The sequence below is a fragment of the Centruroides vittatus genome, unplaced genomic scaffold, assembly GCF_030686945.1.
Source record: "Centruroides vittatus isolate TY-2023 unplaced genomic scaffold, ASM3068694v2 scaffold_769, whole genome shotgun sequence".
Lineage (NCBI taxonomy): Eukaryota > Metazoa > Arthropoda > Arachnida > Scorpiones > Buthidae > Centruroides > Centruroides vittatus.
The window spans coordinates 4,967,396-5,203,873 of record NW_027122717.1 but is presented as its reverse complement, the minus strand read 5'-3'; the positions used below and the strand labels follow the sequence as shown (position 1 = coordinate 5,203,873).

At 31.9% G+C, this 236,478-nt stretch overlaps 9 protein-coding genes across 11 annotated transcripts; 4 read left to right on the top strand and 5 right to left on the bottom strand.

Moving 5' to 3' along the window:
- Nucleotides 1–2,136: 2,136 nt before the first annotated feature.
- LOC136989776 (glomulin) lies at nt 2,137–7,408 on the bottom strand. Its single transcript, XM_067288040.1, has 2 exons — nt 7,302–7,408; nt 2,137–4,150 (listed from the first exon to the last, which is right to left on the bottom strand). Exon 2 carries the CDS (start codon nt 4,128–4,130, stop codon nt 2,415–2,417), a length of 1,716 nt encoding a protein of 571 aa, XP_067144141.1. The 5' UTR covers nt 4,131–4,150; nt 7,302–7,408; the 3' UTR covers nt 2,137–2,414.
- A 2,362-nt stretch (nt 7,409–9,770) lies between these two features.
- Nucleotides 9,771–27,600, top strand: LOC136989750 (uncharacterized). 2 transcript variants are annotated; one of them, XM_067288001.1, is made up of 5 exons: nt 9,771–9,896; nt 11,856–11,959; nt 20,577–20,762; nt 27,220–27,330; nt 27,421–27,600. In XM_067288001.1, the coding sequence occupies exons 2-5, from the start codon at nt 11,864–11,866 to the stop codon at nt 27,526–27,528; spliced, it is 501 nt and encodes a 166-aa protein (XP_067144102.1). In that variant the 5' UTR covers nt 9,771–9,896; nt 11,856–11,863; the 3' UTR covers nt 27,529–27,600. The 2 variants fall into 2 exon arrangements, with proteins under 2 accessions (XP_067144102.1, XP_067144103.1); XM_067288002.1 differs by lacking the exons at nt 9,771–9,896; nt 11,856–11,959 and adding an exon at nt 20,430–20,485.
- Nucleotides 27,601–40,773: 13,173 nt separating this feature from the next.
- LOC136989854 (uncharacterized) lies at nt 40,774–70,485 on the top strand. Its single transcript, XM_067288136.1, has 9 exons — nt 40,774–41,190; nt 42,464–42,643; nt 43,103–43,213; nt 43,302–43,418; nt 61,266–61,453; nt 61,532–61,649; nt 68,834–69,016; nt 70,068–70,178; nt 70,249–70,485. The coding sequence occupies exons 1-9, from the start codon at nt 41,119–41,121 to the stop codon at nt 70,372–70,374; spliced, it is 1,206 nt and encodes a 401-aa protein (XP_067144237.1). The 5' UTR covers nt 40,774–41,118; the 3' UTR covers nt 70,375–70,485.
- Nucleotides 50,240–51,809, top strand: LOC136989915 (uncharacterized). Its single transcript, XM_067288217.1, has 4 exons — nt 50,240–51,160; nt 51,225–51,293; nt 51,364–51,453; nt 51,583–51,809. The coding sequence occupies exons 1-4, from the start codon at nt 50,240–50,242 to the stop codon at nt 51,700–51,702; spliced, it is 1,200 nt and encodes a 399-aa protein (XP_067144318.1). The 3' UTR covers nt 51,703–51,809.
- An 849-nt stretch (nt 70,486–71,334) lies between the features above and the next one.
- Nucleotides 71,335–101,940, bottom strand: LOC136989807 (probable D-lactate dehydrogenase, mitochondrial). The gene is made up of 12 exons (XM_067288081.1): nt 101,816–101,940; nt 101,582–101,697; nt 98,640–98,781; nt 94,785–94,926; nt 92,514–92,673; nt 84,313–84,418; nt 81,222–81,315; nt 81,012–81,140; nt 74,624–74,751; nt 74,468–74,558; nt 74,166–74,277; nt 71,335–71,928 (listed from the first exon to the last, which is right to left on the bottom strand). Exons 1-12 carry the CDS (start codon nt 101,894–101,896, stop codon nt 71,754–71,756), a joined length of 1,476 nt encoding a protein of 491 aa, XP_067144182.1. The 5' UTR covers nt 101,897–101,940; the 3' UTR covers nt 71,335–71,753.
- A 2,815-nt stretch (nt 101,941–104,755) lies between these two features.
- On the bottom strand, nt 104,756–142,948 carry Brd7-9 (Bromodomain containing 7/9). Of its 2 annotated transcripts, none has more exons than XM_067288079.1 (15): nt 142,603–142,948; nt 117,652–117,980; nt 114,965–115,191; nt 112,581–112,725; nt 112,396–112,506; nt 112,083–112,255; nt 109,565–109,694; nt 107,355–107,445; nt 107,175–107,282; nt 106,960–107,095; nt 106,764–106,872; nt 106,489–106,684; nt 106,209–106,418; nt 106,088–106,128; nt 104,756–106,001 (listed from the first exon to the last, which is right to left on the bottom strand). In XM_067288079.1, the coding sequence occupies exons 1-15, from the start codon at nt 142,661–142,663 to the stop codon at nt 105,657–105,659; spliced, it is 2,412 nt and encodes an 803-aa protein (XP_067144180.1). In that variant the 5' UTR covers nt 142,664–142,948; the 3' UTR covers nt 104,756–105,656. The 2 variants fall into 2 exon arrangements, with proteins under 2 accessions (XP_067144180.1, XP_067144181.1); XM_067288080.1 differs by having other exon boundaries at nt 117,652–117,976.
- Nucleotides 142,949–151,980: 9,032 nt separating this feature from the next.
- On the bottom strand, nt 151,981–156,846 carry LOC136989947 (trafficking protein particle complex subunit 2-like protein). The gene is made up of 5 exons (XM_067288255.1): nt 156,726–156,846; nt 152,681–152,853; nt 152,404–152,491; nt 152,229–152,308; nt 151,981–152,159 (listed from the first exon to the last, which is right to left on the bottom strand). Exons 1-5 carry the CDS (start codon nt 156,756–156,758, stop codon nt 152,117–152,119), a joined length of 417 nt encoding a protein of 138 aa, XP_067144356.1. The 5' UTR covers nt 156,759–156,846; the 3' UTR covers nt 151,981–152,116.
- A 99-nt stretch (nt 156,847–156,945) lies between these two features.
- Nucleotides 156,946–191,546, top strand: LOC136989895 (ankyrin repeat and SAM domain-containing protein 6-like). Its single transcript, XM_067288192.1, is given in 19 exon segments — nt 156,946–157,079; nt 158,454–158,533; nt 158,612–158,839; nt 165,702–165,920; nt 167,697–167,885; nt 178,431–178,472; nt 178,593–178,721; nt 178,724–178,796; nt 178,867–178,964; nt 179,087–179,213; nt 179,303–179,342; nt 179,419–179,619; nt 182,498–182,629; nt 182,691–182,793; nt 183,307–183,352; nt 184,996–185,116; nt 191,162–191,216; nt 191,282–191,349; nt 191,418–191,546. Coding segments are annotated over 19 exon segments (2,082 nt in total). The 5' UTR covers nt 156,946–157,065; the 3' UTR covers nt 191,535–191,546.
- Nucleotides 191,335–213,095, bottom strand: Rhp (rhophilin). Its single transcript, XM_067288193.1, has 15 exons — nt 212,908–213,095; nt 195,474–195,589; nt 194,824–194,952; nt 194,662–194,737; nt 194,511–194,588; nt 194,306–194,430; nt 193,947–194,055; nt 193,439–193,588; nt 193,270–193,368; nt 193,044–193,200; nt 192,860–192,976; nt 192,595–192,789; nt 192,450–192,526; nt 192,225–192,374; nt 191,335–192,145 (listed from the first exon to the last, which is right to left on the bottom strand). Exons 1-15 carry the CDS (start codon nt 212,998–213,000, stop codon nt 191,807–191,809), a joined length of 2,010 nt encoding a protein of 669 aa, XP_067144294.1. The 5' UTR covers nt 213,001–213,095; the 3' UTR covers nt 191,335–191,806.
- Between the last annotated feature and the right edge of the window lie 23,383 nt (nt 213,096–236,478).

Here is a 236,478-nt window from a genome sequence, read left to right as displayed (position 1 = left end):
TGTTTTAAATAATTACACAGTAATAATGTAATCATTGAATTTAAATCATTTTTCAGTATTAAAATATTAAAATTAGAAAGATAGCAGAAATACATGAAAATCAAGAAAAAATGTTTAAATGGAAATAATCATTTACAAAGGTAAATTTTCGGGAGGTTCTTTCAAGATAAATCATCTCGCTAGAATAAATAAAAGCGGTTATAAAGTGCGGAAAGTAAAGGAAACATTTAAATCAAAAAATTAGACAAGCAGTTTTTGATAGAACATCAAAAATTAGATTTAAATGGTCGTAATTTGTAAATGTTGAAACTGCCATTGAAAATCTAGATGGAGGAAGAAAGTATTTACTTTATACTCTTGCTGCTTGCATGTGCCACAAGCATCTGTTCTTTTACTTGGCTTTTTAATAGTTCTTGTTTGAGTTACCATTCAAAAGTTGATGTTTGTTGCATATAAATTTTGACATTAAACATAGTTTTTGAAGTTCAAATAAAATTGGTCTTATAATTTCTGTTTTAATGTTTTCAGATCTGTAGTGTTGTTGGAAGAAAATAGAACGGAAAAACTGTTTCAAATCCCAAATCAAATATGAAGAGATAAACAAGAGAAAAATCAAATGTATTATTTTTGTTTCATATAGTATACATGGTTTCTCATAAATGTGGAAAATGAATCCCTATTATTTTTAGAATGCAGAAAAATTGGATTTGACTATTAAAAGGTAACTAAATGAAATTACAAAAACAATGAACAGTGCTAAAAACAAGAAAAATTCAAACTTAATGGTATGCATCATCTTAACATGAATACACATTTAAAGGAAATAATGAGAATGCATGAAAGAAACAAGGAACAATATTGGCATATCAAATGGAATATAGTAGTTTTCAAATGCAATATTCCTGGTATACAAAGTGATTTGAAGAAATCATGCAAGAGATATTGAATTGAGATATATATGAAGAATACAGATGTATTAGAAGAATAATGAATCTAAGAATAAAAATAGATGATAATTGTTAGTTTAACAATTGGAGATAAAATACTATCATTTTCTGTAAGGAAGCATAATTCATTCATTTTGAACTAAGAATGATGATTGAAGATTTATATTTATTAAAGGAGCATTTTATGGGTCCAAGATTAAGAAATTAAAACAAAAGTAATTGAATCTATAGTAGACTCACTACAATATTTATCAAAGTGAAATACCCAATCTTAAGGCATGTTCGTTGTCTTAAAAACATACAATTTGACATCATTTTTATATTTAATCATTGCAAAAACATATTAATAATCTATCAATTTAATGATATGCCAGAAAAGTATAAAGACAATTTTCATCATTCAACAATGGAAAGATTCACCAATAAATTGAATAACAAGTGTCATTTACTCAGTATTTACTAAGTAAGTAATAATTGTAAAAGTATTACATTTAAAATCATGAATTATATTACACTTAAATGAAGTTAAAACTTTTCTTCATTACATTGTTTGGATATACAGGGTGTCCAAAAAGTTATTGTGCAGTGAGAAATTTGTAACATTAAAGCCATTTTCATGGTATTGCATACAACTTGTAGGTCTCATATGCAATACCATACATATAACATTAATGTCATTACAAATTTCTCACTGTGCAATAACTTTTCAGACACCATGTATAACTTCATACAGATATTACTTAGCTTGTATGATTTAAAATTATTCACAAATCACCAGTGTCAAATTGTATGAACAACTATTCAAAAAGTATAAGTGATTTGCTTTCATCTTATTAAACATATAATTAGTTGAAATAATTTTTATAATTAATAATTAGTTAGATAAATAAGTAGCAAATAGAGAAAAAAGGTATGTATACACGGGCAGATCTATATAACGACTAATAGAGCTTAAGCCCTGGGCCCCCAAAAATTGAATTCTTTTTGTTAATAATAATTCTTTATTAAAACAACAGTCTTCCTCTCAGAAATACTGGAGTGAGAAATGAACTGTCACAAACAAAACCTTTTTTACCAGTATTGAACTTAAACTAAACTTCCAAACATTAAGGCCGAAAATGTTCGGAAGTTTAGTTTAAGTTCAATATTCAATACTGGTAAAAAAAGGCTTTGTTTGTGATGGTTCAATTCTTTATTTCTTAATTTTTTTATATAAGATATAAAGTTTGTAATTCAACACCATTTCATAAATAAATATATTTCAACTCTGATTTTGATCTTATTACAAATGAATTTTAAACCCCAATTTAAAGATTCTTATCTAACAAAAAACGTGGCCCCAGTGGACTTCAATAAGCCCTAGGTCCCAAAAAACCTAGATCTGCCTGTGCATACAGAATTAATTCTCTTTATTATATTCTGGATATGAACAATGTGCAGAATTGAAACATTTTACACACACTTTCATTAATCAAAATCTTGGTCTTTATTTGCCTGAATATCTTGTTCTAAGGCAGCTAAATTGCTCTCAATTAAATCAAAAGTGAGTAATGAGAGATTTAAAAATTTAATTTGATCACTCGCTGGAATATTCTCAAATGTCTCTTTATTGACTGTAACTGTTATAGGTGGATCGTGCTTTGGTACATTTTTCTCTTCTTTTACTTTGCTTAACTGTAATTTATAATGAGCACGTGACAAATCTAAGGCGGTATGTAATGGCTTTAAGAAGTTTTCTTCTAAATTTTTCATGAAGGACCAGATCTGCGATACTTTTGTTATGTCTTTGCGAAGAGTTAAGTAACGTAAGACATTTATATTCTCTAAAATTATGTCGGAATATTCTAATAGATCCGTTTCTACTTTATTCGGTAGCTTAGTTGCTACATTTAAAAACTTTATCAAATTTTTACCTATAAATTCATTTTCATTTAACTCTAAAGACCTGCACATGTATATCTTGTAAGTGTTTATTATCAATCCTCGTACTTTTGCTTGTCGCTGGGAGCAGAATTGCGAATAGAGCAAATTATATACTGCTTTTGAATCTAATTTATTTAGATACTGAAGAAACAGATTGCGAGCCTGATAATGTAATTCCTTAATTGGACAATATAAAACAACTTGAAATAATGAATTCAGAAAAGTAGAAAATTCTGGAATATCTAAATAGTCATGGTTGAATGTTCTATCTTCCAAAATCGAAATTAATCTTTCTGCCAGATGAATTCCTTTATAAACAACACAGTTACTTTGCCTGGAAAGTAATGCCACGATATATATTAAATGTCTTTCGAAATTGTAGGAATGCGTAAATACCTGCGGTATGCAGTCAATTCCAAGATTCTCTACAAACACTAAATATGCTAAATTTCCAATAGATAAGTCTGGAGAATATTCATTTCTTTTAATAATATCTTCACTCTGGTCATCTAATAAATTGTATAACAAAAAGAAATTTCCCTGTAACTGAGTGAGACAATTTATAAGCCTTTCACTACACACTCGAGAAGTAGACTTTCCCTTCTTGTTATCATAACTGAGATCCAAATAAACCAAAGGATAAGCCAGTAATTCTAATAAATATTTACATAAAATGCTTCTCTGATGTAATATTCTATCGAAATAGTACATCTCACAATTTCTACAATTTTCTAACGATACTTCTTTCACAAAAGGATCGAAAAATGGCAAATATGCTCTCACTACATCATTTATTCGGCACACATTTTCATCTAGATCCATTAATTTCCTTTCTTCCCCTTCCAAGTTGTGTTCTTCGGGTGGTGGCAACGAATCGACATATTTGTGAAGTATCCGTAAAGTACCTTCTAAGGACTTTCCTCTTTTATTTGGTAAATTGCAAAGAACAGTTTGTAATGGCATGAGAAGGGTTTTAAAATATGTATTGTCAATTATATCATCAGAATTTTCTAAAAATCCAATAAGAATTTCTTTGGAATTTCCTACTTTAGCAAAATGCATTAATATTTCATGACAGTGATGTATATTATCTTCTGAATCTCTGCACCATCGTAATACCTCAGGTAATAAATCCCAAACATGTTCTTTGACTTTCTCTTCATTATTTTTTTCTTTAATAATTAATAAACAATCTTCCAATTTTTTATCTTGAAGAAGAATCTTCAATTTTTGCAGGAATTCAGAAGAATCGCTGGTCATTATTCTTATATATAAATTTTCTACAAAAGAAAAAAAAAACAATATTAATTTTTGAAAAGAAATTGAATCATATAATAAATCTCTAAATTAAGAATTGAGACGTATACCTTCAAAAAGAGTTTAAATCTCAATAAAGTTTTATAATATACTTTATCAATATAATTAAAAATCTATAACCTTTTCAACTCTCAGATGTGCACAAATACTCTCAAAACCAAGTATTGGTCTTGCACATTACTAGCTAGGATCCTAAATCTTGTACAATATCAAGTATTGTGAGATACAAACTTTACATTATATAAACTAACATAAAAAAATTGAAGTCCAAGCTTGTCTAGAACATCACAAGAACCTAAAACCATCACAATGTATCAAATGATCAATGCAAAGACAATTACCGGAGCTCTCGGCCTGTAATTTTAAAAATGCCAGTATCATAGCCAGTATTTGCCCAAAAAGCTGGCAGCCAAAATGTTTATGGAAATGCAGCAATTTCAACAATTTTGATGGGATTATCTAATATAAGGTGTACAGAAATGATAATCTTATCATGCCTATTTTGTATCTTTGTTCATTTTGCACTTGTTGTACTAATGGAGTGGTGTAAAACAGCAATTCCATTCACATTTGGATGCATATACATTTTTTCATAATTATTATTCTGCTTTAAAAAATTGTCAATCAATTAAGTATTGTCTATCAGAATCAATGAAAAGAAGAGGTTAGTGCTTATTAAAGATATCATTCTAACATATGAAAGAAAACAAATTATCTAAAATAACAACAATTATAAGGTAAAAAGCTAAAAATTAGCAATATTTGCCAGATATAATCAGTCACTTTTATAATAAAAGTGAACAATTATAAAAAAAAAAAGTTGCAGAATTTTTTATTGGAATTTCCATATAAGGAAGTTAATGGTGAGCATCCATAATTTTGTATAATTTACAGAAAAACCTTTGCTGGTTTCAAGGTCTTAAATACATTTGGAAACATGTATTTTCCAATATATTCAGCCAACGTATGTTGAAAAAAAATGTTATGTTTTTCAAAAAGGAATTGTCCAACTACCTTAAAAAGTTTGAAAAGTTAGTATTAAAACAGAATATAAAACAAAACAACCCTTTAAAAGGTTATCTCTGTTTTAATAATAAATAATTGATAACTGTAAGCATTGGCAAAAAAAGCAGACAAATGCCAAATACAGCAGACATCACCCTCAAAAGAGCTAACTGCTCACATAAAAAGCAGACAGTTGAGAGCTCTGTATTACTGATTAGAAAACTTCATAATGTATAAATGTACAATTACAAATCAAAATACAGAGCAATTCATATAAACCCAAACTGAAATTCTTTTATTATAAATTTTAAATGAATGAAGTGATGAGATTTTCAGAAAGCGTACCTTTATTTATGTCAAACGTATCACATCACAGTAAGTATTGGAAGTGGCCACCACTTTCGGGCAGGCACATGTCAACATGTCACTGCATATTGTTGATAGCATGTGTCAATGTTTTGTATCTCATTCCTAATATTATCCTCTACGACATCAATCATGCAGAGTTTATTATGGTACATTTCTTTAGATAGCCCCACAAAAAAGTCCAGGCTGGTAATATTGAGTGACCATGGTGGCCAGATTCTTAGAGATGACACTACGGATTCTCACCTTGACTCCTGTGATGTGTGGAAAGTCACTCCATCTTGCTGGAAGTAATTCTGTGTCAGTTCCACATTATCAAGTTATTTAATAAATTCTGTGAAAATCTGCACTTGTGCAGTGGCTTTCAGAGTTCCTCAAAAGAGAAAGGGATCGACAATCCCCACACTAGATATGCCATGTCAAATTCCCACTTTCTCCAGATGATAAAGCAATTTGTGAATTATTCATGAAGATTATCAGTAGCCCAAATCCTGGAATTTTGTGAGTGTGTGTATCCTGACAAACAAAACCATGCTTTATTTGTAAACCACATAAAATCAAGTATTGCAAACCTGTTGTACCAGCTCCTGAAAGTAAACAATATTGAACCCTAAATCTTCTTAATAGCTATATGTAATTTGCTATAAATTTTAAGGACTTATCACACCAAGTTTTCAATTGAAAAGCTCTGATAAAATCTCAGTGAGCTTTCCAACTGAAAACTGTAGTATGATAAGTCCTTAAAATTTATAGCAAATTACATATAGCTACTAAGATTTATTGCAATTCAGGATAAAAAGCAAATAATTATAATATTGACCCTCTTCTCTTTATCATGTTCTGCAGCTGAAGTGCTGATGTTACTCTGTGCTTTAAGCTTTCTTTGCTGTCATCCAACACATTAAGTAAGAGCATCCTATCTGCCTCAAAAGGAGTCATAAAGATTTTTAAGACAACAATTCCAGTCTAGCAGGAACACCCAAAATCTTAGCTACCGACATTGGTGGCCAATGTTCAGTTTGTTCATCAAGAAGGGGCCTTGTCATTTTCAGTTTTCATAGAAAATCACGTATTATTGACTTGCCTGGGACGTGCCGCACACCATAAATTCTCTCAAAATGCCGGGGTCTTTTGAGAAACGAGCCAGAAACCAAATATGTTTGCACAACAAATACACTCTTCCAAAAAGTATGCCACTTTGTTTTACACTATTTGTTTATGTGCCTTTGCTACTTACTATCTAGCAGCCAGTTACAGACCGTGTTAAAAAATAAGCAGAGGTAAACTTCCTGAAAATCTCAGCAATTTCCATTCATTAAGATTTAGGTATTGGTTTGGGTCTAAATATATAAAATATTATAATTCAAAACAAATACCATAAAATGTTCAATTAGTAAAATATAAACAAAAAAAAAAAACCTCTAAGCTAAAAGAAAATATATTAAAGCAATTGATTCTAACTGGAGATAAATCAAGCTTAATTCTGAGACTGAAGAATGAAATGTCTGTTTATAATCAAAAGAACATTTTAACTAAATTCAATTTGAAATTTCGAATACAAAAATGTAAATTTCATTTACAAATTCTGATATTATTTTGGGCCGAAAAAAAATCCAACTGACGTAAACGGTTTTATTTATGCTCGTTTATAAATGTATACGGATCTGATAAGCAGACATAAACTCTACGGAACAAGTTTAAAATTTCTTCTAAAATAATAACATTTGTAAAATGTAAACAAACCTCTTAACTTCTCAATCACGTGGCTCTTCCTCGCTTCAGTCGTTTGCTTTCAGATGGCGCCACTCGAAAACAACAAAGGTGTTGTTGCCAGCTGACAATTACAAAATATTTTTTTAAATTTTATATTTTAACGAATCTTGTCATATTTAAAATTTCTTTTGACCGAAGTGATTAAGGGGTCAGAGTACCACTCCGAGGAACCCGAAATCGAATCCGGGCGAATAATTCCAGAAATATTTCAAGGCGGTATGCCCCGAATATGTCGGGGTTGTAGCGTTAATAGGATAAGACAACGCAACACGTGGGCGATCTGCCAAGAGGTTGTGTCCTTCGAGAGAACTATTTCTCGGCCATCCCGTTGGTTTCATGCGAACCGCATCCAGCTACCAGTGTTCACTGTTTTTATCTACCCAGCACTAGTGGGCGAATAGTCGGGCCTCAGCCTCTTGCACCCGACCGTTCCCATTGTTGGCTTGGCCGAACCCATGATGGGTAAGATTAAAAGGTCTTCTAAGTGCACACAGAGCAGAATGTTCAAAAATAAAACAGAAAACTACATACTGTAATATAGAAAACGTATGTCTGTTAATCAACTATATACTGTTAATGATTAAATATACACTCTTTGACAAATACTTTTCGACTGAATATGCAAATGATAAATGCATTGAAATGCCCATCGTGATGTGTATGTAAAGAGTGATTCTTTCTTTGAGAGACCGAACTTTCGCGGAGTTTGATTGGGCAGGTCATCGTTGATCGTGAAAAATACCTCGCCATTGAATTCGTGCTCACTACAACTATACGACGGAGTTTGAGAAGACGTGTCAACGGACTAAAAGTGGGTGGATGAACAAATCGACATATCGCCCAACATTTCGATCGGAGTGATGCGGCAATTAGATGGAGCGGTTTTGAATGTTAACGTCTAGAGAACAGAAGGCAGCGGAAGGCCTAGAGTGATTACAGAACGGGAAGACAGATCGATGTTCAAGTAGTTGTAACAGCAGCAGAATCTTTACTATCGATCACCCAACATGTGACCAAAGTGACCACGAAGACTATTCCTAGACGACTACACGACCGGAATCTACGCTCACGGCGTCCATTACTCGGGTTTCCACTGACCCGTAAGCATTGTCAATGACGATTGCAATGGTACCGCACTCGATTAATGCAGAACTGTTCTAATTGGGAACGAATCATTTTCATTGACTAGTCCTGCTTTGAAATGAGAGCCCCGACGACCAGCGCAGATGTATGTGGAGAAATCTGACCATAGCCGAGATCCCGCTTTTACTGCCGAACGCTACAGGACCCGACAACAGAGGGTTATGGTTTGGGGTGCCGTTTTTTTGAATAGCCAGACTCCCTTAATGGTAGTCATGGCATCTTCACAGAACCGGCGATACGTTGACAACATTCTGAGACCTATTGTGATACCGTTTTTGCAACATCCAGGACATACTTTCCAAAGAGACTTTCACGTGAGAGGCGTGCCATGCCTCTCAAGTGAATATCTGTGTGGTTGTGACATCCTTTCTTGGCAGCCAGATCTCTTACCAATTGAGCACATTTGGAGCCTCTGACCATCTGGGAATGTCGACGACTTAGCCCATTAATTGGACACTTTGGCAAGAAATGCCTTATGATACCATCTGTCACTTTATGAATCAATGCCACGCCAGGCAACAGCTTGTATTCAGGCAAGAGATTACATACATCTTATTAATTTCCTCACTTTGTGTAGCTCTTTCTCTGGAATAAATCATCCAACTATTCCAAAATTATAATAATTTTTTCTTGTGCATGTACAATAAATGTACCAACTTTTGTTCCAATTGGATAATTCCTCCTTGGTGCGTCACTTTTTCTTCTTTTTCTGTCAAAGGGTGAATTTGAAACATGGTTGTTGAGTTCAAGAAATCATCCTGAAAAAATGATGTTTGAAAAAAGCAATAAAAATAAATAAATAGTATTCCTCAAACCTCATCGATTTAAGTTTCTACGCAAAAAAAATCCTTGTATCTCCATTATACATTATCTTTATTATCTAAATTGCTGGTAAATATCTCTCTTACACGTAATTCTATTGTACAAAAAATTCCAAGCCATCACTACGAAGGTCATTCAGTTCTGGAAATCTGCCATTTTCTCTACCTTTGTTTCAAAACAAACGCGATTTAAAACATTTAACCTTAATGCAATTTTATTATTTTGACTCGAATTAAACATATAAACATTTCAATTAAATTAATAGAAAAAAATAAATAAATAAAACAACAAAACTAAAATTAGCTCAAGCAAAACTCGAAGAACCACGGTGCATATTTACGAACGCACCTGTGAAACTCCGAGTTTCTTTTTATAGGGTGCAGTAAATATGAACGCAAACCAATTTTGTTGCATTGTTTTTTTGTTTGTTTTTTTCTCTTGCTACTGTATAATTGTTGATCTCAACAACCGGATACTTTCTTCTTTCTGGATTAGGAAGAGCATGCCAGAGATTTAAATAGAACGAGAGAATGATGTACATACGAATCCGTGGATAAGGAGGGGAGTGGCCACGTCTGTGAGTCGTCCGGATTGAGTTTTGTGAGTATATTCCTATATTTGTGATTATAAATCGATTTAAAATGCCATATGGCACCCACGTCACATAACTTCTAATTACGCATCTAACTGCGAGAACACTAACTAAAGATAGCATATTACTAACGCTAATGTTAAGTTTGAGCCACTGTGTTCTGTTTTAGAACGCTCCTAACATTTATGATATAAATTTATAAAATTTTAATATGTAATAATTATTATTTTTATAATTTTATTATATATATATATATATATATTGCCTGTGTAATTAGAAATATTAAATTAATGCGGTAATCACGCTTCGTGAAAATTACATTGCGCTTTCATTTATTTTCAAATAGTCCTCGAAATTGTTACAATAAAAATGCAATTATTACAATTTAACACTAAATTTACGAAAATTCAAATAAAACTTATATTTAATTGTAAATATTATATTCGAAATTCGAATATTCAAATGAACCAATCGAAGAGCTCCATTTTAAATTTTGTAAATTCACGCAAAATTCGAATATTTGAATTAACCAATCGAAGAGCTTCGTTTGAAATTTTGTAAATTAACATATTATATTTAAAGTATATTATTAATAATAATAAAACGTCAGGCCTGATTAGTTATTTTATTTATTATCACTTTATATCAGACAAAAATAATTAATAGAACAGAAATAGATTGTTAATTCTAATTAATGTAAATGTTTTATTACAATGATGATCACTCAGAAACAAGAATAATTATCCAAAAAATTGAAATTTGAATTGAATAAAAAATATTTTTGATGATAATTATTGCGTAGTTTTAAGAAAATTGCGATATAAATGAAAAATTAGTTATGCAAGAAGCCTTACATCATTATCAAAAAACTAATTTTCATTGTAACGAATACAATGAAAAATGAAAAGAAAATCACCTGAAAATAAGAGAAATTAAGCATTTTATATGTTAAAATAAATTATTTTAAGCCTTCTGGGTTCGTATTTATGGCAACATAATACAAAATTTAAATTTGTTGTATCTAAATGACGTTACCGCTCTGAACGGGAAGTAAAAAGTTTTTCAAGGACCAACTTGCGGAAGAATGGATGCTGTTCACTTTGCCAAAATGGATGCTTTCCAATTTAGTTTTCTTTATTTATAATTCGTTAACATAGATTTAGAATTTTCTAACTTATTTCGAAACTTGTTATAGAACGTTGACGCTCCTTTCTATAATGGCACCTAACCGAATCGCAAATATTAATAATTTTATAATCTATATAAACAATATTAAACGTGTAATTCTGTTGATGAATATTGCTCAACACTTCGAGTTCCACTTTAACGTTGTATAACGTGCATTTAAGTTTATAAAGCGCGTGGTTTATATTTGACGTCATTTATGATTTTGTTTTATGAGTACTGGCCCTGTGAAAAAGCCTAATGATTACTTAAAACGTCATCTCTAAATAGGGCCTGATGACGATCAGGCTGCAGCCCAAGAGGCAGCAGACCCAGGCCTTACATTAACAGATGTCTCAAAGACGTGTTACAAATCAATCATTCCATGACATTTCTTCTGTATTTAAAAGCTTCTTTCAGATTTTAGTAAGTAGATAAAGTACTAAAAAGCATTTAAAATCGTATTAGTGTAATGGTGTTTTAAAAGGGAACCATTTTCGACCTCTGAGATGCCCCAGTAATCACTAGGATCTTAACGGATCTAGTGAAATTGCAGTTCGCCTGCACTAGTTATATTTAAATTAATTAAATTTGTGTCGCTAATTTTAACCGTATTATTGAATGGAGTATCATTATTAAATAATTTTAAAACTTCCCTAACAATATTTGAATTAATGCTCCCTCTGACTTGTAAGTTCTGTACTTTTGGCATCTCTCTTAATGAAATTTAAAGCGTGCATTATTATATTTATCTATTTAATTGAATTTATATTGTTAATTGAGATATAAACTAATCGTTAAAGGAATCGAGATGCGAAATCGTCAAGATTCTAAACTGGCTCAAATGGGTATCATAGACAGATATTTCCCAGGATCACCTCCGGGAATCGTCAGGTGTTTCCAGATGGTATGTATCTTATTTTATAGTTATTAATTTTAAAAGACTAGTACAAAATATTTCAAAAATTTACACAACCGAATAAATAATAATACAAATTACACATGTAAATTTTTTCACTACAATAATCTTGTTTTCTCCATTATGTAATGAATTGATATGAGGGATCATAAGTACATGTATTTTGAAATTTTAATAACTTTTGTTCTATACAAGATAAATGTAATTTTTGTAAAATGCTTCGGGAAAGCAATTTATTGGAGTTTTAATACGTTTAATCTCGGGATTGTTACGTTTTAAAAAATCTTAAATAATTATGGATACAAAGGAATGATACAAAGCAATAATTATGGAGAAACAATAGGCAGACTGAAACGTTGAAGAACGTATATCGTCAGTTAAAACATTCTTGTAATATTATAACTTACAAGAATATGTTTTAATGTTCCCCAACAAAATATTTGGAACATTTGGACATTATTATGAAATCTGTACGAATATTGAAAACATGGGTATAAATTTTTATAACGTCTCAGTACTGGATTAAGTATGCGATTGAACAAACACAAATAATAACAATAAATAAGTAATGATAATTAACAGTGACGTATCCAGGATTTTGAGAATATGGGTGCTGCTCGAGGCAGATTTTGGGAGGACCAAGGCATTTGCCCCCTGTCGTTTTTCAGAAAACGTTATTCAATTATCTTAGAATTACTGAAAGTGATTGCTTTGTATCAAGATGGTGCTGATTCATCATAAGCAACCCATTAGATTAAAATAAATATAGAAAGAAAACTAAGATTAGTTTATAACATCTATTATAGTTAAACTTAACGAAAACTCAAATCAAGTTAAAAATATTACTAGGTAATCAGTAATTGAAATAATGATATCCAAAACTGCTCGTTGTCAGTTATCTATTGTGTATACGTATGAAATATGCACGCGAGACTTGAGGCTATCGAAGATTAGCCTTACATTTCACAGATATGCCATCTATTAGTCGAAAAAGTATTTAAACCACAATTTGCGATTTTTCTCAATGATCGATTGAATTTTTGAATTTCTTGAGAAAGTCCTGCATTTAGGTAGGGAAGGTTCCTCAAAAGCCTGTTCAGCGTTTTAGTGCTGTTACGAAGCACGATACGATTTTGAAGATCCTCGAACAGGTTGCAGTTTTAAGAATTTTGTACACTGCTGCTTCGAGAATTTCTAGTTTCAAAAAGCCCTGTTTTATTGACTTTCGTAGACTTGTAGAAAAAAGTCTTTGTCTATGCATGCCACTATATTCTTAGTTACGTTGGGATTTTTTAGTTATTAACGGAACCTACTTTCTTAAAAATCTTTATTTTGTAATTGAATTATTGTAAACTCTCTTTTTATTATAACAAATCATAAATAATTCAATTAACCAGCATATATAATTTACTTTTTCCTCTATTGAAGCAACGCTAATAGAGGAAAAAGATCCTATAAGGAAACTATAAATATCTAAAAAACTAGACAAATTATAAAAAAGAAACAAATCTCTGTATAAAACTGTATAAAAATCCTCTGTAGAAAAATCCAAAACTGAAATAAATTACCTATCTGAAACATTTTACAGATCGTTTTTATTTCTTGTACAACAGGAATTATTAACATTTGAAACTGCACAAGAACTTTATAATGATCCTGAGCAGTCGAGTCCACATAAGTCGTCATAGGTATAACTGGACACCGTCGGTTAAGTAGCAGATTTCTATGGTCCCGGCCGACTTACATCGGTATTAATGTGAAAAAAAACTCTAGTTTGCTCGACACCGTTTAACTCGTCACCAATGGATAAATCGACATACTTTTTCTGTCCCACACTCGTTTAGACGTCGACTCACCTCCTGAAAAAAATGAGTTCACACCACACAGCTTATCGACACAGCAGAGTCCGATTTTGCATTTTCTCACCTTTTATTCATGCAGTTATTTGTAGCACCTGTTTCACATTTCTGTTACAAATGAGTATCCGAAACCTAACAACTTTTACGCTGAAAGAAAAATACGAACTTGTATCTGAATTTGAATGTAATAAAACTTCGCAAGCCGAATTTGCGAAACAAGAAAACCTTCCGAGAACAACATTGGTGGGAATTCTGCAGAAAACAAACGAAATTAAAAAAACTTTTTCTTGGGTCTTCGTCGCGGCTGTTCCGAAAACGTCAGAGAAAGTCGCCGTACAAAGATGTCGAAGATGCTCTGGGGCAGGGGTCCCCAGCCTTTTTGTACCTAAGAGCACATTCTAGAATACTGGCCGGACAGCGGGCACCATTTATTTTTTCAAGGTGAATTTATACTTGGACATAGTTAATAATACATACACATAATGTACAGAAAACATTTAATTCCAAAAATGTAATAAAACATACACAAGACTATTAACAATAATTTTTACAAAATAAGTAATTACTAAACAATGCATACAAAATCTACAGAGTATAAAAACTTTTTATAAAAAATATAAATCTGAAAGTAAATGTGATTTTTGGCATTGCATTTCATTGGCCATTGCTTCGTAATTAGGAGAGTATGATGATATTCCTGCTCGTAAGCAATCGTCAAGATGTTCATCTGTAAGTCGTGATCTGTACTTTGATTTTATGATATTCAGAACGGACCGGTTTATTTCATTTCAGGTATGGGAAATTTGGTTGATGAAGATTTGGCGGAGGGGAAAAAGAGATCAGTCGCATTTCGCTTCGTGCTTTTATCTGTGTTGGACGCCATTTCTACTTTTGAGTGGTTAAAAACGAAAAAACTTTTACATAGCATTTTATTGAAAACCGAAATATTTTTATTTTTATCGTGGTCGCACAGCAGCGGGCACACGTGAAACGATCGGCGGGCGCTATGGTGCCCGTGGGCATAGGGTTGGGGACCACTGCTCTGGGGCGTTGGCTAAAGCAAATTTGTTCATCGAATCTTCCTGTTTCGGGGCCGATACTGAAACAAAAAGCGATGGAAATCGCTGAGGTACTTGGAGTAGAAACCAACTTTAGTGTCAGTGATGGATAGTCATAGATACATTGCAAGTACCGTATAAAGCACTACTGTATTTTCCTAATTGTAGTTTTGTGGTTTTTTTCAACTTCGTTTTAATCGTCATATCGGATAACTCGACATATTTTTACTTCCCCTTGGGGTGCGACTCTACTGTAATTTACAATTTTGTTTAAGATTAAAATTCAGAGCCACAACTACATTTTAAGAATCTAAAGTTTCATTTTAAGGATTTTTTCGAATTTTCAATTGAAAATAGCGAATTCTGTACGGAATTGCTCCTCTATAATTTAAATTTCTTTGAACACTTGTGTGTATTTGTTCATATTGCACATGGTGCAATTAAAATTTCTGCTATAGAAGAATTTCTTCGATTTGTTATGTACAAATGGCCAACCTTGCGTGTTGTAAATTTTTATGTTAATATCTTTGTGATACATTAATTAGCTTGTCAAAAGTTTGTCCCATTTGCTGTTGATATTATTATTCTTTAAGATTAAATTTTTTTATCTGTCAACTGATTTGTATACTTCATTTCGTCCACTTGCAAAAATTCCAATTTGCAAGTGGAGTGAAATGAAACAGTAAAACATGAATAAAATGAAAACCTACTAAACCGAATTTTTGGAAACTGGGCTATTTCTTATGTTGAATCTTAGTATAAGTCGGAACCCGATCCAACGCGGAAACAGAAGAGGATTTTGGGCACGAAGAACGTAACTTAGACATGGATAAAGCACTTAGAGAGCCTTTTAACAATCCTATCGTGGGTTCGGCCAAGTCCCCGATGGGGCAGACGAACAATGAAGGACGAGACAACCACGGTGAAATTCCTGGGAATTTTTCTTTTTCGACCCGTCTAAATTCGTTCCCAGGTTCCCGGAGCAGTAGTCGGACGTCTAAACCGCTCGGCCATCCGGTCATCAAAATTGAATATTTTAAACAATCGAAAACTTTCAAAAATCGAATGAGTTTTACAGAATTCAGATCTCCAGAACAAGGAACGGATGTAATTCCTGAAGACAATGAAAATAACATAACAAAGTGCTGCCTAGTTGACTTGTATGAATAAGTCAGTAACTAACCAGCATCGAGTATTCGAAAACAAGTTGATCAGCATTGTTGGTAATTATGGAAATAACTAAAGTATTAAAATTTCACGAGAAATCACATCTAGAGTAACTTACTTGTTAGTCTGTATTACTATAATGCAATTAGAATTTCCGACGTTAGATGAAGGTACCAGTTTTTGACACTCGATTTGCCTTGTTCGCTGTTGTGGAGCCACGAAGAATGCATCCGAGAATTCGAATACCTAGCACGAGTTATCGGGGACAACGAAATCATTTTGCAATCGAACATTCTCACTTCTTGCATTCGAATATGTCCATCTTCGGTTGGAATCACTTTGAATCAATTCGAATTAAGCCTAGCAATAAAATTTTTACGTATGTGAAATTAGTTTTATTATTAAAATATGAACTGTGTGGCATTTATCTGCTGTAGTTTAAAGATTAAAAAAAATACTAAAACCTGTTCAAAACGAAAAAAAATTTGGCACTGTCGATTCTGATTTATGCAGGTTTTACTGTAAAATAATCTTCCTGTAAGAAATTAATATAGGCCTAACTATTTTTTGAAATACATTTATAGAAGTTTAGTAGATTTCCCTCTTTAAACTTGCAGAACAGCTTAAAATTATACTTAACAAATCCCAGAAGTAAATTTGAATTGGCATTTTTATAGAAAGCATCGAAATGATTTGCAAAGATTTCCAACATGTTTATATCACGTCTTACCTTTATCTTCTTGTGAAAGGTTGTTGAATACCACTTGCATCACAAACTTACTTGGAACTATTCATACTGTATATGTTAAAAGTTTCTTGGCACCTCTGGAGGTAAGAATGTTATTGTCTGGTAGCCGGTCATTAAACAGTTCTAACTTTATCTGTAAGGCTGACATCCTGTTGACAAGCACATAAATCAATCGGTTTCTCTCTACCTCATAATTTCTCACTTAATTTATTAAGATATGCAATAACACGTTTCAAAAATGTTGTCACAAATATATTCAAGACTATTAAATCTAATTTTGTGTTGTCCATTTTTCTAAAGGAACAATCTTTATTTCCTTAAATGATGACACAAAATGCTATAAAACTGTCTCTACTAAGAGGCCGGACTTCCTAATAACACGTAACATAGTTGTATTCAAGGATTACATTAGCAGAAATGGACAGGGGCCCACAATGGGGCGGCCGGTCGGCGAGAACAGGACCATTCCCGAAAAATTCCTGGAGGTTTTTCTATCTGTTCGGATTCAATTCCAGGTTCTCAGAGCAGTAGGCTGAAGTAGAATTACCCTATAGTCCACTATTATCTATAAGATCTGATTGGGCCAATTTAAAATAAAGTTACTACAGGCTTTTTTCCGCCTGTAGTAACTTTATTTTAAGTTGGTCCAATCAGATCTTATAGATAGCGATCGTTTTCTTTTTAATTTTCGAAAGCATTTTTTTAAATTTAACGATTTCAATCGAGATTCCCTTCACAATTCGATAACTGTCACAATCTCGTTAGTGAAACTAGTGGTGCCAAAACGTCGTTTGAAGATTTTATCAATGCCGATAATAGCATAGCTTCTGTGGATACTTATCTGAAAATATCATCTCTGTTTAAGTGAAAAACCAAACTCGAGACACATATAAAGATAACGAAGAATAAATCTCCTTAACGATAAGCCTCCCCCTCCTCCTCCCCCTCCTTCTTACATGTAAGGAAACAAGAAAAATATTTTACTTCAGCTTTAAACGAGCTTTCTGGATACACGTAACACACAAATCTGGATATTTTTGTAGCGACCGAGCACATCGAAGGCATCATCAAGGATGAAGCAATGGACAAGTCGACATAAAAGATTTCTTGCATTAAAAGGGCCCTGCTGGTGCGGGGCTTGAAGCCCGCACTATTGAATTAAATAAACAGTAAATCCTGGGTAAATCGGACGTACAGTACGAATATTTTTTTCCGGTTTGGCAGGTTTCCATTTTGAACAGGGGTTTTTTTTAACATAGAAAATCGCACAGTTCTTAAGTATTTTTCTCATTTAAGCAAGTTTCTTTTTCATTCAGGTTCCGTTTTGGACAGATTTCGTTGTATTTTGGAATAATCATGAAACAGGAAGATAATCATTATAAAAAAGTATTTATATTCCAATAAAGAAATTAATCATAAAGTCAAAGTATAAAGGTTGTTACGTCTTTATATTACAAACACAGTAAAACCTGCTAATGTGACCACCTGCGTAAGGTGACTACTTTTAGTTGTTCCCTTTAGTGGTCATATTAACAGGTTTCACTGTATATACTGTATTATAATATACATACAACAACATAATATTATATTAAATGTATACAATATCAGAAAAGGAAAACCTGCCAAACAAGAAAAAATATTCGGTACCGTGCGGTCCGGTTTATACAGGTTTGACTATATATATATTCTGGAAATACTGTGTGTATATAGTAAATACATTTTGTGTATCTTTTGTATGCATTTGTTTATTTTAGTTGCTCTAAATGAATATTCTTTTCCTCGAAAAGTAAAAATTGAATAGGAAGAAGCAACCAAAAGTAAATATAATACAGTAAAACCTGCGATAGCCGGAACCCGAGTCAGTTGGGAACCTTCTAGAGGTGGAAAGTTCAAATATTCCTTACATTATATTTATATTTATTACATTGACTTGACAAATGTTCTCTGAAAGCCGGCACGGACGGAATGAAGGAAATGGTGTTATATTTTAATCCGAATAAGGGAAAGTATAGACGCAAAAGCCAAAAACTCGTGTGTTCTGTATTTTTTTCATTACAATAAAATTAAATTAACTGAATTTAGTTTTGTGGCATTGACGAAGGAAAGAGAAGCCAGACTTGGATACTAACCACACCCACGCTCTGTCTAAGGTGCACGCGTGGTGTTCGTTTATTATTGAAGTTTATTTCCTAAAATTGTTCTAGCGACCTGAGTGGGTGGAGGTTAATCTTCCAAAATTAAGATGTGTTTATGCCATTATACTTCTGTTTTTCTGTCCGAAGTCCATTGCATTAAGAATTGTTCTGGTTGACGTTAGATTATTTTATTAAAAATTGAACTTTGCCCATTTATTTAAATGTAAAATCTTTAAAATACATGCAGATAATTTCACCCAATCCCATAACAGAGTAAAAAATATTTTCAGATCATTTGTGTAGGCAACAAAAAGCAAGAGCCTTACGAGAGGGGAGTGGGGCCCATGGACTTTAGTGTGTTCTTCAGAAGAAAAAAAAACATTTAAAAATTGTTCATTTTCTGCTTATATTTTCCAAATAATAAAATAACTTTAGCCACGGCTAACATTTATACTAGATTATTTTTCTATTTCGAAATTGTTATGTTATTTTTATAAGCAAGGCCTCCGAAAGGGGGATCTAAAATGGTCTTTGCACTGACAGCTCTTCATTCATATATCCGATTTCTTTCTAAGAAATTAATCTGTGTATTAGATATAACATTAAGAAAACAATTTTAAAAATCTAGATTTACCATACATAAATTTTCACGCCCATTTCCCAGAAGGGGGCAGCAAGCAAGAGGGATCACACATACGTACACACATCTACTCCTGAGATACCTCCAGAATCTCCTGGTTCTTTACATCTCTTTTGTTTCTTTCGCCTTCATCTCCCTCCTAGCACATTTTCTCACATTTATCCTGCTCTTAATCTTTTGTTCCTTCAAATCACTTGATCCAACGAAGATCTCCCCCATTTCTTTATTCTTCCATTCTTCCCTCGATTTACCAATTATTTAAATTAAGAAATTTCTTAAATTAAAAACTTAACAAATATTTAAATATTTCTTAATTTAAGTGAATTTATTTTTTCTCGGAAGCATTTATGCTATTTAAATTTTAAAATGAAAATTTATTAAACTGCTTTACATTAATTATATTAATTTAATTAATTAAGTATTAAATATATGATTACGTTTTATTTCCCTTAATTATTTTATGACACACACAAATCACTTTCAGCTCTCCTCTTGTCAGCTTTAGTTCCTGGTTTTATTTTTTGAAAAAGCTATTTAAATACTTAATTTATGAATCGCTGATTTGTTCCTTTGTTCTATTTTTAGTACCATATCAATATACTCGATGAGTTTTGGGTATTTTACTGCTGTAAATACGACAGAAGAATAATTTTTTTAACATTTTAATTCGAGTTCACATTAAAAATGGGGCTTTTAACCCACGAACTTAACTCTACCTCCCGTGCGATTCCGACTTACATAGGTTTTATTGTATATGTATTTTTTCAAAATAAATTTTTGCTCCCTCTTCTACCTCCCCTTGCCTTCCAGAGCCCCCTTTAGTTTTTTATCGCCCGCAAGTGGGCTGTAGCGCCCTTTTTGAGGTTCTACAGCTCCCTTGCGGATGGAATCACTGTCCTGTACTTATGTGAGTTTTTTTATTTATATTTTAATGAATTCTGTGAAATATATTTTATTATAAAGAATAAAAATAATGCTTTCTTTTCCTCTCTTTATAGCTGATAGCCCTGTGTGCCCTGATAGCAGTCCAGTCGAATGGATCCTGTTGGTATTCCTTCCATACCAGATTTCGCGTTGTTACTTCAGTTACAATCGCCGCCTTTCTTTTAGCTTTAATTATCTACTCCTTATTTTTGTATCGAGTGAATAATTGGCTTAGCAAGTTTATGAATGTAACCCTAACGGTAAGTGCTGCCATCTGTAGTTAGTTTCGTTTAAAACTGCCTCCATTATTTAAGTTGTATTGGCGTGCCACTTAGAAGTAACTAGGCGAAAATTTTCTTGGTAGATCTTGTTTAATTTTGCTGTGTCCCTTTAGGCATATTAATTAACCATCCGATCTTACTGCTAGTCTGGATGAATTCGTAATGAGCAGGAAATAACGATCCTACTAGCGCTTGTTAGACATGAACAGGGCCTTTGTTTCTGTCTATAACGCTTAATATTCTAGAGACAATACCGGATCCGGAAATTTTTAGAGAGGTACAGAAAGGAAATAATATTTTTTTACAAAATTATTACTAACTGACATTGGCGCGTAATCATGTAGGGAAAAAGGGCAATTGCCTGGTGCCCCCTAATTCATATTTGAAAGGCTCGTGAAGCTATAATGCGGCAATGCTAACTAAGTTTTGCTCGGCTAAAACCTTCAGAAGGGGTGCAGCTGCGCCCTGAGTATCCCCTAATCAGACCTGCTAGTAGGGTTTTCATTCTTTTTTATTTTTTATTTTTTAATTCCTTCTTATAAAGCGTAAAGAAAGTATAGAAAGAGGTATAAAAGTTTTAATTGTCTTACAAAAAAATTATATAAATTAATACAGTAATTCCTATTTTGGTATGTTTAATCAATTCTCGTTATGAAACTTTAGGAAGGAAATAGGATAAGATCACTGGGAGAAAATAAGGTACAAACCGGTCTGGTAGTAGAACACATTACAGAAAAAAAAAATGAAGTTTACATATAAGAAACGGGCATTGCACTCACTCTCTTACATTTTCTCAGCTGTATGCGGGGAACATCCATTAATTTAAAGTGCAACTAAGAAAAAACTACGGTGTGATTCTCTTGAAAGTAAATATTATAGTGATGCGGATGGTTACGTGTTTTGATTTATTGCCAAGAGAATATTTTACTAAACTAAGGATCAAATTCTTCACACGTTGCAATTTTCGATAGCTTCTCATGACCTACTTACCAATGCGGATTCTAAACTGATGATGTCATAACGACTACTTCAAATTTTGACGTCACCAGTCAAGCGAGATCTTTATGATGAAGGAATTTGAAGTAGTTCTGCCTTCTTTACTTACTAAATTTTATAATTTAACCCATTATGAACTAGAAATAATCATAAAATCTAGTTATTACACATGAAAAATTTATGTGGAAAGAAAAATTCCATGCGTTAGAACATCACCCATAATATTCAACATAAATTTTTATTTTATATTTTAATTTTTGAATTCAAAAATGGGAATTTACTTTGCATCATTCCACCCCGAAATTTAATTAATTTTTAATGGTAATTTTCTTATGTAAGCATACCAGAATGTTAAATATAAGAATGCCTATTGTCTATTTTTAAACCCACTTTTTCTTAAGTTATTTGATAAAATTGATATTTATACCTTACAATAAATTTATCTGGGAATGTTGATGACTTCTCAAAACTTGCATCTGCTTGAATAAATCTTAAGGGGAGGATAAAAATTAATAAAATTTTTCTTCTATATATATATTGATATTAACTAATAATTATTTTTAAAAATTTAAGAAAAAAACTATATATAGAAGTCAAAATATGTATGTATCTGTATATACTCCCAATCCAACCTCTTCAAATCTCACCCCCTCAAAAGCACGGGTGGCTTTTGAGGGGGTGGAAGTCCGGTTTACACAGGTTATACTATACACTGTTCACTTTATTTCATTTCTCTGTTTTCAGCATAATAATTAATATTAAAGCAGTATTCGATTTCGATATATTTAACACAGAATATTAAAACTAATAACATACAGTAAAATGTAAAATATGAAAATTAAATTTGACGTTACAAAAATTCTAAACATATGTAATTTTATATTAATATTTAAAATTATTGAGGTTAAAAATCATTCTATTATCAATTTAAAGTGTAATAAAATATGTGACAGAGTGAATTTCATTACACCATTTGTAACTTAATCATGCATGAAGGAAAGAAGGATGTTTGTAAATATAAACGAAACAAACCTATCTGTAAATTAATATATATATAATATAAATAATACATGCATACAATAAAACCTGTCTAAGATGAAAACCTGTCAAACCGGAAAACTATTCAGTATCTTGTGAGTCCGGTTTACACAGGTTTTATTATTTTATTTTATTTTATAATATTTTATAAATAATTTTATATTATACAGTAAAACTTGTATAAACCGGAATCACATGGTACCGAATATTTTTTCGATTTGACATGTTTCCGTTTTAAACAGGTTTTATTGTATATAATTACTAACAATGTGCCGAAGTGTGCGTATAATACATAGAAAACATTTACATTTTATAGGTTTCGTTCACTAGAACTGGATCACAACGTTAAATTTAGTACAAAGTTTGGACACGGTGAATGTCTACATTTACCTTAGTTCTACTAAATATAGCTGTACAATAGTAAACAAACATTACAACAGCACTCTTACGTCACGTATAAAATTTTAAAGGATTTGTTATAAAATTCAATTGATTAGGCCTATATATTTTAGAGAATATACAGTCAAACCTGTTAATTACGACCACTGACGGAAACATAAAAAATGGCCGTTGTTTGGAGATTATTTTGTATGCATTTTTGTTCAAAACAAATTCCTGAAAGGAAATGTCCTCTATTTAGAGGTGCTTGGTAATTTAGTCTCGTGTAAATAATAATAATAATAGCGAGGTTGAGGCCGAAGTTTTAAACGCGAAAACGTGTACTTCGGACGTTCGGCGCCGCTTTTCTGTAAGCCTAGAAGTTTGGCAATGGCGTTTGGAAAGTCAGTGGAATCATGCTCGACATTCTAAATGCCATTGTCAAACTTTTAGGCTTACGGAAAAGCGGCGCCGAACGTCCGAAGTACACATTTTCGCGTTTAAAACTTCGGCCTCAACCTCGCTAATAAAGATGAGAAAACGCCAATTGTTTAAGTAGTAGCATAATTTTTTTTTGTTTGAGCGCCAAAAAAATAATGAAAAGTCAAGGTAATGTTTTTGATTGATTAAATTCTGATCTTAAGAAAAAGAGGGAAATCAAATTCGAGCTTTAGAAGCATCCGGATTCGAGTTCCGTGCTCCAGAATAATCCCTTTCTCTTTTCCTATGTTCATTGTATATATTTTTCCAAGTGGATTAGAAAAATGTATGTTAAAATGAACGTAGAGCAGCGGTTCTCGATTTTTTTTTCCACTCATTTACCACCTGAGCCTTCTATGTATAGACTTGTAGCACTAACGGATTCTTCTTGCGTACCCTGAGTGGTACTGTACGTGTACCACTGATTGAGAACCTGGTGACTTACCGCTGACGGAGAGGAAAGTAATTAAAATAATTAATAAAATATCATCTAATTATCTGCAATTTAATATTTTTTTCTGAATTATTTTTTAATTTAATATATTAAATAGGTAAACCTAAGCTATGATACCATTAGACTGAATTTACGGGATAAGGCAACGTAACAGAAGGGCAATTTACCAAGGAGAAGTGCCTCCCGCGAGGAATTTCTATAGGAAATTGGCCCCTATTTAGGTGTTAAACACCTGAAGAAACCCGGAAAACTCCATATGCCCGGTCTATTGTTGAGATGCGCGAACCCATGATTTAGTAGTTTCATCCACTCGGTCACTACTGGGCACTAATGATGTATTAGAATACTAAACTGATTAACACTAGCAATAACGTAGCTTCAAAGATATAGTGTCAATCTGTTTTCTGAAGAAAGTGAATACTTAAAATGGTATCACGCTCACCTATTTATTTGTCATCTTTCTTTTGAAGAACACTTTTCTTATGATAATGAAGCAATTCATTAATTCTGTAACCTCTAGTTTCGAAGAATGACAAAAACAGTTCTGAGATCAATCCATTTTAATCAGTATACAATTAACTGTAAGCTAAAACTAGCAGAATATTAAGTACTTTTATCATTTCCATTTGTCAACTACACTTCACATGACACAGAATCTACGTTCGATTATCGACTTTTATACACGAATCTACGCAAAAATATAGCGTAATTATAATGTTTTTACTAATAAATAACATAAATTTATGTATTTTGTTTCGTCCTCCAGAGAGTAACCTACATAGCGAACGTCACAAGATAATTTTATCACGTTTTTTTACTTGCGTAACTTTAGACTTACAAAATTTTTAAGACATTATTTATCATTTTGAAAGCTGCAGATTTAGATTTTGATAACGTAAATAGACTAATCGTAACGGTTACGATGTTGACACTTTCATCTTTTTTTAAATTTACTTAATTAAAATTACTTTATTTCTCCTTAAATTAGTGCAATTCCTAAAGCTTTGCTTAAGATTCGCATGGAAGTTATGTAAAAAAGTAACACGTAACACGTTATTCTTATTTCGTTTGATGCATGCCATTAAATACTTGTTGGTAAAGTCTGTAACTAGAGTAATGCTAGAGCATGTAATTCTATGGATGAATACTTTACATTAATATTATTAAAGAATTTCATGGAAAAGAGCAGACATTTATCTCAAAATGAAAGCTTTTATTATAATAGTTTTAGAGGAAATTTCATGCAGAATTTAGAATCGACATTTCAAAATAGACATTAAAACAGGTTGTTACTACAGACATAAAGTTACCTGTTGTAACAAAAGTTATAATACACTATTTTTGAATTAGTTACTCTGTTACGATGCGATTTTTGTATTAAACAGATAGTAACGAATGAATTTCTTCTAAAAAGTAGAACTAGATAACAGTTATATCTACCCTACTTTTTATTTTCCCGGCTGTTATATAATCTTTAACACAGAGAAAGTATGACAATTTGGTTTAAAAGATGACACCCCCAAGGTTTTTTACATTTCTGGATTCGAAGGACGTTGAAATGTCGAGATATGCAAAAAAGATTGTTTTTTCTGTAATGTTTACGGATATGTAGGGGCACGATTTTGTTCGCCCTCTTTAAAGCTTAATAACTCCTTTGCCTTTCGTCGAAATTTTGCAGGGAAATTTGTGTGTAAGGGGCATTGATTCTATTAAATTTTGGTGGTTACAGATCCAGGGAGTGGGAAGATAGAGGAGGATCGTGTGTCGTATCTGGATCGAAGTTGAACTTTTACAATTTTTATAAAACGCATCTCCATCTTCAAAATTTTTGAACCATCCTTTCTGCCATTTTATACTAATCAATAATGTGAAAAATTTTAATAAAATGTCGTAACAGTTGGCACCACACACAATTTTAAATTTTTTTTGCGAGAAAGTTACGAATTTCGTTGCTGGATTTTCTTATCATTCCTTACATATCCAATAAAATGAAATAACTTTAGTAATTATCATTTTCGGTTGCTCGATTCTATAAGTAGATACAACTCACTAAAGATGTCTACGCTCTTTTCTGATTAAATTAAGACTGAATGTAAGAAAGTTTATTAATCGGCATGACTATCGAAGATGCTCTCACATTTGAAAACAGATCTGGCAAATCGTCCAAGACACTGGAGTTCGATCGGAGGTTCGCGCCTCACTCGGACGGGCTGGCAGCAGGAGTTTTTCCGGATTTTCCTTCTTGCAGATGACGCTTGAATAGGGGCCAGCTTTCCATCAAAGTCCTCCAGGAAGGCATTCTATCTCCCCCTTCTTGCGTTGACCGTCTCCTATAAGGCAGACTTTGGTCGCTTCGTGACTTCTCTCCTGTCTTCCTCGCGTTGGTCGTCTTCTATAAGGCCGGCTCTTCGGTCGCTGAGCGATCACCCTCCTGTCCTTCTGGAGTACAAGCGAATAGCAATACACTCTTCTATCGAGAACGAGAAATCGTCCAAGAAAAAATGCAAGAGTTTATGAATAATTTAAAATAATTTTTAAGATTTTCTCCACCCGAGAACACAAAGAGGACTCTTTTTTCATGTCTAGTGCCCACCAGTTGCCGAGTGAATAATACCATTATAATGCCTCACCGACAGACTAACAACGTGGAGTTTCCTGGGTTTTCTTCGCGTGTCTAACACCAGAATAGGAGCCAGTTTCTCATAAAAAGTCCTCCCGAGAGTCATCTCTTGGCAGATTGCCCGCGTGTTTCTTTGCCACCAATCTATTTCTCATGTGCATCATTAGTTAGGCCAGATCCACAATGGAAGCAGTCGAATAGTGAAAGATGGGAGCCGATACATATATGGGTCAATCCACGTATAAGAATTTCTGAATCAATCGGATCTTTCCTAAAATTTCTAATCCGGATCCTTCCCAATTGATGGGTTGATGATGTCTTTGCTTCCAATCATTAGAAAGAACATGAAGAGTGATAAAAATCGAGTTTAATTTATTTTTTAATGGATAATATAAAATTCTTTAATTCTCATAAAAATATATATATTTATATTTATATGCAATACTTGTATTTTATTTATTTATTTGTAGTTATTAGTTGCCGATGCGATCATCGCTTTTCTGTTTTTTATGTCTTCTGTATTATGCTTCACTGCCGAATGCGAATTATCGAGGCCCAACGCTGCTGTGAAACTTACAGCCGTAAGTATATATATATATATATATGGATTATATTATCCCAATATATCCCAATTATATATGGATTATATTAAATTATAATTTTCTATACAGGTATTCGGATTAATGGGATTAATGGGATTTTCGGCCACGGTCTACATGGAGTATTGTTGGTATAAGAATTCCATAGCCACTTCCGAAGAGACCAATACCGAAACATAATTTTTTGTACGATAATGCCCCTTTCAAATATATAATAATAATAATAATAATATTAAAAAAGACATTCCTTTATGTGTTGATTCTCTTTCTACATTCCATACAACGTTTTAGCCTCTATTCTTTGTTAATATATTATTTAGATCTCTAGATGACAGTGGGATAACGAGTCAGCCTGCTGCTCCGGGGGACATGGGTTTGAATTCGACTGAAATTCAGGAATCTTCAGTACTATCGAGCCTCGAGCCTCTCGACTCATAAGGTTCATCTCTAGAATCATTATGGATGGTCCCATAGGAACAGCCACTCCATTTCAACTATTATTGAAACCTGATCGAACCCATGCTGGACAAGTAGCTACAAGAGGAACAGCCACCCCATTTCAACTATTATTGCTACCTGATCGAACCCATGCTGGACAAGTAACCACCAGAGAAACAGCCACCCTATTTCAACTATTATTGCTACCTGATCGAACCCATGCTGGACAAGTAGCTACAAGAAAAACAGCCACCCCATTTCAACTATTATTGAAACCTGATCAAACCCATGTTGGACATGTAAATAGGCTCTTTTTGTGCCTTCAAAGATGCATTATCTTAACGATAATAATAATAATAACACATGGTTGTATTAATGGATAAAATTGAAATAGACCATATAACCGTATTATTTTTATCTTGAGAAAAATCTAATTTGATTATTTCTAGCACCATATTAATAGGAACAAACAAAACCTAAGTTTTGTAACTGTAAGCACGCTAAATTCACAACTTACTTGTGTAGTTGTGAAACTTTATCTACATAGGGAATTAAAAATATAAGAACTAAATTTAAAACAAAAATATCCCCTCGAATGATGAGAGATACTTTCCATGAAGAAGAGTGGTTAAAGTACAAACAATTTTGATGAGTGAACAAATATGGCATACTTGAAATGCAACAATTAATGTGATAAAATTGTTAATAATTACAAATATTTAGTTAGATTGATAATTCTAATATAATCATCAGTAATTTCATTTCATTTTAATAAAATTTAAATCATACCCTAATGCTCAAAGAAACGGTCTAAAACTCCAGCAGATATTGCTGGAGTTTTAGACTGTTTCTTTAATTTAATTTAATAAAAGCATATTTAATATATTAAAAAATAATAAACTCTTTATTATAAGCAATTAATTAGATAAAGAGAATATTATTATTTTTAATATAATTAATTATGTTTTCATTAAACTTTTATTAAATATTGTTAAAGTTATGTTTAGAGTATTAGTATGCAAGAATAGCCGAACATCCAGGCGCTACTCTACATCATTTTTTAAAAATTAACACTAAAAAATATGCTTTTCTCAGTAGTAAATATGATATTTATTCCTTGAATCAACATTAAAGAATAATAAATTTCTTAAAATATTAAAACAAATAAAAATATCTATTATATTACATTTTATAAGAAAATTTTAATTTATATCACTTTCATATTGTTTTTTCTTCATCTAAAACACTACACTTTGAATGCCCATAGACTACATTTTGGGTCCCTCTTTATGTTCAGGTCACAAAATGTACTTTGTTTTTATAATCCAGATAGAAAGAATCTTTTATGTACAAGCCCAGATACGCGGAATGTCTGCAGAAACATTTGGTCTTGCTTCTTTAACCTTAGAAATTTACATACTTAAACATACGTAGGCCTATACAGGATACTTCAAAAAATGTTAACACTAATATAGAAGTAATTTGTTATGAAAGATTTCTAGTGAAAAGTTGTTTTCTGCGTCAGGAGCAAGAAGTCAGTTCTTGGTAGTAGGGCCGCAGTTCTTTTGAGAAGTTCTCAAAAGAAATGAGATCCTACTATCTCTAACACATTGGCTTCTCTATATAAATGTTAACATTTATGTCTTAAAACGAAAAACAATTATCATGCATGCCAAGCGAGCTATTGCTTTAATAGTAATACCACATGATTATATATTTGAGAAAGAGAATCGAGATACTTCAAGTCACATGATGCCCACCATTGGCCGAGTGGATAAAACCACTGAACATGGTACTTGGTCGTGAGTTTGCGCCTGATTAACAGGCTGGCCGCATGTTTTCCTGACTTTTTCACGTAAATAGGAGTTAGTTTCCATAAAGAGACAGATCGCACATATGTCGCGTTACCGTAACCAAATAAACTAAATCAAACCTCTATTCTATCTGTTACCTTACGATTTAAGGATATAAAAATTAAATTCACCATTAGTACCAATGACAAAACTTTGCAACTCATTTCAAGGACGTCTAGTTCGTGATTCCGCATAGATACTTCCTTCTCTTCAAATACGTTTATTATGTTAATGATATTCTCTAGAAAATAGAAATCGTGTTGTAGGCAAAAAAATATAATAATACAGTAGGCCTACCCTGACTTATGAGTACTCTATACACGTAATGCCGTATTTTATCCCTCTTCTCTATTCACTAGACGAATTATTTGACACTACGAGCGCAGAACCGATATTTACAAGAAATTATTCTAATCAGCACTCACGTATTTGACAAGATTGAAATTTCTGCCCACTCCTATTAGATGATCCTTACGAACATTTTCTGTTCATTCACACTAATGATGTGCAAACCCATTACTTCTAGAAGGTTGGATGGCCAAGCGGTTAAAGTGGCAACTTACTGCTTTCTGTTATTTATATGTTCAAAATTTGTTGTGAGAGGAGAAAATCTGAGAACCACAGAGATATATTTAGCAGGCCAAATTCAACAGATCTAGTGTGGGTGACCCACACTAAATCTGTTGAATTTAAGAACATGCGGAAGATATTTCAAAAAATAGTATCAAAACTCATCACTACGGCTTTAGGCACCGCTCGATCTTAATTCGCATTAATTTTGATTGTGAAGAGACATAAAACGTGTGATTTATTGTAGACATGTTGCTAATTTGGCATGACAATCTTGAAAACAATATCGCACAGCATGTCAGAAGCATGGCACAAGATCAAGGTAAGCTGTTGGAAAGACTGTTTATCGCCATTAGATTTTACATTTGCAGAATGAGGATCACATTAAGCAGTGTTCCTTGCATCGCTACAGTCTGTACAGCATAATATGAGTGTCATGTACAGTAAGTACAGTGCAAATAAAATGTTTGTAACTTGCAGCACCAAAAGTGCCAAGTTATTGGTAAGTTTAGATTTTTACAGCTGGTACTTAAATTACGATCGCGTGATCATAATTGAAGTCCGGTATCAGGGGCGGATTTAGGTTTTTCGGGGCCTAAGGCTTGTTGAAGACCAACGGGCCCCATTTTTTGTTAGATTAAGAATCTTTAAATTGGGGTTTAAAATTCATTTATATATCATTATTATTATATTATTATTAACTATTTTTTACTATACGCTGAGTGCTCATTGTTAATGAAAAAGTATTAAAAATTTATAATAATAAGTCAATTTTTGTGGGCCCTTGACACTTGGGGCCAAGGGTTTAAGCCCTATTAGCCCCTATGTGGATCCGCCTCTGACCGATATATTTTACTAAAAGTAAATTAAAAATAAGAATGCAACAATGAAATAATTAATTACTAATTACATTTTAGAGCTTAATCTTTATCCAAATCCAAGTGAATAAAGTTGGCATTACCCAAAACAGATGGATGAAACAAAAACGAAGCTTAAAATTAGGATTTTATCCAAAAAAAAGTAAAGCATATCTACTGCTGTTTAATTTAAACAGAGATAAATATCTTTTAGGTGTGAGCATTTTGTTTTTTAGCCCCTGAGTTGATAATGGAAACAACAATGCTGCCAGATCTAGCAATTTATCGCCTAATTTCAAGCCAATTGACGATATGACGACGATTTCTTCAATCTGGCAACGTTTTCATGCCTGAGATAAACTTAATAAAACACTAGTTAACTTCAGGACTACGTTATATTAATAGATACTGTACAGTTGAAGACAGACACAAAAATAGGTTCATTTCCATTATAACCATTATAATTACATAATGGTTATAATGATATATTATGTCCTCTATCGTAATTTAAAATTTATCAGGTGAACTAAATGTAAAATATCATTTCTGATCTGTAAGACCAAATATCTGCATCCATAATTTCAGTATAATAAGCCCTCTTAATTGATAAAAAAGTACTAGTATACAAGATAAATTTTAAATTTACATTATTAATTGGTTTTGTTTGGTTTATTTGTATATGGCAACGCAACATGCGGAGGTAGATTCCTCTTGGGACGACTTTCTGTGGAAAACTGGCTCCTATTTAGTGTTACTAACGCGAAGAAAACCCGGAAAACTCCATGTGGCTAGCCCATTGGCAAGGCACGAATCCACGACCGGTGTTCAGTGTATTAGCCACTCCGCCATATGTTCGCGACTGCACAACATCTTTTATTTGACCTTTTATTACATACGTGTTTCGAGCACAGCTCCTTCATTTGTCACTTGATGTCTATCCTTGACAGACTGTTTCGAGACTCATGTTATGTTTCTTACAGTTTATGTTTATGCTAGGTTGTTGCGCCTGTTCTTGGTGTTCTTATTGATATTGTTAGTCGTTCCTAAGTTTACTTCTTAACTTTGGTTGTTTTGGAACCAAAGTTATAAAGGAAACCAAACAAATATAGGTGTCTTAAAAGTCCTTTAGAACTGAAAATCATATTTAAAAAAATACTAAGCCATTATCTTTATTTGAGGCAGGCTACGTGCCACGAAATAAACAAAACAGAAAAAAGTAAAGTCGATTAATCAACGACAGGACTATCTATTCAGCAGTTAGTGGCGCCGAGATCGCCAGGCGTTGCTATTTAAATTAGATTTTAATGTTTATGCAGGAAAGAAAATAGCGAGGTTAAGGCCGAAGTTTTAAACACAAAAACGTGTACGTCGGACGTTCAGCGCCGCTCTCCTGTAAGCTAGAAGTTTGACAATGGCGTTTGGAATGTCGTGCATGATTTCACTGACTTTCCAAACACCATTGTCAAACTTCTAGGCTAACAGGAAAGGGGCCGTCCATAAATTACGTAAGGGCGATTTCGGCCATTCTAGACCCGATTTTGGCCAATCTGAACAAGCATGTCGAGTGGACATGCTTGTTCAGAAGCCACTGTTTGATGCTTTTTACAATTATGTTCAAAATATACGAAAAAAAAACTATAATTTATAATTTCTAGTTTTACATTTTAGTTTTCACTAAAACCGAATACTAACTTTATGCTTACTTTGTATCATGTATTTTGGTTTACGCATTCTTAGTGTTATACACCCATAGAAGTGGTTCACTTATTTTAATAAAAACAAAAAGAGAGAGAAACCACCATACGGCCTTTCTCCCATGATAAAAAATGTGTAGAGCGTGAGTCTTCTAGCGTTATTATTCTCTCACATCACACGTCACGAGCATTCTTAATAGAAACCGCCAAATTAAAGCAAAATTCAAAATTCCACCACTCATCGAAATTAAAACATAAAAATAAGAATATTACGTAAAACGAGATCTATTACCCCCTACCTCTGAGTAAGAAATCGTAAGAAATCCTTCACCCCACCCACCCCAAAATACCTTACGTAATTTATGGACGGCCCCAAAGCGGCGCTGAACGTCCGACGTGCACGTTTTCGCGTTTAAAACTTCGGCCTCAATCTCGTTACTATTTACCGTTTTTACGCGCGGCAGTTAAATTTAAATCTAATTAATTAATAAAAACTACATTAATTGACATTCGCGTAATATAAATGGCATCCAAGAATTCGCGTGTGAAGGTAAAACTTGCTTAAACTGGAATCGCACGGCATCGAATATTTCTTCCGGTATGGCAAGTTTCCATTATAAACAGGTTTTTTTCCTAACATAGAAAATCGTTCCGTAATGAAAAATTTTCCCGTTTAAGCAGGTTTTTCCGTTTTATTCAGGTCCCGTTTTGGACAAGTTTTACTGTTGTACATAACAATTGTATACTGGGTACGTATAAAAATATATAACATTATAGATTTATTATACAGTAACATAATTTTTTCTTCGGATTATCGAAAATCTCTTGAAACATAAACAATTTATAAATTATTATAAACTATAAAAGTCCACTTCATATGAATATTTTTCATGCAAGCAATCTTTAAACAGAATTTTTTATTTCAAATATAAAATATTATTAATTTATGTTTTTCATTACTAAATAATTTTCTTTCGGGAAATAATAGATTTTCTATATTACTGTTGATGGGTTTTACGACTCTCATCATTAGCTGAGTGAATAAAACCACTGAACACAGTTGGTCATGGATTCCTACCTTACCACGTTTTCTTCACTTTTATAACACCTAAATAAGGCAGTTTCCCTTAGAAAGTCTACCTGGGAGACGGCATGCCTTGCAGGAAGACTTTCTACGGGTCCCCTCTGTAGATGGCCATATAAAAACAACACAGGATTGTATACTTTTTATTAAATCATACTTTATTCACCAACAATACATTTATTTGTGAGCTGAATGTGGTAAACATTCTCCTATTGTTCCGAAACATCTGGATTTTATTCAAATTTCTCACTCCTCATCCATATTGGTTGATCCCGTTCTTAATCAGACCAATCCCATTTAGTTATTTCCAGAAATTTTCAAGTTATTTTTTATATTATGAGTATATTGCGTTTTTATAGAAGTAGACAGTAAACATAAAGTTTTAACTTAAGAACAATAAAACCATAAACTATAAAATAATTAATTATTCGCGTTTTAAAAAGAAATTTTAAATTTATTTTTAACAAACAGCAACACCGAAGACAATTTTTCACGGAAAATAAATAGCAAACTTTACTATTTATTTTCTTTGAATACCATACAAATACAATAAATCTCGAGTAATTAACATTATACGAGCAATTATTTCTCGTGACATCGTCACAATACAGCAACTTTTAATCATATTTTAATTTTTAAGTTAAAATAAAGCTTAGGCAGCACCTAAGCTTTCCGTATCTAATCTCGATTTTCATCTATCTAACTCCGTTCTAAAAATTAACAAAAGGCGGATAGGCGTGGAGTTTCCAGTTTTCTTCACTTTTTTAACACCTAAATAGAGTCAGTTTCCCATAGAAAGTCCATTTTAATAGGAAAGTCCACTTTCTATGGGAAACTGGACAATGGAATTCTCAGGTAATTGAAATAATTTTCAAAATGTTTGTATGAACACCATAATTACTATACATTATAGTTTTAAAAACGCTTTAATTTACTTATTTACAAACGTTATCGTAGATTTAAAAAACTATTTTATACATTTGTCCATTTATACAGGCGTAATGTTTTTTCTGTTAGTGTACCAAAGACCAAATCTGGTCCAGTAAGAAAAAACTGAACGTCCAAAACTGAAAGATCGTTAGCTTTCAATTGTTGAAGCCTCTCTCCATTGCAAGCAGCAAATTAAAGCCGCTTGCACCCTCTCATCTCCAGCGCATGCCAAAATACAGCTTTTATTCTTCGGATGTAGGAAGAGTGTCGATTTGCAGATCTGTACTTGGCTATCTCCACGTGAAAAACTCAGTATGATATTGCAAGAGTAAGTGTTTCTCGCATCTGAATCACTTCTATTTGCATCAATGGTAATCCACACAGCATATGATGCATGCTTTCCAGACGGACAATTACACACTAGTACGTGACCAGTTCCTGGTTCATAACTGATTGAAGTGAAACTGTCTTCTAAAGATAATGGATGAAGCTTATGTAATTCTCTTTTCATTTCGTATAAACAGCAAGTAGATAACTGTCCCCTCAACAACCCATTAAAACTGAAACAAGAATTTAACTGTTTCTGTATATACTGAAACAAGATTTTAACTGTTTCTGTATATACTGAAGGCCCGTAACTGGTGATTTCAATCCAAGTGCAGAAAGTTCACATATATTGATCATCCTTGCATTAAATTACAAAATTTCAGTGGGATCATCCTTGCTCCAAACACAACTCCAGGCTTCGAATGGTAATGTATATATGTATATGATTGAATAATGCTATTACTTAAAACATTTGCTAATTTTATTGATCGATCCATGGAAGCAGTTAGAACCAGAGTATCACTTCTGTGGAAGGCAATATCTTTAATTGGTTCTCGATGAGTACTAACAAATTCCGAAACTCTAAAATCCATAGTAGAAATTTTTTTATCTCCAAATCCTAAAGATATATTAAGAGCTAAATCTCTTTCTGGGGTATCTATCTGATTGAACAGAAAGTTCTTGCACTTTTTGGAACTTTCTAGAATAACTTTTTTCTGGAACATTCAAGAATGTTCCATGGTAGTATATAAATATGTTGGGGTACGTGCTATAAGAAAATACCAAATCCAGTCCTTTCACTCTACTTTACCATGACCAACCAACATCCACTAACTAAAGAGCAAGTTCGCCTGCTCCTCGTTTATGACTATCATTCCAACAAAAAAGCAGCCAATTCTATCACTGACATCAATGCTGGTTAGGCCCGGACACTGTCGCCAGAAGAACTGCATAAGATTGGTACGAATGCTTCAAAAGTGGAGATCCCTAACCCAAGAAGATCATGCTCTCTGTCTTCTGGGATTCTAAAGAAATCGTCATGTTCGAGTTGCTGCCGCAACTGGAACATGATGCTTCAACTGCGAACAACTCGACGTCTGCAGCAGAAACTGGCGGAGACCCGCCCGGAATACCAGAACACCATCCTGCTGCATGACAATACACGGCCACATACGGCTAAGCAGACCCACCAGAAGCTACTGGACCTTAACTGGAAGGTCTTGTCCCACCCGCCGTATAACCCTGACATTGCAACTTCCGATTACCACCTATTCGCCGCGCTCGACAGTCACCTGGCTGGCAAGGAGTTCAACAATAAAGCCGACTTGGAAGCCAGCCTGACCAACTTCTTCGAGTCGCAGCCGCCATAGTTTTATCGAGATGGCATCCATTCCTTGCATAAGCGTTGGCTGGAAGTGGTCAACAACAACAGTAATTACACTGATGATTGAAGTCAATTCTGTACATAAAATTTTCTTGGCTAAATAAAATGCGTCCAAAAGTACGAGAACTTCCTGTTCAATCAAATAAAACCTTCATGCTCTTTGCAAATATTGTTCTGAAATCTGCACGTTTAGCTGGAGCTGTGGACATTTTGATTCGATCTTACAACCATTTAGCTATGCTACCGTAACTGTATAATTGACCATATTTTAAAAAAACTAATCTAATCTGACCAGAATTTGTCCATAATTCATAACATGTTGAGCATAGTTGACCAACATCATCAACGCCAGGAGAAACGGCAGTTTTTAACTAATGATGGTGTAGTAAGAACTTCTCTGTTCTGAGTTGAAATGTTTCTAATGTGTTTGTTACTGGAATCATTACAAGTGAAGCATCACCTTGTTCCTCATTTATTTCACTAATATAATTAACATCTTCTGTGAGTACTTGAGAAATCTCTTCCGATTCCTCCTCTACATGTATTAGTTCATCTACATCTGACAATCTTCTTTCATTTTTAGTCTGGCGTTAAAATCTCATTCTCTGCAGAGAATAATATCTGATTCAAGAATATTGCTTGACTCAGAATTAGAAAATGAATCAATTTCTTCACTGTTATCTTCGCTAATACTGGAATATACCTTACTGTCACTCGAATCAAACAGATCATAAAAATCAGAACCAATCTATTAGATACGGTTCAACCGATTGAATAAGAATGCAATAAAGGAATCTCTTGCAACGGTAATGAATCCAGTAACGAATCTGATCTACGATAATGAATAATAAAGATTAATAACCATTATGGATTTGTAGAAAATGTTAAATACATTGATCTGAAGGACACATAAATGGAATTCGGTTATGACTAGAGATAGAATCCATTGGGATATCCCAACGGAGTCTACTCGGTCCCTATTGGGATTCCATTGAGTTTGGTTCATTCGTATATGTCATATGACAACATGACACGTGGCGATCTGCCGGAAGAGATTGTCTCCCGGAAAGTCTTTTAAGGAAAACTAGCCCTTATTTAGGTGTACTAACGAGAAGAAAATCCAGAAAGCTCCATGTGGCCGGCCTCTTAGCCAGGCGCGAACAAACGACCAATTACCAGTGTTCAATGGTTTTATCCACTCGGGCACTGGTGGCTGGATATTCTCAGTCTCATTGGGATTCTTCTATTGGGATATTTCATTTATTTTCTGGTTTATTGTCAATGGCAGTTTATTCCATTGTCTATTGAAAATAACATTAGTAGATTCGAATGCTTCCATTAGATTCCTATTTAATGCTCCAACAATTTCAAATTTGGTTCCTATATATCATTTTTGAAACTAGAATTACCTCTTTGTAATAAATAGCTTCTTAATAACTGTAAATGACAACAAAATACAAAGAAGTTTTCAGTAAAATTTGAAATGGTAAGTTACAATAAGGGAATTTACTTTAAATGTATTAAACTTGATGATACTGTCCATCATTTTATGAAAAAGTCTTATCTATTAATCGAGATAATCGATAACAACTTTAAAAACTGGCAGAATGCGGTTTAAAAATCTTAGTGACTAAATCATTAACGTAGATTCTATTGTTTCGGAAATTTATTAGAAAGCTTATAAAAGAGAAACAGCGGCGGAGTGGGATAAGATTTTCAGTCTAGCAACACTTTACTAACTAATGTCAAATATTAATTTTCCAAAAAAAAAACTTGGGTGTAGAGGGAACAGTTGAACAGAGTTGGGAACAGAAAAATAAAATAAACTGAAATTTGTATAATCAATTACATTTGAATGTAGCTAATAAATAATACTTGAAAATTTCAAAAAACAGCACTTTACGTATACAATTTCTAACAGTACGGGCCTTTCTGGCATTTTCCAGAACAGTCCACCCCTGAATAAAAAACAATTGATTGGGCAATTCAAAACTTGCAATAAAAAGTGCAACCTTGTAACTACATGTTATCACAATTTAAATCTATAACACTCGACGAATAATTTACCCAAAAATTACACAATAAAACATTTAAATTAGCCCATGGGATAATATAAATCACTGTGTATATATAGATTTGTAACTATTGTTACTAAATCCAGTTTATTCATCCAGTAAAAGAGGAAACAACTAAAATCCTAGCTTAAAATATCTAAAGCTAAAATAAATCGCTATATTTAATATTAATAATGCATTCAGTGTTCCATTATAAGGCATGACATAAGAATAACAAAAGCACAAAAATATGTATTATTTTAAGAAGCTTATTTACTCTTTACAAAAAAAAATAATTAAATAATATATTTAATGAACTGTTTGCTATTTTTACTTTTCCGGCTGTTATATATAACAGAGGGAAAGTATGGCGATCCGTCAAAAAATTATTACCTCCGAAGGTTTTTACATTTTTGGGCTCAGGACACCTTGATACGTCGAGAAATGTAAAAAGAAAAAAGAAAAAAAAATCAGGGGTATATTCTGTATGTCTGGATGTTGGTGTGGGGGGAGCACGATTTTATTCACTCTGTTCGAAGCTTAACAACTTCTGTGCTTTTTGTCGAAAATTTCTGAAATTTTGCAGGGAGGTTTCTGAGATTGATGCTATTAAATTTTGGTGGTTAAAGGTTGAGGGGTGGAGAGAAAGTGTGGTAGTAAGGTCGAACTTAATGACGATTTTACTCATTATTAGCATTTATAATTTTTTTATAAAACCCATCCCTGCCGTCAAAATTGAACTTTTTGCCACTTTATTATAGTTATAACTATAAAAAAATTTTAATAAAATATCATAACAGATGGCGCCACCAAATATTGCCTGGAACGTTACGCAACTCATTGCTGGATATTTTCTTTTTTAATTATATTGTTAAATATATTAAAATTCCTGCGCAAGCTTCAATTTCTTTATATTAATGCTAATGACAATTTAATTTTTTTGTTTATAATTAATTTATTGGAGATTAAATATTATATAATTTTAAAGAAATATTTAAAATAAAATTCCATTTATTTGTATTTGTAACTCAACTGTAAAGGAGGAAGATATAATAAGCGTTTAATTGTAATGACAATGCAAAGAACATCTGTTTGTCAGCCTGTAAGTAAATTTTAACTAGGAAAGAATGCTATAAAAATTTCGAAATCGGGCATGAAATTAATAATAATATTCCTCACTACCTTGTTATTATTATTTCCTTCGGGAAATAACCGGATGTTGATCTGGATATCCGTTTATTTTTTTAATAATAGAATGAAGCCTCCTCCTAACAAGTGCTTTCTAATTAACTCGAAAAAAAGGTAGAAAGATAATGGTGTGACATCACACCAGTCTTTTGTACAAGGCACAGAAACTGTCGCTTTGTTTCGTTAAATTGCATAAATTATTCGTGACGTAAAGGCGCATCAAAGCGGTTTATCGTAAATTATTATTAGTTTTTTAAAATTTTCTTACCTAATTTCGTGTGGACATCACACGAGTACTACTTTTTTAAAATAATAGCTAAACAGGAAGTAAGGTTACTTTCGACCAATGCAAGCGAGCTAATTCTATGTTTAGCCAGTCCCGGTAGAGTTACTCCGAAATTAGAAAACAAAAAGCGACCTTCTCACATTCTTAAACACTGTAAAAATCATTCAACTTTCTTCCTTTTGGTCGAATTTTTAAATTACGAAATAAATATTTTTCTATTTTTTCCTCCCCTTTCTTCAATTTCAACCAGTTACGCCTAAATAGTCTGACATCACTTCTCGTATACTAAACTGTGTAGGAGGCGATGACGTAAACGCAATATTTTGAGAGATGTTTGCCTTGAAAATAATCTTTATAGGTAAATTGGAGATCATATTAAAGGTCTTAAAACAGAAATTTAATAAATTAATTAAATATTTTTCTAGGAAAACTAATGTCTGAGGTCATCACCCTTGAAAAAGATGGAAGACAATAATAGAGTGGAAAATAAGCTTTAAAATGACTAAAAAATCACATTCTATTATACATAGCAGCTCGCTATTCAAAACATAAACTAATCTAATAAAGTTTATTAATAGATTGATTAATTTAAACAGGAAGAGATACGCGATTGGTTAAAATTCGAATCGTTCAATTAAAACGACCAATACGATCGATCGTAACAGATTTAAATCGCTGCGTAAGCTTAAAAATCGTTTTAATTTAAATTTAATCAGGACCGAAATCGTTGTTAAACGGATATAAAACAGTAAATTATAAAATGAATTGTTTATCAGCCGGATAAATTAACCGGAAAACACAAATGTAAATTATTAAAGCGAACGACCAATAGTAACGCGCGGTTCATAAGATGTTGGCGTAGTTGTTCCTCCGGTTAGCACGCCACACCCCTGTCGAACGGTGGAAATTGTGTGAAAGTTTTCAGCAGTTGACCGCTGTTTTCGTACAGTAAAGTAAAACAGGCAAATGCCCTTTACAATTTGAAAACAAAGGGGGAAGTACAAAAAAAGAAATTCCTCCTGGTGTTGCAAGTGCGTGCGAGCAAACACGTGTCATCGGAGTAACTGTTATGGGATTAAGGATAAGTGATTAAGTAGTAAACAAAATGTCACAAACAGATACCTTTAACACTTCCTTTATAAGGACTCGCTACGGTATTATAAGGATCATCCAGTTGGTAAGCATAAAAATTTGCATATTTTGTAGATTAATTAAGCGGATTAAAGCCGCCATCTTACGCTTCGTGTTATCACGGTTTTTTTTTTTTTTTAATGTTAATGTAGTAACAGATGTCCGGATAACTTCCGTAAATACGTGTAGTTTTATCTGTAATTTATTTATCCGTAACGTCAGCTCGAGCAAAGTTTATAACGTTATTAAATTTAAAAATTTAATGGGTAAAAACTTAATATCTGATGCTAATCCTTAGTAGAAAGATGAAGAATGCTTCATAAAATTTCTTTTACTAGGATAGGTATCTTTTCCTGTATAGGAGTGTAAAGATAACCTAACGCCTTAAGAAAACTTGTAGCAATTTGATCACGTGTGAGGGTCGCCCTTAAAATGCTCTCAAGTTCTGTAAGAAATTAGGTTAAAAGGATTATATAATTCGTTTTAAATCAGCATAACTAGGAGGGAGGGCAGCGAATCTTTCTGCTTATTTTTTGTTTTTAATCAATTTTTTTTTTCTTTAATGTGCGTAATGAGTAAAATCGTAGTTTAATTTTATAGCGAAGGACTGACGTGTATACTTTTACTAGCAACTTTTGAGCTTTACGGAATGTTTCCCGCCTCCACTATGAGGACGGCTCCTTGTATGGTGTCACCCGCTCTCTGACGTCATTTCCGCCCGTGGCTGTGTTCCAATATCGTGATGCTAAATGGGTTGTTGCTTCGTTTCTGCAAAAGATACGATTTTATCTGCTACGAAATGAGACTAAATGAGGAGACTAATTGCAATCGTTGAAAGTATTCCACAAGAAATCTTGAATTTTATGGAAAATATTCCTCGAATTCACCTTAAAATAATTGAAAAAATAAACAGAAAATTTCTACTGTAGCTCGTACTGGACCTATTAAGCTTCAAAAAATTTAAGATTTAAGGCGTGGCAGAGTTGAAATGCAGGATTCTTGGACCTTAAAAACTTGGAATCAAATTTCTAAGCAAAGTAAATAATTTAATGTATTCAAATCACATCTCCTTAACATAAATTCCACATGGGAAGTAACATAATCTCCTTTCAGAAAATTAAATACTGATTGCGTTGTCGTAGGTTGCGATTGTTTAATTGCATCAACTACACCATTATTCACTAGTTTATTGTGTAATATATGAAGTGATTATGCAAGTGCTTTAGGGGGAAAAAATACCGACTCATTTCTATATTAATCAACATTAAATGCTATACATTTTTAAAAAATTAATAATTTTTTGAAAATATTTTTTTTAGGTAGTAACAATATGTGCTCTGATCAGCATGGGTTCTGGTCATTACTGTGGCCACGGTGGAAAATACGGTTTTTACGACTTTGTAGCCGTTTCCTGCCTGATATTTCTAATCATATTCTTCGTCATGATGATCTTGAGATTAGACAAATATTTAACTGGATGTATTAATTTACCATTATCCGTAAGTATAAAGCAAATTCATCTTACAAAAAAAATAAATTAAAAATAAATGATTCATTATTAAAGCTAACGTAACAGAACACAGTGGCGTAACTATAACTCTTGCAATAAATTTTCTGCCCCCCCCAGATTTAGAAAATGAAAGTCTGAAGGGCCCCTTATCTGCATTATGATTTTTGCCTTTAAAAACAATTTACATTTTTAGTTTAAAGTTTAAATATGTAAATCTAGTTCAACAGAACGCCTACGTTCTGTTGAACTAGATTTACATATTTACATAAGAAGCCAAGGGTCTCTTAGGTCTTCAGATCCCTATGAGACGATATACCATGCGTACCCCTATTTACGCCACTGCAGAACAATTTATTGCGTAAACAGAAAATTTCAGAATAAGAAAAAATAATATATATATTTTTAATCACAAACTTAACAAAATTTTAAATTAATTTAATACTTCCAGTTCCTCATCAATGATGCGATATTCACAATACTGTACCTCATTGCCGCCATTTTACTATTTACAACCTTAAGTGGTGGTTGCTACGGTAGAGGAGCCAGAATTGCTGCATCTGTAAGCATATAATTATAATTATTTTTTTAAATCAAATTTTAAAATATTTTATATATATTATATCTTATATATTAAATCTTTATTACAGATATTCGGTATTTTGGGATTTCTAAGTTTCGTCGCCATAACCATTGACGATTATAACTGGTATAAATCCGGCAATGCACCTATTACACTTACTCCAACAAGTGGAACTGTTCAACCCGCTTAATTTCGGGATTGAATATAACTTTCCAAATACTGCCAATATTCTTTTTTTTTAATTTTTGTAAATTTTTTTTCTTTCTATATTAACATAATTATATTAAATTATGGAAATTTGTCACCCCTTAGTTTCTTGAATGCTTACTGTGTTTTTATTAAATATAATAATTTTTTTGTTAAGTGTCTGGATATAATTTATTGCTTTATAAGTAACATAACAAGGATGTATCTAATAATATCAGAATAAAAGTGATTTAATACTGTATTACTAAATAACTTTACCACATGTCAAAGGTAAAGTTATTCGTCGTATCCATCTTTAACCATCGTAATGTCATACACAACTTAAATTCGAAATGAATTTAGCGTAAAATATAACGTTCACAATACAATAAAATAGCGGGAGTAATTTAAATTTTTGCTTTATGCTTGCTCTTCGTAGATGTGTGTATGGTTTACTTTTCATGATCACTCCATGGATGTGTGATCAGTGAATTCGAGTAAGTCTCACATCCATGGAGTCCTGCTTTGAGGCCCACAGAATTAGTGGCACGCACGATGCTCGACACTAGATCTAGCTAGAATGCAGGCCTGCAGAGCACCGTGGCTCGGGCCTTTGGCCATCCCAATTAGTTAATAAAATTAACAATATACATTTTGTAGCTCTATACATGATTTTTGCACCAGGCCCGTGATAGTTTCGTAACTCTCATTGTTCTTGGCGTCTTGGAAAAACCACACATTTATTTTGCACCAAAGTTCACCAGTGGCCAAGTGAATAAAGCCACTGAACAGTAGTAGTTGATCGAGGGTCCGCGCCTCGCCATCAATCTTGCCACGTGGAGTTTTCCGGGTTTAGCTACGTATTTAGGTGTTTTGTACAAACACCTAAATACGGGCTATTTTGTTGTAAATATTAAAAAATTTTACGTTATTTTACAATATATTTAATCCAATCAACATTAAATATTGTTTACTTTGGGAAGGCAAATAAAAATAGTTTGATCGGGATACATAAAAGTATGGCTATGTACTAGTATGGCACTGATTAAGTTAATGTAAATTAATGTCTAAAAACTAGTTTATAAAATATTTCTATAAATTATAAGAATTTAATAATAATAATAATGAATTTATATTATGCATTCACTTGTATACATTATACATATGTACTGTACATATATGTATAATTTAAACTCGATATGTTTTTGTTTTAAAAATTATTAAAAATTTCTATTGTATTCCTTTTTTAGAATAGCAATCCTCATTCAGATTCCATATATACTGTATATGTATGATGTATTGATGAAAAGAAAAATTGCTCTGTTGAAAAAGTAGTTTTTAAATTAAAAATGCAACTTTGTAAAACCTCTATTATTTATAAATTACATAGTGATTATTCGTTTTGCAAATATGCACAGTCGACATTCAGGCAACTTGTTCTTTCGTACTGTACATGACACTTTATCTAAAACTTATTTTTCGTACGGAATTCCCTCTCAAGGCTGAACCTAGACTTGTTATGGCTTTAAGTTGCAAGTCCTGTAACATGTGGGCCTTTTCTTACCCCCAAATAATAATACATGCAAAACTGTGAGGCTCTAAGTTAGGGCCTGGCGTTATGACTTATGACATCTATCTTGCAGCTTGTTTAGCTTCTGCAAATCTGGTCCTGCTCTCTTTTATACCCATTTTTAGGGGTGCATTACGTCAGAAACTCGAATCACCTGTCTCTTACGAGTTTTCTGCAAATATTTACACTGTATAACTATAGCATTTATTTTAATTTACAATATTTTATTTGAAATGGCATCCTTATGCTGTATTTAATAACTAAAATTTATATTTATACTGATTATTTTTGCTTTGAGAATAATAAATATCTAATACAATATTTTTTAGACTAATCATGTGTATCGAACCGTTATACTTTGACGAAAATATGTTAAGTCATGTGTAATATTTTTCTAAAATTATGCCTGTGAAATAGCGGAAATTTTGCTACACAAGTGCTAAATATACAGATTTATATATTGAAGCCGAAGATCAATGGCACATGGATGCGATAAGATAATCATAATTCATATCTTCAGTGTCACGAGTGCAATTCAGAGAACTTCACAGAACAGTATACAAGAGTTAGAGTTACATAAAGACGCTTATATTTAATTACAAAAAGCATCAACATAAAAAAATCTTAAATTCGGATATTATATAAAGTAATAATCTTGTATTACTATATTGAAAAAAAAATGTTTATTTCTACTAAGGCTATCTGATACTTGATACATTTATCTGATACTTGATCCTGCATTTAAACTATGTTATTTTTTTCTGTTTAATAATAATGAAATTATAAGTACTTGTTATAAATACACATAACCAGAAATATGAACTGGGAAATGTAAATTTGCAATTTTAATTTTCGGTATATTGGATAAAGTAAGGCCTACTAAATATAAATACAACAAAACTCTATAAGTATTCATTACTTAGCTGAAATGTTTTTTTTTTCTTCTTCTTCTTCTTCTTTTAATTTTTAGCTCAATATTAATAAAATAATCAGTTTATGATTCAGTAGCAAAAAGTAATTTTTAGTTTTATATTTTCAAATCTATTAATTAGCTTCTTTGACAGATAAGGCTGCTTTAAGCACTGTTGAGGGACCCAATTTCTTCGGAAGCATTATGTAGATACATATATAAAACGAAACTAATAGTAACGAGCAATGAGATGACGTCCCTAAAAGGGAAAGGCCCAGACCGCGGCCGGATATGCCCATGAATTAATGTGACCCTCTTGTTTAATCTGTTTGTACTGATGGTTTCTACAACGAATAGATGGTATACTTACATTTTAAATTGTAATCTGCAGTTATTCGAATATATTTAATATATTAATAAAAATAACAATAAATTTATTCAGAAATTTAAAAAAAAACAATGATTTGTGAACTAATTTAATTTTTAAGAATTTCTGCTTCTTTAACAATAAGCATATTCAGCTGATAACAGATTTTAATTACATATAAACTAGTCGAATGTATTCTTTATTTTAATACTTTTTTGCATTAATATCAAGCAAATGGCTGTATATAAACGTTATGTTTCATATCACTTTAACAGCACATCCGAATTTAATTAAAATCTGTTATCAGCCAGATAATCTCAGTAACATGTTTCACTTTTACAGCGACAAACACTATAGAAATCATGACAACGACGAAGTTTTCGATTAAATTTAACGTAATATTTAAAAATAGCATATTTTAATTGACTTATAATTAATATTAGAAGGTTTAATCCTTTTACGTGAGCAGAAATCTCGAAAGATTTATAATTCATTATCAATTGAACGAAATGTTTGAATATGCGACAGAGTGCAAAATTGAAAAATGTGAATTGTTTGTACATAATTGCATAAAATTCCTATACTTGAGATTGTCTTGAGCCTCCAATCTACACGATAAATTTAATTGTTAGTGTATTATTATTATTATTAAGGGACGAAATTGATCCCAATCCCGCCTCATAATAACTAAACCTAAAAACAGTTACCATAAACTGCTTTAAAGAATATCGACCACCAACACGGAAAAGAATATCGAGAATAACATAAAGAAAAATCTGTGCAGAGAACGAAAAGATGCGACATAGAATGATAGAAACTTGAAGACGTAACACTACACTCTAGGGAATCCAGGATCGATGCAACTATTCAGAAGTTTTCATGGGCGGTAAGTCCCGTATATGTCGGGCTCCCTACTTCACCACCCTGCCTGGCCAAACCCACGATTGTATATAAAAAAAGGTCTTTTTTTGCATCTACAGGGCAAAAGAAAAGTCAAAAACAGAGAAGCATGCAGATAACTTTTAAGCAGCATGAGTAGCAAAAGAGAATCCAGGAGCAAGTCTTAGAAAGAACGATTTTAATGCACTAAATGAAATAAAATTAATAAATCTCGATCTGCCCAGGGAAACTGGCTTCTGTTTGCGTGTTACTAATATAAAGAAAACCCGAAAACCCCCAGGTGGGAGCCTGTTGGAGAGCCGAATCCACGACCAAATACTACAAGTATTCAGTGGTTTTAGCCATTCGACCACTGATGGGATTGAAGTCCTAGAAAATGTAGTGGCCAGTATTCATTTGATACAAGATATTTAAAATTCGTCAGAGAAATTTTCAAGAAACTTCTAAAATATTTGAAGTCAATATAAAATTATTAAATTACGAATTATTAGAAAAAAAAACAAAATTTATACATAGTTACTGTATTTTGTTTTAAAAATAATTTTAATTAACAATAGTTTTTATAATGTTATATTATTATAATTAATAAAATTTGTTACGATTTGAATTTATCTGTTCAGACATTAATTTTTCGTACACCAGATGACATTATGTTTATAATAATATAATGCATATTACTATTTTATATATAAATAATGTGAATCTTTTTCCATGACATTCACATTAATTTTTGAAAATTTAAAATTTTAAGAATTAATTTTCCTTTTTATTTAGTATAATTTAAGATATAAAAATGAAGAAAAGAAAATAATAATAAATTGCACTGCATGTAACTTTTTATTACAAAATCTAACAATAGATGGCGGTACGATCGGTAGATCAGTTCAAAGTATGACAATTTTACTGTACTGTATTTCATTATGGATCTCCGAAACAATACAGTATACAGCCTTAAGTGCCACCTTAATAATTATAACACAATTAAGCCAACAATTACATACATGTTTGCTTTATTATACCTGGCTCCAGTTAAAAATGCACGTTAAATAAAATTTGATATAGCCAAATATATTTGATAAGTAGAATTCAAATTACTACTCAAAGATCATTAGATTGCTACAGTGCCGTAACTAGAATTATGGACGCTTATGGCCAAGAATAAAAATGACGCCTTTTTAATTTTTGTTATTAAATAAAAATAAAAATGATGGTTTCTTTCTGAAATATATGTTCGTAGAAATAACAGATAATAAATACTATATAAATATAATTATAGAAGTGTTTTTGTGTTATTAATTTCGAATACATATAATACCGAAACCTTCTCGTTGGCGCCTTTATTAAATCGGCGCCTATGGCGGGAGCCACGTTGGCCATACCCTAGTTACGGCTCTGGATTGCTATGACACCATCAATTTCTAAGAACTCCATTATCTAAATGTAAGAATCAGAATTCTACTTACTGTCACTGCATTGCTTTTCTGCGTGTCAGAAAGTGATTTTATTATTATTTTCTTTTAATATTCGGCCCTATCCTGGCCAAATCTATAGTGGGCATTAAGAAAGAAAGATATTTTAGTGCTCACGCGGCTGAAAGATTGAAAATTGGAAAAAAAAGGCGAGAATTGAAGACTAATCGATCAGACAGAATACACTTTTAAAAGACAGAAGGAACTCACACTCATGCACTTTAGGTGTATGTGCCCTTCGTTTTGGTATTGTATTCTCAGCGATCTGCGTGAAAATGGCTTCACAGGTGCCCTTCCAAACTGTACTCGCGTGTTTGACGCAGATTCAGTGCCTGTCAATTATGGGCTATAATCTCGAATAACTGAAGTCCTTTATACTGCACTGCCTTTTGTTCTCGTTGTGATTATTCTGAGTAAGCATAAAATTCCTTCAGAGAACAAACCATGAAGGAACACAATCAAGATTGAAATACAGGCTTTTAATAGCCTCAGAAACCAATAAAAACCTATATTTCCATCTTAATTGTGTTCTTGCACGATTCGTTCTCTCCAATTTAATGCTTACTCAAAACAACTGAAGTCCCGTTTCGTTGACGTTTGATTACCTTTGCTTATCTCGCTTATGTTAATCCGGGCCTGATTAAGCGGTACACGCTTCTTTGATCCAAAAATAATTAGATAATTATCTCAATTATAGAAAAACTATTGCAATGAATATTTTTGATTACGCGCAATTGGAAAATTTAGATAAGAGAAATACTTTTACAGCATATTTGATTTATTCAGACTAACGTAAAGAAATTCCCTGAATATGTTCAAGAGGAGTAAACATTTTAAATCTGTACTATAATCGTGTAAATCTGTACTGTATTGTAAATCGGATTGTAAAGTAAATATTGACCTTTTCAGAATGAAATCGTTTATATATTAATAAACCATACAAACACTTAAACAAAAGAATTAAGCAGACGAACTGTTACATTGAAGCTGGATACTTAAAATGTTACCTCTAGACATTGATTTTTCTGTTTACGAGTTATTTTACAGTCTGTCTATGAAAAGAATCAACTAGGTATTAGCATCATCCATTGATGGCTTAGTTGTGACAAGTTACTAACGCTTTCTTCCTCATTTGTTAAACAAGTCACTGCCAATAGTGTTATAGAAGATTCACGTTCTTGATTTGAAATATGGGAAAGTTCGCTATATTGATTGTTAAATTTACGATTCTTTACAGTTAATACTCGCTATAAAAAATAAACAATTAATGGAAAAGTCATTCTGCCATCTAGTAACAAAAAATAAAATAAAATTCACATTGCCTAACATATTAAGCGAAAAGTGCTGATTGGTTTAACTGAAGCGACATCACGCGTGACGTTGCTCTCAAATCGATTCTTTCCATAGACAGCTGAAGTAAGGACTAATTGTAGTAGATAATACGAGAAGACACTTTTCACCTATCTGTAGCTTTTCATTTTTATTTCTAAACAAAATTTCCATTGTGAATTTGTAGAGCGAGGTGAGTTCTTAAAATGAAAATTTCATAGAATAATTTTTGAATGGTTGATATATTTTTCGAGTTATTTGTAGAAAAAAAATTATGGAAAATTTTTCGAAATCTTACGCCAATAACGTTTGCATCGCTGGTAAATTACATCATTTTCTCTCTGTATCTGAAATTTTTGGAATGAATATTTTTAAACCTTGTAAATGTCGAAAAACTAAAATATCCGTTTCTCTTTTCTCAACTTACCAAATACTAATTGAAATATATCTATGGTTTGCTGTAATAATTCTTGTTATATTTCTTGCAGTCGATATCCCATGCGGTAGAATATTTCTTGTGTTTGAAGAGCATGCCTTCTATGGTAAATTCTTGCCCTTAACTTGTTCTTTGTATGTCGCATTGCAATTCAGCATTACAAGAAGAAATAAGATCAAAGTACATTCAATGACCAAGAGTAATTGCGAAGGCGAAGAGAAATATATTGATAAAGTTCAATTCTATGTACGGAATTTTTTTTCGTATATAGTCATATTACACATGTCTCTAGCCATTTTAATACCGTTGATTGGTCATTCGTATGTTGATACTGGAAAGAAATATAGGATCAGACAAATTACATGTTTGGTCAGTATTCAAATTTGGTTTATGATTACCTCTATTCATCTCTTCAGTATGTCTTCCGTAGCCACAATATGTGTATTACTGGTATCGAAGAGATTATCGAAAATCTCTTTAGAACTGCACACCGTAAATAAAGCGACAAAATATTACCTCCAAAATCTAATCGAAAAATTTATGGAACTATGGGAATTTTTTCAACAAGTAAACGAAAAATGGGAGCTTTATTTGCCTCTCATTTACATTCATTTTGTGTATGAGAGTTGCTTTCTTTTGTACGGAACCCTTTTTGCTAAGATGAATCTTTTCGTTCGACTATTCATGGCTACACTTGCTTTACAACTTTTAAGCTTTACTTTCTTAGTCTCCTGGGGATTATCGACTTTAACATCAGTGGTAAGTAAAAATTAACAAGAATGGTTTAGCTTTTTTATATAAGAATCTAATAATATTATTTCAGATATACGACAATTTCATCTCTGTGGAAAAATATTTCTCTGATCCTCTGACGCTGACATATAAATTAAAAGTAACGTACTGTACCTACCTTAAATTTTATATTCATTTTCATTTTAACCGAAACAAATTATTCATGTTAGGTCGTTTGCTTCATGAAGATTTTCGGAGGAATGCCCATCGGAATATCCGTTGGAGGATTTTTCTTCGTGAAACAGAACTTCTTGATTCGAGTAAGATCCTCTTGTCTACGCAAAATCAAGTTTCTGTTTAGTATAAAATAAGATGAATATCCGTTACTATAACTTAAATAAATATTTTTAAAAACTTTACAATAAAATATTTCTTTACGCTGTTTGCAGGCAGCAAGTGCTTGTCACTCGGTATTCTCGACTTTAATTGAACTAACTGGAGTGCTCGACGAGAACAAATGCATTTCGAAACTACATCCAACTAACACTAACAACGACACACTTATTTAGAGATAATTCGTAGCAGAATAGATCAAATTCGTACACACAATGTAAACACGAAATTCTCTTAATTAATTAATTATTATGCCTTTTTGTCCTTTCTAACACTATTTAAAATTTGCTTTGTATACTAGTACATTCTATATATTAACAGGACTTATTATACTGGAAAAATTATGGATGCAGATATTTAGTCATACAGAACATTAATTTTTGATCTGTATGACTAAATATCTGCATCCATAATTTTTCCAGTATAATAAGGCCTGTTAATATATAGAATGTACTAGTATACAAAGCAAATTTTAAATAACGAAATTCTCTTATTCGTACACATTTTTATGAAGTCTTTTATGAAATGTCTTAATTCCGCAATACTGACCGTTATGAGAAGTTACTTCGATCAAACATTCATTTGAATACAGGGCCGGATTTAGGCATTTTGAGGCCATAAGCTGAACTCTGTGTGAGGGAGGCCACTTACCAACCCATTACAATTTTAGAATCATAAAAAAGAATTAGCATAAACATATCAATTAAATATTACACAAAATAAAAAGTGGACTATCTTTTATTGATTTGTAAAAGAAAAAAATTTTATTACAAAATCTGACTTTAATTTTCTTTACTGTAGAAAGTTTTGAAGCCCCTTGCAACTCGAGACCATAAACTACAGCTTTACATAGCTTTTACATATGTAAAAATTTGGCCTTGCATGTATATCATACGATCAACTGGTTACCGGATATTTTTGGTGTTGTAAAAAACTATTATAGAATTATTGATTCAAATGAATTGTAGAATGTAGATTGCAGAAAATAATCGTAAAAATGGTTATTTCTTTAAATTATGCAATTATGTAATTTTCCAATAAATTACAATTTAAAATAAATACATAAAATTTTAAAACTTATTGTGTATTATTTGTTTAACAATATTATATTTTTTAACTATATATATAAATAAGAATGTCTGTTTGTTTGTTCTCTATACATTCCTAGTCCGTTTGACCAATTGTTACGATACTCGGCAGTTGCATTCAAATACTTATTAGAAAATGTCTTACATTTTACCCTGAAATATCTATTGAATTTGTGTAAATCAATAAATTCAATATGATTCTTATATAAAAAGATATAATTGTAAAAAAATATATATTATATTCACTTAATGACTGAGACAATGATATAGCACAAAATTGACGCGCTATATCATTGCAATGACGTGCAATCAAAAGTGTTACTCTGTGAAAATATAAGTATTCAATTTTCCACATCTGACGACTTCGGTTTTTTTTTCATTTCTGAACGGTACTTTCTTAATTCTTTTTTTTTTTAACTCTTTCCGCCCTGTGGGCACTAAGAGGACCTCTTTTAGTAGGCCCATTATGGGTTCGGCCAGGCCCACAATGGGGCGACCGGGTGGTGAGGGACGGGGCCCGACATATCCGAACGGACCACCCCCCGAAAAATTCCTGGGGATTATTCGACCCGTTCGGATTTGATCCCGGGTCCCCCAGAGCGGGAGGCTGCCACCTTTACCGCTCGGCCATCCGGCCGTCTTCTTAATTCTAGTAAGTGTCCTCCGGTAGCCAAGTGCATAAAACCACCGAACTCTGGTAGTTAGTTAGTCGTGGGTTCGCGCATGGTACACAGGCTGGCCACGTGGAGTTTTCTGGGTTTTCTTCACCTAAATAGGGTCCAGCTTCTCATAAAAGTTTTCCTGGAATGCATCTCTCTTGTAGACCGCTTACGTGTCGCGTTGCCGTAACCAAATAAACCAAACTAATTCCAACGAGCAATTACTTTTTGGGACATCGTCACAATGCCGGACTACAACTTTTCGTCACAATGTTCTCAATTCTTTTAGTGATGGTCTTGCCCCTATACTGTACATCATACTTTTCCCGTTAGCAATAGAGTCGTGCCAGTCATCTATCTAACAGCGTTTAGGAGAAAATTTCGAATTGAAATAAAATGACTTCCAGTCCAAACCGGAAGTTCATATATTTTGATCTCTTGCCCTAAGCTTTCCACATCTGGTCTCGATTTTCATCTATCTAACTTGAGATTAACAAAGGACTGACAGTCAGAGAAAGAACCGTCGGAATTTATAGCTCTACAATGTTTTCAAATCGCAACCCAATAATTTTTCTATAAACGGAATATTTACGAGTACATACTTCCCAAATAGTTTATACAGACTGTTGCCAAAATTTAAATACTTTATTCTCGCATAAAAGCAATTATTCTAGCATTTTTACAAGACTTTTTTTATTAGCGAGGTTGAGGCCGAAGTTTTCAACGCGAAAACGTGTACGTCGGACGTTCAGCGCCGCTTTCCTGTAAGCCTAGAAGTTTGGCAATGGCCATTGGAATGTCGAACATGATTCCACTGACATTCCAAACGCCATTGTCAAACTTCTAGGTTTACAGGAAAGCGGCGCCGAACGTCCGACATACACGTTTTCGCGTTAAAAACTTCGGTATCAACCTCGCTATTTAAACAAGTCTTACGTGAAGTCTTTCGGACGTTATTTAGGGTTAGCAACTTCAATCACGTATCACAACCTATCCAACACACATTGATTTTCAAATATTACTAGCAGAGCAGTATTAATGACTATCTTATTAATGACTACTTTTGTTCAAATTAATTCAACTCCCATCCTCAGCAGTCCCTTCTTCCTATTCTAATACCACCACACCGCTGGTCCAATAGACCAGCGGTGTGGTGGTATTAGAATAGGAAAATTACATAATATAAGGTTACGGGCGAGCATAAAATATATTTTAAGTGGTTTTCGAGGGTGGCGATTTTAAATATTTGTTCCGTTTTTTTTTTTCCGAAATTTGATTCGTTGGTAGATTACCGTTTGATATTCGGCTGCGAATGGTACAGTTTCTTAGAGTTAACATTAAAAAAAATATACCTGATATGTTTTAAGATATCATATTTTCAATTGGTGTCTACTTGACTAATGAAAATGTGCCATTTCGTACCATCCGAGTAAGGCGATAAACGTGACGATGATAGGCTGAAATAACCCTAATTCTTTATATGGTTTTCGTTTTAATGTTTGCTATATTATATTACTTGATTTATATAACTACAAACGTTATCTTACGTAATGGTTTATCATACCGAGTGTCCAATTCAACGCATTTTTAAAATTCTTTTGTGTACACAATTTAAAGAATTTTTAAAATGTATTAGATTGGACACTCGGCCTACTTAAGATTACCTTTGTAAATATAAATCACATACTATAATATAATGTAGTAGAAGAGGTAGAAGTAATCTAATAATCTAATCAATAATCTAATAATCTAATAATCTTAATATTTGCTGTTGTTACTTTTTGCCCGAGCATCACCGGGCTCATCTGCCAGTAATAGGCCTATATATTTTTAAATAAATATTTTTACAAGATTTTCTCATTGTAAGTTTAAATCTTGCGTATTGTTTAAACACTGGAAAAATAAATATTTAATCGTATTTAAAATTGAGATTTGTTTTATAGAATATGCGATTTCATAAATTGCAAAGTGAGTGGGTGTGATCAAGAAATATAAATTTGTGAATTTTATAATCTATAGACTCTTTTCGTCATGGGCAGAGGCGCCCGCAGACTACAAAAAAAGAGGCACAAGATATTAAAAAAAGGGCATCAAACGTTACGCAACAGGGTACAAACCAGGATGTCCGTACATTGAAACATTTCGGGTACGTGCGTCCCTTTTGTCGTCGGGTTGCCCTTTTCTTAATCCCCAAGGGAGTGGTAAGATTAAAAAAGAGTAACATCGAAGAATTAATTAACTGCGTTAATGTTTGCTTCTTGTGCAATTTTTCTAAAATTTGTTCCTCTGTAAGCACTGAAGGTTCTTGTGTTGTTTTCATTTCTAGTGAAGCAAATTTTTTCTTCACCGTGCTACTTCCGAGATTTTCATTTTGAGCATGGATAGTCTGTGAAAATGTCATCAGCATTTCTCCGAATGAAAATTCCTTATGTTTTGATGACTGAATTATCGAGCCATCATTAACATCACTTGAAACGGTCGTAATCGGTTCGTGTAATTGTTTTTGACCTGTGTTTTTGCATAAATACCACTAGATTTATCATCATTTTCGTGATATCCATTGCTGGCATGAACCTCTTCTGCTTCAGGAAATTGAAAACGAAATTCCATAGTTATCTCAGTTGTAATTGGAAGAGTTTCGACCTCCTCGTCGTCCTTAGTTTCATCAAGTTTATTATTAGCCTTATTTTAGATTCTGGGGAAGTGTTCGAAGTAGCACTATAATGGAATATTTTAATGTTGCAATCTACAATGATTGCAAAATCTATCAAGTTATATGTATCAATATTATGCAATCATTTTGCATAAAATCAATACACTTTCCCGTCACAAGAAAATGTCGTATCGGTTTAAACAAAGATTTCCCTGCTTCCGCTGAAATATTTAGTTTACAAATCCTTACGATGTTAAATATACAGTATATACATTATTATAGGCTTTGATGGATAAATTTGATAAATAAGATATTTAAAATGAAATAAATGGAATAATCTAACAATGTGTAGAAGATTGATCTGTAATTAAAGCCTTCCCTGTTCTGATGATTGAGAAACAGCTACTCCATTAAATTATGTTAAGAAAGAATAAAAATTAGTGTGTATGTTTGTGAGAGCGCGTACATATGTATTAGTATTGTATTAGTAGTATCTATTCCGTTTAATATCTCAGGATGGGGATATAGATTAAGACACGGAATTTGGCATGGTAACTTTTATATAAGAGGCATTGATGCTATTAAATTTTGTTGGTTAAAGTTCGAGGGAATGGAAAGACTAGAGGGGATCATATGTCATATCTCGAGTGGGATCGAACTTAATAATTTTATTCATTTACAATTTTTATAAAAACTCATCTCTATCATCAAAATCAAGCTTTTTTTCCATTTTCTAAAAATTAAGAATATAAGCAGTTTTTTAAATACAATCTCATAACAGATGGCGCCAAACAAAACTTTAACTCTTGTCGGGAAAGTTACGTAACTCGACGCTGGTATATGTTTTATAAAGATAAAGACGTGGATGATTCAGCTTAAGCCAATAATTTTAAAACGTCTAGCTCGTGTTTTATGACAAAAATTTCTGATAAGTTTTGTTAGTGAGTACTGAAGCGTAAATAATTTATAGTTATACAACGAATTACACTTCCTATTGGGCAACCTTACAGGGTAGCATACAAACAAAGAACATCCGTTATATACAAATCATATACAGTCAAACCTGTTTTTATGCGGTGGATAGGGACCGCATTAAAAAAACGCATAAAAAAATCGCACGAAACTTCACGAATGGCTGTAAATAATAGTTTTCGCAACACAATTAAAAATATATTTTTTATGCGGTCAACAGGAACCGCATAAAAAAAGTCTTACATAGAAAATAACTCAAAACCACACGAAATAGAATTTATTGACAACAGATGTCAGCACTTGACTGCATCGTCTGGTCTATCGTCTGTTTTACATATTTTTGTCCAGGTGGTGTTTTGTTGACTTAAAAAGTAAATTATTTCATTTTTCGCATATTCATGCAATAATATTACTATAATAAGTGCATTTATGCTATAATAAGTTTATTTAGCTATAATAAGTCAACGTGAGACATGACGAATCGCACGCGATTAGTCGCCAACTATACCGCACAAATAAAAAATCGCAGGCCGGATGGCCGAGCGGTCAAGGTTAGCACCCTGCCGCCCTGGGGGACCCGGGATCGAATCCGGACGGGTCGAAACCCTCGATCTTTAAACACCAAAATTTAATAACATCAATTCCCTAATACACAAACCTTCCTGCAAAATTTCAGAAATTTTCAACAAAAAGCACAGGAGTTATTAATCTTCAAAGAAGGTGAACAAAATCCCACACACATACACACACAGTGCTGTCTTTAGGGGAGGGCCTATGAGCCCCGGGCTCAGGGCCCCGAGGTCGTAGGGGCCCCTGAATCCAAAAGTAATAAAATTACAAAGAAAACAAATAGGTTACTTGAAATGAAGAAACCATTAATAATACGATTGAAATTACTCCTACAATACGTAGTGTGAAGTGTTGAGTACGGGATGAAAAATCTCACTGGCCAAAAAAAAAACCAACAGATTTTCTGGGATATGTTAAAAGGGTGATAGCACGATATCCGTAACCAGTCTCGCCCGTGCTAGCTACACCAGCGATCCCTAGGTCTGTAATCTAGTATTGATTCTGTTTCTCCATGGGGGCCCCCAACATTCTTCTGGCCCAGGGCCCCTTACGTTCTAAAGACGGCACTGCACACACGTCTATACATACAGAAAAAACCCGCAAACTTTTTTGCATTTGTCGACGTTTCAAGGTCCCGAGTTCAAAAATGTAAAAATCTTGAAGGTAATATTTTGGCCGATCGCCATAATCTCTCTCTGTTATATAACAAATAAATGAAACGTCCATTACTTGTAGATATGCAATACTTTCAAGAAACAAGTATAATTTAGTATAATTTCCTTATACAGTTCCCTTCGTTTAGCAGTATCGTTTGTAATTTGCGGAAAAATAAGTTATAAACTACATTTTCCTGCAATTTACGCCGAAAAAACTTACCCCATTGCACTGGAAAATATTCAAGAATCTATAACTGCAACATGTCTGTCCACAATGTCGATACTTTTGGCATTTTATATTCAAATAAATTAAATTTTAAAAATATTTTCGTTACTCATTGAAGTTTCCTTGTAATTTTAAGTAACTCCAAACAATTACATCAGCTTAATTAATCTAATTAATTAATTAAATAGTCTAATTCAGTGTCTGCCAAACTGTGTGCCGCGAAAGATTTTAAAATATTGGTAAAAACGTACGAAGACACTTCGGACCGTCTGAGTGAAAATAAAATTTTCAAACTCTATTATATTTTGAGTCTTAATTAAAAAAAACCACTTTAGTTAATTAATTAACGACGATTTTCAGCATTTTTAATTATGCATTATTTATTAAATAATTAATTAGTATTAAATTTTAATACTATATATATTGTGAAATGCATTAACTTAATTTTAAAAAATCATATGAGCATTTAGAAATAATAAAAAGTCATGAATAATTCCGGCTAAAAATCGCATGAATCGTGGTACGCATATTTCACCAAAGGGGCGCGGGGGAAAGGAAGTGTATAAATAAAGGGAGAAAAATGGAGGTAATTGCTTGTTTGGTTAGTATTATCTACTATAAAAACTGGGTTCTGTCACGGTATGCCAAAAACAGCCACTATGGGTGCCCCTAGCTATTATTTAAATTAACAATATAAATTATTTTATATTTTTACAGTATAATATTCAGTATATTATTATTTTTATTTGTAATTTAGTATACCCCGATGCCTGCATCGGACCTTTCGACTGGTTATTAATATAAATAAAGAAAAATGGAAATTGAAGTGTTTTGGAAAGTAAAAATTATCATTAATTAAACAAAAACTTGTAACTAATTCAAAAATAATTTATTTTAAATTGAAATTACTTACAAATAATTAAACATTAAATTTATAAATGTAAACAACTATACATATAAGTCAAAATATATTTGTTTGTTTGTTAGATAAAGGGTTCTATACCGGTCAACGTATCCTCACCACATTTGGCTTGAATATTCTTTCACAAGATAAGAAAAATCCAGCAACGAGTTGCTTAACTTTCCCGGCAACATCTAAAATTGCGTTTAGCGCCATCTGTTTGATCACTTATTAAAAACTTTTTATATTTTTAATTACTATAAAATGACAAAAAGATTAATTTTCAGGATACAAGTGGGTTTTTAAAACAATTGTAAATGCTAATAACATAAAATCGTCATTAAGTCCGGTCCTATTCTAGATATGACATACGATCCCGTCGACTTTAACCACCAAAATTTAATAGCATCAATCCCCTAATACACAAACTTTCCTGTAAAATTTCAGAAATTTCCTACGAAAAGCACAGGAGTTATCGGTGCTAACGAGATAAGAGTTGTTATCTCGTAAGCAACGGAGTTGTTAAGCTTCAAAGTGGATAAACAAAATCTGCCACCACACACTGACTGTTATACCCCGTTCGCACCGAGCATTTCAATCTAGATTGTGACCAAGGTCAGCGACTATGCCTTGGTGCGAACACCCTCGACCGTTTCAATCTCGACTGAAACGAGGTTCAATCGCGATTGACTGGAGAGAGTTCTTGAAACTAGATCCAGTCATAAGAGAGATCCCACAATCCCACGCGCGTGAGAAAATACAACATGGCTACAGAACACGTGTCGGGCTATCGGCAAAGAAATAAAAAAGATGTTTGGAGAGACGATGACATCTGTCTATTATTAGATATATGGCAAGAAAAAGTATTTATTTCTAATCAAAACTTCCATTTTGTGTGTTGGTGTTTGTGACTTACCGAGTAGTTATGCCAGTTTTATCATCGCTTACAATAGCCGGGTTATTCTCAAGCGAGTTACCTGTCCGCGCATTCTTTTATTCAGCAGTGCGCTGAGCAGTTGCTACCGGAAGTGACGTTTTTGCTGCTGACGGTCGAAAACACTTTTGCTGGAGAGAAAGCTATCTCAAAATGGCCGATGTAAACGATGATTCTCTTACTGCTATATTTACGTGCGTTTGTTCAGTATTATTAGAAGAAAAGCCATTAAGTTCGATGTTTTTTATAAGAAAACGTAGAAATGATGATTTATTTGTGTCATTGGCGTTGACTGATTCTATTAACACTTTATGTATTTTTAAATGATTTAATGATGATAAGTCTACTTCAAAAGGCAAAATTTTATTCTCTCTCAAATATTGCAGTAAATTGCTAGAATCTGTAAATAAAAATTAGAAACAGTATTTCATAAACCAACTTTTAACGGTAGGTTTGACTTCATAAACAAAGACAATAATAATAGATTCTTATATTTCGTTTTGTTATTATACATTTCACATTTATTAAAAAGATACTTGAAGCAAAGGAGTTAAAAATCTGCTCATTTAATGTAGCAAAAAAACTGTTTATCGTTTGGTAATCGAAAAAGATACTTCTTCACGGAGGCGTCCATCTTGTAAGCAGTATTTTTAGCGTGGTCGAGAGGTGCTGCCAGTGCGCTGAAAGCGTAGCTTAAGCGCGCTGGCAGTAGGCTTAATAATTGAACACATGCGCTAAAAGCGCTGCAAGCGCGCTGAATAAAAGAATGCGCGGTGTGCGAACGGCACGACGTTTGAATAGCGACAGTCACAATCCAGATTGTAGGTAAATCGAGATCGAAGTTAGTCGAGGATTGTGTGCGAACGTAGTATTAGTGTGTGGCCACGGGTGTTAGAAATGCAAAATAATTTGCGGATTTTTTCTGTATGCATGGATGTTAATCACTAACATCAATAAATACAGAAAAAACCCGCAATTTTTTTTTCATTTCTCGTACTTTACATAACACAGCCGGAAAGGTAAAAATAAATACAATGCCTAAAATAGTAATTAATTTAATCATTATTTCTAATTATTTAGACACGATATAATTCCCAAAGCAGTTGTTTTAGCAGCTTGATAAATGAAGGGAAATGTAAACAAATTAAACCAATAGGAATTCATTTAATAGAGTTGCGTACATCCGGTACTCTTCTCAAACCGGTTAGACACTTGTACAAAAACGAGAGAGAGCCTTGTTCAAAGGGCCATGAAAGGAAAAGTAACCGGTTAGATACACTTTTCAACAGAGTACAGTACAATTCTCGTCCATTGAAGTTTCGTAAGTTTTAAGGTTAAATGTAAAGAAAATTACGTGGTCTGTACGAAAAAATGTCACAGACCGAAACGAAAACACCAACAGAAAGCAAGTTTAACACTGCATTTATAAAAACTCGATACGGAATACTGAGAATTGCTCAATTTGTAAGTGATGCTTTTATTCTATTTCTTAATTATGTTAGCACTTAAATTAGTATAAAAATTTATAAGAATTTTTTTAGATACCCTCAACCATTATCAAATGGTCCTTTGTTTAAATTTGTATATTTCATTTATACAAATTTCACTCCTCCTCCTCCTGTAAAAAAGATAATCATACGAAAAGATTTTTTGTTTATAATTTATCGGTCTAATTTTAGAGTTTAACTTTATATTTTAATTAAACTTCATCAAAAAATTTTGCTTAAATAAAAACGAAAAACTGACAAAACTTCCGAACAATATCGTAAAGCAGGGGCGATCGCCAAGCCAATTTTGGTCGATCGCTCGCGATGTCTTGACTTACTGTATTATATTTGTAACCGAAAGCAAAAGTATGCATGCAGTACTTCATGCATACTCAAGTTAACTCGACTCATAAGCAGTGCACCTCGTACTGAAACACAGTGTATAAACATAGTATGTATTTCACACCTCCCCTCCCCACTTAGACTATGCCTATGTCAACAAGTCGATCGCAACATTTTTAAGATAAAAAGTAGATCTTATGTACACAAAAGTTGGCCACCCCTGTTGTAAAGTATATTATTACTTGTACTTGTGCAATATCCTAAAATGAAAGTAATAACAAATAAAGGTGTAGTGTGGTGAATTAAACTAATTATTTGCTGAGCACGTATCTGCTTTATGAAAGTAATAACGATGGCTGATTTTTTATAACAGATTGTTATTGCTTTAAAATTTAAAAAATACGTAAAACTTCTTTGAAGCCACCAGTGGTCTTTATGAAGGGTGATCGCTTTAGAGGGGTTTCACTGTATAAAATGCACTCGCTCGCGCACTGTAATCAGGCTATTCTGTTATCAAACTAAATTTAGTTTAATTTTTACTCAAAATTTATTTTGTAAGTATATTAATAAGAAAGCAAAATGATGGCCATTTTAATTCTTTATAAGCGTGTGATAGAGCCATGTTTTTTTAATGTTAATTTTTTTGACATATTCGATAATCAATGAAAAATAAATTGACCATATAAAATTAGTCTGTTCGTTTTAAATGGGCTTCGTTACTTTATGCTCGAGAAAAGACTTGAAAAAGTTGGCAAGAGCGTAAATATAGTAAAACTTGTATAAACCGGAATCGCACGATGGGAAATATTTTTTTCCGGTTTGCAGGTTTCCGGTTTGCAGGTTTCCGTTTTGAACAGGTTTTTTTAATTAACATAGTAAATCGCTCCGTTTAGAAAATTTTTTTCCGTTCGGCAGGTTTCCTTTTTATTCGGATTCCGTTTTGGACAGGTTTTACTGTATTCGCATCTGTAAAAAGTTAGCACAAGAAACCTATGGAATTTACATTTCGTGTAGTTTCTCTATTATAGTAAATTTTCTATGTGTATATATATATATATATATATACATAGAAAAAATTATATATATATATGTATACACACAATTTTTATCAAGTGCGACTAGGAGTAACCTACCAGTGACCCGAGTGGATAAAACCATTGAATACTGATAGTTGGTCGTGGGATCGCGCCTCGCCAACGGGCTTTCCTGCAAAGTTTTCCGGATTTTCTTCACGTTTGTAACACCTAAATAGGAACCAGTTTCCCATAAAAGCCCTCCCCCCTACCAGTGTTTCGACTATTCATTTGAGAAACAACTCTAGAACTTCTGGTACACAACTGAACACAGTGTTCCGTGATGCATCATTTGAATGTTATATGAATTCATCTGTCTCAGAACATACAGCATGTGAATAAACATTTCTTGTAAATAGATACGAGATTACGTAAATTACGTAAACTCGTAGATTTTCATGTTAACATTATACTTCTGCCAGCACACTTTCTGAGAAGTTAATTACATAATTTAAAAACGAAACTCGTTTAACCAGGGGGATATTATGGGAATACTGGAATGTAGCTCTGGTTTTCGGGCCCACTAATTGGTCGTGGGTTCGCATCTTGCCAACGGGATGGTCACGTGAAGTTTTCCGGGCTTTCTTCGTGTTAGTAACAATGAAATAGGGAAGAGTTTCTTATAGAAAGTCCTTCCTGGAAGCACACTCCTCGGCAGATCGTCCACGTGTCGCGTTGACGCAAACAAACCATAAACAAATCATAATATCCGCCATATTTAGAGAGTTTTCAACTTTATCTTGGACAACGTAATCTTAAACACTTAAAAGTAGGGATACTGTTACACGTTCTTTATTGTGTTTTATACAAGTAAGTCACTTTTCATAGCCACATGTGACGGCCGAGACACTAAAACGTCAGTCTAGTGTTTTGAAGGAACCGGGATCAAACCCATGCTAGTAACCCCAACAAATTTTCATGGACGGTAAGTACTAGATATTTTTGGCACGTCTCTCGCTAACAGCTAGCTGGTCTAACCCACGACGGGGAATGGAAAAAAGTCCAGAGGAGTAGAGCTAAAAATGAAATTAAAAAAAAGGCCACACATGGCCGTGGATAAATATTTTTTGGGATGAGAGTATAAAAAGAATACAGTAAAGGAAAATTATTGACATTGTCTACAAAAACAAATGTAAGAATCCGGACGGGTCAAAAAACTCCAGAAATTTTTGGGGTAATCCATCCGAATATGTGGGTCCCATCCCTGACCACCCGGCGCATCATTGTGGGATTTTGGGCACTAAGAGGCTTGCTAAAAAGGCCCTCTTAGTGCCCATAGGGCGGAAAGTTTTTTTAAAAAATGACCCTAAACATGTGAAGTTTTCACAAATAAAATTTCTAAATAAGCAAATTTAGGAACAGTTTCTGCCATTAGTAGCTCATACATAATAAAATGGGATTAAGAAATTGTTTATAGACGGCGTTTACCATTGTATCAGTAGTGAAGACCCTTGTTATGGAATTGGCAGGATAAAATATTAATGTAGGGGTCTTCGGTTAAAATATTCTTATGAGATTATAACTTAAATACATTTAATTGCACCATGTGACGAAGTTTTAAATTGATTTTACTGAAAACATTTATACACGTTCTAGTGTTATATACAGTAGTTTTCCAGCCTCGTCAAATAATGGACCAACTTTATCTTTTCGAGGGCAAGAAATATATTGAAGTCGATGATTCATATGTTGCGGCGCGAACTAATTCTTGTAAATATATAATAGTCGGACTACTTGCTGTGAAGGGGTAAAAGGCCGGAGAGATAGCCTAGAAGGATTGTAAGAGACAAAAGGAACAACACTTCTGGACTAGCTGTCTCGGCGATCGAATGTATATAGCTACGCTCCACGTTTTTCTTGTGCTGCCGCTCATCACAAAAAGTTATATTTAAATTGGAGTCAGACATTTGTTTTTACCAATTAATAAAGGTTATGTTTTTATGTTACGACATGTCAATTAATCATTATACCGGCCAGTTGGGAACAACCCAACACACACAGGAATGGAATCCTTAAACAGTACAACAGATGCTACACTTGGTATTCTACATACTGTATTTCGAAACATATATTAAATTCGAAATTAAATCACAATAAGTAAGTTCCTGATTTCTCTTCATTTTGCAAAATTGCAGGACCCATATGCAATATTGTACGCATTGCATACGGGACCTGCAAATTGTATACATTACTGTACAGTACATATAACTTTAATGTCATTACACACAACTTTTCGTATACACTAATTGCATACTTTCTGGTTCATCAGAAGTAAAATCATAGTTCAGTAGAATTTTCGATTATCTGAATCAAATTCGGATAAATGGATTAACATGTAAAGAATGAAATTAGCATGGTTTAGTACATGTACTGTATTTATCCACCAATGTGCGAGTAGCATACTATTGATCATTTGTATCTGTCATAGCAAATAGATAATTGAGGTGTGACGTCAGTGGGAGAGAGGAAGGGCAAGTGCTGTTTCGGATAATTGGACATTCGGTTAATCGGCGATCGGATAACCGGAGTTCTACTGTAATAATGATTAAATATAAGGTCCACATATTTATTTAATGTATTTTAGTTAAATTTAACGAAAACGCAAATCGCAGGTGGCGCGATATCGCTCCATGGGATCCAAACCCCTATGTAGTGTTGACTTAAGACATTTTTCTTCGGAGAAATTTTTGGTGGGATCCTCGTTCGTTTTTTTAACGCAACCTTGGAATGGTTAAGTTTTGCACTGCGCATGCGCCACGCTGGCTATCTAGGATTTCCAGATATGACGCCAAATTTAAACTTCGATATCCTTATTACAGTAATCAATATATATAATAAAAGTAAGTGTAGAATGTGCGTGCCGCTAAAACTCAAAAACGAGTCCCGGTACGATCAAGGGAGTTATTGTGTGGTAGCCCTCTATCCCCAACCATGAAGAAGGTTCCGTTTTTACCTGAAGGACGCGCTGTTCAAGATATAAGGGCTGGAAGTTTCACCCTCTAGAAATTTCTAGAACAGTCCAGAACATTCGAGAGTATTCGAGAGCATTCCACAACATTCCAGAATGTTCTGGGATGTTCTAGAACGTTCGGGAACATGTATTCCTTAATATCTGAACAGGAAGTGGACGTGGGGATGAAATAACAATGTATTCCTTAACGATGGGAGTGTTAAGAGAAAGCGACGTGCAAGATTTACAGGCAAAGATGTTCGATTTCCCGCAAAAACCACATATGTTTAGATCCATCTAAAAATTCTCTAATTAGTCTGGAAACAGGTGGAACCTAATTCTTGCATTCTGTATAAACTAGTAAGATTGGCTATAATGTAATAATCTTCGCTATCGTTACTAGCAGATAAGCCCGGCGTTGATCGGGCAAAAAATAAGTTTATAAAAGATTGGTTTTGGGCCCAAGGAAAGAGCCCTTTTTGCCCTTAGTATAACGCGCCACTGAAAATAAATGTATTTTTCTTTAATTATCACCTCAAGTTATAATTTTTAGGTAAATCTAATCTTTATTGATTTATAAAGTTTTATGACTTAGTTTTAAAAGAAAATATGATTTGTGAGTCAAATCTTTGGATAAAAGTAACTGAAACTAATTCTATTTAGTTTTATTTGAAGAAATTTTAAATAATAGTAATAATAATACACAGCAATCGCACAAGTTACAGATAAGGCTTTGGCTTTCTTGAATTTGCAATTGATTTACAGAAATTTTATTATTATTGTTATATTACACACAACTTAGTTGGCCCTTACTTTAATAAGACAAAATGATATTCAAGGAGAAAAAACATTAATTGGAATTAATTGTTATTCAAACTAGTCAGGCTCTCAATGTTGTTCTTCCATATCATTTTGATGTTCTGTTGGCCAAGACGATATTTCTAAGTAATGCTCGTGAGAAATGTAGATCTGTGCATCTTTGCAGTGGCACGTTATCCTGTGAGCAAAAAGGTCAATTGTCTGAGACCCCCACCAATAGGAAACCCCAAACAATTTTTTATAAGAAAATATTTCCCTGAAAAAAAAGTCTGAAGTCAACACTGTACAAGGTTCCCCTAAATCAAATTTACCTGGGCCAAGAAGGTATAACATACTACTGCTCTTTTACTAAGGACTTTTCCAGCTGGGTAAGCAATGACAATCCTTGTAGTGAAACCTAGTCTCATAGCAATTAAGAATGTATTCTAGTTATTAGATTGTGGAAAATTGTTTTGATGTAAACCATTTTTTTCAAGGAAGTACTTTGTACTCAGAGGGAAAAGTACTGTCAGTACAAAGTTATAACGGGTACAATCAGCTCTCCTTTCTGTATACAGGTAGCCCCCGTATAACACGGGAGTTACACGGAATCCAAAAAATTGCCGTGTTATGCAAAACAAAACTAGTACGAAAAGGGGGTTAGGTTCCAAAAATTAAAAATACATGCTATTATATTTTCATGAATTAAGATAAATATCTTTATTAAAATTTTCTTAAGTGATACATATTAACATAAATTAAACAATGTTTGGTACTTATGGGTTAAGAGGACGCCAGTCGGAAACTGCGATTTTTCCGAATAATGCAAGTTTTTATTTTTCAAATTTAAAACAATCGTTAAATCGCAATTATACACGCAATAAAATAATAAAAATAGCCACACTCTACGATTTATAACGATACAATAAAATTTGGTTAATGTTATGATGCCAAAATGGCCGCCCTTCCAACTGTTCGTGCTCCCGACTGACCTCCGGAGGGAGGTCAGTCGGGAGCACGAACAGTTGGAAGGACGTTAAACACATGGCCGCCGGCAGGCCGCCATGTGTTTAACGTCACTAGTTATTGATTGACGGTAGTTCTTGAACAAAGTAAAAAAAATGAAACGTCTACTAAACATATACTTAATCTAACGGAAACGAAACGAACCTAACCGAAGCGCCGCCATTTTGGCACCATGGGTAACTTGCTGTCTTCATTTTTACAATTTAAACAGTAATTTTTCTTCTTTTTAGAGTTAAATTTACTAGTCTATTGTTATTTAGATAAGTTCATTCAAAAACGCGAATTTTATCGCAGATTTCCGACTGGCGTCCTCTTAACCCATAAGTACCCAATGTTGTCTTCGTCATCACTAAGCACTACTAACCGAGGGCGTTTTCTTTTTGGCAAGTTATCCTTATCCTCTGAGCATTTTTCTGCATTATCTTCAGATCCATGCTTTACCTTTTGCAAAAAGTATCTAATTTTAGATTGCTTGCTTTTAGTTAAAAGATCTTTATAAATTTCTTTATATGGTGCTAAGCACTTATGAAGAATAAAGCAAGTATGGAATAAGGGAAAAACATCTGGCAACATCAAAAGCAGAAGCGTCGAGATCTGGCAACATTGAAACAAGTTTCGAGAAGGACCATGTGTATCGACAGAAAGCGGGAAAAGAAAATTTACATACTTAAGTACTAATAGTTCACGAAAATTATTATTTTCGTGAACTATTAGTACTTAATGTAATAAATTTTTACATACTTTCATGTTGTACGAGGGTTTTACCTAATTCTCAAACCGTGTCAGAGTGAATCCGTGCTATAGAAGTGCCATGTTATACGGGGGTTACCTGTACTCCTTTTACTAGTTACTGGTTTTTGTTTATACAAACAAAATTCTAATTAAAAATGAGTAATTATAAATTTTATTATAAAGAAATTTCAAGTCAACAGCAAATAACATATTTTAACATATTTACAAAATACTTTTCAGATGATAGCAATATGTGGTATCATCAGTGTCAGAAGTGGATATTATTGTTACTATGATGTTGGAAAATACAATTATTATGAACTTGTATCCGTCGGCGCCATAGTCATACTAATTATATTTTTTATCCTTATATTCTTTAAACTAGATAAGTATCTAGTTGGGCGAATTAATTTACCATTAAGTGTAAGTATATTGTTCTGTTTATAGTTTGATTTTTAAAATATAACTTACTTTTTTCTAACATATGTGGATTTTTTTTCAAACCATTAGTTTAAAAAAAATTTTGGGTGAACTATAGATTACTATCTATGGAATTTCGGGACTTTGAGTATATATCTGAACTGAGGGGACCGAGACGAGTTCAACGGTACCTTACTTTTGGCCGGAGGCAAAAAATAAGTGTTATCATACTTTTTTCGGCGATCGCGCGATGATCGAGAGTCGCGTCGCTCTCTCCGCTAAGCCTATCGTGTGTTTAACAGGCAGTCCGGCAAGTCGGCCATATATACCTTCAACAAAGGTAGATGTTGATCCACGAGCACACCGATCGTCTACAGTTCGAGTTAAGTCCTTTTTGCACACCCTCGCGCTCGCTGACCTCGGGGGGGCTATGGCTCCTCAGTCTCGCTATCGCTCGCGGTCGGCTAAGTACTACGAGCCGACTGCGCTATCGCGATCGGGAGTCGCGATGCTTGAACAAAAGGAAAAAAAGGAACTGACGTTCGACTGTTCGTGCTCCCGACGGACTCCCCGGAGGGAGCCGCCGGCAGGCCGCCGATTGTTTAACGTCACTAGTTATTGATTCACGGTAGTTCTTGAACAAAAGAAAAAAAAGGAAGTGGCGTTCGACTGTTCGTGCAATTTCTTGCCTTTCAGCGTGTTTTTTTTTTAAATTTGTTTGCAGACTTTACCGCGAGATGGCAGCACTAGCAACTACAGTGCCGTCTATATGAAAGCATTAAAAAAGTATGATAACTTTATTTTTCGTCTCCGATCCAAAAGTAGGGTATCGTTGAAACTCGTCTCTGTCCCCTCAGTTCAGATATATACTCAAAGTCCCGAAATTCCATAGATAGTAATCTATAGTATCCCCAAAAATTTCTAAAACCATCAATTATAAAATTTTAATTAACTTAAACATTATAAAATTAAAGAATTAAATATGCCAATAATGCAATTTATGATTACTTGTTTTAAATTTAGTAAATTTATAGAAATTTGTTTTCTGTTTTAGTTTCTCATCACTGATGTGATACTAACTGTAAAGTATATCATCATATCTATTCTTTTGTTAGTGTCAATAAATACTTGCAATTATGGTGTAACAGCAAGAATATTTGCAAGTGTAAGTATACAGTATTTAATTAATTACCAAAATTTAACTATCAAAAAAACTAACATTTGCATCTTCTCAGATATTCGGAATAATGGGATTTGTAGCTTTTCTTATAACATCCATTGAAGATTATAATTGGTTTAAATCAAGGAGTGCTCCTATTCCACTTTGTGAAGTAAGTGGAGGAACAGTTCAACCTGCTTAAAATGTTTCGTTAAACACCAACTTTCTCAATATGATCATCATTTATTTATTTTTTTTTTTTTGTGTATAAATATATTTACTTAAGAATCAATAAATTCTAACTTTACAGAAATTGACTATTATTATTAATTTCTCATTAATTTCTATAGAATAAGATATAAATATAATTAATAAATATAAAACATCAATCTAACATATATATTGCATTATATATTCACTCCTTGGATCTCTATGATTATTATATTTTTTAATATTTTTTTGAAATGCAATCTCCACATAAATTGCTTAACAAAAAATATCCATATTAAAGATTGCAATGTTTCTTGTGAAAAAGATAGCAAGTACATTTAATCAGGTTAGATTCATCATTCAAGGTTAGATATCTTTAATTTAAGATTACATATAAAAACAAACTCTGTTTTCAAACTTACCATTTTAAATTATAATAAAAGTTAACATTTTTATAAGCTTGTTATTGCACCAGTAGTACAGGGTGGGCCAAAAATCACTTTAAAAGTAAAAAAGTTATTTCGTTTTTAAATGGTAATTATTTTATAAGTTTCTTTTTAACATTATAATGTATACATCTTGGAGATTTGTTTAGCCTAAACATGAAAGATAACATCTTTTAATTGACCCCCGTTTTCTCTTCACAAAGGCAAGCTCTTTCTATGGTAAAGTGACTTTTGGCCCATCCTGTACTTTTACATGCAGAGGCAAAGAAATTATTTCGAATTGTCTATTCAATGTATGTTAACATTGTGCATTTGTATACTACTAACATGTAACACAATGTCATAAATGGTGGTAAAAAATATTTAGATAATTATTTGCATAGCAATAATATAATTTATTATTTAACAAGACATCAAACTTACTATTTATAGAATATATCACAATATAACATTTATTTAAAACAGCGTTTCTCAAAGTGGGCGATAACACCCCCTTGTGGGCGGTGAGTAAATCTAGGGGGCGCTGGAGGCAGGGTACTGAACGGTGATTAAAGGTAAAGTTCCCTTTCCTCTGTCAAATGGATAAGAGGAAACATTGCATTTAATGGTTTCCAGATGTCGAGAACAATGTATAGTAAGGGCACAAAGTGTGAGATTCATGGAAAAGTTTTCCTAAGAGTATTTCCAATCCTTTCTCACACGGGGGCATTGGGTATAACTTTATGGAACAAAGGGGGCAGTGGATCGAAAAAGTTTGAGAATCACTGATTTAAAACATCTAAGATTAAAATGACTAGCTTGCATGACATATAGTATACTCAGATGATTGTTCCTAGTATTTATAAAATACATACTATTCACATTTATCAACAATAGCAATTTACTATGAAATTAATTTCTAAAGAAATTACCTTCAGTTTCTATATTAAAAATCATAAAATATTTTTTTGGGATTCATGATATTTTTTGGATCTAAGCTTTTTTTGAGTTGTTTCATGACAGATATACCATTTTCACCATATTCTTTTTGTAAGAGAGAGATTTTCCCCATTCCAATTCCATGTTCTCCTGTACATGTGCCATTTAATTTCAAGGCTCTCCTATAAAATAAAAATATTTGCAAAACTGTTTTTATAAATGATATATTTAAGCATATTTCAGTTAATTCATATTTAAAAATTCTTTAACTTATTAAGTTAGAAAAAGTTTTTTATGAAATTATTTTAACATGATTAAAATGTTTTATATGATGTGAAGTAACATCTCACACAGACAAACACAAACAAATAATATAATTTATAAAAGCACAACATAACTACACAATAAAATATTTTTATTAAATAAATTAGTAGAAGAAAATTTATTTATAACTTAGAATATCAGGCATTATATCAAGCAAACTTTCTGTATGAAAATTAAGTTTAAAAAATTAATTTTAATACAGAAAGTTCAAATATGAGGCATTGAACTTTGTCTTCATTTGCAATTAGAAACTAAAATTTTTATTATTATTTAAATCTAGAATGTATTACTCCATATTTACTGTAAAATTTTAAATTTCTTTAATGTTGAACTCATCAAACTGAATAAATAAATCTTAGTTTTGATGATAATTTATAAAAAGTAGAATAAATGTTACTCTAACATGAGACAGAGGCAATTTTTTTTATATTATAGTAAAAGAAATATTTTTTTTTTATTCCCTTTCTACTATTTTGCAAACTGCTGCTCAAAAATTTTGCAAACTTATTATTGTAGACAAGAAATAATTCATATTCTGAACAGGAAGTCTATTTGTATTAGTTTGAGATACATTGGATCAAAGTTAACCAAAAGTAAGCTGCTTTGATGGTTGTAATGTTCTGCTGGAAAACCACCTTTAGATTGCAAAGCTTACTTGTTAGTAACATTTGCACAATTATAAAAATAAAGAAATGTAGCAGAATCAATAAAATAAATTACAGACTCACAAAAAAGACCTGTTTTTATAAATTGAAATAAAAATAAACAAAAACATGCAGTATAAAAATTTCATTTTTATTAAATAAACCACAAAGGAAGCTTACTTGTTAAAGTGTGCTGACCACTATAAAGGTTAAGAACCACTGGTTTAGTGTATAGTGAGAGAACAAGTATAGTGTTTAATACTAAAAACAACAAGAAATGAATATAAAAGACTAATAGATAGCAATTCTGTTTCATAGACCATCATAACTGTTTTTTATTTATCCAAATTAATAATGACTGTTCGACATCTTCAATTGTTGCAATCTCTGTTTTGTTAGCATATTCACCCCTTTCGCTACATTAGCCTCCTTTATTGCTTCCTTTCTTGCCACAATGGAACTTATTGTGGATGACAACTTCCCATACATGCGGCCAATTGCTGAAATCTTAATGCTGCTTTAATATTTTTCAATGATTTCCTTTAACTCGATTGTGTTCCTGGTCTTTTTCTTTGAAGGGCTACTGGCTCTTGAAACTTTGGTCCCATGATGGAGTTAAAAGGTAAGGAAAGCAATGGAATTGTTTGGCTAGATGTTCAGGTAATGCTCACACAACAAGAAACAACGCCACACTGATCAGGAAAACGCATGGGTCGCCCTTTGTTTTTTCAAAATTAGCAGCAAAGTCATGTGAGCATGCCAAAGAAATCCAAGGCAACTGACAAAAACTGAGACAAAGTTTTTGTGGAAAAAATTGATGAAAACCAACCAAAGATAACTGAAGTAAACAAAAACAAAGGTATTACTGTATAGAGAATAGCTACTACAGTAATTCTATCTCAATACTAGTAGCCCAGGCTGTCCCCTTGTGAACATTCTAGCAGCAGCATTGATAAATTCATATCAATGGGGAATGTTTTCATATCAATGGGAAATTTTTTCCCCTCCCCATGGGGAAATATTAAAAAATTCATTCTTAATGTGCATTCTCATGGCAATGCAGCCAAAAACACAAAAAACTGCATCTAATAATAATATACTGAATATATTGTTAATTTAAACAATAGCTAGGGCGTTCTAGGCATACCAAGACAGATATACAAACAGTGCAATCAATGGCTTATATTATTAGATTGAGATAGAATAGCTACTAATTAAGATGTCATATTTCTGTGTTATCTAAAAACTTTGTAACTTTCAAAGATTCTTATTAGGTAGTATTAAAATGAAAGACATTTATAAATAGTGGAAAATATAAATGTATAAAGAATATAATGGATAAGTTTTTAATACATGAGCCATAATGCATTTTCATAACACTAAGACAATGTAATAACAAAATATAAATTTAATCACAGTATAACAACACTTATTTTCATTCAAAAACTTACTCAGCCATAGCCACTGATAATTTTTTAGCTTTTTTGAGTTCTTCTTCAGATTCAGGATTGAAAAGTAATATTGAATGAAAATTTCCATCACCAACATGGCCTAAAATTGGTCCTAAAAACATGCATTTAAAATAAATAATATTCAAAAAATGCAGTTATTATTATTATTATTATCTGAAGTAGGAAAAAATGATAGCAGATTAGTAATTATACAGATTAAGCAGATTATACATTAGTAATTTTGCATTGTTATTAATTAGAATTAAGGCTTCATATCAGTTATTGTGCAATAATTTTCTCACCTATAACACCTGAATTCTTTATATCTTGTTTAGTTTCTACAATTAATTCTGTTAGATGTGAGATTGGAACACAACAATCTGTTACAACACTCTAAGCATAAATAAACTGTTATAATTTTACAAAGTGAAAAAATAAATAAATGAAAAAGAGCTTACCTTACTACCAGGTTTCAGTGCTAACGTAGCATAAAATATTTGATGCCTAGCTTTCCACAGTTTGTTTCTTGTTTCCATGTCTTTAGCCCAAGTAAATTCTGATCCACCATGAGTTTTTGCTATTTCTCCTAAATTATAGATCTCTATTAAACCCAATTATAAATTAGATAATCTTAATTGTACTTTACTGATTAAGATATTATTTACAAATAAAATATGAGGAAAAGTTTAAATGTGTTTAATAATTTAAAAATAAAAGAAATATATTATTTTTATGATAGTTCAAATTTAAAAGAAAACTACTTTTCACTATAAAATTGATTAAAAGTGCACGAAAATCTTAAGTATTAAAGATACAGAGTTATTAAACATTCCAAATAAATTATAGAATTAAGATGGAAAAATTACCAAAAGATACTTTCTAACAGTAATAGTTGTTGTTGACTGCAGTAAATTGCAGATAAGTGAATTTAAAATAAATTTTTTCTATATTAATATTTTTGCAGAAAAAATATTAATGCTTAGAGAACTTTGCCGACATATTTGTTAAAGAAGTTCCTCAGCCAATGGTGTACCACACCCACAACTAGAATGTGTCCCATGTGCCAAAAGAAAGGGATGCTGAGAGGAAAGAGTGTGTAAGAGGGAGTCAGACTAATGATGACATGGACTGATTTATCATGTGTCATCAATGTCCAACATTTCCAGAACAAAAGATGGCATCGTGATCTTAGTTTGCCCCAATAACAGGTCTAGATGCACCCCTAGCATAATTATAATTTTGAGCCTCCTACAAAACTAAGAAAAATGAAAATCACAATTTTTTCAATAGTCTTTTATATTGTTTGAAGACGTGTAAGTACAGAATAAAATAAGCAATTGTAACCAGTATTGTGGAGCTGGAGTCGGACATTTTTGTGTGGTGTTTGAGGCTGGAGTTGAAAGACTTTTACTGACTCCAAGTTTACTATTGGTAAAATGTGAAGTGAGAAAAATACTTTTTAATTAATTAGTATTTTAAAGAAATTTCTTAGAAAATGGACACTTCAATAAATGTAAATATCAAAATTGTATTAACCCAGAAAGGCCATTTCATAGCAAAATGTTATGCATATCTCACACAACATGCTCTATACTTTCAGAAAATAGTTTTTATTAATTTAAGGCCCACCAGTGGCTGAGTGAATAAAACCACTGAATACTTATAGTTAGTTGTGGGGATTGCACCTGAAAGTAAATGATTATGATATCTGTTAGAACAATGATGAGGCAGTCTTTTAACTTAAAATTACACTTTATTCTAATTTACGACTATACATGCACTTGTTCACATATCCATAACTTAGTGCACAACTGAACAATAGGTCTCTTCTTGTTTCAAGCGACCTTGCATGGGTGTTGCCAGTTCATACACAGTTTGTGATATTGATGTTTGCATTAGTTTAGCTTTCCCTAAAAATTCCCCCTCGAAGAAGAGACCCTATATTTAGTGATCTATTCACTAGTTATGTGTCCACGGTAGATCAGGAAAGGTTTGGTCCTAGTGGTTTTGTGAGAATGTTAGCAGTGTAGTGCTTTTAGTATCCATATACTCTATTCATATTGTTCTGTCAGTGATGTTTTCCTTAACTTTGTAGACCCACTTGCATTTGATAGTTGTTGCCCCTTCTGGCAGTTCTGCTAAATTCCACACCTTATGTTTTCTCAGGGATTCCATTTCTTCTTCCATGGCAGCCCGCCATTTGGCTGAATCATTCGATTCCATGGCTTCTTTATATGTTAAAGGCTCTACATTAACTATCTTTTCACCAATTGTGGCAGATTCTTCTATGGTTTTCATTCTATATCCCTCTCTGGGTCTCCTCCTCTGTCCTGTTTGTGCGATTCGTGGCATCCCACTTGCTCTTACCAGTTCATTACTCTACTCATTTTCACTTTCATTTGGTTTGTTTTCGTCTTCATTTTCAGATGAGGTATTTTCTTCTGGTTGTAATTGTTCCTTAACAGGTTCAAGAATATCTAATTCCACTTCTTTATTATTGAGTCTTTCCCTTCAGTGGGATCTGTCATCTTCAGTCATTTCTGTATTGTCCCTTGAGTTGTTTGGGAATTCATTGGTGAATTTGACATCTCTGCTTGTTATAACTCTTTTTGACTTCATGTTCCAAAGATGATATACTTTTGTTTCTCTAAAATAGCCTATAAATATGCATTTGGTGGATTTCTCATGGACTTTTCCTTTTCCTGATTTCTTTTCTAATGCAAATGCCATCTGACCGAATGTCCTAAAATATTTTAATGTTGGCATTCTACTGATCCATAGTTATCTTGACAAATATATATGACATAAATCTTTACAAATTTGGCTGGTCTATCTTAATCACACTACATAAAATATTATATGAATTATTATTATTATATTATATAAAATTTATATAGCTGAAAAATTTCTACAAAAATCATAAATTCTTGTTACAGCTTTTATTTAATATTTGACATTGATGAAATAAATGAATTATGATATTACCATTTTTCATGACTTTTATAATGGCAGAAATATTTTTCACTTGATGATATTTTTAGAAGTAATTTTTTCTGCACAATTCTCTTCTCCGTAGCCATTTATAAAATTTAATTTTATAAATTTTATAAATGGCCAATTTTAAAAAAATTCTAATAAATAATTTTTTGAAGTATCTGAACAGTTAAACTTAAACCATGAATAATCTATTATATTAATATTAGGCATTGTTGCTGATAATAATAATGCCTAAAACTAAGAAAAGTCTTCCTAGTTAGTAAAAAAAATTATCAGTGAAAATATAAAAACATATACGTATAAATGTGAAATAAAAGCAATATACTTATAAATTTGATATGTATTCTTATATTCTATGTAAATCTAAATGTAATAAGATAAAAAATATTGCTCTTGCAAAAAGATGGAAGAACAATGAAAATATCTAAATGGCAATAGTGAAAGGAAAACTAATTTATCACAAAATAAAAAAAATGCACAAGAATATCAATACAAAGTTCATATGAAAATATAAAATATTGCTATAAAATGTATGTGACATATATAAGCAATACATTCAATATTCATTAAACTGTTTTTCCAGAGTTTATATTTATTTATATTTGTTATTATTCCTAGTGTTTTTCTAGTTCCTACAACACATATTAGGAACATCAATAGTAAATATCAAAAAATATCAGTTTAGAAGATTCATAGCTAGAAGGGAGACATTGCTTTAACAAATTTGGAAAGTAAAACAGAACAATTTGTGTTAAATGTATACCTTATTTTTTGACTGTTTTCAAATGTAAACTAATGTTTTTTGAAAGTGTTTTTTTGACATTTGTATTTTTTATATGTCCCTGACAATGTATTATAAGAACCAGAAAGCACTAAGAATAAGGAGAAGTATAAACTCCAGAAAAAAGTTTGTATTGAATTAGATATTCATTAATCAATTTAACAAAATTAGAAAAAGTTTTTCATAATATGTGAAAGGATAACAACAGGAAATAAACAGGCTAAATAACATGCTATAAAAATCATGAAATAGTGTAAGGAACATTTGTGAAGTTAATGTCTTGAATGGTGAAAGTGTCAAATGAATGTTTAATAAAACATTAATGTAAACTAAGTTTCTATTAAAATAAAAGATTGTTGTAAAGGTAAGTTATTTATGAAAAAATAATAATAATATATTAATAATAATAATAATAATAATTATTATTATAATAATATTATTAATTATATTATTATTAATCTGTCAAGAGCTTGCAACCAGAAGTGATGTGTTGTAATAGTTTCTGCAATTGTTGATTTTGTTATTGATTAATAATAATAATAATAATAATAATAATTATTATTATTAATTATTATTATTAACAACAACAACAACAACAAACATGCAGAAACTATACAACACATCACTTCCGGTTGCAAGCTCTTGACAGATTATTTACAGACATAATCAATTAGCAAATATAATACACCAAGAATTGCAAAGAAACACAAAGTAGTAGACATCCACAAACCCTACTACAAATACATTCCACAGACAGTATTGGAAAACAACACACACAAAATGTACTATGTACTGACAGAGCCATAATCACAGATAAGACAATTTACCACAACAGACCAAACATCACACTCATTGACAAACACAATAAAATCACATACATTATAGACATATCCATTCCAAACACTCACAATGTACAAAACACTTGCACTGAAAAAGTCAGCAAGTACACAGAACTTGCCCAGGAAATAAGGCATATGTGGAGGATGGATAGGGTGCTTATTACAAGTGTCATACCACACACACTATACAAAAGCCTGGGCATATGACAATTGAATAGAAACACATACATTGCACTACAGAAGGCCACTATATTGAATACATGTCATATTGTGAGGAAATTCCTGAATACAGACACACACACTGATACACTTCTTTAATTTCTGTTTTGGTTACTATGCCTTGACTTTGGTCCAGCATAGTACACAGCCACCGGTGTTAACTGAGTATATCTCACTTAACCCAACACAATAATAATATAATAAAATTATAAAATATTTAAAATATTCAATGGAGCCAGAAATTTAAATTAAAATAGTTCAAAAATGTTTTTAAAATCTTTAAAATTTTTTGAATTATTTTAATAATAATGTATGTCTAATACATGCAGAAAATAATTCACAAGACATTGGTAAATTGAAGATCAGAATGTAAAAAACAAAAACCAAATGATTGTGTAAGCTATACATCATGATATGTAAAGAAATTTTTTGAAATTAGATAATGCTGTATATAAATGTAGTAATAATTTGTATTTTAGCCAACAGAAGAGGGGTGGAAACCCAAAACGACTATTGGCAAAAAATGTATAAAATAAACAGTACTGAATAAAGTGGATGTGTCAAAAGTCTGAATTCTTAAATCATCACTTCATTGTGAAATAGAACAAACATTTAAAATTAGAAAAACCTAATAGCTTTTTTGAAAGATTGTCAGAATCTGTTAATTAAATTTTATATTTGATAAACTGACTCTGTTAAAATAGTATAGATAAAAAAATCCTAAAAGAAAAAGCTTTTATTTAACAAACCATTTTCTTACATAAAAGGATAAGTTTTATAGGATTATAGAAGAAAGTATAATCAAGCAAAAGTGAAAACTTGCAAAAAGTAATGCAAAGTGAACTACAGATAAAACAATGCTACAATACCTTAGCATAAGTTCTCTTCAAATAAACAAGATCTCTGAGTACTTTGGCATCATCTAAATTAGTTAATTTAGAATCAAAGAAAAATGTTAAAATTATTAACAGTGTAATTCAAAATCTTCTAGCATATAGATGTGACAATGCTAGAACAAAACAATTTTATTAGATATGCATTCTGTGAAATTTCAGTTATTATAACAAAAAATTCTATGTACAGTACTTTGATCTGTTTTGTTCTAACACTACAAAATGCAGGGTCTTCCAAAATAAATGTTACCATTTTAAATTAATGTAATTATGTTAATTATTACCTGAGAAGTATGCAATGTACACCAAACAATAGAGTAACTGTCTGAGTTTCTTCTCCCATCTGCATTTAAACTTTTCTTGTCTACCACCTCTAGAAAGACCATAAACAAAAATGGTGACTTCATAATAGAAGATATTTTGTGTTCTGCAGTTCACAAAGTCAGAATCATTCATCATTGTTCAACACAAGTAATTTGCAAAAACTATAGAATCATGGCTGTTGTGAGAGAAGTGACAACGGGTATGCTGTAATAAGAGTACAAAGAATTTGAGTATTAATTGGATGTGTGTGACACAAGGTGTATATGTTAAAAAATTGTAATGGGCAAATGTGAAACTTAGACAATTTTCTAATGTTTTAATGTACATTACAATGTTCTCAGATAACAAACATAATTTAAAATAGTAGCATTCTTTTTTGGAAGACTGTATTTTGTTTACAGTAAATTTAGTAAAATTGTTTTAAAAATTAAGGAAAAAGTAATTTAATTCTTTACAAGATAAATTACAGTTGATTCTCATCAAAACTGTTATTTATGATAAAAATCTATTTATCTATTTTACCCCTACACTTTTAAATTAAATCTCTAATGCAATTTATTAAACAAATTATTATTAAATTAAAAGGATATATAGTAAAATTTCCCATTTTCTAAAAAACTATCCTTTCAAATTTATTTGTCTGATATTACCATAGCATAGTATAAGAATAAATATTTATTTTCAGGAATTATCTGATTTGATAAAATTTTCTTTTCAGTTTATAAAACTGGAAAAAAAAATTACAATAAACTATTAATTTTCTAATGATTAAAGAATTAAAGATATTTCTTACCAACTTGTTCTGCACAAGTTTCAACAGCTGCTTCATTTCCATGAAATTCTAAAAATAGTGTTGGAGCTACTTTATGATCAAGATGATTATATTTATTTGATGCTTCAATTGCAAGTTCATCTAATAATTCTGAAATGATTTTTATCATATGATTATTATTTTAAATTATTAGCATTACTTTTTATTATATTATATAAAAATTTTAATTACCAATTTTTGCAACTGGAATACTCAACTGAAGAATTTCAATAGTAGTATCAACTGCTGCTTTTATTGTTGGAAATGAACAAATTGATGAAACCATCTGAAAAATTATATTGCATTCTTTAACTTTCAGTAATACAATTTTTATTTATGAAAGATTAATTGTTTAATAAATGTATTGATAATTTTTAAAATTTGCTGAAAGTTGATTTAAGTATGTTTAAAAAATTATGTTTTGTTATAAAAAATAATTCCTAAATATTGTCAACAATTTTATTTATGTAATAGATATTTTTAGTAATTATAATGAAGCAACAAACTTCAAATTTTCCACATAACAATCAGAGACTAAAATAGATTTAAAATATGAGTTTCATTCTAAAGCCAAAAATTAAATAAATAATATCAGTTTTGATTCTATTGCTTTGTTTAGCAGTAGATTAATAATTTACTTGTAAATTGTAGATTAATAATAAGTCATTTGTTGTCCACAGCATATTTGTTTAATATAAGTAATGGAGTATAAATAGTAATTTAATAAATGTTGGAAAGATTAGGAAATTTCTTAATCTTAGATTTGAGACCACCTGAGTACACAGTTTGATGGCATCATCACATTTGTCCAATCAGATTATATGACATAAAAAGATGAAAGAATTTGTAAAGCTTTTGTTTTATTCTTTCTTTTTGTTCTGTGTAAGATGTACTGACCCTGTGGTTGTATTAATGCTATTCTTTGTTTATTAAGGTTTGGTGGGTGTGTGAATTCTTGAAAAAACTTTCAAGCATGATACCAACTCAATAATAAACAAGTAAATAGATTGGTTGGGATAATAAGATAAAATATTCTTTAATGCAAAAAAGTTAAAATATATTACATTATTTCACATAAAGTAAAAATGCCATCTTCGTTCACATGCAATTTTATTTGGTGTTTGAACTTTATCATTCTCAGAATTATTGCTTTTTAAAAGTATTAAAACATGTGATATTTACTTACAGCACACATTTTTTTAAAAAGCAAAAAACTACAAGTTTACTAACTAGAAAATTTCTATTTTGAATACAACAAAATATGTATTAAAAAATGTTTCTAGGTTTGATGGACCATTAACTGAGAAAATAACAACATTTTAAATTCCAATATCTCTAAATTGAAGTATTCCTCATATTAGTATTCATTGCATAAAACAGCATTGAAACATAGATATTTCATGAACTACATAATATTGATTATTAGTACATAAAATAAATCTGCACAAAACTTTCATTTAAAATTTTATATAAATTCTAGGATTTATATTGTTATAAAAATTAAACAACAAAATAGAATCATTTTGCTGAAACTGGAATAAGATATGTTTAACAATTAAAAATACAATAAAAATTTTAAGTATATTATTGAATAAATTTTATAATTGTTAATAAAATCATTATGATATAATCAAAAATTAAAGTAACAAAGTTTTTAAAAGTATATTAAATGAATTATTTTATTATTCTTATACTCTAAATTACATTGTAAATCTTCATGTAGCAGTACTTTTTATATCTAGAAAATTTTCATAAATAAACAAACAAAAAGTATTTACAAACGTCATCTGCAAATATAGAAAGTAATTTAGATAAGATGAAATTTGTAAACTTCAAAAAGTTTCTAATATAAAATGAGCAAAAATTATTGTGGCATCATCACAATGCCAGGCTGCAAATTTAAATATTTTTAATTTATTTAATTTAAAATACATGCTCTCCATCTCAAATTAGTAATGTCTTGCCCATGTACAGTACATCATACTTTTCCTGATAACAACAGTCATGCCAGTGATCTACATAATTCCATTCTGGGAAAACTTTTGAATTAAAATCACATGACTTCCAGTCTAGACAAGAAGTTCATATATAGTGTGGCTGTACGCCATATTTTTGTACATATGTATTATAGATTTAATTAGTTTTAATAATTTTCTCTCTTTCTTAACCCTTCTTTCTAACTTCCTTTGTTCATTGTTCTGGCTTCTGGGAACAGGGGCTTCCCACTCCCCACCCACCAGGGGGCCGTGTGGAACAAAGACTTCGAGTGGAGGACGAGTCAAATCTGGGTCACGAAGGGTCACTTTTTCCCCGGCCGGACACGAAGAAGCACGGACGAAAACGGCGAGCTCGTGAGACGGAATTCTACGAGGGCCGAATGGAGAGCCGTGAGGTGAGGATCTGGATTTTCGAATCAGAGACACCGAAAAGAAATTATAGTAGAAGATATTTAAAACATTGACGAGACCCAGAGACACGCAGAATAGAGCACCAGCCAGCATCGAGTTCAGCGAGAACAAGGGTACCCCACTATCCTATCAATTCTTCTCATTTCCCTATCTCTATACTTTTCTATCCCTAGGTTTAAGTTAGTTAAGGATCGCGCGGGTTTCATTAGTATTGTCGGGCAAGTAGTTTCCAAGAAGGTAAGCTACTTGGGTTATTGTTACTATCGGACAGTAAGAGAAATTGGACCGAGGGAATCCAAAAGAACTCATCTGTATATATTGTTTATCGCGAAATTAAATTTGTTTTAATTGAATTCACGTGTCTGTGTATTCCTATCGCGCTTCACACTTCACAATAGTTAATTGAAAACTCCTGCCCTTAAGCATTCCATATTTGGTTTTGACTTTCACTATTCTAACACTATTCTCAATATTAAGAAAGGACAGACAAACAGATGACAGTGAAAATTTATATATCTACAATTTTTTCAAATTACAGTCCAAACAATAAACCAGCTCCTTGATGAAATCTCTAGATAAACACTTTTATAAAGTATTAGAAAGTATCATAAAGCTGCTATTTGAAAACATTGATTCATTTGATGTTTTAATAAAAAGCATGTATGAAAGTAGCAGCTTAATGAAGTGCTAGAAATTTTTAAACTGTAGTGAATTACTGCATTTAAAGTATTCAATACAAGTTAAATTAATTAAAAAGAAATAAACTTTTCATAATATACTGTATAAATTTTTATAGTCAAACTTATTAATATTACAAAAAAATAATAATTACTAATATTTTTTTTATTACCATTATTTTGAAATAATTATTTTACCATTTCTGGCACTGCATGTAATTTCACTGTAACTTCTGTTATAAAACCTAAAGTCCCTTCTGATCCAATAAATAAATCTGTTAAGTTATATCCAGCAGATGATTTCCTATAAAAAAAAACATTTAATTTATAATATATGATTTCCACTGATATTTTAATCAAATGATTGAATGTATAATCAATCTTCTTTACACACCGGGATTCGTTATTCGCCGTTCAGCTTAAATTTATTACTACAAAGCCTGAAGAAGAGCCCAGACAAGACTATGAAAACGTTAGCAACCCTAATATCAACCACTCCGGTTATCTGGTTCTTACGTAAGTGTGTTTTTGTTATGATTGAATGTAATATTAAATAAAGCAATAAATTCATTTCAGAATATTAAAATAATTAAAAGACATTCTATCCTACATTTTAGATTTTCAATATTCATCTGAAAAAGCTAACTACAATAGAAAAATGTTCTTGCTGCCTCAGTCATGCATACAATATTTACTATATTCTATGCATGACTGAGGCATCAAAGGCCATCCTGCTGCACTGGGAAACCTTAGATAACAGTCTAGATTGGCTAGATCCCTTAGAACCCAACATATCTGGATGGGTAGATCCAGATATGTTGGGTTCTAAGCTTCACCAACCAGGCACTCCATTATGGTCCTGGGCAATCTATGAAGCCTGTCTTAGTGCCCACAGGATGGAGAGAATCAAAAAATGAAGTAAGTTACAAACATAAGTTGCCAATTCACTATTGTAGTGCTACGCAACTATGTATTATTGTTATTATTATTATTATTAATTATTTTCTCGGTTTCCTTTTTGTATGTATCGGGTTTTCTTGGTTTGTACCGTGTCGCGTGGAATTTTCTTATGATGTCACCTTAGGATACGTGAGAAGCTTTCTGATTGGTCCAGAGTGGGACAATAAGTGAAGCGGACTTCCGGAGAGCGGGAAATATAAATTGAGGGACTCTCACGATTGAGGACACTTTTTGGCTGCTTTTGGATTCGTCGAGGAAGGTTGCCGAGGAAGGGTCAGCAAGGACGTCGGAGTTAGACCGGGAGAACAGGAGTCTAGAAAGGGCGACCACTTTCAGTCGGGAAGCACAATCCGTTTCCATCGTAGTGTAATTGAGAAGTATCAACGAGGGACGTACTTCTGGTGACGTAAATTACGTTCAGGTATCGGAAAGAACTATTAGTTTTGTGAATTAACGTAAAGAAAAGGAACGCTTGGAACTCGAGATCGTGTTGCATTTACTTAACATAATACCGTGATTCGTCGAAGGCTAATATATGCAATTATTGTATAGAAGGAAAATGTGTATGTATATATGTATATAGAGTATTGTAAATTTCGTTAGTTTTAAGTCGTGTATCGTGTAAACTTGAGGGTTAGGAAGCATCTCGCGGTTATTGTACTGTTAGAATAAATTACTGTTGTTTCGCCAAATTCGTGCACGTGTAATTGGTCATTACTTGAGTCCTTAACATACATCCTTATTACATCCGTGGACTTAGATCCATCGGATAATCAACATTGGCGTCCGCGACAGGATATTGATCGGGTTGTTTGTTGTAAAAGGACCGACCAAACGTGCATCTTGTATTAACCCCTCATCCTACTGCCGCTTATATCTGTAATTATAGCCATTGGAATTGTAAATTATATTATTGTAAAACCAAAAGGTTTCGGTAAACTATGGATGAACAAATTACCAGCGGATCTTCAGGGGCAGGGGAATTGGGCAATGTGCCTATTGTAACGGGATTTATGGGCATGATCCCATGTTTTTCGAACCTGCCCGGAGATATTTTAGATGTGAGTAGGTTTTTCCAAACCGTCGAGAACGTCGCGTCGTTGGCAAGCTGGGATGAGACTGTGAAGGTCACCGTAGTTCAAGCCCGCCTAAAAGGTGAGCCCTTGTCTTTATTTTTCGATTTAAGGGACCAGGGCGTCATGAGCTATGATGAAATAAGGAGGGCTCTTATAAAGTGCTTTGGTCGTAAAGAAAAAGAACAGGACCCGTTTGATCAGGTATTAAAGATCTCCCAGAGAAGAGGGGAGAGGGTTTGCGAATACGGGATTAGGATTAAGTCGTTGTTTTCACGAGCGGTGACGCGCAATTCTAATTTAGCGACGCTTCGCGACAATGCTGTTAAGGAATGCTTTATAAAAGGACTACTAGCGGAGATTAGGAGGCAGGTGATGCAGAGGCGGCCGGACACCTTGGATGAGGCGATAGTAAAGGCCGAAGAAGAAGAGGAAATCGAATCGGCCTGCAACAAACGAGGTGGGATAAGTGAGGTATGCGCAAATGTTGAGCATGAAAGGGGGTTGGAGAGAAGGGAAGTACAATTGGGTAAGCGTGTAGAGGAGTTGGAGACTCAAATAAGGAGTTTGACCGAGTCCATGGCATCTTTACTCGAGCACATGAAGGGGAACAATAACCGCGAGAGGTGGGGAAAAGAGCGCCGTTGTTACACGTGTGGTGAAATAGGCCATATTTCGAGAAAATGCAACAAGAGAAGAGGTTTAAACTAGTCAGAGGTCATTTGAAAGGTCAGGCGAATGACCGGTTAGTTAAATTAGAACTGACCAGAAAGATCCACTTGTCAGACCGGGGGTTACCGATTGTAAGAGGTGTAATCCTAGGACGTGAAATTGCTGGTCTAGTAGATACAGGTGCAGAAAGGACCGTAATTAAGAATGAATTGACTGAATATATCAGGCGTGAAAATAGGAATTGGGTGGTCCCAAACAATTCATGTATTAGTGGGATGTCGGGAGCACTCATAAACAGTGATGAGGCCGTAGCAATCGAGTGCTGTTTCCACGATGGGAAAAAGGTATGCACGACAACACCAAGTGTTGGGTTTCCTGAAAGGGCAGGTTACGAGATGATCATCGGGATGGACATTATTTGCCAGCACCCTGGGCTGTTGGTGGGGATCGAATCAGTGGTTAAGGCAGATAAGCAAGGTCGTGAAGGGAGATTTTGTATTAATATAAATAGTGAGGTAGGGGTGGCAGAGGTAGAAAGAGAGGTGTGGAGATTGGATCACCTAGATGAACCGGTTAAGAGGAAAATAATAAATATTTTGAGAAAGTATCCGGACGCTATTGCTAGCGAAATTGCCGAGTTATCTGGCACTAGCAGACATATGCACTCTGTTAGCCTGACGTCGGAACGTCCGGTCAACGTTAGACAGTACCGAATTCCGTACAGTTACTTACCTGGCCTTAAGAAGCAAGTTAGTGAGCTGATAAAAGCAGGTATATGTGAGGAGAGCTCATCGGAGTGGAACTCTCCTATACATGTTGTTCCTAAAAGCTCTGGTGAGATTCGTATCACTTTGGACCTGCGAAAAATTAATGATATAACAGAACCCCAAATATTCCCGATGGCTCGAATAGACGACATCTTATCCCAACTTAATGGGAACAGATATTTCTCGGTATTGGACTTAAAAGCAGGGTATTTCCAGATTCCTCTAGATCCCAAGGTAAGACACATATTTGCGTTCTCCACACCATGGGGAAAATACCAACTTTGTAGGATGCCTCAGGGTGGGAAGAATAGTGGGAGGTTTTTCCAATACATTATGACGAAGATCTTAGCAAAATTTGTCGGAAATAGCTGCTTTGTGTTTCAAGATGATATTGTATTATTTTCACAAAGTTTGGAGGATCATCTTGAGCTTGTCGATCGAGTAATTAGTACATTAAGGGATGAGGGCCTAAAATTAAATCCGAGTAAATGCCAAATATTAGCAAAGGAGGTGAGATATTTAGGACATATTATTAATAGCGAGGGTGTGCGACCTGATCCCAACAATGTTGAGTCGATCAAGAAAGTGGAAACACCTCGTAGTGTAAAAGAGGTCCGCAGTTTTCTCGGTGTGGTTGGATTTTTTCGGAATTTTATCCCGTCGTTTTCCGATATCGCTGCTCCATTAACAGAACTCACCAAGAAAGGGAAGAGATTTTTATGGAGCCCAGAATGTCAGAGAGGTTTTGAAAAGTTAAAAGAGGCAATAGCAAGCCCACCAATTCTAGCTCACCCGGATTTTGATAGACCATTCTATTTGCACACTGACGCATCTGACAACGCGGCAGCTGCGGTGCTCGAACAACGGCACGAAAAGGGACTGGCTCCGATAGGCTATTTTAGTAGGAGATTTCAAGGGGCAGAAATCAATTATTCCACAATTGAGAAAGAATGTCTAGCAATTGTTTTAGCCTTAAGACACTTCAAATTTTTAATTCTAGGCCAAAAAACGATAATACTCTCTGACCATAAACCCCTTGTGTTCCTTAGCAACATTCAAAATGGGAGCAAGCGTCTGACTCGTTGGATAATGGAGATTATGGACTACCATATAGAAGTCCAACATGTGAAAGGCGTTGACAATAAAGTAGCGGACTTCCTTTCGAGGAACGTTAACGGGGTTCATCACTTCGATGTTGAATCTACAAGGGCTGTAATCCCTAATAGATACGAGATTGGTTTATCACAGGATCGCGATGAAACTTTTGGCCCCATAAAAAGGGATTTACTGAGAAGCCCCGGGAATAGAAATATTGGGAGCTATATGCACCAGTATGTAGTAATAAGCGAATGCCTGTATAGAAGAAGCCTCTTGAAGTCCCGTGACAAGTATGTTAGCCAATTATGCGTAGGGGAGGATCTTGCTAGGGAAGTGATTAAGGCTGTTCACGAAAACAATCTGTCGGGGCATTGGGGCGTGCGAAAAACTATAATTAACATTGAGAAACACTATTATATTCGGAATTTGAGAGAGAAGGTCGAAGGTGTCATTAAGACGTGTGAAAGGTGCCAGAGGCATAATGTACACAAAGGAAAGGCTCCTTTCCAAGAAAGCGAGACGGCTGAGGCACCTTTCCAAAAGATTGCTGTGGATATAGTAGGACCTATCCGCACATCGAGCAGCGGTAACCGATTCATCCTTGTAATAGTAGATATTTTCACTCGTTTCGTCGAAGCACACCCTTTGAAGGACCAAACTGCATGGTCTGTGAGTAATACAATATTTAATGAAATCGTTTGTAGGTACGGTGCCCCAGAAGTAATTATTTCCGATAGAGGTACCAACTTTCTATCATCTTTATTCTCGGACTGTTGCAAGTGGTTAGGAATTAGGAGGAACATTACTACCGCTTATCGACCTTGTGCGAATGGCACGTGCGAACGGGTGAACAGATCGTTAGTCGAAATGATAACTAAATCCTCTGACGATGGGAGAGTCGAATGGGATGAAATGATACCTTCTGCATGTTTTGCCTATAACAATTCGCACCACACTGCCATAAATGAGTCACCTGCCTTCCTCTTGTATGGTGTTGATCCCCGTACCCCTAATATCGAATACCTGCCTGATGATATGTCTACCGATGAGCGTAGGGCATTCCTGGTCACGAAACTCCGTGCATTACGGGAAAATGCGAGTATCCATGCGCGAAATTACAACAAGAAAGGAAGGGATTATCGAAGCAAAGGGAGAACATTAGTAAGTTTTTCGGAAGGGCAGAGGGTTTGGGTGAGAAAGAAAGGTGTTAAAGGGAATAAGTTTTCTTATAATTATAAAGGACCCTTTCGGATCACCAAGGTGATAAACCCAACTACGTATCGTGTGGAGGGTTGCAATATGAAGGATCAGGAGACTGTCCATGTCGATCGCCTAAAACCTTGCTATGGCTATCCGATTTGTAATAAGAAAAAAAAGAGGGAGGATAGAGGAATTGTACTGGAGGATGATGATGAAGTCCTGGATGATCGGTTGGTGAGGAGACGTGGGGTGGTCACTAACACGCAAGGTGTTGACACAAGTGGTGTGCAGAAGTGCACTGACCTTGAGGTGCGTAAGAAACCTTATAACCTACGTGAACGCAAAATTGATTTCCGTAGTTTGCACTACGGGAAGTGAGTCGCTTGGGGGGGGAGATATGTAGTGCTACGCAACTATGTATTATTGTTATTATTATTATTATTAATTATTTTCTCGGTTTCCTTTTTGTATGTATCGGGTTTTCTTGGTTTGTACCGTGTCGCGTGGAATTTTCTTATGATGTCACCTTAGGATACGTGAGAAGCTTTCTGATTGGTCCAGAGTGGGACAATAAGTGAAGCGGACTTCCGGAGAGCGGGAAATATAAATTGAGGGACTCTCACGATTGAGGACACTTTTTGGCTGCTTTTGGATTCGTCGAGGAAGGTTGCCGAGGAAGGGTCAGCAAGGACGTCGGAGTTAGACCGGGAGAACAGGAGTCTAGAAAGGGCGACCACTTTCAGTCGGGAAGCACAATCCGTTTCCATCGTAGTGTAATTGAGAAGTATCAACGAGGGACGTACTTCTGGTGACGTAAATTACGTTCAGGTATCGGAAAGAACTATTAGTTTTGTGAATTAACGTAAAGAAAAGGAACGCTTGGAACTCGAGATCGTGTTGCATTTACTTAACATAATACCGTGATTCGTCGAAGGCTAATATATGCAATTATTGTATAGAAGGAAAATGTGTATGTATATATGTATATAGAGTATTGTAAATTTCGTTAGTTTTAAGTCGTGTATCGTGTAAACTTGAGGGTTAGGAAGCATCTCGCGGTTATTGTACTGTTAGAATAAATTACTGTTGTTTCGCCAAATTCGTGCACGTGTAATTGGTCATTACTTGAGTCCTTAACATACATCCTTATTACATCCGTGGACTTAGATCCATCGGATAATCAACAACTATCTTCTTTTTATATAATTTTACTTGTGTAAAATTTGCTCTAATTAGCAGAATAGAAAAACTGATTTAAAAGATTCCTTGCCCTCAAAACAAAGTTTTTCATTATTTAATAAAATTTTCAATTTCATTTTCATTTTAACCATATTTCATGATATTAATGTGCTTTAAAAATTCCACATAATTTTATTATATTGACATTTTACTATTTATGTACAATAATTTAATTAGCATTTTGTTTGTCCTGAAATTTTAATTTAATATCAGAATGGCTACCAAAAATGGATCAAAAAAATTCTGACTTTTCCAGGTTTTCAAGCCCAGAATTCAGATTTTTCCCTGACTATTCACTTTCATCTGCATTTTTCAGAAACCAAAATATCAGACTATATTTTACAGTGTAACATATATGTAACAATTATACAGAATGAAATTTCAATAAATAAAGCACCAATAATTTTTTCTTATTCTAAAACTCATTGTTTTGTATATAAGTAAAAATTAAAAACTTTCAGAATGTTAAGAAATCTATTTTAACTTGACTTTAAGAAATCTATTTTATATAACCTAGAATGTTATTTAAAAACATTCTAGGTTATATGAAATTATTAGTACATAAAATAAATCTGCAAAGTAAGTAATTAAAAAGTCCAAGTAATTAAAAAGGTACAAATTAATTTTATATTTATTGATAATTCATAGAATTTGTTATAAAAATTATATTATATGAAAATACTATTATATAAATGACTATTTAAAGTTTTAATAATTTGATATTAAATATTTAAATATCTGTTAGATGATAATATATTTATTAATAAATAAATATTAATATAAATATTAAAATAAATATAAGCTTTTTAAACCGGAGTAAAGTATAAATCTAGAGTTCTAGCCCATTCCAGTAACAATTTTTATTCATCAAATATTTATGGCTATCTGAGTAGCCACCATAGGATCAAATACCCATCAGGAACAATCATGTAATGAAATTCTTTTAAATTAAATTCTTTCAATTTTAGAATCCTTTTAAACTCTGAAATTTATAAGAATTCTATTACATGAATGTTCAATCCTAAAGGCTACTCAGACATCCAAAAATATTTGATAAATAAAAAGTTGTTGCTGAAACAGGCTAGAACTCTCTATATTAATAAGTATAAAAATTTCTATTAATATGTTGTATTTGTACTAGTCCAAAATATTTAAGATTATTACTAACAAAATACCAAACCAATAATAAATAAGTTAATAACTAGCTTCTTAATTATTTGCTGTTTGCTGTTTTTGTAGTGACTGAATATCATCGAGTTTCTATTTTATTTAACTGTTTAAATAATTAAGAATAATATTTTAATTTTTTAAAATATTGTTATATTTCATTTTATTTTTATTCAAGCCAAAAGTTTTGTTCTGTAAATTTATTGAATAATTTTTTAATCACCTTGATCTCCGATTTTTTCCAGCAGTATGGAATATGGTGCCATCAGACAAAACTATCTCTAAATTTATGACATTTTGTTTCATTGTACCATAACGAACTGTATTTGTTCCTGAAGCACCAGTGCTTGTCATACCACCCAATGAAGCATCTGCTCCTGGATCTAAACAAAAATTAATGAAAGAAATTCTTAAAATCAATTTAAAATCAACATCACTTCTTTTGAAATAATTTGAACACTCATAAATTACTTAATTTTAAAATTATAATAAAAATAATATAAATAACACAGATGATAAATGAAACAAAGATATTAAATATTGAAATATCTTAGACTTATTAATTAACCTCAAAACAGAGAAGATGCAAACAAAGGTATACAGAAAGTAGAACACTGTTCATTCAATATCAGAGATACTGAATGAACAGTGCAACAAAGTGACCATGCAACTGTGACCGTCAGCCATAATAAAATACTTGTATTTGGTAATTTTAGTTAGTCTTAGTCTTTCCTTTGTCTCTTTGTCTTCTCTTTTCCTAAACTTTCAAAGACCGTTATTGCCTTGGGGTGGGTTTAGCGGTTCTAGGAATCGGAACACAGAAGAGTAGAATGTGCAACCGGGTGAATAGCGCCCAAGAATAGGTCACTTTTGGACGAGACACGGAAGAGATCGGACGTGTTAGAAGGAGCTCGAAAAGAAGTTGATCGAAAGAAAAGTCCGAGGCTGTCCAGGCAGGGACCAAGTCAGAGAACATATCGTAAGGAAAGAATTTCGAATAACGATGTAGAGGAGAGAATTTGAAAAACGGAAGTCAGGATAACAGAACCGAGACCCCCCCAAGTGCATATCATCCTAAAATAGAAAGTCCCGGGTGAAGTAGCTTTTTTCGATTCTTATTTCTTCCCACTTTCCTATCTCCCTTATTATTTCCTTTAGTATTAAGTTAGATTTAAGTTAGGTTAGTTCTGCGTTATCCAAAATTTTATTGTCACACGATCGGGAAACGGTCACCTCGTGCTTTGTTTGGCACAAGGAGTTCTTTGTGAAAACCACACCGGGTCTAAAACCTTCATGTAACTAGTTGGGATACCTGATTGAACCTCTTTGTACAAAGTGTAATAAAGGGACATTTGATATTTGTATAATTGTTGTAGGGTCCTTCTGTACTTTCGTTCGCAGACTATACGGTACCACTTGTATGTACACCACACAACAAACTATGGCTGTGCTATAGCCCACCAAATTCAAAACTAGCCAGTTTTCTGGTAATTATGAATTTCTGAAAGCTTTTGATAATTGATCCATTATTGTATAATATATAATAACATATTACATAATAAACGTACAGTGGGTGATCGGTTAATGTGTGGTGGGTAAAGCCCCCCCATGTAATTATGTATGTATTATCGTATTTTATAAGTTAACATTTAACATTGTTCCACTAACCCCGTCGTCTATGACTTTTCACTAATTTTCTAAAATATTTTTCTCGTGGCGAGTTTTGGGCGAGTGCGAGGTCATTCACCCCTTGTCAAAGGAGAGGGGGACGATTTGCGGCATTGGCGAGAGAACGGCGGGAAGAAGAACACGCGTAGAGAGGGAGAAGATTGCCGATGAAGAAAAGAACAAGAGAGGGAAATCCAGAGTTGTGTGAAAGGACTGTGTTATCAAGAAGTGAAGTAGTTCTTTTTATTTAGATGTTTCATCCCACCGGAGGAGTCCCAAGTAGACAGGTTTCGTCTTTCATTAATCATAATAGGCCTCCTAAACTTGCCAAACAAAGAAAGGGGGGTCTTCTTAAAATATAACCATCTGATATTTCCTTTCATAATCTAACTAACATTAGTTATAACCTAGTTTAAGTAGATTTAATTAGTATAGTAGCGCGATTAAAACCGATTGTAAACCAACCGCCTTCGCGTTTGAATGTTCAATCCGGACTACCCGCATTGTACACAAAGGAAAAATTAATCGGCTTAGATTTTTGTAATCCGCGTCGATAAACGAATAAAATTGTCTTTACTGTTACTTATTTGTAATACGTGTGCATCCGTGAGATTATTCACATAACGTGGTTTTCTTTAACCCGTCACACCACAAATGAACAATTTTTAAGATGTGTAGAAGTTTCTCAAAACTGAATTTACATGAATAAGCAATGGATATATTTCATTGAATACAATGAAAATAAGGTAACTATCTTAACTTTATAGTTATTTCTTATTTTAGAATGTATTACTATATTTAAAAATAATAACACTAAAATATTTACCAACAGTAAACCAGAGTCCTGTTTGTTTTAAATAATCATTTAAAGTTCTCCATGTCACTCCTGATTGTACTTTAGCATCAAAATCTTCTAAATTTGTCTCCAGAATTTGATCCATTTTTGAAAAATCAATGCAAACTCCACCCTAAATATGTATTATAATAATGCATACTTTAAATATATTTTATTTAACATGAAATGAATACTTTATTAGAATTAATCATTTTAAAATTTAAACAAAGATAATGAAGTTAAATTAATGTTACTCTGTTTTAGAATTGATATTTGCATATAACAAAACATTTATTTATCCTAAATTTTAGTAAATGCTGAATAAATATTTTTATGTAGTACTGTATATGATATGATCATAAATAGTTTTTATTATTTTAGTACAATAAAACAATAAAATCTATAAGTACAGCAATTATGATTTGAGAGATCTTTTCAAATACAAAAACAAAATTATCCTAATGTAAATAACAAAAATAAAAACACAAAAAATAATAATAATGATTAATTAATCCTTAAATTAAACTTTAACTAAATCTTACTCAATGCAAAAATTTCAAATTATAAAATCTTGGCATTTTGAATAAAAATTTCAAATGCTTTGAAATTTTTATTCAGAATAACTTTCAAGCTTTCATATTTCTCATATTTGAAAAAATAGATAATCTATTTTAAACACTTCAGGAATTAAATGCAAAAATACTATAGCTACTGAAGAATAGTAACTATTATAACATTCTTATCATACTATCAAAAAGCAATATCCAATCAACAAACAGTTCTATTTTATAAATAATAATGAAATATTATCCTCATAGATAGAGAACTTTAAGGTCAGTTTTATAATAAATAAAATAAAATAAAAATTTCATAGAACTAGACAAACTTCTCACATTATAACTTTTTTTAAATAAAAGCATTTTTAAAATAAAACACTTACTGGAATATAAACAGAATGAAAACAAAACACCTTGGTATTTCCAGCAAACAAGTAAAATTTAATAAAATAAAAACGTTTTCGACTATTTTTAATAGTCCTCTTCAGTTACTCTTTAAATTGAAAATGGAACATAAAATAGAATGCCAAGCAATAACATCATTTAAATTAAAAAAAAATAAAATAAAATAAAATAACATGAAATAAAAGTAACGTAAAAATAGTACAAATTAAACAGTAAAATAAAACAAAGTATTAATATAATTAATTGTAGTAAAAAGATTTCCATGCACTAGAAAGACTATCAGCATCTCTATGGTTGATGCAACCTTTGGTATTATGCGCCTTGTAAATCTCGAGTTTTTCAATGTATTTAATAAAATGTTTGTTAGTGGCAGTCTTAATTATGGAAGCTTTATCCCAATAAATATTGATATCTTGTTCTTTTGCAAAGGCTGCCAGTACAGTACTGTCCAAGTGTTTAGTAATTGAATATTTATGCTCCTGCAACCTCTGTTTTAAAGACCTCATGGTAGCACCAACATAAACTAACTCTGAATTAAAACGGCAGTCAGTTAATGGGATTGAATATACTCCTGATGTGTTGTTTCGATTTAGTTTCAACTTATCGTTCCGTAGAATTCTGTAAATCGTAGGATTACGTCGATAGATCATTTTAACATTGTTCTTGCGAGCTATTTTCTTAAAGATGGAATGTAGGAAAGGAATATAGTTGAGAACTACCTTTCGGTCTTGGCTGGTGGTAGTAGGATGTTTATTTGTTGGGTTACAAAATTTATCAATAAGAGCGTTAATCTCCCGTAAATGATATCCTTGTTGTACAGCTATTGTGCGTATGTAATTTAGCTCTCTATATGTGTCATAAATACTTGTACAGTGGGTATAGGCCCGTTTTATCCAAGATCTAAAGGCTGCATGTTTAAAGTTGCTGGGATCAAAAGAATTCTTTGGAATAATAATAGGAAGATAGCTAGTGTGGCGATACGCCATATTGTTGTATATATATATGTAGCGTTAAGCCTAGTATTAAGTTTCGTTAATCCTTTGTTCTATGTCTTTTCTTCGAATTCTCTAACGGTCTTTCCTTCCGGCTGGTGGGGACGAAATTTCATAGAATAACACCGGAAACAAGGTGTGAAACAAAAACCCTGAGGCAAGTCAGGGAGCGGGGGTGAGGCATTCTGAGGCTAGCGTCGAGAAGAAGCGGACGGAATAAGAAGGTGGTCGTCGTCACGGATCGAGACAAAGTGCAGAAGTCGTCTACAGAAAAAGAACTGACATAGACGAAAACTAAAAAAAAAAACTGAGAGTGTAGCGATATAAAATTTTTTATTTGATCGGAGCTATTGAAAAGGACGACTACAAGTGACTGCGGTAGAAGTCTCCATTTCGTCAAGAGTGAAGACCAGACAAGAAAGAAACCCGGGTACCCCCACCAGCATATTTTTTTATTCTTACTCTTTATTCTTCCCTCTTCTATTTTCTTTTAAATTATAAGTTAGTTTAAGATAGTTTAAGTTAATTCTTATTATCTCTGTAAGGGCTACAAACAAAGACCAGTGTCGCGTAAACGCATCAATCCCCTTTGTGTGTACACGCTTTCACCGCACAGACCAGAGACAGTTATATATATCAGCGGTGTATAGTTGGGATCACAAAGAATATAGTGTATAAAGGACCACGTGAATTAATAATAAAATATTATTATTTTGTGTAAAATTTCGTATTTTTTTGTAACGTCCTCATGTACACCACACTAGGCTTTCGATAAATGTTCGTCCATATTTCACCAAATTTACAAGTGATGGATAGATCCAGGAAGTTTACATTCAAGTCACTTTTTTGTTCCAATGATAGCGTCAAACCATATGGGTTGTTATTCATTTTGTTAAGGAACTCGCTAGCGTTATTAATATTCCTCCAAATGATGAACACATCATCCACATATCTTGCATATAAAATTATGTCGTTGTTGAAGATAGGCAGTACTTTATTTTCTAAACGTCGTAATACTAGTTCACATAAAACTGGGGATATTGGGCTCCCCATTGGAACTCCTCATTGTTGTAAATATGTGTTGCCTTCAAATGCAAAAAACGAAGTATAACAAATTAGGTGTGCGAGTTCTAATATGTGTTCATGAAATTTTGTAGCATTATTAACATTCCTACGATTTACAGAATTCTACGGAACGATAAGTTGAAACTAAATCGAAACAACACATCAGGAGTATATTCAATCCCATTAACTGACTGCCGTTTTAATTCAGAGTTAGTTTATGTTGGTGCTACCATGAGGTCTTTAAAACAGAGGTTGCAGGAGCATAAATATTCAATTACTAAACACTTGGACAGTACTGTACTGGCAGCCTTTGCAAAAGAACAAGATATCAATATTTATTGGGATAAAGCTTCCATAATTAAGACTGCCACTAACAAACATTTTATTAAATACATTGAAAAACTCGAGATTTACAAGGCGCATAATACCAAAGGTTGCATCAACCATAGAGATGCTGATAGTCTTTCTAGTGCATGGAAATCTTTTTACTACAATTAATTATATTAATACTTTGTTTTATTTTACTGTTTAATTTGTACTATTTTTATGTTACTTTTATTTCATGTTATTTTATTTTATTTTTATTATTTTATTTTTTTAATTTAAATGATGTTATTGCTGGCATTCTATTTTTTGTTCTAATTCTGTTTAAAGGAGCATTCTATTTTATGTTCCATTTTCAATTTAAAGAGTAACTGAAGAGGACTATTAAAAATAGTCGAAAACGTTTTTATTTTATTAAATTTTACTTGTTTGCTGGAAATACCAAGGTGTTTTGTTTTCATTCTAAAAGCATTTTTGTTAATTTTAAGTAAAATATTACTCACAGATGGTGCTCCTATACCTAATTCTAAACCAGTTCCTGTTCCAAAAGGAATCATAGGTACAGAATGCTTATAACAATGTTTTGCAATTTGGCTAACATCATTAGTTGTGTGGGGCCAGACAACCACATCAGGTGGAAGAGGGCTAAAAAATTCACAAATATATTATTACATAGATAATTTAAAATTTATAACATATATATATATATATATGTGAATTAAAACAATATATATAAATATTTGTTAGAATTATATATATTTCCTTACACGTAATATAAATTGAAACAAACTATACAGGGTAATTCAGAATTCATGGGACAAACTTTAAGGGGTAATAGAGCACACAACAAAAAACATTTTTTGTACAGGAAAGTATGGGCACAAGTGATGCATTGAAGCACAAACACAAGAAATAACAGATGATAGGAAACATAAATTGTTTACTTACAGCATCATTAACAAGTGCATCTTTACAGCAATGTTTACAATGATTGCTGTAAAGATGCACTATGCTTATGGGGACATCTAAAGGGCCTCGTTTATGAGAATCCAGTTGACTCTGTTGAAGGTGCTGTCACTTGAATATCCATTGCAGCTGTACATGTGCAAGAAATACCTGGCATTTTTGAAACTGTATGCCAATCACTCCATCAATGCTGCCAAGCAAGCATTACCATTGGTGGACACAATTTTGAGCAATAAGCAATAAACACTGCTGTAAGTAAATAATGTCCATGCCTCAATGCATCATTTGTCCCCATACTTTCCTATATAAAAAATGTTTTTTGTTGTGTGCTCTACCACCCTTATACATATTTATAATATATATAAATATTAATTATATTTAATAATTTTTATACTTGAATTATTAATATTATATTAATATATATAAAGTTTCATTACTTTTGTACATTTTTTCTTTTCAAAGAATGAAACTTATGTAGTCAGCATGAATTTTATTATACAGCTTTTGTCATACACAATAATGTTTAAAAAAAATTGCAGAAATTTTATAATCATTGTAATTATATACAAAAGAATTCCTATTCTATGTGTAGAAAATTATTGATAATTGACAAATAACATAAAATAAATATCTTATATATAACTGCTTGCCAATTGCTTAAACTTTGCTTTCAGAATTTCAAAAAGTATGTCAGAGTCTGAAATATAAGGGAAACTGGAAAGAAATATCGTATTTGTGCATATCAACATTTATTTAATGCTAATCAGTTCATTCCAAAACCCGATTCATTATGTTAAAGCTAAACAACTGCCATATAATATCAGGCTACATTCCAACAATAATAATTTAAATTACTGATTAGCCCAATATTATATGGCAGTTGGTGTGACTTCTTTCATTTTACAGATCAATTTCATTTTTATAACATCCCTGTTTGAAATATCAAGCCGAAAACCAGAAGAGCTGCATATTTGCATGTTATTCAAGTTTCAGAAAGTAGTGATGCAACAAAAGTTACAAAAAAATATTTGTGATGTTTATCCAATCACATTAAATGTCCGTAAATGCCAGAGGTGATTTACTAGGTTCAGGTCGGGTAATTTTGATCTTTGTGACTCGCCTCGTCCAGGAAGACCAATGTCTCTTGATAATGATGTTTTACAGGCAGAAGTGGAAGCAAATCCTTGTCAAATGATTGAAAGAGTATTTTGCTCTTATGGTATGGTCTACAACTCTGGTAGGATCCCAACAGTCTCATTCAGAGGTGTAATAAATTATACCTTTTGGTCTTTATTGATCCTCTAGGACAGGAAAGATGAATCTTTTTGAGTCTGCATGCCATATACACTCAAACCTGTTTTTGTGCATTATACCAATTTGATTGAAATTCATATACCGCACAAAAAAAATCACACAAAACAAATCGCCCAAAAAAAGACAGCACAAAAACAGGTTTGCGTGTAGTGAGCATAATTACCTTTAAAAATATTTGTGTGCACCAAAGTTTTTGGCTTCGAATAATGATATTTAAAGAAATTAAATGAAAATGCTTTAATTAGAATAAATATAATTATAAATATTAAAAATAGAATAAATGTAAAGAAACTGATTGTAAAAAGGTCTGACCAGATGATAGCCAAAAGGACGATTGAAAAAGACAGGTGATAAACCAAGATTGGTTTGTAAAGTATTGGCCTTTTAGCAGAACGGGAACAAAAGAAGTGCAACCTTGTCAATGGGACCCACCTTGTCAGATGATAGTTTTTTTAATATGGCAAGTGGCCTACTAAATGTAAACTAGTGGCGGACATTAATGTAAGCTCTTGGTGAATAACAGCAGACCGAGGTACTTACTATCGCTCACAGCGAGGCACACATCTACATCTGAAGCATGTAGAAAAGGCAGTAGACCAATACATGTTAAAAACTGACATTTGGAGACGATTATCTCGCGAATTTAACAGTTCTGGGGTGGTGTGAAACCCCTCATTCAGAGCTTGAATCTTACCCATTGCCGCACATATCAGTTGGCGTCCCATTAACCATAAAGTACTCCAAAACTATTATTGTATGACATGTTACTTGCCAAATGATTCTCCCAATGTACCACAGTTTGCCAGCCCACTCTAAGGGTTTTACTATGCAGATACAAATGAGCAAATTTTCCAAGTGAGTGAGAATATGTGGTGAGACGAGGTGATGACATTTCACACTCTGTTTCTCACTCTCATCTGTGTGGTCATAATAAACGAGAGGGAGAAACAGAGAGCGTGAAATGTCATCAACTCTTCTCGCCACATATTCACACTTAGGGTACAACTATGCGAGTGCATCTGCATAGTCACACCCTAAGAGGTTCACATATCTCAACTTTATTGGTCCTTTATTGATATACAGTCTCCACCATCTCATTCAGACCTAGAATCTTACCAAAGTGACCTTATCTTACAACAGAAATTAAATTTAAAATTGCAAATACCTATGCGGACCCTCATCCGTGCCATGTTGCTCTCTCGTCGCTCGAGACTGACTGATATTGGAATCTCCAACTATACCTTTCAACCCATTTATAAAATCTTGGGATAATGTTCTTCTCTGCACAATAAACACACAATTTTAACTCGTTACAAAAAAAAAAAAAAAAAAATTATAAAAGTTTAAAAAGTTATCGCTTTATAAAATTATATAATACAAATTAAGTGACATTAATTACCTGTAAAAAGCATTTTAAATTAGAAAAACAAATAAGGTTAGTTGTAGCAGACGAACGAGGAAACCGTACAACTCTAAACATATTGAAAAAATCGACCTCTAGTGACGGAATTTAGAAATTACAAATATATATAATTATATGATATTCACTTTTATACGACTTCAACATTTTATTATTACAATGTTGTAATAAATTGCGTAATGTTCTTGAAATTGTTTATTTTTACAAATAGTTTAATAATATAATTCTTAAAAATTATTTTTAAAAAATTATTGTCTATGTTTAGAATCTGAATTATCTCTCTGTTTATATCAATATTTTAAAGAATAATATTTAAGAATAAAAGAATATAAACATTTTCGATATTTAAATTGAATTTTTAATAAGTTTCTAAATTATTTATGTAATATTGTGTGTAACATTTTGTTGTAATAATAAAGAAATTGAAATTTTTTAATTAAATGTTTTTAAAAATATGTACAGAGGTCATTGAGAAGATTATTTCACGTGATAAAATCAGCGATAAATAAACAAAATCAGTTTTAAAACATTATAGATAAAGAATTAACTTCAGAAATGTTGGCTTTCCTGTATAGATAGTGTTTTGCGGAGAAGCCGCTTTGCAGGAAACTAATCATAAGATCAATCTCTAACATTTTACTCTCTTATTTAATTAAAGTCCATTCCTTTCTAAATGTTTGATATTAAATGACTATGAGAACTGTCTCAATTTCGTTCGTTATAAAGAACTAATTGGCAAAAGAATTACATTTTAGAGAGAAAATAGAATCATTAAGCCGTAAAAATCACCAATGAGTTCGGATTCTTGAGACTTGCCATATTTCACTTACTTTTTATTTTTCTTAATTTTTAAAATATGGATACCGTTTTTCCCACATTTATCATTCTATACAGTTTACAAATTTTCTCCGATTTTTATCGCCTTTAATGCATACTTTTTAAACCTAAGTTGACCTCGATGTTAAATATTCCCTGGTTCAAATATAAATTTATGAACTTTACTAAAGTTTTCTGTATTTGTTATTTTGCAAGAGAAAGAAAAATAACCTGACACTTTTGTATTGTCATCCTAAATCTTCAAAATGATGTTTCATGCAATATTTCTATTTTGTTGTTTAATTAAATGACGTAGAGCCTAGTTCAATTAATACCTCCTATAACGGCCTTCAGTTATAGGTGTTGGTTCCTCCCATAACTGAAGGCCGTTATAGGTGGTGTTGGTTTGACTCATGGCGATTTGATGGACAAAAGCTTTCCATCTGCTCCTTGCAGGATCCTGCAGTTTTCTTTATTCGATTTATCCATCTCATTGGCTGTCTTCGTCTTCTTTGCCCAGCAAAATTATCTATCCATTCCATTTGTGGGCATCACGTAGCCAAAATAGCTTGATTGCTTCCGGATTGCAATCATGTTTAACTCAATGATTATTAAAGTAATGTGTTTATTTACATTATTATGAAGCAAATCAAATTTTAATTATTAAATTGCTTTTAAAGATTTAAATATTGTACTACATTATTGCAATTCTTAATGAATCTGAATGACCTTTTGCCATTCGATCCTACTGATCTTTAGAACTAAGCAGACAAACACGAACAGTAACAAAAAAACTTTATTAAAAAGGTGAGAACTGTCATCGACATCCTCGGCCAACATCCAGGCAAAAACCCGCGAACTTCCGCGCTTCTTTTCTACAAGTTGCCAGCCAACATCTCGTTGGCAAGTGTTGCCAGGCAGTGTTCGGGATCTCTGACGCTGGCGTGGCGGCCACAACCTTACATAATTATATTAATAAAGTTGAACTGACTGTATTGCGTAGGCGATAGAGATTATCGACCTCAGATTCTGATTACGCAAAGTCAAGTTTATGTGAACCAATTATAAAATCATTCACAATACAAAATTGTAAACATTTAACTTTCTAAAATACAAAAAAATTCAGAAAAAATGAAGTATCTAATAGATTTTTATTTCTATCTTATAAATATAATCGAGATGGGTTGATAATAATAATAATAAGCGCAGAGCCCAAATGGTTAAGAGTTGAAAGTTGAAATTTGGTACAGTTAGGGTACGTTATGAAAGTGCATAAGAAGCGATTTTTCGAAATTCCCTTCCGCGGGGGAGAGGGAAAGGATTAAGGCTTACCCTAAAAATCTCAGCTTCTATTGTACTATTTTAGATGCAATTTTTTATTTTTAACTGCGTTTTAGTAGGGTACCACGTGGGGTATTCCTTAACAATGGAAGCGTTAAGAGAAAGTGACGTGCAAGATTTACAGACGTAGATACGGTTTTTTGCGTTTTTGCGGGAAATCGAACATTTTTAGACCCATCTAAAAACTCTCTAGTCAGTCTGGAAACGAGGACCTAATTTTTTCATTCTGTGAAAACGGGTAAAATTGACTATAATATAATAATTTTAATCTTCGCTATCGTTACTTTTTGCCCAAGCAACGCCGGGCTTTTCTGCTAGTTTCTTATACTAGAGGTTTGTATATTGGGAGATTGATGCTATTACCGGTGAATTTTGGTGGTTAAAGGTCAAGGGGACGGGTAGATAGATAGGGTCATCATATCTCGAGTGGGGTAGGACTTAAAAAATTATAAATGCTAATAACATCTTAATGAAACTGATCACTACCCACAAAATTAAGCTTGATGCCATTCGATAATTAAATATATCGAGTTTTTTAACAAAATCTCGTAACAGATGGCGCCACACACAATTATAATTAAAACATGTTATTTTCTAAATATCATAACAGCCAGGAAAGTTACGCAACTCGTTGCTGGACTCTTTTATAATTTAGTAAATTATTAAATCTCATTAAAAAAAAACAAGTTAAAGTTTTCAAGCAAAGCGCCATGTTTTAATCGATGCCGTTTCAATCTCGCAATTACAAATAAAACATTAAACTGATGTATAAACATTTTATTTACAGATATGAATAAAAATGTTTACACCTTTTTTTTTAAAACGAAAAACGATAAGGCCTTTTAAAGACGAAGTGGCAGTGGAAATACATACATTTACATACATACCGACACACGTTCGTACATGTACAATTTTAATATAAACAATCGGTAAAAAGCGCAATTACTGTAGGCCTCTTACCAAAATATATCCGGTCACGTGTTTCTGCCACACACACTGCGTTTACGCTTCCGCTTCAGAAAATATAGAAAATAACGATTCGGAAATCTTCCGCAATTTTACTGATCAGGCCGAACTCTCGGAAACATAATATATATAATTATTATTATTTTTTTAATTCTATGCATCTACAACTAAAAATATTGCATATAAATTAATTATACAATATATTTACACGTTGCAGTTCTTAATTCCGTGACGTCTTTCTTTATACAGTAACAATTTCCGGTGTCATCCAAATCTGGAGTTGTTCTACATCCGCTTTGGCCTACTGATTGGAGAGATGATTACCCATCTGACAATGAGTAAACCGACGAATTCCGTGTAATTAAAAACGTGTTTTACACATCAGAAACTTGAGCCAAAATTTTGGCCACGGCACTTAATTTTCGAATAGTTTTTAAGCCTTTAAAATCTTAACATCATGATTTAAAGTGCTTCCTTCTTTCCTCTTTCCGTATAACATATATGGCGCGCTCTACAAAGTTATAAGAAGCAGACAAACAAAAAACTAAAGTAGCCAGCTCTAAATGAGGTCTTTCGTCAAATTTATTTAATTAATTTTTTTTATTTTTATTTTTTGATTTATAGAATTATAACTTTTAAGACAATTAAATATTTTGATTGGATATATTTAATATGGAAGGCGTATTTTAATAAATGCTCACGTTCCTGAGGGAGACTCGCATACCCGTAAATTGGGTGCTGTCTCTAAGAATTCTCTGAATTCCGACTCGATGTCGGTGGTGGTGCGTAACCGCCGATCATCAGTGGCCAAGTGATTTGGGGAACATGTTACCAATTCTTGAGATACCCGATTGTCAACAGTCAGTTCGACTCTCTCCTCTTCCTCCACTTGATTGACCACCTCTTCTATTGTGCTCTTCTGTTCTTGAGAATCCTCCGGAGGATCTATTGAAACGGTGACTGGTTCATCCGATACCGGTCGAAAAGTAATGCCCATGGCTTTTCTCAGACATTCTACACTGACAATTTCTGAAGGAGTTGCCTATTTTAAATATACAAATTATAGATTAAAACTGTTTCGAGTTTTTTACAACCACATGAAATTATTTTTTTGTACAAATTTCTTACTTGAGAAGCAATGTCGGCCAGTTTCTGTGAAACCCTCTCAGCTGTAATTTTAAATAGATTATTATTAATTATAACATATACTGTACCATTATTTAAAAAAATAAAAATAAAAAAGTCTCACCTAGCTCTTGTTCAGCTGCAGAAGGACCCTGTATGTTTGCCAAATGAGGTGGAGGTTCTGCACTTAACCGTTCATGTTGAACTTTGGCTAAATTCTGTAATAGTTTAGTAGTCGAATCTAGTTTCCGCTGAATCACCCGCCTCTGTTCACTCAAGGAAACTTCGTTTTGTAATTTTTTAACTGATTCGTCATTTTTTGGAGCTGATTCTCCTGCCATTTACATAGAAATTTTATAAGTATCTTTCCAGTTCTAAACAAGAATTTAAGCTTTAACACTTACCAACATTATCTAGAAGAGACATATCTAAATCTACAGAAGAAAGAGCATTCAAGGAGTCAAAATCTACTCTAATATCACTATCGTTAGTTGGCTCTGTCACTGTACCAATTCCTTTCTTTTCAGTAGATAATGTTTCTGTCACTAAGGCTGACAGATCATCTAATTTTTTCTTTTCTTCTTCAGCTCCTTTTCTTTTCTGTTTTTTCATAGACATAGAGTTATGCTTTGTTGATTAAACAAACTTAAAATAGATGATATATACTCAAAATTCTTACCTCTTCCAGTAACTTCATGGTTTTTGAATGCTCTCCCCCAGTTAATATATCCAACAGATTATCCACCATATTCATAACAAAGTCACAGTCTTTAGCAAAACTCATAATACTATGAGAGGAAATATTTTTAAAAAACTTATAATTTTCTAATGTTAATAATTAATTATTATAGTTATTTATGCAAAATATTGCTTACCTTTCAGCATATTGAACCCCAGTATCATCTCCATATGCAGATAAAACTAAATCAGATTCTTCTTTAGTAAGATTGGCAAACATGGAATCATACTGAGGACTATAGGAAGTGAATGAGCCATAATTCAAATAATTCACTATAATAAAAATAAAAAGTAATTATATATAATCTTCATTTTTAAGTTTTTTATTATGAAAAACTGATCTATCATCTACCTGGTTTCACAATGTTTTTGGCATCTTCTCGGAACCTAGTAATAGATCCTGTCCCTTGAGTCAATTTTCCAGTTAACATTTCTAAATTGACTTTCATTTCTGTTTGACCTATTGATATAAATTCAGTTTTAAAATTTTAGAAATCTTTTAGTGTTATATAAGGCATTAAATGAAACATACCATTGTTCTCTTTATCAATGCCTTTCCCACTTGAAGGATTAAGCAGTGCAAGTGTAGTGCTTCCATTTTCATGTTGCCTTAGGAATCCATACTAGAACAAAAATAATTTCAGATCAATTTCTTAATTTATTAACATCAAATTGTTTATGTGATATACAGTGTATGACAAAAATAAATGCATCCATGTGCATATAATTAACACCCAGGAATAGTATGGAAATAAAGAAAAACTGTTAGTTATACTAAATCATCAAGAAAGTATTTAAGGAGACAGTTGATACAATACAAAGTAAGATATTACTGTTATGTTCAATTTTATTATGTTTTAATTAACTTTGTACTTATACCTAGCTCTTAATAATTTTAGTTACTGATGAGTGGCCATAAAATGTAAAACAGCCTGAAATACAGTGGACCTTCGTTATAGCACTGCTTGCTATACCACGCATTTGGTTATAGTGCAGGCGATGTTCGCAATGCGATACGCTCAAACACATTTATACAGGTCCGTGCGGCATTAGTGAGTAGCACATTTTATTGCATATTGAGTAATTGTGTATGTATTGAGTTCCTGCATGTATTTTGAATAGTGTTTAATTATTGTATGCATGATGAGTAAAAGAAAAGACAAGCTACAATATGTAGTTATTAAAATGTATAACTATGTTATGTGAATTTTAATAAAACACTAAATAAATAAATTGGGTTTTTTATTAAAATACATCATATGTATGTAGTTGATGGGAGGTTTCAGTATATAGTTCAAATCGTTCTGAGTAAATTTATTGTGTTGCCACCATGACACTCAGTATAACGCAGTTCACCTTATAACACGGGTGTTGTTTTCCGCCCGACATGCACATTATATCGGGGGTTCACTGTACATCTATTTATGTAAGTAATCAACCAAATTAAATATTTTAATCGATTTTCTGGAGTCTACAAATTGACTTTCAAATTAAATATAACTAAACCCTAAGTTTTGTATCACTGAATTACTGATAGAGTTCCTATAGGCCTGCAGATGCAGGATTATGAAATTTTCAAGAATTATCTAATTGGATGATCCCAACAAGAAAGAAAAGTATTTTTAGCTTTTACAAAATTTGTAAATTTGGCAGCAATTAAAAGTAAATCATATACAATAACAGGAAGAGGTCATTGCAATGGCTCAACACTGATGAACCTCCCAAACATATGCTGAAATCAAGCCTACACCCAAAACATTTATGGTTACAATTTGGTGGTCATCAGCCAGTTTCCATTATAGCTTCCTCAAACAAAGTGAAATAATCATAGACTCTTACATAAATGAACCAAACATTGCTCGTGAGAAAATCTGTAATGGTGGAACTTTAATTATATCCTATGCAGGATCTTGTAAGCTCAGATACTTAAGAATAAATGATATTTGTACCAACGTAGTCATTTAAAACAGTAAAATAGTCCTAAATAATAACACTACATTAAACTCGACTACAATGAAAATATTAAGCCAGTATTCTCTCCATTTGCTTTCTGTTTAATAGATCTCATTTTATTCTATCCACTCACAGTGATTAAGATTTAAGTGACATCATTTTTTCAAATGTTTATATGTTGTTCTGAATCCTTTCTTCTTTCAAATTTTTTCCTTCTTAAATTTTATTCTATTCATACATTTTACATGAAGTCATCTAAACTAAATGGTTAAATTTTTTTCTTTTCAAATTTATTGCTCAAATTTCTTCTGTTGTCAGTGATGAATTTGATATATTTCTTTAAACAAACTTACACAAGTAAACTTAAAAAACTGTTATACATAAGCTCAATAAATGAACAAACAGAAATTTGGTCAATTTTACAGATATATAGAAGAAAATATTGAACTAGAATGTGTGTTTTTATATGGCCTATTGGAATCAATACACACACAGTTTTATTTATCTCTCACTTTATTTTTTTCCCTAATATAACAAACTAAATCTATTGATGACAACATCCAAATATTCAAGAATGCTTTCCATAAAAGATTTAAAATAATTTTTAAACACATTTCAAATATTTAAATAAATTTATGTAAAATTATCAATAATTATACAATTTATTCTTAATTATAATTTGAAAACAAAGTTTTGCTTTAATAACTTAAGCAAATTCATGTAAAATTAATCAAAATAGTAAAACTAGATTTAAAGTAAGTGATGGTAAAAAAATAAGTTGTGTCTTACTCTGCTCTTAGGTCGAGATAATGTTAATCGATCAGCTGCCGCTTTGGCTGCTTTACGTGCCTCTGCCAAAATTTCTTCTGGAGAAAGATCATCATCCTGAGAATCAGTATCATTTTGATTCTGAGTCCAACTAAAATTAATTTAATTTTGTTACCAACTAATGAATGAATTCACATTTTAACAAATTTTAAAAATCTCCTATACTTAATGTACTAGAAAACTTATATTAGATAGTTATCTATAAATAAAATACAGATTTTTATCAAAATTATGTTCTATAAATCATATAATTAAATTTTTTGAAAACAAAATTGAAATATCTTAAAAAGTTTTTAATCATGTAACTAATTTTATTTACATAATTATTAAATTTGAAATTTATATAAATTTCCATCACAAGCAATTAATTTTATATATCATATAAGTTAACAATTCTATTGTAATCTAAATTTTAATTTTTGTTGTTAGATATAATCACAATTTAATTTTATAAAAATAATTTAACAATTTAGCAAAGAAATGAATTTGTAAACTTTTACAATGTAATATTCTGGATATTTAATCAAATATTGTCAAAAATTTCCAGTTACAATCAGATTATTTGATTTCACAATTAGAAAAGTTGAACTGCAGACAGGCAAAATACTATTTGATATTATCACCATCATTTTAAGTTATTTATGTTGTAATATTAATTATGTAAACTATATGTTACAGTTCATGTAACATATAGTTTACATAATTTGTCAAAATGTCTATTTATATGATGATAACACACCATTATGATTTAAATAATAGTACATAATTAATAATGGTTATTTTAAATCATTTGTAGTTCAAAATGATTTAAAACAGGGATGGGCAACCTGCGGCCCGCATTCATATATTTTGCGGCCCGCAACGCATAAAATGTGAATAAATATATCAATTTCCCAGCTTAAGGAAGTATGCAGCAAAAATTCAAACGTTATTTTCTACAACTTATGTATGTGAATAGTTTTTCCCGCAATGAATTCAGTAAAAATTAAAACAAGAAACCGGCTAACAGACACGTCGAAACTAATTTAAAACTAGCAGTGATGAATATTTAACCAAATATTTCCAATATATTACGTTTACATCAGTTCCAGAAGCTAAATTAAGTATACCTATGCTAATTTATAATTTATATGAATAAATAATTCTGATTTACCAACATTTTTTTCTCTTTCTCTTGTATGCGGCCCGCATCAGTTCAAAAGTCTTAAAATGCGGCCCTTACATAGAAAAAGGTTGCCCATCCCTGATTTAAAATAAGGGTGTTTATCACATTAACACTGTGTTACGGATTTACTGGCAAGCCAACAAAACTGCATGGATGACAAACTTTTTTAGAGCTAATTTAGTAAATTGAATCAACAAGTATATGCACATACTTAAAAAACTTCATTGATAATCAACTTGCTCATTTATGCAAATCAAATATTAAATTTTTCCTTCAAAGTTCCTTTCTTCTCATATACAGCCATCACATCTTGGGATCATCAATAGTTTTAAAGCTTACTGCAGCAAAAGTTATTAAACAATAAGTGGTTGTAAAGAACAAAGATGATTTTTTTGAGTGTCAATTTGCTAGATGACATTGACTGGATTGTGTGATATGGAGTTAAGGAAGACATTGTCTAAACATATTTGTAATTTAATTAAAATTTACTTCTTATTGCAATCTATCTTAATATTTTAATGATATATCAGAACCATTGAAATGTTAAAATATCAATATTTCAACAGAAATTTAAAAAATGATTTGCCAAAATTTAATAGTTTTAAATATTCATTTTTTAAGATGACTTAATTTGATGAATGTAACAATAAATTAATATTTAAACATTTTAACAGAGGAATAGAAATTGTTTAATGTTCAATTTCATATTGCATTCTATTTGGTTGAAACTATTAAGCAACCTTTAAAGGAGTGAGTGAGTCAATGTGAGAAAGTCTAACTACTAGACTTCACATTACAAAACAAAATATATGATGCTTTATGTTTTATTTTACTAGTATATATTTCAAGTTATTGCATCCCATCCTTTATCAGTAAAAGCTCATGAAATAATGTAAAGAATAATTGGTTAGCTGAACAACTCAAAATTTGTAATTTAAACAATGTTTCAAAAATAAATTTTATCTTTTGGTTTGCTTATTTATCTATAATCCTTTGGTTTTCTTTATAATAAAAGAAAAAGTGGTAATTGAGCAAATATTTGGATTATCAATAAATCAAAATAAAATATAAGTAATAAAGTTTATAAAACAAATTGGTCAATCATTCTTAGTGCCAATACATTCTCATGTATCTTGAATTTTTGAAAATATATATAATTTTAACAACTGTATAAAAATTTAATACTAATGAAACACTGCCAATATACAACACATGATTTGTCATTTAGTTTTCAAATAAAGACCTTTTTTATAAAGAAAATTCCAGTTTCTTAAACAATAAAGATATTAATTTATCTTAAATTATTTTTCTTACCTTCCTTTAATTTTAGACTTTTTAATATCTTGTAAAACAACTGAACAAGAATCAGAAATAATTTCTTCCTTAACATAATCTTCATCTGCATCATCATCAGGATCAAATCCTAATTCTTCTGCTCCCAGATCAGATATATATGGAAGATTTCTTCTTAACAATAATAGTTGATCCTGTAATTGTCAACATATAATCTTTAATAATAGCATTCAGTTACGTTTATAAATTAATTACAGTTATTTTAATATAAGAACAGTTATTTTATATAAACAAGTTACAATTTGTAAATGAAAACTGAAAAACAGACATATACCTGACTTAATAATTTTTCTCCTACATGCCACATTTTCTTAGCACTCTTAAAATAAACTGTATCTGGACGATTGTATGTCATAGCATTATCACACATTAATTTCAGATCACTCTTGAGAGGGAAAAAGAGTAAAAAATTATTATTATTGAAATAATGTAGAACATTCTTAATTCTTTTAAACTTACTCTGAATTCATTCACATTACTATATTCTTTATTTTCAATTTTCTTTCTCATTGTGCTGAAATCCATAGGATCAGAGATGATACTAGAGTATCCTGGAGCAATTATATCACTGACAGGCCAAGCAAAAAATTGTTGAGGATCTTTCCTTAAAATTAAAATTTTAGTAAAATTTGTTGTCATAATTTGTTTAGAATGAAAATGAACAATAACAATTACAAAACAGATTAAATGAGAAATAACAATAACAATTTCACTTCATATTAGATTATTTTTACATAAATTGTAGATTGAGAATGATACAGAATGATTTATTGAAATATACAACTTTCCACAAAAAATTCATGTCTTTCAGCTTCACTATTTTAAAATAACAAATTTAAAAATACAATTTTTTGCTATAAGTACTGAAGTTAACTTTTTATTAGTCCATAATATGGACTTGTATACTAGCAATTTCACTCAAAAACATGAATATAATGATAAATCCTATTTACTCAATCCTATCCCTGTTTATATTTGTTTTATGATATCACCTAATCATTATTATATACTAAAATCCACACCTTCCTCTCACTTTCCAGCAATCACTGATTAAAAATTAACATTTTCGGCTACTTCAGTGGCCTGCGTCAGGTTAAGCAGATTTTATATCTAATGCCTAAAGCAGGTTTGAAGTTTGGAATAACACTGTTTTTCTTTAATGTAATTGTCTTTGAATTAAAATATACTATACTTACATAAAGATTAATATAGTTTTAATGAATTAAACAAATCATTATGAATAAAAATATTAAAATGCCAATAATAAATAATATAAGTGAAAAACTAAAAAATTAAATTATTGGCCAAATAATTTAATTGCCACTTGTTTTTAAGGGGTTAGTAATATTTATTAAAAACACATGTTATCGATGTTGTTAACTTAAATTATTAATTTATTTTAAAAAAAACAATATATAATTTAACAACATAAATAACAACTAACCGTTAGAAAGCTATACATCCACAAGAGCCGAATTATCGGGCTAGAGTTGGCTATAATAAATAAATAATAAATAAGACAATTTGGCACTAGAGCTAACTGGTAACGTGTCTGCACGGATAGCAGAAGTTGCGGGTTCGAGTCCCGCTTCGGGCCGATTTCTTTTCCTCCAGTTCCAAATTATTAAAATTATTTATTTAATTTAATTATAATTATTAAGTTTAGTAAGAGATGGCGCCTAACGCCAAGCTCTAGTGCCAAATTGTCTTATTTATTATTTATTTATTATAGCCAACTCTAGCCCGATAATTCGGCTCTTGTGGATGTATAGCAATATATAATTTAACAACAACAATAATAATTATTTACTTTATATAGTTATTTATTTACAAATATCAATTCTAAATAAATCAGAATTCTCTTCTTATTATTCACAAAGTACTACATTTCTTTGATTATAAAATATATAATAAGTCTGAAATCAAATTTTAAGAACTCTTAACAGAAGGAAAAATTTTAAATGACCAGTTTTAATTAATGCTGTTAAGTTAAAACAAGTTAGATAAATATTACAAATGCCATAAAATAGAGCTGCCAAACATTTCCTATTTCCATGCTATTCGGAATAAACAATAACTTTTCTTTAACTGTTGCATCACAATACAGCTGACCCTTGATAATCCGACAGGCATGGGACCAAAAAGGCGTCGGATTACCAAAAGTGTCCAGATTACCGAAAGTGATTACATATTTGACATTGTTTTGCTAGCAGTAGCCTACAATATTCCTACATTTTACGAGTAAAATGCTGCCTAGGTTAATATGGAAATGAAACACCCATTTCAGTTAACTAAAACATGTTTATTAAAAGAAATATGGAAGCCAATAAATGTACATACAGTATGTATAGGCATAAATAATACAGTACATACAGAACTGCTCATAGAAAACACAAGAAATGTGTGTCATCGTGTAAGAATTGGGTGGGGAGATTCATGTTGCGACATCCTTCTGTGCAAGCAGACATGTAATGGAACAGGGACTACGGTGACCTTCACAGGAGGTGCATCGGACTACTGAGCATGTCAAATTACAAAAGTGTCGGATTATCAAGGGTCAGCTGTATCATCTTGAAGGCATTTTAAAATATTAAACAAGTTTAAATTAAAAGCTAATTACTAGCAAAGCTTATTGAACTGATATGACCATTGAACTATACATACAAAAAACATTAATTACTGGTGTACAAGGCATCATATAATCTACTGATTTGTGTTTTGGACTATGAATATAAGACACATCTCTATTTCAAATAAATAAGATTGGGCAAAAATAAAAATATCTTATAATTCAAGAAATATGGTACTTATTACATTAATAAAATTAATAGAAAATGTATTACTTTTGTAAGTTTTTCAAAAGATAAAACAACAGCATTTGTAGGGGATTTTTCATTGCCTTCTTTTTCAATGTGCAAGTACGAGGATCTCTTAGTGGACGTTCACAAGGAGCTAACTCATCTAAATGTTGATATTTTGTTGGTGGTTCTTGATCATGATCTTGTGTATCAGCACTATCTTGACTGGTATCATGATCCCTTTTCTTCTTATCATGATGAAAAGTCATAAACTGAAAATGTACATACAAAAATTTTAAATATTCTTACATAAATATTATCATCATTCTCACAATTTTTGAGAGGGTCGAAAAAATAAGATGTAATATAGAAACACACATTATCAATGTCTATTTTTAAATAATTAATAGAATTATAACTTTAAAATGATATTTTCCTTGAAAAATGTAGAATATCAACACCAGAGAACAGTACAGTGTCACATATCTAAAAGCCTTTTACTGGTGTGCATCACTCTAAACTAATTAGTTACAAACGTTTTCGAACCTTAACGGTTCTTCTTCAGGTAACGATCCCCTAATGGAATGCGCTTCGATTCTAAGTTGTGAAGAAATACGATCCGGAACGTTGTCCCGTCCTGATGACGTCACTACGGACCTGCGCTCCACGCTTGTCGTGCTCTAATTTATCGTTTTATCTAGTAGAGCCTGCCATGCCGTCGATAGAACTATCTCGTCCTTGTAGTTAATGCAATTACCTTCATTAATAGCGTTAAGACATATGTAGATCGCCTCTAGCCATCTGAGGTGGTTAGTGCGGTGGGTGGTGTGAATGACCTTTGCCTGGGTGAAAATTCCCAAAGGTCATTCACACCACCCACCGCACTAACCACCTCAGATGGCTAGAGGCGATCTACATATGTCTTAACGCTATTAATGAAGGTAATTGCATTAACTACAAGGACGAGATAGTTCTATCGACGGCATGGCAGGCTCTACTAGATAAAACGATAAATTAGAGCACGACAAGCGTGGAGCGCAGGTCCGTAGTGACGTCATCAGGACGGGACAACGTTCCGGATCGTATTTCTTCACAACTTAGAATCGAAGCACATTCCATTAGGGGATCGTTACCTGAAGAAGAACCAGTTAAGGTTCGAAAACATTTGTAACTAATTGGTTTAGAGTGACGCGCACTGGTAAAAGGCTTTTAGATGCATGAAACTGTGCTATTTTCCTGAAAATATATTGTTAATTTTGAATAATGAACAGTAAAAACTTTTACCAACAACACTTTTATTATAATTTTAAGAAATTATAATAATTAATAATTGTTTGCATCCCTAATGAGGGATGCAAGAACTTTACATTCCATTATGGGATATATCAAACACAATTACCATTTCAAGATTTGTTTAAATTTGTAGAACAAAAGATTAATTTTTATTTTTCACAATAAAAAAGTGTTGCTGGTAAAGGTTTTTACTATTCATTATGAAAAATCAGTTAAGAATATTCTTTGTTAACTTTAAATTTTTGACTTATTGATTACAATATAAAAAATTTAAAGCTTTGTCAGTCAATATTGTTAAATTCATCTAAAATATTATTTCAATGGATTAGAAGCATTTATAAAATAATTTCACATATATTTTAAATATAAAATAAAAACATTCAAAACAAATTATAAATAAAACTACTCAAAAGAAAATTTCATTACTAAAAATCAAAATTAATAATTTTAAAATATATATTTTATACTATTAATAGTTCAATTTTAATGAATTTCTGTTTAAGAATGATGTTTTCTGACGTATTTGCATTTTTCATACACAATCTATTATCTATTGTTACAAAATGTAAAACATTTCAGCTTTGTTTTAAATAAAACAATTTTTTTGCTTTGATATTTGTTTATATACATAAAGCTCCTTGTTTGTTTAACCTGATTTACTTATTCAGACTTCAGTGAATTATATTATCTCTAACTTTATTAGCCATAAAGTAGAAAACAAGAGCAACATCAGAAAAGGTTCACTGTAGATTAGTAAAAGCAAAAAATTTTACATTTTATTTAAATCTAGTAGCAGATATATTCAAATAGCCTAAATTAAATAGTAATAATTTAGATATAATACAATTTTAACAACGAATAATATATTAATATAGTAGAAAGTTTAACATATATACAACAAATTCTAATAAAAAATATTTTAACTTCTACAAAAATGTATTTAAATATATTATATCCAAAAATAAACAAACTATTATAACTTATTGTGACACAGATCAAATATAACTAAAATCGGTCTGTCCCAAATAAACTGCATATGTCAGTGTTCGATTCCAAATGTCTGTCTTCAACATTCACTTCATTAAAACACTTGCGTAATGTTTCTTGTGTATTAAAAAAATTTTATGTTTACTTGTCAGATCATTTTTTTTACTTAAATTTATTTACATGTTTTATGAAATCTTTAAAATTAAAGAATGTGTAGAAACTAAATTGTTGGACTTTCATTTTCAATTATTTTATTAGACTATGTGAAGTCAAAACTATTTTATGATTAATATTAAAAGGAAAATACGTGAAAATACAAACACATAACTATGGATGAAAATCCAGATTTGACAAAAAATAATAATCAAATCGTAAAAACAAAAATTTAATTATTAATAGAAAAAGGCCGTAATAGTGCAGAGGCATTCTTTTTAATCATAATAACTGTTTACCTTTCTTTCGTGACTATGTTCTCTATGGTGGTGGTGGTGATGATGCTTCCGTTTTTTATCATGCTTTATTTTTTCCTTCTCACTCGACTTCTTCTTCTTCTTCTTTTTTGATTTTTTATGCTTCTCTGGTGAATAAGCACACATATCCCTTGGTTTCTCTTCAGTCAAATGAGGTATCTCAGACTGTGATGTAAAACTTTCCAAATGTTGAAACTGGGTCGAAGGAACAAGAGGCGGCGGTGCCGAAGGATGAGACTGGATCGGTGCCTGGACGCTGCTACTGTTTCCTCCGACTTTCAATACTAATTTTAATGGCTTTTCAGATCTGTCTGAAAATATTAAAATTTTTATTATATATTTATATTTTTGGAAAGTATATGGATCTATAAGCTGTAAAAACAAAAAATAATTATTAAATAATATTAAAGAGAATAGACAGATTTGGAAACCAACCAATTTTATTTATAGAAATATTCATAAAAACTACCACAAAAATTATTTGGAGTAATTCAAAGTAAAATGGAGTTATTGCAGTAAATTAGCATTTTTGTTTGCAAACTGGATCTTTGTCAGGTAAATTATTTGATAATTAATTGACCTGAAAATGATCCAATTTGAAATTGAAAACATTAGTCTGTTGATATTAAATTTTCAACTGGTGTCAAAAAAGTTCTGTGTGGTTTGAGTTTATGAATATTACTCAGTTACATTCTATACTAGAATGGTTGCATACTAGAATTAATTACATTTTCAAATTTAAAATTTAATCTGAAGTTTTAATATACACACAATTAAAAGTAAACTGAAAGAGTAATACTTTTTCAAATTATTAATACTACTAAAAAATAATATTAAAAAGTGTACTTTGGATTTGAGGATGCCAGAATCACTTATTTTAAATTTCTTTAATATTCTGTACATAATTTTATATTTTTTACATTGCAGAAATGTTTTAAAACAGAAAATATGATGTTGATTTATATAATAATAATCTTTGTAATAAATTTTTAGACAGCTTTATGGAAAAAGAAAAAAAATATATAAGTAATTTTCCATTTGTGTTTAACTATTAAGCAGGTGTGTAAACAAGGTAAATAGTGTATTTACTTTGCTAACAATCTGTAAAACTGCACTGTCATCTTTTTTAATAATTAATGCTGCAAGGACCAAAATATCAGTGAAAACTCTTGCACCAAAGTCTGTGAAAATATCAACAAAACTATTAAACTATAAATGTCAGTATCAGACTTTCTGAGTACAAAACATTTTACAAGAGTAATTAGTATAAAACTCAAATGCAAAAAATTCAATTCAGTATTTACAATAAAATCAATTACCAGTACAGTTTACAATATTACAATGATTTAAAATATCAAACAATTAACCTAATTAGAAAAAAAAAACTTAGTGGAAGAAAAACTCTTAATCAGCACCAATCAATCAATCAATTACTTATAATTCAAGACTATACATTGATCAGCAGAAGTTAAGGCTAGCTTGCATTGCCAATGGCCTAATTACTATTAACAAAGCCTGACAAATAATATGATAGATTGTTTGGTTCTACAAGTGTATCAGACTGTTGTATGTCAGAGGTGTCCAAACTACAGCCTGCGGGCCAGACCCAGCCCAGCAGATTTTATCTGGCACGCGAAGGCTTTTGAAAACTACTGTTTTTTTCACTTAAACCTGTTTGATTTTCAAAAATGTATATCGAAAATTCAAAAAATTGCAAAAATCATATTTGATTAAAAAAAAGGATTTTTAATTTTTAAAAATGAAAAAATATATACATAAAATTTTACTTAAATTTACAGTCGTAAAAATATTGTTTTCGGCTATTGTTCGGTAACTACAGAATTGCTACAAAGGCAAGCGAATAGCGAAGATACACGAATACACAGATTCTGTGGGTTGTCTTTGTAGTAGTGAGTAGAGGGAGAGAAAGAAAGAATCGAGAGCATTGTATGTGGCATCTCTGTAGTTGACCTCAGGATTGCCTTCTGTCGTCTTTTGTTCTATTGTGCACGACTCATTTGTAAATTGGTATGTGTAAATTCAAATTTAATGTATTACAAATTACTTATTTTGAAGTTTAATATTATTTTTTAAGGTTTAAACGTGGAAAGAACAAAAAGAAAAGTTGATGACGAGTGCCGCATTTTTAATGAAGAATGGGGAGTAAAATACTTCTTTGTGCAATCTCAGTCAAAGAATGGCAAAGCTGTATGTGTAATTTGCAATGACACTGTTGCTGTAATGAAGAAATATAATTTACGTCGACATTATGAAACAAAACATGCTTCAACCTACTCACAATTTAAGGACAAGCAGCTTACTGAAAAATTTGAAACATTGCATCGTAGTTTATGTAGACAGCAAAATTTATTTAGGAAGGCAAACTCAGAAAATGAAGCATTGATCTTAGTTAGTTTGAAAGTTGCTTATTTGTTGACGAAAGAAGGAAAACCCTTTATGGATGGAAACATCGTTAAAGAGTGTATGATGGAAGCTGTTGGTGAGTTGTGCCCAGAAATGTTGCAACTTTTCAAAATGATCAGTCTGTCCCATAATACTGTTGCTTGTCGAATTGACGATATTGGAAACAATATTCTCCACCAGATTACTGGTATAGCACAGAGTTTCACTTGGTATTCTCTTGTGATGGATAAATCAACTGGTGTTACCTCACAACTTTTAGTTTTTGTTTGTGGAGTTGACGACAAACTTAATGCCACACAAGAATTAGCCTCCGTTAACAGCATGCACAGCACTACAACTGGAGAAGATAACTTCAAAGAACTACAAAAAACATTGACAAATTATAACTTGGACTGGAATCAACTCCAAGATGTGACAACTGATGGAGGAAGAAACATGTCTGGTGCAAACATCAGTGTGGTTGGGCAAATTAGAAAAACTTGTGAAGGTGCAGGAGCATCAGCACCAATTTTTCTGCAATGTATTATCCATCGACAAGCACTATGTGTAAAACATGTCGATATGCACTGCGTTTTAAAACCAGTTGTTTCTGTCGTAAATTTTTATTTGATCACATGCACTTAATCATTGCAAATTTCGATCTTTTCTCCAACAAACTGAATCCGAAACGTTAACTTGTATTATAATGCAGTTCAATGCCTTAGCTGTGGAAAAGTGCTATTGCAGTCCTTTAAACTTAGAAATGAAATTAATTTATTTCTTGCATAGAAAAATCACCCTGAACCACTTTTATCAAATGCTGAGTGGCTCTGGAAGTTGGCTTTTTTTGCAGATGTTGTGACACATGTGAATAACTGGAACTTAAAGCTCCAAGGTAAAAACAACTTAATTTGTGATTTATTTGCACAAATCAAAGCATTCGGGGCAAAGCTGATATTGCTGAAAAGGCAGATGAATGAATGTAATTTAACCCATTTCCCGTGCTGTGAAGAATTGAATACAGAAACTGATAAACAATTTCCAACCAGATTTGCAGTAAAAGTCATCACGGATTTAAAACAAGAATTTCAAAAGCAATTTTCTGATCTTGACAGGAATTCAAAAGAAATTTGGCTGTTTCAAAATCCATTTGACTGCGATATTGCTGACGTTTCAAGTCGGTTTCAAATGGAAATTATTGGTCTTCAAGCCAACGATCAAATCAAGGATAAATCCAAAGAAGGAAACTTGGTCGATTTTTACAAATTTTTAAATGCAAAAGAGTTTCCAAATTTAAAGCAATTTGCTTGTAAATTTATTTCTATGTTTGGGACTACCTATATAACAAACAATATGCGAACAAACTTTTTCCAGGATGAAGTATCTGAAATCAAAGTACACAGCAAATTTATCGGATGATCATTTGCAATCATTGCTCATGTGAGAATCGGGAGTTACGCGATGAGGTCTAACCCGTTATCCGACAACGGGGAGGTGATTCCCGCTCACGTGGTCAGTGGATGGCAATTTAGGAGGGCAAAAATCAAGTGGGAGGTCGTGGATAAGTCGATAAGGTGTTGGCCGCGTTTGAGTAATCACACCTATTTAAGACTCTAAACATATTTAATAAGGATATTATATAAAAGATACATACATTACTAAAAATGACAATAATGGATATACTAATAATAGTTTAGACACGACAATAGTCCTTCACGGAATTATAAATGAGGTGGTTAGTGGGGGTTTGCCGCTCGTACTCGCACTCAGAGAGATTTTTAACCCTTTCCTCTGTCTATTAACTAAACCTCAACCAACCGAGGGGAGAGAGAGAGATTTCCGTATGACAAGTCAAAAAATTACCTTGCTATCCGTAAGTCATCGGCGTCAATTCGAGTGGAGGGCACGGAGGAAGATTGTGGATTAATTCTATTTGAGATCTTTGACGTCACACACTCTAATGGGGGTGTGAACACCTTTTTATACCTAATTCAAGGGGTGTGAACTGTCATATAGCCAGGATTTATTTGCACACCTGTTATTGTGTTCATGTCTAGATTTGGCTGGTACGGACGCCGGGAATTGAGATGTTTGTTTTAATTACAGACCTAAGTGCTTCGCAGAGGTGAACTTAAAATATAAATTTCTATTGACATGACAGCTCTCACCCATCAATTAGCGTGTAGCTGACAATAATTATTACAATCTTGTCTACAATTTTGATATTGTTTATGTCTAATGTCGGGTTTGACAACGATCTATGGGATTTATTGCTGCGGCCACGTGTCACGTGCAACAAAAAAAAGGGGGGATGAGAACATCGCTTATTCCCGTCTTGTTGATTCTATCATCTATCGAATTATTGTAATACAAACTATTATTTCCTTCTTGTTTATATATATTTTTAACAGCTATTTTGTAAAGATCGTTGCACTTGTTAACCTTGGAAGGCCTCTTTAACTTTCTTACTTCACATTCTTCCGTAGAATTAAAGGTTTATAAAAAGAACGATACTATTCAAAAAAAAGGAAAAGGGGGGTGTTTCGAATCCTCGCACTTATAATTGGTATTTCAGATTTTAATCCCAACTTTAAAGAAATTCTTCAGCAAAAAACACAGTTCCATCATTCCCATTAAAAGTTGCATGAAATAATTTTCTATTTATGTATAATTTAGCCATGTTTGTTTAGTATTGATGTATCCGAATTAACTGTAAAAAATAAAATTCAATGCTACCTTAGTCATAATGAGATTTTTTAATTCACATATTCATGTGGCCCGCCGCAAATGTATTTAAATTCTATCTGGCCCTTGAGGCAAAAAGTTTGGACACCCTTGTTGTATGTTATTAAATAAAACAATTTTTGGTACTAGAGGTGGCACCTAATGCCTATCTCTAATACCATATTATTTAGAATTTAATTTAATAATAATAGCAGTAAAGTAGTGTAATTTAATCAGGCAATTGTTTGGCATATTACTATAATATCAAGCTTCAAGTTTATACCTAAAAATATTTCTTTAAAACTTTTGAAAATCTAAATTAAAAGGTTTTGGAAATCAAATAAAACATATTGAGTAATGTTTTTGGCACTATTTGAAGTCATTCTCAACTTAACAAGTAATCGAAATATAGAAAAAAATTACAAGGAAGAAAAACAAAGGAAAATATAAGATCATAGCAACAAAATTTAAAATGCTAATTAAAATTTACAATAATAATAGTATAAACATTAAAAAAATTAAAAATATAAATATTAAAAAAAAAGAATAATTATATATTAAAAGGCAAGTTACAAGAATATCTTATCAGTTTTATGATGTAAAGAATAGCAATTAACCTTCTCTAACAACAAAATCCACACAGGATCAATACTGTACACAATGTCTTCAACAATGAGCATAAAACATTTATTTAAGACAAACAAATATAGTTTAAAAATTTAAGAGGAAAATTCCTCTGCATTTCTTATAATAGCATCAGTTTATGCCAAAAAATCAGCATAACTGATGCTATGACTTCTAAAAATGATACAAACTGACTATTTTATATAATCTTTAAGAAAAGAAAACTCATCAATATGAAATCATCATTTAAAATTTTTTTATTTTTCTCAATTTTAATAACAATATAGATTTTCAAACTTAATTAATATAATTAGGTAAATCATTAAAATTCAAGATAATTAATAACTCTTAGAAACTAATATATTCATTACTCTACTAATATCTGAAACAAAGATTTTATCAACATCTAATTAATTAATGTTCTAATAATTAATTAATTAATTAATCTATTATAACAAATAAGAAATCCCAGATGTTAATTTAATTCATACATACAGAATTTCACAATTTTCTTAATGAAATTACTATACATTTTGTTCATGAACAATCAAACATTTAAGAAATTAGTTTTACTGGATCCTAAATTAAAACCTGACACTTGCAGAAGGTGTGTTATATAAGTTATCATATTAAATATCACAGTATAATCTTACACTATACACAATGGATTTGTTAAAAATTTATTTATTTGTGGCTACAAATGCACTTTTTATATCTTTATTTTTCATAATATACAGCACAATTATGCTAATATAATCGTACTATTAACATAATTGAAAATTTTAAAGTAATTTTGTGTGAAACAAAGTATACTCCACACTACTTAATATTTTTATATCTTCACATCAATTAATTATTAAGATAAAAATATAATATTTATAAAATCTAGTCCAACTGACTTAGTATAAAAGAAATATTAAAGACAACAGATTAAAAGAATTTCATAGATTTATTTTATTAATTGATTGCCCTGAAATTTTCTATAATAAATTATTTACATACTTATTAAACAATAAATAAAAATCAAAGTATGAATACAGTATAGACTATTTACATTAAGAATAAACCAATTGTAAACAAACAAAATACTAAGAATTCGTTGATATTGTGTAATGATTGGTGGAAAATATCCTACTTCAAAATTAATATTCTCTAAACATGTATATTGTAAAATAAAGCCATTAATAAATAGTTTAAAACAGAAACATAGAGAGTCATTTGAGAATTATGGCTATTTTAAAATGTATTATGCTACTTTACAATACTGTAAGTTACAAAATAATTATTTCATTAAAATTAGTTTTATTTTATCTGTATTTTTCATTCATACCTTACATTTTGTCTTTTGTTGTACAGTACATTACATCTGTTTATATTAAAGAAAAATTTAAAAGTACAGTGGAATCTCATTGTAACAAACTTGAAGAAACCCCAAAAATGTTTATAAACAAAGTTTGTCATCATGAAAAATGTATATAAATTATCATCAAGCAAGTTAAATACTGTAGCTAAATATTAAGTCCACATATGAAACAAAAATGTCACGTATGTTATTTACATATATATTTGTTCATCTGCTTCATGTAAATAAAGTAGCTTAGTTCTTAAATCATCAATTTGATTTGAACCTGCAAATCATACTTTTTCTACACTTTAGTCCTTTCTGGTATAGGAAACAACAAAATGAAGTCCGGAAATGCATCCCTAAGTGCCATCTTAATCTCATGTTTTAAGTGAGGATAAATAACAATATTAAGAGACATAACAGCAATTCTTACACCTGTGTCTATGACAACCTGTGGCTCTTATTGAGGTTTGTATATCTAACCTGTTGGCAATTTCTGAGCTCACCCCTTTCCCTTGAGTACAGTTGTTTACCAGATAAAAAACAGCAGCAAAGTAAAGAACTTGTTAAGAAATTCTACTATATTGGAACTGACAGAAAAGATGTTAAACTGAAAGTTTATTATAAATATGTTCACACAACTAAAAATTTTGTCATTAGTTCCTATGAAAATTAGATCTGGAAAAAATCTAAAAGTTAATTATAACAGAATTCCACTGCATCATTCTCATTTTTTCACAGAAAATTTGCAATATTTTTATGCTAAAATCAGGACAATTCAAAAAACATAATTTAATTCTTTCATTTCATTAAATTTTTGTCAGAATTAGTAGTTTAATAATTCAATTTTCTACCACTATATCATAAACTACATAAATGTTCTAGAATTTACCTGCGACAATTAACACATATTTGACAAAATATTCATAATTTTCCGATATGACTAATTTCTTGCTTTGCCAATTTCTCATAATTTACCAGTATTACTACAAGCAATAAATTTTGCTGAATCCTTACCATTTCTTCTCAATTTAGCTGACAATGGAACAGAAGTAATTGCAAATACAATGTCCATACTTGTTTATAGATATAACCATACTAATAAACCAATGCCTAAATAATCAGGCTAATATAGGGCTATAATTAAATAATAAATACAAACGAATTTGGTATAGAGGTAAGCATTAGGTGCCATCTCTTATCTAAATTAATAACTATAATTTTAGCATTTGTTGGTTTATTAATATATCATCAGGCTTTGGGATTATATTTATATAACCATAACTCATGGCACCAACTGAGGATGACTTCATTTTCCACAATGTTACTCAGCCAGCTATTACTTCTACTCAGCATGGTGTATACAGTATATATATATATATGTTATGGACAAAGTGATTAATCAGGCATTATTCATAATGCCCAATCATTATGAATAATGACCAAAAAGGGCACGCAGTGTGATAAATATTGATTAATTTATCAAATTGATCGGTCATTATGAATACTGTTATCACCTAGTCAGGAAAAATGATAAAAATATGTTGAGGAGTGATCATCCGACATACGCTAGCCAATCGGCACTTTGAGTTGCCGATTGTATCGCGTTGAGTGCATATCGGGTTTAGTTCTGAATTTTAAATTGTGCGACATTTTAATCTGATTAAAAAACTCCACTTATTTCATTTAGAAATATTTATATTTTGTGAATTATTTCAAAGTATTTAAAAAAGAACATGTAATCTTTTAAAACTAAGTACTATTAACTATATTAATTAAATTTTACCTATATGCACCATCATGGTGGTGGTCGCAACTGTTTGTGCTCCAGACGGATTCCTCCCAGAGGGGAGCTGCCGATTGTTTAATGTCACTAGATATTGATATATCCTAGTTATTGATAAATGTATTCAAGAACTACCACGAATACATAACTAGTGATGTTAAACAATTGGTGGCCTGCCGGTGGCTCCCCTCCGGGAAGAATCCATCGAGAGCACAAACAGTCGCGATCGCCGCAAAATTCGGTACTAAACGCAATACATATGTGCAACTCAGATATGAGTGCTGATTGTCTAGTGTATTTTGGATGATCACTCCTCAATGTATTATTCACTTTGCCCAACTAGATGATAGCAGTATTCATAATGACTGGTCAATTTGATAAATTATTGAAATTTATTACAATGCCCGATTTTGTTGGTCATTATTCATAATGCCTGTATTAATCACTTTGTCCATGACATATATACAACAAGATCTCTAAACCCAATTTATAGTTATTCAAACCAAACAATCTGCCAAATTATCAAGCAATTATATGGCTAACCTAATGATTAGAAACTAAATTTGTCTAGAGGAATTGCCTACTCTAGACAAATTAATTAGTTTTTAATCACTGATTTTGCCATATAATAGCCTTTACTGGTCCATACTTATTGCTGTTACTTCATTATTTATTGTAAAAATGTTGAACAGTATAAAATCAAAATAAATGCTTTAACAGCATAATCAAAATAATCTTTCAGCAAACAACCTTACAGCAGAATTCAGTTCAAAATTTTCAAATGTTTTTGGATATGCAAACATCTTCAGGAATAATTTTAAAAATTTTGAATAACTTACAACTAGATGTTACCCCACAATAATTTAACCATTTATAGCATGTAAATAAATGATTAAGTTGTCATGGAAATGAATGATGAATAAAATTGATGCAAATCCAAAAGCACCTGAGCTGAATTCTGCTGCAAGATATACTTCATTAAAACATTTGTTTTGGTTTATGTAATTTACATTTGCAGAGCTTTTCAACTGAATTAGCTAACTAACAAAAATTCTCATTACAGTTTAGTTTAACGTCATATTTTTTTATTTTAACAATCAATTATTCTGGTATTTAATATTCTAACTATTAAAAATAGTAGCTTTCTTCCAGGATGTGATTTGTAACATTTCCACATATATATTTTGATAGAGTGTTATCAATAAAAATAATACTGTTTTTTCCAAGTTTTGGTAATATATTTTAAAATTTGGATCCATTCAATTCTTCGTGAAAACCTCCACAGCTCTTACAAATAAAAAACTTAAACTTGATTTAGAAAGAAAACCTTTCTTACTTCCTACACAAACCATTATTAAATGTCCTCCTTTATTAGACAGTGTTTTTAAACCTACTGAACTGTCTTCCAAAAACACTTGTTTTGCAGATGTAATTTTGGTATCTTGCCATACTGACATATATACATGACCTGCATTTACCCATGTTTCAATGAGAACATGTATAGTCATTTTATTAGAACAATACTTATTAGAAAGTATTGTTCTAATAAAATGACTATACATGTTCTCATTGAAACATGGGCCATTATTGAAACTATCATTGAAATCTTAAATATCAATGATAGTAAACTAATATTTCACAGCTCTCAATTAAGAATGCATTTCTCAATAATTTCTTACATTAAAATCTTTTATTTTTATTATTTTATATACAGTGCAATATTTAAAAATGGAAAAAACTGACATTTTTGTTAACAACTTTTAATATTTTTTCTATTGGACAGTTAAAAAAAACATGAATTTTATATCTTTGATTGCTTCTTTTGTTTCATCTGTTGTTATTCTTACAAACTATAATTTTCTTTTAACACTAAATACACTACAAAAACCTAAGTCCTTTCAGTAATATGATGTTTTAATGAAATATGAATGTTATGTTTCTGGAAGGACTTAGGTTTTTGTAGCGTATTTCATGTTAAAAAACAGTGCAGAGGACTTTTCTTTTTGTCATTTTCTTTTTTTAAATGGAATTTAAAACAGTTACAGGCATTTCAATAACCTTCAGCAAGAGTTTGTTGATTACTTTAAAAGATGATAGGCTACTTCAATATATTCATTGTATTTATAATGCAATTTTCATTTAACATACTACAATTTTCTTGCAATGGCTTTTCAAAAACATTTGGATTATTTGTCAGAATGTTTTGTATAAAATTTTACCACTAACATTTTCTTTAAAAATGGAAGGCAAACTTGAAGATTGTTTATCTGACATTTATTCAAATTCCTGCTAATGTATGCTGGTAATTTTGCTCTATTGAACATTAATTCTTTACACAACAGTCTCAGGAATAAATGCTTTATACAGCTAGTAATTACGTACTTTGTCATACACAATTTATTTGATGTATATTTATTATTATTATTAGTTTTACTCTTAGACCTAACAGAAGCTAGTTCTGAAATGAATATAGTCATCTTTATGTTCAGTTTATTCTTAACTCAAATGAACTATAGTGAAAAAATTGTATTTAACTCAAAGAAAAAAAAACTGAAATCCAGTCAGAACATTTGTTTGCTTCTATATTGGACCCAAATCCATATCATTCAGAACTGCAGAGATACTAGCTAATCCTTAATATTAAATTATTCACTCAATTATTACTTACATTATAATGAAAGCATATGACAACTAGAATTTTTTGAATTTTTTTATAATTGATAAAACATGATGAAAACCTGAACATAGAGCAGTCAAGATCAACTGCACAAAACAATGCTTTACAAAAAATAATTTGTACTACTACAAGCCATTTCAGCTTTATAAACAGTCATATTTCTTGGCAATATGGATGACTATCATATTGCCAAGAAAAACATTGTAATGATATCATCAAGTTTGACGACCAACGTTATGCTGTCATATGACAAGCAGAGTAACTTTAAGCGTTAAAAAAAAATGACAAATGTGTTATTATATAACCATTTTAATATATGATGTTACACAAGTTTCAGGAATATTACAGACAAAATGTTACTTGATATTGTTGCATAAGAGCTGTGTAATCAATAATTTTGAAAATAGATGTAAATAGCATGAGCTAAGCTGAAAAAATTTGGACTCAGTTTGCAAAAATTATAGCAAGTCACAAAAGCTTACTAACTTTAAATTATTTAGAAACACCTGAAAATTATGGCTTACAATATAAATAAGTTTTGTATGAATTAGGAGAATGCAATGATTCAGCAAACCTGTTATCAATAGCATTTTCTTAAAACATGACATCATACAGGAAACAGAAAATTTATTTTAAAAAATTTTTACAGATATAAAAGTGTCTTTTTAAGTTTATAATGCAAATTCAGAAACTGAATTAAAAATAAAAATATTAAACAGCAAACACAATATAAATATCGTATAAAATACATTTTTTCATAGTTTTTTAATTAAATAATTCTGAAAATAATTTATCTTCTATATTTAATACTGATACCACCAGTCTATTCTATATAGACTTTTTCACATTAGCAGAAAAATAAGATGTTGATATAGAACAGAAATATACATGCAAAAATGTAATGTAAATGCTTACAGAAATAGAAAATGCAAAATTTTTTTAATGAAATTTCTAACAAAATTGAACATAAAACCAACTGTGGAAACTGGCAATGTTCTAAAAACAATGTTTTCTCACATTGTTTTTAGAAGCAAAGGCATTACTATAGTTAGTTTAAAATTAGAAAATATACTAAACAATGTTCCTTAGATTTACAATATAAGATGACGAAAGGTTTATTAAAGCCATGGTTCTCAATCCATGTTCCGTGGAACATGAGTGCTCCATGAAGCCACTTCAAGTGTTCTGTGAAAAAAATCAACTATACAATTAAAAATTGTTGCAAAAGAAAAATCAAAACAATGCAAAATAATTTTTGTATGGGAATGTAATCAGCAAACGCCAACGTCATCATCTACTAGACGAATGTGCCTGATTTCAAAAAGATTTGCCACCCCTGCTTTAAAGCTGATGTATTGTAAGTGTTCCACAGAAAAAAATGTCAAAGTTTAGTGTTCCCTAACTTCAAAAAGGTTGAGAACCACTGTATTAAAGTAATTACAGGTACTCCTCACTTTACGACCTATCTGCTTAATGACCACTCACACTTACGACCAATAGAGTTTCGACCTGCAATTTGGGGAATCCCCTTTCTCAGCTTGAGTGTCAGTCAGTGACGAATGGCGACATGCGCACTAAGCATACTATAATAGGCTTGCGCATACTATAATGTCTTATAGTACTATAATAGGCTAATAGCGTACTATAATAGTCTTTTTATGAATAAATTTGAAGTTTGTTGCATAATTTGGATAATTTTACAACAATCCTATATTCCCAGCGCAAGCATCTCGCTTAACGATGTAGTCGTCGGAACAGAACTCGGTTGTAAAGTGAGGAGTACCTGTACTACAATTTAAAAACTATGTCCCTTATTAAAGCCAAACTATTGCCATATTAAATCAGGTTACTCTACTGCTAATATTAATAATTAAATAATTTGGCAGTAGAGAGAGGCATTTTGTGCCATTTTTATGTAATCCAGCAATCATTTGGCTTTGTGAATATCAGGTTTTGAGATCTTTACATATATTGTTTGATTAAAAATGAATAACGAACCTACTGGAACTGGTATAATAAAGAGAAAACAACACCTTTCTTAAATTCCAGCAAAAGTTTAACTATATAAAAACGTTTTCAACTGATTTCATCAGTCTTCTTCAGTTACTCGAACAAAAAAACAAAAAGAACGAACCAAATTCAAATTTACAAAATCACGAGAATGGAAAGAATTCTCGTGATTGCGCAGACTATGCAAAAACGATGTACCGATAAATGGTAAAAAATGCAAATTCTTGACAAAAAAATGCAGATTCTTGACAAACTATATATAATATCACAATCTTACGTTATCCAATGAACGATTTCCAAGCAGACGATAGCCCATCTGCGTCCCTGTGGTTGATGCAATGGGATGTTAATTGTGCCCTATATATTTCTAATTTCTCCAAATGTCTAACGGCCTGTTTAGATCTAGTGGCTTTTATGATGGAAGCACTATCCCAGTGTACCGTGATCTCCTGTTGCTTAGCAAATGCTGCTAGGACTGTGCTGTCAACTGTCCTCTTAACTGATTGCTTATGCTCTTTTATTCTTTGCTGTAAACCACGCAAGGTGGCCCCAATGTACACTAGATCGGATTTAAAACGTTGGTCCCTGATTGGAATTGAGTACACTCCTGTTAGCTCATTTGGTTTCTCTTTCCTCTTATCATTCCTTAACAGACGGTATACTGTCGGGTTGCGCCTATATATTATGCGTAAGTTCCTTTCTTTGGATACCTTCTTAACAATACTTTTAATAAACGGAATATAGTCCATGACCACTGTTTTTTTCTGTTCAGTTCTGTGTTGTTGATGTTTACGTCTCTGTATATCCGTAATTAGACGGTTCACTACCCTTCTCTGATACCCAAACTGTGTTGCTATGCTTCTTACGTACTCCAACTCCTTGTACGTGTCGCAAATACTTGAGCAATGTGTGTAAGCTCGTTGTACCATGGCTCGTAAAGCCGCTAATTTAAAGTCTTGTTCAGAAGGTATCCAAAGAAAGGAACTTACGCATAATATATAGGCGCAACCCGACAGTATACCGTCTGTTAAGGAATGATAAGAGGAAAGAGAAACCAAATGAGCTAACAGGAGTGTACTCAATTCCAATCAGGGACCAACGTTTTAAATCCGATCTAGTGTACATTGGGGCCACCTTGCGTGGTTTACAGCAAAGAATAAAAGAGCATAAGCAATCAGTTAAGAGGACAGTTGACAGCACAGTCCTAGCAGCATTTGCTAAGCAACAGGAGATCACGGTACACTGGGATAGTGCTTCCATCATAAAAGCCACTAGATCTAAACAGGCCATTAGACATTTGGAGAAATTAGAAATATATAGGGCACAATTAACATCCCATTGCATCAACCACAGGGACGCAGATGGGCTATCGTCTGCTTGGAAATCGTTCATTGGATAACGTAAGATTGTGATATTATATATAGTTTGTCAAGAATCTGCATTTTTTTGTCAAGAATTTGCATTTTTTACCATTTATCGGTACATCGTTTTTGCATAGTCTGCGCAATCACGAGAATTCTTTCCATTCTCGTGATTTTGTAAATTTGAATTTGGTTCGTTCTTTTTGTTTTTTTGTTCGAGTAAACTGATGAAATCAGTTGAAAACGTTTTTATATAGTTAAACTTTTGCTGGAATTTAAGAAAGGTGTTGTTTTCTCTTTATTGTTTGATTAAGTTTGATATATGTGTGTGTATATAATGTCCCTTATTTTACAACTTAATTATGATTAGCCATTTCCAGACTGCTAGAAGGTTGTTGGAACCTCTTATATTAATTATCTTGTGTGTTAAGCTCCTTTTAAAGACCACATACTCTTGGCTGTTTGGTAACTATCATCTACTTTCACATTTTATAGAAAAGAGTATCTCATTCCAGGAGAGTGATGTTTAACAGTCCAAGACACTATACTCTAGGAAAAAATGTTTTCTCCTCTTTAGTTTATTATGTTCTCTAACACAAACCTTAACAATTTAAGTGATCACTTCAATGTAATCCAACTTTGTTCTCGCTCGTTAAAGAGATTCCTTTAGATATCACTTCTATCCCACAAGTTTTCACTCTCTCATTTCTTAGATTAAAAATTATATAATTTATGATTTTTCTATAAATTTTTTCTAAAACGGATGCATAAGGGTAGTCAATAGGGGGTGTAAATAGTGGAATATAAAATTTCCTGTGCAAAGTGCTTCTATTCTAAATATAAATAAAATAAGATGATCTATCTCACTGAGTTCCAGAAAACAATTGATAAAATACTTCTACAAGCTAGTACAAAGTTTGAAGTTCCATTTCCAGAAAAAATCATTGGAGTGTAGGTTAAATGCCCTTTTAATTAGAGAGAAAAAAGCTCTCTTGTAGAAGAAAGCACTCAAAGCATTCCAAGGGTAGATTGATAGATTGAGAAACACAATAATCAACTTACTTGAACCTTTAACCACTGCGTAATATGATTCACAATCAGAAATCAAACGTTTTCTTAACCCTTGTGAGTTCTTCCTCAGGGAAAAAACAAGCTGGATCTAAAATGAATATGAATACAAATTTTTGAACTTAATCAAACAATATTTGAATGTCCAGTTTCCTCAGTGTATCCGTTCATGTGCTGTGTTTACAAATGTTCTAAATTAATGATTCATGTCCAAAAATGGATTTTAAATCACAATTCAGAAATTTTTAAATAAAAATGCAAAAATTAAACATTAAAAAAAATTTCTGAATTGTGATTTAAAATCCATTTTTGGACACGAATCATTAATTTAGAACATTTGTAAATACAGCACGTGAACGGATGTGCTGAGGAAACGGGACATTTGAAATTTATATCTTTCGATTAAGTTCAAAAATTTGTGTTCATATTTGTTTTAGAAGATCCAGCTTGTTTTTTACTGAGGAAGAACTCACAAGGGGTTAAGAAAATGTTTGATTTCTAATTGTGAATCGTATTATGCAGTGGTTAAAGGTTCAAGTAAGTTGATTATTGTGTTATACACCCCACTGTGTGGTCTTGATTTATAGTGAGTAAAAAGTATCTTCCACAAAGATATATATCCTACCTATCAGAGCCTTTAATTATATTTAAATCTAAGAAACGAAAAGTAAGGAACATTATTTAATTTTTTAAACTGTAATAATTATTTCAATAGTTTTTTGATCAGTCTATATTGTAAAAAATCTTTTTATTTTTTGTTTCTAAAAAACATTATTTTATTCATTGTTTTAAAGTAACTATACAAACACTTTTGTCTACCTCACACTTATTTTTGAAACATTGCCAATTTCTATAGCAACAAAACTCTTTTTCAGAAGCTTTCCTAAAGATGAACTGCTGAATTCAAAAGTTTTCTGTGTATTTATTTAAAATATTTTTACTTCATTAAATGATTTTGGTGTTTTTTCCGTTTAGTATTTCCATTGGAATAATGGCAACAAGTTCCGTAGCTAATGTATGAAAGAAACAAACTATAAGAATCAAAAAATTTATCAAATATATTTAACAAAATTTATATTCATATGATGAAAAAATACATGCATAAAGACAGTTTGTTTAAACACAATATATAGATGGCAATGTAATTTTACACTTTGTATTTGCTTGGCCAAAAGCATAAACTGAAACAAAACAAAAAGCTTATTTCTTCTTTTGCCACTTAATTTTATGCTTGTGTGTTTCTGCCAACAGACAGTTTCAGAAATGATAAGATAACATAGAAATAAATAATATAATCACTTATTTTAAGCAATCTTAAATGAACTCTGACAACATCCAACAGAATAAATTAAGGGAAGATAACTAATTAAGTAAAATAAATTTAATTTAATGTAGGAAAAACTTTAACCAAGTATGGAAAACATTACAATGAATTACATAGACAATCCTCCGTAATTCAAAAATTTTTTAAATTAGAAAAAACAAAAGTTTTATTGCTTTTGAAGATATCATTTGATTACACAATCACTATAAATCATACTGACTTGTAGCACTTTTATGAGTAATATGGAAATTGAAAATATACTTTAAACCATATAAGTTATTTACAAATTCAATAAAACAGATATAAGCCTTTAATAGAGTGTACAAAAAGGAAGAAATGTATACAACCATTTTATTTGTATTAATTTAAAAATTATGACTATTATTTTAAGACAAAAGCATTAAATATCTAATATTTAAGATATTTGTTCAAAGTTGCAGTCATGTTTTTTTCTTTCATAATATGAAAGCAAAAAACATGAGATATTTCCACTTTATGGAAATATCTCAAAGATCATAATTATAAATGTTTCTTTATAATTTATTGCTTAAATACAGAAATGTGAAAATGCATTTCAAGCAAAATAATTTTGTACGATTTACTCTTTAAATTTTTTTTCTGTACATTCTAAAGAGAATTAATTCATAAGAAAAAACACGTTTGGCAACATTGAGCTAGCTATATCTGACACTCATCACACATCATTGACTACCATGTACTGTACAGTTCATTATTATTCAACTTAAGTACTGCAATAACTGGAATGGTTACACTATAGAACAATTTTCATAATGATAAGTTATATTAAACAAGAAAAGTTACCAAAAATTAAGGTAATGGTTTATACAAAAATATCCTGAATGCTCTTCCTACAAAAAGTTATGTTTACAAATTTTAATGTGAAAGACTGTGGAATTACAAATCTGTGTATTACAAAAAAAAAGCATTCTCATAAACCACAAAGTATTTGAGGAATTCAATATATTTCAATGTGCTTAAAAATAAACCCTATGAAATCTAACATTTATCTCAAGCGATCATGTTATCCTAGTTTTGTTCATATAACTGAAAGAATCAATTATCAGCTTCATAATAACGCATAATTTTAATGTTTCAAATGCAGTCTCCTGAGTCCATAGTAAAATGTTACTATGTTAAAATTCAAGCATTTCGCACAACACAGCTGGGTAGGAATAAGCATAGTCAGTTTAAGACATTGCAAATTCTTTTTACTACTTCTCATGCATCTGCTACTTGTTTGATCATTTAGTCATATTCTTGATGTTTTGTCATATTCATAAAGTAATCTAAAAATTCCATTAATAGGTAGGAAAAAATATCTAGAAAATTATTCTCTTAATTAATTACATAAAATAAATACTATATTTTAGATAATTAAACATGATGTAATCAATTTATTTACTCATTGAAAGCTGAGAATAGCCATAACAATGAAAAACTTTCCTAAAAAAATTTTGGTTTCTTGAATAGCAGTTCGGTCATTTAAATAATTTATTTAATACTAGTTGATATGCCTAACAATGTTCAGGTATCTTACAAAAACAACAGATTCAAAGATGATATGTACTACCAAAATGTACCCTCTAGTACCAAATTGTTTCATAATTTATTAGTATTATAGCAGTTATCTAGCCTGATGACATATGGCATTGGTTGGCTTGTAGTTTTATAATGTATCGGGTTCTAATGATGTTGTTTGTTTATATGTGCTCTTGTTAGTTGACAATTGTATACATTGAATACTGTATTTACTTCTATCATAGTGCCAACAAACTTTGTTTTTCTTTTGATCCTATCTTAATATAATACATTTTGTTTTATTTAGATATCTTGCATAGATTTGTTCCATTGTATTTTACAGAAATATTTGCAAAGGTTAAAAACTTTACTCAAGTATTAAAGTTTTTATTGAATTGTCTATGTTGAATTTAGTATATTAATAGGACTTAATATACTCCTATATAAGTCCTATTCTGATATACTAAGTCCACCGTAGATACTGATATAATAATACAGTAAGGACATAGAGGCAAAAGAATTAATATTTTACTCAAGTAATTCTTATTAGAACAATCTGTAACAAAACAATTTACAATAATAGATTTCAAGAAACAATAATTATACTTCAAAGTAACATTAAAAGAAAATATATTTTCTAAATATCCTGCAAATTCTGATTTTATAGTAAATTTTGGGACAGAGCTAAAGTTTAAATCTTTTTATAAAGACAATCTATAAAATTTAATTTTAGAAAAACTAAAAGCTTTATTAAATGAGAATTATTTTATGCTTTATACATTCATATCAATAAATGAAAACATATTTCTCTAAATTGTGTGTATTTTCCCTTAGATGTGTTTCTATGTGGCTAACCAAATACTGGTTGTTCAGCTATACTTTATGTCATCACTTCCAGATATCACTGATATTGTTTCTAAAAGAATACTTTATCCATTAGTAAACAATACTATACTAATTAATAACCTATTAGTTTCTTTGACCATGATGCTAAATTACTCAATCAACTGTTTCTGTTAAGATAACAAAACCAGAAGACAAGTGTGCATGAAAATACTTTCTGTTGATATGCTAATGTTGATAAAAACTCTTAATGTAAATTTTCGTCCAATGAAGATTATTATTTAATAAAACTGAAGACATAATAATAGTAGATAAAAGCAGTAACACCCCAACGAAGGTATAGATGGATGCAAGCAAGACGTCTGTATGTCACCAGTTCCTTTTTTTAGAAATTACTTGTAATTTTAATTGGATATATTTTGTGTTTTTTAAAAGGACTTTTTAACTTCTGGCAACAAGTAGCCTACAAAGAAATCAGTCGCCAAGAATGTGTATTGTCTGGAACACAAAGAAAATAAATGGTAGTCCCTTTTGGGCAGACTTTGTCTTCAATTTTATTAAAAACTCAATGTTATAGAAAAAAACAAATATTGGAGAAAAATCAAGAGAGATGTACATGTAAATTTAATATATATTTCTGATTAAATATAATTATTTAAGATAAACTAATTATTAAACAACGTAATGTTTATGACCATAAGTCTTTATTGCCTATATTAACTTAAAATAATCAAAATTAAAAATTACTCTTTTTAATTCAATTAGAATTTTTATACTATAAAATTACAATATTTCTTATTGAAGAAATTTTTTCTTTAGGAGTAAGCATAAGATTGCTTGAGAGAATGAATCACACAGAAAGACACAATGAAGATAGATATACAGGGATCCTGTTTGATTCATTCTCTTAAGCAATCTTATGCTTATTCCTAATAATTAAAACAAGAATAAGAGGCAATCAAGTACAAATTGTTTTTACATAATTTATACTTAATTTTTATCACAATATCTTATGGAGTTTCAGGCTTTAAACCTACTGAGTAGCAACATAATCCATAACCACCAGTAGACTAGGTACTAAAATATTTACACTAATGATATGCAAACGAGTAATATATAGTTTATTCTAACCTTTTTACTAGTCTAGTATGAATGTTCTTTGTCACATATCGGTTTAAACAGAGTTACAGAAAACAAGAAAATAGAATTACGATGCCAAATTGCATATAGCCTATAGGTCGCAAGTTGCTCATCACTGTTCTAAATAGCTTAAAGAAAATATTTTTAATATCACTCATGATAACAATTTATTAAATTTATCATTAGAATTGGAATAGCTTTATTAATAATTCATCATTTATTGGGACATCACCAAAGTCATCAATATTAAAACCATTCATAACATTGATATCATTATAATATGTAAAAAACAGTAAAATTTTGTTTTTTTTTTATATATTATAATTCTCTCAAATTTAAAGTTTATTTTCATTATCAATATCAGAATTGTTTAAAAAAGCAAATAAACCACATATTTTATGATCTAATTCTTCACATCATTCTTCTAAAACTTAAATCCACATAAGATTAAAGATCTTGCTAATAAAATCAATTTTGAAAATTATTAATAGTAATTGAAAACAAAAATATTTAAATATAATGTTAAAATGTTATAGCATATAAGAAAAATAAATTGACTAAATTAAAAAAAAAATGTATATTCTAAAATGTTACCTGATTCTAGCATGATAACTAATGATTCAAATACATCCAAAATAAGCCTCCTAAATTACAAATTCTCATAAGTTGATATATAGTCAGAGAAGTAGTCTTTCCATCAGCAGTTACCTTTTGTATCTAACACCTGTTCCATCCCACAACAGAACAAAATGATGTTGAAATTCAGAACAGGTGTCAAATTTAGACAGTAGCTTATGATGGTGACATAATTAAAACAGTTTTGATTAAAAAAAGCTAACTTTCAGCAATTATTTTTTGATGTGTGATTAATATTTCATTCAAGATCTTGTGTTCAGAATTTTCAATATTAATACGTGTATATTGAAATATTTTGTTTAATTTTATACATTTATTTATTTAGCATATGGCTACACATCTAATTAGTAAAAAGAACAGAAAGCAGAAAAAAGACCACAAATCATAAATGTAAATCTAAGTTAGAAATGTATATAATAGGAAGGTATAAGTTAGAAATATAGTTTAGAACACTTTCAGTCACAATCAGGAAGTCACTCTGTTGTCCTGGAAAAGATCTTATTGGACAATCTTCCAAGATATGATGTATAGTCTGTCTTTCAGCACCACAATCACAGTGGGAATGCGACGTTTCCCCACCTAAAAAGACTGTCCCTACATAACCCATGTTTGGTCTGAATTCTATTTAACACATTCCAAAGATTTCTGAATAATTCAAATCCAGGTAGTCGCTTTGTGATACAAGGAAGTTGTTGACTATCCACCGGAGAGACATCAGCCCAAAGCCTTTTCCAAAATTCAGTAAGGTTGAAATTATTGGAATGCAAGGGTTTAGCTCAAGAGAGGGGTTATCAATATCCTGATGAATCGGAAGTTGTGGACTGGACAGTATTTTCCCATATTCCCTGAGCAGAGCACTATCCGTTCGGAGTACAGATGGAGGGATATGGCTCAAAACAGGTAACCAATGAATAGGAGTAGATTTAAGAGTGTCTGTTATGATATACTAGTAGCCTGGGACACCCCCTAGTGGGCATTCTTAATATATATAAATATATACAATTCTTTATCTTAAAAATTAATCTTAATAAATAAGATTAATATATATATATATATATATATATACGATATTGATAATATATGTACGTGATAATATTACGACATATATATACAGATTACTGTAACAGGTGATGTATTGTGCCTTATGTCTTTTTCTACCACTCCCCTTTGCCACATGGTGGGTCCAACTCAGTGGAGAGGATGTGTGTAAATCAGGGTGTGTATCCGGGGTTGAGTGGATACTGTTACAGATGTGATGTGACAATGGCTTATTGATACATAGGGTATTATTTAGTTGGGCATCCAGTTTTTTAACATGAGTACTGTTCATCCATATCGGTGCACAGTATTCCGCTGCAGAAAAAACCAAATAATAATAATTTTATACAGTTAACATTAAATGATAACATACAATAAACAATACCTCAAAATTATTATTGTACGTTTTTATATACACATATATACAGTATATATACTGGGTGAGTGTAATTAAAGTACTCCCATTCAATTGGACTGCTAAATAGTTCTTTAGAGCTATTTAGCAGTCCAAATGCAACTAAATTTGGTATGATAGCATTTCAAGACATGCAAAAGACATTTCCACAAAAAAAAGTTATCATCAAAACTCACCACTATGTTACTTTTGGCACTGCAAGCAATAAATAACAGTTTTATTTGTGGAGACATTAAAATGTGTGGTTTATCAAGGATATGTTGCAAATTTGGCAGTCTTGAAAGGCAGTATCACACTACATGTGAGAAACATCATAGAAGATCAATTAAAGTCAACCATCAAATACACTGTTCATTGCAGTCAGGTTTTACATCAGAAAGGAGACCACATTGAGCATTTCCAGCATTGCTCAGGTTTCTATGAAGCATAAATGTATTATACAAATGTTAGTTGCATACAGTGCCAAAAATGCCACAGTGGTGAGTTTTGGTACTATCCCCTTTTCTACAGAAATGTCACCATACCAAATTTAGTTGCATTTGAACTGCTAAATATCCCTCCAGACAGCAATGAATATGGGTACTTTAATTATGATCATCCAGTATATATATGTATAAGTCTGTCACACCAAAATAAGTTTAAAAATTAGCCAAGAGCTATGGAGATCCAGACATAGAAATCCCAGTTGGCATGGTGACAATAAACATGTACAGTTATAATAAAAGTAGTCTGAAAGCAAAAACTGAAGGAAGTTCCAGGTAGGATAGTAAGGCAAATTACACAGAATTATAGGTTTGAATTCCTCTGGCTTAATCTTTACTTCTAAACATTTTCAAATAATTTTAAGCTTCAAAATTATTAAACTTAGCAAAAATGGTATCATAACTTCCTACATTCCAAGCAAATATTATAATTTATTAAAAATTAGCTTAATTTTAGCATGAAAATAATCTAGCATTTAGATACATTTGACTATTAAATAAGAAAAAACAGTTTACATTATGATATACACCAAATATTTTCTAATTTACTTGACGACAAACAATGAATTCTCGAAGATAAAACCAAAATCACTCTCTGCTTTAAAATTTTAATTTTTAGAATCTTGAACTACTAACAAATACAGAATCTCAACACTTCAAGAAACCATTAGAAGACTATTTTTAATTAAAATATAAAATAAAGAGAGTAAGGTAAAATCAGCAGTGCATTATAGCCAGTGGCATGCAGTGACATTTGATGACAGGGAAGCCGCATTTCCATAAAAATTATAAACAAATACTCGAAATGACAAAAATAAACAATTTATTTACTTTAATTCTAAAATAGATACATTGATACGAAACAAAGATATAAGAACTTGTTTATGAAAATGATCGCGCAATATGTATTTATATTTTAGAAAATACAAGGGAAGCGGCGCTTCCACGGACTGCACGCCACCAATTATATCTACACAGGACCCAGGCAATTTTGAGTCAGGATTCCAAACACGGCGTCGACTTCACTTTTCTTCGGGGGGAATATCTTCTTATAAAAGATCAGTTCGAGACCCCCCCTTTTGCGGAGGCCTCGGGCAATCGCCCTTTTTTGCCCGCAGGACGACACGCCACTGCGTAAAATCCACAAATGTAAATAAGCTGTCAGTTTCTATGCATCCAAATGTTCTCATATCCACTACACATGTATGATGACCCCTGTTAATTACCAATAACATAATCATGTCTGTAGGATGATAACAGCGCACAAATAATCATTTTATAAATACATTTATACCAGATAATCATGATGTAACCTTTATTTAATGAACTTTGAACTAAGCAATTCCTCAGATGTAACAGATATTATTGAAATTCGTAGTTACTATAAACCTGTGAACGCTTATAATTTCGCCTTTAGTGGTTATTTTACTTTTGAAAAGTGCCGCTCGCTGCTTAATAACAGTTCAAAACCAATAACTGCCGCCAAATACATCGATATATAAATAAATATCAACATACCTTCGTATATGGCTTCTTTTTTCTCCGATCTGTGATGTTTCTTGTGTTTTTTACTTCCCATTTTTTAAATTTACAGTAAAAAAGACAGAAATGGAAATCCCGAATCCTTTCTTTGTCTTTTTTTTTCCCCCCTGTCAAATTCGGGGAATTAACGCTAGATGACGACACTAACGAATTTTATTAAAAATATTCATGTTCGATATTATATTTGTTCCTTTATAATGATAATTGGTAATATTATAAATAAAAGAGACTTAATTATTACCAATAAAAATTTTGTTTAACCTAAAACCTACGATTTTCTTTTAGACATGCCCGATAGTGCCAAAAGATAAAGTGTTTTGTTTACGGACGTTGCCAACCCAACTGGTTTTTTATTTTTGAAAATTTTCGTTGGAGAAATGTTAAGAATTTAGCGGAAAATTATTCGGTTTAAATATTATTTAAATAATATATATTTCCTAATGTGATAAGTTTATATTTTTGTGAAAAATATCTAAACAATTATTTAAATTTTATCAATTTGTAAAGTTTTCGGAAATGGATTAGAAGTAGACAATGCACATATGATTTAACTTTCTGATACTTTAAAAAATTGAATTAACATTGTTTAGTTATTCAAACATTAGAAAGACGCGCTCTAAATCTTAATTGTTTAATTAAAAAACTTCGAACGCATTAATATCCCAAAAATATTTTATGAGAATTCATTTTAATGTAAATTATCAGAAGCACACCAGTAACTGAGTGGATGAAACTATTAAATATTGGTCATTGTCGCGGGATAGCGCTTCATCAATGGGCTAACATGGATTTTCCGCATTTTCTTCATAATAGGGGCCATTTTCTCACGCAAGTCTTAGGGTGCGACTATGCAGACGCGAGTGAGCGAATTTTCCGAGCGAGCGAGAAGAGGCGAGACGCGATAAATAACAAAACCTGTCAGATATGTGCGAGAACCAGAAATTCGCTCTCGCCAGCGTTATTTCTCGCTTCTCGCTTGTGCATGGTTTTCCTTTGCGAGAACTAAATCGCTCGCTGTAAATTCGCGTCTGCATAGTCGCACCCTTATTGAGACGCACCTCCCTCTCGGCAGATCTCCCATTTGTCGCATTGTCTTATACCATCACTCCATTCTAAATTATCAGAGAAATCGTACATTCGCTTTGTACAGATTTATTCGGCAAATAGACATGCATAAAAGAATTATCTTACTAAAGTTTTTAAAACTCTTTCCACCCTGCGGGCAGCGGCCGGATGGCCGAGCGGTCAAGGTTCGCAGCCTGCCGCCCTGGGGGACCCGGGATCGAATCCGGACGGGTCGAAAAATCCCCAGGAATTTTTCGGGGGTGGTGCATCCGGATACGTCGGTCCCGGATTTAAAGGGCCAATTACATCGATTGACACTTTTTGAAACGGATAATTAGCTACTTCCGTTTCTTGAAAGGGGGCTCTTCCTTGATGTAAGTTATGTTGTTGGCAAACTTTGCAAAACTTCACGAATCTATCGACGAGTTTTTGCATCTTCTCAAAGTAGTAGTAACAGATGATCAGGTCACATGTTTTTCTTTGCCGTAGTGTCCAGCTAATGGTGATTCGTGGAATGCTTTAATTACATCATTAATTGTTGTTTCCCCTACACAAACACGCTTCCATTGACGTATTCCAAACTGCACCGGTCATACGTGGACTCAGTGCTGTAACTAGCCATTCCTGTACCCTGTGCAAGAATTTGCATTTAGGCCCCTTAACTAATTAGGTTTGGGAATTTAATAAAACAAATACATGCATTTTTGGCCCCGGTCCAAGTGGGCCCTGTGCGGATGCACCTGTTGCAGATGCCTAGTTACGGCACTGCGTGGACTAATACATCACCATCTATTTGATACTCAGGAAGTATGCCACTACTCGGATAATCATTGTAAGAGGGTGGGGACTTAATTAAATGATTTCTCATTGGACCGAATTTTCTGTCCCCAATCTGGGACTTCTTTACCTTTTTCCACAACTCTTCACTGATGCACTAATGACGTTGCCATTTGAGGAGGCTTCTTCTCTACTACCATGTGGTCGAGACAATAAATCAGCAACTGGGTTACCCTTCCCTTGAACATGCATAATGACTAAATCAAAATTAGATAATTCTACAGCCCATCTCATGAGGCGGTTATTGTGGTTTTTCATATTTTTTACAAAGGTTAAAGGTTTGTGGTCGGAAAGCACAGTAACTTTCTGACCTAGAATAAGATGTTTAAAGTGGCGGAGGGCTAAGGTTATTGAGTAGCATTCTTTTTCGATAGTAGAACATTTTAATTCGGGCCCACGGAACTTCCTACTAAAGTAGCCAATGGGAATGAGTTTCCCTCTCCTTTCCTGTTTTAAGACTGCACCAGCCCAGACATCTGAAGCGTCCGAGTGCATGAAAAAAGGTATTTTAAAGTCGGGATGAGATAGTATAGGGAGTTTAGATAATAGTTCTTTAAATTTTCCGAAACTTGATTGGCACTGGTCGTCCCATAGGAACCTCACTTTTTTTTTTAGTCAGATATGTAAGAGGAAGAGCAATCTCGGCAAAGTTGGGGATAAAGTTGCGGAAAAATCCCACCATCCCAAGGAAACTCCTGACGTCCTTCACATTACGCAGGGGTTGGACTTCTTTGATCGCATCCACGTTGCAGGGATCAGGTCTTAATTGTCTTCTTTACGTACTCGTCCTCACATATCCTCTGTCCTGCTTTCCTCTCTCCCTGAAAATGTATGCCCCTTTGTTCTGTTCAAATCTCCCTCCCTCCTCTGCCAGTAACCCCTCGACCGATCGGGTGTCATCCCTTTTTGTTTTATTACAGTTCAGACCACATGGGTCAACTAACTACAGTGTGGTTAGGTAAACAGAAGCCGAAAGTACAGTTTTACCACAGGAAGATGGTATAAGGAAAATAAAGAAAAGAAAAATAAATAACAAGGCTTAATAAAGCCACACATTCCTTCCAAGCCTATTATGGATTTAGCCAGATCCCAGGAAAGAAAAAGGACCTGACATATCCGGAACAGATCACCCCTGAAAAATTTCTGAGGTTTCTGGCCCAAACTTGAATCTGTCCCTCAGAAGGGCAGGCTGGTGCCTTGGGTGTCTTACAATATGTAAAATTGAATTTCACAAGAAGCACTGTTATGATTTGTTTAGCCTAATTTAAATATTAAATTCGGATCAAATTCGCTTTGCAACTTGGATCTGAAGCTGACGTAAAGGACATCTGCTTCTAATAAACTTCATTAACACAAAGTTATTGGCTCTATATATTGGTAACATAACATACCTGGTATTAGTTGACATTTTCATCTGATATCTCAGGATATCTTTTATTTTTCAATTGAATGGCATTATGTCATATAATCTGTCTATAATAACTATCGAATTTCATAAAATAATCAATGAAATCTGATATAAAATGCAATCAATAATACTTTTAGATTTAGATTTAATAATGCGTTGTTTTTAGGAATCAGAAAATGGCAATTAAATTACGAATTCTATTTTTAAAAAAGTTTAAAGCAGACTTTCCACATTCAAAATAGCTTCACTTTTATACAGTGTTTATGTTGTTTATAATTATATTTTCATAATTTAAATCAGTGGTGTTCAAATCTGGCCCGCAAGCATATTTGTCACATCATTTAAAATATGATAGAAATAGACCTACTTTTGTATATGGGATCATCCATAAATTATGTAACATTAATTTTATATTTTTCAATTATTATCTCACACCCCTGTAACACTCAGTAACCCTGTCTCACACACTAACCCCAAAAATTACATAACTTATATTCTCTATCAATGCCCCCGAACGTTACATTATTTTATTAATTACATGTTTAACATATAAAGCAACAAAATAAATATTGAAGTTCACAATGGAACACTTCTGCTGAGCACATTGTTACCAAAGGGTACAGTGCATATCATCACAAGTTTAGCCAGGCCTATGAAGGGAGGGCCACTAAAAAGATGAAAGATAAGGCTCATAAATCAAGCAACTCACTCATGAAAATTTATAATCCAACTGGAACTGGGTTTCTCAGGAGCAGTAGACTAACTTCCTTATCATTTTGGCTATATCTAACCATCTAAGCAATGAATATGTTTAGTTTGTTTAGTTAAGTTATTGCAAAAGTGGAATTTAAAGAGTCATGGATGGTTTCTGAAACAAAGGCAGTTTCATAGCTTAATTAAAGGTTACTTGCTGGACATTACTTTTGGTGTATTTTTAGTAACTACATTGTACTTACATTTATATGTTATGTATTTATCATATCATTCCTACTTTTGCTGTTAGTATTATTTCAGGTTTAGTATATTATTCAGTATGCTTTTGTAAGTTAATTTTGAGTCTGAAATGCTCAAAAATTTTCCCACAAATTGCTTTTTCACTTTACACCATTTCATTCTATGAAGGTTTCACAGGAATACTCTATTTTCAGATAGCAGGAGAAACCTGTAGTAAGAACTATTGAACAAGAGAAAAGTTTTGCAAGATAATCAAAACAGGATTTTTTGATAAAAATACATTATAGTAAATCCTGCTTTATGAATGCCCATTCAATTTTATAACTGATACTTTATTATAAAAACTGTATGAAATACATTTTTTTATTAGCTTTAACTACATTGTTTTTTATTCCATAGTTTTAAAGCTATTTCCAGAAATATAATATTTATATATAATGTTGAATTAGATTATGAGAAATACTGTGGACAATTTTCTAGGAACCAATTAGATTGTAAAGATAAAAATCTATTCTATTCTTCCTGCATCCATTCAGCTATCAATGTACTGATATCATGCATTGTATTAAATCAGGATGTGCAATTTCAAATCTTTCAAGATAATTCCAATACATAAAATTTGTATTTAATTGAAAGTCCTATCGTAAAATTCTAAATATTTATATCTATCTACCAAAATAAAAACATTTATTTAAGAATAAGTTTAATAATTTTAATTATGAATTCAAAAATATTTAATGCTTGTAAATTTCCTTTAAAAACTACATTTAATCACAATTTTGTACTAATAAAATACATTTCTGTTGAAAAATGTGCTTAGCTTCATACATTAATAACAAACAAAACATTTAATAATAAGTTTAATATGGTGTTGAACAACTGGTAGTATAAATATATCTGTTTCTAATACAAGTAAATTCATTTTGTTTATGAAATATATTCATTAGATTAACCCACAAAAAAATAAAATATTCAAGTAAAAAATTAAACTTTAATGTTACAATTTTTAAAATCCTTCCTAATCAAAATACTTTTATTTATTTTGAAGCATTTCCTGTTTATACAGTATATAACCATATACTCTCATGCAAATGCATCATGCGTACATTCTAAAATGGTTAATCAAAAGCCATTTTAAATTGGTTTCAAGCTTAGTTATATCAAATTTATAAGCCAAAAATACACTCCTAAAAAGGCATTGCCAATTAAAGCACTAACTAGAGAAACTGTTGTAACTGAATTTTGTAAAGCATTGTTTCCTCTGTGTAATTCATGATCTGGTACTTGTTTATGAAGAAAAATATCTGCAGAAAACTTAAAAATTAGAATTGAAAAAAATGCAATAGATGTAGATGTTTTTAAGATTATTGTTGTTATTTAAATAAAATAACTTATTACATAATACTGTATAACAATAGAAAGCTTGTTAGATTATCGGATAAGGAAAACAGGTTAGCGACTCTTACGAAGAGAGTAGAAATATTAGAACATGACAAATTATTTTAGATGTTTCTTAAGGGAAGAATATACACCAAATTCTTTAAAGTTAAGAAAGACAATATTAAAAAATAAATAAATAAAGCGGTGAGCCCCTTGTCAGGTATAAATAAGATTTTTTGTGTCATAAATATAATCTACACACACAAAAATTGTTAAATGAGTAACTATAGTTTAATGTTTTTTGTAGAATTGCACTGAAGAAGGGCTTAGAAATTAAGTAAGCCCGAAATGCATATGGAAATACAGTATAATAAAAGAAGTACCTAACCTAATGGCTGTGTGATAGTCTACCTAAATTATTTTTTATTCGGATTAAAAAGACAGACATTTACAGAAATTGTTAGATTATTATAAAGGAAAAGAGTTTGGAATACACAGATTTTTGATCATTAGAATAATTATTATAAGCTACTGTCCCTAACCAAAAAAGATGGGAAAGACTGTTGTAAAGAATTGCAAGATAGTGATACTTGTTTCTTTAAATATTTAATTTTGCTCTAGTTTAATTAAATTTAACCTTAAATAGCTAAAAAATAATTTTGCTATTTCATTTAACATGCCAAATTTACATTATAGTTTGTATTTGTTAAAATAAGTTAAACATAACAGAAAAAATACTATAATTTATAAGTTTTAAATAGGCTCAGTCATACTAATTTTTTTCATTTATTTTTCATCATCATATGCTGCAAAACCAATATAGTTTTATTAAAATTCATTCCATGATCAAGTCAGATCTAAAGATACTCTAATGTATTATTTTCTGCTTCAAATTATTGTGATAGGTAATAGGTAAAAAGTTTTTTGAGCTTACTCTTCATTTTCATAACAATAATGTTTTCTTGATTGATTACATCACTATAATATCTAAGTACCGCTAATAGTGCTAGTGCAGCAAACTGCAATTAATATAACTTATTAGCCCAAAAAACAATTTTTCCATAGTCATTTAACAGGTTACATAATAAACAGTAATATGTACCATATTTTTAGAGTATTTTGCTATAGCACAATTTTTAATAAAACTATTCCATAATTATTCCTCATTACCTTTTTAATGTAAACTAAAGAAGTAATGAAGAATAATTTTTCAATCAAGAAAAAACTATTTGAATATGCAAATTTTAAAGTTAAAACTGTGACACTAATTATTTACATTTAATTTATCATCATCTTATTCCAAATCTGCAGCTTTTGAATGATAAATTTAATTCAAAAGAAACCCAAATTTACCAAAAATTATGAGAGCAGACATCTTGTTTAGTCATTCCATAATAATATATACAAAATATTATCAATTTTTGCAATACTAATCATGATAATTTGTTAAGATAAATATACGTTATCATTTTAAAATGGAATTACATTTTATTTTGAATAGTCATTATTGCAAAATAAAAATGTAAATTCATCTTAAACTGACTTTTTATTCTAAGAATGAAGTTGTCATCTTTCATAATTGATTCCCTTTATGATGGATGATCTTAATGTCCAAAAATTCATGGGATTAATTTACTATAAAGCTATATTATTTAAGTTTATAAAAAAAAAACAGTAATTCCAATAAAGCAGTTTGGATAGTTTGTGTTATTGAAGTTTGAGGTTTTTGCTTGAGTATTAATAAAGATTTGAATATACTGTACATAATACATTTGTTATGCAGTGCAACCCCTGCATAGTACTTGGCAATATTTTTATTAAAAAGGCAATAAAAATATAATACCATTGACTGCAAGTGGTGATAAAAACCCCAGTTAGCTTGTTTCGACATTCAGCGTAAAATTGAATCACAAATCACCTTCAGTAAAAACAGCAAAATGTTGAGCTTCTGTACAATGGGAGCCCTGTGCAGCATACACTTAGTGATTTCATGATGTCACACGGCAAGTTCAAGCAGAAAAGTAGGAAGTGACATTGTGAACTGAAGGTAGTTTTGTGCAATGCCACCCAGCATTTTCAGATTGGACTTCTTTTTAGCAACTGTCAGAAAATCTGCAGGTTTTTTGTGATGACTTTTTTCACTTTGATCTTTTATCAGTAGACTTTTGACAAGAAAATTTTGACAAGACAGAAGCTTTGAAATACTATTCAAACATTGTGATCAAATGTGTTATTCAAAATCATTCATTAAAAAAATTATTCAAAAATGATTCCTGTTGCTAACAAGGGGAGGGCCAGATGTTTGGGTCTCCAATTTGAATAAAACTTGGTGGGCACATAAAAACAAGCAGCTCCTTGTCCAGATAATAGGACTCACTTATGTTTCCAAAAACTAGGCTTTTGAAAATTTAGTCTTTGGAAGTTTCATATCCCAGAGCAGCAATAGCTGAGTGAATAAGATGCTTGGAGCTAGTAGGTTTGAACCTTTGGAATTTTAGTTTTAGTTTAGTTTAGTTTAGTTTTGTTTACGTGTAGCATTATTATTTTACTGCATCATAAGCATTATTATTACTATTATTAATCATCATGTTCAAAGCTTTTAAAATGAGATTAAAAATTGTGATGTCATTTCTTGTTTAGCAAAAACAAGCCACTGTAAATTTAACTCTTTTACATTGTAAATAAAACTTTTATTTCTTCACATTTATTTTCACACATTTTACATACTATATCCTCACAAGCAAATAAGATTCATATCACTGCACATGGATGAAAAAGACAAGTGATATGAAAATAAGTTAGAATAGTTGCAGCGTTTTATTTTTTTAATTGTTAATATTATGGACAATTTCCTCATGTGCTCATGTTTGTTATACTTCAAATGTCATAATACCACCATATCTGAAAATAAATATGAAGAAAATTTATTTAACAATGTAAGAATAAATCTACAGAGGCTTGTTTTTGGTAGACAGGAAACGACATCACATAAAGATAAACAAGAGAAATAATAATGTCAATGATGCAGTAAAAGAATAACGTTAAACATAGAAAAATCTAAACTAAAATGCCAAAGGTTGAAATCTACAACATCTAGCTCAAATGCCAATCAGAATTCCAATTTTTGGAAAAGCTTGAAAAGATGGCCCTATTATTCGGACAAGGAGCTGTTTGTGTTTAATGAAATGGTAAAATTTGAAATGGTGAAATGTTTGTGAAATGGTAAAATTTTCCAGAGCAATCTTTGGTTATGTACATATTACAGTAGAGAGTCATTAATCCAAATCAATTGGGGACTGGGGTTGTTTGGATTAGTGATTTGTTCGGATAACTGATTATGTACGAAAAAATATATTAACCTGTCTGATGTTCAAATTTTTCTCCGTTGCGTGTCGCTTCGTGTTGAATTTTCGTCGATTTTAAGCCTAACGAAAATTTTTATAATAATAATCGAGGCTATTGTATCATTAAAAATTATTTCTTTATTTTGTACAAACAAAATAAATATATTGAAGAATATAAAAACATGAAAATTATACTTTAGAAGTAAATCTAGTATCAAAAACGTTCGATTCAGCACAACACAGTCCGACTGAAAATTGTTCGGATAACCGGGGTTCGGATTAACGACTCTCTACTGTATTTTGAAAAAAATGGTGTTTTTTTTTGTATATTGAAATATGAAAATGAAATTTTTCACAATTAAAAAGTATTTTTAATTTCATTTCAATTGTTTTATTAAATATACTGTATATTTTCAAAAAAAAAAAAATAAATAGTTTTTAAAATTATGAAATTAATTTATGCCAATTTGAACCATTTCATATATACATCCATTCAGTATAATTAATCTTGATTCATGATACTTTTGACAATGTTTTCAAATGATCTGTAATAACAACAAATGTATTTTTAGTAATAGTTTATGAATGCAATGATGAATTAAAAGCTTACTTACGTAGATGTTATAGAAGTTCCTGGAATGTAAAAAGGATTGCACACCATGTCTGTGTAGGCACTGTGAAGCCTACGAAACATCTAAAGATGTAAAAACGAATAATTTGTAAAGCTATCATTTTATTTACTGTTAAAGGAATTATAAAATTTAAACTTTTGAAACAATCCGCACATACCTGACGTATCTCATTGTCTCTTAAGGTAATATGAGATGATTCTATAATGATCACAAACTTTATCTTGGTATTTGTTACATATCCATAGCTGAAATATGTAAATTAGAAAATCAAAAAAAGCAAATAAAAATATTCCTATGAATTTATTATTTTCAATTATAATTTTAATTCATTTTTACCCAAAAATAAAATATAAATTAATAATAAAATTATATATTTTTTTTCTTTCATTACTCATTTTTACTTATAGAGAATTCAATGCAATAAATGTCCTTACACTCTATAATCTTCTGTTGGATATAGCAAACCCAAATATAATTCTCTTAAATCTCCAGTGTTCTTATTAGCTGTGGATATTTTTTCTTCAATGACATCTAAAGAAGTATGGATTGTATACAGAAACTTTAACTCATTGGTTGGTGTAATAGTCTTGACATACAGTGGATAATTCTGAAAACAATTCTTTATTACTTTTATTGTGTTCAGTTTGTTATATGACTACAAAAGCATACTTTTCTAACAAAAATTCATTTATAATAAATAATAATTAAAGCAATAAATCATTATTATTCAATACTGTAATTAAAATACGTAAACTAAACAAAATTTGAAATATATTTCAAAAATGTACAAAAAAAATTTCATAATAAATAATGAATAATATGCCAAACTAATGATCTCCACAATTTAGGTAAATGTATTCAGGGATGCCGAATGCCTTTATGGCAAATGGCAAAAGGGGCACACACTACTCCTGGACCCCTTTTGCCATTTTTTCTTTGAATAAATATGTAGAATGTTTCTGTATTAATAAAAAGTAACCTTAAAGATTTTGTTAGTAAAAATAACATTAATTTATAGGGGTAGAAACTGCTATGGATCTATAAGTTTTCTCTAGGCTCGGGGAAAATCTCCAGCCTCTCTTCCTTGATGGCCTTACCATAATCTTAAAAATCCATAAATAAATTGCATAAGTTTGCAGACTCTTTTGAGATTTTATTCAGAAAATAATTTTTATATTTTTAATTAAAATATATTAAAATTTTGTGTGGTGCCATCTATTACGAGATTTTGTCATAAAAACTTTCAATATTTTTAATCATCATCGAATGGAAAAAAGTTTAATTTTGAGGATACTGATCAGCTTCATAAAAAATTATAAATACTAATAACATATAACATCTTCATTAATTTAAGTATGACACCACTCAAAATATGACATGACCCCCATATCTTCCCATCCCTTGACCTTTCACCACCAAAACTTAATAGCATTAATGCACCTTATACACAAGCTACTGTACCAAATTTCATTTGTTAATCTTCATCCAATCCTGAGATATTAAACAAAATAGACGACAACTCTCACAATTTTTTTTGTTGTTTTTTTTACTTTTTTGGATTTAGGGGTCTCAATGTGGAGATTTACAAAAAACTCAGAGGACAATTCCAATACTTTTCCTTGTTACGTATACATAACAGCTGGAAAAGTAAAATGACAAAAACTTGGTACATAAAGTATGAATTCAACACAGTACTGCTTGTTTAAGTCAGCATGTAAAAGAAACAGTATTTTTTCTTTATATAAGGATTAATACTATAATTGATGATAAATTTATTTTTAGTTGTCTTAAACTAATAATAGTAAAAATAGTAAAATGTATCTTAATTAACAGAGTAAATTTCACTATTTATTCAAGTATTAATCTTAAGCAGTAGTGTGTTGCATTTGTACCACAATATTTGTGTAATGAAATGCTACTTTATTATATACATACAGTTCCAATAGACTGAAAACATTACTATTTTCTGCTACTAAATTCAAACATTTATTAAATTTAATGCTTATTAAATGCAGTATTTTTTTACAATTTTGTCCTAAATAATAATAGAACTTTTATTAGCATGATTATGATCAATATGCTGACAGTTTGATAGATATTCTTGAACTGAAAAGTAATGTTCAAAGGCAGAACATAGCACAACAGAATTAACTTTTTTCATATTCTATTACACTTTCTTTAAAACCACCTCATCAATATCAAAATCATAAAACTTCAAGGAATAATATCAAGTAAGCAAGGCAGTAATGCTCTTGGAAATTCAAAGATAATCATTCTGTTTGTGATTTCATAATAATTATCATCTATGCTATGAAACAGAAGAAATAATTAATCTTTGTACCAAAGTTTGTATCTTAAGTTTGTACCAAAACTTTTGTCCACATTAATTTTACTTCAGTAATGACAATGAAAATAAAAATACCATGTTAGTATAATCTACATAGGTTTATTTATTTTATTACAAAATCTCCATTCTGACTGATTTGTCATAATTTTAAAAGTTTGAAAATTCCATGCAAGAAATTTGTTTCAACCATTTGAATATACATGCAATAAAAAAATAATTAAAATGACTGTTTCATTGTTTTTGTAATGCTGTAATTACACCTATTTTGTTGTGAAACCAAACAAGTGATAATTTAATCAGAGTGGGATATGTACTGTATGAAAATGAGTTCAAGTTTCCAATCATCTGACAGAAATTGAGGTACTCAACAGGAATAAGCTTTGTAATATCTGAAACTCTACCATCTCTTGCACTTCACAATAATAAATTTTAAAAAATGCACTGTAATTTCTATAATAGAATTTCACTTAAAGAATAGAATTAAAGCATTAAATCTGTCCTTTGCTGATTTCATGTGAAATTAAGTAAAACTTGATTTTGTTGTTCAAAAAAAAAAAAAAAAAAAAAAAATACATGTAATCTAATTTTTATTTCTATAATATAACACTAGGATCAAATAAGTTATCATTATTTGCTGGCAACACTTGTTAATAAATTCTGCATGATGGCCAAGCAGTCAAGGTGGCAGCCTACTGTTCTGGGGACCCAAAATCGAATTTGGGACAGGTTGAAAAATTCCTGGGAATTTTTCAGGGGGTGGTCCATCTGGATATGTTGAGTCTTGCCCCTCACCACCCAGCCACTCCATGGTGGACCTGGCTGAATCCATTATGGGCTTGCCAAAAGAGGCCCTCTTAGTGCCCACAAGATGGAAAGAGTTAGAATAAAAATATATAAAATAAATACATTCCACATGTTAACAAATAACTTTTCCAAGATGCCACCATGCAAATGTCACTAACTTAAAAGTAACCACTGAATAGTCAATAGTTTTTTTAATTAAAATTTAACTAGAAATAGAAATAGTCACTATCAGTATGTAATTAATATGTACACAGATTTGCACATATACTACCTTTCTAAAAATTTCATTATTATTTAGAGTAGCATCATTGCTATCCAAAAAAACTCGTCATTTTTGGTAACTTGTTACCTTCTCAGTTGACACTTTCTGGGACTCTACTGTCTCAGTACTATAAGTAAATAGTACTGAGACAATAGTACTCAGTTGTTCATCTATCAAACTATCACTTGGTTTTTTTTAACAAATAAAAATTTTGAGACTTTTCATAATTTAAGCAATCTTCATATAGATCTGAGAGAAGTGTCAATGCAGTAAAATACACTAAGTTTGATTTATTTATGACAATTTGACACATGGGTGATCTGCCGAGGGAATGCCTCCCGGGAGGACTTTTATGGGAAACTGGCCCATTCGGGTAATATGCCAAACAACTGCCGGATTAAATCAGGCCCACTTTACCGCTATTAAAAATAATAGCAGTAAAGTAACCCAAATTAATCTGGCAGTTGTTTGGCATATTACTGAAATATCAGGCTTTGGGAAGTTTATACACCCTATTTAAATGTTACAAATGCGAAGAAAACCCAGAAAACTCCACATAGCCAACCAGCTTGTGAGGTTCAGTGGTTTTATCCACTCAGCAATTGGTGGGCTCAAAGTAAACTGGTTAAAGATTTATTTGAGGAACACATATACTGCATATATGTGAAACTAAAAAACAATTTTAAAGATAATAAAAATTATCACATGAAGTACATTGAAATGATGAAATGATTGAATGTCTGTATGATGTGTGTTTTAGGTTAAACACATAATTCTTCAACGAAATATAAGGGAAAAAGAATGACTTCTATTAGAAAAGGAGAATAATGGCCAGATATAATTAATTGAAAATACATTGAACAGAGAAACATAAAATAAATGTTTCATGCAAAAAAGCCTATAATCGTTTCATGCAATCCTGTGACAATGATTCCATAGGATTTCCCCAAAAATACATAATTTCTTATAATTTATGTATTATTCATCAAAATTAATGACCGAGTATAGCAAACGAATACTTCAGACTCAACATTAACCTACAATTAATGTTGTTTAAAACACAAACCTCCTTGCCTATAACAGCAACGGCAACAGCCATGTTATAACGATTAATTCAACACAAACATAATAAATATCTTTAAACCATCATATGAACTCTCACTCCGCCAACGATCACGTGCGCAACCTCTTCCATCAGCGATATTTCTTAACTGATAAGAGATTGGATATATTTTTTCCATCGCACCAATAGCGTCGCTCGTTATTAAATTGTCTTTGTTACGTCACTCGTACACATGGCTGCTATCACTTTGTTCTCAGTAATTGAAAGTTTTCCATTCATTCGTTCTAATAAAGACGTTAATTCATTTATTTTTAGTTGAATTATGGCCTAATTGGAGATAATAATGAATATCTATCTGTAATTATAAATATAAATTCTTAAATTAATTAAATTAGTGTTTTTATTACAGTTTTAATTACTTTTTTTTTAAATTAAAATTTTCTTTTAAAGATGAAATAAATATAATTAATTTTAAAAATATTAAATGTTTTTAAGTTTTTAAATAATTAATTTTTCAGAAATTTGAATTTGAAACTCAAATTTCTAAAAAATTAATTAAACATAAAATGTTTGTATGATGTAAACTCTGAATCCCCATTCAAAGATTCACATCATGGCCACCCCTCATGGTTATAGACCCCCCTGTAGAGGTAAGGTTCCTTTCACTTTTTTGCACTTAAAGCCTCATTCACATTAGTGAAGTTACTTGAAACCACTGGACCAATGTGAACCTGTTATTTACTTCACTTGACATATCCTTTCAAGTTTTAAGTGCAGTTGAGGTTCTTTCGACTTTTTACCTGCCTTGAATAATAGCTTAAATAGTGTGAACTATTCTAGCCTTGTTTTGATTATGAAAAGTGAGGTTGATATTGCCGTATCATCAAAAGTTATGAATGATAAGAGTAAAGATCAGTAAATTTATGAAAAGTATGATGTTTTATGAAACGTTCAAGGAGAGAAATATCACAACAGAAATGCGAGAGATGAAAGTATGAAGAAACTGTTGAAAGAAATGAATGATGGACTAAATGCAGATATTGAAGAGGTTTGTAAGAAAATAGAGACTTTCAGAACTGTATATAGTGAGGAACTGAGATGCACCAAGATGATTTCTTCTGTTAATCCACTTTCTCATCCATATTGACTCTTTCCAATTACCATAATTTTCCAAGATTATCAATAATTTGTTTACAATTTCAGTTGTTATTACTGAGATTCTGGCATGCACTAACTCATTTGATGCCATTTTAAATATCTGCTTGATTCAAGTTACTTGTTTATACTATGAACACAAACTTCAATTTCAAGTAACTTAACTAATGTGATCAAAGTATATGGGTATGATCTACAGCTCTGATAAGGTCCCACCAGTTGTGCATTATAGCTGCATGGGCCCAGGCAAATTTGAATTAGGAGGCCCATGTACAGTGTTGACTTTGGACATTTTTCTTCAAGGGTATTTTTTGAGAGAAATATTTTCTTATAAAAGATTGATTTGCTTGGGCCCTCCACTGACGGGCCCCAGCAATTGCTCTTTTTTACCCGTAGGATAACAAGCCACTGGTTCCAACCATCTCATTCAGAAGTGTAATTGTACCATAATGTTTACATTTAAATGACAATCCAGTGATTTATTGCTTAAAATTTTATATTTTTATTATGTGTTTTATATAATTTACAATTGTTTTGAACTATATATTAAATATTTGATGATATTTTTTGGGTTAGAGAGATGGATAATATACAGAGGCTGCTAATTGCAAGCCAACATGGAAATTTAAGTATTGTGAAGAAATTACTTGATGAAGGTTGGATATTATTTTAATTTATTAAATTGTACGCAACTAATGGAAATTTTTTAAAATTATTTATCTATTTAAATTTAGGAATTTTAGTTGATAGTCAAGGAAATGAAGGAGTTACAGCTTTACAGTATGCTGCAGCAAATGGTGACAATGATATGCTTCAATTATTGCTTTCTCATGGTGCATCTGTAGATCTTCCAAATGAATATGGCTGGACACCATTAATGCATGCTGCTTATTATGGATTTGATTCTACTATCAACATTCTTCTAAATCATAAAGCTAAAGTTAATACTAGAAATAAATTTGGTAAATTATATTTTATTTTTTAATTACTTACAATTATAAGCTTAAATTTTTATTGTTATATATTATAGACAGTACTCTTTTCTAAAAAATTACTGCAATATGCATATATGGTCACTGAACATATGTTTTTACTGAGAAATTTCCGATACTATGTATCAGTTGCCAATACTTTTCATGCTATCTACAAGTATGGTGTACCAGTACATTCTAGCTGAAAAATAGCCCTGATTATAGAGATTATATATTCGAAAATTACAAACAGACTTTTTCGTTTCAAAATAATAAAATTTGTTTAATAAATTCATTTTCAAAAAATTTAAAATGGAATAATTCAAAATTATAATACAAAATTATGTAATTTTAAGCACTTTTATTACATTTTTTTTAATGGTTGTCCTTAATTATATGTACAATTTTTGAGCCATTTTGACCTCCTCTCTCCCTGTTATGTACAATGATGTACTTTTGGCAAACTCCCTCTCCTTTAATTACATATAGATTAGTTCATGTACTCCTGTAACACTGAAAAAATTGTCTAGAGAATATTTGAAGAGTTTTTTAAATTGATAGTTTATTCACACGACTAGTAAGTGGGCTTATAAGAATTAATTCATATGCAATTAATACCACTAAAAAAGTTTGAAACTTTTAGACTTTAAAGTTTTATTATTAGTAATTAATAATGTATTTTATTAACACAATCTTTAGTACAATATATTGATTAAATTTGAGATTCAGAAAAGTTTAAATAATTTGAATTATTTTATGTTATATTCATAAAATAAAGAAATAATGTGCAGAATTTAAACTATAAAAAAAAAAACCAAATTTTCTATTTCGTACAGTGCATTTTCTCTAAACTAAACTATTATATTGAACATAAACGTACTCAGCAAAAATATATATACTCCAATAACCACCACCTTATAAGTTGCTGAGGGAATTTTAATTAAGAAAACTAACGTTTTCGATCTATTCCATAGATCATCCTCAGGTTCGAACTGACGATACAAAAATAATTCCAAAGAATGGAACACAAAATATTTAAATTCAAAAAAACCGACAACGGAGCAACTAATTAAAATTAGAATTAAAGCGCAAAAAATACATAAATGTAAACTAACAAACACATAACAATACCAATTTATTAGGTTATTAGTACACACTAACATCATTTTTTGAACGGTTTTTTTTGAATTTAAATATTTTGTGTTCCATTCTTTGGAATTATTTTTGTACGTCAGTTCGAACCTGAGGATGATCTATGGAATAGATCGAAAACGTTAGTTTTCTTAATTAAAATTCCCTCAGCAACTTATAAGGTGGTGGTTATTGGAGTATATAAACTATTGTAATTATTATACTCTGAGTTTCAGATTAGCAGGATTTTATGTAAAGAAGAGTCAAAAAACACTATACACAAATATATATCTTTTTAAAAATATGTGTACTAAATATAGAGTATGTAAAAATGTATAGTATATATTAATTTAATAAATTCATCATTTTTAAAAAAAAAAAAAATCAAATACTGAAACTAAAACTACCATATATTTCCACAGATAAGATGATAGTTGAATCATAAAAAAAGGCCCTCAAAATCCGGGGTCGTCTTATAGGACAGATACAAAAAAATTAGATTGACATTTATATAAATTAAAACCATTATAAAAAGACAAACCGTAATTATTTACTAGTAGAGAGTAGGGCATGCCCACAAAATAGATTAGCTCATACAATGCTTTTGTGAATAGTTAATAAGGTCATTACCTGAATGCCTGAATCAGTGTGAATGTTTGAAACAATAGCAAGGCAGAAAATACAATTTATTCATTTGAAAAATTACGAATAGGACATAATTCCATATACGCTATACAGTATTATTATCCAGATGATGATCGCTGATCTAAACTAAATTCATAGGCCATTGAGATAGTTTGGGGGTCATCTTATAGGACAGATATATGCTAAAACTATAAAACTTTGACGAAAATTTATACCTTGTCTTATCTGCGGAAATATACGGTAAGTTAAATATTTCTGTATCAGAATTTATTTTCATTTCTGTTTATTAACACAGAATTTCAATGTTAGGACTACTAGGAATGGCTTTCTTTGTTGTTATATAGTGTTTCATTAAAAAATAAACATTTGATAAAAAGTAACAAATTTAATATGAAATTTTTAAAGAAACTTTCACTATTCTATTTAGTACGTAGTAAAGTGAACTCCCACATAACATGCTTCCCTATAACACAAATTCGTATAACATGACAAAAAAATTGCAACTGGTACTCATGCAAAAGTTGAAATTTGTCATCCAGAGGAATATGCTTTCTTCTTCAACTTCTACACATATGTTTAAACTTGCATAATATTGTCTGATAATGCATGTCTGAACACAAGTTTCCATATCCACCACATTGTACAGGGCTTCACTGTGCTGTATATTTTGTATTAATTTGTTATAATTAAATATAATGTAATTAAAAACTGTATGAGTATAATGTATATTGTTAACTTTATATGAATGGTAAAGAAAAAATCGAACTAAGTTCGTTTGGATTAATGCAAGATCAGGTTAGCAAGAGTGTACTGTATAATAATATAACAGTCATTTATTAGTTTAGAAAATAAACAATCAATTCTTTAATATAGTCATATTTAGTAAGATTTGATAAAATTATTTTTGTGGCAGTTTTAATAAGTCAATAAGTAATAAACATCATTCTAATAAGTGAATAGTTAAAAATCTTAAAACTGCTTTTCTTTTGTAGGAGTTAAATACTTTGAAATATGTGTGTTTGTTATCAGAAGTCTACAGGTGAAATAAATATCAAGAGAAGATGCCAGCTGATGATAATCTGACATCTTTTCTTAATCTTTATTTTTCTAATTGATTCCTGATGATATACATACAGTCTAAAAATACTCGAGAATTTTAAAAAGTTTTTATTCCAAGAAAAACAACTTACTTGAATTGGATATATAGAAAACATTTAAAAAAATTATTTTTATTACAGTTATAGAATATTTCTACACTTCATGAAATCTGTATTGTTTGAAATATTTTGATTCAAAATTAATTAAGAGATTGATACACAATTCTGTTGACAAATCAAGAATTTATATCATCAATAAAACTCTGTATCCCTTCAGATTTTTTTTTTTTTGCAAGAAATATGCTTATATACAGGATGTAACAAAATTCCATGCTAGTATTTTAGGGATGGAGTTTAGTGTCAAAAATAATCTTGAAATACTCTATAAACGTTTTTCAAATTACACTTCATTTTGATCTGGTCTGCGAAAAAATTGTTCGGGAAATCAATTTTAAATCTTTCACCGAAAGGATACTGCTGTTTGTTTTTCACTTCTGTGTTACCAACATGTACAAACTGAAATTTTTTATTTTAAACATTAAAAATTGTTGTTTTGAATACATGTTAGCTGGTGTGTGCAAGTTGCTGGTTCTCCATGTGCAATTGTTCATCCACATCCACAGAGGAGATTTTGAACAGTTCTTGTAAATTATTCTGTTTAATTTTGTAAACTAACAAAATTCTATTCAAATTTAATTTACATTGAAAAACTTGCTTTCAAACCTTTTGTTTTTTATTTTTGTAACCATAATGTAGACGGATATTGCAGAATCTTAAAGTGGATAAAAAAGGTTTTGTTTACATCATTACAGCAGGATCTAATTGGGCATCATTTATTTACCTCAGTCTGTTGACAAATGTATGAAAAACACATTAATTTAACAACTCTAGTGTTAGTACTTTGGCAGGGAATTTGAAAACTACCTTTTTTTGGTAGACCAAATCTTGAAAACATTTATAAAGAATTTTAAACTTATTTTTGACCCTAAAATTTATCCCTTATTTACAGGCACAGAATTTTGTTACATCCCATATGCCTATTTAAATTTTGGTTCAGCTTATTGATATTTCGAATATACTTATTTTAATGTAATATTGCTTTAAAATATGTTTTTATAGTCACAATTGATAAATAATGCACCCAATTCTGTTTTTACATGGGTTTTTTTACACAATTTTGATTTAACATGGTTGGAAAAATAACTGTGACGACCTAAATAATCATAGCCTTAGCACTGCATCTGGAAATCCAGGTGGCGTTGGCATGTGGTTATAAAATACGTGCAAGCCATCCGCCATCGTTCTATTTCTTGGCTACTCTCCTTATGATTAGCAGACATACTCTCAAATGATGGTGTTTATGGCTTCCTGTATATTGTTGTGAATAAAATTGGTGAGTACATGGCCACCACTAAATGCCACAATAACAATTTCGTTTTTACGTGATTTCTTTTATCTAATACATTTTAATAAATTATTTTTTTTTTTAAATTTCCATTTGATTATAATTATAAGAAAAAATATTTATACTTTCTTTTTTTAGAAAATTGCTGTTTTTTTTAAATTTTTGGAATTTGCACTTAAGGCTGCTACACATGTTCAAATAAATTTAAAAATTTGGCTGTTTTTACAAATTATTCGAATCTTATAGCAACAATCAGTTTTTCATTTTGACTTTTTCCCATGATTGAAGCAATAAGAAACAGTCAAACTTTTCCATTTTTCTAATTACTTTTAATACAGAATATTTTTTATGTCATTTGACAATAAATGCTAAAGTAATTTGGTGTTTAATTGAAAAAATTGAATAAAAAATAAAATTAAAATGAAATTTTTGCAAATATAAATTTAGATTAACTGTCTACCTCTAGTCAAATTACTTTATATTTAATTATTAAAATTAGCTTTAATATTGCTCAATAATCTAGCTGATTGTTTGGCTTTAATTAAAAAATTGGGTCAACGGATTGAATATATATATATATACTTGTCATGCTGAGGTGAAGTGATTGCTGGCTGAGAGCCATGGATGGCCATAGATACTAATATTGTTCTCAGTTGACACATGAGTGACCAGTGTGGTTATATCTAAATTATTAATAATTTATATTATTATGCAGTATTAAATATTTATTATTATATATCTATGTATATGTAAATGAGGATGTTTGTTTATTTGCTATACACTCCTAGGTTGTTTGGCTAATTGCTCTGAAACTTGACAGTTATGTTAACATACATTTAACTTAGATAATGTCATACATATTTCCCCAAAATATTCATTTAATTTCTGTATATCAATTAATTTCTGCCTAAATCACACTTGCTGGTTTTACAGATAGTGCCGTCTGTTGCAAAAATTTTTTAAAAATAAGAAACTAAATATAATTCATACATAAAAAGGTATAATTAAAAAAAACCAAAACAGATATTATATTCAATTGACTACTTTGACAATAATAGAGTGTGAAGTAGATGTGCTATATCATTACTGCAACAAATAGTACGTAGCACTCGCATCAAGTTGAAAGTGTTATACTGTGAAAACTATATAAGTATTTGGATTTCCTTATCTAACAATTTGGGTATTTTCTTCTTATAAACCCAAGCAATGTCAGGTGTAACAAGCTAGTTATTTTTAAATAAGTAAGTTGCAGTTGTCCCTATTCTTATTTTTAACTAAAATTGGAATTAAAAACACTAAACCTATAAACCAGCAAATTTTTATAAGTGCAATCATTTTCACCCATGCTAAACAGACATCCTCAGGCAAACTAATCACCAAATGCTGAAATAAAATGGGATTGTCAAACACATGTGCAGAGGGGAGGTGATGTAAGACAAGAGAAATGGGGAGGGAGAGTATAGTAAGATTTATAGTTTTAAGAAAGACTTTCATATTGTGGGGAAAGACTCAACATTGCAAAAATTAATAGCGGTTTCTTTTTGCGGATTGCCTTGTATGGTACAGGGTTGAAAAGTGTTAGAAGGCCAAACCTATATGGCATAGCTTTTGAAAAGGAAGGACAAACGGTTTTAGAGAAAGCGAGAAGTAGGAAGAAAAGCAAAGAATGATAGGAAAGTGTGAAAATGGGACCCGTGATGTCTACCGGCTCCGTTTATTGAATTTTTTTTGTTTTTTTATAAATTACAAAACATGGGACACAGCTCATAAGTAAACAGAATATATAACATGAATACGGTTTGGCTAGGACACCTATATGGTGCTGCCTCTCACGAGGCAGAGAAAATGCATACAGGATGCAGCATCGCAATTTGACGAACATTACAAAACTGTGGGCTGCTAATGAGCAACAAAAAAGAACATTATAACACAGGGTTGCCTTATATATTTCCACTTGCTCAAGATATTTGAACTATAAAACTTTCTATCCTCCTCTTCCCCATTTCTCTCATCTTACATCACCTTCCCTCTGCACAGTGTTCAGCAATCCCCATTTATTTCAGCATTTGGTGATTAGTTTGCCTGATGATGCCTGTTCAACACAAGCAAAAAGATTTGCACTTGTTATAAAAATTTGCTGGTTTATAGGTTCAGGGTTTTTAATTCTAATTTAACCAGTTTTAAGTACCAGATTTTGTAAAATTGGAATATTTTGTTTAAACACATCTTATTACATTAATTAGTTTGTTATAGTATTCTTACTGGTTCTTAAAGTCTGTAACCAATCTTCCATTTGCTCATATGGACACTGTGTAAAACAGCTTTAGGTGTATATTGATTAATTTATCTGTAAAACCTTAACCAAAATTATAAATATAGTTATTTTTATTGTTAATTAGATATGGAATATTTAAAAATTTGTATTTAAAAGGCTTATATTTATATTTAATATCTATTCCATTTCTTGTCAAATAAATTTAACTAACTAAAATTTTGGTATGAAATAATAATTTATTATTATTTTGTAAGTGTTTTTTGAAGTTAATTTTAAAATTTGTCATATGAATTTGTTTAGGATTGCGACCTCTAGTCATTGCAGCATGGAATGGACATCTTTCAACTGTACTACTGCTATTAGAGATGGGAGCTATTGTTGATACACAGATTTCGGAAGATCATATCTCTGAATGTGAATTGACATCTCTGATGGCAGCTGTATTACAAGGACATGATATGATCGTTCAAATTTTGCTGAAACGGGGAGTATCTACAAATCAAACTGTTGCAGCAACAGGTAGTTTTTGTGAAACAATTATAAACTTCATTCAGTTACTTAGTTTAATAATATAAGATAAATATTTACAAATATTTGGAAGTATTGATGATTGCATATAAATTAATAAATTGCTTTCTAAATGTATATATATAATATTACTATTAGTATTATGTCTACAAATTTCTGATAAAGTTAAATTATTATTCCTTCAGTTTTAGTATTATATATTAGAGAATCTAATGAGTGGATAATTTATAAAATTTAGTCTTTCTCTAATAGCAGTACATTATAATATTGCAGTAATCAACTTTAAATTATACTGGAAATTAGAATTAATATGAAAATTAGCACCTTTAATTATCCAGCACAAATATTTAACAAAATAAAAACGTTTTCGATCGTTTTTAACGGTCATCCTCAGTTAAAACGCAAATTAACAAAAAGAACACTAAAATGAAATATAAGCAATTAAATACAAAAAATAATAAATGCACATGCGCAACTACAAATAGATCGCACATAATGACTAATATACATATATTATACATTAAATGAATAAAATTATATAACAAAATACGTGGCCGCATCCTTGTATGTTATTATTGTTTATCATTATAAAACAATTTCCATGCGGTTGATAAAGAATCCGCGTCCCTGTGATTAATACATCCCGTTTTTTCTTGCGCTTTATATATTTCTAGCTTTTCTAGATGTTTGATTGTATGCCTATTGTTCGTCGGCTTGATGATGGAAGCATGGTCCCATAATACGTTAATATCCTGTTGCTTGGCATATGATGCTAGAACCGTACTGTCTAGACTCTTATTAATTAAGTACTGGTGCTCTTTGATCCTTTGTTCTAAGTGCCGTAAAGTAGCTCCCACATAAACAATATCTGAATCAAATCGTTGGTCCTTTATTGGTATGGAGTAAACCCTTGTTAAAGAGTTCTGATCTTCTCTCTTCTTGTCATTCCTTAACAACTTGTAAACTGTCGGATTACGTTGGTAAATGATACGTATATTATTGGCTTAGCAATTTCGTTTAGCATTTTTGTTCAAGAAGGGATAATAATTGATTACCATCTTTTGTTTACTGTTATCCGTGGGAGAGTGATTACTTCGATTCTGGAACGTTGTGATAAGTTTTTCTACTATATTTCTCTGGTAACCTTGTTGTGTTGCTGTCTCAAGTAAGTAATCCAATTCTTTGTAGGTATCACATATGTTTGTGCAATGAGTGTAAGCTAATAATAGCTACACACAATTTTCAAAGAGTAGAAACGATAGTCACCCTCTGATACAAGTGCTCTCTAATAAATAATACAGAGTTGAGCTGAAAAGTTATATACAGTGAACAGTTGATTAGATTAAATACAGTATTTATAATTGAATTGAAACTCATTTAATTCAACTGTATACTGTTTATGAGTGTTTTTTACATAAACAGTAGACCTTTGATTTAACAGACTAATTAGGGGAAAGTGGTATCCTCTGTTGTCGAAAGTCTGTTAAATTGAAGGTATTTTTAAAGAATATATTAAAAAACAAACTTAGATGTATTAAAATGTTGTTATATAATCTACATTGAATAATTTACACTCCTTAACTTATTGTTCTAACTTGTAGCATGCTCTTTTTGCAAGTAAATAATAAGTTTTATTATATTATTATTTATTTTGCAAAATTTCACATATAAATAAAATAACAAATTGAATAATGTATAAGTTGTTGCCAAATTCTATATAATAATTGTCTTAAAATTTGTGTGTAACTTTCAAAATATCTATTTTAGGAATTACTCCTTTGATGATGGGTGCTTGCAATGGACATGTACAAATAGTAAATATTTTAATTGAACATGGTGCTCAAGTTAATGCAATTGATATATGTAATAGAAATGCTCTAGATATTGCAATGATGCTTGAAAGGTCAGAAGTTGAAGAATATCTCAGAAATAAAACTATTACTAAAGTTTTTACAGGTAAATTTTATAATTTAGAAATTGAATTTCTTTACAATAAGAATGAATTTGTATTTTAAGTGATTTTTAGAATCTCTTTTAATAAGAAATCTGATGCTGAACTCGTTATGACATTTTGGAATACAAGTGTCTAAATTTTAAGGACATTCACACTAAATAGAGAGTTTGGGAAGATCTTCATTTATTGACTCTTATTAGACTCTTATTACTCTTGTATGACTCTTATTAGATTCATCTACAAAAGTAATTTCATGTGCTAACTTACCAATTTTTAAAAATTAACAAAATCATTGTGACAATGTCACAGTGCTGGGCTGCAATTTTTAATCATATTTTAATTTATGTAATTTAAAATATATGCTCTGGATTTTAATCTTACTCCTGTATATCATACTTTTCCTGCTATTGATAGAGTCATGCCAGTCATCTACATAGCTCCTTTCAGGGGAAAATTTTGAATTGAAATATTATGACTTATATTCAAGAACAGAAGTTTGTGTATAGTTAATCAAAGCCTCCTGCTCTTAAGTTTTACATGTCTGGTCCACTTTTTGTCTATCTAACTCCATTCTCGAGATTAAGGAAGGATAGACAGCAGATGTATGACAATGAGGATTTCTAGGTATCATCACAAAGGACATTGGACTCCAATTTGAAAATTGCAACCCAACGCCCCTTATGATGATACATAGATATACTACCAACTTCTATTACAAGAACATAGAAGTGTATTTTGAGTTACTACAGATTATTTCAAATGCTTCAAAAATTGATTTGATTTTTAATTATCAGTTAAAACAAGATTAGTTAATTAAGTTATTTTCTATTAAATCTTATAAAATTAAAAATAAAATAATTAAGTAATTGATTAATTAAAATTACATTGAACTGTTAGCAGAATTTATTTGATATTGTTTTTATCTTTAAAATTGTTATTTGTTTACTCATTATTATAATATTTAAAAAACTTGACAGATAACATAATATTTAACATTGTACATTAACTATTTAAAATGGTTAAATTTAAAATTATTAATAATAGTTGCCATATTGCTTTGAATTTACAGCACAACCCACTTTGAAAAAAAGATTTTCAAAAGAAACTGGATGATAATTAGAAGTAAATGCCATTTAAAAGAATTTATTAAAGAGTAAAAATGTTAACAATAACTTTTCTATTAGTTACACTCTATTTTAAAGATAAAGTTTACACTTTATTTATACTTTATTAGTTACACTTTAAAAATATAGAAGGGATAGCAGTAGCCCACGGGTACACCAACCTTGTACGTGGATTATGTAAATGATTTAGAAGTAGCCAGGAAGCATACAACAATCCAACAGAAAGACAGATAAATAATCAAGAAGAAAATACAGAAAGGATCCCCATCACATTTAATCTAATTTAAAATCATTATATACCATGATAGCCAAGAGACATTGAGTCAATATAGCTTACAGAAGATACCAAACCATTTTCCAAATACTACATAACAGAAAAGATCCACTGAACTGTCAGACTACCAGGAATATACACCGTCCCGCTCAGAGACCATAGATTCGACAGAGAAATGGTATATATTGACTCCACCAAATGTACATTGGGGATAAGGATTAAAGAACATAAGGCTGACATACAACACAACAGAACTACAACAGTTCTCTCCACCAATCAGGACATCACAGCGAACTTTGATGCAGCGCACACTATCTTCACTACCAACCAACCTGAACATCTCAAATTCTTGGAGGCTATGGAAATATTTAGAGCAGGACCAAGGGTGTCGCCAGAGGGGGGCAGAGGGGCAGTTGCCCCTCCCTAGACATGCGAAAAAAATTATTTAAATGCTAAGTCATTTATTGCCCGATTTATAATTCCCGCGTGAAAAACCCAAGAAGATTATGTTTTAATTAAAATAATCTTCTTAAGCTTCTTAAAATTTATGAATCGTTTTTATTTTACCTACATACAATTCATATCCTCTATCAATTTATATCATCTTGCCCCCGCCTGGCCCATTGGCTGGCGACGCCCTTGAGCAGGACATTACACCACGTGCATCAATTTCAAAGAAGAGATGACCCTTTCAACAGCATGGTAGATCCTGCTAGATAATAATATTTAAAATTTCCATCAACATTAATAAGAAATGCATAGTTGTAGAAAATAAAAAAATAAACAGGAAATATTATAAGATTTTCATTGCTTACAGACATTTTATGAGTTAAAAAGAAATACCATATATTTAAGTTTAGAAACATGTGGAAAAAGTGCATCTTAAATTTGAACCATTACAATATGTGAACAATAGTTTTTTTATATTTATATTTATTACATTCATTAAGTAATCTGAAGCCCTCCCAGAACAGGACGAAAACATTTCTTCCTTTTAAATTAAACAGTTGGCTTCCTGAAATAAGCATTTTAATATTGATAATGATAATGTGAACAAACTGAAAATTCATAGTCTTTTTATTTTCTTTGACTTTATTTAATACTCTAAAAACATATGTACAGTACATTTGCATTATAATTATGACTAGCTCTAGACATCAACAAAGTAAGCATCTACTTGGTGTGGCACATTATCAAGGGAAAAGTTTGTAAAAATAAAACTTTATTTTTATTGTTTTAATATTAATAAACTCAAAGTAATTGTTTATAATCTAAGAGAAATATGTATCTTTAATAACTTGATTTCAAGAATTAATTTTGTGATATTTGCAGATTATTTTGCTTTTAATAATTCAGAATTCAGTGCAAACTTGCTAATCCAAATTAATTATTAAGTGGGATTGCTCAGAATCAGCAAGATTATATATAAAGAAAAGCAAGTCAAAATGGAAAGCAGACAAATTCAAAATGTTTTTAAAAATCAATCAAAATTAAAAATGAATTGATATTTTTAATTTTGATTGGAACATTTAGCAGAAAAATTAAAAAATTGGTTCAAATTATTAAGAACTAATTTGATCTTTTACATTACAGTAAAACCTTGATTTAACAGATTAATTTAAGTTAGAAGGTGTTCATTAAAGATAAAAGTTCATTATATAATAAAGTAGGTTTTCCAAATGTGTGTTAAAAAATTGACAAATTAGTTAGTTTATCTCTTTTTACTTATGTAGATACGTTTGCCTAATTAAAATTATGTATGTATGAGAAGTTTAATTTTACAGAAAAGTTTTCTATATGCAAACCCTTGAAACCTCTCTAACCTTGAAATTCTCCCAGCAGAGTAATGAAAGTCCAGAAGAAACAAACAATTTATAATAAGTTACATTGATCAAAACAGTGGCAAATATGGACCAACTCAAGATACTGGAGGTGCTTGAAAGTTTTAAAGCAGACATGAAAGGGCAGTGTATAGACTTCAAGGAAGGAAAGCAGATCTCACAAACATGGCAGGCCCTATTTGATAAGTCATTATAAAACACGTTGCGAAAAGTTCACTGAGTTCAGCGTTATATCCACGTTTGCTTGTCGCAAGTACTTTCGACGAACCTTACTGTCGTCGTCTTCAGGCGAGTTCGTAAATTTGCCGAAAAACTTTAAAAAGAAACAAAACCGATGCAGAATGGAACGCATAAAGCTTTACCAAAGCCGTTACGAACGTAAATCAAAAATTCAAAAAACATTCGAAAGCCGATCGAGCATCTAGCTCCACGACTAGCGAGGCAGCGCATGCGCAGACCCGCGCTTACACTAATCGTATATTAGATAACGCTAAAGCGCGTTTAATTGCTTGAATAACGTGACCCAAATATTGGGCAGCTCAAGAGTGGGAGTGTTGCATGCTTCTAACGTGGTGGTAAGGAGGGATTCCCAGATGAAGACTGTTTTTCTATCATTGCAGCACTTGAGCATATGCGCTTGCGACCATAGCGGATTGAAACCCTGTTCGAGAGCCTTTTTTGCTAGCTCTGTGGTGTGCCTACCCCTCACCACATCGTCCTGGTGCTCGGCGAGGCGGCTGACAAGCATTCTGGTGGTGGCCCCGATATATCGTGTGCTTATTCCCGTTGCTAGATTTTCCAGTGGAACAGCATAGACCCCCGATTTCTCGAGCGTGGAGAGCTTGTCTCTGTCGTTACACAGAAGCTTGCGCAAGTTTGGAAGTGGAGCTAATGGCAGTACCAGGTTGCGCTTCCTAAATATTCTGCAGATACGTATAGAGAGGGGTCCGAGGTATGGCAACGATGCTTGCATCACCGAAACCTCCCTCTTGCTGCTTAGCGTGGTGCTTGGAAACAACGATTTCTTTACCCTACTGAGCACATGTGTAAATTTTGCACGCGAGAAGCCAGCCGTGCGTACTGCCAAACTGATGTTATCTAACTTGATATTGGCCAGCTCCTGCGTAGAGGAAAGCAAAAATGCCCTTCTTATGAGGGAGGCGATGGCTGCGCTGACATATCGAGAAGGCTGAAAGGCCTCTGCTGGGATGATATACAGAGCTACGTTGGCCTTGTGGTGTACCGAAAACTGTAGACCTTCCGGGGACTTACGTATACGCAGGTCTAAGAACGTAATTGCATCGTCGTTCTCTTTCTCCCAGGTAAAATTAATAGAAGGGTATACGCTTGAGAGATGTTGCTTAAAGGTAAGAAAAGCCTCCTCTGTGTCATCCCACGCTACTAAGATGTCGTCTACATAGTGCAGATACAAGCACGGGTAGCGGATAGCAAGTGGGGAATCGAACATTCTACGCTCTATCTCTCTCACGACGAGTTCCGCTAATAGTAGGTCTCATCCAACCTACTATTTAGAGAAAGCGCTCGCTAAATTTCTCCGTGTCATAGTTCCAGATTCCCCACACCTCACTCCCTCCTCTGTTATCGCCAAGTCCACCATCGCGTCAAGCATCGGAGCTCTACCACACGACGCCTACACCTTCTACAAGTTAGATGTAGTTTCTTTATACCCTTCTGTACCCACCTTTGAGGCCGTAATGCTGGCTAACTCTCTCCTATTAAAAAATGGCTTCATCATCCAGCAGGTACTTGACTTACGAGATGCGCTCGTTTTTGTCACTGAGCATAACTACTTCCGTTTCAACCAGAGAATTTATTTACAAAAGCAAGGGGTCCCCATGGGTTCCCCTTTATCTGCCATCTTAGCGGAACTCATCATGAGAGAGATAGAGCGTAGAACGTTCGATTCCCCACTTGCTATCCGCTACCCGTGCTTGTATCTGCGCTATGTAGACGACATCTTAGTAGCGTGGGATGACACAGAGGAGGCTTTTCTTACCTTTAAGCAACATCTCTCAAGCGTATACCCTTCTATTAATTTTACCTGGGAGAAAGAGAACGACGATGCAATTACGTTCTTAGACCTGCGTATACGTAAGTCCCCGGAAGGTCTACAGTTTTCGGTACACCACAAGGCCAACGTAGCTCTGTATATCATCCCAGCAGAGGCCTTTCAGCCTTCTCGATATGTCAGCGCAGCCATCGCCTCCCTCATAAGAAGGGCATTTTTGCTTTCCTCTACGCAGGAGCTGGCCAATATCGAGTTAGATAACATCAGTTTGGCAGTACGCACGGCTGGCTTCTCGCGTGCAAAATTTACACATGTGCTCAGTAGGGTAAAGAAATCGTTGTTTCCAAGCACCACGCTAAGCAGCAAGAGGGAGGTTTCGGTGATGCAAGCATCGTTGCCATACCTCGGACCCCTCTCTATACGTATCTGCAGAATATTTAGGAAGCGCAACCTGGTACTGCCATTAGCTCCACTTCCAAACTTGCGCAAGCTTCTGTGTAACGACAGAGACAAGCTCTCCACGCTCGAGAAATCGGGGGTCTATGCTGTTCCACTGGAAAATCTAGCAACGGGAATAAGCACACGATATATCGGGGCCACCACCAGAATGCTTGTCAGCCGCCTCGCCGAGCACCAGGACGATGTGGTGAGGGGTAGGCACACCACAGAGCTAGCAAAAAAGGCTCTCGAACAGGGTTTCAATCCGCTATGGTCGCAAGCACATATGCTCAAGTGCTGCAATGATAGAAAAACAGTTTTCATCTGGGAATCCCTCCTTACCACCACGTTAGAAGCATGCAACACTCCCACTCTTGAGCTGCCCAATATTTGGGTCACGTTATTCAAGCGTTTAAACGTGCTTTAGTGTTATCTAATATACGATTAGCGCATGCGCAGCCTCGCTAGTCGTGGAGCTAGATGCTCGATCGGCTTTCGAATGTTTTTTGAATTTTTGATTTACGTTCGTAACGGCTTTGGTAAAGCTTTATGCGTTCCATTCTGCATCGGTTTTGTTTCTTTTTAAAGTTTTTCGGCAAATTTACGAACTCGCCTGAAGACGACGACAGTAAGGTTCGTCGAAAGTACTTGCGACAAGCAAACGTGGATATAACGCTGAACTCAGTGAACTTTTCGCAACGTTTATACGGTGTTTGGCGTGAATATTGTCATACCGACATTATAAAACACATTATAACATTTATGTTTAGGCACATCCTATTGATCAGTTGTTGGTTTTAAATATGAATTTCTTGAGAGTTCTTCCGCATATTCCATTTTGAAACACTGAAGCCTGTGGTGTTTCATTTCTGCAAAAATTATAACCTGAAGCAGGTCTTAGACAGACTGTAAGCATTTGTTTTTTTCTGGACTTTCATCACTCTGCTGGGAGAATTTCAAGGTTAGAGAGTTTTTATCTGTATATTTATCTGCCTAGTTTTGTGGAGTATCAAATTTTTTTTATGCTTTCTATATGTATTATTGCTTATGTACTCTCTGGAAACCATAATAATAACAATATTATTATTTATTATAATTATTTATTGTGTACAATCTGAATCGAAATAAATACACGAACATTTTTTGGAAAATGCACTTTAATTGTATTTAACTAAACAAATAAATAATGTTCTTAGTGTAGTGACTTTTGAATTTAAAAAAAAAATAATATAATTATATATAAAAAGTATTTTAAAATTAACAGGGTGTTAATTTTCATATACGATGTACCATTAAATCCAAAGTCTGTTAAATCAAGGTTTTACTGTACCTGACAATGGTAAAATGATTAAAACAGTAAATTTGTCTACTAGTAAACTTTGTGATTGAGTCCTTGTAATTTTTGCAATATAAGTTTGAGAGGCTGTTTTGCTTCATTCATAGACATATATGTTCATACAAAAATATGCATATTGTTTGTAGATTCTAAAGGAATGCTAATATAGGTTGTTATATCTAGAATAGTCAATTTGGCCATCTCATTTTTCTTAACTCTGTAAGCTGGGCATTATTCATTTCTGAAATGTCATGACATTTATTTATTGCACTAGTGAAGTAAATGTTATAAATATTCAGTATGTTCAGATATTTTTTTGTTTTCATTTTTGAGATTGAGCATTAGTGGAGCCTCTTCTAAGTGGCTTTTAGAGTTAAATTTGTTCTCAAAATTAGATAAGTCAATTTTTTTTATTTCTTGCGAAGACACAATGCAGTGACAGTAGATTTAAAACACTGGGCGAATTTTCATCCTTTATTCGGTTGGAACGCTTTTTACATCGCGCGTTTCGGGCCGATGCCCCTCTTCAGCCAACTTATAATTGTCTGTACGTGTTACAAATACATGTGTACAAACAGCACAGCAGTTATTGGGGGTTGTTACCTCCCTACAGTCCTTACCTACCCTTGCAGTCACTACGCAAGGGAACTCCCAGATAACATGCCGGTAGGCGAATTTTAGATTCATGCTGTTGGACTACTCGTACTCTGTCTATGCTTTCGAACGAGGTGCGATCCAGTCTTTAATGGTATACAAGCTCTTAACACCAACATTTAGGAGGTAACAACCCCCAATAACTGCTGTGCTGTTTGTACACATGTATTTGTAACACGTACAGACAATTATAAGTTGGCTGAAGAGGGGCATCGGCCCGAAACGCGCGATGTAAAAAGCGTTCCAACCGAATAAAGGATGAAAATTTGCCCAGTCTTTTAAATCTACTGTCACTGCATTGTGTCTTTGCAAGAAAGAAAGCATAAAACATGGTTTCCTCAAGATAAAAATAGATAAGTTGATATTATAAAACTTAGCCAACTTAGCAATGAGGAATTCAAAAACGTAATAAAAATTAGGGTTCATGAGTTTGTTTTCAAAATACAGGGTGTTTCACAATGTTTTGACGATTTCAAAGTTGAATAACTCACAAACTAATTGCTAAAAAAAGTTGAAAATTTTACACAAGGTACAAAATTTATTCTATTTTACTTATGAAATACTACATTGGACAAATGATGACCATTTGCAGCTACACAAGGGCTTTTCTGTGAACTGCTACGCACACGTTCAATGTTCTCGGGAGTACGTACAGTCTTCCTACACCCGGTTGACTTTCGATTCGATGCACTGGCAGTTTCACAGAAGTTTTTTACCCAATTCAATATTGTTCCACGAGCAGGAATTGGATATCGCAACTGAATCTTAAAATGTTTACAAAATTCATGTTGCATGCACATGACACATTCACCGATGTGAAAATAGCACTCTATCACGAACGCACAATGACCAGTACGCCATGATACTACATACGAGTCGTGTTCAAATGAAAGTGATTTGAAGCATCGCATGCAAACAGTTTTCAATGTATTTTTGTGAAACAAACGCAATAGTGAAGTTTATGTACCACATATGCACATGCGTAACCAGATTTGTGATAACTTCATTCGTAAGGACGTGGCATTCATTTAAAAATGGCTAGTATGGATGCAACTGCATCCAAAATGGATCAGCAAGCTGTAATTAAGTTTTCAACACTGGAAGGGTGTAAGCCAGTGGATATTCATCGCAGAATGCTGGCTGTGTACAGTGACAAAGTGGGCGAGAATGTTTAGCGACAGTCGACACGAGACAAGGGATCTGCTGCGGCCCAGTCAGGTGCACAAAGTTGTGACAGAGAAGCTGATTACGGACATTGCCACTGCAATCAAGGGAAATCAACATCAAAACATTTATGATGTCTCAAATGAGTTAAACGTTTCCATCGGTACTGTTCGCAATATTGTCACCAACATTCTGAAGTATCGAAAAGTTTGTTGCCAATGGGTACCCCGCATGCTGTCTGAACACCACAAGAAACAGCAAATGGGCTTGAGTTTACAGCATTTGTTGTGCTACAAAGATGACGGTGACGCCTTTCTGCAGCACATAGTGGCAGGGGATGAAACCTGGTGTCACCACTTCCAACCGAAAGGGAAGTCTGTCAGCATGCAATGAAAACATCCCGGCTCACCTAGGCCCAAAAAATTCAAAACTCAGCAGTCAGCCGGAAAGGTGATGTTGACGGCGTTTTTCGACATGCAGGGACCCTATTACTGGAGTTTAAGGAGCCGAACGTATCCATCAATGCTCAACAGTACACCCAAACACTTGATAAGCTGCATAAGGCTATCAAAAGCAAACGTCTTCATATGATGTCATCAGGTGTCATCATTCTGCACGACAATGCAAGGCCACATGTTGAGGCACTGGCCTGTAAAAAGTGGGAAGTCCTGGAACATCCAGCTTACAGTCCAGATATGTCGCCTTGCGACTATCACATCTTTGGACCGCTGAAGAAAAGTCTAATAGGTCAACGATTTCACTTCCGACGATGACGTAAAGGCTGCAGTTCTGAACTGGTTCCATGATCAACCAACATCGTTCTTCACGGACGGAATTCATAACCTTCCTAAGCAATGAGGCGCCTGCCTAAACACCATGGGTGATTTCTTTTAACAAACTTTGTATGCATTTCACTCATTAAATATTGTTTTTTCTATCTGTGTATCTGTGTCATTTCTGTCCCTGCGCATCTCATGGATACACACCTCGAATCACTTTCATTTGAACACCCCTTATAGTAACCTATATGAAATGAAAGTTGACAGTCTGTACTACTAATAGAGGGCACCACCATCGCTGTACCTCAGTTTTAACGCAAGTTATTCAACTTTGAAATCGTCAAAACATTGTGAAACACCTTGTACATTAAAGTCAGAGTGACAACATCCAAGGTTGTTAGCACAAGCGCATGCAATTTTTTAAATTCTTTTTTATATCTATGACATCACTGCTTTGGGAGTAGCAAGTGACTACTGAAAATGCCTCCCAAAACAATATTATTGACTTCCTGATGTTTTGACTCAATTCTTAGTTTATGTTCGGACAGAAAACAAACTTTGCCTAGTTAACTCTTTCTGCCATTCTGTAGGCACTAAAAGGGCCTTTTTTCAGGCCCGTCCTGGATCTAGCCAGGCCCACAATGGGATAGTTGGGTGGTGAGAAATGGGGCCTGACATGGCCAGGATTTCCTAAAAAATTCCTGTGGTTTTTTTATTGCCTGGATTCAATTCCAGGTCCTCTAGACTGACAGGCTGACACTTCGACTGCCTCAGCCATCCAACTGCCTTAACATTAGGATTATGATTAATTTGTTTATGATTAGTTTAGTAAATAACTTTAAATAATTCTTTTTAGATTTATAATTTTATATGTATATTACTAATATGTAATAATAATTTTTTTATAGATGTGAAAGAAGTTGTAAAAGTACTTAATGCCGTTAAAAATGGTTAATATGTTTTATTTAATTTCAAAATTAAAAAATTTAATGCTTTTTTCTTTGTTTTTTTGTTAAATTTTAATTTTAATTTTAATAATTTTAATTTTGTAAATGTTATTAATATTTCAGATGATGTTACGACTCTTCAAAAATTACTTAAGGATGATCCGTGTCTTTGCAACTGTCATTTAGATGATGGAGCTACTCCGTTAATGTATTCAGCTATGTTTGGATATCTGCATATTGTTCAGTTGTTAATAAATATGGTGCCGAGTTAGATAAACAGGATACAGTAAATGGTTGGACAGCGCTGATGCAAGCTGTTTTTCATAGGTACTTTAAGAAATATTTAATGATAAAAGGTAAAAATTGGCAGAATTTATTTTTCCATATTTCATTACAGAAAAACAGCTGTTGTAAATTGTCTTATAGAGGCAGGAGCAAATGTAGATATCACAGCATATAATGGTTGCCAAGCTTTGGATTTGGCTTATTTATTACGTAAGAATGTGTGATTTATGTTTATTTTATTTCACCTTATAATAAATTTATTTAAAATAAAATTCTAAATGTTTTATCCCAAGGAAATTTATATTAAAAGAAAAACAAATTTTTTTTTGTAGAAGAGCCAGATAATGAAGTGATTAAATTATTAACAAAAAAAATAGAGTCATCAACAAGTAATATTAAATTAACATCATCATTAAGTGGAAATATTCCACTGAAAGCCTCAAGATCTTCTAACAGTAGGTAAATTTGTTTACTTATTTCAATTTCTGAATTACAAGAAAATTTATATGATCTTAATAAAATACTTCGTTAATTCTTTTTATTTTCAGGTATATATCTAAAGACAGTCAAAAGAACATGAGTATTATGGTATGTAATATTAAAATAATTTGATACTTTTAGTAATAAAATGATACTTTATAATTAAAATTAAAATCTTTTCTAGAACTGGCTAGGTGAAGTGTCATCAAATATCTTAAATCGTCTCCAAACTACAAAATTTCGACAGTTACCTTCACCCACTTCTGAAAATCATTCTCCAGTTTCCTGTGATGTGTTTTTGTCTCCTGAAATGACTGAAAATACACAAAATGATAGAGTACAACTAAAGAATCTCAGTTTATCTTCACTGCCGTCACCTGGACAAGTAAAATATTTTTTTCACACACAAAAATTATATCTTATACATTTTATCAAATATTTATTTAGGATTCATAAGTTAGAATTATTAAGATTCAAAGTATCTATTAATTCAAATTTGTGAGTTGTTAAGTAATTTAAATAAATAGCATGTAAAACTGGATGTAGCTCAAAAATAAATGCACCAACACTAAACTATCTATGTTAATTAACACAAAAATTTGTAGTTTAGAAATGCAAAATTGTGAAAGAAACATGTATAGCAATATTACAAACTTGATAATTAACAATCAAACACCAACAAATACAACATCTGATGTAAACGTCACATCAGATGTCATCAAAGGGTTAAAAATGTTTATGCATGTTAAAGTTCTAGACTTTGAATAACTATGTTTAAATAAATAAAATGAATATGCTGTAATTAGACTAAATGTAAAGAAGCTGATAGAAATAAAGGATGACCAGATGAAAAATCAAACTACACTACACTGGAGAATACCGGGATGTGTAAATTACTGCACTGTATAAGAACCTATAACCGGTGTGATATAAAAAACAAAGGATGCTTATCACCACAAATGTTTTTGAACTGCTGGGAGTTCTTCTTCAGGTGTGAGACTGAATTACTGATGGGACAGAGCAAACCGTTAAAGGAAATTTGAGATTCAATAATAAGGTGTTACATGAGACGCATACATCTCATGTTACATCATCAGAGAAGTACCTCCACCCCTGCCGCCGACCCAGACATTGTGGTAGCCTTCCACCAGGCGAAACTTGTTTACACTACGTCACACAATGAACACCTTAAGTGGCTGGAGGCAATTTAAATCTACAAATCGTTCCTCAATAAGAACTGCATCAATTTTAAGGATGAATTGATTCTGTCGACAGCATGGCAGACGTTGATAGACTCCAACCATTTAAGGTCATGTTGATAGACTCCAACCATTAAGGTCATGGTCAACTAGACAAACACACTCACATCTCATGTAACACCTTATTATTGTTTCTCGAATTTCCTTTAACGGTTTGCTCTGTCCCATCAGTAATTCAGTCTCACACCTGAAAAAGAACTCCCAGCAGTTCAAAAACGTTTGTGGTGATTAGCAGCCTTTGTTTTTTATATCACACCGGTTATAGGTTCTTAGAGTGCAGTATGAAAAATCAAAATTGTATGATATGTTATGTTCCAGATGTTTCTCTGACATGCCACTTTAGGTACTGGTACCGTAGGTTTGCCACCCCTGATCTATGTTCTTATGTTCTATTTTTATTTAAAATCTGTTCTAATTACAATCTCTATTAAAATGTTACAGGTTAGAACCTGATAATGATCATTGATGACCATTTTTGTGTTAGTGTGTTAATTAAATTTTCTCTGATTAATTTATTTAATAGTTTAAATAAATTAATTTTTAATTTGACTTAAAAATATTTTTATTTACTTTTATTTAATTTTTTAAATTTACTTGCACATTTATTAGTATTTATGATGCAGATTGTTCTATTGTTAATATTGAATAAGTTTTTTGATTTTTTCAGAATTGAATTATTATAGTGAAAGAGCACATCAAGTATATAAGTTTAATTTTGTTGTTCTACTGAAAAGAATACATCAAATACACTCATTGACAAAAAAGATACATACCTGATAGAATTGTCCATTTACTGAAGAATGCTATGTCTCAGACATAGTTGTATACATCTACAATTGAGAGATCTGGAGTAGCAGTTACATCTGTCAGCAAATCTATTGTAAGATAGTATACAGTGCCTTATGGCTGATCTTATTAGCATGTGTATCCAGGCAAGAGCAGATCATACAAAATACTAAAAGTTTTTTAAAATATGGCCAAGACTTAAATTATACAAAAAATTCTTTAAAAAGATTCCTCAAGACAATACATACAAATGTGTCTTTATTCCAATTCAGTCCTTTCAAATGCACATTTGAGAAATTAACAATCTTACGGCAGAGTTGACCTTTCTTTATAGGCTGCTCATTTGCCTTTAAATGTAAAACAGTTAACATCCCTCTGGCGGTGGCACTTCATATAAAATTAAATAATTACATTTTAAAATATGGCCAGGGCTTAAATTATACAAAAAATTCTTTAAAAAGATTCCTCAAGACAATACTTTAAAGGCAGACAAGCAGCCTATAAAGAAAATTCGTACATTAAATACAGTATAAAGAAACTTTTAGTACAAAAAATTTTAAAGAATTTTTTGTACTAAAAGTTTCTTTAAACTGTACTATTGTTTCAGAGAAAATTGTGATTTTGCTTTGATATTATAATTACTCATTACCATTATCATTATGTTTGCACTAATGAAGTTTCATTCAATTCCATCATCTCTTTTTTGATACATAACTTTTTGTCAATGAGTGTAATTTGATTTATTTTGGTACTATATTTAGTAATATTAACAATTACCTATTCAGTTTAATTTCCATTAACCTGCTTACTAATTCATGCAGGTCTTGAATAGTATATTCATACTCTCTTGTACTATTAAAGCAAATGCATAACATTTTAGTGGAACACTTGAGAGAGTACAAATATCCTATTGAAGACCTGCAAAAATTAGTAAACAGGTTAATGAAAATTATGTTAACTGATGATGAATACATCACAGTATTCAATTTAATTTTCAGTTAAGGAAAAGCTGTTGCTAGGTCTTAACTATACTTGTTTTCTTTTCTGTATTTAGATCATATTCTTACCAATTATCGTCTTTTCTTCTCCAATTTGTTCATTAATTTTTTTTTCTGTATGAATAAATTGTCATCTACCAAATTATTTTTATGCTTTATATGTAAAAAAATTTGTAGGACAAATTATTATTATTATTCATTCTATAAATTACTTTTTCAGTTGTTATTATCACCAAAGAGTTTTCCAAATGTTGTTGTTCCTCCACTTCTTTTTAGTCCCATTTCTGAAATCACTCAAGGAAGATTGTGTATGAAATCAGGAAAAAGAATTCCACACAGTGATAGAACTAAGGTAATCAATTTATAAATATAAAATAAATAACATTCAGTTAAAAACAAAATATTTATAATAGAAAATGGATTCTTTGGCTTTTCATCCTGTTCATTTATTAAAGAGAAGAAATGTATTAAATTCCCTAAATTCCAAATTATCTCCATCCAACCAACCTGATGAAGGTGAGTAAATACTTTTAGTTAATTATGCCTCTATGTCCTTAATTCTATTTTGAATTATTATTGTCTACTAGGACTTCTGTATACTAATAACAATAATTATACTGGTGTGATCAATTGGATACAAAGATGAAGCAGTAATCAAAACTAAAACAGAGTTTCTTTGTTTTCACAGGAAAAATAGGTAAAAATACAGAAACTTTGTTTTAATTTTGACTATCGCTACATAAATCTAAACATCTCTAAGTCCAATGTTATTAATCAAAGCCAAATGATCACTGTAATTATTAATAGTAATGGATAAATAGCTTGATTAATTGTGGCAATCATTTGGCTTTGACTCTCCTACCTCTTTGTGTCCAAGTGATCATACCAGTGTAATAAGTCCAATAATATTACTATACAGAAGTCCTAGTAGACAGTAATAATTCAAAATAAATGCTTTTAATTAAAATAAATTATTTTTGAATTTGAATCATTTGAATGAATCAGATTTAAATTGAAATTTTATTACAGAAAAAACAGAAAAGAAATTGAATTTTAGAGATGATAAATCTCTAAGGTAAAAATTTTAGAATAATAGTGGTATAGTTTAAAGTAGCTTTAAAGCTTTCGATAGCTTTTTTTTTTAACTCTTTCCACCCTGTGGGCACTAAGAAGGCCTCTTTTAGCAAGCCCATTATGGGTTCAGCCAGGCCACAATGGGACAGCCAATTGATGAGGGACAGGCCCAACATATCCAGATGGACCATTCCCCGAAAAATTCTTGGAGATTTTTTCAACCTGTCCGGATTCGAACCTGGGTCCCCCAGAGCGGTAGGCTGCCATCTTGACCGCTCAGCCATCTGGCCAGCTTTTGATAGCTATAAAATATTGTTTGTCTACTACAGGGCTTCTTAAACTATGGGTCGCAACCCCATTTGGGGTCGCTTAGCGAAATCTTGGGGTCACGAGATTTTAATGCAAAATATTGAAAATAATTTGTGAGAGTTTGAAAATGGCATGCTTTATGTCATAGGTTTCGTGAGTTGCACTTTCTGTCACTTCTGGTGCAGCGAGACAACGATTCAGCAACACTGATTGTAGTGTGAACTAGTGTAGTGTTGTTGCTTTTCAGTGTATTCAGTTGTCTTTGTTCCATTGTAACACAAGAGTGAACTGTGGTAGTACACCATTACTGTTTTTGCAAATTTGTATATATCTTCAATATATATATATGTATATTTTCATTGTATTTCATATGTATATTGCAAAATATTTATAAATCTTTATTTTATATTTTTTTTTTTTTTTTGGCACGAAAAAAATCACAATCATAAATGGGGTCGTGAATAAAAAAGTTTAAGAAGTCCTGGTCTACTATATAATGAAAGCAATCAAATATCTTACCCTCAATACTATTCTCATCCATTATATAACCACATTACATTACATTAAAAGAGTAGAGAGGTTGTCTGTATGTGCATAGACTTTACCTCTAAGAAATTAGAAGTGATGAAATTGAAATTAGAAGAGGAAGTGATAGTAAGTAGGGGGGGAAAGAAAATAGAGAAAGATTGAAGGGAAGTATTGGATCACTGGGCATTTGTTAAACAAGTAAAAATACAATTACAAAATATGTACAGTGATACAGTATACAATACAAATATGTCAAGTTTGCACATGTAGGTGAGTGTGTACAGCAAAAAAGGTACCAGACATATTGATTTAATATTTACAAAGGCATATGTTTTGTGACTGTTTTATATAAAAAGTTAGAAAATTCAGACACTTGTTATAGGAGTGACAAGATTGCAATTGTAGACAAGTGTATGCAGCAAAGGGGGTACTGGACATAATGGTTTAACCTCTTTGAGCTTAATCCTGATTTTGTAAAAGTATAAAATAATCTTTCCTGTATTGTTACTGAACACAAGGAGTATGCCATTTAGAAATGATAATTAATGTATTCAAGTGAAAAAATTGTATATTAATTAATCTGTTATATTCACATAAAATCAGAGAAAGTGTCATTGAAATCAAACTATAAATATTCAACATAAAAGTTTTACATGCCTAGTTTTATCATTATAAAATAAAGTATGTAGTATTCCATTTCAATAAGTTTGTTTCTATTGAAAGTTGTAAAGCTACTTAAGGCTTATCCTGCCTATTATATTCTTAATAGTATGTTAAATAAAATTTTATAATTATTCTTTTATTTAGTTTGGAAAATTATCAGAGATTTTCTGGAAGTTTTAGTGATACTCTTTGTAGCAGTAGTACTAACAGTAGAGCTTCAGAAAATTCTCCATTAGACAAAACACTAGTTGCAAATAAAGCAGAGGTAAGATTATTTTTTTATAATACTGATATATAACACATTTGTATTTGAATACAATATACTATAAACGCTCGAAAGTTTGTTTATTGTCAAAATATACAACTGATTGAAGAATTATTTGAAATTTAAATTATTTCTTTCATTTTGTTTGTTTTAGAAATACAAATGAATTGTATTTTCATCTATCTAAAATTTTAATTTAATAATAATGAATTGAAAAAAAAATTATTACATTTTAACTTTTTGAGATGACACATGCCATTACGCTGATAAAAATAAATATGATTATTCACTGTCTTGAAATGCTAAAATAAATTCAATAGAACAATAAAATTAATGATACAAGAACGGAAACCAATATGATCTAAGCACAATAAAATATTGTGATGATATAATACACCTGGAAATGTTAAAATTTAAGTTACATAGAGTTCTATAACCAAATGATTGCCTAAATAATCAGGCTATAACTCTGTTAATTTAATGATTAATAACTAAGTAATTTGCAATTAGAGGTAGACATTAGGTGTCATCTCTTAACTAAATTAATATTTATAATTTGAATAATTTATTAACTAATTTAGAACCTTCTGGAAGAAGAGAACTGACCCAGAGTGGGGCGGGGCTTAAACCTGCAACCTTTGCTTGCCAGTTGTACCACCCAGATCTTGAGCAAGCCTTTGCTTCCAGATGTGTTTAAATTTTAGATATAACCTTACACAGTTAAACACAGTGCCAGCTAGGAACGACTCTTACGCCCATGGCCTAAGTATAACTCCACAATGGTGAAGTGAAGGCTTACTGTGGAAAGGAAGCCTTCTGGAAGCAGAGCTCTACATCTGGAAGCAAAGGCTTGCTTGGGGTCCAAGTGGCACAGCAGGTAGAGGTTGTGAGTTTAAGCCCTGCTCCCTTCCAGGTCAATTCTTTTCTTCCAGATGGTTCTAAATTATTTAATAAATCATTAAAATTATAATTATTAATTTAGTTAAGAAATGGCACCTGATGTCTATCTCTAGTAGCAAATTTCTAATTTAATGATTAATACTAAGTAGAGTTATAGCCCAATTATTTAGGCGATCATTTGATTATGTTTCTATATACATGTTGGGTTTTGCAATGTTTGATATAAATACAGTTACTAAAACAGGAAAGAGTGGAGAGAATTGAACACTGTTAACAACCACCAAAATGATCTTGTTACTTTGGATGCTCTCTTAAGTGGAATCAACTGTATACGTTACCGGCAAAACCCGATTTTACGCCAAACTAGTTTGGCGTAAGTGTGTCAGGCCAAACTAGTTTAGAATTATTATTCAAATATATATTAATGGTTAATTTAAGTTCATTATAAAACACAAATAAGTTCATTTTTAATTTTAGTTTGATTTTAAAAGTTATTTTTATTATTTTGTTTGAATTTTTTAAAATATTTTTGAAAGTTAATTACCTTTAAAAATTCATGGCTTAATAAAAAAAAAATACAAACTGATAAGTACTGATTAGCTTATTTTTATTTTACAGTTTTGTGTCACTTCTAATCCATACCATTTTTGGTTATTGTTACCCTAGGTATCGAAGATGGCGGCTTGTCTCCGATTCTAGCGATCAGAAGATAGGAACAGTGGGGACGCATGTTCTAACCTAACCTAACCTATTCTAATAATTATTGAATAATTATTACAATTAGAATAGGTTAGGTTAGGTTAGAACGTGCGTCCCCACCGTTCCCTATCTTCTGATTGCTGGAATCGGAGACGAGCTGCCACCTTCGATATCTAGGGTAACATTAACCCCATTTTTTATAATTAAGTAGACTATGTTTGAATAAATGTTGTTCATCTAATTGATTGCCTTTTAATTTTATTTGAACCATTAAAATACTTGAATAATAATTCTAAACTAGTTTGGCATAAAATTGGGTTTTGCTGGTAACATATACACAAAAACATTTTGCATTATTATTATAAGGTCTGTCCCAAAAATTTAGATAAAATGATTTTTCTTGAATAACTTTTAAAATACTGAACTTTAGATTGATTTAATAAGTGAAATAAGATCACAATAAATCACATTAAATGTCATTAAAAAGATAAATTTAACAATTTAATAGTTATTAATATTTATTAATATTCTTACAAAAATAGAAATTCTGCTAAGCATTGTTGTCCTAAAAGTTTAGGTAAACTTAGCTATTAAAAATTTTTTCGATGTAATTGTATTTCCATTATTTTTAATAACATCATACACACGATTTGGCATTGAATTCACAAGGGTTTGTAACAATTCTGGTTTCAAACATGTAATGATTTGAGAATTAGTGGATTGTTAATGATACATTTATCATTAACAATTTGAGAATTTGAGAAAAATGCCAATTGGATAGTTATATTGTCCTGTTGATCTTTCTGTCTCCTGAGATTGAACCTGCTAAAAAGAATTTATTTAAATTCTTATATTTTCAGACTACTTTTCACCAAAAATAAAGCTGAAATGCAAGCTTTTTATGAAAATTAAATATATATACATTCAGCAAAAATTTTTACTATGTATATTCAGCTAAATTAGGACACAACTATATTACCACAAAACTAGTAGTTTCAGTTGTTTTATTATTTGTCATCATTTTACTTATTCTAATCTATTTACATGTTTACATAATATCATACCATAAATTATTAAATTTCCTTTACAAGATTATAATAGTCTTACACTCTTCCTAACTATTTATTAATATTCTCTTATGAACAAGTTGTTGCTTTTGTTATTAACTTTCACTTATTTCAATTGAGAGAGAAGAACCAGAGGGTTCATCTGACTTGGAGACAATTTTGTAGTAGTAGTTTGAAGTTTTGCAAACTATAACCAAATTTTCATGTAAAAAACTTATATCTACACAGTTTTGACATTTTGAGCTGTAATCAACAGATTAAATATCTAGTTTTTTTTTCTATCTATCATGAGGTGTGATAACCAGAGAGATCTAAATTTAATTTATAGTAACAGTTTCAAATATATATTTAAAGAAATTACTGTAGAAATTACATTTCTGCATTCTAATACATTAATTTGAATTAATAGTTTTCAATTAAGAAAGGAGAGGACAAGTTGCAAAATTAAAAACTTATACGAATACATATAATTTTATTTTGACTCTGATCTTGTGGACTTTTACTTAAATGTAATTTGTATTACAATATATATAAAGCAGGCTATGCCTGTAATCATTTATTATTATTGTTCTAGAACTTTTTTATAAATACTGAAATAAATGTGGTGGTTGCAACATGTTAAAATAATAACCAAATTATATCTTGTATAACAAAAATTCTACCGTATGCTAATTGATATAAACATCTTTGAAGCAAAAACGAACTTTTGTTTCCAAGTTATTTAACTGTGAATAAGTGAAGATTTATTTCTAATTTTAGGTAAAATTATACAGCAAAGTATAATTGAAAAACAACAGTTTTGATTTACATTTTTTATATAAATCTATAAAACTTTAAATTTTATTGAAACTACAAACCAATTTTAAAAAACTTGGAAGTGTTTAAATTTATCAAATTTGTTGATGTTTGTTATGTAGACAAATCTCACTTTAATTAAGATCATGTGCAAAATGCAATTTTGAAAAGAATTCATTTAGATAATGAACTTAGTTACAAGATGATAACAATAATAAACCTTGAAAGTTTCATTGACTTTAGTCATTTATATGAGATGAAAGAAGTTTGATAGCGAGTTATTAAAATAGATATGATAAATTATATGATTACTGCTTAAATACATATAATGAAGATGTGTGGCAGAGACTATCAGAGTTTGGATGATAAAAAAAAAAAAAAAGCATTAACATTAAAGAATTCAGCACAAAAATGAAAGATGTGTGATTAATAATAATAATTGAAAATGCCTTTTCCTGAAAGAGAATTAGGTTAGAGAATTATAAAATCTTTCATTTTTTATATCTTACATCTTAAGTGCATTGCTTTTCCAAAGAGGATGGATGAAAATCATCAATAGAAAAATAAATACCATATTTACTCGCATATAGGACGAGGTGTGACTTTAAAGATCAAAATAAAGAAAATTAAATGTATTAATACAATTCTAATTTTATTTTGTTTAATCACAAATAAAATATCAAATGCACACATTGTCTCCCAAAAATTACTAGCATTTTAAACTTCAAGGAAAAACAAATTATGTTGTAAAATCCACAACATAATTTGTTTCCATCAAGCTGGACAATTGGGAACCTTTCTTGCCAATTCTTAACAGTCGAATTCACTCTGTCAATTACACTTGGTTATTTGGAAATCAGAATTTGGAGAAACTCCCATCTGTTTTCACGTGGGAATGAATTAAAACTTATATCGGGGCTCATGTGTAATTTTGGAAATCAATTCAAAAAGCTTTGCTTTTCCTATTGCTATTCATCTTTACTCTCGACAATACACAAGAGCAATTCAAACAACCCAGATATAATACTTGTTTTTAAACACCAGGTGAAAATCTGGTAAAAAATGCACATACCAGTTTACAAAAATTATTGCAAGAATGAAAAGAATCCTTTGCTCGCGCATATAGGACGACCTAAGTTTTTAAAGTGGTAAAAAATGAATAAAGACCTAGCCTTAAATGTGAGTAAATACAGTATATAGACAAGTAAAATTTTTATTTAGCACATTATATAAATGATTCTTATCATTTAAAACTATTCATACTTATCAGAAGTTAGACAAAATAGCTAAGTCCTTGTGAATAATACAATACAGGCTGTTCCATGAGGTAGTGGCAATATTTGTAGAAGTGAGTTCTAGAAGCTTATAGGGATCTAAAAATGTCAAACTCAGCCCTTCAAATGCATTGTTTCAGCACTAGAAAGGGTTAAAGTTTAAACTAGATAGCTAGTCTAAAGTTTAATTTTAATCTAGCACTGAAATAACGCATTTGAAGAGCTGTGTTTATAGGACATTTTTGGATCACCATAAAGTCCTAGAAACACATCTGTGAAAATATTGCTACCACCTTGCTTGAACATTTTTCAACAACAAATTCTTATGTAACATGTGTGTGATCTAAGTTTGCATTAAGGTACTTTAAAGAAAACTATTATCTGATAACAAATTCAAGATCTTGCATTCCTATCCATAGTAAAAAGTTATGTATATATATATAAAGAAAATTCAAATCAGTTATTTTATTCACAATAGCTACTAAATAAGTATGCTGTGATGAGGTTACAAAAACATTGTTAAAAATTCCAAAGAATAAGGAACAGCTTTAGTAGATAAAAAGCCCAAAAAATTGCTTTGATTGGAATCTAAATTATCACATCATGTTGCTGTTCTTAACATTTTTAATTTTCATGTACGTAAAAAGCATAAAGCAATGCTTTAAATTTCACATAAAAATAAGTAAGTTAGTTTATTTCTTTTAATAACTTGTACTGACATAAATTTGGAACAATAAACTTATGTATTTCTTGACAAACTTTGCTGATTTTTATTTGAAAAATTAGGACACATTTTTGTATCACACCAAGTAATACTGAATAGAATCCATTTAAATATCTAGAAATAAAAATTACATGTTACAGTTTTGATTATAGAATTCATTCTCTTTCATAACAATCATTTTTCATATTGTTTTGATCTAACTCTCCACTTCATAAGACAATATAGATCAGTTCTCAGAAAAATCTTTTTATTTGTGAAATCAAAAATTCTTTTAAACTATTTTTTCCTTTATAACTTTAATTCAATTAATTTCAACTAAGTCAAATAGCAAGCAGTCTGTCAAATATTTAATTTTGGGAAGCCATAGTATTAGTGAATCTTTTATATGTGCAGTTTCTTCAATGAAATATTTAAAACTCCTCCAATTTATCATGTATTTAGAACAAATTCTATTTAAGGAAAATATTAAACTAAGGCAAAAGTCGCATCTTTTGTTTGACGACTCCATTGTTGTGAACTGTAGTAATCTAAATATTTAGTAAATGCGAGTAGTTGAATGTACAATTTAAGCTTTTAAATTTTCCAGTATGTTGCTATTGAAGAAAAGTGTGTCAAAGAAATTAGCATCAGTCATCCGGAAGGTATGACAGTTTATCATTTTCCTGAAGTATTATTAAAGTATTCAAACTGATCTCTTTGTTTTCAGATGAAATAGAAGCTTTGTTGAAGCAGCTTGCAATGGAAGAGTATATTCACAAATTTAAATCACAAGAGGTATTTTTTAATTTACATACAAAATTATTGACTACATTAATATTGACATGATATTTTGATACTTCCAGATCGACGTGGAAGCTTTCTACAGTTTAACGGATGATGATCTTCAAGAACTAGGTGTAAATAATATTCAGAAGAGACATCAGCTTCTGAAAGTTATTCAACAATCAAATATTTCATAAAGTCCTAGAAAACTTAGATTTCACAACTGGGTACAAATTTCAAAACTTGTGTACAAAAATAGATCTCAGGAAGAAAGAATCGTTGATCATCTACACTTTTCTTTATACGGGAAAAGCGTATAGATCAAAATTCTCAAATTTTATATATACACAATACAATGAAATCTTTATAATTGCTATTATTATGTACAGAGTCTTTTGAAATACTTTATATAATGTTTAAATTGGCATTTTGTTGAAGTATATACAATGGGGTAGATTTCACTGTAATGCTAAATCATAACTGTTGAAGGGACTGCATCTTTACTGGTGCTCCGTCTAAAAAAATTCCATGTCAGACGTTTGTGTTTATCTTTGCATTTACTGTTGGACAGGCTCCCAGTTGGACTTTTGATAAAGGTAGAACCAGAACTACTGGATGTGGTGGAAGCAGGACTGTTTGAAAGAATGGATTTAGGATGCAAATAGTTGCGATCCATAGGAGTTATCACTTTCATCACTAGATTATTTCCTCCTCCTCTCATTAGATTCACTACGTCTTCATGTTTTGACCATTTTGTATCCACATCACCAATAGAAACTATAAAATCTCCCTCTTTCATTCCTGCCACCTTTAAATATATTAAAAATTATATTAAGATCATTGATGCATATATAATATGCTACAAATTATATATGTGATGAATTTACCTGTGCAATACTTCCTTTATCTACACCAGCTACAATAACAGGACAATCTCCCCTCACACTAAAACCGAAACTCTCCATTCCGGTTTTGTTGAGTGAGATTGTACGTGCAGCAGTCCAGTGATGCCTGGCAGAAAATATGTTAAGAGGACCCTAGAAGAAAAAAACTTTACACAATAAGTTATCAAGCAATTGCTATAATTGTTAGAAACAGTCATGAAAACTCACCAAGTCATGAAAAAGATCTCTAACTTTATATTGAAAAAAATCTGGAGATGTTAGCGTTAACTGATATTTTGTGGAGGCTGTAAAGAGAATATTGAAGTTTTATATAAAATTTAATAAAAGACTACAATAAAGTAAGATTCCATACGTTGTATCTGTGGTGGATCAAGAACTTCTTGAAAATTATCCTCTTCCTCCACATCTGTGTATCTATTTAAAGATATATCATGATCTTTCCTCAATCTTCCCTGAAGAGTGTCAACCTGTCTTAGTTGTCTGCACATGTGATGAAGACGCAGTGCTTCTTCGTGAAGAAACAAAGCTTCTCTTAAATGTGCTTTCCCTGGTTAGAAAAGTAATTTGAATACTTTGACAGTACTAAAAAGAGATTATGAAAAGCTATTCTATTTTACCTAATTGTCTCTTTTCTTCTGCATTTTCAGGCACTCTAATATCAATACAAGTTGTATTTTCTTGATCTTGCACATGCAAGAATTCCAACATTCGTTTGGTTTTATCACTCAGATCACCTAGATATTGTAATTTATCATTATCGTTTGTATTTAGAAATGAATTTTAAGTGAATACAATACTTACCCTGGTGGTCAAGTAAACCAACTGCCACATAATGATGAGCCACTGCACGATAGTGTTCTGCCTTAACTCTTAGAAGGCTTATCCACGAGTAAGGAACATAGTCTTTCACCGGTGGCCGAGATATAACTTTATGAACGTCACTATAGACATCAGATACCTATTTAGAGGAAATTTTTAGAACAAAGCAAAAAAAATCAACGTAGGACAGGACAGAATAAAAGATTACCTTTGCTGCTTCTTGCGCCACATCGAAACATGCATCAATTCCTTGTTTTTCCACCTTGGTTAATATTAATTTCTCAAACAAGCACTCTCGTGCTTGAGCCTAGATTAAGGATTTATACTGTAAATATCAAGTTCATTGATAAGTACATTTTAAATATCAAGTTACTCACCAACATTAACTGGGTGAGCATTTCTAAAGTTTCGGGTGCAAGATCCATACTAGGAGCATTACTAAAGTTATCTTTGATGTATCTGAACATTCCTGCAGCTCTTAAAAAGTTATCTACCGCTGCATCCAAACCGGCACCTTTCGTTCGATCCTGAAAGTATATTATTATTTATATTAATGGACACATCTAGGAATGAAGTGTGGCAATGTTGCATACAAATTAGTTTCTCCTTTTGTATTTTAATATATTAACAGGACTTATTATACTGGAAAATAGCTGCATCCATAAGTCCTGTTAATATATAGAAAGGACTAGTATACAAAATAAATTTTAAATTAAGTTAAAAAATGACACAAAGGCATAATAATTAAAATCTCCTTTTGTAGTTTAAAAAAATTGCCACTTAGATGTGGCACCACACTAAACATGAGACTACCAACTTACACCCAGTGTGTCCATGTGTTAAGACAGCACTGATGTTAATACAAAAAAAACTAGATTTATTAACCTGTTTGGCTCCAATTTGAGTGTAGAGTGCAGCAATATTGAAGAGAATGCTAGCTTTCTCAAAAGCCACTGTTTTTTGTGTGCTGGGAACTCCAGTTAAGGAGTCAAACCTATAAATAAAAATGCCACATTAGTGTGCAAAAGAAAAAAAAAATGCTAAGTAATTAATGGAAAATACATCCGACAAAATAATTACATATCATTCTCCTCAAACAACCTTTACAGGGAAAGTTGTGATTTATTACATAAATGCATGACAACATTCAACACAGCATAAACAAAACTGTTATTCATTGCTTTATTCATATGGATGATTTATGAAAACAAACAAAACAAAAATTCCCTTAAATTAAAACTTACCACACAAAATATATTCCCATACTACGATGAGGGGAGAAGAATCGCCGGTCTACAAAATACAGCAAGTTGTAATATTCAAACAACAGCTGGATACCCGACTGATCACGTGTGGGCGTCCTAATGGCCTAGGGAATATAGGGAAAATTATTGATATACAAACACGTACTGTACTTCCATGTTAAAATCTTTCAGCAACGATCATTACTTGTCTGGTATTCATGAATTCCTTTATGGAATTTTCGTAGCGAGCCGAATCTTCGCTGTAGTGTTCTAATATAAAATCCTGGAAATGAAAGTAAAACAATTGTTATTTTGCTGATTTATCCCTAGCTCTAGTGTACAAAACGGGATTTTACCTTAAAAGTTTCTTCAAAATCGATTTCTTTAGTCTCTTTCAAACCGAGTGGGATCATTGGAACCAATTGAGAGCTGCTGCAAAGTGGGAGGGGGAAAAATCAAATTTTACGCAAATATTTTAAATTTTATGGTAAACAATGGGTAAAAATAATGGTAAATACCTGCCACTTTGGTACATCTGCACCGAACTGTTCATTTCTGCCAACTGCTCCTTCAGAAGCTGAAGATTCGAGTTGATGAAGCTCAACTCCAACGCTACCATCTCTCTCAGCTTTTTATTGGGTGTTGCCCTGTTAAAAAAGGGGATGGAAAATATATTTTTCGTGAACCCAAACGCGGATTTTTCATCTAAAAACGAAAGTCTGCGGCGGATTTCCAGTTTTCCCGGTTTAACGAAACATTCGTTGAAAGCGGGGGAAGGGAAATGAAAAACGTCCGAACAAGTTCTGGAAGGTTGGACATCAAGGTCGTGTAGAGGCCGAAACTATAGTTTCGGTCCTCTTGGTCACGTTTATCGGGAAGCCGTTGTAGGAAATGACGTAACCGACAGAACGAGAGACCTTGGCTTAGCCGGCGGAAAAATGCTCGTTATCGATCAAGTTAACAGAATTACAAATGTGGAAAACGGCTGAAGGCCAAAAAGTCTCGTCTTAATCCATCACGCGAGAGATTAGAGAAAAATCCCCGAACGTGGCCACCCCCTAAGACGTTACGTGAGCGAGACTCGACACCTTGGGCAAGGTGAACGGAACAGTCACCTCGGAAGACCTCACGTGACAGAGAACACGCGCTAAGACAGTACGAAACTTACTTGAAGAGCTTCTCCGCGCCGTTCCTCATCATCATCTGCTTGTTGATATCCTGATTTAATTTCGAACGGCGATATTGAAGCTTCCCTCTGCACGTGGCCGCTCTCGGATCCGAACCCTGCAAAGACATGATCGATCAAGACTTTTTCCCTGACGACGCGGAGATTCGGGTTCCTAAAGGGTTGAAGCGGGTGGCAGCTTCTCTCGAGCCAGGACGAGAAAAGACATTTTAAGTGGAGGAGCGGAAGGATCCAGTTGAGACGTCCTCATTTTCGCGCGGCGAACTAGACGCGCTAAACTAGTTCGCGAATGACCGAGAGGCGAAGACGACCCGCTCTACACGTGTTAATAGCCGCGACCTATTTCGTAAACGCTTTTTGCTCGCCCGCGCGCGCTTAATGGCTACGAAAACACGGTGCGAGCCGTTAATTACCTTCGTTTACCGAAATGGAATTGAACATTAGAATATGTGTGAAGTTACTTAATATAGAGATGTTTAGCGCTGTTAATTCTTAAAATTAAGGTGTCTGATGATTTACAACACGCTACAAAATTACCTCGTGACCGATTAATCTAAAGACTTCATAAAACGTCTACCTCATGAAAGGTAGATTTTGTATGGAAGATCGTAATGATCCTCCATACAAAATCTTCAAAAGCCTCCATTATTATGATGGAGGTTTTGATGTTCCATCAAATTTGGAGGACCTCTTTAGAAAATCGTTATAAAACGCGACCCAGACTTTTAAAAAAACTCGTCTCAGCATCATTTTCCGCAATCGTCACCATCACCAACCATTACGTGGTCGATCGACCGCTAACAAGTGCTCGTTGTCGGTTTCCAATTTTTATTTTTCAAAAAACTTAGTTTCGTCGACTTCTAATTTAGTTCGAAATTTGCATACGAACCGGAGGCCATATTTGTAGACCGGTTCGTTTCTTCCCAGTCGACACTCTTCCAAAAAAACATGCAATTCCTAAATTCGCATCGCTTCTAATCAGCATCAGAAAGGAAAAGCATCGAACAGGAGTAATAAAAAAGTACGTATTGTAGAACAAGATTCTGAAGAACGAGGGGGAAAAAATCTTTAAAAGATATAAAAATAAAACCAGCCCAACTTAAGCAATAATTTTATCGCTTCTAAAAACTGAAATTCTTTCGAGCAACAGAAGTTGATGTCGCATAAAAAGTTGCATGGTCTCAAGTTCCATATATGCTGTTACCTTTAAAATGTAGTAAAGTTCGATTCACGCGATTGAAAATCTCGATTGTCTGGAATAATACAAAATTTTCGTGGCAATCGGAATAAATTCTTTGAGCGTTAGTGGTCATTTTATCGCGAATTGTTTATCCAGAGATCGCCTTCGGGCTAAAGTTCTAAATTAAATATTTAATTTCATATACACCTTTATCGATCTCGTTTTATTAATTACTCGAATTTGAGATTAGATCCGATCCCTACTTTTGATTTATAAGAAAAAAGTATTGTTTTTTTTATGGATGATGATTAACTACAGAACTTGCAACTCGTCTACCGCCGGTTAATTATAACCTTTTCTATTTTTAAAAGCTCTAGACAACGTTTCGAGCCCGTGTAGAGTGTATATTTACCAACCAAATTCTCTTTATTACACGAAACATACAATTATTTTAGATACCAATCTAATCTTTTAATACTATCTTCCATTCGACGCCATTTTGAGAAGTGGAACATTGCGTTATATTAATTAATACAGGATTTCTCAATAGCGAAGATATAAATGTCAATAGAACTAATAGAGAATATGGTGCATATTCGAGCTTGTTTGCGGGGGGTGAGCATCACATTTGTCAAAAAGATTCGAATGAAGAGCGCAATTCGGAGGAGCTTTCGTTACACTAACCTGACCCGATTCTTGTAACACCGACCTATATAGGGGTTAAACAAAGCAGATTAGCCGCCGGTAAAGGAAATTAATACTTAACACCGGGAGACCGACAGCCGTGTGCAGATATTCCTAGAAGACCCCTCCAGAGACAGGTCCCTGGCAGAAGGTAATCCGAAACTTGTTAGAAAGCAGATCCATCGCGTCGAGGTGGTCTTTCCTATAAAGAATTGGCCATTCTTTCGGGAGGGGGTACAGATGCGGGATTTTGTTCGAAAGTAAACATATCGGTCTCCTTTATCGCGTACATAAATTCCGAATACGTCGCGGAAACGTGAAACTAAGAACCAGATCCCGTGTCAATCACCCGACCCGATTCAAACTTTTCCCCACACTCGAAGCCGATTACGTGTTTTCCGATAATCTTGGTCGGGAATTAGGTCGGAATCTCGAGTTTATCTTCAGAGAAAAATATTTCTCTCTGACGAGAAGCGGTATTTTCGGAAGACGAATTATCACTTATCGCACTCATCCGCCATCTTTAATAGGAGCGCATCCATCATCGCTCGACGTCGACGCTCCCCGCGTCTTAAAAAGATTGATGTCGCACGATACATCAAAGTTGAATTCGATTTTAAAATAGAAAGTAAGAAAAAAACAACAAAACAATGCGAAGATTATTAATAGAAGACCGACGAATGACGAAGAATTTAAGCCAAATCGGCGCTAAAGACTTAAAATAATTGGATTATGAAGAAACGAGAAACTTTTTCCATCCAATTATACCAGCCACGTAGGCGTTCCGTACCAGTCGCGCGCGTCCCCGTCGCTATCGCGAGAGACGAGGAAGAGGATCTTCGCTCGTTAGGGAACGGATTAAATAGCAGACTTCCGGTTCTCGCCACGTTAACCGGAAGAAAACTCACCGATTGTCCGTCCGGACTGGGGAGGAAAACTGAAGGAGCCCACATAACGGTTCTCGTCGACCGACTGACCGACTAAAATCGAGTGGAAGTCGTCTCGGAGAGAAACGAGAACCAGTCGAGCGACGCGACAGTCGGAAAAATTTCTGCGCGGTTCGATAATCCGGTTAATGGCCGCCTCCGCTGGATTTGGGCGGAAACGAACGGAACCCGGGTCATATGAGAAAGTTAACGCACATTCATTGGGGTTACGCTCTCCCAATGATAAAAGGAAGCGGATGAATGTCATCCCGGTGCTCCTAAAACGTTCCGCATCTCTAAAGAATGTCGGAAACAAAGATGGCGCTCGACCTACGATTTTGACTGAAGTTTAACTTAGGTCATAAGGTCAGAAATATTACGAATGAGAATTCGACGTGTTCCAAATTATTAAAGAGGGAACATTATGGTAAAATTCTTCCATTACGGTCGCCACTTTGAAGCCAAATGCATCTTTAACAACGATTAAATCGAATTCAAGCTAAAAATCTACTTGGATACAATTTTAAGTAACAGCAGTCTAAAAAAATTACCTTGGAAATCGTATAAAAATCACGTTTCATACATCAAATTTACTTTTGTTTTAAGGCTTAAACAATCAAATCACTGTCTAGCACCGTTTAATTAATGGATTCCTGATATTTTTGCTGACACTTCTCCAAAACTAGATATAATACGCCGGTCACTATCTATAATGATAGAAAAAACCAGTTAATTATTAATCCTTTTTTATTAAATATAAGCCAAAATATTCGAATTTGTTCGTTTTACTTTATTAACATTTAATATAAAAATACATTAAACACATCAATTAATATTGTATACAAATTAATATACAGTAAATTTGTCCGCCGAACCCAAATTACCCCTAGTGATTTGTCGGCCCCCGAGGATATTCGATAAATCAACAATCTCCAAGGGGTCGAAAGCAATCAGGTTGGAAGCACCTGGTTAAATAATCATAAAAAATAGGATTTAATTTTACTTTAAGGCTCACTAATTTATCAGAATCCGTAACGCAATTCCAATTATTACGTAATAAGGAGAGTCCTCATAGAAAGTCCTCCCAGGAGACACATCGCCCACGTGTCGCTTTGCAACAACATTAATTAGTATCTATAAGATACGAGCTTTATAATAAATACGGTCTGTTTTTTTGCACAAACAACTTTCCTTAAACTTTTTTAATGTAAAGTATTCGGAACTATTTTAAAAGCATTTAAGCCACACAAAACCTATTGAATGGTTCATTACGGGTGTGTACATCATTAATTTCTCGGTAAGAAATTTAATCTCTTCGCGGATCTCATTATTTTCTGAAAAAATTCCTGTTTTTAAAATTGAATTACTAAGAATACACACGAGATGTTAACATTAGAAGTAAGGTATCCATTACAAACGATGAACACTTGGAAAATTTAAGTATTGTATGCATACCTTAACATTGAATCTTATAGAACTAGATTAATGAAGTTATGAGTATTGCATTAAAAAGGAAAACAGGAATTTAAACATACGAAACGGATATTAAGGTGAAAATATTTCAATAAACCTTTTACGCTTTTGGCGTGAAAAACGATTCCGGAATTAAAATTCGAATTCTTGATAGGAAATGAGGGAAACTCCTTCATTCAGATATTCCTAAGGAGAAGCAGAAGATATTTCTAAGGAGAAGCAGGAGTTTCCCTTCATTCCCAATCAAGAGTTCGGGTCCTAATGAGAGATTTTTATATTCCTAAGGAGATGGGAATGAATAAAAAATTTCGTAGGAATAAATAATTCCCTAATTAGGATAGAAATTCCTGATGGGAAATGAGGGAAAAACTCCTTCGGGAATTCGGGTCCGAATGACAAAGGGCTAAAATATTCCCAAGGAAGCTGATATTTACTTCCTTATACCCCATTCGCACCGAGCATTTCAATCTAGATTGTGACCAAAGTCGGCGACTGTGCCTTGGTGCGAACACCCTCGACCGTTTCAATCTCGACTGAAACGAGGGTCAATCGCGATTGACTCGAGAGAGTTCTTGAAACTAGATCCAGTCATAAGAGAGATTCCACAATCCCACGCGCGTGAGAAAATACAAGATGGCTACAGAACACGTGTCGGGCTATCGGCAAAGAAATAAAAACGATGTTTGGAGAGACGATGACATCTGTCTAGTATTAGATATATGGCAAGAAAAAGTATTTATTTCTAATCAAAACTTCCATTGTGTGTGTTGGTGTTTGTGACTTACCGAGTAGTTATGCCAGTTTTATCATCGCTTACAATAGCCGGGTTGTTCTCAAGCTGACTGCCTGAGCGAACGCCACGACGTTCGACTGGCGACAGTCACAATCCAGATTGTAGGTAAATCGAGATCGAAGTGAGTCGTGGATTGTGCGCGAACGGGGTATTAGGGATATCTAGTACTTGACTAGCAAATGCGGTAATCACTCAGCGTCGAAAACTCAAACCTCAGAAATTTACAAACGAAACTGGAGAGAACTTATTTCAATGCCCGAAACATTAGTAAAATTACAACTGAATATGAAAAAAAAGAGAAAAAAGATTTTTGTTGAAGAGAATTTCCGATATCCTTGATCGTTTCCTTTCATTCCGCGTTATTTATTAACAAAAGTTTCATAATATCCAAACAATTACTTTTAGCAAATATCTCTACAACTTATCTTGAATTTTACGTTATCAGTTTAAATGTAAATTTAATTCTGATTTACTTATTTACAAGTACCGAAAATAAACAAACTGGTCAATATTGATAAACTAAATATTGAAATAATTGTAAGATAAATTCAGATAAAATATTTCAGTTTTAAGGAAGATTAGATAATGCGAAGTATCAGCATATTATGGGCTATATGCGCCACTCTCAATTACGTCCATAATGATTAAACTAGACCATTGCCTTAAGAGCTATACAATGGACAATTCAAAATTATGAAAAGGACGAATCTATTATACAATGTATTGCAATCAGTGGCGCGTTATAGCTTCATGGAGCTCAGGTGAATTTGAATTAGGGGCCCGTGTAATGCTGACTTTAGACATTTTTCATCGGGGGAATATTCTCTTACAAAGATTGGTTTGGGGCTTCCTGTTGGTGGCCGCCCCAGGCAATTGCCCTGTTTGTCCATAGGATAACACGCTACTGATAGCAATGGGCCAATTAAATTAAAGAATGGAGAGCTCTTATGGGATAATACCCATAGAAAAAAAATATCCGGATCGAATTCGATTCTGGATTCCTCGTGGCATCTAACACTTCAGAAATAAAGGAAATCATATTTTAGATCATTAAGCTCAACAGAAACGAAGAATATTTTAAAATATTCGAGTGCAACACGCTTAATCTCATAAGAAATTTGTATTTCTGCGATCACAAACAAGCCGAGGTCCAACAATTCAAAATAATCTTGCTAATCTTATCCCAAGTAAATATTTTAGCATTCTTGACTTAAGAGATGACCATGAAGGAGATTAAAATGGAGATTAGAAGATCGAAAAACTAAACTTCATCAAAGACGACTGACAGAGCTTGAAACCGTTCGACAATGGCACAATGAGAAATTATGTAAAAATCGGAAAGCGTAAAAACTCGGGCCATGCACGTTAATCACTAACACGTTTTTTAAAAATAATTTTCCACCATTATTTTACGCTACACGCCGTTTCGAAACAATGCCCTTACTTGCATGTTATAAGCTAATTTAAATGCATTGTTTATGTCTTTTCACATTAAAAATACAAGTTAATCGCCATTTGAATCATTTATATCAAAATGTGTACACGTGTAAGTTATAAATGCTGTATGCATGAATCTATTGTGATTCTTAATGAGGAAACTTTGAGAGAGAATGTCCGAATAAATCCATAAATTATTTATAAGCACTTTCTGCCCAAGATTTGGCCAAAGTTGATTTTGATAGAAAATTCAAAGATTTCAATGAGAAAAAGTAAAAGCTTCATACGAAAAACAGAAATCGGTTCACACTGATCTCTGCGATTGCGTCTTGCAACTGGGACAGAATTTTCTTGCGAAAAATAATTATCAATAGATAAAAACTGCAAAGAGTTTCTTCGTTAATTATCGCATCATTTAACAATAGATTATTTAAAAAATTAATGAAATGCATCTAAAATAAAATCCAGTACTCTAATCGCAATAGCAAGCAGCAAATGGATTTGCTACTCGCGATTGGTTTTAATTGTCAAAAATTAAACCAGGAAGGTTTGTCTACTATAATATATCGCTAATCCTCGATATAACGAATGAAAAAGGAAAGAAAAGGGCCCGTAGTTTCGTCCGTCCGTCGTATCCGAAGTTGTCAAGATCAGCTACAAACGAACTTTGAGACACCAGGTGAATACAATAAATACGAAGTAAACAGATACCACATCACTAAACAGGTGTAAGACAGAACGTAAACAATAGCAATCGATGCTCCGTCTAACGGACATTCCGTGCACTAACAAGTCAGTCTGATATTCTCAAATACCGTATTTCCACTCCAACAGAAGCCTTAGAACAAGCGAATTTAGCCCGTTGTTTCTGAAATCCGTTATATCGAAGTACGTAAAATCAAGGTCAATAGTAACCACAATATCAGAAATACTGTTTAACAGTCTTCAAGACAGATTAAGTTAATTTATAACAATAAATTCCGTACTGAATCAATAGATATAAGTGAATTACTTTACATCAAACCATGCTGTTTACGGTATTCTTATGATTGTTTCTCAGCTTGTAATCGCCAATAGTTGGATTAAAAAATCGAATTCCTGTGTAATGACAAGGCCTTCCGGTATAAGAGGTCGCCAAGTAAGAAAACAATTGAGAAACACAGTAATGGACTATGATATCAAACTTGAGGATTGCGATCTGTTAACGTCATTCCCAGCATATTTTCGTGTATAACCTTGTAAATATCGTAGAAAAATAAAATCAGGTAGAGTTGAATAATTAAATAGATTATGAATAATTATTATGCCCCAATTTTTAGCCCATTAAATATTATTTTGAATCGTTCGCTACTTAAAATTCCATCGATTGTTATAGAAAAATGGAGCAGAGGAATCTTATACATCCGGATGAAAGGATGATAAATAATAATAAACGATTTATGGAACACGAGACGGAAATTGTTTATAGAATTAAAATTTATCCAGAAATTTTTCTGGCATTTGGCATTTTTTTTATATTGTATTTAAACTGAATAAACTATTAACTAGTTTAATACACGACACGCATAAAGAGAACTTGTTGAAATGTTGGATTGTTCCATGTTTCTGGAACAAAATATAAAAAATTAATTTAACACTAGAGATTATATATATATAATTATATTGCTTGAATAAATATTTAAACAGTTTTCCCCCTATATTATGCATTATTATTGCTTATTATTATTATTTTTCGCATGAGTAAAAAGCGGTAATTAGCATGTTTTAAAAGTCACTGGATTTAATTGCGTTTATGTAAATAGATTTTTTAAACAATAAATTCTAGATAAAAATAAGTCTTACATAATTAGAATCCGGTAGATTCTAGCAATTAAAAAACACGAAGGGTGGCCCATTAATTAGTTAATCGTTGTAGGGATTAAATTGCCATCTCATTCAAAATACTTTAAGAATTGTGCAATATGCAAATTACTAGTTCGATAACTTGTTCGCGCGATTTCAAATTCATTCGGAGCTACTGTTAAGTGACTTTTGGATGACCCTGTACATCTTTTACACTTAAAAAAGAGAAAACATTTTTAATTTTTGGATTTTACTGGAAACAAAAATCAACGTTTTAAAATTATGATAGAAAATGGCTCGTAAACACGCGAACATTATCTTTGAAACGGATCAAAATTATATTGGGGCAACTCAAAACTGTATTTTCTGTCGAAACGTTGTAATCGACTCGATTATTTTGCACAGAACTTGATATTTTACGTATAAATTCGATGAAGTAACACTAACCAATGGCACAATACACACAAAAATCGCATGAACAATCTTATTGACTTGTTATTTAAAATAAAATAACTCCCAAAACATGGAATTTACGTAAAAACAGATCTATACTTAAATAAAGTTCAAAATCAGAAATGCACAAACACTCAAAATCGAAGTTAATCATCATTCATGACGCATCATCATCCTCATTCTAATTAGGAAGATCGTATCACCGGTAACTTCACAGACGTTTAATTACGTAGGATTTATGTAGAACGATCAAAGATTTACATCCGAATGCATTTTATATTGATAGATTTACAAATTTTTTTAACGTTGGAACCTATCGATGATGATTTGGCAAGAAGTTGCTTCGTGGAAAGAATGACAATTTCAAATAACAGGATTTTTATGGATGACATTCAATAAAAATAATAAAGTTTAGATAAGACGTAAGATGATACAGCGATTTGTAAGCTTCGTTCCTCCATTTAACAGTAACTTTATGTATAGATACTGATCCTATCTTAGGATTTCGTTATGAGGAATGTCACGAACCGTTAAATCATTCTTTAACGTTACGTAGAAGCTTATAAATCCTAGTTGACAGCACTTCGTTCGTTAGATAATCCATCTACGCTTCACCTGTTACAAATTCTCTTGTGATACATCAAACATTTGTCTTCACTTTTTCAAAAATAATTTAAGAAATCTCGTGGGATGTTTTATTATTGTTAACGTTTTCACTTACAATATTTAGACACCCATCAAATTTATTCATTAAAGGAAATATTAATTAATATATAATTGTATAGATATTCTATGCTGGTTGGTATTGAAAGAATAGTATTTTTAAATAAAAAAAAGGGTCTAATATTTAACGAATAAATTTCTAAGAAATCAGAAAATTATTAAAAGTTATGCATTTTTGTTGTTAAATTCCCTCTAAACAAAAAATGATTAAAATTAAACTAAACAATAATTGTTTAGTTGTTTTCTCCTTGTCTGCCTCTGCTTCCTGCTTGTCTTCCTTTGCCTTCTGTCTACCTGCACCTTCCTGTCTTCCTATGTCTATTCATTCTGTTTTCTTTCTGTGCCCGGGTCTTCCTGCGCCTTCCTGCTTGTCTTCCTCTGCCTGCGCCTTCCTGTACCCTGTTCATTCTATTATTTTCTTCATGTGCCTGGGTCATCCTGCTTATCTTCCTCTGCCTTCTGCTTGTCTGCCTCTCCGATTGTCTTTAATAAATTAAAACAATTTTTTCTTTACAAAAAGTGAATTTTACGAAACATCCTCCTCTATCCACATCCAATAAAGCAGAAAATATTCCTCCTCACATAATCTAGAGCGATGAGAAACATGACCTAAATAAGGCAAAACAATCATGCATACTCCATTAAATCTGGATTAAATATCCCGCATATTTTCATTATAAAGTCTCTACCTTTACCAAATTTTCCTCATCTGTTTCAATTTATGTAACAAATATTCATTTGTTAATAGAAATACATTTGTAATCCACATCCGTGCCCTATTTATATAGTGTTAACCATCGTCCAGTTTACGGTGTTTTGACTTACGAATTGATATTGTCGATTAATTAATTAATCCGAACGTCCGTATAAGTAGACGCATAAAACAGAAAATTTGGTTAAAGTTGCCACCAATTATATAAAATTGTAAAATTATTCAAAAGTTTTGCTAATTAGAGAATGTTTTCTGCGAAATTTAGAGGGTAGACATATAGACGAATCGACCAAAACTTCAGCTATTCCATAGTTAAGCGTTTATATAAGTGTTGGAAGCAACAAATGGAATGCGATTTAAGACTAATTTTACGATTAATATCTACAATAAAAACTGCAGATTTAAAGTTTATAAAAAGGTCAGACAAACGGAGAAAAATATACAGAATTTGTTTTTATATCTTGCTAATATTTATCCATTGAAATTTCTACGAAATCAATACAAGGAACGTTCATAAAAAATGTATCCTTAAATTAGTAACGAGAGAAATTTATTACTGAAAAGTAATCAGAAAAATAACATTCAATAATTATGGTCTATACGAGTTATCAGTTGTGAACGTAATAATAATAATCATGGAGTAGACAAGTCATTCGAGTCTAAGTACACACGTACTGTATATAAAATCGTTGCAGGGAGGAAAGAAATGTTCTGTTTTTGAGGCAACAACCTACAACGTAAACTGAAATTATAACGTAAGTCAGCATTTATAAAGGAACCAATACCCTAATTTGACGACACTTCAATCCATGAACTTACATTAAAAATTTGGACTTAAACATCTTTATAAACACAGAGGAAGGGGGCAAATACGTGAGATGTCATGCTATGAACTCTTAATGTACGGCAAAATGATTTTAAATTTATGATATTAATATTGGAAATGGATAAAGAGCTGTTTTTTTATCGGCATAAGTGCTTGTTATTAAAACACAAGTCTCGGGGCGTTGTAAATCATGCCACACCTCTGAGCATCTAGTTCTTACACGTGATAGAACATCCGCCATTTTTCGAATGTGGATCACGTGACTATTGTGAACGTCGCGAGACTTGCTATAGGCTTGAATTTGACAAAATTTTCTGTGTATAAAAAGTAGAATCCCTCACTACTTCGTTTTCTGAAATTTACGTTCTCTGTTTCCGTCCATAATAAAATTGTAGCAATTTTAGTTCTTGAAATTTTTTTGGTGTGTCTTTAAAGTGTAGCACACTTATCGAGGAAACAGTTTGATCGTAATTAAATTTTTCTTTTTGGTTCAAATATAAACTACATTGTAAGATGCTTTAGTTCTACAAGAATACTACACACTATTACGTCGATTTGACGTCACTATACGCTTCCCCATTACAAAAAAAATGACGTCAAATTTACGTAAAAGTTGTGCATTTATTTTGTAAGAATAATGCCCTTTAGATTATACAATATTTGTTGAAAATAGAAAAAAAATAGTAAAATTTACAGGTATGGATAAATTTTAATGTCTTCTCATCCCTTTATATACACACACTTTTAAAATGCTGTGCAAATCTTTAATGTAAGTAGGTATATAATGTGTGTATGGGTGACACAGGTAGGCTATATAATATGACAATTGGATAACTGAGGGTTATCTTGAGTCCTCTTTTCCCCGGACAAGTCGTCTTATTTGATCATGCTAAGACTGGATAATATGATTAATGCCTCTTACGAATCTACATTTTTTAAATCATTTAACAGCTTACTACTTTACTCTTATAATTAGACCCCCAAACATTCGAGACTAATAATCACTAATTTTTTTCTTCTATTTTTCATTCATATTTTCATTCGATTCTAAACTACACCTATTTATATTTCCTAAACAGTTTTTTCTTAATATCTAATTTTAATTTTTACCATTTATTTCCTGTAAAATTCGAGTCTCGATAACTAATTTTTCTGGTTTGTTATTCCAAATCATGAATTTAAAAAGGTATCATTTTTGTAATGTAGTCGTTAACATCCGTATGTACTTTGTAGTAAGCTTGTGTAAACGCTAAAACAGGTAAATATTTATCTTAATTTAACTCTAAAATATTTCTTTTGTTTTGTCATACTTGCAAGTGACAAATCCATAGCGTCTCTGACTGACACTTTGTTCTGTTTGTACTTGTTTTTTAAATACTGTATCAATAAAATACTTGTACTTTAAATCTGAAAATGTTTGAAAAATGGAAATTATATTTAATTTTGTAAAGATATTTTCACGTATGTTTAACTTCCATGAACACTTAGGCAATCTTCAAAGAGAAAAATGGAAAACAAAAATAACCTCGCGCTCTTCCAAATTATTTTCGGCTTATAGAAAACAATTTCGATTTTTATAATTAAGCAATCTTATATTCGATTATTTTTGTTTTGAAGATTAAATAATCGGTTACGCCCCGATATTGACATGTTCGAATGGAGAGAGTTCGAGTTCGATTTCCGTTCGAATAGAGTGAGTGAAGGGTTTACTCTCGCAACAATCAAAATGATCGCGATCCGGATTGATCCTAACCCTTTAGGATCAACCCGGATCTCTACCCTAACGATTTTTCATTAGATACTAGGATTAGTATTTTCCATCCGTCTCTTGGGTGGGTCTGACCCTTAATGACTTCGCTTACTGCGGTTCGGACCCGCCCAAATTTGTCAAAAATTGAGGCCATATACGCCACTTTTTGACGATTCCAGATATTAACTCAAATTACCATTTGAAAACATATTACCCATCGTGTGAAACCCCTTCCAGTTCCTCTAAGATGGAAGTTTTTGCCTTGTTTACAATGGATGACAGTTAATAAAGTCTGATGAAATATGATGCAAGTAAACTGAGATGGTAATTAATTTTTCCTAGTTCCATTAAATTAAATTGCGCATACGTATAGAATTTCATTACTTTAAATAATGAATCGATTAAATTTATCCTGTTTAATGATACATATACATAATCACAAAACAAGTACGCATTCGTAATTACGCATTGCAAATCAGCAATTTTGCTTTTAACGTTATTATTTCCAAATCTGTTACCACCGAAAAGTTGTGAGGAGGTTCCTCATCTGTGACGTAGCCTATATTTTTTCACAAGATGACCGCATCCGTTTCTGAGAGGTTTCAAGGCCGTACATTGTTTGCAGGTTGTATAAGTGTACATTCAATGTACTGTACGTGCACCAAAAGAAAAATCATCATATTTACGTAGCTGTCTTTACTAAAAAGAAGAAATACTTTCATTACTCAAATATACATGACAGAAAAATTAACCTTACGCCATTTTATATTTCATAAAGCTACACTAAAAGCCACAACAGATTCCTACCTCTGGACTATATATATATATAATATATATATATTTTTGATGCTTCACAGTGGTTCACAACTTTTCATGTATGGAATTTCTTAAGAAATGTTTTTTTCCATCGATCCTCTTCATTATTATTTGTAAATATACATGCAATAGCATCCTACAGAATTTTTAAAAGGCATCTTCTTGTATTTGAGAGCAAAAGATTGTAAATATAAAAAGTTAAGAATTTAACAAGTTTTATCGACCACTTTCATTAGTAAATCCTGCTTTAGTAAATAATTTCGAAATTTAAGCACCAAAATATGCCCTAATATATCCGGAAAAGTGATTTTTCGTAGCAAATGACGCATGACTTCGAATACATAATTCAAAAAGATACAGGAAAGCTTACGTCACAGTTGAAACAATAGTTGACATGTCTGAAAATACTGAAAGAAAATCAGATATAACTTTATATTTCAGGAACCTTCTTATCGTTATTTCGATAGGGAATTTGTATTATTTCGTTTCCTTTCAGGATACTTACAGTACCAGGTTTAGCAAATATTCCTTTGTTAATCCTTAAGACAATACTTCCTTAACCGAAGGATTTCATGTTTCGTGTTATATAACTTTCACAAAAACTTCCTCTTTGGCTTCTATTGCTTAAACTAATCGAAACTGCTGTACAGGATGTTTAGTAAATGCCAGTTATTACATCTTTTATGAAACGTAAAGTCAATATAGAATGAAACGACGTGTTTTAAATTCCATTCAGGAGATGTAAATAGGTCGATATATGCGATATTCATGCATTATATTTATAAATTAATAATGTATATACTAAACAAGATTGTAGGTATGAGATACAGATGTTTCATACTAAACAATACATTTAAAAATTGGTATAATTCATGTATTTATGGCATATTCAGGAAATTCAGAATAATTTTTTTAGTGTGTAGAGAATGAGAAGTCAGAATTAAGTTGAAAGTTCTTTGCTAACTTCGAAAATCCAGACTCACCATTAAAAATGACTTCCAGGAAAGAAACTTGTTTCGGCTGTTTTTTTTAGATGAGCCCATGAGTGCATATGTTGTTTGTGTGTAGAAACACAAACAAAAACACATGCACTCATGGAAAATAATTTACACTTTATGCAAATAGGTATATTTCAACTGTAACAAGGATATTTCTCGAATTCCCTATCGAAACGTGTAACAAATCAATTGTACAGACCAGGGATGTCAAAAACTACGACCCCCCGGGTCAAAACCTGTCCGTGAACACATTTAATTTGGCCGCCAATCGAAAATTTCGGGCACTACTGATATAGACCATTGAAAAATGCAATTGTCTTCAGTTTAAAATTTGTACCATGCACCCTAAATCCAACCAACAAGGGTGGCGCGTTATAGCTTCATTGAGACAAGGTGAATTTGAATTAGGGAGTGCCCACGTACAGTACAGTGTTGACTTCAGACAGTTTATTTCACGGAATTTTGGGGTGAAATACTCTCTTGTAAAAGATTGGTTGGTGTCCCTGTTAGCGGGAACCCCAGGCAATTGCCCATTTCGTCCACAGGATAACGCACCACTGTTTGGCGCGTTATCCTGTGGTTTAGACATTTGGGTATTTGAATAACCTTTTGGTTGTTCTAAGAATTTACATTAAAATTCGTTCCCGTAGTAAACGGGAATTTTAAATTTACAATAGATAAGTATAAACTTATCTGTAGGCCCTCTTACCAAATAAAATTTTATCAATTCGCATTCTAAGAATATTTTAATAGTGTTTCGAAACATTGCATAAGAAAAATTCCATCGAGTTTATCAAACAGACGTAACGAAACAAAGTATTTAACCTGTAAACAACGATGGCGATAAGGTAGAGTAATCATACTTATTTTGGAAAAGTTTGTTTCTCCTAACCCCGTCCTGATGGCGCGTAACTCAACTAAAAAAAAAAAAAATGAAAAAAAGACAACTACAGAGAGGACCGGTTCCGTTTACCCTTGTTTTTTTTTCTAATATCCTTTCCCTCTCGACAATCGATTACTAAAGATGGCGACGTTCCAACAAATCCAATTTAAATAGTTTCGTGTTAATTCGAGTAAAAGTTGCGATTTAACTCAAATCGTGCCGATCGCCATTTAAAGGGATTTAATTAGCAATTATGGAAAATTTGTTTTTCCCAATTACAAAATACCATTAGTTCTTCCCGTTAGTCAAGCATGGCCGACGACGTAGTTCCGACCGTCTAAAAATATGATTAATAATGTTTCCAAACAAACTCCTTATGTTAGAAATAATATGATTTATGATAAGAAAATATAAGTAAACCGATAGCGTTCGACCTACTCTTTCCTTATTTATAATAAAAGTCATTTTATAATACATATTCCAGCCATAATTTCCCTTCTAATAGTATCGAATTTCGTATTTTTTCCCATTTTAAAACGCCCCATCAGGATAAATCGTTATTTTAAATTTTAAATATTTAAACTGACCAATGACGTAAGAGTATTAGATAAGCAGACGACATTTACTCGTGATGTCACTAGCAAAATAATCTCGAATCGTGACGTGAAAAAATCAAAAGCTGATGTCACTAAATCAATAATTATCTGACATAAATTCGTTTTTAAAATTTTAAATATTTAAATTGACTGCTGATGCGTGGCAATTTTATAAAAGTAGACGACATACTTTTATAGTAAATTTAATTTCGATATAGCATGGTAAATTTTTGACGTTGGACGTCATAACAAAATTCACGTGACGTCTCGTTTGAAATTTTAAATATTTAAAATTGACCAATGACGCTGTTTTAACGGTTTTAAATATTTATGACGTAGGAATTTCTGGAATTAATCTGACGACGATGAATATTACATTTTAAAGTTATTTTTAAAAAACAAATAATCAACCGCATCAATTTATAAATATTTTAAATAATAAATACGCCACCGAAAAATTTAGATGAGAAATATCCGATTAAACTACAGATTACGCACTTCCAGGAACAATTTAATTCTCTACTACGTACTTAACAATCGATAAAAATTAAACAATAGTCTACACCTAACTCCTACGCTGTTAAATCTTCGCGTCGACGTCATGCAGCATGCCGTCCGAATTACTAACGCAGCTTCCCGAGATGACGTTACTTCCTTCGCCTCAACGTCATTTTTACACCTGCGACAGTGAGCGGGGTGCCGATGATAAGTAAATATGCGCGATATCTGGGCATCCTTCCATCTGTAAAACATTGGAGGACGTTTCGCGAGGTGCGCCCATCGCTAGATTGATTTTCGAACAATTAATAATTTTCGTAATAACAACAACGAAACTATCCAGCACGAGTCGAACGTAAATGACACTTCTGCAATCTTGGACCGTGTCGAAATAGGTGTTATCTGCAAAATTTTCCCCTTATTTGGCCCCATACCCCGCTAAGAGAGACACTTCGGCGACACCCGAAAAATAGCCACTCCTCCGATAATCCATATTCAAATGTTAGATTTATAAGAGAAAATAAAAATAACAACCCTGTAATGTAGTGAGAAGCGACCACCCGGAACCATCTACAACTGTCGTTTACTTTTACTGTTTAGCTCGCTTTAATACTAATTTATACAGTTACAAACGCACAAATTCGATGTAAAGTTGTTAATTTCAACAGAACGCAGTGTTAATTCCCTTGTTTACAATTAACGCGAACAAAACAACGAGTTGAAATAACGGAGCTAAAACACTACGCGAACAATAACAAAAGCTAAAAAGTATTGATTTTAACACGGGTGATACCGGACAATCACGTTGCCACCGGCTCGTACTCACCCGAACTTTCTTGAAATAATTTTCATCTTTAGCATCTTCTATCTGTTTCATCGTCGCCTGTCGCCTTCTATCAATCTCTTTAGCAGAATTCATGCTGAATAATAAACGAATATCACCGCCTCTAACATCCCACCTTCTCCACGCTAGAATATGCACTGCCGACTGTACGCGTCGACCACCTGCCTTTCTTTTTTTACCTTTTAAACCGACTAGCGCCTCTAGTGGCAATTTTAGGCACTCTTCTCTTTATCTCTTGTTTATTTTTAAGGTTTTATCACTAATTAATTTTATAAATAAATATTCGTGTATTGTATATTTTTATTTTTAAAATTTAATAATAAATATTTAATAATAATTATTATTATTATTTATTATAATGCGTGACATTTTATGTTAACTGTACTTTCTCCGGTGACGTAACAATGAAAGGAAAGATTTGAACACTTTCTGGAGGAGGATACAAAAGTGGGTTCGATTACAGAAAACCTACCTTCATAAATTTTTCTTAAATTAAGCGAAAAAGTCTTGTAAGTTGTTCTAAATGCAAGCGTCCGCACCTTAAGCGCTCATTTTCTTTAAAATTGTTTATTTTAAGTTAAAAATTACGTGAAAAATAGACATTTCTTACTAAAAGTCACCTATCTATCAAGTTTTATAAGGATAAATCATTAAAAAACTAAGATTAGAGGCCCAAACGGGATCGAATTCGAGCCGTTTGATTGATTACATGTTGATTATGTCATATTATTTGGATGCCCATTCAACTAAACAATTTTCATTACTTATATTTATTCATTGTTCTTCTATGCTCTTTGACCTTCTGAAATCACAAAATCGATTCATTAACTCTGCAGAGCCTAAACTTTTGATTAGTCGAGCGTGCAAAGTGAAGACCGGTTTAAAGCATCCAGGGGCCTCATTCAACACTTTGTAAACCCAAAATATAAACATATTTTACGCTTTATAACTCCAATTTTTTTTATTAAAAAAAATGGCGATAAACTGAAAAAAACCGTGCAGAGTTTATAAGAAATTGAATTTTAAAACGAATTTTATTATTAAATTTTATGTCTTTTTGCTCGTTTAAGTGCAAGGAATTAATTTTGAAATTGTAAAATTTATTTGAAAGGAAAATTAGGATTTTGTTAGAAGTGAATTAGTTGTATACACGCAATTTTACAACTACTGTACGTGCAAATGTTTATATCATATGTGCAATTTTATACATGTCTCTATATATATATTACGAATTGTTTTGTGTATTATATTGTGTATGCTGTGTGTATTTGTGTATTATATTGTGTGCTGTGTGTATTTGTGTATTATATTGTGTATGCTGTGTGTATTTGTGTTGTGTATGTTGTGCTGTAATGTGTTTTTTCTTGTGTTGTGTACATTAAGCTGTGTTATCTTGTATTTTTACGTTATACTGTGATATGTTTTTATGTGTGTGTGTGTGTGTTCTGATGTACAGTATATGTTACGTTCTGTCGTGCTTTTATTGTCTATGTGCATTATGTTGTATCGTGTTATGTATGTGTTTGGGTGTAACTTAAACAATTTAAGTTAACAAACTTAAATCAATGTTTCATTAGATAAAATTTATAATTGAATTCATGTATTCAATAAAAACTTTCTACAGACGTTTACAATAGAATATTTCTTTTAAAAATTCAGTTTTTTAAAAAACTTTTATTCATTTATACCCTTCTAAGTTGTTTTCTCAACAAAATAATTGTATAAACATCCTTAATTTTTTCAAAAGCACATCTCTTAATTTCAATTGTTTGAATAGTAAACTTAGACGACGAGGCCTTCGAGAAGTGCCCTCGATTTTACAAAATTTCTGTATTCTGTTGTAATCAACAGAGATCCACTCTGAATATTACGAGGTCACCAATGATCGTTTTTGAGGATTCACTTTTCGTTGTTAACCAAGCTTGACTTTAAGGACCACTCTTCCGAACTCGTTTTGTTCTTTCTATCACGTCGAATTGCTTACCCAGATTTTCTACTTATTTCCAGGGCCCCAGAGGGGGAGCAAAGGGAGAGAATTTTCCTGGGCCCGGAATAACTAGGGGTCCCTTTAAAATGTGTTTTTCTTTCACGTCCTTTACTTTAATTAATTAACTTGCTATAGGGCTCTCAGACTCCCGCTTTTCTGTGGATTTAGCAGAAACAAGCAGGGCCTATGGGTGGCCTTGCTTGTTTGTACTAAATCTAAAATACTTTTAAATAAATTATATAAAGTAAAATATAATTTATAATAAGTTTAACTCGAATTTATTAAATTTTTAAACGAGATAAACGTATTTCTTGCTCCCTTCTTGAATTCTTGGAAAATAATGAAGTCCTTATTCCTTTGGATTCTTGAAAGTAAATAAATAAAAATGACTTTAGAAATAAATAAATTAAGGAAATTTTGTGTTTAAATTTAGATTTTTTTACTAAGAAATCATTTATTCTTTCATAAATTATATTTCGCAAGGAAAAATTATTTAAATATCCTCGCAAACATCGATTCTATCGATAGTAACCGAGAAGAATAAATTTTAAATATCTATCTAAATTTAATTTTTATTAAATATATAATTAAATAAAAGGCATACTTAAATTGAATTAAAGGGTATTAATTAAGTTGCCTGAATTTTAATTGAAAAAGATGATACCATTAATTAATATTTTCTGGTGGTATCAGCTTACATGAACAAGCTTAGATAAAAGGGAGCCTTCGGGGACCTCATCTAACATAGAAGGGCCTCAAAATTTAGTTTATATGTGAGGAAACGATATAAATTAAAACATTTTTTTAAAATGATTAGCTCTAATTTAATTTAACCTATTTGGTGAGGCCCGCTTATTAAAGGCCCCAAAAATGAGTCTTCTCTGTGGAAGAAATAATTTTAAAAAATGGTATAATTAATTCTTTTTATACAAATGTAAATTTTTTTGGTAAAATGGCTTGACAAATGCTTTCTGAGAGGGATGCAGCACTATATTAGTGAGGTGCAGACCTCATCTCGCCTCTCTCTCAGCCTGTAGTTTTAAGATAATCTATAATGCTAGACAGCCGAGGCGATTAATGTGTCAGCCTATCGCTCTGGAAGGGCCCGGGTTCGAATCTGATCAGTCGATATACCCATAAATTTTTCATAGGTGGTTTGTCTCGAAAGGTGAATCGGCCTGCCCCGTCGTGGGCCTCGCTAAATCCATGATGGATATGGAAAAAGGCCTTCTCCAGTGCCCACAAGGCGGAAGGAGTTTTTAAAAAAATGTTTAATTCATCACGTGTTTAGTCGAGGACACAACTACTACAGACATGTGCTGTATGTAATTCAATATAACGAGATGCAATTTAATTCTCTTCGCATTAAATATAAAATACACAATTGAAATCACATATTGAGCTAATAAATAATGTATTGACGGATATTTCTGAATATCGATGATCAAATTTCAGCAAAATATAAAAACGATTTCATCGTTTAGAAATTGCCACGTGATCACATTTCGTACTTCAGACTCACGTTTCACGTTACCTGAACTTACACGAATTTGAAATTTTTCTCCGATTAACCAATAAAATTTCGGGAAATTCATTAAAGCATTTAATTACAATTAAAAAATAACGATTTATTTAATTGTTATTAAAGAAATAAGTCACCGAATTCGCTGCTCAAACCCCAATTCCGGTTATTTAAGTACATTAAAGTAGCAAAGATTATTTCGATTTTTCTTTGCAATTTTTTGGAAATTTTGCAACATTTATTTTCTTGTAATTACTGAAAGTACAGGAAATTATTCTTATCCATTCAGTTCGGTTGAATAAGGTCAGGAAAGTTCTTTTCCTCGTTGCAAACAATTGTTGTAGTTTCCACATCCAATTATCCGAATTACCCGTTTCTTCAGCTTGTTTCAATGATGATTTTTTAAAGCTATCAACACGCTGATTTATTTAAGGATTCATCGCATATTTCAAATAACTAGGACCAGACTTTAGGTCGCGCTCTTACATTCATAAATTATTATTATCGTTGATACTCCTACATACTGTCGAAGCGGAGGGAGGGACTTTGTTACGTTTACATCACACAGGGTTCAAAGTTTGAGTTTTGTGTTTGTGTACGATGGAATTTTATCTGACTCTTGGTTAGAAGGAACATTTAGCATTCGGTTACAAAATATTTTTACTTGGAAATAAATCTGTGAAGCTGGAAAAAGTGAAATTTTATAATAATTTTCCACATTTTAAGTAAGATATTAAGCTTTAAAATACATATTTTGTATGTATTTTTAATGGCGATGGCGCGTTAAAACAGTGAAAGTAAGGTGAATAACGTAAATAATAATAGTAATTAAATACCAGTAATTAGTTGCGTAACTTTCCAGGCAAGAGTTAAAATTGTGTCTGGCGCCATCTGTTATGATATTTTATTTTAAAAACATTTTATTTTGTTAATTATTATAAAATAGAAAAGGCTCAATTTTGAGGGCGGGGATAAGTTTTATTTTTTTTTAAATTGTAAATGCTAATGAGAATATAATCTTTATTATGTCCGATTCCATTCGAGATATGACACGTGACCGCCCTCTTCCTTCCCACCTCCTCGACCTGTGACCACTAAAATCTAACTGTAACAATACCCCTAATATACAAACCTCCCTGCAAAATTTCAGAAATTTTCGACAAAAGGTACAGGAATTATTAAGCTTCAAAATGGGTAAACAAAATCGTGCCTCCAACACAAAAACATCAATACATACAGAAAAAACGCCAATTTTCTTGCATTTCTCGACGTTTCAAGGTTTCCTGAGTCCGTGCGCGTTATAGCTCCATGGGGTCAAACGAATTTAAATTAGGGGTCTCATATACAGGGGCCTTCAAAACGTTCGAGTAACTTTCTGGTGGAAATACTTTCTTATAAAAGATTGGTTCGAGGCACCCATGCTGGTGGGCAGGGCCGGCCTTCTCGATAAAGGGGCCCGGGTGCAAGAAACTATTTGGGCCCAAATGTTTTTCTAAAATAAAAAAATTTACAAACACGAACATATATTAATGCATGTTTATTTAAAGCGTGATTTTGTTCTTGCTAATACATTAATTACTTCAGAAAAATTACTAAAAATACTGCATTCTTGATAATGTTGGGGCCCCCTCAATCGCGGGGCCCCGGTGCGTAGCATCCGCCGCACCCCCCCGATGGCCGGCCCTGCTGGTGGGAGCCAAGGCACTTGTCCTTTTCGCTCATAGGATAATGCGTCACTGCCCCAATCCATAAATATAAAAAATCTTGGGGGTTATTTTTTTGAATCCCTTCGAAATTCGCCACACTTTCTCTCTGTTATATGTAACAACAAGAAAAGTAATATGCAATGAACATAAAGAATGTGTGATGCAAGATTGATAATGATGCAAAATTGTGAGGTAAATCGAAATTATGCATTTGAAAAATTAGAAGGAAATGATATCTGACATGTAAAAAAAAAGAAACAAAAGAAAAAATACAGAGGAAATGTCGAAAATAGGATTAATTTCTTTTATTTATTTGCTCATTTATTGCTCATTTTATTTACTAAAAACAGAGGAAACACTCGTAAAAACCACGTATAAATACAGCAAAACCTCCGAACAACGGACACTGGCGGAATGTACAAGAAGTCATCTACGTTTCTGAAAAAATGTGGCCACCGTTTAGACTTTAGAGTTTGCCGTTGTTTGAAGGGTCGACTATCATATACAAAAAGGAAAGAAAATTAAATAAATATTTAAAATCGATTAATCTAAATTAAATTTTTAAAACACGACACGCGTTAAAAGCGTGTGGAATCCAGTTTGCAGCTTCATTTCTGACGTCTCGTTTTTAAAACATTGTGCAAGTTCCCGTTCGGCTAGACTGTTATTACTTTATTTATGTTTGTTTTTTGATTTACGGTTTTTCATTGTGTTAGTTGGATATGACGTCACGATAAGATAAGATGCGTCAGACAATGCTATTGGTACATCGAACTTGTTATATGGATTTCATCGTCCGGTTGACATTGACTCCGGTCAATGTTAAAAGAATCTTTTATTACTTTCCATTTCTGTCTCTTAAATAATTGCGAAATTAAATCTTTACTTAATACAGTCGAACCTCCGTAGTCGCCATCTTCAAAGGGCGGCCATTTTTATTTTTTCGGGAGCTCTTTGTTTTTCAAATGCGTACAAAATAATAACCCTTCAACAGCGGACATCTCCGTAAAACGGTCATTTATGTTTTTTATGGTAATATCAAAAGCTGAAGGGGACTATAAAATGGTTAAGTCTCCTAAAAAATATAAAAGCCTTAGCTTAGTGCAGCAGCACCCATACGTAAGATATGCTTTCGCTTTCCAGTTTGTTCCTCATTTATTTATCCACTTTCAATGGATTTTCGTAAAAGATAAACAAGCTGCAGCTTAGGGCCTCGCGTGATTACGTGCATCATTATTTGGAGAGGAAAATCAATCCTAATCATGATCTATTGTATCGTGATTTGATGTGTAGTATGTATGGAGAGCCTCTATATGTTATATCTTAGGGCCCCCATAGTTTTAAATACATCACTATTTAATAGAAGAAAAAGTGGTGTTATATGTTATAGCTTAAGACTTCAACAATGTAAGTCCAGCTCTGGTATCTAACTTACATAAATATCAATATTTTTTTAAAATCTGATAAAGTTTATAATTAGAAAAACTATTTATTGAATAATCATATGAAGGAAGAATATTCTATTGTTGCTATCGATGTTAAATGGAGTGAAATAAAAAAAAATAGAGAGATAAGAGGGGGGAAACCGATAACTTCAAAGTTAAAAATAATAAAAACGGCATTCGAAATTTTTCAAAATTTTATTTTATTTTATTTGTATAAAATGTCGCTGAGGTCATTTTGTATTTTTTTATTTTTATTTTTATATTTTTATCGTTAAATTAAGCAATAAAATACCACCGTAATCATAAAAATGCATGCGTTATCTCGTTTAAAATTACGAAATTTTACAAATAATTTTAGTATAATAAAGCAAAAATGTGCTTTAATTACGCTTTTTAAAATGATTAGGCCTATTTTTATAAACTAGCAGCCTCAAACTTAATTCAAAAATTATTTTACTATATTAATTAAGGCCTAGGAGAAGGCCCTGTTCGTTCACAAATCGGAGTCCATCCAAGCTCGATTTACAACTGTTATGGGCCCCTTCCGCTCCACTAAACAATAATGTAAATGCGTGAGGCCCTAAGTTGTGGCTTATTTAACTTAGGGCCTCACGCTTGTTTAAAAGCGTGAAACTTGTTTAGTTTACGTATAAATTTACTCTCTCCGAAAGGCGCTAAAACAAACAAAAAAAAAAAAAATGTATTTATCCCACTGTACCATTTTCGTGACGTGTTTTTTGTATAAATTTGGACCCCGATATGTCTGGGTCCAGTCAAATAGGCCCTCTTGTAAATGGGCCTAGTAATTACTAGTAAAAATGCCACGTATTTTGTAGAAAAAAGCCAAACGTTAGCTTATAAAAATTGAAATACAAACGAACCTGCAACGACGGCCACCTCTAAATGGCGGCCACTTTTTTCATGAATGTTTCTTTACCAAATGTGTACAAAATAATCTCCAAACAACGGCCATCATCGAATTTCTACGTTCCCGTCAGTGTCCGTCGTTCACAGGTTCGACTGTATATTACAAATTAATTTTATTCATGTTAAATTTCTTTTAAGACATAATAAAATATTACAAAAACGATATAAAATCGAAAATATAGAAAAAAAAACATTTTCTATAGATTAGAAAACAATTTAGATTTTTATCAATAACCTAGAAAGATAAAATATTAAAACAAACCTCGAAAATCGCAAGAAGAAAAACATGTTTTCAATTGTTTTCAATAAAATAAAAAAATCGAAGTTTATTTATTTATTTAAAATAAATAAATAAAAATACAAAACAAATTTCACAATTTGAGATTTTACTATAAGTAATTTTTCTGTTAAATTTGTTAAAATAAACAACCGTTTTAAGACACATAAAATTGAATGTATAAATGTAACCTTTAACTTATATATATATATATATATATATATATATATAAAGGTTAAAGGGCCTTTCCAAGACTCCAAAACTCGAGCGTTAACTAAGCTAGGGCCCCCTAATCCTCTTTAAGCTCCTGTAAGCACGAGACCATGTGCGATACCTGCACAGGGGGTGCAACCTGTTCTAGAAAGTCGATGAGGACCAAATGTCTTTATATACGCTGTATACACACACACACACACACACACACAGGGAGACCCAAAAGTTAACCATTGTAAACACTCTTATTCGAATGCATTACTCTAAACTTGGTTTACAGTTCGTACTTGTTATTGTTATTGACGAGGGGAGATGAGACATCACCCCCAAAGAAATCCCCCTCAGAAAGGTTCCTTTGGGGATGATGTCACCTCTCCCCTCGCTTGTCTGAGCACTCACTCCCTTTGTAGTCTGAACAAATAAATCCATAGCTGTAAGGCACGGTTAACCGACTTTTGGACCACCCCGCTAGTCACCAAAACTATTTTACGATTTGTTTATTTACGAACTTAAAATAAAAATAAATTTAAAAAAAATGACGCCCCAAAGAGGCAAGAAGGACCTCCCTTATGAAAACAAACACAAGGGATTTATTTAGGTTGTGTTTATAGAGGGGGAGTTTTCTTGATAAATGTTCAAAATAAAATTGATAAATAACAGTAGAAGATAATAATAAACAAAAACAAAATGTAGAGCTTTTACAAAAATATATTTTAATATTAATGCCACGATTACTTTCCAATTTACTATATGACAATGCTTAATTTATCATATTAATGAACCCTATAAACCTTTAAAAATAAGTAAAGTGGTGAGTATTTTTAGTAGTGTCAGAGTCACATCTTTTAAGTATGACTTTCAAACTAACGTTGAAAATAATATTAGTTCCTAGAAGGAGTAACGTTTAACTTTTTCCTTCGTCCTTGAACCTCTGTAAAGTAAAAATAATTGCGGTTGGATTCTCGTGTTGTGGGTTAATTTTCCTTCCTCCCCTTTTCGTGACTACGAAACGATTAACTCTTCTATCTGCCATGTTGAAAAATATTCGTTTTATGAGCCATTTCCTGGTATATTTTATGCGAAATAAAAATGTGATTCATTAGTAAAATACGTATTTTTGTTGGTAGTTTGTTAAGCCAAATTTGCAACGCCCTCCCTCTTCTCCTTTACAAGATTCTAAAATATCTTAGTTCTTAGTCGTGTGCTTGAGTTCAGGATGTTACTCTGATGAGGCCATTTTTCAGGGCTTTTATTATTGTTCGTCCCCCTATTTAAGGGTTTTTATGTTAAGGGCAAGAAGAACCCATAAGGTACCGCAGGAATAACTGTAATTCCACTGCTCAACAATTTAGCTCATGGAGTCAAGGCCAGTCACTGGGAACACGTGGGTCTTTAGGATCTGGAATAAGTTGTGGTCCTTACCTATAACATGCAACAAGCCCTCCCTCTCTACCACACACTGATACATGTATAAAAGAGAAGTCCTGATGTGTAATCCTGGTCTTGACTGGATTAATTAATAAGTTACATAAGCTAAACAAGGCCTTAGAGCGTCACTACATGACAACAACTTAAGGCCTCGCCCTTTTAATTTACTATTATTTAGGACAGGGAAACGGAATCTTATATTTTATAGCTTAGAGCCATAACAGGTCCTGGTGGTGGATTATCGAGAGAAAAACAAAAAGTTACTAGTGAGGAAGAGTTTCTAATTAAAATGTTACGGTTTAATTAGAAATTCATAACAAAATTACCGTTCTAAACTTAATTTTATCAATTACACGTTGAGAGGAAACACTTTACGAACCCATCCCTCAAGGAATGGGGCCTAGGGCCAAAATTTATTTGGGTACTTCATAATTGTCATGGGGCTCCACATAGAGTTATATTCTTGGTTACATAAAATACGGATGATAAGGATGATGAATAAGGAAAATAAGGATGAAAATGGATCTCGGACAGAAATTAAATTTATATTTTCAGTACCTGGACAGGTTCCAAAGGACATTGATAAGGACCTTCATACATTAAATAATGCATCCTTTCATACAGGCATAGCTACATCCGGAATTACATAACAATATATAGTATTTCAAAAATGAGAATTTGTCACAGAATCTATAATATATATATAGGGCCACTATACACGTTATAATAACTACGACTAATTAAATAGGATTTATAGGATTTTGCTTGTATCATAACGTAGCATGATAATATAAGCTACAGTTTAGGGACTCTCTCTATTGTTAAAAACACTTAATAAGTATGGTCTATTATTATTTGGCGTAGGGTCTTTCGTATGTTATAGCTTAGAATCGTAAAAAGTCTTAAGTCCAGGATAGCATATCATTAAAATTTTTGAATGTTTATTTTGCTATTTTACTCAAAATCAGGACATAAATAGGCCTCAAAACGTAATTTTTTATATAAAAAACACGATATAAAATACAAATCCTTTTGAAAATTTCGCTTTTATTTGTTTTATTAGTTTAATTCACATATTTTTATGACTCTAGGAGATCTGCTTTTGTAGCTGCTGGCCCGGGCTTTAGACGTGATTAACATAATTCGCTTAATTAAATAACGTTTAATTAAAGTAGAGTAGGCTCCCGATATTGCGTGATTAACTAACTGTATGAATGGGAGATTTAGGGAACAGTTGACAAGGGGGGATGATTTTTGATGCTATCAGGCAAGCATACACGAGCGAAGTTTACGAATTCAAATTTATTAATTTGTAATTTTTAGATTTTTTATTTAATATTATCAAACCGCTAGTAACTGAAACCGCGATTAATGAAACAGTGGATAAGGGGGTGTGAACTGTACTAAATATACAATGAATTATAGTGTCAAGTGATAACATATATTATCTGCCACAAGGGAACAGTGGGGAGCGTGTGGGAGAACTTATGATCTTAGAGGGCAAGCGGGGTGGCCCTCACAGATGCGCCTGTGACATCACGTGACTTAAAATTCTTATGGGTGGTCTTTTACCCTTTTACACTTTAAAGTTTAGTATGTGTTAAAACTTGCTGTATGTTAAAGTATACTGTACTTTTATGTTTTTATTATTTTTCCAGTTATTATTATCCAACAATGTAATAACTTGTGTTATAATATAATTATTTAACTATAAGGGTCCAAAAGTCAACTAATTTAATGACGCTCCCGTAGGAACTAAGAAGGCCTTTTTAATCATACTCATTAGATAGTTGGATGGGTATGATTAAAAACTATGGAATTTCTCATGGACGATTTGTCCCGGGCCCCACTTTTTACCATCCAAAAGCCACCATGTGGGTCTGACCAAATCCACCATGGGTATGGAAAAAGGACCTTCTTAATACCCATAAGGCAGAAAGAGCCAAAAATAAAATAAAGTCGTATTCATCATGGATTCGACCAGACTCACAATGGGGCAGTCGGGTGGTGAGGGATAAGGCCCGAAATATTTAGAATAGACTGCCTATGAAAAATTCTTCCAGATCTCCCAGAGCATTCTGTAATTGCCTCGACAATCCGAGCGTCTACATCCCATAGATCAGAGACGTAAGGCCACTTAGCTCTTACGAGGCTACAGTATATTTTTAAAAATTTACAACTTGTACTAAACTAAATAATCATATTTAACTAGAGTCACATAAAATGCAATGAATGATTTGTAACAAATGTTTCTGAAGCTCCTTTATATATGAAGACTATTCAAAATGGTCCCGCTGCTCCTCCTAAGATAGGATCAGGTTAGCCTTTGTATCATTATAAATTAATTATTTTATTTTAACGTCACTTAACAAACAGTAAAGTTTATTTGGCTTATTCTTTGAAAAACAATAAAACGTAAGAAATTTGACTGTTATAGAAGATTCAGACTATTATCATTGCTTGTCCATAGCACGAATTTATAATAATGATAAAAAAATACAAACTAAAAATCACTGTATATAATATACATAAATGAATTTACCATAAAACATAAGTTTTTTTTAACGCAATTTCAAAATAATTGTCTCAATATTATTTTTTTAAATTCAACTTCTAGTGTTACGTTCCTAGAAAAACTGAAAATTTCTTTTCTTCGAAGGAAAACAGATGCCAAGAGTAGTAAAAAAATACCAATAATAAAACAGTTTACATTGTTTTAAAACTAATAAAAAAGATTTTAGCTATTAAACACGTGAATTTCGTTAAGGTAACTCTACCACGAAGTGTTTGAATGTAGGACACGTAGTGTTACAACAGTTTATGCTTTATTGAGGTTTTAACGCTTGTTTATATTATCGTAAAGATTTATATTATCTTCCAGAAAAATGTTAAAATTTTAACTGAAAATTCATTTACAATCGAACTTCCATTAAAGGCCACCTCTAAACAGAGACCATTTTTTCAGGAAATTTCTTTGAGCAAAAATGCTTATAGCACCTCCGAACAACGGCCATTTTTTATGTCCCGTAGTGGCCGTTATTCGGAGGTTTGACTGTCTACTTTTAATTATTTGAATTTTTCTGTAGGTTTTTAAATTAATTAATTCAAAATTTGCGTTTTATTATAGGAAATTAAAATATTTATTATATTATAAATTATTACATTTTATTAACATTTATTATTACATTTTTGTAAATAATTATAATAAAAATATGTGTTTTAATATAAAAATTTATTTGAACTATTAGTATAATAGTTTTGTATATTTTGAGAAACTAAAACATCCTTTTATAGTACTGGTCATTATTTAGAGTGATTTATATTGTCATCACTATGCTAACTGCGTGGAGTTTTCTTGGTTTTCTTCAAGTGTTTAACATATAAATATAAGCCAGTATCATATAGAAAATCCTCTTGAAGCATTCCCCCTTGTTATGTTGTCTTAACTCGTCAATCCTACAAATCCTCCTGTTCTATGGAAAAGTCTTTATGAAAAGGACTTATCCTAAGATTTTCAGTACAAACCAAGGAAAGGATGAAGCGTGAACATGCGTCCAACTACTAGAGTTCAGTGGTGTTATCCCTCGACCACCTCTGGAGAGCCGTGGCGAGGCTTGAACCAGTGAGCAACTACCATTATTCAGTGATGTTATCCACTCGACCAATGGTGGGGCATAGAAGATTTGTCTTTATTCACAAAGAAGTTTCCATAAGACAAGAGTTTTGCCTTTTTTCCACAACGAAGTGTTCATAGAAGCCATGTCTTTTTATCACAAAGGACAAGAATTCGTAAGAGTAATGCAGGTCTTGCCTCTTGTGACGTGGAAACAGCTCCTTTAAGAATATTTATGTATTTCTAATTATAAAACTAATATATTTATGAAATAAGCTTCATCTCTTGTTGTCTTTATCTTCAATACGTTAGGCATAAGTTAATTACAAGACATTACCCATGTTAATTAATGAAGCCAATTAATTTCCAACAGTTACAAATTTTGCAAGTTCTTCCAACAATTTTATCAATAGAATCTGAAATTCAAAATTCCCATGAATTATGTGACATTCTTAATACATTTATGGCAACTTAAAGATAATAATAATTACCCGAATAAAATAATTAATATTTTTACAAACGGTTTTGTTTCGTAATATTCTTAATAATACGGGCAGACATTTTAATGTTGTTAGAACAATAGGATGCCGGGAAATGGCCTTAAAACTGGAGTCTTCAATGATAAACGTTCAACAACCTTCGATCCATTTTATATGTATTTTAAATTATTATTAAATTTATGCAAAACTTTAAAAAATACCACTCGAAACAGCATTAAAAACGTTGTTTCGATTCATTTAACACTCGAAATAACGTTTCCGATGTTGTTTCAGTGGATAATTTCGAATGCTATCGAGTTTCTGAATATAAATTTAAATTTATATATATTTTTAAACACGAATTTCATAATTAATTTTTAAAATAAGTGTCAATTTATAAGAACGGATTTTAACTAAAACTGTCAGAACGATGTAACGCTAAATCACGGATTTGCATATATTTGTTTATTTTCGTGACATTTTGTCACGAAAAATGTTTAATATTGTCAAGGTTTCGTGTTTAAATTATACTTTCTATCATTTTACGTATATATTTTGATTAAATGGGAGAAAATGAATGGGCAAGACGGCAGTATATTATGATCCACTGTGGCACTTTTCCACTTCTATTAGTTGATGTTGAGCATCAAACACAAGACCGTGTTATTTATTAAACACTTGGCACTTTTCCACTTCTATTAGTTGAGACGAGATTTTATTTCACTCGTTTCGGGCATTTCGCCCCTCTTCAGTCAACGTTAGTTCCTCGAACTCAAGGGTGCGCGTGCATAGCACAATTTGGACCTCAAAGTTACAGCAACAAATGTAAATGTTCTACGTACGGTTTTTTAAAATCGAACGCAATAGATCTTTAATCTTCTTTTTACTAACTTTTTTCTTTTCTTCATTGTTGTTTTATCTTGACATAAAGCAATAAACGTTTGGACCTGGTGTTAACTAAAAAGCTCACTTTTCGTCTAGTACTGGCTCATTATTACGCAGTTGTTTGTTGACCATTTGCATATTCTGCTGGTTATGACGATCTGAATTTACATAATTAACTGTATAGCCAAAAGTAGCCAAGTTAGGCTGGATCTGTTGCTTATTTTTTATATGATTATAATATTCTTAGTCAACTAATAGAAGTGGAAAAGTGCCAAGTGTTTAATAAATAACACGGTCTTGTGTTTGATGCTCAACATATAAGAAAACACGGTTTCAAGAATACCTAGTATATATTTTGATTAAATGGGAGAAAATGAATGGGCAAGACAGCAGTATATTATGATTCATTGTGGCCCTAGGCGCAATTTTGTTATAAGGCTCTTTATGTAATGTGTTTTTTAAATATATATATTAAAAAGACAATTAAATAATAACACGTTTTAAACGTTCACTAAATTTTTAGAGGCTTTTTGCTACGTAATTTTTGAGCCCGCTTGAAACTACGAGGCCCTAGGCGCGCGCCTATTGGGTAATCGGCAAATGGACATATGTATGGGTTATTATTGAGCGAACTAGGAAGGATAGTCAATAAGCTATCACAGGCAACAAGTAAATAGAATCAAGAGGAAATTCACAAGGAACTGACAGATTTAATGTTGACCTTATTCTTTTGTAAGGTCATCCGCCATTAAGCATGTTTGATTTCGAAAGGCATTTATAAGGAAATTCTGTCAACAATTGTCATTTATAGCGCTTATACCTCACTTAAGATAAGTCCTAAAACTAATGCCATCTGTTAACCAATTTAAGAATTATTTTAATAAAAAATTATTAAAAAATATACAATTTATATGGCCCATTCGTGTATTTTTTAATTATTAATTTGGACTTATAAATTAAGTATTTTATAGTATATTTTTTGTAAGATAGACGAGAAAATATTTTATTGTATTAGAGATTTTTATAGTTCGAGTCCCTGTCAAATAGAGACTTGATGCCCCTTTTATGTAAGTTAGTATAATGTAAAAGCAGTGTATTATAGCATTTAATATTCAGGCCCTATGAGAGGCCGTATTTTGAATACGCAGTCTAGTATGAGTCCAATAGTATACGCCATTATACTTGCTGGACCGAGTGTTCTACTATTAGAGCCCTAAAAACACGAGGCCCTAAGCTGCCTACACCTAAAATCGTCACTAGTATCAGAGGATTAAATCTGAAAACATTACAAAAGTTTTTATTATGCTTTAATGAAAATATTTCCTATCAATTAAATCGTATGTCTGTCTGGCTGTCTGTCTAACAGTAATTTTTATCTTAAAATTCTGAAAATAATTTTCACACGAAACTGAACTTCGAACATGACTTATTCTCTGTATAATAATTTAACACCGCCGAAAATAGAATGTTATCTTGTAACTGATAAAATCATCCAAAATAATGAATTTAGAGTTATTTATGAGCAATATAAATTAGTGTACTATTTTAATAAAGTAATATATGTGTATATATTTGGGTCTGTCTTTAAGTTACGTAACGCAGATAGAGGTGGGTGCGGAGTATGTAGTAAGTGTGCATTACGTGATGTCTTTATAAACACTCTATATCCCTTGTAACCCCTTGTAACATCATTACAATGGGTTAAGAGGTAGGGAGTGTTTATAAAGACGTCACGTAATGCTAACATTTCAACCTTTGGGTAACAGTGATTCATTTTTGCTTCTGAAGTGTTGCACAGCGAACTGTACTATTCACGTCACTCCTCTGTATTCTATACATGTCAGTTAATTAATAAAATAACGTAACGTTTTATGTCTCGTTCTTTACTACACTTAAGAGTGTTCACTTATTACACTTAGTACACAGATCCGGATTCGAATTAGTTCCGGATTCTTGTGGTTTATGGTGGATATGTGAATAAGGGCTTTGTTCACCTACTCATACTGAATGATTCCACCTTGAATCACCGACAATATGGTGTGGTACAATAAGTTGATCTAATTTAAAATGAGTTAGTTGGAAATTTGGGATAATTTATAACGTTTTTATTTTATAATTCTTAAAAGAAATGCGTAATCGTGAAGAGTATATGTTATAGCCAATGTTTGAAGATAGATGCCAATACAGCAGTGGCGTGCCGTCATTGGAAGCGGTGGAAGCGCCGCATCCACCTTCCAATGACCTTCCCTTGTATTTTCTAAAATATAAATTTTCATATTTTAACGTACTTTGAATTAATTAAAATTAATATTTTATTATAACTGCATTATGTATCTTATTAAAAAATTTTATACTATATGTGAAAAAAACGATAAGATTGCTATTGCATATTCGAATGTCAGTGGCGGAATGGAAGCGCTTCCGAGACAGCTTTCAAGGCGAGGATAACTGAATGGTGTAAAGCGGCCAGAGGGCATTGGCGCATGCACTTTACAGAGCACCAACCTCAGCCGGTTTAGCTGGTGGAAACTACACACGTGTAACGCTTCCAACGATTCTATCTCTTAGCCACTTGGTAGGGAGCTATCTGACTAAGTGAATTGTTTAAGATTAAAAAAATAAAGAGTATTCAATGTTATTTATATGTACATTTTGTACATTTGTACATTATGTACGTTTTATTGCAAAGTTATATTTAATTACAGTATAAGTAAAAGAAAATTATAATTATATTGACAGATTTTCAGACAAAATCTTTAGAATTTTTATCACTTTTAGATGTTTTTCATAATATTAAAATTATTAACAATTTTTCCGAGCGTATTTTAATTCTTTAAATTAAGTAAATTTTATGGGAAATTTTTTGATTTATCTAAATTACGTAGCGAATCGCAGTATTTATATTCGTGTCCGGACTATATCGACAAGTAACTCTTAAACATAAAACATATTATAATTAATGTCGATCCGAACAAAGACGTACTAAAAGAATTATATGATTTAATATCATTAATATTTACGGTACCATTTACCGGTGGGTCTGCTGAGCGCAGTTTTTCGACCACGAAGCAAATTTATACATTGGCCAGGAACACTCGGTCGGAGGAAAAATTGTCGTCGCTAGCGTTGCTTTCGATAGAAAGAGAGCTTTCAAATGCGTTGATGGAGTCGACGACCAGCGACTTTTATGATAAAGTAATTAACGACTTTGCGGAAAAAACGCCGAATAAAGTTAGTTTATAAAAAATTTTAAAAAGTTTTTCTATCATTGTTTGTATGGTATCAATTTGTATTATGTAGGCCTATGTATTATTTGTATTTTACAACTAAAATACATAAATTGTTTATTTTTGTCATTTCCAGTATTTGTTTAAAACTTTTATGGAAATGTCATGTACCGGACAGGTCTGACCCGTCACGAAAGACGCGAAAAAACGGTTAATTTAGAGAAAAATTTATTAGTTTAAAAAAACATAAGTAAAAGTCGCTTGTAGTCAGACACCCATTGTTTATATCAAACTGCCAGGCAGAAACCATAAATCGCGGAAGGAATCGTTCTATGATCGGTGGAAGATCGAATTTATCTTCGATTTTGACTTTTCTCACTCTCCAGGTAAGAGTCTCGTTACGTTTAGTAACCATGGACCCACCACTAGGGAAGCGTGATTGAGGGAGAACGACCAATCAAAATGAATGAAAGAAAGAACGGAGATTGATATAATCTCCGACAATCGAGGACACCTGGCACTCGGTTAACGTTCCGAATAACCAAAACCCGTGTGTCAACGCGCAAAAAAAAAAAAAAAAAAAAAAATTTCTCGTCTATTGTGCCAACCTGTAAGCTGTGCCACTTCGGACTTAGACCGTGTCCCCGACTCCAACGGACAAAGTCTCCCCGTGCCTTACGGACTCGTCAACGCCACTGTCCCGGAGCCACCTTCGATCGACCATCAAAGAACCACATCGACGCTCAGGACGTCCGAACGGCCGATTGTCCTAAAGCAAACTATTTTGTACATAGTGTATGTTTATTTTATGTTAAAATAAACGGTTTTTGTCAGATACTTGTCATCTTTGTCTCTACAGCCACCACCTATGTACGAATGGACCCTAGATTATTACTGACGCGCAATTAACTGATTGCCCCTGGAAGTCGGCTTCTTACAGAAAGACAGCTTCCCTATCATCAAATGTCACGGCACGCCACTGCAATACAGTAATGATTTCGCTATGATGGATATGAAAGTCTGTCCTTCCTAATGTGAGTTTAAAAAAATGCTTGTACATAAAAAAATTGAATATAAATCGGTTTATATATAGGCTATATTTGTGTTTTATTTATTAATTTACATAATTTACAAAGTGTTAAACACACGCCCGCATTCAAATAATTCATAAAGGCTCCCTTTGTGTTGACTTTTCTTCATTTATTTATTTATAAAAGTAAAGAGAAAAAGGCCCCCTAGGCCCTCCGGTTACGCAATTATACTTAAATTAATGATGAATCTCTACATATGTAAGTTATTTACCATTTCAAGAAGTCAGAATGTTTTCTTCTGAGGAAAATTAAATTACTCTATCTGCAACAAACTTAGTAAATTTACTGCATGCAAGCAGGACTTCTAGCAAGCTAGTGCCACTTATAAATAATTCTTTTAATTAACTTCATATTATAATTTTTATATAAAATACTAAATTTTGGAGACTCTCCTCTAAGTCTAGGGCTCTTATCAAATGCTATATGAAGTTTAAATCTGAGAAGCATGTAGATAGAAAGGAGCTCTCTGCCACTCCGGATGAGATTATCCAGGTAGAGATCCTGCATATTTTAAGTATATAGGCGTGCAGATTCTCTTATGTGAATAATAATAACAATTTTTATAATTTGAAATAAATTAAAATTATATTTACTATGTTTATAATCAGTCAGCAATAAGTAAAATTCTTCCTCATCTTTACATCCGCTTTGATGCTGACGAATCACTAAAACGTTTGATAAATATGGATTCGCGTATAATTTATTATATTTTGATAAAGAAATTTCACTTATTTGTTTATTCTCAGCCACGAGAATAAATAAATTAAGAAAGAAAATATATATATAAGAGGTGTGTATATTTTATGAGCGTAGGCTCAAGGTTGAGTGACGCTCAGAGCGGATTTTTGTTTCACGTCCTTCAAGGACGACTAATAACTTAAATAATAATAATAATAAATAATCAAAATCATAATAAAATTATTATTTAATTGACGTATCGATGTTAAATATTTTATTTATTTCATAAATTTTAAAGATGGTGCCATAGAGATAATTGATTACCTCTTTTAATTTTCTAAGATACAGGATTTTTAGGAATTTATATATGAAAAATAATTAGAATAAATAATAATTTTCAAGAAATAAATATTTAATTAATACATAAATAAATTATTTTATACTTTTTATTTTATTACATTTCTTAGATATTAAATATTCCTGAATTTTGTTGTTGCTTCCCATACTTTTCCTTTATGATAAAGTTCATTTATTTATTATAAAATCACAAAAATTATTTATAAAAATCTAAATATAATCAATAATTTTAAAGAAATTTCATATTTTATTACAGCATTTCAAAAATGTCTGAAGAGTATTTTTTTTTAACTCTTTTCACACTGTGGGCATAAGAAGGCCTTTTTTCAGGCCCAACACGGTTCGGCAGGCCCACAATGGGGCGAACGGGTTATGAGGGACGGGGTCCGATACTCTGGGTGTTTCTCGACAGGTTGATTCGATTCCGGGCCCTCTAGAGAAGTAGGCCTTAGGTTTAGTTTGGTTTATTTGATTTATTTGCATACGACAATGCGAGACGTGGGCGATCTGCCGAGGGGGATAATTCCCGGGTGGACTTTTTATCCACTCACTACTAGTAGACAAGTAGGCCTCAGGCCTTAATCTGCTCCGCCAATGAAAATAATTATGACTTTTTTAAACTTCTTAATGAGATTTTCTCCTTTGATACAGTTTGCAAATTATAGACATTAGTCATAAATAAATGAGAATAACCTTGAATATTTCTCAATTAATTATTCTTTTTTTTTCCTCGATAAAATTATGAAATGGTATGCAGAAAATGCGGTAGTAGATATTATTTTTGCAATTTGTAAAGTATTTTTTCCTAACAATAAAGCAATAAATTAAGATTTTTTTAAAATAACAATTTGTTACAAAATTAATTCTTAATTTAAATTTATTATAATAATTTGTACAAAAAATCATCTTTCTGTGAATTAAATCAAACAGCAAACATCTATATAACGTTACACAGTGTAACACAATATATTGTTACGTGTTTTATCTAAAGACCCACGATAATTGAATGCCGTATGCGTGTGTGTGTAAGTGTATACAGGTCAAGATTGAGGGAAGCCATTAGGGCCGAGGCATACAGAAGCCCAAAAATTTGATCTTAATGTAAAGAAATACATGATAAAAAAATTATATATTATGAAAAATAATAAAAAAAAAACACATCTGTTTTTAAAATTTTCAGAGAGAGGTGAGCCAACATACGTGACTACGTCGTGCCTTATCTGCCTTCATCTCAGGCTCTGTGTGTTATTTGTATTTTTATATAGTAATTCAATATATTATATATTTTATATAATATACATTTACATTCATTTATTTAATATGAAATTACGGATGTAGAACACAATAACGTAAGGTATCATCTGTGTGTTTCCACCTTATCTTATCTAACCATGTCGCAAAAACTAACTTCTTATCACTTCCGATTTTTCTTGTTTTGAAATGATAACTCCTCTTTCATTTAGTTTTAGTTAATATTATAAATAATAATGCGAAGGGAAGTGGGATTCCCATCTTTTTCCGAAATCTATAATAATATACGAATAAAAGAAAATTTCCCATTACTTGTCACGTATTTTTACATAAAATATTGAAGGTAGAGGATCCTTTCTACTCGGAGAGTAAGCATCCATCTTTAATGATTTCCGAGATATTTAATAATTTATGGAGAAAGATATAACCTAATTTAAATTTAGTATGAAACCGTACATCGAACTCCAAGGCAATCTCGAACATTTCAATATCCTGTTTGGAATTCGAAGCACGTAGGCCTATGGCTAACTTCCTAGAAAGTTAATTACAAGTTATTAATATAAAATCCTTGATTCCACTCATAAATTTTAAATTTTATCCAAATCTTCCTGAACATCTTTCCATGTTAAACAGTTGGGTGCCATTGAAATAGTAGTCTCTGAGAGCTTTCCTGAAGTCTTTCACTGTTGTAAGGAGTTGATAATTTTATTAATTTCACCTAATTTTCTTTTTTTATTATCAAAAGTTGTTAAGTTTGAACTTTGAAGAGGTTACAACGTATCGGATCCATATTCTATCCTCTATCCATTGAATTAATGGTTGAAGTATCCAAACAAATCTTAATGCAAGGAGCTTTATGGCCACTATACATACGAGTATTCAAAAACGCTTATTAGTTTCTCTGCTGTTATATATAACAGAGGGAAAGTACGGCGACTCCCACCAAGATTTTTACATTTTTTGAACTCAGAGGATCTTGAAGCGTGGAGAAATGCAAAAAAGTTGGGGGTTTATTCTGTATGTATGGATGTTAATGTGTGTGAGTCACAATATTGTTTACTCACTTTGAAGCTTAATAACTCCAGTGCCTTTTGTCGAAAATTTCTAAAATTCTGCAGGGAGTGTTGTGTATTACGGGCATTGATGCTGTTAAATTTTCGTAGTGAAAGGTCAAGAGAGTGGGAGATAGAGGGGTCATATGCCATAACTCGAGTGGGGTAGGACTTAATGAAGATTTTATTCGTTATTAGCGTTTACAATTTTTTTAAAAATAAAACTCATTCCTACCCTCAAAATTATACATTTTGTATTTTATAATAAGTAATAAAATTTTAATTATCAATTAAATAAAATCATTCGTCCCAAATTTCCTTCATGAAATTTGAAACGAATGATTTAAATGTTAGTAGACCAATTTATATGATCTAGTTCATATTTATATTAATATTAATATTTAAATTATTTAAATCTAAACAGCTACTGCAATAATAAAAATATTAAACATTTTGCGTGAGTAAGACTAATTTTAGAAGTTTATAACCCGGATTGGGATGTATAAAATTCATTTATTTGATAGTCTATTCAATCGATACAATGAAAACTATTTTCTGTATTATAATTTCATTTGCTTTCAAGTTCAGTTGCTAAAATGGGATCATAAAAATATATGAATAAAATAAATAATAAACTAATTTGTTTATCTATTTATCAAAAAATACTTTAATTTGCATTATTTTTTTTAACGTAAAAAAACAATTTTTGGGGATATTCTGGGGCAAAAGCCTAGCAAAATGACCTTTATCTCTACATATATGATTTGGAAAGTCGTATACAGTTAGGGCTGGAGTTAGATTTGTTCTAGTTCTAAGCTGTAACATATAATAGGTCCATAACCCCATCAATTAATGAGACATGTAAAAGTATGAGGCCCTAAGCTGCAGCTTCTTTAGCTTAAGTGTAAATAGGGTCTTCGTTTGGCAGTAGAATTTTCCATTTTTTATCAATAGTTTATCTTTACATAAACAAGTAAGTTTTAAATGTTGTTTCGTTCTTTAAATTGTAACTTAGAATGCAGTTTTTTTATGTACAGTACTGTACATTCTCCTATAGTAAGTCTATGGGACTATATTAAATGCGTAAGCATCACTAAAGAGATTTTTGTAGTAAGGGACCATTCATAAATTACGTGTACAGTTTAAGGGAAAGGGGATTACGATAAGTACATCATTGTACACAATGGGCAGTGGCGCATTATAGTTTCATGGAGCCTAGGCGAATTTGAATTAGGGACCCCATGTACTGTACGGTGTTGCTTTGCCCCCTATTAGCGGGGACCCTAGGCAATTGCTCTTTTTGCTCATAGGATAACGTGCCGCTGACAATGGGGAGGAAGATAGTCGAGAAATTGTCTACGTGGACTTTTTTAGTAGTATTATTGCACACGAATTGTTCTTTTAAGCCTACTTAT

Coding starts and splice junctions, on each gene's coding strand:
- LOC136989776 (XM_067288040.1), bottom strand. CDS start 4,130: ATGACCAGCGATTCTTCTGAATTCCTGCAAAAATTGAAGATTCTTCTT.
- LOC136989750 (XM_067288001.1), top strand. CDS start 11,864: ATGCGAAATCGTCAAGATTCTAAACTGGCTCAAATGGGTATCATAGAC. Junction 11,960..20,576: donor TCGTCAGGTGTTTCCAGATG/GTATGTATCTTA, acceptor CTCTCTTTATAG/CTGATAGCCCTGTGTGCCCT. Junction 20,763..27,219: donor TTATGAATGTAACCCTAACG/GTAAGTGCTGCC, acceptor ATTTATTTGTAG/TTATTAGTTGCCGATGCGAT.
- LOC136989854 (XM_067288136.1), top strand. CDS start 41,119: ATGTCACAAACAGATACCTTTAACACTTCCTTTATAAGGACTCGCTAC. Junction 42,644..43,102: donor GTATTAATTTACCATTATCC/GTAAGTATAAAG, acceptor TAATACTTCCAG/TTCCTCATCAATGATGCGAT. Junction 69,017..70,067: donor GAATTAATTTACCATTAAGT/GTAAGTATATTG, acceptor TTTCTGTTTTAG/TTTCTCATCACTGATGTGAT.
- LOC136989915 (XM_067288217.1), top strand. CDS start 50,240: ATGGAAAATTTTTCGAAATCTTACGCCAATAACGTTTGCATCGCTGGT. Junction 51,161..51,224: donor TATCGACTTTAACATCAGTG/GTAAGTAAAAAT, acceptor ATATTATTTCAG/ATATACGACAATTTCATCTC. Junction 51,294..51,363: donor CGCTGACATATAAATTAAAA/GTAACGTACTGT, acceptor TATTCATGTTAG/GTCGTTTGCTTCATGAAGAT.
- LOC136989807 (XM_067288081.1), bottom strand. CDS start 101,896: ATGTTTAGAGTTGTACGGTTTCCTCGTTCGTCTGCTACAACTAACCTT. Junction 101,698..101,815: donor ATTTAAAATGCTTTTTACAG/GTAATTAATGTC, acceptor TTTATTGTGCAG/AGAAGAACATTATCCCAAGA. Junction 94,927..98,639: donor TAGGTATAGGAGCACCATCT/GTGAGTAATATT, acceptor ATACATATTTAG/GGTGGAGTTTGCATTGATTT.
- Brd7-9 (XM_067288079.1), bottom strand. CDS start 142,663: ATGGGAAGTAAAAAACACAAGAAACATCACAGATCGGAGAAAAAAGAA. Junction 112,726..114,964: donor CTTTTGAAAAACTTACAAAA/GTAATACATTTT, acceptor TTTAATTTTAAG/GAAAGATCCTCAACAATTTT. Junction 107,096..107,174: donor CAAAAACATTGTGAAACCAG/GTAGATGATAGA, acceptor TTTTTATTATAG/TGAATTATTTGAATTATGGC.
- LOC136989947 (XM_067288255.1), bottom strand. CDS start 156,758: ATGGCTGTTGCCGTTGCTGTTATAGGCAAGGAG. Junction 152,854..156,725: donor TTGCTGTTATAGGCAAGGAG/GTTTGTGTTTTA, acceptor AATTGTTTTCAG/AATTATCCACTGTATGTCAA. Junction 152,492..152,680: donor CCAACAGAAGATTATAGAGT/GTAAGGACATTT, acceptor TACATATTTCAG/CTATGGATATGTAACAAATA.
- Rhp (XM_067288193.1), bottom strand. CDS start 213,000: ATGAATTCTGCTAAAGAGATTGATAGAAGGCGACAGGCGACGATGAAA. Junction 195,590..212,907: donor ATTATTTCAAGAAAGTTCGG/GTGAGTACGAGC, acceptor ATGTCTTTGCAG/GGTTCGGATCCGAGAGCGGC. Junction 194,431..194,510: donor AATTCATGAATACCAGACAA/GTAATGATCGTT, acceptor TATATTCCCTAG/GCCATTAGGACGCCCACACG.